The 288358-nt window shown below is 47.0% G+C and overlaps 2 protein-coding genes and 3 long non-coding RNA genes across 6 annotated transcripts; 3 read left to right on the top strand and 2 right to left on the bottom strand.

Moving 5' to 3' along the window:
* Positions 1–84441: 84441 nt before the first annotated feature.
* LOC135909832 (uncharacterized) lies at positions 84442–101194 on the bottom strand. The gene is made up of 4 exons (XM_065441880.2): positions 100163–101194; positions 92025–92303; positions 88836–88983; positions 84442–84863 (listed from the first exon to the last, which is right to left on the bottom strand). Exons 1-4 carry the CDS (start codon positions 101000–101002, stop codon positions 84628–84630), a joined length of 1503 nt encoding a protein of 500 aa, XP_065297952.1. The 5' UTR covers positions 101003–101194; the 3' UTR covers positions 84442–84627.
* Positions 101195–132142: 30948 nt separating this feature from the next.
* On the bottom strand, positions 132143–219444 carry LOC135909809 (uncharacterized). Its single transcript, XR_010566806.1, has 4 exons — positions 219286–219444; positions 218688–218779; positions 173609–173687; positions 132143–133297 (listed from the first exon to the last, which is right to left on the bottom strand). It is a non-coding gene; the product is annotated as an uncharacterized lncRNA (long non-coding RNA).
* On the top strand, positions 135315–195984 carry LOC135909808 (uncharacterized). 2 transcript variants are annotated; one of them, XM_070532454.1, is made up of 14 exons: positions 135315–135345; positions 135679–135838; positions 135934–136073; positions 144983–145061; positions 154201–154261; positions 155547–156636; positions 158409–158656; positions 163288–163402; positions 164670–164732; positions 176781–176983; positions 177721–177880; positions 178881–178984; positions 179431–179584; positions 195961–195984. In XM_070532454.1, the coding sequence occupies exons 7-11, from the start codon at positions 158612–158614 to the stop codon at positions 177754–177756; spliced, it is 462 nt and encodes a 153-aa protein (XP_070388555.1). In that variant the 5' UTR covers positions 135315–135345; positions 135679–135838; positions 135934–136073; positions 144983–145061; positions 154201–154261; positions 155547–156636; positions 158409–158611; the 3' UTR covers positions 177757–177880; positions 178881–178984; positions 179431–179584; positions 195961–195984. The 2 variants fall into 2 exon arrangements, with proteins under 2 accessions (XP_070388555.1, XP_065297934.1); XM_065441862.2 differs by lacking the exons at positions 135315–135345; positions 135679–135838; positions 135934–136073; ... (2 more) ...; positions 155547–156636; positions 195961–195984 and adding an exon at positions 158263–158325 and having other exon boundaries at positions 179431–179751.
* Positions 219445–221135: 1691 nt separating the features above from the next.
* Positions 221136–226933, top strand: LOC135909835 (uncharacterized). The gene is made up of 5 exons (XR_010566821.1): positions 221136–221242; positions 221392–221420; positions 221609–221644; positions 225720–225770; positions 226106–226933. It is a non-coding gene; the product is annotated as an uncharacterized lncRNA (long non-coding RNA).
* LOC135909834 (uncharacterized) lies at positions 226934–243182 on the top strand. Its single transcript, XR_010566820.1, has 7 exons — positions 226934–227271; positions 229506–229588; positions 233663–233911; positions 237908–238049; positions 240261–240469; positions 240541–240640; positions 242645–243182. It is a non-coding gene; the product is annotated as an uncharacterized lncRNA (long non-coding RNA).
* The last annotated feature ends 45176 nt before the right edge of the window (positions 243183–288358 follow it).

Here is a 288358-nt window from a genome sequence, read left to right as displayed (position 1 = left end):
TTCGCGCTGCGCGCGAAACGTCCCTTGTTTGCGACGGCGCCTCTTCGGATGACCGGAAATTATTATTGTGTTGTTAACTGTCACGACAGCAATGTAAACACGAAAGGGTTGATGCAGCCAGGGAAATTCTGCTGATGATGATGATATGTGGTGTTTAATGGCGCAAGGGCCAGGTTTGGCCAAAGAGCGCCATGACAAGTGGTGATGTTGACGATGTATTATGGAGATGTGACTTGGCTGTAAAGTGGCCTAAAAAATTGTCGCTGTAAAGTGCGTAAAATCTACGTGCTATAAAATTATGGCGATGACTAATGACGAATACTCTAAACACTAAAATCCATCGTAGAATAATGATGCAAAATATAAAATATATAAGATGGTAAAATTACTTGGAGCACTGCTGCCTCGCCTGAGCCCTTGAACCACAAGGGCCTAGAGGCATGTGCTATTCAAAATAATGATCACAGCGGCATCCTCTTAAGAGAGGAAGCGCTACGAATGTGTGGGTCTAATAACATGCAATACAACATCTTTCAAAAAGCCTAGGACGGCATTGGTGTCAAAGAGTGGTTCTGGACCAAGTAACATAACAGGATGAAGGGGGATCTGCTGCCGGTATGCTAAGAGAAAATGTTTCCTTCTTTCAGATTCGGCTTCCCGACACTCCAGTAGAACGTGGAGGACGGTCAGCCTCTCCCCGCATCTACCACAGGTTGGAGGCTCGTTTCCTGTGAGTAAAAAGTTATGTGTGCCAAAAGTGTGTCCTATTCTTAGACGGCAGAATAGGACATCTGTCCGGCGGGATTTTGTTACAGGAGGCCAGAAACCTAATTGTGGCTTTATTAAATGCAGTTTATTATTTATTTCTTCGTCCCACATGCGTTGCCAGTGGTTTCGTAGTTTCCTTCTTAAAAAAGGCTTCAGGTCTGTGACAGGGACCGAAGCAGTAGAGTTAACTGCATGCAATGAGATTGATGTGGCCATCTGGTCGGCTAGAACGTTTCCCTCGATGCCCCTATGTCCAGGCACCCAGCATATGATCACATGTTGGTTAGATATATATGATTTGCACAGTGCAGTGTAAAGTTCAATAACTACTGGATTTTTATGATTACAGAAAGACATCAAGGCCTTCACAACACTGAGGGAGTCCGTATATATCACTGATTTCGGGAGTCGTGATTTGTTTATGTGCTTTACGGCCGACAGCAGGGCGTAGGCCTCAGCCGTAAATATACTAGTTTCCGGGTGCAGTACGTCGGATTCTGAGAAGGATGGACCGACGGCTGCATAGGACACCCCGTCGTGTGACTTTGATGCGTCTGTGTAGAACTCCGTGCAGGAGTATTTGTGCTGGTGTTCCCGGAAATGCATCTTGATTTCAATTTCTGGAGCATGCTTTGTGACTTCCACGAAAGATATATCACATTGTATGAGCTGCCACTCCCAAGGAGGTAGCAGCTTGGCTGGATGCATTAGGCGAAGCTCGAGGAGTGGAATGTGCATTTCTTCACTAAGCTCCCTCACACGCAGCGAGAAAGGCTGTCTTACGGAGGGACGATTGCGAAAGAGTGTAGCATATGTCATGTCATGAATGGTACTAAAACAGGGATGTTGAGGATTTGAGTGGACTTTCAGAAAATATGTATGGCTGATGTATGTTCTCTGGATATGAAGAGACCACTCATTCGATTCTGCATATAAACTTTGTATGGGACTCGTTCTGAATGCGCCAGTGGCCAGACGGATTCCTAGATGGTGGACCGGATCTAGCATCTTTAGCGCGCTCGGGGCTGCAGAATGATAGATCACGGCACCATAGTCTAGTCGTGATTGAATGAGGCTCTTATAGATATTCATTAAACACTTTCTGTCACTGCCCCATGTAGTCTGGGATAGAAGTTTGATTATGTTCATTGTTTTCAGACATTTTTCTTTAAGATATTTAATGTGGGGGACGAAAGTGAGTCTGTAGTCAAGTATGACACCTAGGAATTTGTGCTCTTTGCTGATAGGTATTCGTTGTCCACACAGTTCTAAGGAAGGATCCGGAACCAGGCCTCTCTTTCTTGTAAAAAGAACGCAAGAGCTTTTGTTAGGATTGATCTTAAATCCATTCTTGTCTGCCCACACTGAGACTTTATTGAGGCCATGCTGTACCTGTCTCTCGCAGACTGCGAGGTTACAAGATTTGAAAGCTATTTGAATGTCGTCCACGTAGACAGAGTAAAAGATAGCGGGTGGTAAGGATGCACGAAGCGTGTTCATCTTTACGACAAAGAGCATGCAGCTGAGTACGCCACCCTGGGGTACCCCAGTTTCCTGTATAAATATACGCGACAGTGCAGGACCTATTTTCACTCGAAATGTACGGTTCTCTAGGTAGCTCTCTATAGTATTTAACATGTTCCCGCGGATACCTACCCAGGCAGCACACCAGCATTGGTCCAACCATGGCCCAATGCTGGCAGAAATTGGTACCAATGTTGGACCAATGTTGGCATATTGGCAAAGTGCAACCCAATCCAATGTTGGCCCAGCGTTCAAGCCAAGATTGGACCAATGTTATGCCAATGCAGCAGCCATTGTGCTGCCAGCGTAGGACCAGCGTTAAAGCCAAGATTGGACCAATGTTATGCCAATGCAGCAGCCATCGTAGGACCAGCGTTAAAGCCAAGATTGGGCCAATGTTACGCCAATGCAGCAGCCATCGTGCTGCCAGCGTAGGACCAGCCTTAAAGCCAAGATTGGACCAATGTTATGCCAATGCAGCAGCCATCGTAGGACCAGCGTTAAAGCCAAGATTGGGCCAATGTTATGCCAATGCAGCAGCCATCGTGCTGCCAGCGTAGGACCAGTGTTGAGCCATATCGTTACCAATATTAATGCCAGCTTTGAGCCAATGCCCTTTGCATGACGAATATTCTAGATATTTGAATTAGGAAGGAACAGCGCCAACTAAGACGATCACAAGAGGGGAGAACGAACGAACGTCCTGTGTCGTTCTCCCCTCTTGTGTTCGTCTTAGTTGGCGCTGTTCCTTCCTTATTCAAGTATGCACCATCTAGCCCAAATGGATGGATGTGTGTTGTTTAGTGGCGCAAGGGCCAGGTATGGCCAAAGAGCGCCATGACTGATAATGTGTTAAGCGCTGATTTGTGAGTGGCGATGGTGGAATGTAACATGGCTGTAAAGTGGCCTAAAATCAATCAGTGACATGGAAGCGTAAAATAGGATATAGCATAAAATTATGATAGTGATACATGTAGTGGTCTCTGGATAAAGTACGCGTGATAAGTGATCACGGAGCTAAAATGCGAGAATATGTAAATAGCACTAATGCCTCCGGGGGCCTTTGAGTACAAAGGCTGAGAGGCAGGTGCTTTCTTTTATTGCACCTACCGCAGCAGAAACCTCTGTTAGAGGCTGTGCTACGGATTTCCTGGGGCTATAATATGGAAACTATCTACATCTTTTAAAAATCTAAACAGGGATTCATGTTTGAAGAAAGGTTCTATGCCTACAATCATTTGAGGATGAAGTGGAATTTGTTGCCGGTGAGGTAATGGAAAATGCTTTTTCCTATTTGCATCTAATTCTCTGCATTGCATCAGGATGTGAAGCACGGTAAGTGGCTCACCACACTTATCACACATGGGTGGATCACCACCTGACAAGAGGTATGCGTGTGTACTGTATGTATGTCCTATTCTAAGTCTGCAAAGTATTACTTCCGTATGGCGGTTCTTTGATACCGGCGGCCAGTTGCCAAGATATGGCTTGATAACATGGAGTTTATTTTCTGTTTCTTTATCCCACAACCGCTGCCAGAAAGCCCTCAGCGCTTTCTTTATGGAGGGCTTAAGGTCCATTACAGGGACAGTCATGGAAATGTCTGCAGCATTCGCGTGGATGGATGTGGCTAGCTGGTCAGCCAACACGTTTCCTTCAATCTCGCGGTGCCCCGGCACCCAGCATACCACGATTTGCTGCTTGGAAGCATAGGTGGTTAGTAATGCTGAGTAAAGAGATACAATGATAGGGTTTTTATACTTTTTGACAGTTTTCAAAGCGTTTACAACGCTCAATGAATCTGTGTATATAATTGCCTTTGTGATATTACTTTCTTTAATGTGTTTAACGGCAGCCAATATGGCGTAGGCCTCTGCTGTAAAGATACTTGTGCTCGTGTGCAGAACACCGGTATCCGAAAAGGATGGACCGACTGCTGCGTAAGATACGCCAGAATTACACTTTGATGCGTCTGTAAAGAATTCAGGACATGCGTATTTGTGTTGTAATTCCAAGAAGTACATTCGTATATGCGCGAGAGGAGCGCGCTTTGTAACAGTTATGAAGGATGTATCACACTCTATTGGTTGCCACTGCCACGGCGGGGCCGTATAGCAGGGGACATAAGGTGGTATTGAAGCAGTGGAACCCTTGTTTCTTCAGCCATGTCTCTAACACGCATGGAGAAAGGCTGTGCCACTCTGGGCCGGTTGCGGAAAAGTTGGCAACTGGACAAATCGTTTACGGTGTGATACGCGGGATGCTGACTGTTTCCGTTCACTCTAAGAAAATACATGAAAGACGAATATGTTCTCTGCAGATGCAGTGACCACTCATCCGATTCAACGTACAGGCTTTCTACTGGGCTTGTTCTAAAGGCGCCTGTGGACAGGCGAATTCCTAAGTGGTGGACGGGGTCAAGCATCTTTAGAGCAGTTGGAGTAGCCGACTGGTAAACTATGGCTCCATAGTCTAGTCGTGTGCGTATGAGGCTTTTGTACAAGTACAAGAGGCACTTTCTATCACTGCCCCAGGTTGTGCGTGAGAGCACCTTTAAGATATTCATTGTTTTCATGCACTTGTCTTTAAGATATTTTATGTGCTGTACAAAGGTTAGTTTCGCGTCTAAAATTATGCCTAAAAATTTATGTTCCCTGTTTACGGGCAGACGCTCACCATGCAACACAATTTCAGGATCAGGGTGCAGGCCTCTTTTTCTAGAGAAAGTGACACAGGTGCTTTTTTGTGGGTTCAGTCTGAACCCGTTCACATCAGCCCATTTCGAGACCCTGTTAAGACAAAGCTGGGTCTGTCGCTCACAGACTGCAAGAGAACTTGATTGAAAACCTATCTGCACATCGTCAACATACGTCGAATAGAAGATGTTATGTGGTATGTGTAGACGAAGAGAATTCATTTTTACTATAAAAAGTGTGCAGCTGAGCACCCCGCCCTGCGGCACTCCAGTTTCCTGTACAAATTTCTGTGACAGAACAGTGCCCACTCGAACGCGGAATGTCCGATTCGACAGATAACTTTCGATAACATTGAACATATTTCCGTGTATACCTAACTGTGAGAGGTCTCTCAAAATCCCAAACCGCCACGTTGTATCATAGGCTTTCTCCATATCTAAGAATACTGATAAGAAAAACTGCTTATGGACAAAAGCCTCACGGATACGTGCCTCGATACGTATGAGATGGTCAGTGGTGGATCGACCCTCCCGAAACCCGCACTGGTATGGGTCCAGCAATTTGTTTGATTCTAGGAAGTGTAGTAGGCGACAGTTAATCATTTTTTCGAATACTTTACATAGGCAACTTGTTAATGCTATAGGCCTGTAACTTGATACAGAGGAAGGATCCTTTCCGTGTTTTAGGATTGGAATAACAATAGCCTCCTTCCAAACAGAGGGGATCTCGCCGGAAGACCAAATAACGTTGTATAGGTAAAGGAGGGTTTTCTGTGTTTCGGATGGTAATTGTTTTAACATCTCATATATTACGCGGTCTGAACCTGGGGCGGATGTATTACAACAGTTTAGTGCTGCCTGCAGTTCTGCTATACGGAATGGATCGTTGTACGCAGCACTTTTAGCAGATTTTCTTTCTAATGTTTGCTGTTCTATTTGTGTTTTGTATTTTAGGAAGGTTTCTGAGTAGTGTGAAGAGCTCGATATGTATTCAAAATGTGCCCCGAGAAAGTTGGCTTGGTCTTCAAGGCTTTCTCCGTGGCTGTTCACTAAAGGCAGGGAATATGTGTGTTGCCCATTGACTTTTTTCACTCTATTCCATACTTTGCTCTCATCTGTGTACGAGTTGATGCTTGATATGTACTTCGCCCAACTCTCTCGTCTTGCTTGTCGGCGCGTTCTCCTCGCCTGGGATTTGATATGCTTAAAGTTTTCCAAGTTTTCTGCTGTTGGCGCATCGCGAAGCAGCGCCCACGCTTTGTTCTGCTTCTTCCGTGCTTGCCTACACGCATCGTTCCACCAGGGAACACGCCGTTTGGAACCCATGCCGCTCGCTTGAGTAATGCATTTACATGCGGCATCAAGTATAAAAGCTGTAAAATATGCAACAGCGTCATCTAAGGTTATACCAGACATCTCAGACCAGGTCATGTGTGTAAGAGTTCGGTACCGTTCCCAATCGGCTGTGTCAATTTTCCACCGAGGGACCTGCGGGGGAAGTTGATCTTGTTTCGGCGTAGTTAGGATTATTGGGAAGTGGTCACTCCCATATGGGTTGTTAAGCACAATCCATTTAAAATATGGTAAAAGCGTCGGCGATAAAATGCTAAGATCTATGGCAGAGTATGACTTGTTGGCTAGGTTAAAATATGTGGGTTCCTTTGTATTTAAAAGACATGCTCCAGAGGAGAAAAGCATCTGTTCAATGACGCGACCTCGCGCATCACAGCGTGGATCGCCCCACAAACTACTGTGTGCATTAAAATCACCGAGAATCATATAGGGTTCTGGGAGCTCATCTATTAATGATTCTAAGTCGCGTCTGTGAAGCTGATAATTTGGTGGTATGTACAAAGAGCAGATGGTAATGAGTTTATTTAAAAGTATGGCTCGAACGGCCACGGCCTCAAGGGCCGTTTGGAGCTTTAAATGCTGACACGCTACAGTTCTGTCAACAATAATGGCTACACCGCCAGATGATGCGACAGCATCCTCGCGGTCTTTGCGAAATGTAATATACTTTCGGAGAAAGTGTGTGTGTATAGATTTTAAGTGTGTTTCCTGTAAACACAGCACTTTTGGATTGTGTTTTTGGAGGAGTTCCTGCACATCATCAAGGTTTCTAAGAAGACCTCTGACGTTCCATTGAATTATCTGTGTATCCATGTTGGTAGTAAATAGGTGCTGTGTGTACAGAAAAGAAGTAGTGATTATGTAAATTACAGAGATTTATTTACAGAGCCCTTTCGAGGCCCTGTAATCAGGGTCTTGCCCTTTCTGGAGCGTTCGAGTGAACCTCGCCGCTCCTTAGGCGCTTGGCGCCCCTGGAGGATAGGTGTAGTGTCCATTGCCTCTTGTGAGGCGCCGGACACGTGCTCTTGCGAGCGGGAAGTTACGAGCGAGGGTCCTGCCTTGGAGGGCAAGACCCCTGCGCCCACCAGCCCGGAGGCCGATGGGGCTCCCTGAGGGATTTGGCTGCGCCGGCCGTTGCCAGCGCTGGAAGGGACCTGGGAAGTTGAGGCAGCCTCGGCTGCGCCCACCTTCGAGGTCGATGGTCCCTTCTCCTCGGTTGACGGAGCAGCGCTAGCTGCTACCGCCGCGGGGGCAGAAGGCGTAACTGCCGACTCACTGCTTGTGAGTCGGACAGCCGCCGGAGGCCGTTGTGGCGCTGCCCCCTGACGCGCCACATCGGCAAAGGTTTTCTTGGGCAGGTATGATACCCGCCTCCGTGCCTCCTTGAAAGTTATGTTTTCCTTTACCTTGATTGTAACGATTTCCTTTTCTTTTTTCCAAGAAGGGCACGACCGCGAGTACGCGGCGTGCTCACCATCACAATTAACACAATGTGGAGTGTTCTGGCACGTTTCAGAGGAATGTTCTTTGTCACTGCACTTGGCACAAGTCAGCCGGCCTCGACAGTTCTGTGAACTGTGGCCGAAACGTTGGCACTTAAAGCATCTGAGAGGGTTGGGAACGTATGGTCGAACCCGAAGTTTGATATAACCGGCCTCGATGGACTCGGGAAGGATACTTGAGCCGAACGTGAGTATCAGGTGTTTCGTGTTGATCTCTTTTCCATCTCGCCTTATCTTAATTCGTTTAACATTTACAACATTCTGGTCACTGAAGCCCTCCAAGAGTTCAGCCTCAGTGAGCTCCATCAAGTCATCATCAGAGACAACACCACGGGTGGTGTTCATGGTGCGGTGCGGGGTTATAATTATTTGGGTTTCCCCAAATGACACTAATGTTGACAATTTTTCATATTGTTTTTGATCGCGGAGCTCCAAGAGGAGATCACCGCTTGCCATCCTCGACGCCTTATATCCAGGACCAAAGACTTCAGTCAATGATTTGGAAACAAGGAAGGGTGAGATAGTTCTTACTGGTTTATCTGGTTTTGCGGAATGGATAACATGGAAACGCGGGAACGATTCTTTTTGGCGGCCGAAAAATTGAAAGACTTCATCGGTGCGCCCTCTTTTCTGAGGGCGATCAAGTAGTGGAGGGAAGGAAGTAGCCATGTGTGGACGTGTAGTTTTCGGCAGCAACGCCAGCCACCCACCATGGAGTCCAACAAGGGGACGCTGCAGGGTCTGAAAAACAGGGCCTGCTAACGCCAGCTGTACGTTGCCGCTGTAACCCAATATGATATAACCGAGGTTGGCTACTCACACAAGGTTAACCCTTGCTGCCAGGAAGGTCGGAAGTAATAAAGAAATGAGAAGGAGACAGGAAAGGCGGAAAGTAAGGAAAAGACGAAGGTTGTAGGGAGAGAGAGACAGGAAAAGGCAACTACCGATTTCCCCCGGGTGGGTCAGTCCGGGGGTGCCGTCTATGTGAAGCAGAGGCCAAAGGGGTGTGTTGCCTCCGCCGGGGGGCCATAAAGGTCCAATCACCCAGCATCAGCTCAACCCCCAGGATCCCCTTTTCCCCAGACACGGCTAAGCCGCGCACGGCTACACGCGGGAGGGTCCAACCCTCGTGTGCTCGGGTCCGTGGTGTCGCCACACACCAAACGCCTGCTTGCGCAGACGCCCCTGCGGGGATCTAGCCCAAATGAATGTTCTCCTGAACTATTCTAGATATGCCGGCTTTAGAGCACGCACATATTCTTACCGCAAACATTTTGCTAGCGGCATTTTTTGTAGCAATTGTCCCCTTACTCTCTTCCTCAATAGTAGCTAGAAAAGCTCGACAAAAAGATGTCAAGAAGCAGAAATCATATATGACTGCAAATAATAATAAAAGAATACTGGAATTGACGTTTATGACAGTTTATTTGCGAATAAATTTTCACAAACAGGCATTTTCCGTGGATATAGATGGGTGACGCTCGGTTATCTTCAAACAGTTTATTTACAGGCACTGCCCTCAGGATAGGAATTGGGCAAGGTGCCGAGGACGGTGGGCTGGCCAGGGGCTTCAGGGCATGGAGCTGACGTCGGTAGGCAGGTTTGTCAGTGCTTGGATGACAGCAGGCTTATCAGGCCCCCGAGGACCACGATAACGCGGTGGTTTCGTTGATATTGCCACCATATCCGATAGCGACTTCACCATTACTTGGAGGAAATGTTTGCACTGTAAAATGAAAAGAAACAATGTCAGAGATGTTGGTATGACAAATCTATGATGGAGAGTTTTCATTTGAAAAATCGCCATACTGCAACAATATTATAAGTATGAGCAGAGAGTTTGAAGGGGTGAATCAAGAAACTTTCTTGCAAGAGATTTGTCAAGTAACACTTCCTAATATTTTGACATATATGGCATACCTTGTACAACATGTAACGTAACACTTAGAACAGACATAAAATGCGCAGTCCGCTTTGTTTACAGCTCACACTTAGTCAGCGTAGCACTTTAAAATTAAAAATTGCAGCAAAACCTGCTGCAGCACAAAAAGCCTAGTATCAGACAGTGTAGACACAATGCGGCCTTCGTGCGAAATTTTTAATGTGGAAACCGAGAAGTTCCGTCAAGAAACACTAGTAAAAGAAGCATTTATTCGAAAAGAAAGAAATACTGTCAGCTGGAAATGATGCTTGACCTATACCAGTGAGAAGAAGCGTGGTTCCTCGGTATCACTAGCAGGATCAGGCCGCACGCGTGGCTTGATAAAATCTTAGTCCTAGAATTTGGGTGAAATTCACAGAGATTTACACGTGGTTCTACTCCAGGCACTATTCAAAGGCTGCAAAAAAAGAGCTATTTAATTACAGGCATTCTACATTAGCCAGGCCTGTTTCAGTAATATATATACCGCGTGATATTGCTTGGGTGATATAGCTTGGCTGATATTGCTTCTGATAAAACTTATAACATGCGCAAAACAAATGCACTCACCATTGTATGATCCATGCTTCTTTGTATCTGAGTTCATCCCACATCGAAGACGGTGCCCACGAGCGCCGACTTCTTTTCTAATTGTTGTGTCGCCTATATTAATTCTAACACTCACAAAAATTCGTGGCCACATTGCTGCGTATTTCAAGATGTAAGCTTCTCAGTAGGAATGACGACAGCAAGCGAGCATGTTTCACGAGAGGAGTGCGCTGGCAAGAACGGACGGCAAGCACTCAGGTGGTGTTGCACCCAGTCGGCGTGCTAGCGACACGTAGAAAGAAAGAGTGAAAGGAAAGGGTGAACGAAGAATACGGCGTAAACGCCACTTTCCCCCGCTGGACCTAGCCCGAACGGGTTTTGGGGTGGCAGCGATGGAGGGCGACAAGGAGGACAATAGTGACCCCGCCGCTTTCCCCCATGCTTCCGAGAGCACCCAATTCGACACAGCAGCTTATGGCTGTCTGAACGCTTGACTGACAGCATTGACCAGGCTCACCTGGGTGCGTGAAGGAGAGGCAAGGGGGGGCTGAAGGACGGAAAGCTAGGCCGAAAAAAAAAATCCGGAATGCGCCGTGCCTACTAAAGGCAAAGACAAGAGGTTGTTGACACGCAAATACCAAAACGTGCAATTAATTTTTTTTTCTGTCAGAAGCATTCATACAAGAAGCTTACTACGCATGCACGAACAAACAAATATATTAGAATAGGAGCATGATGTCGCCGCAACATGCCATGCATGCTAAACAAACAAACAATAGTTTCACTAATGCATATGCGCTCCATCTCGATCCAATATAAAACGGTTCCATCAGCTCTGAGGCACTGTAATTCTCGATTCTCCTCAGAATCCTGACCCACTAAAGCCGCGGAGCGTACATGCATAAAATACAGTGCGCAGGCAAATTCGCAATACCGTTGCTTCTTATGGAAAGCTCAAGTTCTTATTCACGATCAATAAAGCAGTGGCTAAATTTATGCGACTTCCCCTGCTTGCTACGTGGTACACTGGCTTTTCTCTTTAGGGGACACATTTCGGTAAAGGAGAAGTGCAATAATGGCGGTGTACCATTCATGGAGTTGACATGGGAGAACATATTTTTGGTTCCTGCGCAGTGTGCCTGTGATCAGTGCGTTAGTTTTCAAAACACGTACGTTGTTCAATCTCAGCAAGTCGTAGAGCACTAAAAGCCGACAAGGCGAAAATTAGCTTATTACGGGCCAATGTCCTCCAAAGAAAGCCAACTACTAACCCATATTGGCAAATCCATACCAAAGTCGGTCCAATAATTCCCGCCTTGTTGAAAGGCAGTGCCAATATTGTTTACTGACTGTGTAAAGTGGACCAACATTGGATCTCTATCAGAATGGCACAGCCAATATTGTTTACTTACTGTGTAAAGTGGGCCAACATTGGATCTCTATCAGAATGGCACAGCCAATATTGTTTACTGACTGTGTAAAGTGGGCCAACATTGGATCTCTATCGGAATGGCACAGCCAATATTGTTTACTTACTGTGTAAAATGGGCCAACATTGGATCTCTATCAGAATGGCACAGCCAATATTGGCGCCACGCTGTTAACCTTAGGCCAACATTGGGCCAGGAACCAGAATGGCACTGCCAATATTGGAACCACGCTGTTAATCTTGGGCCATCATTGGGCCAAGAAGTGCCAATATGTTTCCAACGTTGGCCCAACCTGACGTGCCGCCTGGGTAGCGCGGAAAGATCGCGCAGGATTCCGTACCGCCAGGCTGTGTCGTACGCTTTTTCCATATCCAGAAATACAGATAAGAAAGATTGCTTGTGCACGAAGGCATCGCGAATGCTCGCTTCGATCCGCACAAGATGGTCGATTGTAGATCGCCCTTCACGAAAACCACATTGAAATGGGTCAAGCATTTTACTGGACTCGAGGAGATGCACGAGACGGCGATTGATCATTTTTTCAAATACTTTACAGAGGCAACTTGTCAGGGCTATCGGGCGGTAACTTGCCACTGAGGAAGGATCTTTGCCTTGTTTCAAAACCGGGATCACAACGGCTTCTTTCCATGCAGTCGGGAAGTATCCCGCAGCCCAAATCGTGTTGAAAATTGTGACTAGTGTAACTTGGGTGTCTTTATGTAAGTGTTTGATCATTTCGTACATGATTCTGTCAGATCCCGGGGCAGAGCTCTTGCATGCGCTCAAGGCAGCTCTCAACTCGGCAATGCTAAAAGGACAATTGTATGGTTCATTCTGTTGGCATTTTCTCATGAGTGGTTTACATTCTTCTATTTGTTTATATTTCAGAAAGGATTGCGAGTAATGGTTGGCACTTGACACGCTCTCAAAGTGCTCCCCAAGTGAGTCCGCCTGATCTTGTAGGGTATCGCCTTCTGTGTTTACCAAAGGGAGTGCATGTGCTTGTCGCCCTCTTATCCTATTGACCCTGTTCCAGGCTTTCGCCTCATCTCTGAACGAGTTAATACTTGATAGAAACTTCTGCCAGCTTTCTCGTCTGGCCTGTCGGCGGGTTCGCCTGCCTTCGGATTTTACTTTTTTAAAGTTAATAAGATTTTCCGCTGTGGGGGAGGCGCGTAGCAACCCCCACGCTTTGTTCTGATTTTTACGTGCGATCCTACAATCGTCGTTCCACCACGGAACACGCGGTTTGCACGACAGGCCATTTACTTGTGATATACATTTAGATGCGGCATCTATTACGAAGGCTGTAAAATATTCGACAGCAGCGTCAATTCCTAGCGAGGACATGTCATCCCAAGAAATACAAGATAGAGTTCGGAATTTTTCCCAGTCGGCAGTGTCAATTTTCCACCTAGGAGCCTGTGGTGGATATTCCTTTACTTCAGGTGTTCTAAGCAGGATTGGGAAGTGGTCGCTTCCGTAAGGATTGTTCATAACTTCCCATACGAGTTCAGGCAGTATACACGGGGAAACTAGGCTGAGGTCAATTGATGAAAATGTTCTGTTGGCGAGAGAATAATATGTGGGTGCCTTCTTATTCAGCAGGCATGCACCAGAAGAGAAGAGGAACTGTTCAACAAGACGACCTCGCGCATCTATACGAGAGTCGCCCCACAGGCTGTTGTGCGCATTGAAATCCCCGAGTACAACGTACGGTTCTGGCAGTTCATCTATGAAGGACTGAAATTCATGTTTGCTTAGTTTGTAGTGTGGAGGTATATAAATCGAGCAAATAGTGATAAGTTTGTTTAGCAGAACAGCTCGCACTGCCACTGCTTCAAGGGCCGTTCGTAGCTGTAAATGTTGACATGCTATGCTCTTTTGGATTACAATTGCAACACCTCCCGATGATGCGATTGCATCATCGCGATCTTTGCGAAAAGTAACATGCTGTCGGAGAAAGTTTGTGTGTTGTGATTTGAGGTGTGTTTCCTGTAGACACAGCACTTTTGGATTGTGTTTGTGTATAATCTCTTGCACATCATCAAGGTTCCTAAGAAGACCTCTGACGTTCCACTGTATGATTTGTGTATCCATATTTAAAGTAAGTTGGTGCTGTGTGTACGGAAACTGAAAGATGTGTTAGATTACAGAGCTCTTTCGAGGCCCTGTAATCGGGGTTTTGCCCTTTCTGGAGCGTTCGAGGGAGCCTCGCCGCTCCTTAGGCGCTTGGCGCGCCGTCAGGACAGTTGTAGTGTCCATTGCCTCTTGGGAGGCGCTGGACACATGCTCTTGCGAGCGAGCTTTCTGTGAGGGTCCTGCCTGGGAAGGCAAGATCCTTGCGCCCACCAGACCGGAGGTCGATGGGGCTCCCTGATGGCTCTGGCTGCGCCGGCTGTTGCCAGCGCTGGATGGGGCCGGGGAGGTTGGGGCAGCCTCGGCTGCGCCCACCTTCGGGATCGATGGCCCCGTCTGCTGTGTTGGCGTAGCAGCGTTAGCTGCAGCCGCCGAGGGGGCGGATGGCGTCACTGCCGCCTCACTGAGTGTGGGTCGGACAGCCGCCGGAGGCCGTTGTGGCGCTGCCCCCTGACGCGCCACTTCGGCAAATGTGTTCTTAGGCAGGTATGCCACCCGCCTACGTGCCTCCTTGAATGATATATTTTCTTTCACTTTGATCGTGACAATTTCTTTTTCTTTTTTCCAAGATGGGCACGACCGCGAGTACGCGGCGTGCTCTCCATCACAGTTTACACAATGCAAAGAGTTCGTGCAAGCTTCAGACGTGTGTTCATGGGCACTGCATTTTGCACACGTTTGGCGGCCTCGGCAGCTCTGCGAGCTGTGGCCAAAACGTTGGCATTTGAAACATCTCAGGGGGTTTGGCACGTATGGCCAAACACGGAGCTTAATGTATCCTGCCTCGATTGACTCGGGCAGGACACTCGAACCGAAGGTGATTATCAAGTGTTTCGTTTGGATTTCTTTTCCATCTCGTCTTATCTTAATTCTTTTGACATCTATAACATTTTGTTCACTGAAGCCCTCCAAGAGCTCAGCCTCAGTGAGCTCCAGCAAATCATCGTCCGAGACAACGCCCCGGGTGGTGTTCATAGTACGGTGCGGGGTTACTGTTAGTTGGTTATCCCCAAATGACACAAGCTTAGACAGTTGCTCGTATTGTTTCTTATCGCGGAGCTCAAGGAGGAGATCACCGCTTGCCATCCTGGTCGCCTTATATCCGGCTCCAAAAACATCAGTCAAAGTCTTTGATACAAGGAACGGTGAAATAGTGCGCACTGGTTTGCCGGGTTTTTCCGAGTGAACTACGTGGAAACGTGGGAAGTTGTGGACTTGGCGTCCGAAAAACTGAAAAACTTCATCGGTGCGCCCTCTTTTCTGAGGGCGATCACGGAATGGAGGAAAAGAGCTATCCATAAATATATGTGAAATTTCGGCAGCAACGCCAGCCACCCACCATGGAGTCCAACAAGGGGACGCTGCAGGGCCTGAAAAACAGGGCCTGCAAACGCCAGCTGTACGTTGCCGCTATAACCTAATATGATATAACCAAGGTTGGCTACTCACACAAGGTTAACCCTTGCTGCCAGGAAGGTCGGAAGTAATAAAGAAATCAGAAGGAGACAGGAAAGGTGGAAAGTAAGGAAAAGACGAAGGTTGTAGGTAGAGAAAGACAGGAAAAGGCAACTACCGATTTCCCCCGGGTGGGTCAGTCCGGGGGTGCCGTCTACGTGAAGCCGAGGCCAAAGGGGTGTGTTGCCGCCGCCGAGGGGCCGTAAAGGTCCAAACACCCGGCATTGGCTCAACCCCCAGGATCCCCTTTTCCCCGGACACGGCTAAGCCGCGCACGGCTACACGCGGGAGGGTCCAACCCTCGTGTGCTCGGGTACGTGGTGTCGCAACGCACCAAACGCCTGCTGACGCAGACGCCCCTGCGGGGGAAATTCTGCTGATTCACAAGAAAATGGTACGAAAGAAGCAGACGACAGACATGGATTACTGCGGTGCGCCGTGCGAAGTAAACATCTGGCAAACGAAGCGAGATCGTTTATTGATCACTCCTGAGTGTATGACGGTTTCTATATCTAAGCCACGTGAAATTAATAATTACTCGGTACATAATCCTTTTATTCATACAAAAACTTTAAGTTCAACGAGTGCTTGTCCTGTCTTCTTTCTCGTGTTTCGTTTGTGTGTGCGCTGCCTAAGAATGGAAACCACGTCTGTTGTATGCGCTAGCAGTGGCCGAAGTTCACGCGTGCCGAGAAATTGAATATGTGCAGGATGCATTGAACATGACAGGAGTTCATTCCCGCTTCACCACCGCACCGATCGATCGGGTTACTGGACGATACACACCCGCGTCTTGGTCGCGCCGGCATTGCTGAAGCAGGAATGATTAATAATACTTTCAACTTCCGTCTCTTGAGTACTGTTAAAAAATGACCAAGCTGTCTACATTGCTGCCTCTATTCCATATTGTAGGGGACGTACTAGTTAAAATTGTGTGCGCATGTCGTACTTGTGCTATGCAGCGATATATCTTGTTTATTTCCGCACAGTGTCGATAGAAGTCCGTTGTCGCCATCAGAGACAACACGGATTTGTAGCAAACATAATGTGAGAAACTGCAAAAATGACTTTAGCTCGTAGGTGCCGTATGTATGTGCCGCATCGTATGTGCTGACGATTTTTCCGGCGGCACATACGATGTCGTTTCCAATTACCTGCTCAGCGTCCCTTACATGGTTAAGCAGACGCTGCCCTTTCGCCGCATTGCAGCCATAAAAATATTCGTCAAGCGTACCGATCTTCTTAAAGGCAAATATAGCGTGTGCAGTTTGTTTCACACTAAGAGGAAAACTCTGAACGTATTGCGTCGCGATGCGGCAAGCAATGGAGTCGTGCGGCGGCAGCAGCTCGCACACGCTTGAGGGGCAGTGTCGTGATCTGCGTCGTCTGCTACGGCGGCGCGCGCTGGCCGCATTTTCGGGAAGCGTAGTACTGTCAGGGGCAGTGCACCGATTTCATCGGTACTGCGGGAACTGAGCTGATATTCTTTACTAAACGTTGTGCGTCGCCACACTCTGATCCTTCATTGGCGATAATGGAGTTCCACAAACTTTTTTTGACAACATGGTTCATTTGTTCTTTCGAAGGGCCGGAGTACTGAGCGTGTGCACGTATATTTCTTCACTGTGTGTGCTGCCGTAATGAGCAGCGACAAAACGCACCAAGATGTGCGCGCAACGTGCTCAGTTTTTGTTTGACTCGAAAGGAAAACAAAGCACTCAACAATGGGAGTCGAACACGATGAAACAAACGGACACGATTAAATGAACGTTTTAGGTTCAGACAATGAGCTGGAAGTGATTTTTCTCGATAATCATTCGCAACACCAGACAGACCCTGCCCGCCGGTGGGGAATTGGACACGTCACGCTCGGAACTTCAGTTAGTATCTCGTCATGTCCCCAGCGGCAGCGATGACAGCGCTCATCCTGGAAGGCAGTGAAGTGTAGAATGACTTGATCAGGGATGTGTTCATTCGCTGCACGTCTCAGTTACTGACGATGGTGGACCGAAGCCTATCCTCGGGCGACTGATAGAGGGGATGTTGCGCCAGCGATACTTTCAACGAGCCCCAGACATTTTAAATGATGTTGGCGCCCGGGGATTGAGGCGGCCGCTCCAAGAGAGTGACTGCGCGCTCTTCTAGCAGTTCTTGCACAGCACGAGCAGTGTGGATCGGCGTCCTATCGCGTTAGAATATATAGTCGCCTTCCAGAAACGGGCCGTCAAGAATGTATGGAATCAGTACGTCGTCTATGACTGCCATGCAGCGATGAACTTACATTCGAGGCGTATCAGTGGGCGTCGCGCAACGCTTAGCAAAGAATACCGGCTCCTTTCACGCAGTAACGATGTGATCAGCGCCCTGCACCTGACAGTAGAACGTTTCTCGACAATGCGGCCAGCGTGCGCCGCCGTAGCAGACGACGCCGTTCAAGATCCCGCCCCTCGAGCATCTGCGCGAGCTGCTGCGCTTCGAGTTTTCCCCTAAATTTGAGAGAGACTGTACACCGCCCTTCGAAGGAAATGTCCACGCGCACACACCGCGCGCGGCGCGAAACGTGCCCAAACACGCGCAGTGCAGGAGGCAATCTAGGCGGCGCGAACGAGAGATGGGAGAGGGGTACCACCGCTAATAGAATTTTGCTCCGCATGCGGCGCTCTCAACGCCGGCGCAGCAGCGCCGCTCTCGGTGCCGTTCTTGTCTATACGCGCCCACTGGCCGATGTGGCCGCAGCGGCTGTTGCGGGAACTACCAGCGCTGCAGTCGCGTCGTTCGTCACGAGCCACGCGTCGTCTGCTCCTGCTGCGATGCGTCGTTTGCACCAACTGGCCTGAACCGCTTATCCGTCCGTAAATTCAGTTTAGATACGCACTCTGAGTTTTGTGACAAACCTCCCGCGCTTAAGTAACAGCGACTTTACTGTGTTGGTGTATCTGTGTCAATGTGTCTTGCAGTCGTGTCTCTCTTTCCGCACGGTGCTTCGTCTACTACGATTGGTGCGACGCGTCGTTTGCCCCACTTAACCAGGAATACAGCTTGCTCGCTAGTGAATTTGGTTTAGCTGCTGTTAGATATGGAGCTGTTTCCTGCGATTACTTCGAGTTCCCCAGACCACATCGGACTGCAGCACAGCTAATTGAGGAATGCAGAAGCAGGAAACCGCATTCCAGAGGAGCGGCCGAGCAAACAAGTTTAAGGCAACAAGTTCACGTGCCAACAAGTTCGTGCGCCGCCGGGATTAGAAGGGGGCACTCGTACAATGGAGCATGAGCGCCCCCCCTCCTTCTCCTCGTTAGAAGTGCATTGCCGGTCTGCGAGGCAAGACCGCAGAGAGCCGCCAGGTGTGACACCGCGACACGGGCGCCTACCATTGGCGGAAAGTGGCGTCATCGGAGCGGACTCTCCTATTGGTCGAACATGACGTGACTTCCAGTGCTCGGAGGGTTTATAAGAAGCCTTCCAGAGAGACCTGAGCATTCTGGGACAGGCCCTGATTCCCTGATTCACCTCTCTCGAACTTCTTGCCGCGGGCCGCAGCGTCCGAGTTGCTGCTGGCCCGTAAAGACAGTACACGTCTGTTACTTGTCGCTCACCTCCCTGTACATAATGTAGAATAAATCCCTCCCAAGTTTGGGTTTTCATCCCGAAGTCCTGTCCTTCAACCCCTACATCTGGTTGGCAGCGGTAGGATCGCCTCCGAATGCATCAGCTGGTGGCAGCGCTACGTATCAACCTTCGTCGAGAGAGATCCTAAGGAACCGGGAAGAGCGAAGAAGAGAGAGCCTTGGTCGAAAGAGGTCCGAAGAAACTGGGAGTAGCGAAGAAGGAGCGAGCCTTCGACCCAGGGAGTCCGGAGGAACCGGGAACAGCGGACAAGTGAACCGGATGGCAGGGTGCTGCAACCGTAAGTGAGCGCGTGGTTTTTTTCCTTATGATTCGCCAGACTCAAAGGTTGTGTGTTGAATTTTGATAGTTCTGGGAATCGGGAGTTTGATGCATTGTGTGTTTGCACAAATTAATTAAGGAAAACAGTTTTAACCACCTGTCGGGGCAGCTGCAATGGATCTTAGAAGGTTGACGAGGTTAGACTTGTTGGTGTGCGACGCTTTGGAAGTTGAGGCGGACGAACGGATGGAAACGCCAGCTATCATAAAGGCGATTAACGATAGTGGCAATGATGATGAAAGCATTAAGCTTGCTTGGGAGGTGATACAGGAGCCACGGGAGCGTGTGCGTCGTGTACGTTTGCGGGAGCGTCGTGAACTTAAGAGTGAGAGTAAGCGTGAACAACGCGAGAAGGAACGGAAGCATGAGCTTCAAGAACTTACTCTTAGGTGTCAGTGTCACGAACGTGAGAAGGCACGCGAACGTGAGAATCAACGTAAGCTTGAGCGAGAGGAAAAGTATGAGAGAGAGAAGGCAGCACTGATCAAAGAGATACAGTATTGTGATCAGTTATTGGCACAGAGACAACGGCTGTCTGAGAATTCTGTAGGTAGTACAGAGCGAAAGAATGAGGAAGTGTCTAGCGGACTTTCGCCAGAAGCCGACGAAAAGAGTAGTGCCTGTGAGATTGGCTGCAGATTGATAAGTGAAGGGAAAAGGCTAGCTGCTAACGATGCCTTAGTGGCAAGAGAGGCCGTTAAAGGCGGCAAGGAGAGCGACGAGGTGCTGTGCCAACAGATGACTGTGGAGACAGCTAGGCCAGCTGCGAACAAATTGGCACAGTTACCGAGCGTGTGCGTCGCTGGTAATGTTAGCGAGGTTGCTAGCGAAGGAAACGGTACTGTTGACGCGACAGACGCGAGCACCCATGTAGAGCCAGATCTGCGTGCAGAAGTGAAGTGCGAGCTGGAGGATGCAGTTGAGAATAGTTCTCGGGGTGGCGAGCTCCGTAGCTCACGAGAGAACAACTGCATTGTTCAGGGATCGGTGCGGCTCTCCGCCAGTCTAGGTAGCCTAGAGAGGGATGATTCAGTGATTAATCATTCGGACTGTGCGCGTGAGGCACCGATCGATACCGACGGGCTGTGTGCCGATGCACAGCGTGAGCTGGGCAATGTAGCAGAGGGCAGTTCGCAAGAGTGCGAGTTGTCTTACTCGAGTAAAGCCTGCTGCATTGTGCCAGAGTCGGTTGGGCTGTCCGCCAGTCGAGGCAGAGAGAGTGTTGATTTAAGTGTAAATCACTCAGACTGTGCGGGTAAGAGACCGATCCGGGCCGACGAAATGTGTACCGGCCAGCACGAGGCACGAGAAGGCGACATGAAGGCGAGTGCAAAGAGAAAGCGCCGTAAAAAGAAGCGCGGTAAAGACCGAAAGGCGGTAATTAATGTAGCGCCGCCAAAAATGGCGAGAAACCCAAAAGGGCAGGGCGCGAGGAAGAAGGTGCGGTCGTCTAGGACGATGTTGACGCATCGAGAACGTTCGAGCCACCGGTCAAAGGGGGACCGCGAAGAGTGTTCAGCACGGACGCGGACAGAGGGCACGAGGCTGTTAAACTCCTCGTCGTTCCGTAGTTCTTTTCATAGCTCAGCGTGCAGTTCGAAGAAACGCAAGGTGGCAGGACGAGACCAGGTGGGGAGTAGCGACGCGGTCAATCGAGTTTGTGTTGAAAGCGGGGCGCGAGGACGCAAATTGGCAGGAGACCGTAACGTCTTGGGGGAGCTGATAGTTAGTCAGCCCTTTTGTTGTCTCTCGGCAGCCAGAGTAGCTTTCAAGCCGCGACCACCGCGAGGACGGCTCAGAGTATGAGTCAGGCATAAGCGTTTGGAAAGGGAGGCGAAGAGCCCTTCCGTAGAAATGGAGTGTCTTGTTTTTTTTATTTTGAGCATCGGAAAGTTTGCGCGAATTGAGACTGGGATTTCTTTCAGTGTGTAAGGTATGAGCTTTGTTTATGTTTTCGTTCGAGAAGCTCGAGATTTGAAAGATGCGTTTTAAGTAAACATGTAGTCTCACGAGATGCTCATTAATAAGTAGATAGGTTTTTTTTGCGTGTGTGAGTAACCTGAGGGTCAAGGTTATTGTTGAGAGTCCTATCGTAACGCGCGTTTGTGTTATTTAACCTTCTTTCTTTTTAAGTGTTGAATTTTCTAAGGTTAAGCGCGTAGATTTTCAGTGAGTGCATGATTTGCACGGAGAAGCGTTCTTAGTTCCATTAGCGCGTGTCCTGTGTGGACGGAAGGAAGCAGACTTTATGACTGGGTTGCTAGTGTGTGTGGAGGGCAGCCGTATTCTGACTTCTCTGATAAGTACGCGTGGAACGAGTTATTAAAAGACGCATCATTTTAAGGGTTCTGCGGAGTGTATAAGTCCCGCAAGTTAATTGTTCGTTTACGTCACGTGTCCTGTAGGACTTTCAGGGAAGAAACGTGAGTAAGCGTAAGTGAAAAGTTTGCCTACAACGCAAGTACGCGTTTTTTTTAGTGACCACAAGGCTAGTGCGCTTGTGATTAAGTACTTGTGAGGTTGACCAGATTGTTCAGTGGCACCAATACGTGCGATAAGTACGCCACTACGATAGATTGAGAACATGCTGTTCGTATAGTTAGGCCACTTAAATAATGTTCGGCTGTTTTCATTTGTTGTTTGCATCGCCAACGACCCTTTTGTTTTGCAACAACAATAGTACTCTGGTCTTGTCGGCATTCGAGGAGAAATGGATGGCTGTTTGGAGGGGTGGTTACAACTGTTTTGTCAAAATTGGGGAACTAAAAGATCAGGGTTGATTTTGACTCAGTAATAGCCTGGCGAGTCAGGGGTGAAGAGCCTGCGCTTACGCGTGGTGCAGCGGTGTGTTGTTTGGTTTGTTTGACGTATGTTCTCCAGGGCCCAGGATCCCGAGGGTTGTCAAACGAGGCTCGACCCCAGTACCCTGCAGCTTCTTTCAGCGTTCCTCATGGCCAGCGAATTGAGTTCACCGGCCATTCAGAACAACCGGGGCGAGGACGAGCTGTTAGATATGGAGCTGTTTCCTGCGATTACTTCGAGTTCCCCAGACCACATCGGATTGCAGCACAGCTAATTGAGGAATGCAGAAGCAGGAAAGCGCATTCCAGAGGAGCGGCCGAGCAAACAAGTTTAAGGCAACAAGTTCACGTGCCAACAAGTTCGTGCGCCGCCGGGATTAGAAGGGGGCACTCGTACAATGGAGCATGAGTGCCCCCCCCCCCTCCTTCTCCTCGTTAGAAGTGCATTGCCGGTCTGCGAGGCAAGACCGCAGAGAGCCGCCAGGTGTGACACCGCGACACGGGCGCCTACCATTGGCGGAAAGTGGCGTCATCGGAGCGGACTCTCCTATTGGTCGAACATGACGTGACTTCCAGTGCTCGAAGGGTTTATAAGAAGCCTTCCAGAGAGACCTGAGCATTCTGGGACATGCCCTGATTCCCTGATTCACCTCTCTCGAACTTCTTGCCGCGGGCCGCAGCGTCCGAGTTGCTGCTGGCCCGTAATGTCTGTACGAATGTTAAATGACTCTCACCTCCCTGTACATAATGTAAAATAAATCCTCCCAAGTTTTGGGTTTTCATCCCGAAGTCCGTCCTCCAACCCCTACACTGCCCACTCAAATTTTTATGCCGATGTTAATGACAAAAAAAAAGATATTTCCGTGTGCCGACCTCGAAATACACGGATGGCTGGTGCATCGAGGCTGCAGCTGTACGGAGCAAATGAGCGGCTGCGGGCGATGACTCGGTTGTCGAACCAACTTGTCTTTGTCAGAAGCGCCACATTGGTCAGCTCAGTGCTTTTTTTCTGGCAGCGTATTCATATTATGTGTAATAAAGACAAGCGCCTGTATATAATCTGCAGCGGTAGTAAGAGCGTAACTCACGGAGCTGGAGATTGTAAGGCGCACCAAATGCCACTCCTCAGCTGGTAAGCTAACTCTCTTTATTTTAAAGCATCAACATTCTTTGGCGAGTACCCTTGCAAAAGCTGTCACGCGAAAAGTGTAATGCCTTGTATCGACACAAAAATGCGTGATTTACGTAGTTAGGACGTAGAGTAATTCGTTAAGGTAGCGTAAATGTAGATGATTGGCATGTACATAAGCTATGAACAATAAACAAACGAAACTCCTATCTAGAAACTGAATGTGCTCGGTGAATTTCTCCAACCGCCAACTGTTCCTTGTCTAGTAAACCTAATCCGTGCATGCCTTTTAACATGTCCATCACGCATTCAAAAATATGTACGTTCAATGTGACCGGCAGGAAGTGGTAAGAACCGATTCGACAACTGAACATTCATAGGTCAATGGATTATGTTATTTTCCACGAACAAAATTGGCAACGAGCATTGTAAAGTATTTTATTTACTTGACCAATACCTTTTTTTTCAAAGTAACTTATATTTTTTTACTGGCGGGTCACGTGCACGTGCTCTGCAAGCGGTCATTTAATATTCTTTCTTTTTTGTCAAGCGAATGCGCACGATCACATAAAACTTGGTTAGTCATGTCAACGATTACAAATCTTCACATCCAAATGCAGGCGCTCACATATAGGTGGTTTCTCCCGCCTGACTGTTCCAGAATAGATCGCCGGAAGCAGAATTCACTAAAGTGTGATAAATTAATGTTTAAAAATTCTGGGGTTTTATTTGCCAAGACCACTTTCTGGTTATGAGGCACGCCGTAGTGGAGGACTCCGGAAATTTCGACCACCTGGGGTTCTTTAACGTGCCCCTAAATTTAAGCTCGCGGGTGTTTTCGCCCCCATCGAAATGCGGCCGCCGTGGCCGGGATTCGATCCCGCAACCTCGTGCTCAGCAGCCCAACACCATAGCCACTGAGCAACCACGGCGGGTTAAATAATGTTGAATTCTGTACGCGTTCAATAACGGTGAATATACCAGGAGTGTTTTGAACGACTCCATATCTCTCTGAATAAAGAGGCTTGTGTGTGTATGTGTGTGTGTGTGTGTGGAGGGGGGGGTACAGCATCACGTTCATTTGAAGCTTCAGGCATTTTTCTTGATCGTATTGCCCACATTTATGCTTCTGTAGTCGCTTGAGGGTTGTGTACGGAGGCTTGCTCGAACAAAGTTGCCTCTACAGCAACACATAACGTTCGCAAGCTTTTTCAAGTACTGCACTACGCTGTGGTGCCCATATGATCTTGTAGCTCGCTGTTTTACTTTGGCTTGATGTTATGCACACCGGGCCGTGCTTAATTGTCAACCCGTCTGCTTCTCTAAAGATGATTTTAATTATGATTTTGAAGGTAGTATAGCCGCTCGAAATAGCATTTTGTGGCTTTTGTTGTAGCTTTTCATGCAGCAAATTAGGTGCAATACTCTCCAACAACAACACTTTCCATAACTCAAAAGATTCCACCTACGAGCTAGTTGGTGAATTCACGTAAAAGGATTCCGACATCGCTGCTGCATGGCGTCATCTTCAATAAATTAAAGCTTTCAGAGTACAGAAGGCAAGATCCCGGCCGTGAGCTTGTTGATCACAGTCAGTAGTACATATTTCGAAGACAAGCGCAACAACATTTCATGTACAATTGGTTTTCAACCTGCATGAAGTGCATCCCTGCAAGCTTCCGCCGAAGTGCCCGCCACCACTCGAGCTGCTTCTGTGGGTGAACATCGCTTTTGCATCACATTTATTGGCTTCGAAATGTGTTAGCGAAGACCGGGATTAACCAAGTCATGGAATCGTGCCGTGAACAAGCGTCCATGTTTCCAGTGAGGAATCAAAATATATTTGTTCTCAAGAATTAAAATATAGATCGTCGTCCTTAACATAACGGTCACACACGTCAGACTTATCTGTGGGGTATTCTTTCTTCCGTGTAGCATGTGTTTCCATATAAAAAAAATGGCTGTGGCTTAGGTAAGGTTAAGCCCAGGATGCGAAGCATACTAGCCTTTATTTTAGTTGTTGAACCACTGTTTAGCTTGGTGAACTGCTGTTGCTTGTCTATATTTGGTTCGGCTAGACGAAGAAACAACTCATGCGTTACTCTGCTTCGCCTTGGACGCCCCGCATTGGACGCGGTGAGCGTCGAGCAACGCAGCGTTCGGCGCGGCAACGAAATGTGCGCCTGAGCAGGCGACGCACGCCTGAGCCTTAGAAACAGCTCGTTTCTAAGGCAACACCGCATTCACTAGAGGCGCTTTTGTACCGCTTTGAAGCATCGTACTCGTGGCTCAGTGGTAGCGTCTCCGTGTCACACTCCGGAGACCCTGGTTCGATGATGATGATGTGTGTTGTTTTGTGGCGCAAGGGCCAGGTTTGGCCAAAGAGCGCCATGACTGGTGGTAGTGTTAATGATGTATTATGGAAGATGTGACTTGGCTGTAAAGTGGCCTAAAAATGGTCGCTGTAAATGCGTAAAATCTATGTACTATAAAATTATGGCGATGAATAATGACTAAGACTGTGAAGATTAAAATCCATCGTAAAAGAATGATGCATTGTTTAAAATATGCGAGACGTTGAATTTCTTACAGCACTACAGCCTCGCCAGAGCCCTTGAACCACAAGGGCACCCTGGTTCGATTCCCACCCAGCCCATCTTGCAAGAGTTGAGCCAAAGCCACTTCTCCTCTGTCGTGACGTCACGGTGTCACGTGTTATTCAAGGCGACACCGCCGCGCCTGAGGAGCTCGGTTGAGCCATCGTAATATGCTTCGCTTAAAACTCTCTGCCATTGTCGTGGTGCGAAAAAAAGTAGTGACCACCAGCATCACGTTGCATCTGGCCGCTGGAGCAGTCGTGAGCAAAGCAGAACTGCATAGGGAACTTCTTCCATTATGAGACGCCGAAACGCTTCAGCGCGAAACCTTTCGCCGGAAGAAACCGCCGCATATCACACGACGCCAACAACACGCCCCAGTAGCGACAGACGAAGCAGCACCACCGAAATGAAAGCAGAAATGAAAGTAGAAGCGAAACCAGAAGTGATGATGATGTGTGGTTTTTGTGGCGCAAGGGCCAGGTTTGGCCAAAGAGCGCCATGACAAGTGTTAATGTTGACGGTGTATTATGAAGATGTGACATGGCTGTAGAGTGGCCTAAAAATATTCGCTGTAAAGTGCGTAAAATCTACGTACTATAAAATTATGGCGATGACTAATGAATACTATGAACATTAAAATCCATCGTACAAGAATGATGCAAAATATAAAATGTATAAGATGGTAACATTACTTGGAGCACTGCTGCCTCGCCAGAGCCCTTGAAAACAAGGGTCTAGAGGCATGTGCTATACCAAGGAGCTATCACAGCGGCGTCCTCTGAAGAGAGGACCCGCTATGAACATGTAGGGCTAAAAACATGCAAGACAACATCTTTCAGAAAACTCAGGACTGCGTTGGTGTCAAATAATGGTTCTTGGCCGAGTAACATAACAGGATGAAGGGGGATGCGCTGCCGGTAGGCTAAGGGAAAATGTTTCTTTCTTTCATATTCGGCTTCCCGACACTCCAGGAGGACGTGGAGGACGGTCAGCCTCTCCCCGCATCTACCGCAGGTTGGAGGATCATTTTCAGTGAGTAAATAGTTATGCGTGCCAAATGTGTGTCCTATTCTCAGACGACAGAATAGGACATCTGTTCGGCGTGATTTTGTTACAGAGGGCCAGAATCCTAACTGTGGCTTGATCACGTGGAGCTTATTATTTGTTTCCGCATCCCATAGGCGTTGCCAGTGGTTGCGTAGTTTCCTCCGTAAGAAGGGCTTCAGATCCGTGACAGGAACTGCAGCGGTGGGATTAGCAGAATGCCATGCAACTGACGTGGCCATCTGGTCCGCCAGAACATTACCTTCGATGGCCCTATGACCTGGCACCCAGCATATAATCACATACTGGTTAGATGCATATGCTTCACATAAGACGGAATAGAGTTCAATTATTACAGGATTTTTGTGCTTACAGAACGATATCAAAGCCTTCACAACACTTAGGGAGTCCGTATATATAACTGATTTTTTGAGTTTTGATTTCCTTATATGCTTCACGGTCGACAATATTGCGTAGGCCTCAGCCGTGAAGATACTAGTTTCCGGATGCAGTGCGTCGGATTCCGAGAAGGATGGCCCGACGGCTGCATAGGACACCCCGTCATGTGACTTCGATGCGTCTGTGTAGAACTCCGTGCAGGAGTGTTTGTGCTGGAGTTCCCGGAAATGCATTTGGATTTCGATATCTGAAGCGTGCTTTGTAACTTGAACGAAAGATGTGTCGCATTGTATCAGCTGCCACTCCCAAGGAGGTAGCAGCTTGGCTGGATGCATTAGGGGGAGCTCGAGGAGTGGGACATGCATTTGATCACTAAGCTCCCTCACACGCAGCGAGAAAGGCTGTCTTACGGAGGGACGATTGCGAAAGAGTGTAGCATATGTCATGTCATTAATGGTATTAAAACAGGGATGTTGTGGATTTGAGTGGACTTTCAGAAAATATGTTTGGCTAATGTATGTTCTCTGCAGATGAAGTGACCACTCATTTGATTCTACATATAAACTTTGTATGGGACTTGTTCTGAAAGCGCCTGTGGCCAGTCGGATTCCTAGATGGTGGACCGTATCTAGCATCTTTAGCGCGCTCGGGGCTGCAGAATGATAGATCACGGCACCATAGTCTAGTCGTGATCGAATGAGGCTCTTATAGATATTCATTAGACACTTCCTGTCACTACCCCACGTAGTCTGGGATAGAAGTTTCATTAGATTCATTGTTTTCAGATATTTTTGTTTAAGATATTTAATGTGGGGGACGAAAGTGAGTTTGTAGTCAAGTATGACACCCAGAAATTTGTGTTCTTTGTTTACAGGTATCTGCTGTCCACGCAGTTCTATGCAAGGATCTGGGATAAGTCCTCTCTTTCTTGTAAAAAGAACACAAGAGCTTTTGTTAGGATTGATCCTAAATCCATTCCTGTCTCCCACGTTGACACTTTGTTCAGGCCATGCTGTACCTGTCTCTCGCAGACTGCGAGGTTACAAGATTTGAAACCTATTTGAATGTCGTCCACATAGACAGAGTAAAAGACGGCGGGTGGTAGTGAAGCACGAAGCGTGTTCATCTTCACGATAAAGAGCGTGCAGCTGAGCACGCCTCCTTGGGGTACACCCGTTTCTTGCGTAAAAGGACGTGAGAGTGCATTGCCGACTTTTACCCGGAAAATACGATTTGAAAGATAGCTTTTTATTATATTAAACATATTACCGCGGATGCCCATTTCTGACAGGTCTCTTAAGATTCCGTAACGCCACGTTGTGTCATACGCCTTTTCCATATCGAGAAATATCGATAGGAAGGACTGTTTATGTATAAATGCGTCCCGGATATTCCCTTCAACACGCACGAGATGATCGGTTGTGGAGCGCCCTTCTCGGAAGCCGCACTGATAAGGATCAAGCATTTTGCTCTCTTCAAGGAAATGAATAAGTCGCCGATTTATCATTTTTTCGAACACCTTACAAATGCAGCTTGTGAGGGCTATCGGGCGGTAACTTGCCACCGAGGAAGGGTCTTTGCCTTGTTTCAAAACAGGGACTACAATGGCTTCTTTCCACGCGGTTGGAAGGTACCCTGCATCCCAGATGGTGTTGAAAAGTGTAAGTAGTGTAAGTTGCGTGTCATTGTGTACGTTTTTGAGCATTTCATATAAGATTCTATCAGATCCTGGTGCGGAACTCTTACATGCGCTCAAGGCCGCTTTCAACTCGGCAGCACTAAATGGGCAATTATAGGGTTCATTCTGTCGGCATTTATTGGTGAGTGGCTTGCATTCTTCTATTTCTTTATATTTCAGGAATGTTTGCGAATAATGGTTGGAGCTTGATACACTCTCGAAGTGCTCCCCAAGTGAGTCTGCTTGTTCAAGCAGGGTATCGCCTTGTGGGTTTACCAGGGGGAGTGAATGTGTTTGCCGCCCTCTAATCCTATTTACTCTGTTCCAGGCTTTGGCCTCATCCCTAAACGAGTTAATACTTGATAAAAACTTTTGCCAGCTTTCTCTTCTGGCCTGCCGGCGGGTTCGCCTGCCTTGTGATTTTACTTTTTTAAAGTTAATAAGATTCTCTGCAGTGGGGGAGGCGCGTAGCAACCCCCACGCTTTGTTCTGATTTTTACGTGCGATCCTACAATCGTCGTTCCACCACGGGACACGCCGTTTGCAGGACAGACCATTTACTTGTGATATACATTTAGATGCGGCATCTATTATGAAGGCTGTAAAATATTCGACAGCAGCGTCAATTTCTAGCGAGGACATGTCATCCCACGAAATACAAGATAGAGTTCGAAATTTTTCCCAGTCGGCAGTGTCAACTTTCCACCTAGGAGCCTGTGGTGGATATTCCTTTTCTTCGGGTGTTCTAAGCAGTATTGGGAAGTGGTCGCTTCCGTAAGGATTGTTGTTAACTTGCCATTCGAGTTCAGACAGTAGTGACGGGGAGACTAGGCTAAGATCTATTGAAGAAAATGTTCTGTTTGCAAGAGAATAGTATGTCGCTTCCTTCTTATTCAGTAGACAAGCACCAGAAGAGAAAAGGAACTGTTCAACAAGACGTCCTCGCGCATCTATACGAGGGTCGCCCCAAAGGTAGTTGTGTGCATTGAAGTCGCCTAGAACCAGATAAGGTTCTGGCAATTCATCTATAAAGGACTGAAATTCATGTTTAGTTAATTTGTAATGTGGGGGTATATAAAGCGAGCAAATAGTGATGAGTTTGTTTAGCAGAACAGCTCGCACCGCCACTGCCTCAAGGGGCGTACGTAGCTGTAAAGATTGACATGCTATACTTTTATGAGTGAGAATCGCCACACCACCCGATGATGCGACGGCATCATCGCGATCTTTGCGAAACGTAACATAGGTACGGAGAAAGTTTGTGTTTTTGGATTTTAAGTGTGTTTCCTGTAAACACAGCACTTTTGGATTGTGTTTATGGATAAGTTCTTGAACATCATCTAGATTCCTAAGTAGACCTCTGACATTCCACTGAATGATTTGTGTATCCATATTTTAAATTTAATTGGCGCTGTGTTTACGGAACCGGAAGGGATGTCTTAGATTACAGAGCCCTTTCGAGGCCCTGTAACCGGGGTTTTGCTCTTTTTGAAGCGTTCGAGGGAACCTCGCCGCTCCTTAGGCGCCTGGGGCGCCTTGGGGATAGTTGTGGTGTCCATTGCCTCTTGTGAGGCGCCGGACACGTGCTCTTGCGAGCGAGAAGTTACCAGGGAAGGGCCCGCCTTGGAGGGCAGGACCCCTGCGCCCACCAGCCCGGAGGTCGGTGGGGTTCCCTGGGGGATTTGGCTGCGCCGGCCATTGCCAGCACTGGAAGGGACCTGGGAGGTTGAGGCAGCCTCGGCTGCGCCCACCTTCGGGGTCGATGGCCCCTTTTCCTCGGTTGGCGGAGCAGCGCTAGCTGCAACCACCGTGGGGGCAGATGGCGTAACTGCCGACTCACTGCGTGTGGGTCGGACAGTCGCCGGAGGCCGTTGTGACGCTGCCCCCTGACGCGCCACTTCGGCAAAGCTGGCCTTAGGAAGGTGTGCAACCCGCCTGCGTGCCTCTTTGAAAGTGATATTTTCCTTGACTTTAATTGTTACTATTTCTTTTTCTTTTTTCCAAGACGGGCATGACCGCGAGTATGCGGCATGCTCGCCATCACAATTGACACAGTGGAAAGCATTCTCACAAGCTTCAGAGGAGTGTTCGTGCGCACTGCATTTCGCACAAGTTTGGCGGCCTCGGCAGCTCTGCGAACTGTGGCCAAAACGCTGGCACTTGAAACATCGGAGGGGATTTGGCACGTATGGTCTTACACGGAGCTTGATGTACCCGGCCTCGATTGACTCGGGCAGGACACTTGAATTGAAGGTGAGTATTAGGTGTTTGGTCGCAAGTTCTTTTCCATCTCGCCTTATCTTAATTCTTTTGACACTTGTAACATTCTGTTCGCTGAAGCCCTCCAAGAGCTCAGCCTCAGTGAGCTCCAGCAAATCATCGTCCGAGACAACGCCGCGGGAGGTATTCATCGTGCGGTGCGGGGTTACTACTACTTGGGTCTCCCCAAATGATACCAGCTGTGGCAGCTTCTCAAATTGCTTCTGGTCGCGGAGCTCCAAGAGGAGGTCACCGCTAGCCATCCTTGACACCTTATATCCTGGGCCAAAAACTTCGGTAAGGGACTTAGATACTAGGAACGGGGAGATTGTTCGTACTTGTTTAGCCGGTTTTTCTGCGTGGATTACATGAAAACGGGGAAAATTGTGGACTTGACGTCCGAAAAACTGAAAAACTTCTTCGGTGCGCCCTCGTTTATGAGGGCGATCAGGTAGTTTAGGAAAAGCATCTTCCATAAGTAATGTTGGGTTTGGATGGATGGATGGATGTGTGTTGTTTAGTGGCGCAAGGGCCAGGTATGGCCAAAGAGCGCCATGACTGATAATGTTGTGTTAAGCACTGATTTGTGAGTGGCGATGGTGGGATGTAACATGGCTGTAAAGTGGCCTAAAATCGATCAGTGTCAAGAAAGCGTAAAATAGTATAAAGCATAAAATTATGGTAGTGATACATGTAGTGGTCTGTGGATATAGTACGCGTGATAACTGGACATGGAGCTAAAATGCAAGAATATTTAACTAGCACTTATGCCTCCGGTGGGCCTTTGAGCCTAAAGGCTGGGAGGCAGGTGCTTTCTTTATTGCACCTACCGCAGCAGAAACCTCTGTTAGAGGCTGTGCTACGGATTTCCTGGGGCTATAATATGAAAACTATGTACATCTTTTAAAAATCGAAACAGGCATTCATGTTTAAAGAGAGGTTCTATACCTATAATCATTTGAGGATGGAATGGAATTAGCTGCCGATGTGGTAATGGAAAATGCTTTCTCCTATTAGCATCTAATTGAGTGCATTGCAGCAGGATGTGAAGCACGGTTAGTGGCTCACCACATTTATCACACGTGGGTGGATCGCCACCGGACAAGAGGTATGCGTGTGTGCTGTATGTGTGTCCTATCCTGAGTCTGCAAAGTGTTACTTCTGTGTGGCGATTCTTTGATACCGGCGGCCAGTTGCCTAGATACGGCTTGATAACATGTAATTTATTTTCTGTCTCTTTATCCCACAAGCGCTGCCAGAAAGCCCTTAGCATTTTTCTTATTGACGGCTTGAGGTCCATTACAGGGACAGTCGTGCAAGTGTTGGAAGCGTTTGCGTGGATGGATGTGGCTAGCTGGTCAGCCAACACGTTTCCCTCTATCTCTCGGTGCCCCGGCACCCAACATACGACGATATGCTGCTTGGACTCATAGGTTGTGCATAATGCTGTGTAAAGAGATATAATTACAGGGTTTTGATATTTCCTGACAGTTTTCAAAGTATTTACGACACTCAAAGAGTCAGTGTATATAACTGCCTTTGGGATATTAAATTCATTAATGTGTTTAACGGCAGCAAATATCGCGTAGGCCTCTGCTGTGAAAATACTTGTGTTAGGGTGCAGAACACCGGCATCTGAAAAGGATGGACCGACCGCTGCGTAGGATACGCCAGAATCACACTTCGATGCGTCTGTAAAGAACTCAGGAGAGGAGTATTTGTGCTGTAACTCGAGGAAGTGCATTCGTATATGCGCGACAGGCGCATGCTTTGTAACAGCTACGAAAGATGTATCACAGTCTATTGGTTGCCACTGCCACGGCGGGGGCCGTATAGCAGGGGACATAAGGTGGTATTCAAGCAGTGGAACCCTTGTTTCTTCAGCCATATCTCTAACACGCATGGAGAAAGGCTGTGCCACTGTGGGTCGGTTGCGGAAAAGTTGACAACTGGACAAATCGTTTATGGTGTAATACGCGGGATGCTGACTGTTTCCGTTCACTCTAAGAAAATACATGAAGGACGAATATGTTCTCTGCAGATGCAGTGACCACTCATCCGATTCAACGTACAGGCTTTCCACTGGGCTTGTTCTAAAGGCGCCTGTGGACAGGCGAATTCCTAAGTGGTGGACAGGGTCTAGCATCTTTAGAGCAGTTGGAGTAGCCGACTGGTAAACTATGGCTCCGTAGTCTAGTCGTGTGCGTATGAGGCTTTTGTATAAGTTCATGAGACATTTTCTATCACTGCCCCAGGTTGTGCGTGAGAGAACCTTTAGGATATTCATTGTTTTCATACATTTGTTTTTAAGATACTTTATGTGCTGTATAAAAGTTAATTTGGCGTCTAAAATTATCCCTAGAAATTTATGTTCCCTGTTTACAGGCAGACGCTCATCATGCAACACAATTTCAGGATCAGGATGTAGGCCTCTTTTTCTAGAGAAAACAACACAGGTGCTTTTTTGTGGGTTCAGTCTGAACCCGTTCTCATAAGCCCATTTGGAGACCTTGTTAAGACCAAGCTGGACCTGTCGCTCACAGATTGCGAGAGAACTTGATTGAAATCCTATCTGGACATCGTCAACATATGTTGAATAAAAGATGTTATGTGGTATGTGTAGACGGAGAGAATTCATTTTTACTATAAAGAGCGTGCAGCTGAGCACCCCGCCCTGCGGCACTCCAGTCTCCTGTACAAATTTCCGTGACAAAACATTGCCAACTCGAACACGGAATGTCCGATTTGACAGATAACTTTCGATAACATTGAACATATTTCCGTGTATACCTAAGTGTGAGAGGTCTCTCAATATCCCGAACCGCCACGTAGTATCATAAGCTTTCTCCATATCAAGGAATACAGATAAGAAAAACTGCTTATGGACAAAAGCTTCACGGATACGTGCCTCTATGCGTATAAGATGGTCACTGGTAGATCGACCCTCCCGAAACCCGCACTGGTATGGATCGAGCGAATTGTTTGATTCGAGGAAGTGTATTAGGCGACAGTTAATCATTTTTTCGAAAACTTTGCAGAGGCAACTTGTTAGTGCTATGGGTCTGTAGCTTGATACAGAGGAAGGATCCTTTCCTTGCTTTAGAATTGGGATTACAATAGCCTCCTTCCAAGCAGAGGGGATCTCGCCGGAAAACCATATAATGTTGTAAAGGCAAAGGAGGGTTTTTTGTGTTTCGGGCGGTAGTTGTTTCAACATCTCATATATTATGCGGTCTGAACCTGGGGCGGATGTATTACAACAGTTCAGTGCTGCCTGCAGTTCTGCTATGGAGAATGGTTCGTTGTACGCCACACCTTTAGCACATTTCCTTTGTAACTTTTTCTGTTCTATTCGCGTTTTGTTCTTCAGGAAGGTTTCGGAGTAGTGCGAGGAGCTCGATATGTATTCAAAATGTGCACCAAGAGAGTTGGCTTGATCTTCCAGGCTTTCTCCGTGGCTGTTTACTAACGGTAAGGAATACGTTTGTTGCCCGTTAACTTTCTTCACTCTATTCCAAACTTTTCTCTCATCTGTGTAAGAGTTAATACTTGAGATAAATTTTGCCCAACTCTCTCGTCTTGCTTGTCGGCGCGTTCTCCTCGCCTGTGATTTAACATGCTTAAAGTTTTCCAAGTTTTCTGCTGTTGGTGAATCGCGAAGCAGCGCCCATGCTTTGTTCTGGTTCCTCCGCGCTCGCCTACATGCATCGTTCCACCAGGGAACACGCCGCTTAGAACCAGTGCCGCTCACTTGGGTAATACACTTAGAGGCGGCATCTAGTATAAAAGCTGTAAAATATGTGACAGCATCATCTATGGCTATACCGGACATCTCAGTCCACGTCATATGAGTAAGATCTCGGTACCGTTCCCAATCGGCTGATTCAACCTTCCACCGGGGGACCTGCGGGAGAAGTTGATCTTGCTCCGTCGTACTTAAGATTATTGGAAAGTGGTCACTGCCATACGGGTTATTAAGCACATTCCATTTAAAATAAGGTAAAAGTGTCGGCGATAAAATGCTAAGATCTATGGCAGAATATGACTTGTTAGCTAGGTTAAAATACGTAGGCTCCTTTGTATTCAAGAGACATGCTCCATAAGAAAAAAGCAGCTCTTCAATGACGCGGCCTCGCGCATCACAGCGTGAATCGCCCCACAAACTGCTATGTGCATTAAAATCCCCAAGAATCAGATAGGGCTCCGGGAGCTCATCTATTAATGATTCTATGTCTCGTCTGTGAAGGTGATATTGTGGTGATATATACAAGGAGCAAATGGTTATGAGTTTATTTGAAAGTACGGCTCGAACGGCCACTGCCTCAAGGGCCGTTTGGAGCTTTAAATGCTGACACGCTACAGTTCTGTCAGCAATAATCGCTACACCGCCAGATGATGCCACAGCATCCTCGCGGTCTTTGCGAAACGTAACATACTTTCGGAGAAAGTTTGTGTGTATAGATTTTAAGTGTGTTTCCTGTAAACACAGCACTTTTGGATTGTGTTTGTGGATCAGTTCTTGCACATCATCAAGGTTTCTGAGAAGACCTCTGACGTTCCATTGGATTATTTGTGTATCCATATTGGAAGTTATTAAGTGCTGTGTGTAAAGAAACAAGTAGTGATTATGGAGATTTCAGAGATTACATTACAGAGCCCTTTCGAGGCCCTGTAACGGGAGTTCTGCCCTTTCTGGAGCGTTCGAGGGAGCCTCGCCGCTCCTTAGGCGGTTGGTGCGCCTTGAGGGCAGGTGAAGTGTCCATTGCCTCTTGTGAGGCGCCGGACACGTGCTCTTGCGAGCGAGAGGTTACAAGAGAGGGTCCTGCCTTGGAGGGCAAGACCCCTGCGCCCACCAGCCCAGAGGTCGGTGGGGCACCCTGCGGGATTTGGCTGCGCCGGCTGTTGCCAGCGCTGGAAGGGGCCGGGGAGGTTGGGGCAGCCTCGGCTGCGCCCACCTTCGGGGTCGATGGTCCCCTCTCCTCGGTTGACGGAGCAGCACTAGCTGCAACCGCCGCGGGGGCAGATGGCGTAACTGCCGACTCACTGACTGTGGGTCGGACAGCCACTGGAAGCCTTTGTGTCGCTGCCCCCTGACGCGTCACATCGGCAAAGCTTTTCTTGGGCAGGTATGAAACCCGCCTGCGTGCCTCTTTGAAAGTGATATTTTCTTTTACTTTTATGGTCACAATTTCTTTTTCTTTTTTCCAGGACGGGCAGGACCGCGAGTATGCGGCATGCTCGCCATCACAGTTGACACAATGCGGAGTGTTCTGGCATGTTTCGGAGGAGTGTTCTTTGTCACTGCACTTGGCACAAGTCAGCCGGCCTCGACAGTTCTGTGAACTGTGGCCGAACCTTTGGCACTTAAAGCATCTAAGAGGGTTGGGCACGTATGGCCTAACATGAAGTTTGATATAACCAGCCTCGATGGAGTCGGGAAGGACACTTGAGCCGAATGTGAGAATCAGGTGTTTCGTTTTGATCTCTTTTCCATCTCGCCTCATCTTAATTCGTTTAACATTAATAACATTCTGGTTACTGAAGCCCTCCAAGAGTTCAGCCTCAGTGAGCTCCATCAAGTCATCGTCAGAGACAACACCACGGGTGGTGTTCATCGTGCGGTGCGGGGTTATAATTATTTGGGTTTCCCCAAATGAAACTAGTGTTGACAATTTTTCATATTGTTTTTGATCGCGGAGCTCCAAGAGGAGATCCCCGCTTGCCATCCTCGACGCCTTATATCCAGGACCAAAAACTTCAGTCAATGACTTGGAAACAAGGAAGGGTGAGATAGTTCTTACTGGTTTATCTGGTATTTCAGAGTGGATCACGTGAAAACGAGGGAAAGATTCTTTTTGCCGTCCAAAAAACTGGAATACTTCATCGGTGCGCCCTCTTTTCTGGGGGCGATCAGGAAGCGAAGGGAAGGATGTTGCCATAGAGGAATGAAATTTTCGGCAATAACGGCAGCCACCCACCATGGAGTCCTACAAGGGGACGCTACAGGGACTGTAAGAACAGGTCCTGTAAACGCCAGCTGTACGTCATCACTATAACCAAATATGAAATAACCTAGATTGGCTAATCACACAAGGTTAACCCTTGCTGCCTGGAAAATTTGGAAGTAAGCGGAAGGAAGGAGAAGACAGGAAAGATGAAAAGTGAGAGAAAGACGAAGGCTGGAGGGAGAGAGAGACAGGAAAAGGCAACTACCGATTTCCCCCGGGTGGGTCAGTCCGGGGGTGCCGTCTATGTGAAGCAGAGGCCAAAGGGGTGTGTTGCCTCCGCCGGGGGGCCTTAAAGGTCCAGACACCCAGCATTGGCTCAACCCCCAGGATCCCCCTTTCCCCAGACACGGCTAAGCCGCGCACGGCTACACGCGGGAGGGGCCAACCCTCGTGTGCTCGGGTCCGTGGTGTCGCAACGCACCAAACGCCTGCTGACGCAGACGCCCCTGCGGGGTAATGTTGGGTTTTCGGCCGCGATGCCGACCACCCACCATGGAGCCCAACAGGGGGACGTGACAGGAGCTTCTGCTATAGAAACCCTGCCAACGCCAGCCGTACATCGCCGCTATAACCAAATACAGCATAACCAAGGCTGGCTAGCTACACAAGGTTAACCCTTGCCGCCGGGAAACTAGGAAGTGAGGAGAAGTGATGAGAAGACAGGAAAGATGAAAAAGACGGGAGAGAAAGACGAAGATTGGAGAGGAGGACAGGAAAAGGCGACTGCCGATTTCCCCCGGGTGGGTCAGTCCGGGGGTGCCGTCTATGTGAAGCAGAGGCCAAAGGGGTGTGTTGCCTCCGCCGGGGGGCCTTAAAGGTCCAAACACCCAGCATTGGCTCAACCCCCAGGATCCCCTTTTCCCCAGACACGGCTAAGCCGCGCACGGCTACACGTGGGAGGGTCCAACCCTCATGTGCTCGGGTCCGTGGTGTCGCAACACACCAAACGCCTGCTTGCGCAGACGCCCCTGCGGGGAAAACCAGAAGTGGTAGCAGTGACGAAAGACACGATCGCAGCGCTACTAGTTCGCGTGACCGCCATTTCGGCCATCTCCCAAGCGGCGCTGGGAAACTATGGTGGCCAGTGATACTGACGTATGTCTAACATGGAGGAAGGAAACTGCGGAGAGGCCCTACCCCTCCGCGGTTCTCCCCTTTCTTGCTGTTTTTTTATTTCTTTGCTGTAGCGGCCGCGCCTTTCGGGCCACAATGGCGGTTTGTTTTGGTTCTGTGCGCTCACACGTGTTGCTCCGTAGGTTTCGTACCGTGGCAAAGGCGCCGTGCGGGCAGGTTTGCGTTGGTCTCCGTATTTCGTTGCGCTGCGTTATCTGGACCGTGCTCTACCGGGTGTTGCTGATGCCAGGTGGGACCGGAGGAACTAAAGTTCGTGAAATGAACGCGCATGCAACGCTGTACGCAATGTACCGCGCCACGGCAATGGCTACGGACGAAGGAATATCCGCGGGAAATGTTGCCCTCTTTCGCAGAATCATGCTAACGCGCTAACGATTGCTTAGTATTGCTGCGGAGCGCGCGGGTCCCAGCAGCCCGGTTGCGCGCAGCGTGGCGTGGTTTCGCGAGAAATGTAAACAAGAGAGGAGAGCTGGCCCGATAGGCGGAGCAACGCCATGAGCAATGCCAACTTCCGGCTTCACTTTAGCTTCACAAAGAGTGACGTCAGGGCCTATCCTTAGTCTCCTTCCTCCGTGATGTCTAAGAACGTTGGCACAACGAGTGACTGAATACGTGAGTGCGGGGAAGAATAAACGTCGCAAGCAGTTTGCAAATTGACCAGCTTCGTGGCACAAGGACGCGAGTCAATTTGGAAAGGGTGGATTTAATTCAGGTTGCTTGCAGTCCAGACAGCAGAGGGAACTCTACGATTGCCCAACAATTATTGCCGGATAATTTTTTGCACTTCGTCTCGAACGCTTATTTCGTTTCAACGGATTTCATCGCTTGGCGGCTTTCACCTGTGCGCAGTTTGGCGGCTCCAAATGTAAGTGATCTGTTTTTCAGTTGATGCAGTAATATATTGCGAGGTGCAGGATTAGAGAGGCGTCCTGTGAAGAGCGCCTGTGTTTCAGTGAGTGCCAGTGGGATGCCACCACGCATTTTATTATTCGGGAACGTTCGGTCAGGAGAGTTGCCACTCTTCCACCTCTGGCCCTAATCGCCATACAGAAATGACTTAGCACGGGCAACAATCGGAGTGCTCGCATGCTTAGCCCTTTAACGTCGTGGTCGGAGCTCCTGGAGCTTTGTGAAAGTCTCGGCCATAGGAATCTTCTTGTTCAAAAACCTTATCGGCGGCTGCTTATTAGTAATCGGCACTTCTCAATCTCCCCTCCGTTTGGTGGCGCTCCGAGCCAGGTCATGCTCCGCACGTTACCACCGCGCGTCAACCTCACGAGTCGTAACATTCTGACACTTAACAGTGGGAATTTGGTCGGTGCTGAAGGAAAAGAAGGTGCAAGGAGACAGCCACCATCGCGCAATATCAGAGGCACTCGTAGCCTCCGCTTCGATGCCCGCTGCGTAAGCGTAGCCGTGGTAGAGTATACTAGAAGGGGAGAGTGGGGGGGGGAGTCCAGCGGATGTCGTACCAAGCGCCGAGAGATGCAAAAACACTGAAATTGTGGCGGCGCCGCCGTTGCCTTATCCCGAAGCTCCGGCTGTTTCAGCTGCGCCGATTGGCTGAGGTGATCTCGCGGGTCGAATCGCTGTCGAGTGCTCGACGCACCGTCACTTTTGTGGTTTCCGCCGGTCTTTCTGCAGGTTCTTTACAACACGTCGGTGGGGAATAAACTCAGCGTTTCCGCCACCGAGTAGCAAAACTGAATACAGAGGAGTGACACACTTGTCCAAGTTCGATGCACTGAGGTCTCAGACGCGATACGCGTCCGGACGACGTGCGCGGCCGCTCATTCAGGTGAAGGTGACAGTGCCAACACCAGCATTTCAATGAAGCTCGCCTCAGCCGGGAGCTCGCGCGGGACCCACTCTTCCTATGTAGCACACCCTAGCCGCGATCTTTCCGCAGAATAGTAGGTTATGCCTTCACTTGCAGCCAAAATCCAAAGGCACTGTATTGCAGAATATCGCTGTGTTATGGTGCGGTGTTACATAGCAAGTATAATGCACGAGAGGGACCTAGAATTAGCCGTGACATCAGTGGGAGAGTAGCAAAACGGAGCAGACTACGCGTGAGGTGCCTGAGGAGGTGAGTAGCCCAGGCATAGCCGCGTGCCCGTCTTCTATGCGCGTTAGCCCGGTGCAATTGAGCAGGAAACATTATGGCCCGGTTGGCTGGCTCCACTTGGGAAGAGCACTAGAATTAGTAGGTGTCTTCTAGAGAGCTGTATTCCTATTTATTTTAGAAGACAAGGTCTTCTTGGTCGACTTCAGGCGGATTTAGCGTATCTGGGACCCGGATATCTTGCAACCACTTCTAAAGAGAAAAAGGCTCGTCTAGGTGACTTGTATATGTATAAACATAGAAATTATATTAAGTTATACCTCGTCATGCCGAGAACGCGTAAAAATAGTCAGCAACTAAGTCTACAATAAAAAAAAATCATCGACGATACTGCCTAACGCGAATTTTGAGCGCAGCTATTTAGGTGTTTTTAATTCGCGATATAGGAAAGAATTTGATCCTGAACGACAGGGTGCTGTCGGTGGTGGCGCTGAGACTCGGGTAGCTCGTTTGGCAGCAGCGGCAGACTAAGCATTTCCGCCGTTTGCGCCGCTCATTGTTTAGAAAGAAAGCCTGAACACGGGAACGTGTGGCTCGCGCGGAGCGCTTTCTCTAGCGGCGGCGGCAACGCCGCAGGCAAATTAGAGCATGCGCAGTGCGTCCGAAGCCCACGTCAGCGCTTTGTTTCCGCGCTGTCCGCGTGCCTGTTCGCCGCCTAAAGCCCCTTAAATTTCGTAAAGTAGTGCCACGCTTTGAAGAATGCCGCCTTCTCGCGCGCTCTGGCCGAGGCCGCCGCCACGTCGCTAGTGGCCTAACAGCATCACGTGGGCCCTCGCGCCTTGCTTCGGCGCCATTTTTGCTCGAGAAGCGTCAACGGAGTGGCGACGAGCGCATGTTGGCGCCGTTACTACGTACGAGCAGTGTAGGTGGCACCACGGTTGAGGAGGGAGCGTGAAAGAGAGGAGAAACGAGGAGTGAAGGCGGAGGAGGAGAGTGTCGTTACTTTACGAAGTTTAAAGGGTTTTATCGCTGTCGGCACTTCGCTTTCTTCCTCACCCTTTCCTCATACCCTCCTCCACTCTCCGTCTCATGGTTTCGGTGCACCCCTTTCCCGCTTGTCTCCTCGTGGCTCTTCCCTCTCCTCGCTTTTTTCGTCGTCCGCTCGGCGTTACGTTCGCTCTCATTTGCGCTGTGTCAAAACCTCTAGAACCTCTAGAGGGTGTTGGCTGTGCTCGTTCGTTCGCCACGTGACGCCGTTGCTCCCCGCAGGAACGGGCGCCTAATGTGAAAACAGGGGCAAGTAGCCGTAAACGGCGTGGGATGCGAGTCTCTGTGTCGCTGTCACCCTCTGCCGCGCCGTCGCCAAGTGCCATCTAACATAACTGCCACGCCCTCCACCAGTTGGCGTGAAGTGTCCGAGTTAGAACTGGAGTCATTGCAAGTGTAGGTAATGGTGCAGTATAGAGATATAGGTTCTAAATACGAAAGTTAAGATCGAGATCAAATACGCAAAAGACTAGATATCGATAGATGTAGAAACATCTCATTAAATCAAGCAGGCTAGGGGCGTATTTTTCCCTGCCCGGTTTCAAAGGAGATGCAATCATCATCATCATTGGCGCCTCGCTGCGCGCGTCGTCGCCAGCGACCCGCCCGGGTTCGTGAACAAGGGAGGGCTCGAGGCACCCTACGTTAGATGCACGCTCCGCAGCGTGGTGGTGATGAACGATGACTGACCGCCGAGCAACTGCTCGTCGGTGTTTATTGGGTGTGGTGCCCAATGTTGCCTACCGAGCACGGCAGGCTACCGAGCCTTGCGGGCCAACGAAGATTATGCCAGAGGGGGCGTCACGTGCTTGTTACGCTATTTTTCCCCACCCGGTTTCAAAGAAGATGCGACCATCATCATCATTGGTGGCCGGAGGGGACGCGCGCAAATCGAGGCACCTTACAGTTCGGGACACGAGATAGTTCGGGAGGGAGGAGAAATGTGATGATTTGCACGAAACTAATTGAGCGCACCGTGGCTTACCTGGGTCATGGTCTGAGTGGTCTATTGGCGGATCCCCATTTCGAGTCTCGAAAATCCCTAAATTTAAAGGAACGTTTAGCCCACGATATAGCGAGTTCCGGCATCTGCCATTTAGAATGCTGACGCCATCTAGAGCTGGGCGCAGGGGTGCGTATGAAGGCTCAGTAGATCACTGGAGGACATTGTAACATCTAGTCACATTGAGTAGTTATTTGAAACCACAGAAGAAAATTGCAGATCCGTCGGTCAACAATATAAACTTTTAATTTTCTTGCGCAGTATGTTGCTGCGGAGGCCTCAGCTTTCCCATGTAACATTTTAAGCGCTGTGTTCTCATCAGACTACAGTAGTGCAGCCACACATTTAAAAACTCTTAATTTCAGAAAAATAAAGAATGGTCGCTGGCTGCACGTTAATGCTGACTACGGCGATACCTACCGCGAGTGAACTTGATGTGACATGGCACATACTCTGGAGAATCGGATACAGATACAATAACTGGTGTGACGAAAGGACGACTTTTCGCCCGCAAACTATTTCTCTGCTCAATACTCGCTGTCGCGCAAACATATTGACTATCTAGTTTGCCAGAGGGAAAGTGCTGTGGACCCATTGAATGGTACCCAGATGGTATAAACTGAGCCGCAAACTCCATAAAATTTGCACGCTTAAAGCGAATACTATTTGCACTTTATTTGAAGATGGACTATGGTAGGGATGAACGAGCCTGTTTGCAATGCATGCTACATCGAGAACATTGTATTGACTTTAGGGAGGCTGTTAGCGTGTGAAATCTTGGTCACTGTCGCTGTGAAGTCATAAAACAGCATGCCATTGACCAATTTGGGTACAAAAGATAGGGACGACAGCCCTGTCGATGTCCTCACTCCTGATCGTGATGATGTCGCACTTTGCTGTTGACTGCTCGAGGCTCATATGTCTTGCTTTTTGTTGTTTGCATGTTCTGTTGACCAGAGCCGTGGCACAGAAAACAACGATGGACCCAGAAGATGCAGGCCAACAGGGGAAGAAGAGGTCTCGCTCCGCCTCACCGGAGCTGCTTGTCTTAGAAAAACACCGAAAGGTTGACGGAACTACTGAATGGCGATGGGTGGACCCGAGCCTGAGTAGAACTGAAGGCTGTAAATACCTTTTCGTCGGAACAAAATTGTGCGCGATGTTGCCTGTATGCACCTAGAGCTATTTGTATACCGCTGCTCGAAGTCTTGTAGTCTCACGCGTGCGTCCCGTCTTAGCTAAAGACTGTCCGAGATTTACGCAAGCGTGAGCTCGTATTTCAGACAACTTTCCCTGTGCTGCGTACCAGCTGCCAACGAATTACAGCGCTTCACAGGACCGATAGGGTATGGTAATAGAATAACAGCATGTGGAAAGGACAAAAAAAATGAAAGGATGGGATGAGCGCTTAAAAATGAAATTCTGGGGTATTACGTGCCAAAACCACGATTTGATAATGAGGCACGCCGTAGGTGGGGGCTCCGGATTAACTTCGACCACCTGCGGTTCTTTAACGTGCACGCGATGCACGGTACACGAGAGTTCTTGCATGTTGCCCCTATCAAAATGCGGCCCGGTTTGAACTTGCGTCTTCAAGGTCAGCAGCACAATGCCACAGCTACTACACTACTACGGCCGGTTTAGATGAGCGACTGTCCGGTCGGTCTTTTTGTCCTTTGCCTTTTGCTCAAGCGGTTTATCTTTTACCATGACTAGTCAACTACGCCAGAGAGGAGAACTTATTATTGGAAGGGCCGATAGGTCGGCCTGAGCTGGAATGCTCAGGCCTGCTACTCTGCGCAGGGGAAAGAGGACAGAAAAAGAAAAAAAAGGATTAAAGATGAAGATGAGAATAGGAAGGAAGCAATGCCTTAAAGTCTCGAGATCAGGCCGGTGGTGTGCAAAAAGTCTATAACAGCCTTTCGTAGCTGCTTTCTTCTGTTGTGTAGTTTCACGTCACAGCCAAAGTATAATCTTAATGCCGACAAACACTGCCTTCCGATGTCCGCCAGCGTAGAAGCCAGCGCCTTCCGCAGTGGCACGTATTGAGGGCAGGCGCCAAACACATGTTGCAGTCTCACGCAGTTGAGAGTATTCACAGTCCGTGCTGTTCACACGACTTGTGCAAAGGGTGCAGTGTCATGGGAAGGCGATGATGATGATATGTGGTTTTTAATGGCGCAAGGGCCAGTTATGGCCAAAGAGCGCCATGACAAATGGTAGTTAAAGGATTTATTCTGAATGGCGTGGACAGTGAATTTATTATGGTAGGTGTGACATGGCTGTATAAGGGCCCAAAAACTTTCGCTGTAAATGACGTAAATACATAGCTAGTAAAATAATGACACTGATTAGTTATGGACGTGGACGATGGCAGTTGTGTTTTGATAAAAACATATGAAAACCAGACAACAGTTACACTAAATCATTAAGACGGCCCTTGAATGTAAGGGCTGGTAATCACGTGTTAATATTTCTTGGACAAATTATTTTCAGAATGTCGGTTTCAGCTAAGAAATCTAAAACTATTTGCAGTTTAAAAAGCGGTTCATCACTGAGAAAAAATGCAGGGTGAAGTGGTATATTTTCCCGATATGCAGAAGGGAAATACTTTTTCCTCTCTGTTTCCATTGCAGGGCACTGGATAAGAACATGGAGGACCGTTAGGCTATCGCCGCACCTACTACAAGTAGGAGGATCCCCGCCAGTCAAGAGGTAGGAGTGAGTACTGTAAGTGTGTCCTATTCTTAATCGGCAAAGGAGTACTTCTTTGTACCGTGCTGTTTTGTCACTTATCCAATTCTGCAGTTTTGGTTTTATAATACGTAACTTATTCAATGTCTGTGTATCCCACTCTGCTTGCCAATGTTTCCTCAATCTACGGCGAAGAAAGGGCTTTAGGTCTGTGGCAGGAATGGGGATATTTCCATCTGTGTCGCTAAAACTCACTGACGTAGCGTTTTCGTCAGCAGCTACGTTGCCTTTTATACCTTTATGGCCAGGTACCCAGCATAGGGTAATCGCTTGGTTGCACATATACGCGAAGCACAACAAGCTATAGAGCTCATTCAAAACTGGATTACCATGATTTCGTAAGCTAATTAGGGCTCTCACGACACTTAATGAGTCTGTAAATACAACAGCCTTAGCGATATTTCTGCGCCTTATGTTTTTAATAGCCGAAAGTATAGCGTACGCTTCTGCCGTGAAGATACTAGTGTGTGGGTTTAGTGGTCCAGATGTTGAAAATGAGGGTCCGAGAGCTGCGTACGCAACACCAACAGGAGACTTTGAGGCATCTGTGTAATATTCGTCACAGGAATACTTCTCTTTAAGTTCTAGAAAATGCGATTGTATGTGGGCCTCAAGTGCTTGTTTCGATATTTCTAAGAAGGAGATGTCACATCTTATAGTCTGCCACTCCCAAGGCGGTGGAAGCCGTGTAGGAGCCATTAGGACATTGTGTAAAAGAGGGACCCCTGTGTTTTCTGAGAGCGCTTCCAACCGGAGGGACAGAGGAGGCCTTGTGGCCGGGTGGTTACGAAACAGCCTAGCAGTGGACAAGTCGCTAATAGTGGAATGACAAGGATGTTTAACATCTGAGCTAACTTTCAGGGCGTAGGAGAAAGTTAAATATGTCCTTTGGTAGTGCAATGACCATTCGTTTGACTAGACGTAGAGGCTTTGCACAGGGCTAGTCCTAAAGGCGCCTGTAGCAAGGCGGATACCTAAGTGGTGAATAGGATCTAGCATTTTCAAAGCGCTAGGTGCGGCAGAATTATAGACTATTGCTCCGTAGTCAAGCCGTGTTAATATTAGGCTTTTGTAAAGTTTTAGAAGGCACCGTCTGTCGCTTCCCCAAGATGTACGTGATAAGAGCTTCAGCAGATTGATAGTCTTGAGGCACTTTGCCTTAAGGTACTTCAGGTGTGGCACAAAGGTTAGTTTACTGTCTAGAAGGATCCCTAAGAATTTGTGTTCACAGCTCACAGATAACCGTTCTCCATTGAGATTGATTACGGGTTCCGGCAGTATACCTCTCTTATTAGAGAACAGAACGCACGTACTTTTTCTCGGATTTAGCTTAAAACCATTTTCGTCCGCCCACCTAGATAATTTATTTATGCAAAGCTGCACATGTCGCTCACAGATACTTGGATTACATGATTTAAAACCTATCTGGATATCATCTACGTATACAGAATAAAACATATTACGTGGTATGGCAGTCTGGATGGAGTTCATTTTGACAATAAAGAGAGTGCAGCTCAGCACACCTCCTTGTGGAACACCAGCCTCTTGCGTAAATGGACGAGACAGAGCGTTACCAACTCTAACTCGGAAGGTGCGATCCGAGAGGTAACTCTGAATGACGCATAGCAAGTTGCCTCTAACTCCCATTTCAGACAGATCACGGAGGATTCCAAAGCGCCAGGTTGTGTCGTATGCCTTCTCCATATCTAAAAATACGGACAGGAAAAACTGTTTATGGACAAAGGCATCACGGATATTTGTCTCGATGCGGACAAGGTGATCTATTGTGGATCTACCCTCTATAAAACCGCACTGTAAAGGATCGAGTATCTTGTTGCTTTCAAGAAAATGGATGAGGCGACGGTTAATCATTTTCTCAAATAATTTGCATATACAACTTGTCAGAGCTATAGGCCTATAACTGTCGGGTGAGGAAGGGTCCTTGCCCTCTTTGAGAATGGGGATTATGATTGCTTCTTTCCAGGCAATCGGAATGTAGCCTGCGGAGAACATAGCATTGAAGAGTGACAGTAGTGTTTCTTGGGTTTCAGGGTGTAGGTGTCTGATCATCGCATACATTATTCTGTCACTTCCTGGGGCGGACTTGTTGCAATAGTTCAGTGAGGCCTGGAACTCAGCCATTCCAAATGGACGATTGTATGCTTCATTGGATGAGCTGTTCCCACCCAATTTCATTTGTTCTGCTAGTCGCTGGTATTTTAGGAATGTATCTGTATAATGAGATGCACTTGAAATGTGCTCGAAATGTGCTCCTAGACAATCTGCCTGATCCTCAAGAGTGTCTCCTTGTGTACTTAAGAAGGGTAAGGGATGAGTTTCGCGACCTTTTATTTTGTTCACCCTGTTCCAGGCTTTTCGTTCTTCTGTATACGAGTTAATGCTGCTGATGTAGTTTTTCCAACTTTCTCGTTTAGCGCGGCGGCGCGTTCTTCTACTTTGCGACTTGATCGCCTTGAAATTAATCAGATTCTCTGTGGTTGGTGAGTTACGGAGGAGGTTCCAAGCCTTGTTTTGCTTTTTCCTGGCTTCCCTACACTCCTCATTCCACCATGGGATACGTCGTTTCGAGGGCGAACCATTTGTTTGGGGAATGCATACCAATGCAGCCTCAATAATGAAAGCTGTTATGTACGCTACTGCGTCGTCTAAGCTAAGTTCAGAGATATCATTCCAGGGCAGCTGCGTTAGTTCGCGAAACTTTGTCCAGTCGGCTGAGTCGACTTTCCATCGAGGAAGATGTGCATGACAATCACTTTGTTTTTTAAGGTTTAGAACGATGGGGAAGTGATCACTGCCATAAGGGTTATTAATGACATCCCACTGGAGATATGGCACAATTGTACTAGACGCTATGCTTAGGTCTATCGAAGAAAATCTTTTATGTGTAGGGCTGTAAAATGTTGGCTTTTTCTTGTTAAGCAAGCAGGAACTTGAAGTGAATAGGATGTTTTCAATAAGCCGTCCTCTCGCGTCACAGCGCGAATCCCCCCACAGTGTGCTATGCGCGTTTAGATCACCGACGACAATGTAAGGGTGACGAAGCTCATCAATAAAGCTTTGAAATGTTGCGCTAGAGAGTTGATAACTTGGGGGGATATATACGGACGTGATGGTAACTAGTTTATTGAATAGAACTGCTTCGATAGCCACTGCCTCAAGAGGAGTTTGGAGTTGCAGTTGCCGACAAGCAACGCCTCTGTCGACTATTATTGCGACACCACCGGACGATGCAACAGCATCATCTCGGTCTTTCCGGAAAATAACGTATTGCCTAAGAAAGTTTGTTTGTGTCGATTTAAGATGTGTCTCCTGAACACACAGCACCTTTGGATTGTATTTGTGTAAGAGTTCTTTGATATCATCGAGGTTGTGGATCAGGCCTCTCACGTTCCAGTGTAATATTTGTGTATCCATCTTGTTTGTGTTTATGTGCTGTGTGTCAAGAGATATCACTTAGGTTGGATGAAGGGACCTTTCCAGGCCCCTTTATGCGGGGTATTTCTTTTTTGTTGGCGCGCTCCAGGGAGCAACGCCGTGCCTTCGGCGTCTCAGACGCCGGAGAAGTTTTTGTTACATCCATCGCCTCGTCAGAGGCGCTGGATGACGCCCGCTCAGCGGGCAGGCGCGGGGGTTTTTCGGGCCTGTCTGTGCGAGCAGTGGCCCTGGGACCGGCAGGCTCGGAGGTCTGCTGGCCCTTCGTCGTAGGGGGCGGAGGAGCCGTGGCTGCTCCCGCCAGGGGGGCTGATGGCGTAACCGCCGTCACACTCCGTGTGACTTGCGCGGCCGCCTGAAGATGTAGCGCTGCCCCCCGGCGCACCACATCGGTGTAGGAAGGACTGGACTGATTTTGGAGTGCGAAACGCTTACGTGCCTCTGGAAATGATAGGTTCAGTTTTACTTTCAGTTCTATGATTTGTTTCTCTTTTTTCCAAGTAGGGCATGATCGAGAGTAGGCGGGGTGGTCTCCTTCACAGTTGGCACAATGGTTTGTTGATGTACAGATGTCCGAAGCGCGTTCAGAAGAACTACACTTCGCACAAGTAGCACGTCCTCTCCAGTTCTGTGACCCATGCCCAAAGCGCTGACACTTGAAACATCGACGTGGATTTGGGATATACGGTCTCACGCGAAGCTTACAGTAACCGGTTTCTATTGTTTCAGGTAGGTTGCAGGTTCCGAAAGTGATGATTATGTGTTTGGTAGGTATTTGCTTGTCATCTCGCCTCAATGTTATTCTTTGAACTTTGACTACGTTTTGGTCTTGCCATCCTTCAAGCAGTTCGCTTTCGCTCAGTTCAAGGAGGTCATCTTCTGAGACGACCCCGCGCACTGTGTTCATTGTTCTGTGTGGGCCCACTGAGACGGGAATTTCCCCAAATGCTACAACTTTCGACAGTTTGTCATACTGCACTTTGTCGCGGAGTTCCAGAAGAAGATTGCCACTTCCCATCTTCGTTACTTTATAGCCTGGGCCAATTGCTTCAGTGAGAGATTTAGCTACAACAAATGGTGAGATCATTCTGACTGTTTTCTTATCGTTCTGACTATGTACAACGTGGTATTTTGGGAAAGATTGTTTTGGCTGCATAAAGAAAGTGAAAGTCTCATCGGTGCGCCCCCTCTTCAGGGAGCGATCAGGTAGCGGAGGAAAGTTATTTGCCATATAGAGCAGGGAAATTCGGCGGCGATGGTGGCCACCCACCACCGAGCCCAACAAGGGGACGCTACAAGGTTGGAAGAATACCTGCAGACGCCAGCCATGCATCGCCGCTATAACCTAATATATATATACCCAAGGCAGGATATATTACACACGGTTAACCCTAGCCGCCAGGAAATACGGAAGTAATAAGAAGTGAAGAGAAGACAGGAAAGATGGAAAAGTGGTAGATAGTTAGTTAATTAAATGGGGTTTAGTGGCGCAAAAGCGGCTGAGGCTATGCTGCGCCAAACACGAGGTGTTTTAAAATCCAGTGAATGAAGGAAAAGGCTCTGTTAATAATCTATATCTTATCTAAAAATCCAGTGTCGTCTAAAAATTTACGGACGTCACAAAATGGGACTAGTGGATCATCGCCCAAAATTAGAGCAGGGTGTAACGGTATGTGTTGTTCATATAATTTTTTCAAGAGTGCTCGTCTGTGTGTTTCAATCTGCGTACATGTGAGTAATATGTGCATAACTGTTAGTGGCTGTTGACATTTCTCGCATGTTGGTGTGTCTTCTTTCCTAAGTAGGTAATTGTGCGTGATGTGTGTGTGCCCGATGCGTAGTCGGCACAAAACTACTTCGATGAACCGCTCCTGATGATAGCATGATTTCCACTCCCCAACTATGGGTTTCGTGAGATGTAGCTTGTTGTCAGAACAACGGTCCCATTCGCGTTGCCATTTTACCGTTAAGGCTTTTCTAATTGAGCGGATGCTATCTTTGTATGGGAGTGTTGTGTTTGTAATGTCTTCGTGTGCTGCCATCAATGCATATGTATCAGCTGCTTCGTTACCCGGTATCCCAACATGGCTTGGGACCCAGCAGAAACGAATTGACCTCCCGTATTCATTAAAAGCCACCATGTTTAAAATGTCTCCAATCAGGGGTTCACACTCAGATTTCAGATGTAGTGCCTTCAGTGTGCTTAAAGAATCTGTGTATATGACTGCATTTGTGTGTTTATCAGCGATAATTTTTTTCACTACAACCCATATGGCGAAAACTTCGGCCGTGAAAACAGAGGCGTGTTGTGGCAATCGAATACTTTTTCCCCAATTTTCCGTTATGACCCCCACACCCACATGTTCTTTCGTTTTGGAGCCATCAGTGTAATATTGCACGTTATTTTTATATTTCTCCTGAAGTTCACGGAATTCTTGTGTAATGTGTTCGCGTGGGGTGTCTTTCTTCTTTGGATGGATGTGTGTTGTTTAGTGGCGCAAGGGCCAGGTATGGCCAAAGAGCGCCATGACTGATAATGTTGTGTTAAGCGCTGATTTGTGAGTGGCGATGGTGGAATGTAACATGGCTGTAAAGTGGCCTAAAATCAATCAGTGACATGGAAGCGTAAAATAGGATATAGCATAAAATTATGATAGTGATACATGTAGTGGTCTCTGGATAAAGTACGCGTGATAAGTGATCACGGAGCTAAAATGCGAGAATATGTAAATAGCACTAATGCCTCCGGGGGCCTTTGAGTACAAAGGCTGAGAGGCAGGTGCTTTCTTTTATTGCACCTACCGCAGCAGAAACCTCTGTTAGAGGCTGTGCTACGGATTTCCTGGGGCTATAATATGGAAACTATCTACATCTTTTAAAAATCTAAACAGGGATTCATGTTTGAAGAAAGGTTCTATGCCTACAATCATTTGAGGATGAAGTGGAATTTGTTGCCGGTGAGGTAATGGAAAATGCTTTTTCCTATTTGCATCTAATTCTCTGCATTGCATCAGGATGTGAAGCACGGTAAGTGGCTCACCACACTTATCACACATGGGTGGATCACCACCTGACAAGAGGTATGCGTGTGTACTGTATGTATGTGCTATTCTAAGTCTGCAAAGTATTACTTCCGTATGGCGGTTCTTTGATACCGGCGGCCAGTTGCCAAGATATGGCTTGATAACATGGAGTTTATTTTCTGTTTCTTTATCCCACAACCGCTGCCAGAAAGCCCTCAGCGCTTTCTTTATGGAGGGCTTAAGGTCCATTACAGGGACAGTCATGGAAATCTCTGCAGCATTCGCGTGGATGGATGTGGCTAGCTGGTCAGCCAACACGTTTCCTTCAATCTCGCGGTGCCCCGGCACCCAGCATACCACGATTTGCTGCTTGGAAGCATAGGTGGTTAGTAGTGCTGAGTAAAGAGATACAATGATAGGGTTTTTATACTTTTTGACAGTTTTCAAAGCGTTTACAACGCTCAATGAATCTGTGTATATAATTGCCTTTGTGATATTACTTTCTTTAATGTGTTTAACGGCAGCCAATATGGCGTAGGCCTCTGCTGTAAAGATACTTGTGCTCGTGTGCAGAACACCGGTATCCGAAAAGGATGGACCGACTGCTGCGTAAGATACGCCAGAATTACACTTTGATGCGTCTGTAAAGAATTCAGGACATGCGTATTTATGTTGTAATTCCAAGAAGTACATTCGTATATGCGCGAGAGGAGCGCGCTTTGTAACAGTTATGAAGGATGTATCACACTCTATTGGTTGCCACTGCCACGGCGGGGGCCGTATAGCAGGGGACATAAGGTGGTATTGGAGCAGTGGAACCCTTGTTTCTTCAGCCATGTCTCTAACACGCATGGAGAAAGGCTGTGCCACTCTGGGCCGGTTGCGGAAAAGTTGGCAACTGGACAAATCGTTTACGGTGTGATACGCGGGATGCTGACTGTTTCCGTTCACTCTAAGAAAATACATGAAAGACGAATATGTTCTCTGCAGATGCAGTGACCACTCATCCGATTCAACGTACAGGCTTTCTACTGGGCTTGTTCTAAAGGCGCCTGTGGACAGGCGAATTCCTAAGTGGTGGACGGGGTCAAGCATCTTTAGAGCAGTTGGAGTAGCCGACTGGTAAACTATGGCTCCATAGTCTAGTCGTGTGCGTATGAGGCTCTTGTACAAGTACAAGAGGCACTTTCTATCACTGCCCCAGGTTGTGCGTGAGAGCACCTTTAAGATATTCATTGTTTTCATGCACTTGTCTTTAAGATATTTTATGTGCTGTACAAAGGTTAGTTTCGCGTCTAAAATTATGCCTAAGAATTTATGTTCCCTGTTTACGGGCAGACGCTCACCATGCAACACAATTTCAGGATCAGGGTGCAGGCCTCTTTTTCTAGAGAAAGTGACACAGGTGCTTTTTTGTGGGTTCAGTCTGAACCCGTTCACATCAGCCCATTTGGAGACCCTGTTAAGACAAAGCTGGGTCTGTCGCTCACAGACTGCAAGAGAACTTGATTGAAAACCTATCTGCACATCGTCAACATACGTCGAATAGAAGATGTTATGTGGTATGTGTAGACGAAGAGAATTCATTTTTACTATAAAAAGTGTGCAGCTGAGCACCCCGCCCTGCGGCACTCCAGTTTCCTGTACAAATTTCTGTGACAGAACAGTGCCCACTCGAACGCGGAATGTCAGATTCGACAGATAACTTTCGATAACATTGAACATATTTCCGTGTATACCTAACTGTGAGAGGTCTCTCAAAATCCCAAACCGCCACGTTGTATCATAGGCTTTCTCCATATCTAAGAATACCGATAAGAAAAACTGCTTATGGACAAAAGCCTCACGGATACGTGCCTCGATACGTATGAGATGGTCAGTGGTGGATCGACCCTCCCGAAACCCGCACTGGTATGGGTCCAGCAATTTGTTTGATTCTAGGAAGTGTAGTAGGCGACAGTTAATCATTTTTTCGAATACTTTACATAGGCAACTTGTTAATGCTATAGGCCTGTAACTCGATACAGAGGAAGGATCCTTTCCGTGTTTTAGGATTGGAATAACAATAGCCTCCTTCCAAACAGAGGGGATCTCGCCGGAAGACCAAATAACGTTGTATAGGTAAAGGAGGGTTTTCTGTGTTTCGGATGGTAATTGTTTTAACATCTCATATATTACGCGGTCTGAACCTGGGGCGGATGTATTACAACAGTTTAGTGCTGCCTGCAGTTCTGCTATACGGAATGGATCGTTGTACGCAGCACTTTTAGCAGATTTTCTTTCTAATGTTTGCTGTTCTATTTGTGTTTTGTATTTTAGGAAGGTTTCTGAGTAGTGTGAAGAGCTCGATATGTATTCAAAATGTGCCCCGAGAAAGTTGGCTTGGTCTTCAAGGCTTTCTCCGTGGCTGTTCACTAAAGGCAGGGAATATGTGTGTTGCCCATTGACTTTTTTCACTCTATTCCATACTTTGCTCTCATCTGTGTACGAGTTGATGCTTGATATGTACTTCGCCCAACTCTCTCGTCTTGCTTGTCGGCGCGTTCTCCTCGCCTGGGATTTGATATGGTTAAAGTTTTCCAAGTTTTCTGCTGTTGGCGAATCGCGAAGCAGCGCCCACGCTTTGTTCTGCTTCTTCCGTGCTTGCCTACACGCATCGTTCCACCAGGGAACACGCCGTTTGGAACCCATGCCGCTCGCTTGAGTAATGCATTTACATGCGGCATCAAGTATAAAAGCTGTAAAATATGCAACAGCGTCATCTAAGGTTATACCAGACATCTCAGACCAGGTCATGTGTGTAAGAGTTCGGTACCGTTCCCAATCGGCTGTGTCAATTTTCCACCGAGGGACCTGCGGGGGAAGTTGATCTTGTTTCGGCGTAGTTAGGATTATTGGGAAGTGGTCACTCCCATATGGGTTGTTAAGCACAATCCATTTAAAATATGGTAAAAGCGTCGGCGATAAAATGCTAAGATCTATGGCAGAGTATGACTTGTTGGCTAGGTTAAAATATGTGGGTTCCTTTGTATTTAAAAGACATGCTCCAGAGGAGAAAAGCATCTGTTCAATGACGCGACCTCGCGCATCACAGCGTGGATCGCCCCACAAACTACTGTGTGCATTAAAATCACCGAGAATCATATAGGGTTCTGGGAGCTCATCTATTAATGATTCTAAGTCGCGTCTGTGAAGCTGATAATGTGGTGGTATGTACAAAGAGCAGATGGTAATGAGTTTATTTAAAAGTATGGCTCGAACGGCCACGGCCTCAAGGGCCGTTTGGAGCTTTAAATGCTGACACGCTACAGTTCTGTCAACAATAATGGCTACACCGCCAGATGATGCGACAGCATCCTCGCGGTCTTTGCGAAATGTAATATACTTTCGGAGAAAGTGTGTGTGTATAGATTTTAAGTGTGTTTCCTGTAAACACAGCACTTTTGGATTGTGTTTTTGGAGGAGTTCCTGCACATCATCAAGGTATCTAAGAAGACCTCTGACGTTCCATTGAATTATCTGTGTATCCATGTTGGTAGTAAATAGGTGCTGTGTGTACAGAAAAGAAGTAGTGATTATGTAAATTACAGAGATTTATTTACAGGGCCCTTTCGAGGCCCTGTAATCAGGGTCTTGCCCTTTCTGGAGCGTTCGAGTGAACCTCGCCGCTCCTTAGGCGCTTGGCGCCCCTGGAGGATAGGTGTAGTGTCCATTGCCTCTTGTGAGGCGCCGGACACGTGCTCTTGCGAGCGGGAAGTTACGAGCGAGGGTCCTGCCTTGGAGGGCAAGACCCCTGCGCCCACCAGCCCGGAGGCCGATGGGGCTCCCTGAGGGATTTGGCTGCGCCGGCCGTTGCCAGCGCTGGAAGGGACCTGGGAAGTTGAGGCAGCCTCGGCTGCGCCCACCTTCGAGGTCGATGGTCCCTTCTCCTCGGTTGACGGAGCAGCGCTAGCTGCTACCGCCGCGGGGGCAGAAGGCGTAACTGCCGACTCACTGCTTGTGAGTCGGACAGCCGCCGGAGGCCGTTGTGACGCTGCCCCCTGACGCGCCACATCGGCAAAGGTTTTCTTGGGCAGGTATGATACCCGCCTCCGTGCCTCCTTGAAAGTTATGTTTTCCTTTACCTTGATTGTAACGATTTCCTTTTCTTTTTTCCAAGAAGGGCACGACCGCGAGTACGCGGCGTGCTCACCATCACAATTAACACAATGTGGAGTGTTCTGGCACGTTTCAGAGGAATGTTCTTTGTCACTGCACTTGGCACAAGTCAGCCGGCCTCGACAGTTCTGTGAACTGTGGCCGAAACGTTGGCACTTAAAGCATCTGAGAGGGTTGGGAACGTATGGTCGAACCCGAAGTTTGATATAACCGGCCTCGATGGACTCGGGAAGGATACTTGAGCCGAACGTGAGTATCAGGTGTTTCGTGTTGATCTCTTTTCCATCTCGCCTTATCTTAATTCGTTTAACATTTACAACATTCTGGTCACTGAAGCCCTCCAAGAGTTCAGCCTCAGTGAGCTCCATCAAGTCATCATCAGAGACAACACCACGGGTGGTGTTCATGGTGCGGTGCGGGGTTATGATTATTTGGGTTTCCCCAAATGACACTAATGTTGACAATTTTTCATATTGTTTTTGATCGCGGAGCTCCAAGAGGAGATCACCGCTTGCCATCCTCGACGCCTTATATCCAGGACCAAAGACTTCAGTCAATGACTTGGAAACAAGGAAGGGTGAGATAGTTCTTACTGGTTTATCTGGTTTTGCGGAATGGATAACATGGAAACGCGGGAACGATTCTTTTTGGCGGCCGAAAAATTGAAAGACTTCATCGGTGCGCCCTCTTTTCTGAGGGCGATCAAGTAGTGGAGGGAAGGAAGTAGCCATGTGTGGACGTGTAGTTTTCGGCAGCAACGCCAGCCACCCACCATGGAGTCCAACAAGGGGACGCTGCAGGGTCTGAAAAACAGGGCCTGCTAACGCCAGCTGTACGTTGCCGCTATAACCCAATATGATATAACCGAGGTTGGCTACTCACACAAGGTTAACCCTTGCTGCCAGGAAGGTCGGAAGTAATAAAGAAATGAGAAGGAGACAGGAAAGGCGGAAAGTAAGGAAAAGACGAAGGTTGTAGGGAGAGAGAGACAGGAAAAGGCAACTACCGATTTCCCCCGGGTGGGTCAGTCCGGGGGTGCCGTCTATGTGAAGCAGAGGCCAAAGGGGTGTGTTGCCTCCGCCGGGGGGCCATAAAGGTCCAATCACCCAGCATCAGCTCAACCCCCAGGATCCCCTTTTCCCCAGACACGGCTAAGCCGCGCACGGCTACACGCGGGAGGGTCCAACCCTCGTGTGCTCGGGTCCGTGGTGTCGCAACACACCAAACGCCTGCTCACGCAGACGCCCCTGCGGGGTGTCTTTCTTCTTTAAATGTGTCAATGTCCAGTCACATAACGGTTCAAAATCGCACCATGGGGGCAAACGCTGTGGCTTTCTGGCAACCTGTAGGGCTTCGTGGGGAATGTCATAATCCCGACAATATTGCTCATACCGCAGGACAAGTGGCCTAATCGTGTTCGGTTTATTTGTGTAGTGTAAGCGTGTGTTGCATTGTGTGAGGATGTTGTGGCATATGTGTTGGGGTGATGACTGAATTCTGAGTACGTAGGAAAAAGTGAGGAATGCTCTGCGCTGTTGTAAGGAGGGTTCATTACACTCGACGTATAAACTTGGTATAGGTGAAGTTCGGTAGGCACCACATGCCAGTCGCAGTCCTAGGTTATGTACCGGATCCAGTCTTTGGATGTAGGACTGTCTGGCTGAGCCGTAAACAACGGAGCCGTAGTCTAAAAGGCTACGCACAAGAGACCGGTAAACACGTAAAAGGCATGTTCGGTCGGAACCCCAAAGCTTATGAGACAGAATTTTAAGGATATTTAGAGCTTTATTTGCTTTATTCTTCAGTGCTTTTATGTGAGTTAGAAAGTTAAGTTTGGTGTCAAAGGTTACTCCTAAAAACTTATGGTCTTGTTTCACCGGCAGTATGGTGTCGTTCAATTTTAGGACTGGATCGCTGTGTAGCCCTCGTTTCTGAGAGAACAAAACAGTAACTGTTTTCTGTGTGGAGAAACGGAAACCATTTTTGTTAGCCCATTGGGTAAGTTTATTAATTGTTATCTGGAGCTGCCTCTCACAGGTTAGCAAATTTGAGGCACGGCAAGCCACTTGGAGATCGTCTACGTATAAGGAGTGCATAAGAGACGACGGTATGATCTTATTAACTGTATTCATTTTTACTATAATAAGTGTCGTGCTGAGAACACAGCCTTGTGGAACACCATTTTCCTGTTTAAAAGTATGAGATAGTATTGAGCCCAGACGTACCTGAAATGTTCTGTTACTCATAAAATCAGCTAGGCAGTTCAGCATTTTACCCCGGATGCCGAGGTCAGCCAGGTCTTTTAAAATTCCATATCTCCATGTGGTATCGTAGGCTTTTTCTAAATCGAAGAAAACTGTTAGACAGTGTTGTTTGTGTAAAAATGCATATCGAATTTCATTTTCTAGACGGACAAGATGGTCAGTGGTTGAACAACCCTTTTTATATCCACACTGATGGGGGTCAATAAGGTTTCTTGATTCTAAAATAAATGAAAGTCTTATGTTGATGATGCTTTCATATGATTTTGCCAAACAGCTCGTGAGGGCAATGGGTCTGTAGCTGCTTGCGGATGTTGGAGATTTACCGGCTTTTAGAAACGGAACTACTATTGCTTTTTTCCACTCCTCGGGCATTATGCCAGATTCCCAGATTAAGTTAAAAAATTTAAGGAGAGCTTCTAGAGATCTCTGAGACAGATGAGCCAGCATGGCGTAGTGAATGCGGTCGTGACCTGGCGCTGTGTTTTTCCCTGCAGAAAGAACTCTGTTTATTTCTTGTTGTGTGAGGGGGGAATTGTATGGTTCATTTGATGCACCAGTTGTGGGCAGCTTCTGTTTTTCAGCAGACTGTTTGTATTGTAAAAATTCCTTTGTATAATTCCCTGAACTGGATACATCACGAAAATGTTCTCCAAGTATATCTGCCTGTTCTTGTATTGTTGTTTGTGTGCCTGGACTTGTAAGTAACGGTATTGTGTAAGATGAGTACTGTCCTCTAAATTTCCTCACCTGGTCCCACATTCGTTTCGATGTTACCGTACTATTAATTGAGGAGATGTATCTTTGCCATGATGATTTTTCAGCATGTCTTCGAATGAAACGTGATTTGGCCTTGGCTCGTTTAAAGTTTACCAGGTTGCTATAGGTGGGGTACCTCCGTAGGATTCCCCAGGCCTTATTTTGTTCTTTTTTAGCGTCGGTACACTCCTTCGTCCACCAGGGGTTTAGCTTTTTGTGCACTATGCCCGATGTCAGGGGTATGGCCTTTTCTGCCGCACAGATTATAACCTCGGTGATTTTTTGATTAAGTTCTTCAATACTAAGCCCTGGCGAAAAGACAGTTTCCACTTTCGCGTTTTCCATAAAAACCTGCCAGTCAGCGAGCTGCATTTTCCATCGGCGTGGTCTTGTTACTAATGTTTGTGGTGATGGTAGGAGTTTGATGAGAGCGGGTAAGTGATCGCTACCATATGAGGTGTCGAGAGCTTCCCATTTAAAATCGGTAAAAAGAGAGGGCGAACAAAGAGCTAAATCTAAACAATTAAATGTGCGGGAAGTCGGTGAGAAGTAAGTTGGCGCACCTGAATTTAAAAGACAGATATCGTTTGACAGAATAAAATCTTCAACGAGTTGCCCTCTTTGGTCAGTTTTTACACTGCCCCAAAGAGTACAATGAGCGTTAAAATCTCCTACCATGACAAATGGCTCCGGTAACTGATCTGTTAGATTTTCTAAGTCTTTGATAGTAAAATGTGTGTGGGGTGGAATATATAGTGAGCAAATGGTGATTGTTTTGTAGGATAGAATGGTGACAGCTACGGCCTCTAAGGATGTATTTAATGAGACATTTCGGGTAGGAGTGCCGCCCTGCACGACTATAGCCACTCCACCTGACAACCGGAGGGAACAATCGCGGTCCTTTCGGACAACGGTGAAGCCTTTAAGGAATTGAGTGTGTTTAGGGCCTAAGTTTGTTTCCTGTAGGCAAAATGCGACTGGTGAAAAGTTATTTGTTATGTCTTTTATCTCACCTAGATTGCGAATCAGTCCTCTACAATTCCAATGCACGATAAAAGCCATAATGGCAGAATTGAGAATGGTAATTTAGACATATGTGCTAAGTAACTGTAGGTGACATTTGTTAGTGGGAATGTACTATTGGAAGAACGGTAACCATTCAGGTTACCGGTCCCTTTGTTCGCGTAGTTATTGTGAGCTTGTCTTTCTTAGTGCGCTCCAGAGAGCGCTGATGTTTTGGCGTCGATGACGCCGGAGTTTTGGTGTCGACATCCATAACCTTCTCCGAGGCGCTGGATGATCGAGAACCGGGCGCTGAGACGCGCGTCTCAGGCCTGGGAGTTCGATTTAGCCTGGGACCCTGTGGGACCGGGGTCTGCAGGCCCGTCTGTGATGATGATGATGATGGAGCAGCACTGGCTGCTGCCACCAAGGGGACGGATGGAGTTACTACTGGGCCACTGACTGCGGTCCCTGTAGACTCCGTAGACCACTGCGGTGCTGTCCCCTGCCGCACCGCACTGGCGTAGGTTGTTAGAGGTAGGTGTGCTAGTTTTTTTCGTGCTTCATAAAAGGAAATCTTCTCTTTCACTGTGATTGCAATTATTTCTTTCTCTTTCTTCCAGCAAGGACAAGATCGTGAATATGCTGGATGCTCTCCTTTGCAGTTTGTACAGTGTGGAGCAGCGTTGCAGTTCTCCGATTGATGGTCATTAGCACTACACTTTGCACATGTCGATTTACCTCTGCATGATTGCGATGCATGTCCGAATCTCTGGCACTTGAAACACCGCCTCGGGTTCGGGATATATGGTCTTACGTTGATCTTAAGATAGCCTGCATCAAGTGTAGTAGGTACAATACTGGTGCCAAAGGTAAGTATAACGTGTTTGGTCGGGATTTGTTCGTCATTTCTTCGGAGAGTTATTCTTTGAACCTTGATTACATTTTGTTCTTGGAATCCTTCCAGGAGTTCTTCATCGCTCAGGTTTAGGAAATCTTCTTCTGATATTACGCCTCTGCTTGTGTTAAGCGAACGGTGCGCTGAAATTGTGACTTTGATGTCTCCGACACAGGTGAGATCAGCGAGCTTTTCAACTTGATCTTTGGTTTTGAGTTCAAGGAGGAGGTCCCCACTTGACATCTTTGAAGCTTTGTATTGTTTTCCAATTTTTTCGATTAGGCATTTTGCTATTAGGAATGGGGATACTTTTCTCATTGGCAGAGATCCTTCACTGTGGATCACATGGTAGCGTGGGAACGTTTCTGCGTTGGTTTTCAAAGTGAAATCGAAGATTGCTTCGGTGCGCCCTCTTTTGTGAGGGCGATCTGCAAGTGAGGGGAATGCATTTGCCATGTATTCTTAGAATATTCAGCGGCGATGGTAGCCACCCACCACCGAGCCCAACAAGGGGACGCTACGAGGTTAGGAACATACCTGTAGACGTCAGCTATACAACGCCGCTATAACCTAATATATGTACCCAAGGCTGGGTAGATACACACGGTTAACCCTTGCTGCCTGGAAAATGAGAAGAAAATTGAAGTGAGTAGAGGACAGGAAAGATTCAAAGTGAGAGAGAAAGACGAAGATTGGAGAAGGAGGACAGGAAAAGGCGACTGCCGATTTCCCCCGGGTGGGTCAGTCCGGGGGTGCCGTCTATGTGAAGCAGAGGCCAAAGGGGTGTGTTGCCTCCGCCGGGGGGCCTTAAAGGTCCAAACACCCAGCATCGGCTCAACCCCCAGGATCCCCCTTTCCCCAAACACGGCGAAGCCACGCACGGCTACACGCGGGAGGGTCCAACCCTCGTGTGCTCGGGTACGTGGTGCATGGGAAGGCGACGTCGAGCTATAGCTGGTGAAGCACACTTTATTAGCTACGCTTGACTTCAGCTGCGAGGTTAAAAGTGCTGACAAGGCCGATTTCCCCGCAGGCGCCAAAACCGATGCTGTTGAATACAGTGAGCCACTGTGCAATCTCACTTGAGCGAAGTCAGCAAGAGTTTGCATCGATACGCGACATTGGTATATTTCGTAAAATATTTTAATAGCTTTAAAATACATGTGACTACATAAAGAGGTGAGGCGCGAAGAAAATAAAGGTAAGAAGAAAACAAATATTCAAATATAGCACATAAATAAGAAGGCATATGTAGAAGCACTAGAGTATACAGTAATACGTTAAGAATTTACAAAATATATCAAAATACACAGAAGATGCTGTAAAGATAAACAGGCGTCACTACAAGTTAATAAATCAATAAAATACTCCTCTGGAAAAATAAAGCCAGAATTGCATGGTTACATATTTCAATGCAATGTTAAAAGAAGAGAGCCTGGAATGTTGATGATGATGATGCGTGTTGTTTTGTGGCGCAAGGGCCAGGTTTGGCCAAAGAGCGCCATGACAAGTGGTAATGTTAACGATGTATTATGGAAGATGTGACTTGGCTGTAAGGTGGCCTAAAATTGTCGCTGTAAAGTGCGTAAAATCTATGTGCTATAAAATTATGGCGATGACTAATGACGAATACTGTGAACATTAAAATCCATCGTTGAATTATGCAAAATAAAAATATATAGAATGGTAAAATTACTTGGAGCACTGCTGCCTCGCCAGAGCCCTTGAGACACAAGGGCCTAGAGGCATGTGCTATACTAAAGAGCTATCGCAGCGGCATCCTCTGAGAGAGGACCCGCTACGACCATGTAGGGCTAAAAACATGCAAGACAACATCTTTCAGAAAACTTAGAACTGCGTTGGTGTCAAATAAAGGTTCTGGGCCGAGTAACATAACAGGATGAAGGGGGATGCGCTGCCGGTATGCTAAGGGAAAATGCTTCTTTCTTTCATGTTCGGCTTCCCGACACTCCAGGAGGACGTGGAGGACGGTCAGCCTCTCCCCGCATCTGCCGCAGGTTGGAGGATCATTTTCAGTGAGTAAATAGTTGTGCGTGCCAAATGTGTGTCCTATTCTGAGACGACAGAATAGGACATCTGTTCGGCGTGATTTTGTTACGGAGGGCGAGAATCCTAACTGTGGCTTTATCACGTGGAGCTTATTATTTGTTTCCGCGTCCCATAGGCGTTGCCAGTGGTTCCGCAGTTTCCTCCGTAAGAAGGGCTTCAGGTCTGTGACAGGAACTGCAGCGCTGGGATTAGCAGAATGCCATGCAACTGACGTGGCCATCTGGTCCGCCAGGACATTACCTTCGATGGCCCTATGACCTGGCACCCAGCATATAATCACATGCTGGTCAGATACATATGCTTTACATAAGACGGAATGGAGTTCAATTATAACAGGATTTTTGTGCTTACAGAAAGATATCAAAGCCTTCAGAACACTTAGGGAGTCCGTATATATAACTGATTTTTGAGTTTTGATTTCCTTATATGCTTTACGGTCGACAATATTGCGTAGGCCTCAGCCGTGAAGATGCTAGTTTCCGGATGCAGTACGTCGGATTCCGAGAAGGATGGACCGATGGCTGCATAGGACACCCCGTCGTGTGACTTCGATGCGTCTGTGTAGAACTCCGTGCAGGAGTGTTTGTGCTGGAGTTCCCGGAAATGCATTTGGATTTCAATGTCTGAAGCGTGTTTTGTAACTTGCATGAAAGACATATCGCATTGTATGAGCTGCCACTCCCAAGGAGGTAGCAGCTTGGCTGGATGCATTAGGCGGAGCTCAAAGAGTGGGACATGCATTTGATCACTAAGCTCCCTCACACGCAGCGAGAAAGGCTGTCTTACGGAAGGACGATTACGAAACAGTGTAGCATATGTCATATCATTAATGGTGTTAAAACAGGGATGTTCGGGATTAGAGTGTACTTTCAAAAAATATGTTTGGCTGATGTATGTTCTCTGGATATGGAGTGACCACTCATTCGATTCTGCATATAAACTTTGTACGGGACTCGTTCTGAAAGCTCCTGTGGCTAAGCGGATACCTAGATGGTGAACAGGGTCTAGCATCTTTAGGGCGCTCGGGGACGCAGAGTTATATACCACGGCACCATAATCTAATCGTGACCGGATGAGGCTCTTATAGATATTCATTAGACACTTTCTGTCACTACCCCACGTAGTCTTAGATAGAAGTTTCATTAGGTTCATTGTTTTTAGGCATTTTTCTTTCAGATATTTAATGTGTGGTATGAAAGTGAGTCTATCGTCAAGTATAATACCTAGGAATTTGTGCTCCTTGTTTACAGGTATTTGGTGTCCACACAGATCTAAGCAAGGATCCGGGATCAGGCCTCTCTTTCGTGTAAAAAGAACAACAGAACTTTTGTTAGGATTGATTTTAAATCCATTTTTCTCTGCCCATTTTGCTACTTTGTTCAAGCCATGCTGTACCTGTCTCTCGCACTCTGCGAGGTTACAGGACTTAAAAGCTATTTGAATGTCGTCCACATAGACAGAATAGAAAATGGTCGGTGGAAATGAAGCACGAAGCGTGTTCATCTTCACGATAAAGAGCGTGCAGCTAAGCACGCCTCCCTGGGGTACACCAGTTTCTTGTATGAATGGACGTGACAGTACATTGCCTACTTTTACCCGGAATGTACGATTGGACAAGTAGTTTTTTATTATGTTTAGCATATTGCCATGAATGCCCATTTCTGACAAGTCTCTTAAGATGCCGTAGCGCCACGTTGTGTCATAGGCCTTCTCCATATCGAGGAATATGGATAAGAAGAATTGTTTGTGTACAAATGCGTCCCGGATATTTGCTTCTACACGTACAAGATGGTCAGTTGTGGAGCGCCCTTCTCGGAAGCCGCACTGATAAGGATCAAGCATTTTGCTCTGTTCAAGGAAAAAGATGAGTCGCCGATTTATCATTTTTTCAAACACCTTACAAATGCAGCTTGTGAGGGCTATTGGGCGGTAACTTGCCACTGAGGAAGGGTCTTTTCCTTGTTTCAAAATAGGGACCACAATGGCTTCCTTCCACGCAATTGGAAGGTACCCTGCATCCCAGATAGTGTTGAAAAGTGTGAGTAGTGTAACTTGCGTATCCGCGTGTAAATGTTTGAGCATTTCATACATGATTCGATCCGATCCTGGTGCGGAGCTCTTGCATGCGCTCAAGGCAGCTCTCACTTCAGCAATACCAAAAGGACGGTTGTAAGGCTCATTCTCTCGACCTTTTCTTGTTAATGGCTTACGTTCTTCTGTTTGTTTGTATTTGAGAAAGGATTGTGTATAATTTGTTTGAATTGACACGCTCTCAAAATATTCCACAAGTGAGTCTGCCTGATCTTGTAGGGTATCGCCTTCTGTGTTTACCAAAGGGAGTGCATGTGCTTGTCGCCCTCTTATCCTATTGACCCTGTTCCAGGCTTTCGCCTCATCTCTGAACGAGTTAATACTTGATAGAAACTTCTGCCAACTTTCTCGTCTGGCCTGTCGGCGGGTTCGCCTGCCTTCGGATTTTACCTTTTTAAAGTTGACTAGATTTTCTGCAGTGGAAGAAGCGCGTAGCAACCCCCACGCCCTGTTCTGTTTTTTACGAGCGATCCTACAATCGTCGTTCCACCACGGGACACGCCGTTTGCAGGCCAAGCCTTTTACTTCTGATATGCATTTATATGCAACATCTATTATGAATGCTGTAAAAAACTCGACTGCAGCGTCAATTCCCAACGAAGAAAGGTCAGCCCATGAGATACTAGTTAGAGATCGAAATTTCTCCCAATCAGCTGTCTCAATCTTCCACCTGGGAGCGTATGGTGGATATTCGTTTTCTTTATATGATCTTTGGAGTATAGGGAAGTGGTCGCTACCGTAAGGGTTGTCGGTAACTTCCCATTCAAGTTCAGGCAGTACAGACGGGGAGACTATACTAAGATCTATTGACGAAAAGGATCGGTTTGCAAGAGAGTAATATGTGGGCTCTTTCTTATTGAGAAGGCACGCTCCAGAAGAGAAAAGGAACTGTTCAACAAGGCGACCTCGCGCATCTATACGAGAGTCGCCCCACAGGGAGCTGTGCGCATTGAAATCGCCGAGAACAGCATAAGGTTCTGGCAATTGATCGATCAAGGAGTGAAATTCATGTTTGTTCAGTTGGTAATGCGGGGGTATGTAAAGGGAGCAAATGGTGATGAGTTTGTTTAGTAGGACAACTCGAACCGCCACTGCTTCAAGGGGCGTTTGTAGCTGTAAAGGTTGACATGCAATACTTCTATGAGTAAGAATCGCAACACCACCCGATGATGCGACGGCATCATCGCGATCTTTGCGAAACGTAACATACGTACGGAGAAAGTTTGTGTGTTTAGATTTTAAGTGTGTTTCCTGTAAACACAGTACTTTTGGATTTTGTTTGTGGATGAGTTCCTGCAAATCATCAAGGTTTCTAAGGAGACCTCTGATGTTCCATTGAATGATTTGTGTATCCATGTTTAAGGTAAATTGGTGCTGTGTTTACGGAAACGGAAGTGATGTCTTAGATTACAGAACTCTTGCGAGGCCCTGTAACCGGGGTTCTGCCTTTTTTGGAGCGTTCGAGGGAGCCTCGCCGCTCCTTAGGCGCTTGGAGCGCCGTGGGGGTAGGTGTTGTGTCCATTGCCTCATGATGATATGTGGTGTTTAATGGCGCAAGGGCCAGGTTTGGCCAAAGAGCGCCATGACAAGTGGTGATGTTGACGATGTATTATGGAGATGTGACTTGGCTGTAAAGTGGCCTAAAAATATTCGCTGTAAAGTGCGTAAAATTAACTTGTTATAAAATTATGGCGATGACAGATGACGAATACTATGAACACTAAAATCCATCGTGAAAGAATGATGCAGAATAGAAAATATATGAGATGGTAAAAATTGCCTGGAGCACTGTTGCCTCGCCAGAGCCCTTGGAACACAAGGGCCTAGAGGCACGTGCTACACGAAAGAACTATCGCAGCGCCATCCTCTGAAGAGAGGAGACGCTACGAACATGTTGGGCTAACAACATGCAACACAACATCTTTCAGATAACTTAGGACTGCGTTAGTGTCGAATAGCGGTTCTGGGCCGAGTAACATTACAGGATGAAGGGGAATATGCTGCCGGTATGCTAACGGAAAATGTTTCTTTCTGTCAGATTCGGCTTTCCGACACTCCAGGAGGACATGGAGGACGGTCAGCCTCTCCCCGCATCTACCGCAGGTTGGAGGATCATTTTCAGTGAGTAAGAAGTTGTGTGTACCAAATGTGTGTCCTATTCTGAGGCGACAGAATAGGACATCTGTTCGGCGTGATTTTGTTACGGAGGGCCAAGAACCTAACTGTGGCTTTATCACGTGCAGTTTGTTATTTACTTCTGCGTCCCACTTACGTTGCCAGTGGTTTCGCAGTTTCCTTCTTAAGAAAGGCTTCAGGTCCGTGACAGGGACCGAAGCAGTAGGACTGACTGTATGCAATGAAATTGATGTGGCCATCTGGTCTGCTAGAACGTTACCCTCGATGCCCCTATGTCCAGGCACCCAGCATATAATGACATGCTGGTTAGACATATACGCTCTACAGAGGACGGAATAGAGCTCAATTATTACGGGGTTTCTGTGTTTACAGTGTGACTTCAAGGCTTTTACCACGCTTAAGGAGTCTGTAAATAAAATTGTTTTTTGAATATTTGATTTTCTGATATGTTTCACAGCCGACAGTAGTGCATGGGCCTCAGCCGTAAATATGCTTGTTTCAGGGTGCAGTACACCGGATTCCGAGAAGGATGGGCCAATGACTGCGTAGGACACCCCGGCATGTGACTTAGAAGCGTCTGTATAAAACTCTGTGCACGAGTACTTGTACTGGAGCTCCATGAAGTGCATTTTGATATGTGTCTCTGACGCATGTTTAGTGACCTGTACAAAGGATGTGTCACATTCTATCAACTGCCACTCCCAGGGTGGTACTAGCTTAGCTGGAGGCATTAGGCGTTGGTCGAGAACTGGGACATCCATTTCCGTGCTAAGTTCTCTTGCACGCAGTGAGAAAGGAAGTCTCACAGAGGGTCTGTTATGAAAAAGTGTCTCACATGTCAAGTCGTTAACGGTTGTGAAACACGGATGTTCCTTATTAGAGCGCACTTTCAGAAAATAGTTGAAGCTGATGTAAGTTCTCCGAAAATGGAGTGACCACTCATCGGACTCAACATACAAACTTTCAACAGGGCTTGTTCTAAATGCCCCAGTGGCCAGACGGATTCCCAGATGGTGTACGGGGTCTAACATCTTTAGCGCGCTCGGGGCGGCAGAGTGATATACTGCGGCTCCATAGTCTATTCGCGACCGAACTAGGCTCCTGTAAAGATTCAACAGGCACTTCCTGTCGCTACCCCATGTTGTGTATGATAGGATTTTAAGTAGGTTCATTGTTTTTAGAGATTTTTCTTTAACATGTTTTATGTGAGGAATGAAAGTGAGCCTTGAGTCAAGAATAACACCAAGGAATTTGTGTTCTTTGCTGACAGGAATTTGGTGCCCGCCCAGTTCTACACAAGGATCTAGGACCAGGCCTCTCTTTCTTGTGAAGAGAACACAAGAACTTTTGTGGGGGTTGACCTTAAATCCGTTTTCGTCTGCCCACTTGGAAACCTTGTTCAAGCCCTGCTGTACCTGTCTTTCGCATACTGTAAGGTTGCATGATTTGAAGCCTATTTGTATATCATCTACGTATACGGAATAAAAAATGGCAGGTGGTAGTGAAGCACGTAGCGTGTTCATCTTTACGATAAAGAGAGTGCAGCTGAGCACGCCTCCCTGGGGTACACCGGTTTCTTGCGTAAAGGGACGGGAGAGTTCATTGCCGACTTTTACTGGGAAGGTACGATTTGACAAATAGCTTTCAATTGTGTTCAGCATATTTCCACGGATGCCAATTTCCGACAGGTCTCGTAAGATCCCGTAACGCCATGCCGTGTCATATGCCTTCTCCATATCGAGGAATATCGATAGAAAAAACTGTTTATGGATAAAGGCATCGCGGATATTTCCTTCCATGCGCACAAGATGATCGGTTGTGGACCGCCCTTCTCGGAATCCACACTGATAAGGATCGAGTATATTGTTGAGCTCAAGGAAATGTATGAGTCTGCGATTTATCATTTTTTCAAAAAGCTTACACAGACAATTAGTTAGAGCTATCGGTCGGTAACTAGCCGCCAAGGAAGGGTCTTTTCCCTGCTTCAGGACAGGAACTACAATCGCTTCTTTCCATGTGGATGGGAGGTATCTCGAAGCCCAAATAGTATTGTATAGTGTAAGAAGTGTAACTTGTGCGTCAGTATGTAGGTGCCTGATCATGTCATACATGACTCTGTCTGGTCCCGGTGCAGTGCTTTTACAAGTGTTCAACGCAGCTCTCAACTCGACAATACCGAAAGGCCGGTTATACTGTTCATTCTGCCTGGATTTCCGTATGATTGGCTGACGTTCTATTATTTCTTTATGTTTAAGAAAGGACTGGGAATAATTGGTTGAGCTTGACACACGCTCAAAGTGCTCCCCAAGTGAGTCTGCCTGGTCTTGCAGGGTTTCGCCTTGTGTGTTTACTAAAGGGAGGGAGTATGTTTGTCGCCCTCTTATTCTACTAACCCTGTTCCAGACTTTGGCCTCATCTGTATACGAGTTGATACCTGTTAAAAAGTTCTGCCAGCTCTCTCTTCTGGCCTGTCGGCGGGTTCGCCTGCCTTGGGATTTTACTTTTTTAAAATTGATAAGATTCTCCGCAGTGGGGGAGGCACGTAGCAACCCCCACGCTTTATTTTGTTTCTTACGAGCGATCCTACAATCATCGTTCCACCAGGGGACACGCCGTTTGCCTGCCAATCCATTTACTTGTGATATACATTTAGTTGCGGCATCTATGATGAAGGCTGTAAAGTACTCCACAGCTGCATCGATTTCTAAAGAAGACATATCAGCCAGCGAGATGTTAGTAAGTGTTCGGAATTTCTCCCAGTCGGCTGTATGTATCTTCCACCTAGGAGCTTGTGGAGGAAATTCATTTTCTTTAGATGTTCTTAGCAGTACAGGGAAGTGATCGCTCCCGTAAGGATTGCTCGTAACTTCCCATTCGAGTTCGGGCACATTGCCTCATGTGAGGCGCCGGACACGCGCTCTTGAGAGCGAGACGTTTTTCGAGAGAGTCTCACCTCGGAAGGCGAGACCCCTGCGCCCACCAGCCCGGAGGCCGACGGGGCTCCCTGGGGGATTTGGCTGCGCCGGCTATTGCCAGCGCTGGAAGGGGCCTGGGAGGTTGGGGCTAAAGCCCCTCAATCTCCCAAAGTAGCGCCATTCACTTATCTCCTCCTCCGCTCGGCGCGGCCTCGACGGTGGCGCCGCCGGCAGTGGGCCTGCCGTAGCAGACGACGGCTAACACGCTACGGGAGGAAATCCGCGGAAAAGTTCGTTCGAGTCCTGCGGAGCAGTTTTTTCAATCTAGATCTTGCTTTGTCAGTCGGTAACTGGCCTTAAGAATGTCGTGTCGGATTTGCGGAAGAAATAGAGAAAAGCACCATTATTCAAGGCGTATTTAAGGCGTAAAGCGCGCGCACGTTGAAAGTTCGTGTTGCTGAAACACGACACAAGCACGCGGTGTGCTCAGACACGCGAGTAATTACCAGAGTTTCAGGTTTTGACAGCGCGAAAGTATGTGCACGTGGTTTCGTAGGTTAATTTACGTACCTGCAGGATGCTTTTGTTCGGCCGGCGCGTGAGAGATTCCGACTGTCTGCGGTCAGCAATGCCTGGCAGCAGGGCCGTTTCTGTTCCGCGCCTTTTACAGATGTACGTAGCTCATGCACAGGTTGTGGTGGCCATGAGCAACGTTTTCACACATAGGCGGTATAGATAATTTTAACAACTTACCAGCATATGAAATCGTTATTTATTTATTACAGTGCAAATGGTTAGAATTTGATAGAAAAGAAAGAAGGAACTTGATGGGACAACTGGAAAGAGGTTCAGAAAATAATTATCCCCCTCCCTCATTGGCACCAGCAACACTTTTGTTGAAGTGCTAATTTTATCTCTGTATACTACGTGCGTCTGTATTCTTTTGCGTTGTAAGTTTTCACAAGGAAGCAGTGTTGCGTTAACTGGAACAGTCAAGGCACACAAGACAGAAGAAAAGTTGATTCTTGGGTTTTACATCCCAACACCACGATCTCATAAGGCACGCCATAATGGGGGCTCTGGATTAATTTTTTTTGCAGCTGGGGTTCTTTAACGCACCCCCAATGCACTGGACACGGGCCCGTTTTGACACGGGCGTCAAAAGAAGAGGTTGGAGGAGCCGTGTCACTTAACAAAGCCGCGCGTTCTTTGCCACTTGCTCGAAGTCAGCCCGCCCGATCTTGTGAATCCACACTTTTCCTCGTTTTGCGTTGCGCCCGGCGGATGGTAAAACAAAAAGCTTTTTGCCGTCACTGGGTCTGTTGTGGCAACCGTGGGCGCAGCAGCACGGCATCGCAATTAAGCACTCGGCCCTAACACATTGTATAAAACTACCGCGCTCCTTCAAACCGCCTGCCGTACTTCGTCGCGGAGGCCCAAAAATGGGGGTCGCAAGCCCAAGATTGGGGATCGCAGCGCGCTGGAAAGAAAAGATATACAAAAGCGCGGCGCCTGCTCTGCGCCGGAAGGAAAAAAATATACAAAAGCGCGGGGCCCGCTTTCACGTGACACAGATTGGCCAATGGGGGAGCGGAGGAGGCTGGGGCGACAGGAGGAGTGGAGGAGGAAGCGCCTGGGTGAGCAGGGTGGCGGAAAGATCTAAGAATGGCGCTACTTTTGGAAAATTGAGGGGCTTTAGTTGGGGCAGCCTCGGCTGCACCCCCCTTCGGGGTCGATGGCCCCGTCTGCTGTGTTGGCGCAGCAGCGTCAGCTGCAGCCGCCGGGGGGGGCGGATGGCGTCACTGCCGCCTCACTGGGTGTGGGTCGGACAGCCGCCGGAGGCCGTTGTGGCGCTGCCCCCTGACGCGCCACTTCGGCAAAGGTGTGCTTTGGCAGGAAGGATACCCGCCTGCGTGCTTCTTTGAAACTTATATTTTCTTTTACTTTGATCGTTACAATTTCTTTCTCTTTTTTCCAAGATGGGCACGACCGCGAGTACGCGGCGTGCTCCCCATCACAGTTCACACAGTGGAGAGTGTTTTCACACGATTCAGCGGAGTGCTCATGAGCACTACATTTTGCACAGGTTTGGCGGCCGCGGCAGTTCGATGAGCTGTGGCCAAATCGCTGGCATTTAAAACATCTCAGAGGGTTTGGGACATATGGTCTGACCCGGAGCTTCACGTATCCTGTCTCAATACTCTCAGGGAGCACACTTGTACCAAAGGTGAGAATTAGATGTTTTGTTTTGATTTCTTTTCCATCGCGCCTTAGCAGAATTCTCTTAACATTGATTACGTTTTGATCATTCCAGCCTTCTAATAGTTCAGCGTCCGTAAGTTCCATCAGGTCATCATCCGAAACTACACCACGGGTGGTGGTCATCGTGCGGTGTGGGGTAACTGTGACTGGGACATCTCCAAATGATAGAAGGTTAGGCAGTTTCTCGTGTTGTTTTTTGTCACGGAGCTCCAAAAGGAGATCAGCGCTAGCCATCTTTGATGCTTTATATCCTGGTCCAAACGCCTGAGTTAGAGTTCTTGAAACAACAAAAGGTGAGATTGTTCGTGCTTGTTTTCCTTGTTTTTCAGAATGGATTACATGGAATCGCGGGAAAGTTTCTTTTTGGCGTCCAAAAAATTCAAAGATATCTTCGGTGCGCCCCCTTTTCAGGGAGCGATCAGATAGTGGAGGGAAAGAACTAGCCATAAGTGGGAGTGTATTTTTCGGCAATAGCGCCAGCCACCCACCATGGAGCCCAACAAGGGGACGCTGCAGGGCCTGTAAAACAGGGCCTACAAGCGCCAGCTGTACGCTACCGCTATAACCAAATATGATATAACCAAGGTTGGCTACTCACACAAGGTTAACCCTTGCTGCCAGGAAGGTCGGAAGTAATAAAGAAATGAGAAGGAGACAGGAAAGGTGGAAAGTAAGGAAAAGACGAAGGTTGTAGGGAGAGAGAGACAGGAAAAGACAACTACCGATTTCCCCCGGGCGGGTCAGTCCGGGGGTGCCGTCTATGCGAAGCAGAGGCCAAAGGGGTGTGTTGCCTCCGCCGGGGGGCCATAAAGGTCCAATCACCCAGCATCAGCTCAACCCCCAGGATCCCCCTTTCCCCAGACACGGCTAAGCCGCGCACGGCTACACGCGGGAGGGTCCAACCCTCGTGTGCTCGGGTCCGTGGTGTCGCCACACACCAAACGCCTGCTTGCGCAGACGCCCCTGCGGCGTTGGAATGTTAATTATGCAGGTAGATTATTACATTCATCGGATGTTCGTGGAAATAATGATTGCGAAAATGTGACGGTGTCATATCGGGACATGTTTACCTTACGTTGGTGGCGTCGGCAGGCTGAAAGAAATGGTACTTGGTGAATCCATCTTGAGCGAAGAGCTCTATTATGGCGCTATATCTTGTCGAAAAGAGAAATGTGAGATTTCTTGCGACGAACAACATGTAATGAAACACCAAGGGAACCCTTCATTTGTGTGATTGTAGCAGTTAAATGCTAATTTGACAAGATGAAGTGAATAAAGTGATTCTGTACTACTTCAAGTTCGTCTATTAATGTGGCCTGATGTGAGTCCCGCATAGATGAAGCGTATTCCTATTGTGGACCGACGTATTGGTGTTTAGCAGTAGTATTAAAGAAACTGCAGCAAGGTAATTATCTTTAAGTAGCCTGTAGATATTGAGCGTTGTACGTGTCGTTTCGAGGACGGCTTGTTAGCTATGTGGTTGCCAAGGTAACCATGCAATATTACCCACGGCAGATGAAAACAATTCAGTACTTAGGTTTGCAGGCTCTGTTAGTGCGGGAGATCCGCATACCTTTGCATTTCTTAATGTTAGGGTCCACCTGCCCAGTGTGATGTCATTCATGGGCGATATTGTGTTACTTATTCATGGGCGAAGTGTTACTTATTTTGCGATAAATAACACGGCCATGTGTGCATAAACAAACCTATGCAGATATGTTATTGGATATGTAATTTATGTATAATCACGGAGGACCAATAATCGGCCCTTAGGCAACGCCTTATTCTAGTGGGGTGACATTCGGCAGTCACTCCGATTTGGCGAGCCCTGAGTTTCCAGAGGCTTTCTCCAGATTACAAACATTCGTGACTGCTGCTCTCCGTCTGTGAATCTACTTTTTTCACAATGGAGAGCACGATAAAGAATGTTCTCTAACATATAATATTGTTCCTCCGACTTTATGGGGGAACCAATATTGATCTCGAATTGGTGTCACGAATTGTTGTCACCATTCATGCCGGTCATTTGGACTTACTCTATTACTCTTAGTGCATTTTTGTTTGTCTGCATGGCAACGCTAACACGACTGACAGTTAGGGTTGTTTCAGCTATCTTCCCCTGGTGGCCGAAGCGGTGCGAGGTGTTCAGGGGAAGTCGTGAACCTGGACACTACGTCGACATCGGATGTTCGGCGCAGCCTCTCAACCGAGCGTTCTGCACCTCCACAAGAGGCTGCAGAGCCGCCTGCGAGTGTGGACCAGCAGTTATTTCACTTTCTCTGTCAAACCCATACTTTGGTCAGTAGCTTACCGCATATGCTTTCAACCAGTGCGGTGTGTTGCGCCCGGTACGGGACTTGGACGCCGCTCTGTCGGTCTGCCCAGTCCAGAAGTCCCCGCAATTTTTCCCAATGGTGCTGAGCAAGAGGCTAGTACGGAGCTCGCACTGGTAAACTTTCTTGAATGTTTATATCTAGTGTCCCAGCTAACATTAGCCTAAGTTGAACATATTATTAAGGGCAAGCACAGGAACGAAACTATATGCAGGGTGTATTTACAAGGGCAGCAAGGACTGGGCAACATGGAAGGCAGCTAACATCAAGCAAAAGCACGTCGGCATTACATATTAGCAGTGGCCGCTTATGGGTACGTCTTATCAAACCCAAGGGTCAACATCATCGTCTTCTAGTAGCACGCAGCATGACACCAGGCGGCAGAAGCGCCGGCCCGGCGCCATAAAGTAGCCACAGCAGAAGAAGCGTGGTAACGCTTGGGTCTCGAAACGTGGACGACGTCGCTCGACAACGGAATGGAAGTGGCACTGTAACTGGTGGAGACAATCTCATAGGTGAGGTCTGCCACCTGTCGAAGGACGCGGTATGGGCCCGTGTAGCGAGGAAGCAGCTTTTCAGAAAGGCCCACTCGTCGGGAGTGGGACCAAAGCAGCACGAGGGCACCCGCAGCAAAACGTTCGTCGCAGGTCGTAAAGGCGCTTCTGATTGTCTTGGGTAGCAGCAAGTCTACTACGGACTATCTGCCGCGTGTTATGAGTCCGGGCAATAGCGTCGCATCTATTTTACTAGTCGAAGTTGCAGGGGAAGGAAGAATGGTGCCCAACGGTGAAGTTGGTTCACGTCCGAACACAAGATAAAAAGGACACTACCGAGCAGTGTCCGGGTGGGAGGCATTATTGCGAACGTGACGTATGGCACTGCAAGGTCCCAATAACGGTGGTCAACCGACACGTACTTGGAAAGCATGTCATTTAAGGGCCGATTCAAGCGCTCCGCCAGCCCGTTTGTCCGGTGACGGTATGACGTGGTTATCTTGTGTGGCATGGAGCAGCAGCGTATAATATTGTCAACGACTTTGGACGTGAAGGTACGGCCTCGAACAGTCAGGTATTGACGGGGGTCACCGTGCGCTAAAGTTACGTCACAGAGGAGAAAGTCCTCCACGTCTGTAGCACAGCTGGTTGCCAGCGCTCATGTCATTGCATAGCGCGTTGCGTAATCGGTAGCGACGGCAACCCATTTCCTTCCTGCAGCAGATGTAGGAAAGGGTCCGAGAAAGACCAAACGTACACGGAACGAAGGGCTCAGGTGGGACGTCGATTGGCTGAAGATACCCAGCAGGAAGCGTGGACGGTTTCTTTTGGCGTTAACAGAATACATATATATTTGTGATTTGTGTGTCTGTGTATAATGTTGCGTTCAGAGGAGTGCAACTAAAAGCAGTCATTGAGCACTCTATGGAGCAGTTCAATCTATGCATTGTGCCCTTAATTGCGTAAATCGCCAAGACTAATAAATTAACTTACCAAGTTCTGCATTTAGCGAACAAATTGGGGGTCTCGCCTGAAGGGTGAAGCGTTTAAAGCGATGGCAAGGTTTAGAGTTGTGCTGAAGGTCCTCAGAACGGTGTTCCAAGAATACGTGGGGATGCGATGCTGGCGCAGCACAGCACGCGAGGCAAACTTCTGCTGGACAGCAGAAACAGCGCTCTAGCAGGCGTCTCATAACGCTAACTAGGCATCGCCCCTCGATGATGTATCAGAAGAGACCAAACGAAGAGCGTCTGCATTTTGTGAGACGTATACACTGTAGCGTGTGCAGACTGACGTGTACTGTCCGTTCTGCTCAGACCATTGCACGCATCGCTGCGCGCGGTGTGCGCAGAGCTTCCCAGCAGCAACGCTATAGTTTTCTTGCAAGCAACCCTCGTAGCAGTGAGCGAAAGGCAGAACGCTGTAGAAGCCGACTGAGCGGAGCGTGAGGGTGCGTCCACTTCGCTTCGCCTTTTTTGAAGGCAAACGCACTGCGCGTCTCTGGATACATTCTAACCTCCCTCACGCGAGCCGCGCTTTCACTGTCGATACTGGGGGAGCACAGTGGCGGCAGCGGAGGCGCCAAAAGCGCCTCGATTGTACACATAACTTCTATCGCAATAAAGCTTCCGATGCGGAAGTTGCAGAGCGTTATAGAAAATGTCCGGATTAAGCTGCATTTAAATAGGCACCTGGGTTCACTCCACGCCAAGCGTACCGCAGGTAGCGCTAGACCACCACCGATATTCAAGAAAAAAAATCATGGCTAATAACTGAATTTGAAGAGTGGCAGGTCCACGATTTTATACCGCAAGACGTCATTTCTATTACGTGAGCATCATTTTAATTTGGCACTGGAGGGTAGAACATGGTATAGAGAAAAAATTTCTAAGAAAACCGTTTTTTTTTCTCGGGATGGCCGGTGTCTTATAAAAGGATGGAGCTTTGAAATTAACTCATCCTGAAGAGCGTTTGTGTTGTGTTCGTGTGTGCTTGTAGTGGGAGTGAAAAGAGGTTTATTAGCGGCTATTTATGCAAAGGCACAGCGACCAGCAACCGCGAGGCAGCCCGAAGCACCGTCGAAAAAGACGCCATCAATCAACAGCGCGAGCCGAGCCGAGCCGCGCGTTGGCGATGCGGCTGTGCCGCGAGGCGCGTCTTCTTCACAGCGGGTAAAAGTTCTGTATGAGGAATTGGAGATTTTCTATAAAATTGGTTATTTAGTTTCTTTAGCTTAAACGCCTGGGTCCTGTTGCTTAGAATATCCATAATGAACTAAAAGTGGTTTGGCAATAGACGAACCTAAATTTTGCGAGAAAAAGCTATGCAAGTTGACGAAATTTAAGTTTAGCTATTTATCTCCCCACCCCCCCACCCCACCCGCAACGCCCATACACACAAAATAAAGCGCAGAATATAAGCATTTGGTGGAGATTCACATTAAAATTCATTTCCGATAGTTTATTCGCAATAGTTTCTTTTTGTTTTAAGGTAGCAAATCATTTTAGAATTCCTGTCTGCTCACATCACCTGGTTCGGTCGCCCGACATTGCCAAGCGCTACGTATTCACTGCAGATTGTGTAACGGCTTGTCCACAGTAGATACAGCGCTGCTGCGGATCGACTGGGTGACGGTACAGGAGCCCTGTCAAGGTATCGTGCTTACAGCGAGACTGCTAACCGTATAGGTGCTTAGCCACTTGAAACTCCCGGGTCAGCGAGTATGAAGCGAGTCCGGTACGTACGGCAGTTTGTGTCCCTCGGACAGAAATAACCTTTCCGAAGCTCGAGGTAGGTTCGGCTTTTCTTGATCCATAATACTGCCTGGAGTGTTCCTTCGCGCAGATGTAGGAGTTCTGCTTTTGTGCTGCGGCCAAATAGAGCACCTTCGGGTTTAACTCATCTGTGAGCAATGTGAGAACTAATCACGTGAAAATGCATGCACATGACCTGTTAATTTTCTGCTGAGTTTCAGTGTGTTAACTGGCTCCACTCGCTTCAGTATCATCATCATTAATTACTAACGCAGTAAAGCACCTGCTGGGGTGTTACACAAGCGGGCAGCACACACAGAACAAATTACGTACAACTCAAAAAGCGACGCAACGAAAAACGTTTGGCGTAATTTAGGAAGAGAGCGGTGTGGCGGTGTGGACCAGAGAGCAAACGGGCGTAGCCAATATTGTAGTTGACATTAAGAGAAATGAGCTGAGCAGGCCATGTAATGCGTAGGGTAGATAGCCGGTGGTCCACTAGAATTACATAATGTCTGCGAAGGGAAGCGCAGTCGAGGGTGTGTTGAAACTAGGGAACTTGCAGGTGCAAGTTTAAACCAGCTGGAGCAATCTGAGAGGGGCCTCCCTCGTGGAGCTGACAGAAAGAGGCTGGTGATGAAATGATGATGATGAATACAGCACGCAGTAGAGGTCTGTAGTATTTATTTCCTACAGCCTGTAGGGCGTGCTGTGGCTTCTTAATCACCTAACCAAGCACATTTTTCCGAACGTTCCTACTAATCCAACCAATCGGTTGTCTCGGTCCCGCCAGTGCTATGCACCGCACTGTTCGGAACCGCATCAGTGACCTGTGGTTTCCCGGAGGGTCGGTGTCGCCCAAGCAGCACCGAGCTAATAGTTGCCTTAGGCAAGTGGTCGACGTCGCCTACCGTCCCACTCCGGTTGGCGGCTGCAGGCAGAGCCACGACATCCTCGTCGACAGTCGCCGCCTCATCTTCACCGTACGCGTTCCCCGACGATGGCTCCTGCACCAGCGGCTGACGGGCAACGGCCGTCACCATCTGCTCGTCGCCGGCCAGCTCCCCCGGTTGCAATGATTGGCTGACGACGAACATGACCGCCAGCGATCCACTGAACGCCAGCAGCGCCGCGACGAAGAACACCACGCCGCGACTGCACGACTTCCTGACAGGCGGCTCGGCCGGGAAGCTGGCGTCCAAGGGTTCCGATGAAGCGGCAACCACGGCAGCGTCATCGTCACCCTGCATCTCCGCAGGAAAGCCGTCGTCGCCGCGCTGACCGACTAGCTGCGGTGCGCAATGGTGCAGACGTGCGGCAGCCGAGAAAGGCGCCAGCAGCGACTGGACCTCGGTGACGCCAGTGCAGGACACCGAGGTGGGCGGTATCCAGTAGTGCGGTGACATGGCCGGCGCCGAGGTGCTGCCCCGAGGGTGCTGCGTGATCGCGCCTCGGTAGATGAGCATGGCTCTCGTGGAAGGTTACCAGTTTGTTTAAGCGCTGTGAACTTGGAGTACCGAGGCTATTCGGTGGCACTTGAGGGGAACCTGGCTGAAATCGAGCGGCAGATGTGGGAATTGCACTGACTGTCCTTGAAGCGAAAGAATGCAGTCTTCTTCTTCTTTGCCTTCGTCCGCGTGGTACCTACGACGAATATTGTAGAAGCTTTTTCGGTTCGGGATATTCAGCGAGAAAATTAGTCTTTGTTATACTGGTGTTTATGAAAGTAGCAGGCAATGAAAAGCAAGGTGGTGTTCCCTACCACTAGTGCTCTCGGCTAGCACGTACTAGAAAGCGTTAAAACTGTCTGAGAGGGTTGATCTGAGTGGAGGACCGGAAAATATTTCGAAACTGCCGCTATCCTAACTTTTAGACACCGCATATACACCTAATCAACGATTGCATAATAGGAAAGTTTACACTAGTGTCAAATATTCTTATAATAATCTAATTCAGTAAACCAAGGTCTTACCAAAAGACTTAAGATAATGCTATACCCCTTTGCACATTTTTTCCAGCTCTCCTTGCGAGCATCAGCTGTTCACTATACCCTTGCAAAACAAACAAGATTATGTGGAACTTAAACTTCCAAACTTTCATCCATACGTAGGGTGTTCGACAGTGGAAGCCCTATCTGTCATTCGCTTCGGAGCTTTGTTGTAGCATTCTTGGAGGAGCTTGTCAACAAGACTGCATGCATGGTATGCATTGGTTTCACGTTTCAAGTTGTTACTTTTTCGGGACATTGTTACCTTCATTTTATACGACTTTGGGATTCTTTGACGTGTAGTAAACGCCTTGCATAGTTCCTTCACATAACCAAAATATGGATAAACAAATGACAGGTGCATCCTACATTTAGGTAACGTACAATTTAGACTTGTAGTTTCTTTAGTACGAGGTTCTGGACACAGCATACATCTTTCATGGGACAGTCAATTTCACTGACTGATCGGAAGCACTTCTAAACATGTGCTTGCTCAATTCCCCAAAGATATTTTTTTTCCCAGGCTGAGTTCCTTAGCCAGAGGGAAAACCTGACATTTGTTTTCCATATTCACTGTATTTGTTAGTATATAGTATTACTGTATAACGCAAGCTAGCATCTTCATATTTTTCTCCACAAGCAAATTTATGCATTTATGAGAAGCCAACATAAAATTTCAATTATTCAATGCCTAAAAATTGTGGCTCTGAGAAATAGCAAAGGAAAATTTTCAGCCGTACTCGTGTACTGTAGTTGCTAATGGCATACGAAAATCTTTTGTTCACCACAAGTACCCATAAAGGCAGTTGTATAGAGTTGCAGCACTGCAGCTTGTTGGCAGACAGCCACATTTCATGCACACAATTCATAGCAGTCGCGTGGTGAGGGAGAATTCGATGATGATTAACACCATATGACACATGTACAAGCATTTCTTGTCTTGAGAAAAACTAATTTGCAATAGAGAGATATCCTATCAAGAGCTTTCATAAATTCAAAACAGGTTGTGGCCCCTTGGTCGAGCAAGGTTTTTTGTGGAAAGACTGCTTTTGAAGCCTTTTCAAGTACAAGAGATTTTCGAAGGAAGCACGTTCATTATTGAAGATAATGATCTCGCACACTTGTTGTTGGTTGTAAGATTAAGGAACTCTGAATCAATCTTTGCGTGTAAAATGTTCTCCATGCACTATTCTGCATGCATTTAGGCTTTGGAAGAATTATATAAACACTGATCGTACCATGCTCTTTAAGTGAAAAATAAATTATGGGGTTTTACCTGCCAAACTATGATCTGATTATGAGCCACGCCGTAGTGGGGGACTCTGGAATAATCTCGACCAGCTGGGTTTCTTTAACACGCACCTAAATTTAAGTACACGGGTGTTTTCCAAGTTAGCCCCCATTCAAATGCAGTCGCCGGCGCGGGATTCAATCCCGCGACCTGGTGAGGTTCTTAAGTAACTATCTTAATAATAATGTTGTGCCTGAACCTTCACTTTTTGCTGACTTGGGTATTGGGCACCGGAAACACGTTTAAAAGATGAAAAAAAAAGGCGGAGTACTGCACAAGTCTGCGACCAGGACGTCAGGCTAGGAGGAAGGCACGAGCAAAGGAATCTCGTGCTTGTCTGGGAGTTAATAATGGAACAATCCCAGTTACTAATCCAAAGAGTTATATTTTTCTTAGTTGTTGGTTTCCTTGTTAGTTGTTGGTCTGCACTTCAAGTTTTCATAACAAAAGGAACTAATGTTAATTATTCGTAAGAGCTCTCTGTGCAGTTCATGGTGCGCAGCACAGGATACGGGCGTGTGTTATTGAAATGAACTTACCACTCCAAATTGGCTCAATCTTACCGAAAAAAAAGTATTTTTCGCGCACGTTTCCTTTAAGATGCAACCACACCAACTCGGCCAGCTTTCAGTTTTGATGTAACTTGGCACCAAATCATTTTTTTTTGCGGCACTGAACATACTTGCATATCCGCACTTTTGCAGCGGTTAGAATATTGTGCAAAATTTTAAATGACTGCTTTATCATAAGTGCAAATGTTCATCTTAACAGGCTGGTACAGCTAGGTTTTACAGGAGACTGGCAAGGCTTGTTTTAATGAAAAAAGAAGCATCAAGTCAAGGTCATAGTTGCCATGTCTTCAGTTGTGGAATGATATCAAACTGAAAACTTCAGGAAAGCACATGCTTGGGCATTGATCTTTTCATTGTTTCACATGTTACATGTCTTGTTGTGCACGGAGAGGCTGCAGAGTCGGTGGCGAGGAATAGACTGGCTAAAAGCCAATACAATGACATGTCATGACACAGAGCTCCGGCCGCGGCTTTTGGCAACAGCCAAAGCCCGTCAGGAACAGCTGCGGACTGTGAATGCCACAGAAGCATTCGTGCTTTTTCGTTTCTTGTCAACGGTGCCATCGGTATGCTGAGATGTGTTCTATCAGATGTACAGCGAGTAATATTATCTTTACGTCGAGCTGCTTATGGAGTTTGATATACCCTTCAAGTGTGAAATTCTCAACAACGTGGAAGCAGGACTGGCCCAGTTGTTGAATGTCTTTCTCAGGAGCGGGAGGGACGAGGAAAGAGGCGCTTTATCAACAGCGTCTGGTAAATTTTGACTCTTTATACAGCGCGTCTCCCGCTTGTGTAGACGCGGGAACGGCGGCTGCTTGAGTGCTCCGGAGCCAGCCAGCGACGCCTAGAGGTAGCTGGTGGACCCGAGTTTCGATGCGTCTGGGCACGTTTGGCCACACATACATAGAAGGCTTGATTTTTCCCCCGCCCGCGGGAGCGAGCGCTTACGCCGCGCCTTCGTTATGCCAGTGCTATGTGCTTACGCGGCAGTTTCGCTTTCGCACGAGCGCAGCGGCGGTGTTTCCGGCGCGAGCCTGGAACAGTCATGCTGCTGCCGACCCAGCGGTGCTTGTCATGCTTTGCAGCAGCCGGAACGACACTGCAATCGCTCTCCAGAGCGCGTCTGTCTAGAAATCGTAACGAATGATAAGAAGCTAGACATCCGAGGCTGAACATATCCTTATCTGACAGCCAGAAAAACGTACCACAGACACGCAGTATTTATGGGCCGTATTTATGGGCCGTACAATGTCACAAAGATAAATTTGTGACTTCACAAAGCGATCTGTTAGGAGAGTAAATATGATTCTACAAGCGTACGACAGAGGTCGAATCTCTGGCGCGGCACCAGGAAGGTCTTGAAGGGTGAAGACTTCTGAAGCGGACGAGTGCATTGTTGCTGCTGCTGTTACGGAACCTTTTTAAGTGCCTGGCATATCAGCGATGAGCTCTGGTTAACGAATGCGAGCGTCGCATGGGCGCCTTCATGCTGCTCACCTTCATAGGAGAATTGCTGCCCAGAAAACGCTTCTCGTAGTGAACCACAAGAACAGGCGCCTCGAAATTGCGTATGCTACTGAAAGGTGGAGCGGTAGAAATCAGCAAGCGGTTATATTCACGGATGAATTCCCTCACGACAAGATGGGACCAACAGTGAAAGGTCTGGCGTCCATTCAAGCATCGGTAAATTCTCACTTTAGAGCCGGCACAAATAGTCGGCGCTTTACATCTATTTTTGAGGAGTATGCGAAAACGCTTGCGCATATGCTGCAAATGTGCATAATATTTAGGTGCAGTAGTTCAACTTTAATTGTAATAGTCACGCTGACATCGCAGCATTGGGGAATGAGCTGGTGCTTAGTTTGGAACGCATGTCTAGAAATTTTATTTATTGTTACACGCCAATTTTCTTATTTGGTTCATTGCAGCTATGATGAGCCCAACGTGTGGAACGTTCGCTCAAACGGGCGTACCAGTGGTGAAGGCTTAAGCCACAAAGTGCGCAAAGGCCGAGAGGTGTCCACTGTGCAGAATGCGGCTGTGTTTCGTTCTTTGAAGAGACCAATATCTTGACTAGCAATCCCAATGAAAATACTTTATTTACCATTGAAGCGGCAGCAATAGCTTAGAGTGACTCGGTTAGTAAGCCATCAATTACGTTAACGGATAACTTGCTTTCTAGAGATCGCACATGCGCTCTCGTTCGTCTTAAGGCAGGCGGTTATGGTTCGTTTGAATTTTGAATGCGTGTTCATGCCGGCTTCGTGTTTTGGAGAGCACGGTTTTCTGTTCGTGTCTTCGTTACATACGCTTCTTATACGAAACAGAAATTCAGTTAGAAGTCCGCGCTTGTGGTTCTTTCGGTCATTTTGTGTGTGCACGCGCTGTATTCAAGTTTGCAATCGCACGAATAGCCGGGGCATGCGGTTTGGACGGCGGATGATTGTTGGCAAGAAGCAGCGGCGTTAGGCGCTCGGCTGGCAGTACGTAAGGGCACCAATGCGAGGACAAGTCGTTTATATATATATATATATATATATATATATATATATATATATATATATATATATATATATATATATATATATTGTGATCGTGAACAGCTGGGACGTAATATTCTCTTGGCTCTAATGGAAAAAATTGAAAACAAAAGACGGCGCTTTTGCAACCGAGGTGAAGAATCCATCCACATCATCCGTTTCAGGACTACTACCAACGGACGGTTTACGTGGCAACTGCCACAGCGCACTGTAACTGAAAAACGAGAAACCCAAACAACCTAGAACCAGCAAGCATATAATTTCTAGCTCACATTTGGGGATATACATATGACTTCGAAGTGAAATTTACGCAGTCTTAGTTAACCGGATCAGCCTGCGCAGACAGCCAGTCGTAAACGTTTTACGCTGGGCACACAAAGTGTCTGATAAGCAAAAAGTGACTGCAGTAACGGGAGCTGCTCTAAACGACGATTCTGCGGCGCTTGAAAAACCGCGCCGCCAACGTGTCCAGAACGTCTCCGGTCGCCTTGGCCGGGTCGACCTCGGCCCAGGCCACGAACGTGGTGTACGAGAAGGTCAGCTCGTCGCCGCTTCGTGGCAGCACCTGTGCTGCGGCTTGTGCGCAATCGCGCACGAACTCTTCGCGCAGCTCTGGGGTCACTCGGTGTAGCACTGGGCAAGTGCCCATGATCAGCTCTGCGAGCAGAGGGGAAGGTCAGGTATGGGTGAATAAGGATCGCCATGTGAACCCACAAGACGCAAAAATGGTGCCCTAGAATCAAGTTACTTCAAGAGATTTCTTAGATCTGGCCTGAGAAAGACAAGTTCCCTTGTCGAAGCGAGCGTTGGCTTCAGCGACATTCCTTATTCGACTATTGCTCATCGCTTCAAGCATGTGCCTTTCTGTGAACTTCTTTCTTTGGATTTAGCGTCTCCTAGTATCATAAGCAGCTTGTCATCAACCCCGACTAATGCGGACAAATCGCGAGCGGCCTTACAGTGTTAGATATAAAGTTGGTAAATAGCTAATGAATGCATGCGTTTGTTCTTACTATGTTTGTTCTTACTATTACTATGTACTTTGCCAACTTCGCACTTTACGTGCTCGCCAGGGGCTAGTAAAGCTAATAAATGCTGCCTTTCCTAGCCAGAAAGGCTTAGTAGTTTTTACTAATAACTACTAAGCTATGTTATCTCTGCAAGCCGTAGTCTATTAAGCTCTGGTTGTGAAAGTCTTATGCAAACTTTACATAAACTGCAGTACTGTTCACTATGTTCGACGTCATAGCACGCATATATGCAGACTGCAGGCTGTAGAAATTTGGGTACCAAGCTTTGATTTATTTATCCAAATACATAAGTGCTCACCACTGCAGCATGTGCTCCCTCAAAGTAGGGCTATTAAAAAAAATAATGGGGTTTTACGTGCCGAAACCACTTTCTGACTATGAGGCACGCCGTAGTGGGGGACTCCGTAGATTTTGACCACGTGGGGTTCATTAACGTGCAACTACATCTAAGTACACGGGTGTTTGCGCATTTCGCCCCCATCGAAATGGGGCCGCCGTGGCCGGGATGTAGGGCTATAAATACTTCCCAAATTACTCTTGGAGTACAGGTGCCGCGTAGAACCTTTGTCGTTGGTCTGCATGTGTGTTCTTGTTTATGGTTGCTTGACGGAGTTACGTAATAATTTGTTACCCGGGGCCATCGTGCCTCATTGTCACTGGTAAGCATTAAGCATCCGAATGATTGATGCCGCATAATATATACAGCAAAAGAACGCGGTTCTGTTTTTTTTTTTTGTTCGTGTGCATTATCTTGCAATACTAACAACTTAATATGACGATGCAAGTGGCACTTATAAATCGAATGAACCCAATTGTTAGTAATTATACTTCAATTGCGTTATTAACTGCACAAACGAGGTACTACTCAATATTCCTAGCTTCAGCAGGTAGTGAAAAGTAGTAAGATCATTTTACTACCTCCGCTTAATCATAACTTCGCGCTTTTTGTGAAAAATAACGTGTTGCTATTGCGTAGCGAATATGACGACCATATATTTAGGACTGACAGCACTAGACCTACAGGACACGATGTTGCTGTGCGCGTACGATTGCCAGCTCACTACATACATAGGCCTATAGACACTTATAGTCATTTGCTCTAAAATAACGAGATGGCGCTTACGGCGGCGTGCCGGAAGCGCCATCTCGTGCCTCTCCTCGACGCTTCTGCCCTGCTACTGTGCGATCAGCTGTGGGAAATGAAACTGGGCGGTCCGTAACACGCTGTGCTCCATCCATGCTGCAAGATGGGGAACGTGTGCAGCAGTTGGCTACAAAAATAGTGGATGCCATATTAAGGATTGCAATGAATGTGTGTGACCAAGGTCACAGACTGCTGCTACACAAGGACTGCCCATGTTGGCGGACGTTCGCGACGTACGTCTTTTCTCAAGCATAAAAAAAAATTCACCCAAGCGCCGGCATTGAACCGTTATTCTCCAATGAAAGAACTTCCGCGCCGGAACGCTGGCAAGATGGCGCACCACTCGTTACATGGTGACAAAAGGAGCAGCGCCACTTCCTAGCATAGCATGTTTCTCGTACGTTATCTGTACACATCCACTACAACACATACTCAAACTTACGCCCACGTATCAAGAATATGTGAATGGACGCACTCTTGATTCAGTGCAGCGAAGCATTGTTGACGAACCACAACGACAGCACACAAATGTCCGACGCTGAACGTTTTGTTACGGTCCACTGAGTATCCGAGTGGCCAGATATAATACGCCTTTGCTGCCAAGCTATAATAAAGTACAGAGTATTCACGTTCCAGGCCTTCTGCGCAGCTACGACCAATCTGTTGCAACTGAGCACACCCGCGAGTGATTAGGCAGACAATAATCAGATAGTGACCGCCCCGAGGAACGTTATTGAGTCAGAAACATGGCAAGCCGCTGTTTAAAAGTCATTGGCAAATAAAAAACGGACGGTGAATGAACGCGATCCCGATTTAATTGAGAAGCGGAACGTTTGAACAGCTCAGAATACATTTCTAGCCCCGCTAGCACCGTATACGCTGCTCGCACCGTTTGGAGAAGGCGTAATCCTCTGAACCTGTGGCCAAAGCTTCGTGTCATTCACCCAATCACCGTTTACGATATCTGCCAAAACGGAGGTTTGCCGAGCGACACGGCGTAATGCATATTGATTGTAAACACGGAGGCAACGTACGAAGCTGAAGTAAGCAATGAACGCGTATGGCAACGCCCACGGGATCGACGTGATAAGTGTCCATATACGTAAGGCTACGCATGTGTACGTAAGCCTACACAGCCATAGGTATACGCCCATAAAAAGGTATTCTTGCATCTTTAAATACTCATTTTGAAAAGCCCCTAAAGTTTACTCCAATTATCCCATCACAGGAGAGTTATGTGCTCAGGTGGTCATAATTTGTAAGAAAAACCAAAGCGATTTATTCAGTAATCAAACCGATCACGTTAATTAGCTCAGTTGCAAACATTACGATATATGTATATATCGGAGAGTTGAAGGATATCATGATGCAAGTCTCACTCGCCGTTTCCACATTTGAAAACGGCCATGTATATAGAGCGAAGTAACTGGCGTGAAATTATTCGCTCAATTTACCTGATTACGGAAGCTGAACCGCTAAACGCTGCTCTCGGTCCAAACCCTCCGTTATGTGGAAGTGTCGTTTGACGTGATGCTGCCGTCGCACTTCCCTCTGCGGACGATCTTATTAGCGCTTTGCTCAACTCCTGCCTGAATGAACAATTACTTCATTACCACATAACGGCGAGACGGACATCTTACGCTTCCCTATACTACGTCACAAGGGCTTGCACCGCGACCAGCCCTTCGCGGTGCCGCCACGAGCGTAATCAAGTAAATTGAACGAATAAGTTGACGCCAATTATTTCCAGTTTGATGCGAGATTCATTCACGTTCTAGTCAGCCACTTTCCAAAAAGCGCGCCTTCAACAGTTCGCGATGGTCTTAATTGGAACGCCGGGGAATCTTTCAGCAGATTTTCGGCACAGAATTCTCGAAAGTGAGGCTAATCTTAAGATTTCTGCTACGTAGGCATCACATCACTGCTCCTCTGCACCAATTTTGCACTTATAACATAGATCCTAAAGCGAGTAATCATAAAGGTTATTTAAAATCTTAGGTAATCAGCAATATTACCACTCATTTATTTTGTTTAGGTATTATTTAATTTATTTTGCCGCTAATATGCATCTGACCAGGTAACCTCTCTCCAATAACGGCAGGGGCCCAGATATGAGAGTCCCTTTTAAAATAAAGTGTTTGGCATAAAAAGGCACACCTGCCATATTATTGGTCGCAAGTTGTATACAACCCCACTTAAATGATCACATCCACAATGGATAACATGGGATCACTTCCAGCTTACCCGGTGTATCATCGTACTACATTTGCGAACCTCGTTTCTTGCCCGAAACAAGTGGCAAATTATATTTTTTCTTCGTCACCAAGACAATACGGCGAAATTCTACGTTAGCAGCATCCGACGACGCCTAGCAGCTTAGATCCGAATGCTGGTGAGCAGTCCCTCTAACATCTGTCGTTGTGGAAAGGAAATGAAGAATGAGGAGGTTCATACCGTCCAGGCTCTCCGTGCTGGACAGTCGCCAGTTGGTCTCCAGTAATTTGCTCACTTTCACCTTGAACCCGGCGTTTTCCATCATCTTGCACATGACGGCAGACCATTTGTCTCCCTTGGGCAGCTTCAGAAGAAATGCCTTGTAGTCCTGAAGGAAAATCACGCGTACAAGCATTTACAAAAGAAAGAGGGTGACCGAAAAATAGCACGCAAAGCCTGCTATGGTCGAGAAGAATGTAGGCATTTAAAACTGTATCGGAATCACTTGTACCATAAAGTCTCTTTTACAGCGAAGCTATATATTGCTGGTCGATTCGTCCGCCCGTCTGTACACCGAAGACTCCTCCGGCGCAACCCCAGGCGCATTCGCGAGAAAGAAGTGAGGCGCGTGACTGTCTGTGCCAGTAGTGACGTCGTTGCTCTCTGTCGCAGCCGAGGGTGCGCGCAGCAGTTTCTTTCGGGCTTCGAAATGGGTAGGCCACGCGTCATGCGTTCGCCGAGGAGCAGGCAGCTTTCGTTCAGCAATGCCGCGAGCAGAACCGGGAACGAGCTCGTCTACGCCGTGCCGATGCTGCAGCCCGAGCACAAGAACAAGCTCGTGCAGCCAAGCGCAAGCAGCAGCTGCGTACCGAGGATCAGGCAGCCTACCAAGCCGTCCTTGAATGAACCGTTGGAATTAACCCAGTGATTAACACAGGGGCCACACCGTTCAGCTTCGCTGGGTATATGTACGGAGTGCTTGGGCGGCGATTTTCTTTATGCCTTCTAATTTGCAAGAATTTCGAAAGTATTACATTTATTTCATGCACATCAGGTGTCATGCGGCGACTGCCACAGTGGTTCATGAAGGGCATACGTCGGCTTTCATAACAGCTTTCAAAGCGAAAGCTTGACCTTGTCTCAGCTACACAGTTTCATTTTCATTGAAGACGCTCATTTAAGAAACACAAATCAATTGTTTCGTCCATGTGGTTGAGCGCTAATGTGTAAATAAACGTTTGCCATAAAGCCATTCAAATGTTGGATCTGGAACCACATTGCCTTGTGTCTTGCGGTTACTGTAACGCATGTTGCAAAAACGTCTACTCTACCAGGCTGTGTAGCCATTCAAGAGGAATTGATGGGGCTGGCTACCAAGACTCACAATGAAGCATATGCTGAGGGCACACAAGACACAAAAGCAGCGCTTGTTTTGGTCCCTTTCAGACTCCGTAGTTCTATCTGAGCATCGTATGCGCGTGACATGTGCGGATACACTCATGCTACTTTGAGAACCACTGATAAGTACGCACTTATACCGGAGCGGAGCTATTGTTCTACAGCCAAGTTTAAGCATAACTTAAAGGAGAAAAGACAAGTTGATTACAGATCCTTGATATGTTCTTAACCATTTATGTCAATGGTAGAGAAAAAAAGACAGCATGCATTTCGGTAGCCAGAGCATGATAAACACTTCGATGCCAATAAAAACAAACTGAACAAACAACGTATTTTGGTGCGCCATGCAGTGTCCCGGAACGTGCCCAATTTCATGGTGCTTAATGTTCAGATTTCGTCTGGTTGCTTTTACTCGCAACACTCCATAATTGATAAAGAACATTTCTGCATGTACATAAGAAAAGATGGATGAGAAACCGGAATGTTCCCTATTGGAACCTGTGATGTACATGAAAAATTAATATATATATATATATATATATATATATATATATATATATATATATATATATATATATATATATATATATATATATATATATATTGTAGCGAGATATGAGCTATTCTTTGTCATCTGTACATGATCATCATCATGTGGGGCTCATATGGGGTTCTTCTTCATCATCGCTTGTGGGGCTGGCTCTCGAGTGTGCTCCTTGCTGTTGTGGGCGTGGTCGGTTCGCCTGACCTTTTGACGCGGAATAAAAGCCGTGATTACTGCTGCGTCACAAGTGGACTTCACCGCGAAGTCCAGCAAACAGATGGGGATCACGCTGGTGCCCACTGACAACCCAATACGGAGCGGCTGGGGTAGTCGAGGCCGAGATGGTGGAAGTAGAAGTGCCTGTGGGCTCGTCCTGCGACATGTTGGCGGATAGCTGGCACAATCGGCGACCCGATCGAAGCTCCAGGAGGTTGAGCGGGGAGTCAGAGGACGGGGGACCGAAGAGCACACTCCACCACTTGTGACGCAGCAGTAATCACGGCTTTTATTCCGCGTCAAAAGGTCAGGCGAACCGACCACGCCCACAACAGCAAGGAGCACACTCGAGAGCCAGCCCCACAAGCGATGATGAAGAAGAACCCCATATGAGCCCCACATGATGATGATCATGTACAGATGACAAAGAATAGCTCATATCTCGCTACAATATATATATATATATATATATATATATATATATATATATATATATAGCTTAACGCAGTTGACAATATGAGCGCCGGGAAATATTTCGTTAAATTGGGAACTTCGATGATTTGAAACACTAGAACTATCAAAGGAATAAACATGTTTATTCGAAAGCAAAAAAAAATAAGAATATGCATTTCACCGTTGGGCGTAAGTATTTATCATTGAACTGTCATTGAAGCCCGTTGAGGATGCATTCTGTTTATTACTTCCATTGGCTATACCAGATGACTGGTGTCTCGTAAATCCGGCGCTAAGCTTACCATGTTGATACCCTGCAACGGAGTTTGGTAACAAGAAAACTTTCCCTGTAGTAATGTGTTATTCACTTTTGAGGCGTTTAGAAAGCACCAGGTTTCCCGCAAATCGTGTCATTACCCGCGTTCTTCCGCAACATATAGTTAAATCGTGCGATACGCTTTACTTAATTTTGTCGCTTTGAAGTTTTCAACGCATTAAGCTCCATGAATGTGCGTAGGCGAATCAAACGCCTTTCGTTCGATGAAGGATTCCATGAAAACGTAATTACGCAAGGATCACCACGCCTATGCTTCCATGTATTGCTATACTCAGGGTGCTGTCGCTGCACGGGCTCCGTGCTTCAGATTCTGAAGTGTAAGTGTTGCTTACAATTTGCCAGTGATTCAAGTTACATACTGGCATTAGAGACCTGTCATGAGCCACGCTATGGGCACGAAAATAGAGAAGGCGTGTCCCGTGAGACATTACATACACTCTGTTACGGCATGCCACTTCGCTCAGCGCGAATGCGTCCTCACCGCGGCCACCTCGGTCCAGCGCCCTTCATCGGCGAGCAGCTTGTAGAGGGGCATCAGGTTGGAGTGGACGCGGAACATGAGGAACAGCTCGCCGCCCTGTTCCCACAGCAGCCGACGAATGTTGTTCAGCGCGCGCTGCTTGTCCCGCACGCTCTCCAGGTGGTAGAGGGAGAAGATGCGCCGGAACTGGCCCCAGCTGGACAGTGCCTCGTCCACGTCACGTTCCACGTCCAGCACCTCGTAGAGGATGTCGCGCTGGGCCGCGTTGCGGCGAAGAACCTGCACCGGCCCATCGGCGGTACGACGAGAACGGGTAACTACACACTACCCGCGGCATTGAGGCGATAATAAATTGCAAAATAAATTTTTATCAGTACTCGGGCCACCATGGCACTGGGCGGCGCCCGTACGCTGTCTGCATTGACGTAAGAATAAATGGCGCAAACTTATGTTAGGACGCAAAACAAGGTACAAGGAGGACAAGCATATACAAGACGCACTGTCCAGTGTGCTCGTGTCGTTTTTGTGTCTTCAGTTATAGTTTGAAATGTTATTTAGCTACAGTGTTAAACTTCGCGCTGTCTACCGTGTTACGCACAATTTCCTAGAAGATCAACAAAAAGGCGAAGATTACGCGAGTTTCTGTAACATGTACGCGACGAATACTGGAATAATCGAGATCATTTCTTCGCATTGATCTTGCGACATCGTTCATGTGCTTCGTTCGATTTACATAACAGCTTTGACACAGAGCAAATAAACAACGGGAAAGATTGAATGATTAGACACAGTCTACTGTAAGGGTATTGCACATCATCATCATCAGCCTATCTTGTGTCCACTGCAGGACGAAGGCTTCGATCTCCTGTTACCCCTGTCCTGTGCCAACCGGTTCCATCCAGCACCTGCGAATTTCTTAATTACATCACCCCACCTAGCCCTCTGCCGCCCTAGACTGCGCGCTTCGATTCTCGTGGCACCCATTCTATTACCGTAATGGCCCATCAGTTATCCAACTTACGCATTACATGACATGTCCAGTTCCATTTCTTCCTATTAATATTAATTAGAATACCTTCTAGCCCTGTTTGCCCTCTGAACCGCACCGCTCTCTTCCCTTCTATTAACTTTACGCCTAACATTCTTCGTTCCATCGCTCTTTGCGCGGTCATTAAATTCTTTTCGACCTTCTTTGCGAGTCTCCAAGTTTCTGCACCTGATACGTCCGCACCGGTAGAATGCATTGATTGTACACCTTTCTTTTTAATGATAATGGTTGATGATGTGTGTTGTTTTGTGGCGCAAGGGCCAGGTTTGGCCAAAGAGCGCCATGACTGGTGGTAGTGTTAAGGATGTATTATGGAAGATGTGACTTGGCTGTAAAGTGGCCTAAAATAGTCGCTGTAAAGTGCGTAAAATCTACGTGCTATAAAATTATGGCGATGACTGATGACGAATACTATGAACTTTAAAATCCATCGTAAAAGAATGATGCAATGTTTAAAATATGCGAGACTTTAAATTGCTTACAGCACTACTGCCTCGCCAGAGCCCTTGAACCATAAGGGCCTAGAGGCATGTGCTATTCAGAATAATTATCGCAGCGGCATCCTCTGGAGAGAGGACCCGCTACGAACATGTGGGGCTAAAAACATGCAAGACAACATCTTTCAGAAAGCTTAGTACTGCGTTGGTGTCAAATAAAGGTTCTGGGCCTAGTAACATTACTGGATGAAGGGGGATGTGCTGGCGGTATGCTACGGGAAAATGTTTCTTTCGTTCAGATTCGGCTTTCCGACACTCCAGTAAGACGTGGAGGACGGTCAGCCTCTCCCCGCATCTACCACAGGTTGGAGGCTCGTTTCCCGTGAGTAAAAAGTTATGTGTGCCGAAAGTGTGTCCTATTCTTAGACGGCAGAATAGGACATCTGTCCGGCGGGATTTTGTTACGGGAGGCCAGAAACCTAATTGTGGCTTGATTACATGCAGTTTATTGTTTGTTTCCATGTCCCACGAGCGTTGCCAGTAGTTCCGCAGTTTTCTGCGCAAGTAGGGCCTCAGATCTGTGACAGGGACTGCTGCGGTAGGATTTACAGAATACGATGCAACTGATGTGGCCATCTGGTCCGCCAGAACATTGCCTTCAATGGCCCTATGACCGGGCACCCAGCATATGATGACATGCTGGTTACATATATACGTTTTACATAGGACGGAATAGAGTTCGTTGATGACTGGGTTTTTGTGCTTAGAAAATGACATCAAGGCCTTCACAACACTGAGGGAGTCCGTAAATATAATTGATTTCTGGAGTTGTGATTTATTTATATGCTTTACGGCCGACAGCAGTCCGTAGGCCTCAGCCGTAAAGATACTAGTTTCCGGGTGCAGTACGTCGGATTCCGAGAAGGATGGACCGACGGCTGCATAGGATACCCCGTCGCGTGACTTTGATGCGTCTGTGTAGAACTCCGTGCAGGAGTATTTGTGCTGGAGTTCCCGGAAATGCATTTTGATTTCAATCTCTGGAGCATGCTTTGTGACTTCCACGAACGATATATCACATTGTATGAGCTGCCACTCCCAAGGAGGTAGCAGCTTGGCTGGATGCATTAGGCGAAGCTCGAGGAGTGGAACCTGCATTTCTTCGCTAAGCTCCCTCACACGCAGCGAGAAAGGCTGTCTTACGGACGGACGATTGCGAAAGAGTGTAGCACATGTCATGTCATTAATGGTATTATAACAGGGATGTTGGGGGTTTGAGTGGACTTTCAGAAAATATGTATGGCTGGTGTATGTTCTCTGCAGACGAAGTGACCACTCATTTGATTCTACATATAGACTTTGTATGGGACTCGTTCTGAAAGCGCCAGTGGCCAGTCAGATTCCTAGATGGTGGACTGGGTCTAGCATCCTTAGTGCGCTTGGGGCGGCAGAGTGGTAGATCACGGCGCCATAGTCTAGTCGTGATCGAATGAGGCTTTTATAGAGATTCATTAAGCACTTCCTGTCACTACCCCACGTAGTCTGGGATAGAAGTTTGATTATGTTCATTGTTTTTAGACACTTTTCTTTGAGATGTTTAATGTGAGGGACGAAAGTGAGTCTGTAGTCAAGTATGACACCTAGAAATTTGTGTTCTTTGTTTACAGGTATCTGTTGTCCACGCAGTTCTATGCAAGGATCTGGGATAAGTCCTCTCTTTCTAGTAAAAAGAACACAAGAGCTTTTGTTAGGATTGATCTTAAACCCATTCTTGTCTGCCCACATTGACACTTTGTTCAGGCCATGCTGTACCTGTCTCTCGCAGACTGCGAGGTTACAAGATTTGAAGGCTATTTGAATGTCGTCCACGTAGACAGAGTAAAAGATGGCGGGTGGCAGTGAAGCACGAAGCGTATTCATCTTCACGATAAATAGCGTGCAGCTGAGCACGCCTCCTTGGGGTACACCCGTTTCTTGCGTAAAAGGACGTGAGAGTGCATTGCCGACTTTTACCCGGAAGGTACGATTTGACAGATAGCTTTTTATTATATTAAACATATTACCGTGGATGCCCATTTCTGACAAGTCTCTTAAGATTCCGTAACGCCACGTCGTATCGTACGCCTTCTCCATATCGAGGAATATGGATAAGAAGAATTGTTTGTGTACAAATGCGTCCCGGATATTTGCTTCTACACGTACAAGGTGGTCAGTTGTGGAGCGTCCTTCTCTGAAGCCGCACTGATAAGGATCAAGACTTTTGCTCTGTTCAAGGAAAAAGATGAGTCGCCGATTTATCATTTTTTCGAACACCTTACAAAGGCAACTTGTGAGGGCTATCGGGCGGTAACTTGCCACTGAGGAAGGGTCTTTGCCTTGTTTCAAAACAGGGACTACAATGGCTTCCTTCCACGCGGTTGGAAGGTGCCCTGCATCCCAGATGGTGTTGAAAAGTGTGAGTAGTGTAAGTTGGGTGTCTTTATCTAAGTTTTTGATCATTTCATACATGATTCTGTCAGATCCCGGGGCAGAGCTCTTGCATGCGCTCAAGGCAGCTCTCAACTCGGCAATGCTAAAAGGACAATTGTATGGTTCATTCTGTTGACATTTTCTCATGAGTGGCTTACATTCTTCTATTTGTTTATATTTCAGAAAGGATTGCGAGTAATGATTGGCACTTGACACGCTCTCAAAGTGCTCCCCAAGTGAGTCCGCCTGATCTTGTAGGGTATCGCCTTCTGTGTTTACCAAAGGGAGTGCATGTGCTTGTCGCCCTCTTATCCTATTGACCCTGTTCCAGGCTTTCGCCTCATCTCTGAACGAGTTAATACTTGATAGAAACTTCTGCCAACTTTCTCGTCTGGCCTGTCGGCGGGTTCGCCTGCCTTCGGATTTTACTTTTTTAAAGTTGACTAGATTTTCTGCAGTGGGAGAAGCGCGTAGCAACCCCCACGCCCTGTTCTGTTTTTTACGAGCGATCCTACAATCGTCGTTCCACCATGGGACACGCCGTTTGCAGGCCAAGCCTTTTACTTCTGATATGCATTTATATGCGACATCTATTATGAATGCTGTAAAAAACTCGACTGCAGCGTCAATTTCTAATGAAGACAGGTCAGCCCATGAGATACTAGTTAGAGATCGAAATTTCTCCCAATCAGCTGTCTCAATCTTCCACCTAGGAGCGTATGGTGGATATTCGTTTTCTTTATATGATCTTAGCAGTATAGGGAAGTGGTCGCTACCGTAAGGGTTGTCGGTAACTTCCCATTCGAGTTCAGGCAGTACAGACGGGGAGACTATACTGAGATCTATTGACGAAAAGGATCGGTTTGCAAGAGAGTAATATGTGGGTTCTTTCTTGTTGAGAAGGCACGCTCCAGAAGAAAAAAGGAACTGTTCAACAAGGCGACCTCGCGCATCTATACGAGAGTCGCCCCACAGGGAGCTGTGCGCATTGAAATCGCCAAGAATAGCATAAGGTTCTGGCAATTGATCGATCAAGGAGTGAAATTCATGTTTGTTCAGTTGATAATGCGGGGGTATGTAAAGGGAGCAAATGGTGATGAGTTTGTTTAGTAGGACAACTCGAACCGCCACTGCTTCAAGGGGCGTTTGTAGCTGTAAAGGCTGACACGCAATACTTCTATGAGTAAGAATCGCAACACCACCCGATGATGCGACGGTATCATCGCGATCTTTGCGAAACGTAACATACGTACGGAGAAAGTTTGTGTGTTTAGATTTTAAGTGTGTTTCCTGTAAACACAGCAGTTTTGGATTATGTTTGTGGATGATTTCCTGCACATCATCAAGGTTCCTAAGAAGACCTCTGACGTTCCACTGTATGATTTGTGTATCCATATTTAAAGTAAGTTGGTGCTGTGCTTACGGAAACGGCAGTGATGCCTTAGATTACAGAGCTCTTCCGAGGCCCTGTAACCGGGGTTTTGCTCTTTCTGGAGCGTTCGAGTGAGCCTCGCCGCTCCTTCGGCGCTTGGTGCGCCTTGAGGTTAGGTGTAGTGTCCATTGCCTCGGGTGAGGCGCCGGACACGTGCTCTTGCGAGCGAGAACTAACTAGAGAGGGTCCCGCCTTGGAGGGCAAGACCCTTGCGCCCACCAGCCCGGAGGTCGATGGGGCATTTTGTAGAATTTGGGAGCGCCGGCTGTTGCCAGCGCTAGAAGGGGCGGGGGAGGGTGGGGCAGCCTCGGCTGCACCCACCTTCGGGGTCGATGGCCCCGTCTGCTGGGTAGGCGGAGCAGCGCTAGCTGCAACCGCCGCGGGGGCAGATGGCGTAACTGCCGACTCACGGCTTGTGAGTCGGACAGCCGCCGGAGGCCGTTGTGACGCTGCCCCCTGACGCGCCACTTCGGCAAAGCTGGCCTTAGGAAGGTGTGCAACCCGCCTGCGTGCCTCTTTGAATGATATGTTTTCTTTTACTTTGATTGTGACTATTTCTTTTTCTTTCTTCCAAGACGGGCATGACCGCGAGTATGCGGCATGCTCGCCATCACAGTTTACACAGTGGAAAGCATTCTCACAAGATTCAGAGGAGTGTTCGTGCGCGCTGCATTTCGCACAAGTTTGGCGGCCTCGGCAGCTCTGCGAACTGTGGCCAAAACGCTGACACTTGAAACATCGGAGGGGATTTGGCACGTATGGTCTTACACGGAGCTTGATGTACCCGGCCTCGATTGACTCGGGCAAGACACTTGAATTGAAGGTGAGTATTAGGTGTTTGGTCGCAAGTTCTTTTCCATCTCGCCTCATCTTAATTCTTTTGACATTTATAACATTCTGTTCGCTGAAGCCCTCCAAGAGCTCAGCCTCAGTGAGCTCCAGCAAATCATCGTCCGAGACAACGCCGCGGGAAGTGTTCATCGTGCGGTGCGGGGTTACAACTACTTGGGTCTCCCCAAATGATACTAGCTGTGGCAGCTTCTCAAATTGCTTCTGGTCGCGGAGCTCCAAGAGGAGGTCACCGCTAGCCATCCTTGACACCTTATATCCTGGGCCAAAAACTTCGGTAAGGGACTTAGATACTAGGAAAGGGGAGATTGTTCGTACTTGTTTAGCCGGTTTTTCTGCGTGGATTACATGAAAACGAGGAAAATTGTTGACTTGGCGTCCGAAAAACTGAAAGACCTCTTCGGTGCGCCCTCGTTTCTGAGGGCGATCAGGGAGTTTAGGAAAAGTGTTTTCCATGAGTACAGTAGGGTTTTCGGCCGCGATGCCGACCACCCACCATGGAGCCCAACAGGGGGACGTGACAGGAGTTCCTGCTAGAGAAACCCTGCCAACGCCAGCCGTACATCGCTGCTATAACCAAATACAGCATAACCAAGGCTGGCTAGCTACACAAGGTTAACCCTTGCCGCCGGGAAACTAGGAAGTGAGGAGAAGTAATGAGAAGACAGGAAAGATGAAAAAGACGAGAGAGAAAGACGAAGATTGGAGATGAGGACAGGAAAAGGCGACTGCCGATTTCCCCCGGGTGGGTCAGTCCGGGGGTGCCGTCTACGTGAAGCCGAGGCCGAAGGGGTGTGTTGCCGCCGCCGAGGGGCCGTAAAGGTCCAAACACCCGGCATTGGCTCAACCCCCAGGATCCCCTTTTCCCCGGACACGGCTAAGCCGCGCACGGCTACACGCGGGAGGGTCCAACCCTCGTGTGCTCGGGTCCGTGGTGTCGCAACACACCAAACGCCTGAATGATAATGGTAAGCATCTAGTCAGGATGTGAGAATGTCTGCCTTATGCGCTCCAACCCATTTTTATTCTTCTGTAAATTTGCTTCTCATTGTCAGGGTCTCCTGGGAGTAATTGACTTAGGTAAACTTACTCCTTTACAGACTCTAGAGGCTCACTGGCGATCGTAAACTCTTCTTCCCTTACCCGGCTATTGACTGCTACCTCTGTATTCTGCATAATAATCTTCAATCCCACTCTTATACTCTGTTAAGGTCCTCAATCATTTGTTGTAAATTGTCTCCAGTGTTGCAGAACACGACAAGGTCCTCTGGAAAACGAAAATTGTTCAGATACTCGCCGTTGATACTTACTCCTAAGCCTTACCAGTTTAATAACTTGAATACTTCTTCCATGCTCGCAGGGAATAGCATTAGAGAGATTGTGTCTCCTCGTCTGACCGCTTTCTTTATAGGTATATTCTCAGTTTTCTTGGGGAGATCACAAGTGAGAAACCGCCCGCACGAACGGTAATCTGAGCGAGATGTGCACTCGCATTCTGCGCCACGTAACGCTTACATAATCGGACTCTGGCGCTGCTCTTTATTCTGAACAAGGGCCCCGTAGTGTCATCGAAACGGTAATTATCTTTATTAACGTTAAACAAGTGCTCATTTTCTTTTGACCGCGTATCACCCTCGCCTGACGCGCGTTCGTCGAACATCGAACTAGGTTAAATACTTCATATTTGTTTTGCATGTGGGTCTTCTGTTTCGTCAAGCCCCTGGAGCAAGCAAAACTCGCGCGTGCGCAGAAATTATCTGATGCAGTATACACACGTAGGTCAAACTATCAGGCGGACTTGTGCTCCATTGTGAGCTTAGATGTCGGGAGAGCAAACGGTAAAAGAGTATGACTACATAAGCTACGTAATGGGCTAACTATGTCGCCTGCGTTCAGCACGCACCTTAATCACGTCAGGCGACCTTTCTGTGGCGACGATGATGCGATGGAGACCCCCAAACTCTTTGACGATGCAGCGGGTCAGTTCGCCGGCGCCACAGCCCAGGTCGAGGAACTGGTCCCAAGATGTCGTCTCGCGGATCTTTGCCTTGATGCACTTGAAGGCCCTCTCGCAATCGCTCAGAAAGTACGGGCGTTTGGCCGTCATCCACGGCGGCAGGGCCAGTTTCTGGCCGCCTTGCATTGCTGCACGCTCGGCGGAATCGCGACATCGACTCTTCTGCGTGGACGGCTGCGTGAAAATTGGCGACGAGAAGCTGTCGTGAGTGGAAAATCGAAGCTGCTGAAAAGTGTAACACGGAATTTGGCCTGCGCCCATCATTCCCACAGGGCCTATCCGCCGTGCTGCCGTCCTACCCTTTACAACAGTGCCGCATCCTCGATGGTCCGCCGTAGTACCCTCCAATTTCTTGAACCGAAACGCAGGCTCCTTGCAGGCGACGGTAGAGAAGCCGCGCTTATGCTGCGTCCTATGCCAGGAGAACAGGATATGGTGCCCCGGTGCTCTAGGCGCAACGAGAAGCGAAGCTAGATGGTGTCCAAAGTCTGGCACACGAGGCATCCTCAACAAACTTAACGTCGGCGAGCTGTTCGTACTGCAGCCAACGGGGTACCCAAGACGTTGCGCCACTGTTTCCACTAAGGATGAACGGTCGTCGCTGGAGAGGCGGTGTCCTCTGACCGTCTCGGCGAGAGAAAGAGACAAATTTTTGCGGGATTTACTCAGGCCTTCGGTGAGACGAAGTCCCTGACCCAAGCGTGCGCTGCAACCGACAACAAGCATGTTCGTATCTTTGCTGCGTCCCGAGTTGAAACGGAAGATTTTGGCGGTCAGATGAACACGGTCACAAGTTGCTCCTTGGTGGGTGACGGCACCACGTCATCGCGCAACGCTACTAAGCCAACACACACCTGCACATGCAGAGCATGGATGAAGCGGTCATACGCCGTTTCTTTTGTTTTCTTTATTAAATGGCACATACCCACTATGGATGTTGGTCAATACTGGGATGCGATTCGAACAACATCTAGCTCTGTGAAAAAGAGCAGAAATGTTTGGGGAGAGTCAAGGGATTATGTAAAAAAAGTACAGCAGAACTGATCTCCCGGTGACTGGACTGTCGATGATAATCCGATTAGCATTCGAGCAATGTAGGGGCACACCTTATTTCTGAAGTCACGTTTATTTAACGTTTGTAATGGACATTCTCAGTGGTTGTTCCGGCTGTAAGCGACATACTCCGCTATTGTCACGCTGTGCAATGGCACTCGCTTACCAAGGTCGCCCATGAGCATGGCGGCATGAACACCGTATGACGCTGATGCCCTGACGACGGTGGAATGACGCAGAGGAGTCACGTCGATGGAACGACATAGACAACATGACGACAATTAGATGACGATTCTTAAATGATAACGATGGTATAAGGATGACAATGTCACGACGACTACATAAGGACAATGAGATGATAACGACGCTGTGATGAGGCTGCGAGGAAGACGATGGCACGTCCACGAAAGCATTTCTCTCCACCTTGCGGGTTTCTGCAGAACTATTACGTCAGCATAATGAGCATAACGGCAACGGCGTGACTGCGGCGGCCTAATCACGACTGAATGTCCTGACCTAGGTAGAATCAAATGTCCTGACGACAGAATCACGAAGAGGGAATGACACCGATAAGTCGACGAACGCGGTACGACGACGACGACATGCCGACAACGGGATGACGTCACACAAGTGACGACGACGGTAAAGCGACAGCGTGGCTATGACGGCACGATAATGATATGAGGACGACACCATGGCGATAGTAACGACGAAGCTAGAGTGACGACGACAGAACCACCGCGACGGTAGCACGACTACGGCATGGCGAGGCATCACGACGGCTGTATGACGCGACACAATGACGACTATGGCATGCTAACGTAAGAGGAAAATAGGATGGCGAGGAGTGTATGACAAGATGGCGTGACGCCGACTGTATCATGAAGTATGTATGACAACGATAGCGGGACGACGACCACATGACAGGAGCCAGTCTGCGAAGATGTAGTGACGACAATGCAACGACCACGAAGGCATCACGACTGCGTAGAGAACGAATGCATAACGACGATGGCGTGACGACGGCGGCTAAGACTGGAGTCGGATAACAAAGCTGCAATGACGAGAATGCAACGACCAAGAAGGCATAAAAGACACGAGTACGTACCTAGTGGCCCAAGCTATTAGACAACTGGATCACTGGATTGGCTGGAAAGCGTGACACGACGGCTTGACGTTAGTCGCATCACAACACTGGAATGAAGACACTGAAAGGTTGACAAAGCCATGCTTCGACGCGTCCGGGGCTCCAAGTGCTCAAGCAGCTCTTCTGTGACACGCATGACACCGTCGCATCCGAAGCGGTATCGCCTGCGCAACTGGTCGTCAGTGAGAATGACCAAAGGGTTTTCGATCGTTAAACGCGCGCTCTCGCAAAAGCGTCCATTCGGTGTAGAATTGATACAGCCGAGCTTCGCGCACTCCAGCCAAGTTCAAATGAATGGTTTGGTTCTAATCGTACCCAGATTTCCTTCAAGTTCTGCCAATTCTCTGCTTGTCCCAATTAGAAGGGCAGACTAGGAGGGACCAATTAAGAACGCGTTCTTAAAGTCCTTATTATGTTCGTTATTAAGTGTTCGTGCAAGCCCCCCCTGGTGTTTTGCGAACCAAAACCACGACGATTATGAAACATGCTGTAATGGAGAACTCCGGAATAATTTTTACCACCTGGGTTCCTTTGACGTACGCGTAACGCACGGTACACGGGTGTTTTGCATTTCGCCCTCATCGAAACTCGGCCACGAAAACCGGGATTTTGATCCTGTGGCTTCGTACTCCACTGCGCAACAGCAAAGCCACTAAGCCACCACTGCGGGTTTTACTTGCATGACGTCGTTGTGGCAGAAAAGCACGATAACGGCTACAGGTTGCGCGAGGTGTTGCAGATGTTTTGGTAGCACGGTGTAAAGCCTCACCCACACAAGTACAAACTACGACAGAAGTCGAGTTCGCGGGGCATCGTTTAAGCGCGTAAGGTCTTTTGACTAATACAGAAAATATAGAAGCATCTTTAACGATGACAATGCGAAATGTGTGTCCGAGCTATCTGCGTTCATTTATCAGCTTTGTGCCGTGCTGCAACACGTTTTTGAGCAACTTGCCGCTGTGCTCGCGCCGCCTCTGCGAAATTCCATATTGCGAATTTTTGAGCGCACCTTTATACGTGCTTTCATTTCGCGATATACTTACTGGCTGGTGCCGAAAATCTGTTTCGTGCGGCACGTTGAAAACGGAGCGAGTAGTGGCGCGACTGCTTCGCTAGTCGGGAGATCGCGAGAGGTACCACGTAGGTGACGCGTCGACGCGATTCACAGCAGTTGCCGTACACAGACCGCTCATGACGCACTTCGTTTCCAATATGGTATCGGTGGAGCAATCGGTGAACAGACGACGCGCGCTATTCTAGCGCCATCTCGTAGCCATCGTCGCCGCAGAGTGCGTCGTGCGCGGTACTGCGCTTTTGATGATGATGATGTTTGAGGTTTAGTGGCGCAAGGGCCAGGTAAAGCCCCTCCATCCGCGCGCCACCGCCGCTCTCTTAAGTACCGCCAACCGCCTTTTCCCTCACACCAAATCCGGTTCCGGCATTTCCGCTTCCGGCGTTTCCGGTTCCGGCATGTCCGGTTTTAAGATTTCCGGTTCCGGCGTTTACCCTTCCCGGAGTTGCGCTGCGAGAATTTCCACTGTGATTGCAGACGATGGTGAGACGCCCGTGCTTAGCAACCGGTGCTAATTTGAGTAGCTCGCTCTAGCCATTCCACCAAGCGTCATTCGTGTGCATCTACGTGCTTGTTTGCGTACGCTGCGCCCGCACGCTTTGCCTGTCGTCCGCTTTCTCTGACAAAGTGCGGAGAGCCATGAGCTGGGGCACAACACACGAACATAATTCGCCGTACACATCTGCTCGCGTCACAACACTAACACTATTCGCCGTACACCTTTGCACGCGTTACAACACGCGCGCACGCACCAATTCACTGCACACCTCCGCGCATATCGCACAAGAAAAGCACACTTGCTTTCACCATGTCACTGAATGCCTTCCACGCAAATTTGAACTTGTTATATTTCATAGCTTCACGTCATTGCAGTTCTTCACGCAGTGCACGCACTTGGGACGTTCGTTACCTTCGATCTGCCGTACGAGACAAGTTCAACCTCAGAATCAACAGCATAAACTCTATGCGTCTGCCGTACAAATTGGCGTCGCGAACTCCATCACTAAAGTCCCTCCGTACGTACTGGCTGAAGGGGATGTATGCTTCAAAACAAGAAGAATTCAAAGGGGACAAGCTGTTGTATTCCGCTGAAGTAGTAGTTTGCGGTCGCTATTTTCCAAATGCACGAAAAACGGGAGCGGTCTCCAAGCACCCAGGCACTGCATTCCACTGTACGTTGTCTCTCGAGGCACAACCCGTCGCAGGTTGACGCGAAGCAGCGAACACGACCAGATCGCCGATTACAATAGGCGGTGGTTCTTGGATGGAATCGCATTAACTGTTTCAACCGCAGCTGGTGCAATTAAAGCCTCTCTGTAGACGCGAAAGTAAACAACGCTAAAAACATAGTGTCACTTCCACTCGGAACAGGAAGCTGAAGCTACGTAAGTTCCGCTTGACGCCGGAAGCTGATGGGGTGAGTGGGAGAGGAGCGTGGAGGAGGAGGATAGGTTGGCGGTACTTAGCTTGGTCGGCGGTGGCGCGTGGATGTAGGGGCTTTAGGGCCAGGTATGGCCAAAGAGCGCCATGCTAGTGGTAATGAATATGCAGTGGTCTGATGGGCTCTGTGAGTTTATAGTGACGTGGCTGTAGAGAGGCCTAAAAGAGTTGGTGTATATTGCATGAAATGTTCACGTAATAAAATTATGGCAATGATTAATGACGTGTACTATGATCACTAAAATGCATTAAGAAAAAATGACGAATTATATAAAATATGCGAGATGTTAAATTGCTTACATCACAACTTCCTCGCCAGAGCCCTTGAAACACAAGGGACTAGAGGCATGTGCTATTCAAAATAATTAGTACAGCAGCATCCCCTGAAGAGAGGAGGCGCTACGAACGTGTGGGGCTAATAACGTGCAACACAACATCTTTCAAAAAACCTAGGACTGCGTTGGTGTCAAAGAGTGGTTCTGGACCAAGTAACATAACAGGATGAAGGGGAATGTGCTGCCGGTATACTAAGGGAACATGTTTATTTCTCTCAGATTCGGCTTCCCGACACTCCAGTAGGACGTGGAGGACGGTCAGCCTCTCCCTGCATCTGCCACAGGTTGGAGGTTCGTTTCCCGTGAGTAAAAAGTTATGTGTGCCAAATGTGTGTCCTATTCTTAGACGACAGAATAGCGCATCTGTCCGGCGTGATTTCGTTACAGGAGGCCAGAAACCTAATTGTCGCTTTATTGCATGCAGCTTATTATTTGTTTCCAGGTCCCACAAGCGTTGCCAGTAGTTTCGCAGTATTCTTCTTCAAAAAGGCTGCAGGTCTGTGACAGAGACCGAAGCAGTAGGATTTACTGCATGCATTGAAATTGCTCTGGCCATCTGGTCCGCTAGAACGTTACCCTCGATGCCCCTATGTCCAGGCACCCAGCATATAATCATATGTTGGTTAGAGATATATGCTTTGCACAGGACAGAGTAGAGTTCAATAATTACCGGATTTTTCTGGTTACAGAATAACATTAGGGCTTCACAACACTAAGGGAGTCCATATAAATAACTGATTTCTGGAGCTTTGATTTCTTTATATCCTTTACAACCGACAATAGTGCGTAGGCCTCAGCCGTAAAGATACTAGTTTCCGGATGTAGTAAATCGGATTGCGAGAAGGATGGACGGACGGCTGCATAGGACACCCTGTCGCGTGACTTCGATGCAGCCGTGTAGAACTCCGTGCCGGAGTACTTGTACTGTAGTTCCCGGAAATGCATTAGGATTTCAATCTCTGAAGCGTGCTTTGTGACTTGCATGAAAGATATATCGCATATATCGCCACTCCCAAGGAGGTAGCAGCTTGGCTCGATGCATTAGCCGGAGCTCGAGGAGTGGGACATGCATTTCATCACTAAGCTCCCTCACACGCAGCGAGAATGGCTGTCTTACGGAGGGACGATTATGAAAGAGTCTAGCATATGTCATATCGTTAATGGTATCATTACACGGATGTTGCGGATTAGAGTGGACTTCCAGAAAATATGTTTGGCTGATGTATGTTCTCTGCTCAGGAGTTCTTACCATGTTTACTAAGTAGTGTGCCAAGGCCTTGATTCAGGCTAGTTGGTCTCGTACTGGGAGCCTCAATATTGGTTAGAATGCAGGGACAGATAAATGACTACATATGGTGCTAACTTCCAATTGCTTATTTTGGAAAGGAAGATGTCCTTTTATGGACTCTCCACACATGTCCACAATGGTGTGACATCCTGCAAATGACAGCACGCATACATCACTTTTTGATTAAGCAAGTTCTTTATAGGATGGTGACAGGGACGTAGTGCAGATGCACCTGTCTGCTAAGTACCGAGTATGAACAGCTTCTATTACCTCGCATGTCAGCTGTTGTCTGGCTCTGCCCACGATACTGCACTGGTCAAACAAATGTGCAACCACACTTTCTACAATATTGGGCCAGTGACTCATTGCCAAATTTCTTTACACTGTTATTATGCTCCCGTAGCCAATCATTCAGGCATCGTCCTATTTGTCGTACATAAGATCTAAAGCATTGCAGGTGTAAGTCGCAGATGACGCAGTGGTGTTTGGCAGCAGCATGCGGGTTAGTCATCCAGCATAGCCATGCTAGCTTGTTAGGTGCAGAGAATACTAGTTGTAGATTCAATCGGTGGCCAATCTTTTTTGAGTGGTGCGATAACTTATGTATTTAATAAAAAGAAAAGCCTCGCAGTTAAACAATTTGTCCTGGTCCGGGACTCGAACCCGGGACCACTGCCTTTCCGAGGCAGCCGCTCTACCATCTGAGCTAACCTGGCGGCTAGCAGATGGCAGGGCGAAGTGAAATTTGTTGACAACTCGAAGCAATTAAAGGCAAGAGTTTGACCTAATCCTGTCTCTAGAAACAGGATTTATTAATATTAATAATATATGTGGTTTTACGTGCCAAAACCACTTTCTGATTATGAGGCACGCCGTAGTGGGGGACTCCGGAAATTTTGACCACCTGGGGTTCTTTAACGTGCACCTAAATCTAAGTACACGGGTGTTTTCGCATCTCGCCCCCATCAAAATGCGGCCGCCGTGGCCGGGATTCCATCCCGCGACCTCGTGCTCAGCAGCCTAACACCATAGCCACTGAGCAACCACGGCGGGTAGAAACAGGATTTGCGGATTGATTGAGTATGAAAGTATGTTGGTGTGAAAATTTGTTTTTTTTTCTTTTCATACCCTTAACAATTCAACATTCGGTTAATTCAGAATTTAGTTCCAGTCCTGTGAAATTTTAACAAATAAGGTTTTACTGTAGTAGACCCCTTTTTTCACCGCATGTGTAATTTGAGCTCACTGGGGTACTGCAAGAACTGTTTTTAGCCTCAAGGGTAAGATTGTTAGCTCTGGGACAAAGCAGCTCTTTAAGCATGCAATAAGTTTTACTGTGGATTTCTACTCTTCCCATCTGCTTCCCTAGACTTTTTCTCAAGTCTAAATAAAAACTAGTATATCCCGTACAAAAGGTGCTTGTCGCTGACTGTGGGATTAATTGTGGTGAATCCTTTGCGGTAGAATTGTTGTCCCTGGGCCATTATCAGTGAAGCTTCATCGACTAGGGCTTCCTACATTCAGGGCATAAACTTTGAACCTTTTGCCTATATCTTGGTTTTATCCTTGAGTGCCTTCACTGTGTTTGGCAACCTACTTTTCCTTAATAACTGTTACCTTTTTTATCCATTATTTCAAGGACAGAGACTTTTTCTGAGAGTACATATGCTCTTTGTATTTGACTAATTAATCTCTTGCAATTTTTATCTTTCGTAGGTTCAAATTGGAAATGGCTTATTTATCTGTGCCAACAAGTGGACGTGGGTCAATCAAGCAAAAACAGACAGCACATTTGCCAGGGAGGTTGCCCGATGCCTGTGGCAGCCACATTAATTGCTCGGCAGGAGTGTCACGGGCAAAATATGTATGCGCAAACTGTAGGAAGGTGGCAAGGCAAAGCCAGCATTAACACCAGAAAACCTTGGTGCAGTTCAAAGCAAGTAGACCCTGTCCTGCTAGTTTATGTTTTCATAACGATTTCAAAGTGCTTTGAAGTTAAAGGAGCAATGCCTATCAGTTAGTTAGTTAGTTAGTTTGGGTTTAGTGGCACAAAGGCAACTAAGGCCATGCTGCGCCAGTCACAAGACAAAATAAAAGGACCGTTAGGGCAGGTAACCCTGCATTACATTATAGCTGGTGTAAATAGCCAGTTTTTTCTAAAAAGTCGAAGAGGTTAGGAAATGGCACTAGGGGGTCATCTGCTAGTAATAGGGTAGGGTGTAATGGGATGTGCAATTTATACAGGCTGTGTAAAAACCTCCGTCTCAGTGTATCGATGTGTGGACATGTTATTAAGATGTGCATGACTGTAAGAGCTTCGTTACATTTTTCGCAAGTTGGCGGGTTTTCTTTTCGGAGAAGGAAATTGTGCGTCAGATGTGTGTGTCCAATTCGAAGTCGACACAAGATCACCTCGTAGAATCGTTGCTGGTGACTGCATGATTTCCACTCTCCAATGACAGGTTTAATTAGATGAAGCTTGTTGCTTAAACAAGTGTCCCAATCGCGTTGCCATTTTGACGTCAAGGCCTTCCGAATCGCATTGACACTGTCTTTATATGGAAGTGCTGTATTTTGAATGTTTTTGTACGCTGCCATTGATGCGCATCTATCCGCCGCTTCGTTACCCAATATTCCAACATGGCTTGGTACCCAGCATAACTTAATTGATCTGCCATATTTGTTTGACGTTAATGCATTCAAAATATCGCCGAGCAAGGGTTCACTTTGGGATTTCATGTGTAGAGCCTTCAGTACGCTTAATGAATCTGTGTAGATGACAGTGTTTTCAAGTTTGTCAGCAATGATCTTTTGAACTACCGTCCATATCGCGTACACTTCGGCTGTGTAGACAGAGGCATGTTGAGGTAATCGAATACATGTTTCCCAATTTTCTGTTACAGCCCCTACACCCACGTGTTTTTCCGTTTTAGAGCCATCAGTATAAAATTCTATGTTGTTTATGTACTTGTCTTGAAGAGAGCGGAATTCTTGTATAATGTGTTGATGTGGTGTGTCTCTTTTCTTTAGATGTGTTAGTGTCCAATCACATTACGCTGTGAAATCACACCACGGGGGTAAACGTTCTGGCTTTCTGGCAACCTGGAAGAATTCCCGAGGGATGTCATATTCCCGACAGTATTCCTCGTATCGCAAGATAAGCGGCCTAATCATGTTTGGTTTATTTGTGTAATGTAAGCGTGAGCTGCACTTTGTGACGATGTTGTAGCATATGTGTTGTGGTGAGGATCGGATTCTGAGTATGTAGGAAAACGTTAGTAGCGCTCTGCGATGCTGTAAAGGAGGTTCATTACATTCAACATGTAAGCTCTGTATAGGTGATGTTCTGTAAGCACCGCATGCTAGTCGTAGTCCTAAGTTGTGGACAGGATCAAGTCGTCGGACGTAAGATAGTCTGGCTGAACCATATGTTATGCTACCATAGTCTAATATGCTACGCACCAAAGTGCGGTAGATGTGTAGCAGGCATTTACGGTCAGAGCCCCACCGTTTCCGGGAGAGGATTTTTAGAATGTTAAGTGCATTGTTTGCTTTGATTTTAATACTATTGATGTGTGCGAGAAAGTTCAACTTTTTATCAAACAGAACACCCAGAAACTTGTGTTCTTGTTTCACGGGTAGTGTGGCATCCTGTAGTTTAAGGATGGGATCTGGTTGTAGGCCTCTTTTTTGTGTGAAGACAACACTAATCGTTTTTTCACTTGAGAAGCGAAAGCCGTTTTCAGATGCCCACTGCGTTAGTTTGTTTAGTGTAATTTGAATTTGTCGTTCGCAGGTTGCCATGTTGGATGCACGACATGCAATTTGAAGATCATCCACATATAGTGAATGCATTATAGAAGATGGAATTACATTATTCAGCGAGTTCATTTTTACCACAAACAGTGTTGTGCTCAATACGCATCCCTGAGGTACTCCGTTTTCCTGAATAAATACGCTGGACAGCACCGTTCCCAAACGCACCTGAAATGTTCGATCGGACATGAAATCAGCTAGACATTTAAGCATTCTGCCGCGGATCCCTAAATCCGCTAAATCCCTTAAAATACCGAACCTCCATGTTGTGTCATACGCTTTTTCGAGATCAAAGAACACTGTAAGACAATATTGCTTTTGTAGAAAGGCTGCACGTATCTCGTGTTCTAACCGAACTAGATGATCTGTTGTGGAGCAGCCTTTCTTGTACCCACACTGATGATTATCGAGCAGGTTCTCAGTTTCGAGGACGTACGTCAATCTGATGTTTAAAATGGATTCATATGACTTGGCGAGACAGCTTGTGAGTGCTATAGGTCGGTAGCTGGTAGCTGTTGTAGGATGCTTTCCAGCTTTCAAGAAAGGGATTATAATGGCTTTTTTCCACGCATTCGGCATTTTTCCTGTTTCCCAGATTATGTTAAAGAAGCGGAGCAATGTCTTAACTGCTTTTGCAGATAGATGTGCGAGCATTGTGTAATGTATTCTGTCTGGACCTGGCGCTGTTTTTTTCCCAGTAGTGAGTACTCTGTTAATTTCGGAAAGTGTTAGGGGGGCATTATATGGTTTCTCGGAACTTCCTGCTGCCGGAAGCTTTTGTTTTTCTGCTGATTGTTTATACTTTTGAAATTCAGTGGAGTAGTTTAGTGAGCTTGATATGTTATGGAAATGCTGCCCTAATATGTCTGCTTGTTCTTTTAAATTCGTCTGTGTACCTGGAGGTGAGAGTATGGGGATTGTATAAGGAGCGTACTGGCTTCTAAATTTACGAAGCTGATCCTACATTCTTTTGGATGTTATTGAGCTGTTGATGGAGGATACATATGCTTGCCATGACTGTCGTTCGGCTTGCCTACGCGTGTGCCTGGCTTTCGCCTTTGCTTTTTTGAAATACAGGAGGTTATCTTGTGTTGGGTATCGCCGAAAGATACCCCAAGCTTTGTTTTGTGCTTTTTTAGTTTGTGTACATTCACTCGTCCACCAGGGTTTTAGTTTTTTCCTTAAGAAACCGGAGGATTGCGGGATCGTCTGTTCTGCTGCAGCAAGTATGGAGGCAATAATCTTTTCATTCATTTCGTCTATTGTTTGTTGATCTGATATGTGGTCAAGACTGGCCTTCTCGCTGAAGAGAGGCCAGTCTGCTAGATGGAGTTTCCAACGGGGTGGTCTTAGTGGGACTGTAGGGAAAGGAGATGTGTTTTTAATAATGCCGGGCATATGATCACTACCATAAGGACTGTTAATAACACTCCATTTAAAATCGATCAACAGAGATGGAGTGCACAGCACCAGATCAAGGCAGCTCATAGCTCCTGTGCTTGGGGAGCAGTAGGTTGGCGCACCAGTGTTTAAAAGGCATATTTCGTTAGTCAGGATAAAATCTTCAAGTGTTTGTCCCCTGGTGTCAGTTGTTTTGCTACCCCATAAGATGTTATGAGCGTTAAAATCACCTGCTATTAAAAAAGGTTTGGGTAGCTGGTTTAAAACCAACTCCATATCTGCTACAGTAAAATGGGAATGTGGTGGAATGTACATTGAACAAATGGTAATGGTTTTATGTGCTAAAACCGTGACAGCAATGGCTTCCAAGTGAGTATTAATGGAAACTTCTCTAGCTGCAATGCCGTTCCGTAGAACTATAGCTACGCCACCCGAAAGCCGGTTCGCCTGAGTACGATCGCGCCGTACAACGGTGAATCCTTTTAAAATGTTTTTATGCTTTTCGCCTAAGTTTGTTTCTTGTAAGCACAAGGCCACAGGAGAGAAGTTACTTAACAAGTCTTTGATGTCACCTAAGTTATGTAAAAGGCCTCTACAGTTCCAATGGATAATAAAAGCCATCTTGGAATTGAAGGGTAAGAAATGGCACTATGAAAACTAAGAGGTGGGGTTATAGGTGACATGGATAAAAAGGCTAATACAAATGAGCGATAACCTTTAGGTTATCGCTTTCTTAATTTGAGTGGTTACTGGGATTTTGTCCCTCTTACCGCGCTCTAGAGAGCGCTTGTCCTTCGGTGTCGATGACACCGGGGTTTTTGTGTCGACCTCCATCGCTCTCTCTGAGGCGCTGGAGGACCGAGAGTTAGGCGCCGAGACACGCGCCTCGGGCCTTGGAGTTCGTTTAATTTTAGGGCCCTGCGGGACTGGTGTCTGCAGGGCCGCCGAAGAGGGTGGAGCAGTACTGACTGCTTCCACCACGGGGGCGGGAGGAGGCACTTCGGCACCACTGCGCGTGGGCTCGGAGGACTCCGGAGGCCTCTGTGACGCTGCCCCCGCCTGCGCCACATCGGCATAACTTCTTCGCGGAAGATACGATAGCCGCTTTCGGGCTTCAAAGAACGAAATTTTTTCTTTTGCAGTTAGGGCAATGACTTTTTCTTTTTTCCAGCAAGGGCAGGACCGCGAATAAGCTGGGTGATGTCCCTTGCAGTTAACACAATGTGGCGAAGAGGTGCAATTCTCTGATTGGTGGTCGTTAGAGCTGCATTTAGCACAAGTTGTTTGCCCTCGGCATGCATGTGAAGCATGTCCAAATCTTTGGCACTTAAAACATCGTCTGGGATTTGGAATATATGGTCTCACATTGACTTTGACATAACCTGCATCGAGTGAAGTAGGCATTACGCTTGTTCCGAAGGTGAGTATAACGTGTTTGGTGGGGATTTCTTGGTCGTTTCTGCGGATTACTATTCTCTGTACCTTGGTAACATTTTGTTCCTGGAAACCTTCCAGCAGTTCCTCGTCGCTTAATCCAATAAAATCTTCTTCAGATATTACTCCCCTACTTGTATTGAGTGTTCTGTGGGCTGAAACAGTCACTGTCGCCTCGCCAATACTGGTAAGTTCAGACAGCTTATCTGCTTGATCTTTACTATTCAATTCTAGGAGGAGGTCCCCACTAGACATTTTGGAGGCTTTGTATGTCTGTCCGATTTTATCTTTCAGGCATTTGGCGACCAGGAATGGAGAAAGCTTTCTAATAGGCGTGTTACTTTCACTGTGGACTACATAGTATTTGAGGAAGGATGGAGCGTTGCTTCGAAAGGAGAATTGAAACGGTACTTCGGTGCGGCATCTTTTGAGACGCCGATCATGGACAACAGAGATTTGAGCTGCCATAGGAAAGTGTGTGTGTTCGGCAACAGCGCCGACCGCCCACCACGGAGCCCAACGAGGGGACGCGGCAGGGCTTGTGTCCAAGCCTGCACGACGCCAGCCGTACGCCGTCACTATAACCAAATATGGTGTACCCAAGGTAGGATATCCACACAAGGTTAACCCTTGCCGCCGTAGAGAAAGGAAGTAAATGGAAGAGAGAAGAAGACAGGAAAGATGTAAAGTAAGAGATAAAGAGGAAGGTTTGAGAAGAGAGAGACAGGAAAAGGCGACTACCGATTTCCCCCGGGTGGGTCAGTCCGGGGGTGCCGTCTACGTGAAGCAGAGGCCAAAGAGGTGTGTTGCCTCCGCCGGGGGGCCTTAAAGGTCCTATCACCCGGCATCGGCTCAACCTCCAGGATCCACCTTTCCCCGGACACGGCTAAGCCGCGCACGACTACACGCGGGAGGGTCTAACCCTCGTGTGCTCGGGTCCGTGGTGTCGCAACACACCAAACGCCTGCTTGCGCAGACGCCCCTGCGGGGAATGCCTATCACATGGTGCTATTTCTGCACGAATATAATGGGCTGTCGGTAAGATGGGAGGGGGGGGGTTGTATTGCGGCGATTTTCCTATATGGGCCGACATAGCTTACACCAACACATGGGGGGCATGCATAGCTGTATGTGCATATTTAGTGATGCGCTATCGCTAACAAAAACTATCATTTGGTTTCTATAGTGGTATTAAAGGTGCATTAATCTTTCCTATTAATAGTTATGCACTCGCATCTATGCAGTGTTTTCCATCTGCATATTCTGTGGTGCGGTAGCGAAAAGCTGTGCAATTTGTGTAGTCACTTGCATGAGCTGGTATATACTTGATAATTCAATGTAAAATACGTGTGGAAATGTATTAGACTATTTGTGTGGTCTTTTATTGCAATTCTGCAGCCATTTACATTGTTTGTAAAACACGAAATTTCACAGAGATGGGAACAAGAGAATGCGAGAACGAGCACTTGCTTTCAACTGCTGCGGTTAATGTTGAAATATCAATTTACGTTGGTAAAAAACTGATAAGCCTCCGTGTTCTATTTTTGCGGTTTCTCTGTGAGATGTTCACGCTTTACGCTCAATATCGTGCCAGAACTAGCCCAATCAGTTACGCAGTGGAGCCACCTACTGTGCATGTCAGTTCCAATGGCTTGTGGAATGTAACATGGCATGCTTGTTTGCATTTTTTGTGCAGAGTCATACGAGGACTTTGTGGCGAAACATCCAAGCACTGTGGACACAGAGGCAAGGAGGCTCAAGGACCTTAACAAGCACCTGGCCACCATGCTTCGTGATGCGAAATAAACATGGTTTGTGTTGCATGCCCTAAAAAGTGTCCTCTTTGTCTCGGAGCTGGCACATTGCCCTACTCACGTGCAATTGAAATTCACTCGCTGTAATGTTGGCAGACGATGTTACTGTGCGCAACTTCATCAGAAATATTGCATGAACAAAAGAACTTGTTCAACAAAAATGAGAACACTTGTACAATGTAGCTAAATAAGAATAGCGTCTTTTTCATAGGTGAACGAGAACATTTTCATGTAGCATACACAAACGAGAACTATATCGTCAAGCATAGCTATGCGAGAATAATCTCGTTTTACATACCCACACGAGAATGATCTCGCTTAATGTAGCCATATGAGAATCTCGTTCAGTTACGATGTCCACTCGTACACATGCGACATACGATGTCGTTGAGTCTACGAATTAATAATAGCGTAGGGAAGTTCTTCAATTATCATGCATATTTTTTTCAATAGGGAGTAGTCAAGGATGCAGCGTCGATAGGTGCGTGCCAGGTGAATCATGTCTGGGCGCTAGCGACATATTTAAAGGCCGCAAAGCAAGTGCTCGTAGAAGCAAAGGAAATGCGCATCAAAGGTAAATGTCTTGTCATGGATCCCAACGACAGTCAGGTGAGAGTCGAGCTTCATTGGCTTCCTTACAATATCAGTGACGACGCCGTACGAAAAGCATTGGAATCATATGGGGAAATTGAGCATCATATGGGGAAATTGAGCAAATGGATAGGGAAACGTGGCCGACAGGACAATTCAAGGGGACCCAAACCTCATCTACGGTCGGTGATTTTGAGACTAAAACAGATTTACTGTCGAAACGATCCCGCATAATATTTCTATGCTTGGAAGCAACACTTATAATTGTGCCTGGAAGACCACGTCTGTCTCAGATGCAAGAGATCGGTCCATATAATAAATGATTGTCGTATCCCGTGGTGTTCTGCATGCCGCAAACTTGGACATAAAGCTGACGACCGCAAGAAAACTTGCGCTGCCATGACAAGGGAAGATGGCGAGAACGACGACACAGATGCGCTCATGGACGAGGATGAAAATGCAGAAATATTGCAGCCTCGTGAAATCTTTGCTCGTAGATGCCTGAACCTGAAAGACTAGCCACGCAAAAAGAATCTGACAATGCCGACTCTCCAGTAAAGGCTCCGGCAGTTTCGCCTGCTGTCTCTATAATAAAGGATAAAACCTCGAGGGAGCCGGAAGAATGCAGTGTAGTGTTTCACGCTCTGTGCCCTTCAGTGCCGGTACAGTCGCCGCCGGTGTCAAGTATTCTACCCAGCAGAACTAGAACGCCCAGAGACGCCCGTGGCGTCGGACAACGCGGTATCTGCGATGGAAGCAGACGTTCTGGACCTATGAGACCCAGACGCCAGCGGCGTCTCAAACCCTCAAATCTTCCGATGGAAGCGGGCGGGGATGCCGGAGGCGTACTATTCTTGTAGTCTGATCCGTAGGAAGCAGCAATAGGGCTATAAGGATGTCTGGGCTTTGTTCAGACAAGGATGAAGGCACGTCAGGGAGCCCCGGAGACATGAGAAGCACGGTGCCAAAGCAAAATCGAAAGCGGTCATGAAGGGGAACCGTGTTAACACGGCTCCTCGGATACCGTCCGTGGAGAAACGTCACGAGCGTTCCTTGTGACCTGTTAAGATCACGCCTCAATGGTAGGCATCATTGGCCAGAATAACGGTAGTTTTATCAGTATCAGTCAGCTTGGTTGCACGCAGGAGGAAGCAGTGGGTTCTAAATCTACTCCTCCAAGAAAATGTTGGCAATATATTTATTCAGGAGACAAAGCTTTTATCGAGTGTGCAGTTGGAATGGTTCGCAACGATTACTCGTTTCATTTTTCACCTGCCTGTGGATACTGGATGCAGTGGAGGGACGGCAGTTTTAGCAAAGAAACACTCAGCAGTACTAGTATACCGCGAGTGGGACAAGGATCGAAACGGTCATGTATGCAGTGTGAATGTGTTATACGGGAATGAACCATAAAAGCTTATTTAGCTTTACGCTTCGAATGACGCATCACTACGGAAAGAATTCTTTTCAGGCCTGAAGCAGTATTCTGACTCACCGTGCCGTACCATATTCGCCGGAGACGTTGTGTTTTACGTGCTACTGATTGGTCGAAAAAGCGATCTCCAGTTGGCAGCCTAGCAGAGCTGAGGAAGCTTTTGCTAAGCTATGACTTGCAGGATGCTGCCGAACTAGCGCTAGAAGATAATGACGGCTTGACACATTGTCCAGAAGGCTGTCATTCAAAGCTGGATCGGTTTTACGTATCTAGCCACGTCTCATCGTACAACGTGCGTTATAACGTGAATTCTGTCGCGTTGTCAGGTCATGCATTTGTCACAGTCATATTTTAAGAAAAGGAAAGAATAAGAGAAAGAGCGACAGTTGTGGAAGCTGAATGAGAGCCTGCTGGAAGACAAAGAATTATGCGGCAGCATTAGGAATCTACTCAAAAGAATGAAATAAGAAAAAGAAGACGCGTTATTGTGGGAAGAGATAAAATAACGTAAGATGTTTCTAGTTACAAAAGGTCAGGAAAAGTCAGCACTAAAGAAGAGTGAAAAGCTTAGCTTGATACGAACTCTGTAAAATCTAATCGAAGCTGAAAACTGGCACCTGGATACCCTTGCAGAATATCTCAAACAGGGCAGCTGCTGTCAATCTTGGAGAAGGAGGAGGAGTAGGAGTAGATTTTAATGAAGAAAAAGGAGGAGAGGGCGGCCTGGAATCTTGGAGAAGGAATACAAAGGCGCTACGATCCTGTTAAGGATGGAATCGCAGCAGAGAGATGAGAAACCGCTCAAGGTTTACAGGACAAAAGAAAGAGCACGGCAGGAAAAGCAATATTGAGCAATGCAATGCGGGGACAGCATTCTCAAATCACAAAACGACATCGAGGCTGCTTTTACTCAAGCATACGAGGACCTCGTCTCATACGGAAGTAACACACGCGACCGTGAATTCTTGCGAAAATATGTTTTACGTTAAATTGTATGGATGACAAGACAACACATCAAACGGATGAGTGTATATCAGAGAGTGAAATACACTGGGCCATACATGAGCTAAAGCCAAGAAAGTTGCCAGGTGTTCATAGGCTCAGCACTGCCTTTTACAAGAAATTTTCAGTGGAATTGATCGCAATATTATGCGACGTGGACGATGGCATTTTGAAACGAGGATTTCTGCCGCCATCTATGCGTTCAGGTCTTACTGTCTTACTGCCAAAGAAGCAATCGGGGTAAGTGCCGGGATGGAGGGATTTCCGCCCCATCAGTCTTTTAACGACCGATTACAAAATTATTTGGGAGTCACGGTTTGAGTGCATGAGGCGCAGTACTTTATTTTTAAGTAAGCCAAAAGGAGGCCTAAGGCTCGTAAACGGAGAGGTAAAACTCAAAGTTGATAGGTCCCTTTTTTTGAAAACCAAACATCATAATATACTTCATTCTATCAAACTATTAGAGGGGGGAAGGATAGTGGAACGATGGTGCCCAAGGAGTTCCACGAGCCCGCACCCTAAGACTCCACAGGGAGGCGCAGCAGGCAGCTTGCTTCTTCGAGCAGCGTTTTCCTCAAGTGTACCTACAAATGTAAAACGGAAGATCCTCTACTGGAACACCATAGATATGCTATTCCCACCACCACTATATTGGTCGTCAACAACAGTGACATCATGCTTGCACAAATAACACTTTGTGGTTGGTCCCGGAAACAAGTTCCAACGAATCGCTGCAGAGGGAGAGCATATCTAAATGAATCTCGAATATAAGCACGAACAAATAACTTGGAGGAACCTTCGCCTTGGAGAGTGGAGCGGAACAGCGTTCAAAGATCCCCGACTTCTCGCGCTTCCCGGCAACTGCAGCTAATGTAACCCTAATGTGCACCTGCTAGGCTGGCGGCGAAGCCTTTGCACGAAGGTGAACTTTCTGGTTCTTTTTTTTTCTTTCCCCCACACGGCGGGCGCCGCCGCTGCGGCAGATGCGAGCTCCATCTGAATGATGTTGCAAGGAACTGAGCGGGGCGCGCCGCTCCCACTGAGACATACCTCAAACGGCAGCTGGAAAGGGGATTTGTGTTTGGGCTTCCGCGTAACAGTAATATCTTCTCTCGTATATCGAAATTACAATCCGACACTATCATGTCTGTGCGTTGCGTTTTACTTTGAGAAATTCAGTAGTTCAGTAATGCCTCTGTGCCAGGCGGGGGGGCCTGCTTGGTTCGGGATTTTCTTGTCATACGCACAATGCGGTAACACCGTGCGCCGCCAACAGATATACTGCGACATGGGGCCTTTATTGCTATCGCGTCAAAGTTAATCACGCAGGTGAGAAAATGGCAGTAAAGTGTACTGTGAGAAACGTGCACCAGTTCGAAAGCTGTGCCCGGTGCGATACTTCATCCAGAAGCCATGGCCATATACAAAGTGGGGCGTGTCATCCATCGACGCTTCCCTTATTTCGCACCGGCGCATAAGCAAGAGAGAGAGAGACGAAACATTAAAGTCCACTGCTGTGGGCTGCTAGCCGGGGCCAGGCACGGCCCGATCGCCCGAACCTATTGCTGTCCCTTTCTGAGCATAGTCATGTTATAGCAGTACAAAACTTGAAAAAAGAAAACAGTTGGCAACCAAGGCACAGACCGCGCGGGTTTGTTATTCCGCCAGGCCATCACAGAAGCAAACAAAATCTTCGCCAAGTGACCATTTCGAAATGGCGTCGTACCCTGATACCTCCGGAGCATCTGCTGCTCTTGAAGAGTCTTTTCATCGGTGGAAGCAATGAGGTGTGCAACAGACATGGACGAAGTGTCTGGAGTCTGAGCATTTAACTCTTCAAAGGTCCGTGGTACAGTTCGTCTCACTGCTGACCCCGTTTTAATCATGAAACTTCATTGCCAACTGAACTGAAACTTGACAATAAATAGTTGCCGTAAAGCATGCGTTTTATTTCGGTTCAATAACTGGGCTTTCACCGTTCCACTATTTGGGGCGAGCTCCACCACTGGAGAATCTGGCGCCACCATCGGCGAGACGTGCTATGAGGGATCACGTGGACATAGCGGCCGCGTTGGCTTCTTTGGAAGCGCCGAAGCGAGCTGAAAACAAAAGTTTAAATTCCCTCGTACGCTGCGGTCCTCATTTAGTGGCGAGATTTTCCCGCTCCGAGTGTCTCCTTTACAACGCTTGAAAGCACTACAGTAGGTAGTGCGTGCCTTTGAATGCGACCAGCATGGTAGGCTACTGCTCGGTGCCGCAGTGCCGGACGTACGCGACGGAGCCAGGTGTGAGCCTTTGCACATACCCACGGGACAAGTGGCTTCCTGAAGCTTGGATCACGAAACTAAGAACCGGCAAGCAGCCATCGGCTACAACTCGTGTGTGCATCAAGCACTTCCGCGAAGATTTTTGCTACGGCGTCGGGGCTGCGATGTTCGGTTAGTAGCAGAAAGCGCGCACTGAGACGCTCGCCTCCGCGCGCTGCCCGGCTAAAGACGCTTATCACCCGAAGGCTGGAAAAGACGCTGTCTTTTAGGAGGTGCGATGCCATTTCGGAACCTTCCGGTGCGACCTCTTGATCGTCCGCCCCGTGCTCAGCGTCCGCAAAATCGACTGCAGGTACGTAAGCCATTGTTTGGACTCGTTGAATGGAATAAGCTACACGACATTTGCTGGTGGATGTGCATCGCGAGCTAAACGCTGCGGCTGCGACTCATCTGATGTGTGCTGCATTTATGTTTACAATAATTTTCTCTCAACCAAGCTTGCGTTCTGACGGAAACGCTATGCGTTAATAAACGGCGAACTGCTGTGCGAGCAGGGATTCGCAATCGATTAACTGCAAGGCACCCTGCCTACGGTGGCCGTTTATTTGTGCGTAAATCTTCGTAGTGTTCCTTGTTTTATTGACACGAAGGCTAAGACATCTGATTCGCATGCGTACCAATATTGCAAACAGGTCATTTAATTGTAATCATGGCAGCGAGAAACGAACAACAGAAAAACCTGTGAGGCATGTTTGTCCTTTGCTCGGCCTTCCCTGGTTCACGCATTTCGGGTTCGAGGCTATTTCGGCTCAAAACAAGCATTTTTACATCGTGCTTCATGATACTTGCAATCTTCCGACACTAATTTCTAGTGCTGATGATATGTGGTTTTAATGGCGCCAGGGCCACTTATGGCCAAAGAGCGCCATGACAAATGGTAATTTAAAGGATTAATTGTGAATGGCGTGGACTGTGAATTTATTATGGTAGCTGTGACATGCCTATATAAGGGCCTAAAATTTACTAATTTCTAGTGCGCAATGGTATTTTATTTACTTCTGCTCGATCGAAGTCCACAGAAGCTAGAATGCATGTTAAGTTTTAGTATGTGGCAACAAGAGAGCTTCATGCAAGCAGTATGCAAAACTGTAAACACACGTAATTGTCAAAGGGTAACAACACCTAAAATAACTCAATTTCCCAATATGCAAGAACTGGTGTGCAATGCATGACCATTTCTCATAGTGTGAGCATATCAAGAAAAAGGACCTACAGCTGTACATTATAAGCTCAAAGTAGTATGTAAGGAAGTGCTGGAGCGCGATCGGAGATATTTTGTTCGATCCGCATTCTGTTCGGTTGCTGCAAAGTCACTAAGTGGCAGTATGTAAAATTTGTGACAACGGGGCGAAGAATGCAGCCAATCGGGAAGCGGTTATCTCCCCGGAAGTTTACTTCCGTCGTTTGTCGTCTGCTTGCAGACAGTATACTACAAAACGAAATCTTTGTCGTCTTCCAAATGAATGAAATCTTGAGAAAAAAAAATACCTTTTTTTTATAAAGCCCAAACACGTTTTCAAATAGTAGTACGTGTAACTACTGCAATTTATAACTATTAGTTTCTTTGCGCCGTCCCTAGGTGGTGTCGCGCTCAGCGAGAAGAAAAAAGAAAAAGAAACGACGGGAAGATTGGCGCACTTTTCAAGAGGCAGTGAGAAGATTCCAGTAGGTCGTTGGCACTGATGATGGGGTCGATTTCGCTGTAAAACCAACGAATTATTTGTTTCGAGAAACAAAAACGACGCCGGAATTCACTTTCTGCCATTTCTTCAAACGCGTTTTGCACCGCCACCCGCTCCTCCTCCTTCCTCTAGAAACGCCAGCGCAACAACCTAAGTTCCCAACGCAAGCGCCATTTTCTCGAATTAAACTATGGATTGGATTCAAACGTGCCATGCCGCAGCCGCCTGTTAGATCCAATCCCATCCGCCAGATGCGCCATGCGAAGCCGTATGATCGCTCCAAACTTCCCAGCTCCCGTCGGATTCGGCGCCTAGCAGACGAAATGCTCGGTGGGAGGATGATTGACAGGAGCGTGTCGTCATTTTGACGTCACCAAAAACGTGGCCGCGCCCCGGGGCTGGCGACGTCGGCGCGGAGTAGGCCAATCGCGCGCGCCGGTAACCGAACGAACGCGACGAACAACCATCTCCGACCGCACCCCTGTTGGAAAATCTTGGTTATGATGTAATGATGAATCACAATGTTCTGATACATGTGCCAAGATGCTGCAGTCTTCACCAAACTTTAGTAGTGAAGGAATATTTACTCACCTGCACTGTAAGAAATGTGGCCGTTAGCTAACCCACTGGAGGAAAAATTTGTGCACTTGTCTAAAAAGGTACGCACTAACTTCAAGTGGTTTATTGAAGGACTAGATGAGAATGTGTGAACTTATCAGTAATGATAAGTTCAAGTCAGTACTACTTCAGTACCTATAAGAATTATTCTGGTAAATCAGTTCTGCGGAAGCCTGCAAGATGGAGGGAAGAACAAATATTTCCCTCTGAAAAATTGTTCTGCATGCTATTAAATAGTATGACCGCAAAAGTAAATGTCATCTTTATTTTTTTGCAAGCACTTGTGAAGCATGCAAAGTAAACACATAAAATCCACACGAACGAAGTATCGTTAACTGCTAATTAGAAGGGGTAGAATGCCTACGTCTCTGCCTTTAGCTTGAAATGTTGTTGCTGCGCTGTGGTAATACATGTTCTTCTATATACATTTAGAATTGGTGCTCAACCAAGTCATGCTTCATATTTGTTGTGGGTAATATGTTTTGTGCTTTAAGCATGCACAGAGAACAGACCTCTCGTTTACGAAGGAGTGACATCTCGACGAGGCGTTCCGTAAAGATGATCCTGCAGCACTGGCTGTTGAGCCCCCGGCCAGCACCAGCTCCCCCACCCCCCATTCACATTGAGAAAGAACCAGATCCCAGTGAAACCTGCAGTCAAGGTGTGTTAAGAACAAAGGTTGATCTGTATTTTTAATTCATTGGAACACCCACAATAATTATTTGCTACTTCAGCCATACCTGCCGACGTCCTTACAATTGCAACTGACATTGGTGTACAAGTCAACACTCTTGATGCAGTCCGGAGCCAGCTGCTACGCATTGCTGCGATCCGAGATGAGAAAGCCATCAATGTTCTTACTGGGCTGCGTCGATGTACGCCACAGCAGAGTTGGTCCCGTACGTCTTGTGTAGGGACTGGCCCCTCGTTCTACTTCTGCCGTCGTGGTGCCGACCGAGTGTGTTTTTGGGCAACATTTTGATGACGAACCTCTTATTTCGTGGGGTGGTGGCGGGGTTGCTGCCCGTTGGGGACGCCCTAAGGCCCGTTCGATCGAGGATCCAGCGGGCGGTTTCGCTACCTTTGAGATGGTGGACCTGTGATGTGCAGTGTGCTTCAATGAGTTCATCGATGGTGTTCTGAACTCCCAATTAAAGGCGCTTCTCTGTAGATGGGTCTTGGTAACCAGATGGCTACTTTGTATGCGTGTCGCCTAATGCAGTCGAGGCGAGCTCGTTGTGTCGTCTGTAACTGTAGGTATGGTAGTGCATAAGCGAGACGGCTGACGACAAAGGACTGGATAGTTGGAGCAGGCCCTTCTTCGCGCCTTGCTTACGCGAGCTCACTCTTTGCAGCAGTGTCGTGGTCTGGTTCACCATCATGTGGAGCCTACCAATGGTGATGCCGTTCCACCGGTTCTGCTGTAGTATCATGCCGAGTACTCGCATGTGTTCGACGTGGGTGACTGGCTGCCGGTTTACGCGTATCTTGATGGGAGTGAGTTATGTTTGCTTTGGTTGGGTTGCCGGATGAGGACACAAGGTGTCGATGTGGGCAACGAAAACGGCTTTAAGTTAAATCTCGGCAAAAGCACATACAGCCTTTTGTCAAGAAAAAGAGGCGTGATTCCAGAATCCGAAATTGTGCTATATGGACACCACAGAAATGTGAAGACAGAACGCAAATTTTTAGGCATAATTTTCTATGCAAAACTGATATTCATATCACACATAAAGCATATTCAGAGAAAATGCCTATACACGATGAACATTTAGAAATAGTGTCCCACACAACTGGGGCAGTGATTGGAAGTGTCGAACACACCTCTACAAGAGCCTCATACTTGCACGATTAGATTACGCCACCGTAGTGTGCCAGTCTGCTACTCCAAGCGCAATCAAAATACTTGATCCCGTCCGCCACCTAGGCATCCGGCTGACCACAGGCGCTTACAGGACGAGTTCTGTGGCAAGCCTTTTAGTAGAGACGAACGAGTGGTCGCTCCATCTGCAAGCTTCATACTTCACTTATTTTGTGAAAGTGAATGGAACCCAGAACACCCCTCTTATGCAGCCGTAAACAATTTGACATCGGCAACTCTCTTTCGTAATCGACCATCAGCTACAGAAACATTTTTTCTGCGCGTAAGGAAACTTTCTGAGGAAATTGGAGTTACCATTCTTGAGCCAGTGGTCCCAGTGGTCCCAGTGAAGCCACTGCCGCCGTGGCAGTGGCAGCTCATAAAGTGCCATACATCGCTCATAGAGATTACAACAGGCAAATATACTAATGCATTTCCTTGAACAGAATTGTACCGACCCCCCTCTTCCTCACCCAAAATTCTATATAGATGCTTGAAAATCGCATGCCGGCGTTTCTTATGTCGCAGTCAGCCCATCCTTCTCAGAATCAGGCTGTTTGCACCCTTAAACGAGAAACTTTACGGCAAAGGTCTACGCACTCCTGTCGGCTGTAAGTCGCATCAAGGAAACAAAGCTAGAGAAAGGAATAATATTTACATTCACTGAGCGTCTTGGAAGCCTTAATCTCCCTACAAAAGAATGAAAATCCTGCCATTGCAAAACTTTATGCCATCTTCTGCGGCGTGTACGCATCTATTGAACACATAATGTTATGCTGGATACCTGGCCACAGAGGCATCGAGGGTAATATGCTTGGCGACCGTATAGCTACAACAGTAACCACAAAGCCGAGTAATTCTTCCATAGCTGTCCCTGTCACATATTTTGAGCCCCTCCTACGCAAGAGACTGGGAGGCCATTGACAACGTACGTGGGACAGTGAAACACTAAATAAACTTCACGTTATCAAGCCAAAGGTAGGGACCTAGCCACCACTAAGAAAGACAGACCAGAGTGAGGTAATTTTCTGCACACTAGAATAGGTCATACTTATAGAACTGACTCCTACATATTAACCGCTCGCTGATGATCCTCCTACTGTGATAAATGTGGTGAGAAGCTTACGGTCATTCACGTCTCTTTAGAGTGTCGAGAAATAAAGCTCAACGACAAAAGTACTTTTCCTCGGCATACAGACAACACATACCCCTTCACCCCGCAATGTTTTCGGCATTGAACCACTGTTTGACGAAGGTAGTATTAATGTTTTCGCAAGATGGGGGTTGGCACATTACAAGTTATCAAGCCAAGATATACGTAGTGCATGCTCTCACCGGAGGCTGCTGCTGCGATAGCAAATTTTTAAGCACATGCCTCCCAGCCTTTGCGTTCAAGGGCTCATTGGCAAGGTACGAGTGCTACTGTTACTCACTCGTTCACTATATAATCCCTTGCTAAGAGAGCTGTTATGTTCATAGCATACACCACTACTCATTGTCATCATTTTATACCTACACATTTTAGGCACTTTACTGCGACTAATTTTAGGTCTACAGCCAAGTTACATGTACCAATCACATCCTGATTCACAACTCTGGCATTTGTCATATTCTACCATCGCCACATCATTTATTATCTTTGGCTTGGCACTCTTTTCCCATATCTGGCCCTTGCGCCAATACATATATCATCATCAGAACTACCTCTCCGATCGAAAGTTTCGAGTTAGGATAGGTAACAAACTGTCTCGAACCTTTGTGCAGGAAAATGGTGTTCCCCAGGGAGGTGTGTTTAGTTGCATGCTGTTCATTGTAAAAATGAATTCTCTTGGAAGTTTTGTCCCGCCAACAATCGCCTACTCGGACTGTGTAGATGATCTGCAAGTGAGCTTTAAGTCTTGCACTTTATCAATATGTGAGCGTCAAGTTCAATCTAGTGTAAATAGATCATCGAGATATGCAAATGAGAATGGTTTCTGCCTTGATACAGAAAAAACAACATCCGTACTATTTACAAGAAAGAAAAGCCTGCACCCTGATCCATCCATTGAACTAAATGGACGCAAAGTGACGGTCTAAAGCGAACATAAATTTCTTGGCGTCATAAAAATCCTCTCACTACTCCTGAGTAACTGGCACGCAATGTCTGCTACCACTCTTCAATAGCCTTGTGAAGTCTCAAATGGACTATGGCAGCATAGTATTTCAGTCAGCGCCTAAAACAACCTTACAGATGCTTGACCCAATATACCATTTAGCCATTCGGCTAGCCACTGGTTCTTTCCGTACCAGCCCTTCTCAATATCTCTACGCAGAGTCGAATCGATGGCCCTTGGAGTATCAGAGAACACACCTAGGAATGACATATATCTCCACGAGTCCTGGTCCATTTGTTAAGTTCACCACAACATGCCTAACAAGAAATCACGCGAAATCCCTAACACCGTGCAACGCTAGTGTCAATGTTTTTAAACACTCTTTCCGCGCGCAATAACTCAATGAAATTTACTCCCGACTGATTTACTAGCCACTATTGATGCCTGTGACAAAACTGCTTATTGACAGTTGCAGAGTTATTGTTTTCTGTTCCTGCTATGTGTCATTGTTTCTCTATTCTCCTTACCGCAATGTAATTTGCTGTGCTTTTGCAGTTGTTATTGTCGTTCTCTTTTTGTTTTGCCCCTCCTGCTAGGTCCTGTTTAGGGTCTGCAGTATGCTGTAAATAAAGAGACCTGCCCTCGTCATAATAGCACAGAGGTAGCACCCGTGCAGAACACTAATGGACGATCGAACAGCTGTACTAGTTCAGCTGTTTCCTTTGGCTGTCAAAACTGTGGCCGAAAAACTTCCACTTAGTTTCACAGATCTCCGCGAAACATGGCGTAGTGATATCAATGATCCTTGTTGCTTCCGCCCAATTCTGTGTGACATTTCTTTTAAAGCGCTTGTCAAGAAAAACATGCCACGCGAGGCAGTGGCGTAGCGAGAAATTTCGGGGGGCGCACGTTGCAGCTCAGCCTCCTCGTTATCAATTAGTCGAGGGATCAAATATATCAATTATAACTGCATTGACATCGTCAAAGATGCTGCAAACGAATTCTTAAACACTATGCACTGTGAAGACAAGTAAAATATTTATTTCTTCATGAAAGATATTACTCGTATGTCCCAAAAATTGAACACGAAATAACTAATATCAATGCTAAGATTTTGCCTATTTAGTAAGTAAAGAAAATATTACACGAACTTTCGAACTATATCAGTTTGACACCATCAAAGCAGTGCAGGCCGATGATATAAGAAATGTAAAAGCCATGAAATGAACAAGTTGACTACCAATATTTTAATGAAACATTGTGATTCATGAACCTCGTTGAAATTTTTATACAAATGCAATCGCCAGCGAAAATTCTCAATGACAGTGTCTTTTGCTCCAATGTATTGCGCAAGAGCAGCTGTCACCGGTCGTGTATTGTCAGTAATTGCACTGAAATTATACTCGCAACAGAGAACACATTTAGAAAGCACGAGTTCTGCAATATGTACGAGGGCGCGGCAAATGAAAGTGAGCAAATTCGGATGTATGACAAACGAGGTACATTATTTAAAAGTAGTCTCCATGAGCATTTAGACATGTGTCTCATTGACTAACGAGTTGCGTGTTTCCGTCGCATGAAACTTACTGGTCGCTGCTTCAAAATGTCTGTAACTGACTGTTTCACGCCATCCTCCGACACGTATCTGGTTCCCTTGAGCTGTTTTTTTTTCCAATTGTCCTAAAATGTGGAAGTCGCAAGGCGACGGGTGTGGACTGTATGGCGGACGTTAGAGCAGTTCCCACTTGAACTTTGCCAGTTTTGTGTTCACCGCATGTGCGCGTGCACCCGCGTACTGCACCGTTACTTGGACTGTCGTACACTACGAGTACTATCAGCGCCCTTTTCGGTGTCATATGCGTCTAATCTCAGCGTGAGAAAGGATGTTCCTGGATAATGATTTCGAGAATCACCAGCTAGAAGATGGCCCCATTTGTCAATTCTCTACGTCGTTTATTCTTGTTTGCCGGTGTTTCACAATATTGGAAAACAGACAGTCTCTCCGGGTTTAACAAAAAATAAGCCAACAACACGTTTCCGGCGAAAGTGACGGCCTTTGCTTTCTTTGGGGTGAATTCGAATGTTGCCACAGCAAGCTTTGCCTTCATGTTTCAGGCTCGTAATAGTGGCTCCATGATTCGTCCTCGGGCACTACTGCAGAAAAGAAGTCGTCACCCTCATTGTGATACCGGATCGGATGACTCAAGGCAGCGCCGAACCTCTCCGTCTGCTGGCGGTGGTTCAAAATTTTGGGCATCCATTGCGCACACGAGAGCCGATAACCGAGATTTTCATGAATTATGGGGTGAACCAAACCGTGGCTGATGTTCGCACGCTCTGCCGCTTCATCGATGCTTATCATCCGTCCTTGTCTAACCAGCTCATCAATCTTTGAATTTATTTATTTCACACACTTTCCTGGCCCGAAGGCATTACAGAAAGGAGTGGTAAGTGAAAAAAAAACAGCACATGATTATACTGTAATAGGTACTACAAAACGGCAGAAAGTACAGCAGTCTTGAAGTTGTCAACGTCAGAAATGGCAGCGATGGAGGCAGGAAGATCGTTCCAGTCGACGCTCGTCATAGGAATAAAAGAACCATGACACATTTTTCTTCTAAAAAAAAGGAACACCAACTTTAAACATGTGATCGAAACGGGATGAAATGTATGAAGGGCGAGTAATAAGATCATCATTTAATAGTGGTTTGTGGTGATCCAGCCTGTGGAAAAGACAGTCTAAAACATTTACGGCGCAATGAAACGTCGAGTAAAGTAAGTGTGTTTTTCATAGAAGTAATGCTGGCGTAACGGGAGTAGATAAGATGAAACGTGCTGCGCGATTCTGGATGGATTCTAGTGTGTTTATCAGGGTGATTTGACAGGGATCCCATACTGTGGATGCATATTCTAGCTTTGGTCGCACTAATGTTTTGTAGAGGGTAAGCTTTATCGGCATAGACGCAGCAGAGAAATTTCGACGTAAGTATCCAAGAACCCGTTTAGCATTATTAGTGACGTGTTTGATGTGCGTATGCCATATGTTACGTGAAATATGAACATCTAGGTATTTGTACAAGTTGACGAATTCAAGAAAAGTATCGTGAAATAGGTAAACGCGCGTGTTCTCAGCGTTAGTGCGCCCCGATACATGCATTGTTTCACATTTATTAACTTTAGTTGCATGAGCCAATTATCGCAACTGTTGGATATGCTGCTAAGATCGTCTTGAAGCTTATCAGAATCAGTGCGGTTAGTTATTTTGCGATAAATGACGCAGTTATCTGCGAAGAGCCTGATAGATGAATGGGAAATGCATTTAGGAAGGTCGTTTACGTAAATCAGGAAAAGCAGAGCTCCCAGTACCAATCCCTGCGGTACACCCGATGTGACGGAAGTGCGAGAGGATGAACATTCATTAGCCGAAACGTACTGAGTTCGATTAGACACAAAGCTTTTAATCCAGTTTAGTACAATAGGGTCAATGTTAAGCATGCTAAGTTTAATAATGACGAGATCATGTGAAACAGTGTCGAAAGCTTTTGCAAAGTTCACAAACACGCAATCTACATTGAAGCTCATGTCAGTATGGGTAAATAGGTCATTAGTAAAACATATCAGTTGCGTTTCACGTGAAAATGTTTTCCTCAAACCGTGTTGTTCAGTCGAAAAGAAGAAATTAGACCCAAGGAAATCAATCAGATGAGAATGTATAATATGCTCTAATATTTTGCATGGTATACTTGTCAGTGATATAAGACGATAGTTATCGGGGAAATGACTGTTACCTGATTTAGGGAAAGGAACAATCTTGCAAACCCTCCAATCGCTTGGAGGTACCCAGGAACCTAAGGACTGGGAAGAGAGCATCGAAAGCAGGATGGACGCATATGGTTTAGTAATTTTAAGCATTTGACAGTTGATTGAATCTTCACGTGATGAAGATAATTTCAGGTTTTCAATCAACTTTTGTATGCCCACTCAATCTATATGAATGGAGTTCATTGGTAGATAAGAGCATTTAGTTACCGACGGTTGAGTGGCAGGAGCACATTTTTGAAAAAGGGAAGCAAATAGAACATAATTCAAAACGGAACAGCACTGGTTCGGAGGGATCGAACCAGTGCTGCTGCAAGAAAAAAAAAAGAGCGGTCTACTAGGCGCGCTTTTTAAAATGTCGTCGCATAGAAATGTGTCGCTCGGCCCCCGGGTCTCGGCGCGTCAGAGGGAGCTAGGAGCATCCCGCTCTTGTGACGCCGTCGTACCCACTGGGGGCCATCGCTCACAAAGGCCGACAAGGAGGCGCTGTGGGGTCGAGCTGAAGGCGCTGCTGGAAGCCGAAAGTCCTGCACGCAAGACCGTGCAGCAGTAGCAGGCCTTCTGGCGGAAGCAGCGCTTCTACGCGGACCAGGCGCTGGCCCTTGTCAGGCAGCAGCAAAGGTGAGTGTGCGCGGAGTTGTTTCAGCCGGTCGTCTCATACGCTCGGTTTGTTATTTACAGGGGAACCGGAGGCGGTCAGCTGGCCGGGTTTTACGGCCGCATCCTGCAGCTAACCGGAACCGCGCGGGTGGATGGTGGGCGAGCCGCTGTGTACGGGCGGTCGGAAGCGGTAAGCACTGGCTTAGAATACTGTTATCGCTCAAGTGTTGTGAACTAGCACTTTGTGACCGTCAGTAATTCGGCAAGCGAAGTTCAATGAGACGCGGCCTACGGTGACATAAAGGGTATTTCGGTGTGTCGTTTGTCGTGAGACGGTGTGTAGCTCACGTTAGGCGTCGAAAATACCCGTTTGCGTGTCGCGTCGAGACGGTAAAAAGTGGGTTCATTTGCCTACAAAGGTTTAGGAAAGGGTTACCCGGCTACAACGGTAGTTGACATGGTAGGGCGGTGTTGCTTAGAACTTTGTCGGAGACGGTCGAATCCGCAGTGGTGAAAGGACGCCCGCGAACTTAGATTTTGAGGCACATTAGAGGCCTACGTGCTCGAAACTGCTTGAGGCCATCGACTGAGGGGCATAGCCAGTGACTGGCACACCAAACACGCCCCCCCCCCTCTTCTCGAGGGTCTTTATGTACATAGCATGCCATGTTTTCAAACGCCCCTCGAAAAAAAAAAATCGAGCTGCGCCACTGCCCCCATTACGTGCAGACTCGCTACATTAAACCGTTATCAGTTATGATTAGTGGCTGTTGGTACAAACATCGCTATGCGTGCAGAGAAGTTTTGTGACACATTCTTAACACATGCTTACAGCTGGTTGCCCCAGATGAGAGCCTGCAGGCGCGAGCTCCCTCCCGGCGCCCTCAGCCCACGCAGCCATTGCCCGCCCAGCCAACAGTTTCAGTTGGCGTGACGCCCGGCACCAGTGGCTTGCAGGTGAATTTGCACACTTCGCATTTCTTTTTTTCGTTTATTGCACTCGGTGTCCATAAAGCTGTGTGGTACTTGAACGGGCTTTTCAGAGCGTTGCAAGCGGTGCCGATGGTGTGGCCGAGGAGTGCCTGAGTGCCCAGTTCGTAAGTTGGAGTCACCTTGTCCTGTTAGCTGTACCAATATCAACAGTTTAATGGAATCAGCCATCGGCATGTGATGCTTTTTACTGTGTCAGTCCTTTTAAACATGAGCTACATAGGCTTCTGCTCTGAAAAAATAGCACAAGTTGTTTGCTTTCAGCACCACAACGCCAAAGGCGTCGCCAAGTGCCGCCGGCGGCTACGGTTCGTGGATACTATTTCTGTGCACTGCGGATATATCTCAAAAAGAGATAGGATGCAAATGGATGTTGCCGCGAAATTTTTTTAATAACTTCGAAGTGCAATAAACAGCTATTCTGCCTTGAAATTAAACAAAACCTTTATGGCGAATGTGGGCAAATGGAAAATAAGAAACATTATGGACGAATATTTGCTATCTTACAATATTCGATGGAGCGTCTTTCTATTAGGTATTTTCTTCAAAATTAATTTGTACCAAACATACACTATCTGCAGGCTTCTTCAGAAAAAGAAACCTAAGTATGTAAGGAACGAAATTCTTAGCATACTCACCAAGCACAAATGTACATTTTTGAAATTATAACGTCACATCTGCACGCCTTCTTCGATCATTGGTTGGGGTATGTTTTGCATGCTGGAGCAGTATATAGGACAGAGAATCGCTGATACTGCACAACCGTCCGCCAGGCAAACTGGTGCATAGTCCTGAAAAGGGCTGTTTGGTTTCTTCTTACGAAGAGGTGCTTGGAGGTGTGAGATGCGTTTAAGGAGGTGGCAGAAAATGAATTCCGGCACCACTATGGTCTGTCCAAACAATGGGAATTGGTTGTGCGCTGAACTCGGCACCATTGACGGATGCCGCTGGGTCGGTGGATTTTCAGCGGGGAGAAAAGTGTTGTGCACGCTGAGACTCTGCATACGCAGAAGCTCCAGCAAAGTGTCGGTTGTGAAGAATTCCGAGGTGACAATGGCGACGTATTTCTTCCGTTTCCAGCTGATTCCGGAGCTCCGGGATGCGGCCACCCGCCAGGCCGTGGCCCTGGAACAGCTGGCGACCGAGGCTAGGCTGCACAGGGAGGCTGCATACAGGCAGGCTTCAGCCCTGGAGTCCATCCTGCAGCAGCAGGGCCAGGCGTTGCAGGAGCTGCGCAGCGTGGGGGCACTTTCGCGGGCCATTGCTGCGGTACTGCAGCGGCTTGCACAATACGCAAAATTTTGTACTATTTGTTATCTGCAGCAACGGCTGTTGCAGTTCTTTTTATCTGCAGCAAAGGCTGTTGCAGTTTTTATCTGCAGCAAAGGCTGTTGCAGTTTTTTTTATCTGCAGCAGAGGCTGTTGCAGTTCTTTTTATCTGCAGCAAAGGCTGTTGCAGTTTTTTATCTGCAGCAGAGGCTGTTGCAGTTCTTTTTATCTGCAGCAAAGGCTGTTGCAGTTTTTTTATCTGCAGCAAAGGCTGTTGCAGTTTTTTTTTAACGTCTGCAGTGCATCTTTTTTTTTTAAATATCTGCAGCGAAGGTGGTTTTGTATTGTTTTAAATCTGCAGGAAAAGGTGTTGTGTATAGTTTTAAACAAGCAGCAAAGGGTATTGTGTATATGTTTAGGCAAGCACCAAAGGTTGCCTTTTTTGTATACTTTCAAAACATCGCATTCCACATGAGGGCACTTGAAAATTTGGACTGTGCTCTAGGTTTTGTGTCGCGACTTCTGAAGTACTTGTGGTAGTTTTTGTGCATTGCTGCGACTTTGTTGTGCTATGTGTGTGTGTCTCTCTGCAGAGGAGAGGCAGGCGCCCCTTAATGTCTCTACGTATATTAGAAAATGACTCTCTTCCTTTTTGCCTTACAGTAGAGGCAGCTTTCTTTCAATCAACTATATTAAACCGCGCAGTTCCGACGAAATTTCAGTTCTAAGATGGCGCTCATGTCGCGCATTTAATTATTTTGAGGCATGATTCAGTATTTCCACTTGCCCACGTTGCAATCTCGATTCAAACAGGCTGTTTCGGACTACCCGCCAGTTTGCGGGGTGGTCACTTTGGCTCGGTGACAAACTCTGACACCGTGTCCCATTCACAGTTAAGCCGCTGCTTGTGCATAAGTGTTAGCCAACATACTTCATAGGAAGGATAGCAAGTTATTGTGTGCTAAAGAGAAAGACCAGAAAAAAGCACATTGCACATGCGCGTGTGTTATGCTTCTTGTACACAGTTTTTTCCCATGCATAAATAATATGCACAGTTCATCAGGAATGCATTGTGCACAAGCTTGTGCAGCCATAGGCTCATTCATTGAAAGAACACGGTTTCATTGAGATGCGTACACCCACCGTGGTTGCTCAGTGGCTATGATGTTGGACTGCTCAGCACGAGGTCGCGGCATCAAAACCCCGGCACAGCGGCCGCATTTCAATGGGGGCGAAATATACACGTAGTATGAAAAAGCCCCTTTTTTAAGCATTCTTTAATATTCACTGAAACAGTGCTATCTCAGTAGTAAAGTAACTTATTAATGGTTACATTTTCACTGGTCGCTACGTGAGGTCGCTAGCCACTGCCCTGTTTCAAGCTGACGCTGTTGGCGCACATTTTAAGGTTTACTTCCACCGTCGCTGTCTACACGTGTACGCACACAAAGGCTTCTCCGCCGCAAGCCGTAAGTCCCGCCGTTGCGCTTGTTCTTTCAGTCCGCCTGTTGCTCATAAAGAAGTTGAATGTCGTCGCACCGCAACGTCAGGTTGGGCCCACGCGTGTCGGAGCGTCAGAAAGAGTTGCTAATTTGTTCTATGGAGGCGCATCCCTTTCTGGCGCGCCGGTCGTGTGCGCTTAGCCCCGGACTGACAGTGGCCGACAGGCAACGGCTCTGGGGGCAACTGGCAGCGGCGCTAAATGCCGAGGGCCCCAATTCAAGGACCGTTGAGCAGTGGCAGGACTGGTGGCGCAAACAAGTGCACGAGGCGCGGCACCATGCCGCTTTGGCAAGGGAGGGCCAAATGTGAGTAAACGCTTCGTGGTGAGTTCCGCCCTTGTTATAACGCACGTTTGTACTCGCAGTAGCATGGGCGGCGACCGCCTCCCTGGCTGGCGGGGAGGCGTCCTGGAGATTTCAGGAACTCTGGCCCTCACTGGCGTCCGCGGGCTCTTATTCTAGGCTTCGGACGATGTGGTAAGTTTGTGGATGAATGTCATCGGTTTTTAAGCAGAACAAGTGATATAGTAGAGAACGGCTGAGATTTCGTACCCACGGGGAAATGCAGTGGGGAAAGCCCAGAAATGCAAGGGGGAATGCCCAGAAAAAAAAATTGCGACGTGTTCTTTGTGTATTGTTTGTGCTTTGATATTCACGAAAAGTCGCGTTTGCGCGTGTGCAGTAATGGATGGGTTCATTAGTACACATTTGATGCGTGTCGCTCGCGAGCATTATCAGCAGTCCGTTAGTTCTATGGTCATCGTAACGCGTCAGTGCGCTGCAAAGCGTTGCTTTTGACACGGTTTTGAGACTTAGGTACCGGAAGGACGCCCCAGCTACACTTTGGAGCCCGGCCTGAGCCAGCAGATCAGCGCCCCGAGCCAACAGAGAGCCCCGAGCGAGCAGCCCGCCAAGAGCAAGGCACAGTCAGTGTCAGTTGGCACGGCTGCGGGCACCAGTGGCTTGTCATGTGAGCGCCAACGTGTTTTCTTCATAGTTTGTTTTCGCAGCGGCATCTAAGTGGTGTTCTAAGGCCACGTTGTGTTTATTCTTTTAAATTAACAGCAGGTGGACAGCAGCGCAGCCCCCCTTCCGGCAGAGCACCCATCCAATTGCAGCCTCGACGTGCTGGCATCGGGGAGCTGCTGTTGCGTATATCGCGCCAGTGTTCCCGCAGCCTATGCCAGGCCGACGACATTGTTAGGGTCAGTTGATCATTTTATGTCATCCTTGAATTGCGTTTATGTGTGTAGCAGATGAAAGAAACAGATTCTTTTTCTCACAAAATTACCAAACTACATGCTATAAAGGTTATATACACTTTAGAATAAACACTGCTAAAGTTACATACACGCACTGACTGCTGTACACCTAGGGAAAAGAACATCAAGGGTGAATGCTCGACAAATGCCTGAGCAACTTTGCTTCCAAGGACAGGTGACAAATGGGCAGAGATTGTTCTACCTGCGCCCCTACATACGTGATGCATTCAACAAGTTAAAAAGGGAAGAAATTTAATAAAGTGATCTCACTTTTCGGCACAGGTATCCTCCTGCGAATTTTTTTTTTCAATGACGACTCATATGCAGACAACACATACATTCAACGTAGACAGCAACGATGTCTTGCAGGCTTGAAATTAAACGGTGATACCAGTGAATGCACTCTAAAACTTGTGGGAGTCTTATACAAGGTTAAAGGTTAAGTAATCATGTTCTTTTATTCAATAGGGTGCCTCCTGCACGAAATCAAAATTTTCTACAAGCCAAAAAAGTGAATAATCATCATGCTGTCGCAAACTGGATAATGGTTCGACTTAAAAGATGCGTTTGTAGAGGTCACAGCATATCAGTTCCGGAGCCACATTTGTCTCTCAATAAAGACAGTGAATTGGTCGTCTTGAGTGGTGTGTTGCTTAAGGGATGCAAAATGGTGATACCGTCAAGCATGCGCCCTGAGCTACTTCGAAGAATTCACGAAGGCGACTTGGGAATACATAAATGCACAACTCAAGCGCGTAAGTTGCTGTTTTGGCCTGGTCCTAATGCTGACATTGAAGCACACATCAAGGGGTGCGCAGTCTGTCAGAAGTACGCATACCGGAAGCAAAGTGTGAACCGCTCATGGACCGCCCAGTGCCGGAACATGCATTGTACCAAATGGGTGCCTATACTTTTCAGCGGGCTGGAAAATCGTACCTGTGTGTTTTTGACGCATTATCCAGCTTTCCGCAGGTGGAACTTCTAAGTGGCACAACGACGGCCACAGTTGAGAAAGCTCAGCGCAGTGTTTGCACGGTATTAAACACCTATTGAAGTGTGCACAGACAATGGTCCGCAGTTTGCTAGTGATGAATTTGCATTGTTTGCGAATAAGTATGATTTTAAACGCATTACGTCCAGCCCGCGGTTTCCTCCATCGAATGGCCTCGCAGAAAATGATGTTCAAATGTTACAGCGACTTTTAAAGAAGACGTTGGAGATGAACGATGATTTGTGGCTTGAATAGCTCGCTTAAAGGAGCAGTCCGCTGGAAGACGGTCGGTCGCCTGGAGAGTTACTTCAGGGCAGACGACTTCGGAAAATTTTCCCAGACTTCAACGAAGCTCACAGAGGCAGTCGGTAAAGAAACATGAACAGTACCCAACCCCCAAGACGCCGTCTTGCACCATTACAAAAAGGTCAGGCTGTGAGAGAACGAGGGGACTCGTGGCCACCGAAAGCAAAGATTCTTAATGCAACTGCCCAACCAAGGCCGTACCAGGTCGCCACCGAAAGCGGCAGCGTTTTGCGACGCAACCGACTACAGCCACGAAAACGGGTCCCATTGACAGGTCTAACAAAAACAACGAAAAGCGCTCCCGCCACTACACCACCGACACGAGGACCAAGAAGATCCCAGCGCGAAAGAAGGCAACCACAGCGGTTGAGATATGACGACAATTTCGCGCAAGTTCCGTGAGCTCTAAGCCTTCTGAATTGCGTAAACAAACTTTTATCGGTGATAGGTGCTGTGTATTCTTCTGAGAGTATTTGTTCTTCGTTGAAAGGTTAAAGTTGTTTAGTTTCATACAAAGAAAAGATGTATCAGGTAGAGAAGCCGAAGTGATAAGTTTCTGCGTGTAGCATCTTCGGCGCATGCTCGCCACTTGTGTGCCCTTTCCTGTACTGGATATAAAACGAGCACGAATAAACACTGGGGTGTCTTCTTATGCCGAGAATTGGTCTAGGCTGTTACTCTGTCGACACTACTAACAATACACTTAGTGCAAACCTCATCCACGCTCCCCGCCAACTACATATTAACGAGGTTTTAAATAGCACCCGCAAGAACTTGAATGTGCTGGATAATTTTCTGGCTGGCTGCTGAAACCTTGTCAAAGAGGTTAGGGAGCGTCTCCACGGCCGCAGGAAGTGCTCACTGTGTCTGCAAACATCACCGCTGTGAGCATCGTTTGCATGGTGCTGCGAACCTGAACACCATCAGCTAATGAGCAGGTGCAGCGATTCCCTGCAACGCAGTGGCACATCACCTGCACTATGCCACAATTCAGAACTTAGGTGCAGCGGCATGGTTTTGGCACCAAAGAATTGAGGGCTATGGTGCAGCAGATCATGACTGGGGCGTACGGCGCAGTAAACTGTACACGAATCGAACACGCCCTATTTATTACACCAACGACTATGACTGCACCATGCCAAAGTGACACATCAATTTATCTCACACGTGTGCACATCATTGAGTGACACTCCACGATAAGGCTATTAAAGTGGTCTCCGCACTGGGCTTCGGAGAAGATTCTTCAGCAAATGTTGAGTGTCCACCCATGGCAAACAAGGCAAATCAAAGAGTGTTCTTCTTCAGGAACACTCGCCCGTTTGTCTCCTTGATGGCAGCACGAAGGAATAAGTGCTACAAGGTTTAGACATCAATTACCATCGACCTTCAACATTTCGACCAGGTGGAAACGATCTGACAGTGATGTTAAGGATCGGAGCGCAACAAGCCAAGGACAACGATCATATATGAAGGGACCTGCACTGTTCTTATGCGTGAACTCGTTATGCCAGGTGTCAAGACAAAATTTAGCAGACCCAGCTTCTCTTGTTAGTCTGCAATATGCATAATATAATTAACTTCTAATGTTATCACTAAAATGAGTGCTAAAGCCCTTTAATGCTTACATTAGGACCAGAATTCGCAAGTGGCGGAAATAACGTGTAACCGCTGAGAGGGTTCCTGAAGCAAGCATTGTTGAGCACAGCATGATCATTTCCAGCCGCGGAAGTACACGTGCGATGGCAGATAACGCCGCACTCTTAAAGTCACTAGTTGCGAAGCAATACACAACCATTTCTCACAAAACCTTAGAACACTAGCAAAATTGGTTGGCGAAGTTCGATTTCTCCTACTTTGAAACGAGCGCATAACGAGAACCCAGCATTTCATTCATGATTAAATTACCAATATTAACAGGATCCACATTAAAGTTTATTTGGCAGTAGTACGTGTATGTCCATGCTTCTATCGCATATTGCTTGTCTCGCTCTAGCAGTACGGACGACCACGCAGCCTGATCATGCACTTAGTAAGGAAGCTTCTTTTTCCTAGAAAATCACACACACCGACCGCACACACAACCTCCGTCACACCTGCACAGAGCATTCGAGCGTTACTCTGCGGAGAAAGGTTGTGAATGAATGGCTACTGACAGCATAGCAATATCATTTTGGCCTTAAAACAAACGCTGCTTCCCGCACGTGCAATGAGGACGCAAATCACTCATTTAGTTACTTCATTCACTACCGCCCTTGGACGGCGGACGGCAGATCTGAACCATGCGTCAGGAATGTGCGTTTCCATTGGAAGATAAAAAAATAAACACTTTTATTTTGACTAAACAAGCGCGCGCACGTGCCGCACTTGGATCATCTGCCATTTACAAATTGTGCCACGTAGCAGCAGTGTAACCGGGTAACGTTACGTTTAAGTGATTCTGAAAAAGGCTCTTAAGAAGTCTGAAGGAACATAAAATAAACAGTATCGTCTAATATGCACTCTCAGTACCAGTACACTGATGATGATATGTAGTGTTTAATGGCGCAAGGCCCAAGTGTGGTCAAAGAGCGCCAAGGCAGTGATGATGAGTACGGAATGGTAATGGTTGATGTGACGTGGACAACTGAAACTGAGAGCTATAAATTACTTAAAATATATAAGGAACAGAAATATGAGAATGACTGAAGTAGAGTAAGCTGTAAGTATAGGATATGCAACAAGGGTGTAATAGCATTACATACCTCAGAAAAACCAGTTCTTTGTCTGTTAATGCAATTGATGGGTTGCTAACTCATTGAAATTGCCGATGGTGACTCAGTTAGCAAGCCATCAATTGCATTAACAGACAAAGAACTGGTTTTTCCGAAGTCGCAAATGCGCTCTCGTTCATCTTAGGTCATGAATTTTGTATGCATACTCATGTCGGGTTGATGCTTTGTAGGGGGCGCTTTTGTCTTGGTGTCGCAGTACACATATGTTTGTGAAAATGAAAATTCAGTTGGAAGTCAGCGCTTGTCTTCATCGCCCTTTTTTTGTACCTCGTCTATGTATGCGCTGTAAGTGATGATTGATACCTTGTTTCAAGGCCGTTACTACAATAGCTTCTTTCCATGAAGATGGGAGGTACGCAGGAGCCCAGAGTTGAAAAGTGCCAGGAGTGTCATCTGTGTATCAGTGTGCAGGTTTTTAATGATGTCATACATGATTTTGTCAGCTCCCGGTGCCGAGTTCATGCACAAGCTCAACGCAGCTCTGAGCTCGGCAATATTAAAAGGACACTTCTGCGGTAGATTTCGCCTGCATTTACGGTTTCTTGACTTAAGTTCTGCTATTTGCTTATATTTAGGGAATGTTTCCGAGTAGTTTATGGAGCTTGATACACGCAAAAAGTGTAGGCCAAGGGCGTCGGCCTCGTTTTTCAATTAGCAATCTCAGCCCATTCCATACTTTAACCTTCTGGGTATAGGAATTGATACCCAAGAGAAACCTCTCCCAACTTGCTCTGCTAGCCTGCATTCTAGTGCGCCATCCTTGTGACATGATATGTTTAAACGCAATGTAATTTTCCGCCGTAGGATATTGGCGCAATCTCCCCATGCCTTATTTTGTCCTTTTCATGCGTCTCTGCAGTCTTCATTCCACCAAGGAACACATTTCTTAGATGACTGACCGTTTGTTTGTGAATTGAACTTTTCGGCCGCATCAATAATAAGAGTGGCAAAATATGCTACAGCATCATCTATGCTAAAATTGCGTTTAAAATCTCGTGATAAATAAGCAGATTCTTTAAAACGCTTCCAATCAGCCGAGTCAAGGCTCTACCTAGGTACCTGAGGACGAATGTCGTGTCGTGTTAGTATGTTTAATGTTACCGGAAAGTGGTCGCTCCCAAATGAATTTTCCATAACATTCCATTCCAAGTAAGAAAAAGTATGGAAGATCCAAGCGCTGAATCTATCGAGGAATATGAATTATGCGCAATATTATAGTAGGTGGGTTCTTCCCTATTAAATAGGCACGCACTGGACGTCAAAAGAAAGGATTCGATCAGTCGACCCCTCGATTCAGTCCTGGAAGCTTCCCAGAGACTTATGAGCATTGAAGCCCCCAGCAACAAGAAACGGCTCAGGAAGTTGGTTAATAAGTTCATAGCATTCTATTTTGCTCGGGTGATAGCTTGGAGGTATGTAGATAGAGCAGACGGCTACCAATTTATTACCCGCCGTGGTTGCTCAGTGGATATGGTGTTGGGCTGCTCAGCACGAGGCCGCGGGATCGAATCCCGGCCACGGCGGCCGCATTTCGATAGGGGCGAAATGCGAAAACACCCGTGTACTTAGATTTAGGTGCACGTTAAAGAACCCCAGGTGGTCGAAATTTCCGGAGACCTCCACTACGGCGTGCCTCATAATCAGAAAGTGGTTTTGGCGCGTAAAACACCATAATTTTTGCCAATTTATTAAAAAGAATTTCTCGAACTGCAACTGCCTCAAAGGACGTCCGAAGGGGCAAGTGTTTAGCAAGCAACAGTTTTATTGACAATTATGGCTACACTGCCGGATGAGGTGTTAACCTCGTCGCCATCTTTACAAACAATAGTGTATGACCGGAGAAAATTTGTCTGTATAGCTATTACGTGCGTTTCCTTAACAGATAGTACCTTTGAATTACGTTTGTGTAAAAGTTCGGTTACGTCGTAATAATTGTGGAGGAGGCCTCTCACATTCAATGCATAATTTGTGCATCGCTTTTGACAGAGTTTGATACTCTGTGTTTTGGAAAGGAAAGGTTATGTCACAGGGCCCTTTACAGGCGCCGTGATGCGAGTTTTGTTTCTTGGAGCGGTAGCGCTCCAAGAAAGACGCGCTCCACGGGACCGAAGGTCGGTGGTCCCTTCTTCTGGGGTGGCGGAACAGCGGTAGCTGCAGCCGCCAGGGGGCCTTGGTGCCGCTACCGCCGGCTCACTGCGTGTGGGACGGACAGCAGCCGGAGGCCGTTGTGGCGCTGCCACCTAACGCGCCACACCGGCAAAGCTGCTCTTAGGCAGGTATGGCACCCACCTACGTGCCTCCTTGAAAGATATATTTTCTTTTACTTTGATCGTGACAATTTCTTCTTTTTTCCAAGACGGGCACGACCGTGAGTACGCGGCGTGCTCCCTCCCCACCCCAGTTTACACAATGGAAAGAGTTCTCCCAAGCTTCAGACGTGTGTTCATGTGCACTGCATTTCGCACATGTTTGGCGACCTCGGCAGCTCTGCGAACTGTGGCCGAAAGGCTGCCATTTGCAACATCGGAGGGGATTTGGCATGTATGGCCTAACACGGAGCTTGATATACCCGGCCTCGGTCGACTCGGGCAGGACACTTGAACCAAAGGTGATTATTAAGTGCTTGGTTTGGATTTCTTTGCCATCCCGCCTCATCTTAATTCTTCTGACAATGATCACATTTTGCTCACTGAAGCCCTCCAGAAGTTCCGCTTCAGCTAGCTCCAACAGATCATCATCTGAAACTGCGGGTGGTATTCATAGTACGGTGCGCGGTTACAATTACTTGGGTTTACCCAAATGACACTAGTTTTGGCAATTTCTCATACTGCTTCTGGTCACGAAGCTTTAAGAGATCACCGCTTGCCATCCTCGACGCCATATCCTGGACAAAAAACTTCTCTTAACGACTTTGAAACAAGGAATCGTGAGATGGTTCGCACTGGTTTGTCTCATTTTTCTGAGGGAACTACATGAAAACGAGGGAAGTTTTGATGATGATGATGATTGGAGTTTAATGGCGCAAGGGCATCTAAGGCCAAAGAGCGCCAGGACATATGTTTTTGTTTAGTAAAATTGTGGGTTTGGTGCTGTGACTTAAAATGGAGGCTGTATAGAGGCCTACATGTAAAAGAAATCTATAAATACTGGTGGATGAATTCTAAAATTATAGGTTATAGGGACACATGGTAAATTGTTGCGGATTGCCCGAGTCCCTTGCTGTACAATTCTTGCCTACGCAAGAAGTGCAAGAGCTCGGACATACTTATGTGCATCAGACTGTACTTCACCTGTGAGGCACAGTCTGATGGTTAGCATGGAATGAGATGATATCTAGAAAGTTAGCTTGAGCAAGATAATTAAGCACTCTTTTAAAGTTAAAAAGTGCATCTTCTGATAAGAACATTGAGGGATGGGGTGGTATATGGTGTGTGTAGAGTTCCTTAAAATGAGCTAATCGCTCTCGGTGAAGTTCGGGACATTGAATGAGGATATGTAGGACGGTTAAGATCTCACCGCAGCGTGTGCACGTCGGGGGGTCAGTTGCAGTCAATAGGTGTTTGTGTGTGCCATAAGTGTGTCCTATTCTGAGTCGTGCTAGGGTGACTTCCGTGTGCCTATCAAGCTTTAGTCGGAAAGGTTTGCTTAATCTTGGTTTAAGCAGGTGCAGCTTATTTTCCACTTGCTTGTCCCACTCAGCTTGCCAATGGTCATGAAGCACCTTTCTTACAGCAGGTTTCATATCTACACCAGGTACCCAGCTTACATCAATAATATCCCGATGAGCCGCTTGTCCAGCATTCTTGTCTGCCATTTCATTGCCTGCAATCCCAGAGTGTCCTGGCACCCAGCATACAACAAGAGCTAGGTTTTGTTTATATGCTAGGTGAATGTGTTTAATGAGCATGTTTAATACAGGGTTTCGGCTTGTTTTGCCACAGGACAGGGCTGTGACAACACTTAACGAATCTGTGTATATTATGGACTTTTGTACCTTGTGCTGCACTATGTATTCAACAGTGATCAGGATACCGTACGCTTCGGCTGTAAAAATGCTGCTATGTTTATGTAAGGTTTTAGAGTTGGAGAAGTTTGGGCCTTGGGCTGCACATGATATCGAAGTTGCAGACTTTGAAGCATCAGTGAAAAATGCCAATGATTTATACTTGTCTTCAAGCGCCAAGAAATGTTGTTGATGATGATGATTTGTAGAGTTTATTGGCACAAGGGCCAGATGTGGCCAAAGAGCGCCAAGTCGATGATGTGTGCTTGTCAATGATATGTGGGTGTTGATTGTGGGGAGTATATGATACATGGCTGCATAGTGGCCTAAAAATATTCGCTAAAAGGTGGAAAATATACATGTGATGCAATATGGCTGTAAAAGGGCCTAAAATTCATTCGCTCTGGAGTGCATAAAATACTAGTCTAAAAACATGACTGTGATTGATGGTGTCTGCGATGAAAAGAGATGTTTCTTGAGATATGGATGAACAGTAAAACAACAAATGGCTGTAGCACTAGTGCCTCAGCAAGGCCTTGAAAGCAAGGGCTGGGAGGCACGTGCTCTAGAAAATGGTACATTGCAGCTACGACCTCCAGGTGGAGACCGTGCTACAAGTAGCCTGGCCAAATTACATTTAGGGTGTCAGTTTCAGTTAAAAAGTTTAATACTGTTCCAAAAGTAAAAAGGGGTTCGTTGCTCAGAAAGAATGCTGGGTGTAATGGTATCTGTTGGCGATAAGCGGAGGCGAAGTACTTTTTCCTTTCTGCCTCTATTTCAGTGCATTGGATAAGAACATGAATAACTGTAAGCCTGTTGCCACATTTGGGACATGTAGGAGGTTCGCTTCCCGTCAAAAGGTAAGAGTGAGTGGCGTACGTATGTCCTATTCTTAATCTACACAGAAGTACTTCCTTATGCCTTGCTGTTCTTTCAGTTATCCAGTTCCCTAATTTTGGTTTGATAACGTGTAGCTTATTCAGTACTGCATTATCCCATTGATGTTGCCAGTACTTCCTAAGTTTATGGCGTAAGAAGGGCTTAAGTTCTGTTGCTGCTATAGGTCTGTTAACATCCGTTTCATTAAAGACAACTGACGCTGCACTTTCGTCAGCAGCTACATTGCCTTTTATGCCCCTATGGCCAGGTACCCAACATAGGACGATGTTTTGGTTGTATATTAAAGCTAAGCATAGTTCTATGTATAGTTTATTAAAAACAGGATTCCTATGTTTTCGAAAACTCATTAAGGCCCTTATTACGCTTAATGAGTCGCTGAAAATGATGGCCTTATTGAGATTTGTTTGTCTGATATGTTTTACAGCTGAGAGTATCGCGTACGCCTCAGCCGTGAAAATACTTGTGTTGGGATTTAGAGAATCTGAGGTGGAAAAAGATGGCCCAAGAGCTGCATACGCGACACCAGCAGATGATCTGGAAGCATCTGTATAGTATTCGGCACAGCAGTACTTCGCTTGGAGTTCGAGGAAGTGTGATCGTATGTGTGCCTCAGGTGCATGTTTTGTTATTTCGACAAACGAGATATCGCACTCCATGGTCTGCCATTCCCAGGGCGGTGGAAGGCGAGTGGGAGGCAGGATATTTTCTGGGAGATGGATGTCTGTTTCGTCTACCATTGCTTCCAAGCGTAGGCTCAAAGGGATTCTAATACGTGGACGGTTACTGTAAAGTCTGGCAGCGCGCAGGTCGCTAACGATGGAATGGCATGGATGTTCGGTGTCTGCTTTTACCTTAGAATAGTATGATAAACTTAAGAATATTCTTCGCAGATGTAAGGACCATTCGTTGGACTCAACGTAGAGACTTTCAACAGGGCTCGTTCTGAAGGCGCCTGTTGCCAGTCGTATACCGAGGTTGTGGACTGGGTCGAGAATCTTTAGCGCAGTCTCTGTTGCGGAGTGGTACACCACGGCTCCGTAGTCGAGGCGTGATTGTATGAGACTCTTGTACAGGCTAAGGAGACACTTCCTGTCACTGCCCCAAGTTGTTCGAGAGAGCAGCTTAAGGAGGTTCATGGTCTTCAGGCATTTTTCTTTGAGATATTTTAAGTGGGGAATGAAGTTAAGCTTTGTGTCCAGGATAATACCTAAGAATTTGTGTTCATGACTAACAGTTAGTCTTTCTCCATTAATATTGATGTCTGGGTGTGGCAGTACACCTCTCCTGTTTGAAAATAAGACACATGTGCTTTTTTGGGGGTTCAATTTAAAACCATTCTCGTCCGCCCACCTTGAGAGTCTATTCAAGCCAAGTTGTAGCTGCCTCTCGCAAATGCTAGCGTTGCATGACCTGAACCCTATCTGTACATCGTCCACATAGACGGAGTAGAAGAGTGTGCGAGGCAATACGGTGTGGAGGGAGTTCATTTTAACAATAAATAACGTACAACTCAGTACTCCACCCTGCGGTACACCTGTCTCCTGTAAAAATGGTCGAGACTGTACGTTGCCAACTCTAACACGAAATGTCCTGTTAGAGAGATAGCCTTCAATTATTCTCAGCAGGTTGCCGCGAATGCCCATTGCAGAAAGATCCCGAAGGATCCCGAAGCGCCACGTAGTATCATACGCCTTCTCCATATCAAGAAATACTGATAATACAAGTTGTTTGTGTACGAAGGCATCCCTGATGTACATTTCCATGCGCACCAGCTGATCTGTCGTCGATCTGCCCTCTCTGAAACCACATTGATATGGGTCTAATTTCTTGTTTATTTCTAGGTAGTGGACCAGGCGACTGTTTACCATCTTTTCAAAAACTTTGCATAAGCAGCTCGTCAATGCTATGGGCCTATAACTATTTGCCAAGGAAGGGTCCTTACCCTGTTTCAAAATAGGAATTATGATGGCCTCTTTCCAAGCAGAGGGAATGCGGCCGGACGACCATATAGAATTGTAGAGACAAAGAAGGGTTTTTTGTGTTTCAGGCGGCAGGTGTTTAAGCATTTCATATAGGATGCGGTCAGATCCGGGGGCAGATTGGTTGCAGCTGTTTAGCGCTGCCTGAAGCTCTGCCATGCAAAAGGGTCTATTGTATGCCTCGTATTTTGTGCTTTTCCGTTCTAATGGTTGTCCTTCTATTTGCCTTTTGTACCTTTGGAATGTTTCGGAGTAGTGCGACGAGCTGGATATCTGTTCGAAATGTGCGCCAAGAAAGTTCGCCTGATCTTCCATGCTGTCGCCTTGAGTATTCACTAAAGGCAGAGAGTAAGACTGTCGACCCTTTATTCTATTAACTCTATTCCAAACTTTTGTTTCATCAGTGTAAGAGTTAATGCCTGATATATACTTTCTCCAACTTTCTCTTCTAGCTTGTCGCCGCGTTCTTCGACCTTGGGATTTAACCTGCTTGAAATTGACTAGATTTTCTGCTGTCGGAGAATCCCGAAGTAAAGCCCATGCCTTGTTTTGCTTCTTTCGCGCTTTTCGACACTCATCGTTCCACCATGGAAGACGGCGTTTTGTCGACAATCCACTTGTTACAGGGATACATGTGGAGGAGGTGTCAAGGAGGAAAGCCGTAAAATATTCAACCGCAGCGTCTATGCTTAAAGCACAGATGTCGTCCCAGGATAAACAAGCAAGCTTCTTGAACGTTTCCCAGTCAGCCGAGTCAGTTCTCCAGCGAGGTAATTGTGGAAGGCATTCATTAGCTATAGGTGTGCTTAGAACTACAGGGAAATGATCACTCCCGTATGGGTTTTTAATAACTTTCCATTGAAAGTACGGTAGAAGAGTAGGCGATGCTATGCTAAGATCTATTGAGGAGTATGTTTTGTTTGCCATGTTATAATACGTGGGTTCCTTTCCATTCAAAAGACATGCACCTGAAGAAAAAAGGAACTGTTCAATCAAGCGACCTCTCGCATCGCAGCGCGAGTCGCCCCATAGGTTGCTGTGCGCATTCAAATCTCCAAGCACAAGATATGGTTCAGGCAGCTGATCTATTAGTGTTTGGAATTCTTGTTTGTGGAGCTGAAAGTGCGGTGGTATATATAGGGAGCAAATGGTTATCAGCTTATTTAACAGTACAGCTCGAATGGCCACTGCCTCAAGGGGTGTTTGTAGCTGTAAGTTTTGACAGGCTATAGATTTGTCAGCTATGATGGCTACGCCACCGGATGATGCGAGGGCATCATCGCGATCCTTCCGAAAAATAACATACTGACGTAGGAAGTGTTTGTGTTTAGTTTTCAAATGAGTCTCTTGGACACATAGCACTTTAGGAGTTAGTTGATTAAGGAGTTCTTGGATATCATCGAGGTTGCAGAGTAGGCCTCTGATGTTCCACTGAATAATCAGTGTATCCATATTAAAATAAATGTTGTGCTATGTGTCAAAGAGAATGAACTTGGTTTAGCTTATGTTGCCCTTTTGGGGCCCTGTAATTGGAGTTTTATCTTTTTTGGAGCGATCGGCAAAATCGCGCCGCTCCTTAGGCGTCAACTGCGCCTTCTGACTCGGTGTTGTGTCCATAGCCTCTTGAGAGGCAGTGGACAGCCGCTCTTGTGAGCGGTGTGTTTTCCGTGAAAGCCTTGTCTCGGAAGACAAGGCCTTGGAGCCCACCGTCCTTGTGGTTGGTGGGCTAGTCTTGACCTCGGAGCTGGGCTGACTGGTGCCAGCACTAGCGGAGGCCTCAACTATGGACAAATTCGGGAGAGGTAGGGCAGCCTTCGCTGCTCCCACCGTGGGGGCGGGTGGCGTTGCCGCACGCTCGCTAAGCGTGGCGCTGGCGTCCGCCAAGTGCCGCTGTGGTACTGCCCCCCGACGTACCACTTCGGCGAAGGATGTGCTCTGTGCAAATGTTGGTGAGATGCGCTGTCTTGCTTCTCTGAAAGTTATGTTTTCTTTTACCTTTATCGTAATTATTTCTTTTTCTTTTTTCCAGACTGCGCATGATCGAGAATATGCAGGGTGGCCACCATTACAATTACTACAACGGGGCTCAGCCTTGCAGTCATCTGCAGAGTGATCATTGGTGCCGCATTTCGCACATGTTAGCCGCCCTCGGCAGCTCTGGGAAGCGTGGCCAAATCTTTGGCATTTAAAACAGCGTCGCGGGTTGGGGATGTATGGTCGTACTCTGAGTTTGGTATATCCAGTTTCTAATGTCTCTGGTAGTGTGCTAGAGCCAAAGGTAATAATCAGGTGCTTAGTTGGCAGTTCCTTGTTGTCACGTCTAATTTTTATTCTTTGTACACTTATTACGTTTTCATCCTTCCATCCTTCCAGGAGTTCTTCGTCGGTCAAGTCCATCAAGTCTATGTCAGAGATTACGCCTTTGGCTGTATTCATGGTTCGGTGTGCTGTCACACTGACAGGGATGTCTCCAAGTTGTACAAGGTTTGTTAGCTTGTCGTGTTGTGCTTTGTCTTTTAGTTCCAGTAACAGGTCCCCACTGGCCAGCTTGGTGATCTTATAGCCGCCTCCAATGGTCTCTGCGAGATGCTTCGCGACAACGAATGGTGAAATAGTTCTTGCTTTCTTGTCGGGTTTGTCACTGTGGACAACATGAAATTTAGGGAAAGTCTGAGTGCCTTTTAGAAAAAACTGAAACGTAGCATCGGTGCGCCCCCTTTTAGAGGGACGATCGGTACAGAAGGGGTTGGAAGTTCCCATGAAATGTGTTGTGTATTCAGCGACGATGCCAGTCACCCACCACCGAGCCCAACAAGGGGACACGGCAGGGTATGCGGTGAAGCAAACCCTACCATGCCAACTGTACATCGTCGCTATAACCACATATGTTATAACCAAGGTAGGTCATAGCACACCAGGTTAACCCTCGCCGCCAGGAAAGTTGGAAGTTATCAGAAGAAAAAGAGGACAGGAAAGACTAAAAGTGAGAGGGAAAGACGAAGGTGTGCGAAGAGAGAGACAGGAAAAGGCGACTGCCGATTTCCCCCGGGTGGGTCAGTCCGGGGGTGCCGTCTATGTGAAGCAGAGGCCAAAGGGGTGTGTTGCCTCCACCGGGGGGCCTTAAAGGTCCAAACACCCAGCATCGACTCAACCCCCAGGATCCCCTTTTCCCCAGACACGGCTAAGCCGCGCACGGCTACACGCGGGAGGGTCCAACCCCCATGTGCTCGGGTCCGTGGTGTCGCAACACACCAAACGCCTGCTTGCGCAGACGCCCCTGCAATGTTGTTGAATGAGAGCATTTGGACAGCTCTTTTTGTTAAGTTCTGTAAAGGACAAATCACAGGTCACTGTACATTCATCCCAAGGTGGGGTGGGTTCAAAGTAGTCGCTTTCCTGCAATTCTGTGAAATCTACTCCGAGTTTTTCTGCAACAGAATTTACTGCTAACGGGAACGGCGGGGCGTGTGAAGGCCTGTTTAAGTACAGCTGATTTGTGGACTGATCACTTATGAGTGCTTTGCATGGATGTTGTTTTAGTGACATGATTCTTATTGCATAGGCAATAAGAATGTACGTTGATAATTCAGCGGCCACTGATCAGATTCTGCATATAGACTTTGGACGGGGCTCGTCCGAAAGGCACCAAGTGCTAGACGGATACCTAAGTGATATACAGGATCGAGAACCTTAAGTGTTGTCTTTGAAGCAGACTGGTAAACAATACATCCGTAGTCTATGCGTGACAACACAAGGCTTTTAAAAAGAGATAGGAGGCAATACCTATCTGTTCCCCAAGACTGGTGGGATAAAATCTTTAAAAGGTTCATAGTTTTAAGACATTTCAGCTTCAACTGTTTTACATGCTGCATGAAGGTTAGCTTGCTATCGAAGATTACACCTAGAAATTTTTGTTCTTTTCTATTTATGAGGTTTTTCCCATGCATCGTAATACAAGGGTCAGGACATACCCCTCTACGTCTGGAAAACAGCACACAGGAAGTCTTTTCTGCACTGAATCTAAATCCGTTTTCGTCGGCCCATTTCGTGAGCCGATTAACAGTCAACTGGATCTGGCGTTCACATATGGACAGATTGCAGGATTTAAAGCTGATTTGGATGTCGTCCACATAGACAGAATAAGACACCACTGGTGGTATAACAGAGCGGAGAGAGTTCATTTTGATTATAAAAAGTGTGCAACTTAGCACACCTCCCTGTGGTACACCGTTTTCTTGAATAAAAGTGCGCGATAATACATTGCCAATTCTTACACGGAACTTCCTTTGAGATAAGTAATCTTGCAAAATGTTCAGCATGCTACCACAAATTCCATAGGATGACAGGTCTTGCAGAATACCGTATCGCCAGGCAGTATCATATGCCTTCTCAAGATCAAAGAATATAGATAGACAGTATTGGCTATGTACAAATGCATCACGTATATATGATTCAAGGAGTACTAGATTATCGGTAGTAGACCTCGCTCTTCGGAAGCCAGATTGGCGAGGGTCCAATATACCATTATATTCCAAAAAGAAGACAAGGCGTCGGTTAATCATCTTTTCAAATACTTTAAGTAAGCAGCTAGTGAGTGCAATAGGTCTGTAACTGTTAACTAAGGAAGGGTCTTTGCCGTGTTTGAGTATTGGTAGGACTATTGCTTCTTTCCAAGATGAAGGTATATGACCAGTAACAAATATCTTATTGTAAAGGCCTAACAGGCAGTTTAGGGTCTCATGAGGCAGATTGTTGATTATTTCATAAGTTACTGTGTCAGAACCTGGAGCCGAGCTACCACAAGAGCCTAGGGCAAGCTTGAGTTCATGGAACGTTAATGGTCTATTGTACCCTTCTGATGTCTTTTTTGGATGTAGAGGAATATTTTCAGCTATTATTTTATGCTTTAAGAAAATTTCGGAATAATTTTCCGAACTTGATACTCTCTCAAAGTGCTCGCCAAGAGTGTTTGCTTGATCTTCTATTGACTCACCAGAGCCATTGACGAGAGGAAAAGGATTTGGACGTTGTCCTTTTAGTTTACGTACCCTGTTATATACCTTGCTAGCATCCGTGTACGAGTTTATGGAGGATACGTAGCGTGTCCAGCTTTCTCTTTTCGATACTCGGCGAATACGGCGGCCATTTGCCTTGCACCGCTTAAATTCTATAAGATTTTCTGTGGTTGGGTAGCGTGAGAATCTACTCCACGCTTTGTTCTGGAGTTTCTTTGCAGTTTCACACTCTTTGTTCCACCACGGTTTTGGATTTACTTTATCTGTGCAGGATTGAGGTATGCACTTTCGAGCGGAACAGAGGATGTGTTCAGTGATGTAGCTAGCCAGTTCTTCTACACCTAAATGGTCCACTTCTTCTAGGCACAGTTTACTTATGTTTCTAAATTTTGACCAGTCTGCTGCATGAAGTCTCCATTTTTGGGGGTAAGCTGGTCCATCGTGCCACTTTGTGGTTTCTAGGAGTGTCGGGAAATGATCGCTCCCATGTGGATTAGTGATAACTCTCCATTCCAGGTGTGGGAGAAGAGACGCTGACCCTATTGCTAAATCTATACATGAATACGTGTTGTGTGTGGAACTGTAAAAGGTTGGATCTGCCTTGTTAAATATACAGGCTCCAGAAGAAAGAAGGAAGTTTTCTATTGCCCGTCCTCTCGCATCACATCTTGAGTCACCCCAGAATGTGCTGTGAGCATTGAAGTCTCCGATTACTATATAGGGTTCGGGAAGTTGGTCAATCAGTTTTTCAAATTCTGCTGTGTCAAACCGTTCATCTGGCGGTATATATATGGAGCAAATCGTTATAAGATGATTGAACAATATAGCCCGAACAGCCACTGCTTCAAATGAACTCTGGAGTGATACATGCTGGCATGCAACTGACTTTTGGACTATGATTGCCACACCACCTGAAGAAGAATTACCATTATTTCTATCTTTACGGAAAACTATGTACCGTTTTAAGAAGTTCTGGTGTGTAGAGTTTAAATGTGTTTCTTGAACACAGAACAGTCGTGGCTGATATTCCGTTAGTAGATCTTTGATATCATCTAGATTGCGAAATAGGCCCCTAGCATTCCATTGAATTATTTGTGTAGCCATATCGAGGAAGATTTTGGTTGCCTGTGTTCAAGAGCACGTGATAAAGATGGATGGATATGTATACTAGGGCGGTAACCGTTTAGGTTACCGGTCCCTTTCTTTGAGTTGTTACAGGAATTTTCTCTCTCCTAGCGCGCTCCTGAGAGCGCTGATCTTTCGGCGTCGATGACGCCGGGGATTTTTGATCGACCTCCATACCCTTTTCCGAGGTGCTGGAGGATCGTGAACTAGGCGCTGAAACTCGCGTCCCAGGCCGTGGAGTTCGGATTAGCTTTGGGACCTGCGGGACTGGAGCCGGCAGGTCCACTTTCGATGTTGATGGAGCAGCACTTGCTGCAGCCACCTGGGGGGCAGGCGGAGTGATTACCGGGCCACTGTCAGTGACCGCGGTAGACTCCCGAGGGATTTGTGACGCTGCCCCCCGTCGCGCCACCTCGGAAAAGCTCGTGTGATTCAAGTAAGACAGACGTTTTGATGATGTGTGTTGTTTGTGGCGCAAGGGCCAGGTTTGGCCAAAGAGCGCCATGACCGGTGGTAGTGTTAAGGATGTATTATGGAAGATGTGACTTGGCTGTAAAGTGGCCTAAAAATATTCGCTGTAAAGTGCGTAAAATCTACGTACTATAAAATTATGGCGATGACTAATGACGAATACTATGAACATTAAAATCCATCGTACAAGAATGATGCAAAATATAAAATGTATAAGATCGTAAAATTACTTGGAGCACTGCTGCCTCGCCAGAGCCCTTGAAAACAAGGGTCTAGAGGCATGTGCTATACCAAGGAGCTATCACAGCGGCGTCCTCTGAAGAGAGGACCCGCTATGAACATGTAGGGCTAAAAACATGCAAGACAACATCTTTCAGAAAACTCAGGACTGCGTTGGTGTCAAATAATGGTTCTTGGCCGAGTAACATAACAGGATGAAGGGGGATGCGCTGCCGGTAGGCTAAGGGAAAATGTTTCTTTCTTTCATATTCGGCTTCCCGACACTCCAGGAGGACGTGGAGGACGGTCAGCCTCTCCCCGCATCTACCGCAGGTTGGAGGATCATTTTCAGTGAGTAAATAGTTATGCGTGCCAAATGTGTGTCCTATTCTCAGACGACAGAATAGGACATCTGTTCGGCGTGATTTTGTTACAGAGGGCCAGAATCCTAACTGTGGCTTGATCACGTGGAGCTTATTATTTGTTTCCGCGTCCCATAGGCGTTGCCAGTGGTTGCGTAGTTTCCTCCGTAAGAAGGGCTTCAGATCCGTGACAGGAACTGCAGCGGTGGGATTAGCAGAATGCCATGCAACTGACGTGGCCATCTGGTCCGCCAGAACATTACCTTCGATGGCCCTATGACCTGGCACCCAGCATATAATCACATACTGGTTAGATGCATATGCTTCACATAAGACGGAATAGAGTTCAATTATTACAGGAAATTTGTGCTTGCAGAACGATATCAAAGCCTTCACAACACTTAGGGAGTCCGTATATATAACTGATTTTTTGAGTTTTGATTTCCTTATATGCTTCACGGTCGACAATATTGCGTAGGCCTCAGCCGTGAAGATACTAGTTTCCGGATGCAGTGCGTCGGATTCCGAGAAGGATGGCCCGACGGCTGCATAGGACACCCCGTCATGTGACTTCGATGCGTCTGTGTAGAACTCCGTGCAGGAGTGTTTGTGCCGGAGTTCCCGGAAATGCATTTGGATTTCGATATCTGAAGCGTGCTTTGTAACTTGAACGAAAGATGTGTCGCATTGTATCAGCTGCCACTCCCAAGGAGGTAGCAGCTTGGCTGGATGCATTAGGGGGAGCTCGAGGAGTGGGACATGCATTTGATCACTAAGCTCCCTCACACGCAGCGAGAAAGGCTGTCTTACGGAGGGACGATTGCGAAAGAGTGTAGCATATGTCATGTCATTAATGGTATTAAAACAGGGATGTTGTGGATTTGAGTGGACTTTCAGAAAATATGTTTGGCTAATGTATGTTCTCTGCAGATGAAGTGACCACTCATTTGATTCTACATATAAACTTTGTATGGGACTCGTTCTGAAAGCGCCTGTGGCCAGTCGGATTCCTAGATGGTGGACCGGATCTAGCATCTTTAGCGCGCTCGGGGCTGCAGAATGATAGATCACGGCACCATAGTCTAGTCGTGATCGAATGAGGCTCTTATAGATATTCATTAGACACTTCCTGTCACTACCCCACGTAGTCTGGGATAGAAGTTTCATTAGATTCATTGTTTTCAGACATTTTTGTTTAAGATATTTAATGTGGGGGACGAAAGTGAGTTTGTAGTCAAGTATGACACCCAGAAATTTGTGTTCTTTGTTTACAGGTATCTGCTGTCCACGCAGTTCTATGCAAGGATCTGGGATAAGTCCTCTCTTTCTTGTAAAAAGAACACAAGAGCTTTTGTTAGGATTGATCTTAAACCCATTCTTGTCTGCCCACATTGACACTTTGTTCAGGCCATGCTGTACCTGCCTCTCGCAGACTGCGAGGTTACAAGATTTGAAACCTATTTGAATGTCGTCCACATAGAGTAAAAGACGGCGGGTGGTAGTGAAGCACGAAGCGTGTTCATCTTCACGATAAAGAGCGTGCAGCTGAGCACGCCTCCTTGGGGTACACCCGTTTCTTGCGTAAAAGGACGTGAGAGTGCATTGCCGACTTTTACCCGGAAAATACGATTTGAAAGATAGCTTTTTATTATATTGTTACAAGCACGGGGAAAAGGGGTTTATTCAAGCGTGCGAGAGCAGGAACGGCAGGCTACGAACATATTACCATATTAAACATATTACCGTGGATGCCCATTTCTGACAGGTCTCTTAAGATTCCGTAACGCCACGTTGTGTCATACGCCTTTTCCATATCGAGAAATATCGATAGGAAGAACTGTTTATGTATAAATGCGTCCCGGATATTCCCTTCAACACGCACGAGATGATCGGTTGTGGAGCGCCCTTCTCGGAAGCCGCACTGATAAGGATCAAGCATTTTGCTCTCTTCAAGGAAATGAATAAGTCGCCGATTTATCATTTTTTCGAACACCTTACAAATGCAGCTTGTGAGGGCTATCGGGCGGTAACTTGCCACCGAGGAAGGGTCTTTGCCTTGTTTCAAAACAGGGACTACAATGGCTTCTTTCCACGCGGTTGGAAGGTACCCTGCATCCCAGATGGTGTTGAAAAGTGTAAGTAGTGTAAGTTGCGTGTCATTGTGTACGTTTTTGAGCATTTCATATAAGATTCTATCAGATCCTGGTGCGGAACTCTTACATGCGCTCAAGGCCGCTTTCAGCTCGGCAGCACTAAATTGTCGGCATTTATTGATGAGTGGCTTGCATTCTTCTATTTCTTTATATTTCAGGAATGTTTGCGAATAATGGTTGGAGCTTGATACACTCTCGAAGTGCTCCCCAAGTGAGTCTGCTTGTTCAAGCAGGGTATCGCCTTGTGGGTTTACCAGGGGGAGTGAATGTGTTTGCCGCCCTCTAATCCTATTTACTCTGTTCCAGGCTTTGGCCTCATCCCTAAACGAGTTAATACTTGATAAAAACTTTTGCCAGCTTTCTCTTCTGGCCTGCCGGCGGGTTCGCCTGCCTTGTGATTTTACTTTTTTAAAGTTAATAAGATTCTCTGCAGTGGGGGAGGCGCGTAGCAACCCCCACGCTTTGTTCTGATTTTTACGTGCGATCCTACAATCGTCGTTCCACCACGGGACACGCCGTTTGCAGGACAGACCATTTACTTGTGATATACATTTAGATGCGGCATCTATTATGAAGGCTGTAAAATATTCGACAGCAGCGTCAATTTCTAGCGAGGACATGTCATCCCACGAAATACAAGATAGAGTTCGAAATTTTTCCCAGTCGGCAGTGTCAACTTTCCACCTAGGAGCCTGTGGTGGATATTCCTTTTCTTCGGGTGTTCTAAGCAGTATTGGGAAGTGGTCGCTTCCGTAAGGATTGTTGTTAACTTGCCATTCGAGTTCAGACAGTAGTGACGGGGAGACTAGGCTAAGATCTATTGAAGAAAATGTTCTGTTTGCAAGAGAATAGTATGTCGCTTCCTTCTTATTCAGTAGACAAGCACCAGAAGAGAAAAGGAACTGTTCAACAAGACGTCCTCGCGCATCTATACGAGGGTCGCCCCAGAGGTAGTTGTGTGCATTGAAGTCGCCTAGAACCAGATAAGGTTCTGGCAATTCATCTATAAAGGACTGAAATTCATGTTTGGTTAATTTGTAATGTGGGGGTATATAAAGCGAGCAAATAGTGATGAGTTTGTTTAGCAGAACAGCTCGCACCGCCACTGCCTCAAGGGGCGTACGTAGCTGTAAAGATTGACATGCTATACTTTTATGAGTGAGAATCGCCACACCACCCGATGATGCGACGGCATCATCGCGATCTTTGCGAAACGTAACATAGGTACGGAGAAAGTTTGTGTTTTTGGATTTTAAGTGTGTTTCCTGTAAACACAGCACTTTTGGATTGTGTTTATGGATAAGTTCTTGAACATCATCTAGATTCCTAAGTAGACCTCTGACATTCCACTGAATGATTTGTGTATCCATATTTTAAATTTAATTGGTGCTGTGTTTACGGAAACGGAAGGGATGTCTTAGATTACAGAGCCCTTTCGAGGCCCTGTAACCGGGGTTTTGCTCTTTTTGAAGCGTTCGAGGGAACCTCGCCGCTCCTTAGGCGCCTGGGGCGCCTTGGGGATAGTTGTGGTGTCCATTGCCTCTTGTGAGGCGCCGGACACGTGCTCTTGCGAGCGAGAAGTTACCAGGGAAGGGCCCGCCTTGGAGGGCAGGACCCCTGCGCCCACCAGCCCGGAGGTCGGTGGGGTTCCCTGGGGGATTTGGCTGCGCCGGCCATTGCCAGCACTGGAAGGGACCTGGGAGGTTGAGGCAGCCTCGGCTGCGCCCACCTTCGGGGTCGATGGCCCCTTTTCCTCGGTTGGCGGAGCAGCGCTAGCTGCAACCACCGTGGGGGCAGATGGCGTAACTGCCGACTCACTGCGTGTGGGTCGGACAGTCGCCGGAGGCCGTTGTGACGCTGCCCCCTGACGCGCCACTTCGGCAAAGCTGGCCTTAGGAAGGTGCGCAACCCGCCTGCGTGCCTCTTTGAAAGTGATATTTTCCTTGACTTTAATTGTTACTATTTCTTTTTCTTTTTTCCAAGACGGGCATGACCGCGAGTATGCGGCATGCTCGCCATCACAATTGACACAGTGGAAAGCATTCTCACAAGCTTCAGAGGAGTGTTCGTGCGCACTGCATTTCGCACAAGTTTGGCGGCCTCGGCAGCTCTGCGAACTGTGGCCAAAACGCTGGCACTTGAAACATCGGAGGGGATTTGGCACGTATGGTCTTACACGGAGCTTGATGTACCCGGCCTCGATTGACTCGGGCAAGACACTTGAATTGAAGGTGAGTATTAAGTGTTTGGTCGCTAGTTCTTTACCATCTCGCCTTATCTTAATTCTTTTGACATTTGTAACATTCTGTTCGCTGAAGCCCTCCAAGAGCTCAGCCTCAGTGAGCTCCAGCAAATCATCGTCCGAGACAACGCCGCGGGAGGTATTCATCGTGCGGTGCGGGGTTACTACTACTTGGGTCTCCCCAAATGATACTAGCTGTGGCAGCTTCTCAAATTGCTTCTGGTCGCGGAGCTCCAAGAGGAGGTCACCGCTAGCCATCCTTGACACCTTATATCCTGGGCCAAAAACTTCGGTAAGGGACTTAGATACTAGGAACGGGGATATTGTTCGTACTTGTTTAGCCGGTTTTTCTGCGTGGATTACATGAAAACGGGGAAAATTGTGGACTTGACGTCCGAAAAACTGAAAAACTTCTTCGGTGCGCCCTCGTTTATGAGGGCGATCAGGTAGTTTAGGAAAAGCATGTTCCATAAGTAATGTTGGGTTTTCGGCCGCGATGCCGACCACCCACCATGGAGCCCAACAGGGGGACGTGACAGGAGCTTCTGCTATAGAAACCCTGCCAACGCCAGCCGTACATCGCTGCTATAACCAAATACAGCATAACCAAGGCTGGCTAGCTACACAAGGTTAACCCTTGCCGCCGGGAAACTAGGAAGTGAGGAGAAGTGATGAGAAGACAGGAAAGATGAAAAAGACGGGAGAGAAAGACGAAGATTGGAGAGGAGGACAGGAAAAGGCGACTGCCGATTTCCCCCGGGTGGGTCAGTCCGGGGGTGCCGTCTATGTGAAGCAGAGGCCAAAGGGGTGTGTTGTCTCCGCCGGGGGGCCTTAAAGGTCCAAACACCCAGCATTGGCTCAACCCCCAGGATCCCCTTTTCCCCAGACACGGCTAAGCCGCGCACGGCTACACGCGGGAGGGTCCAACCCTCATGTGCTCGGGTCCGTGGTGTCGCAACACACCAAACGCCTGCTTGCGCAGACGCCCCTGCGGGGAAGACAGACGTTTTCTTGCTTCGTGAAATGTTATATTTTCTTTGACCTGTAATGTAATGATCTCTTTTTCTTTCTTCCATTTAGGGCACGTTCTAGAGTAAGCTGGATGGCTTCCATCACAGTTCACGCAATGTGGAGATGAGTCGCAAGTGTCTGATGCATGATCGTTCGAGCTGCATTTCGCGCAAGTCTGCCGTCCTCGGCATGTCTGGGAACCGTGCCCATACCTCTGGCACTTAAAGCACCGTCGAGGATTTGGAATGTACGGCCTTACACGTACTTTGACATAGCCTGCATCCACTGTACTAGGCAACACACTGGTACCAAAGGTTAGTACGATGTGCTTTGTTCGAAGTTGTTCGTTATTCCTGCGGATTAGAATTCGTTCTACCTTGATGACATTTTGGTCCTGAAAACCTTCAAGCAGCTCTTCGTTAGTAAGGTCCATGAAGTCGTCTTCGGAGATTACTCCACGGCTCGTGTTCATGGTTCGGTGTGCGGACACAGTGACCGCTACATCGCCTATGCATTTCAAGTCGTTCATTTTCTCATATTGGGATTTATCTTTCAGTTCAAGGAGCAGATCTCCATTAGACATTTTTGTGGCTTTATAGCCAGGTCCTATCGTGTTGCGAAGGCATTTCGCCACCAAGAAGGGGGAGAATTTACGTACGCTCGTGGTGCTTTCACTATGGATTACATGGTACTTTGGGAAATTTTCTTCATTGCTTTTCAAAAAGAATTGAAAGGTTGCATCGGTGCGTCCTCTTTTAAGAGGGCGATCAAGGGAAAGTGTTTTACTAGAAGCCATATAGAGGTAATGAGTTCGGCAGCAGCGCCAACCACCCACCACCGAGCCCAACATGGGGACGGAGCAGGTCTTACGAGTAAGACAAGCCCTCGCCAGTTGTACGGTGCCACTATAACCCAATCTGGAGTACCCAAGGTTGGCCACCCACACAAGGTTAACCCTCGCTGCCAGGAAAGTTGGAAGTAAATAGAAGAGACGAGAAGACAGGAAAGATTGAATGGAAGAGAAAAAGACGCAGAATGGAGAGGAGGACAGGAAAAGGCAACTACCGATTTCCCCCGGGTGGGTCAGTCCGGGGGTGCCGTCTACGTGAAGCCGAGGCCAAAGGGGTGTGTTGCCGCCGCCGAGGGGCCTTAAAGGTCCGAGCACCCGGCATTGGCTCAACCCCCAGGATCCCCTTTTCCCCGGACACGGCTAAGCCGCGCACGGCTACACGCGGGAGGGTCCAACCCTCGTGTGCTCGGGTCCGTGGTGTCGCAACACACCAAACGCCTGCTTACGCAGACGCCCCTGCGGGGGAGGGAAGTTTTGGACTTGGGCGTCCGAAAAGTTGAAAGACTTCTTCGGTGCGCTCTCGTTTCTGAGAGCGATGAGGGAGTTTAGGAAAAGCGTTTTCCATAAGTATAGGTGGGCTTTTCGACCGCGGTGCCGACCACCTACCATGAAGCCCAACGGGGAACGTGACAGATATTGCTGCAAGAGAAACCCTGCCAACGCCAGCCGTACGTCGCTGCTATAACTAAATACAGCATAACCAAGGCTGGAGAGATACAGGAGAGATGAAAAAGGCGAGAAAGAGAGGAAAATCGGAGAGGACAGGAAAAGGCGACTACTGATTTTCCCCCATGTGCGTCAGTCTGGAGGTGCCGTCTATGTGAAGCAGAGGCCAAAGAGGTGTGTAGCCTCCGCCGGGGGCGCCTTAAAGGTCCGAACGCCCGGCGTTGGCTCAACCCCCAGGATCACCCTTTCTCCAGACGAGGCTAATCCGCGCATGGCTACACGCGGGGGGGTCTAACCCTCGTGTGCTCGGGTAGGTTGTCTCGCAACACACCAAATGCCTGCTGACGCAGACGCCCCTGCGACTAGTACACTGTAGCACTGGTTGGCCGGTGCGGTGGTCCGTGGAATGCGTTACAAGGAAGCTCGCGAGCAACCTGGCAACAAAGTATCAGGCGTAGGTTTGCATAGTAAATGCACAACGAATGGAAAAGAAGTATTTACCGTAGCTCACGCTCTAGCTTTACGCTAGCACAAGCCCCAAAATATGGACGATCCACATCTTTACGCAGTGGTTTGAGTGTAGATCCTGTTTGAGCTTGCCATTCTGCCGCCAAAACCAAAGACGGTTGTGACATCCCGGACACGAAAAACAAGGAACGTATGCGACATCCGGGACGTGAAGTTTGGGTGAACCTAACGCCTGCGTTCTGTCGACCAGGTGAACCCAGACACTTCGGTGGGCATCCACTCAGCTAGCCATAACACAGCCATTGGGTTTTATCCACAGCCAGAGTGCATGGTGTGTATCAAGGTCGCTTGGCTGATCGCTCGACGCGTGGTCGTAGTTTGCGCGAACTTCAGTATGCGATGGCTCCGCCGAAAAGGCGCTGTCCATCTCGACCTTGGGTCAAGCGGCTCCCTGCCAAAGTCAACGAAATGGAGCCTGGTGAGTTCGTGCAGCCGCCTTCCAGCGACAGCTGTAACATCGTCGGCTCCAGAAGACTCGTCATGTGACGACAAGTGTTCATCTGAGACTTCATCACCTGAACATTGCTTATGTTACACGCCTATTCATCTCCACAGGCAAGCTGTGATGACTGCTATGATGAGCAAAGCCAGCCTTCGCCAGTTGAGGCGACTCCCTTCAAATCACCGCAAGTATCGCATGATGAACAAGGTGATTCGCTCGAAAGTCGGTCAGGGAATACAACTGCCGGAATGAACCACTGTTTCGACGCCGAAGACTAAGGCGAATTGTTTATCGAAGGAGGAACGCTGACGCGCGGTGACGCGTTCATGTTATTGTTGGACATCGCTATTAAGCACGGGCTGTCGTGCACAGCGATTGAAAGTATTCAAACATTTGGAACCTCTTCGAAGGAAAGCATTCTCCGGAAGTAAATACCGCTTTAAGAAATTGTGTGGCTCAGATATGAACGTCATCGCGCTCTACTTTTGCTGCGCAGACTGCATGGAAGTGCTGGCTGAGGCAGGAAGTTTAGAAGAATACAAAAGAACTGAATGTGCAGTGCTCTGTGTGCCAGAAAGAACACGCCGGTAGTGACCTTCTGCACAGTGGGAGCTTCTTCGAGAAGCTTCCTCTAGAAATACAGATGTCGTCACTATTGTCAAGCAAGACAACCAGCATTGCAGTCATGGACACCTTGGAACGTGCTCCTGGCAGCACTATGCATGACATCACTGACTGCCAGCACTACCATGCTACAAGCACTGAAGTGGGGATGGCTGAGCATGATCTGACGTTCAACCTTAACTCGGGTGGAAGTCCTATATTCAAGTCATCGAAGTACAGTATTTGGCCTGTACAGGTGACCGTTAATGAGTTGCCTCTATTGCTCAGATGGAATAATGTAGTGCTGCCATCACTATGGTATGGGAAGGAGCATCCTAACGTGACTATGTTACTTCAGGCGTTTATTAATCAGCTTCTCAGGCTGATTAACGCTTGGACTTGTGGGGAAAGGCTGATTAACTCAAAGGCAAGCGCTTTTTCTCAACTATACTGATTTGAATTTCACGCGAATGCATTTCTTGGCCAATAAGCAAGGTCATCAACATATTAACATTTTCAGGTGTACTTCATCTGTAGCGCGGATTCTCCAGCAAGGGCTGCAATGCAGCACTTCATCCAATTCAATTGTTACTATGGCTGCAGTTGGTGCTACCACCCCGGAGAATATATCGATGGTAAGTCTCGGTGAATATTAAACCTTAATAAGTACTTCTTTGAAAAAGTAATCTGGCCCTACCAAAATGGCAAGCTAGTGTACAAAACCTTCATTGTGTTCAAAGGCAAGGCATTCTTGGTCAGCTACTTGTTCCATGTGGTCAATCATTGGCAATGAGCAAGATAGGACTTGTTATTGCTAGTATTTTCTGGAGCATTTGGAATTATATCTCACTTTATAGAGATATATGCAAGAATTTGTGCCTGACTGCCATATCTAAAGCATAAAGTTTTAAGCACTAGTTGTTCAATCAAGACCTGTCAACATTTCAGGAAATTGAGCCATAATTTTGCTAATTTATTGCTGCAATGTCTTGCGGTGCTGGAGGCATTTACCTCAACGTGCATGCTTTTCGGCTTCCATTCTATGTTCCTTCTTCCATGTAATGGGAGATGTACACCCGTGAGCAAAAGTATACGGAACATGGAATGCACGATAATACTAATTTTATTCTGTCTGCGAACGCAATTTGAAGTTGAAAACTCTTGGCATTACGCATTTTCTAGTGCGCTCGTGAGCGTGCGTTTATGGGCGTTAGTTACAAAGATATTGCTTTTTCGACAGCCTTGTGGCCCGTATACTTTCGCTTTTGGGTTTAGATGTGGTTATTTAAACACTGAAGGGGCATAAAGCCTGTCAAATAACAGCCCTATCGGAATGTCGCAGAAATGCAGGCATTAACAGGCCAAGATCAATATTGTTTCTTTTCATCGCAAGGAAGACTTCTTCGCCTTTCGTGTTATTCGGGACAAGAAGTGACATCATTGTGCACATGAATAAGTGACGCTCTGCATAATTAAAAGGGATTAGCAAAGATACGACAAAGCTGTGGAAGGATACATTCATAATGTCATGACATGTCACAGCTTTGATAAAGAAGCGCATAGAGTGAACGGAACAAATTTTTTCTACATGGCTTGTCTGGTGGTTCGTGATAAGGACTGCTCTCCTTCATTGTGTGCATTCAATGTTCTTTCCTGTGGCTTTGGAACGTTGGCTTTTAACTCTGGTTATTAAAAGTGAATTAATTTTATCAAATTATGAATTTATTTCTGCGAAAACTGAATGAATAATACAGTAATTCGTGTTTTGCTCTTAGTATATATTATGCTGCTTCATTTTATTGGAATTCGTGAAATTTTATTGAAGTGCCCCCTAACAAATGGCCTCAACATATGTGTCTGGATATGTATGCCTCAGATGTATTTTGGTTTCATTTGTATTAGGCACTGTCAAGTACACCGTTAGCCAGCTGTTTCAAGACCGCACTCACAAAGAAGCTCCGTCAGGTATGAAGAAAGCTGCCCGAACTGGCACCATTGTGCGCGCTCTTAATGGCCCATCCCCTCTAATCAATCTACCAGGTTTTAGCCCTGTTTGGGCATGGCGCCCTGATTATATACTTTTAGGAGTTACTCGGCAAATGACCGAGGTTTGGTTTTCTGAAGTAGGAGCCGATTTATAATGCGGTAGGCTGTCAACTATGACAGTTTATAATGAGAGGCTATGCTCAGTGAAGATGCCAGGCTGCATCAATCGTCAGCCAAGATCGTTGATGCTCAGAAAATATTGGAAGGCATCCGAGTGGCAATATTGGCTGCTCTGTTACAGCATACGATGCAGAACAGGACTTTTGCATTAAGTTCATCTGGACGACTAAGCACTACCTGTAGCTTGCTTTTTCCGTCTGCTGATGGACTCTGTCTGGCAGCACGACATAAATGAAAGCATAAAGCTACTGACGTAGTCTGTAGCTAGTGTTCAATTTATTTACGAGCCAAGTAATATGACATACAATGTTCACCAACTACTCCCTGTACAAAGTCTATTGTACTCTTTGGCTCTCTGTGGGCTTATTCATGTTTCACATTTGAAACGAACTCAGGCAAACTACTGAAGCTCGTAACATCCTCTAATCGTGTGGCCCTGCAAATTACCACTTGCTTTCTTCTTCAGAACAATTTGTCTGCTTTGAAAGCAGTGGTGAGTGAGAAGGTCTTGCAGCTTTGCTTAGAAAAAACTCCTAATGCCATAATCAATCCATCTGGAAAACCTGAGCAACTTGATCACAGTTTGCTTGAGAGATATATAGAACTGCAGAGCTCTGAAGGTGCAGTTGAACATACTGCACTGCAGTTCGCTTGTGCAACGGGTGCTACATAAAAGCCCAAAACGTTAATTTTTGCCAGAGATCCTACAGGCCATGAGCGAGTCTATGTTTTGTCTTTTGGTTACATCACAGAGGCCACCGCGCCATGCAGTCACTTAAAAGTTGCAAGGAAACGTACATAGCAGATGTTTGAGATCAGCGAGAACGCTCGTCCGCGCATTCACCTTTGTGCTGGAGGCACAGCATTTTTGTGAACTAGAGAATAGTTATCAGCGGTCGTAGTACCTGTGCAACATTCAATGTGAACTTTCATGTCAACATTTCAGAGAATGTTACGTAGATTACATTCCCGACATATATTATGCAATAAGCTTCAAGAATAAAATGGTGCAAGAAGGTTTTTTCTTCACTTACTAATCGTGCTTATGATCTGCAGTTCTGGTATAATTTTTTACTCAAAGGCATTAAGAGGAACAATTTAGTATTTTGGCTATGTGCTTGGTGATGTATATAATCTGCGTAGTATTATACTGACTGTCTGCTTTGTTTCCAATGTGATTTTTCTCCTGAAGGGGGTGTGGGGCCGTTTTGTTATGTTACAACTGTGTTTAATGTTTGAATGATGTGCCAGGCTACAAATTCCATGTGTATAGGTTTGCCAGCAGTTTCGAAAGAAATGCTGGTAGTAAAATTCAATTTAAAAGAAATATTCGGAATTGCGGGAAACATGAAATGTATACCTCGAAAGAAAAATATAAAGGAAACGTACTGATTGTGTCTTGTGGCCAAAGTTTAAAGTGGTCATCACGAACATTATTCTTATGTACATATATTACAACGTTAATAACTGCAGTTGTATTAGGCGATATTATCTGTAGACACGACCTTGTCGCTGAGAAAGAGAAAAATGTCCTGCTGGCTGTTTCAAATTACTTTTCTTTTTGGTAACTTGCACATCTGCTGATTACTCGAAAGCTAAGTTGAAAAATATTAGGTGTTTTGAATAATTACTGTTCTATTTCATATTCGAATTTTTTACATCTAATTGTTCACCTCTAGTGCACTGATGCTACATTTCATGTCTCAGTAACTTTCTTTGATGACTATGTTGTATGAAACCATATTTATATACTGTGTCTTGGCTTCACTGTTTCTTTTCATTTGAGAGCTTGTTTCTGTTGATGCACTGAATATTTTTTACAGTAATTGTAGTCGTGTGCCACTCTTTATTGGTGGTGTTCTAAAATCTGCTTTTAGAATACGCGATATGGTGAACTATGGGGCTCTGCAAGTAACATTAGCCGTCTAAGGTTATTTCACATGCACCTAAAGTCATCAATGCTGCCGGATTCGAGACCCTTGTTATGGAATAAACAAGAAAGGAGGTTTAACCGAGAGACCCGATTTTTACTAGTCACATCATAAGAAGCCAACAAAACCTGACACCAACACAACAATAGGAAATTACTTGTGCTTAATAAATGAAATAAACGATAAACTAATGGAAAGGAAAGTGGCTGAAAAAAGAACTTGCCGTAGGTGGGAAAGGATCCCATATCCTTCGCATTACGCGTGCGATGCATTTTCGTATTTCGGCTCCTTCAAAATACAACCACTGCAACCAGGGTTGAACCTGCTAACTTTCACACAGCAACTGAACCCCTTAGCCTCTGAGCCATTGTGGCACCTGCATACACATTCCTGTGGCAGCCCAACATTTACAAAAGTGTTTAAAAGTGATTAGTTTTTGTTTCATGGGCACATACTGAACAATACCGCCCATTTCATTGCGATTTCCTGTGTTGTCATTACCTGCATGCTTCCGACATTAGGTCCCAGCACTCAGTATATGAACACATTAGCGAAATTGGGCACCGAATTCTGCTACATACTGGGTGTTTCAAGGAAGTATTGAGGGAGGCGTTTTTATTCGTAAATTAATCATGGTTGCGGTTGTCGGAGGTGGATTCTATATATCATTTATCCAATTACCAGCACAAAGCCAATTACATCAGTTATTTTTGTATGTATTTATGTTTATGTATGTCATTTTTGTATCACACAAAGTGTACTTATTTGATTGAAATCGAATCAGCATGATCACGTTGAATAGCATGCATCAACATAGACATATTCAAAATGTGGAGACTGCATTTCCAGGCTGCCAAATATTTTTCCAGCTACGTTTCTTCAGGCAAGATGCGAAAATGATGCATAGAACACTAATGTATTTGGCCACTAAATTCAGATGCCTATTTCTTAAAGTTGCTCTATCAAGGGAATGCCCTGGTTACCTTTATTAAAATGCAAGGGCTTGGTCAATGTTCTCACTCAACATGGACTAGATTCAGCTGGGTGGGCTGTCTCAAACTGAAATTTTCTAGTTAGACATGTAGGCTCCCGCTATACTGCATTTTAAGCAGCTTCAAATGGCAAGTTGCGGCTGGTGTAAGCACTTTTCAGCGTGAACTGGAAAAGCTGCCAGCTCGAAATAGCGGCTCCCAGCTGTCACAGACACTTAGCTTCAGCTGGAAATATTGGCAGCTAGAATTTTCATCATTCTGCTGAAATAATTCAGCTCCAACTGCAACATGTTATTTCCAGCAGAACAGTCTTAAATTTACAGCTGGAATCTATGCCTTCATTTTTTTGTTGTGTTAAGTGAGCGGTGAGGAGAAATGGAGACAGCGTTGTCCCCAATAGCCACGAGGTCAGACAGCTTGCTGTGCTGTTTTATCGCACAGCTCAAGCAGCAATTCACCACTAGCATTTGCCTTGTAACCTAGCCCTACTGTTTCAGTGAGAGATCTTGACACGAGAAATCCCCGCAGGGGCGTCTGCGTAAGCAGGCGTTTGGTGTGTTGCGACACCACGGACCCGAGCACACGAGGGTCGGACCCTCCCGCGTGTAGCCGTGCGCGGCTTAGCCGTGTCTGGGGAAAAGGGGATCCTGGGGGTTGAGCCGATGCTGGGTGTTTGGACCTTTAAGGCCCCCCGGCGGAAGCAACACACCCCTTTGGCCTCTGCTTCACATAGACGGCACCTCCAGACTGACCCACCTGGAGGACATCGGCAGTCGCCTTTTCCTGTCCTCCTCTCCAATCTTCGTCTTTCTCTCCCACTTTTCCATCTTTCCTGTCTCCTCTTCACTTCTTATTACTTCCGTTTTTCTTGGCGGCAAGGGTTAACCGTGTGTAATATATCCAACCTTGGGTATATATATTAGGTTATAGCGGCGATGCATGGCTGGCGCCTGCAGGTATCCTTCTAACCTTGTAGCGTCCCCTTGTTGGGCTCGGTGGTGGGTGGCCACCATCGCCGCCGAAATTTCCAATGCTATATGGCAAGCAACTTTCCTCCATTACCTGATCGCTCCCTCAAGAGGGGGCGCACCGATGAAACTTTCACGTTTTTCATGCAAACAAAGCAATCTTTTCCTAAGTACCACGTTGTACACAGTCAGCACGATAGCAAAACAGTCAGAATGATCTCACCATTTGTTGTAGCAAAATGCCTCACCGAAGCAATTGGCCCAGGCTATAAAGTGACGAAGATGGGAAGTGGTGATCTTCTTCTCGAACTTGGCGACAAAGCACAGTATGACAAGCTCTCGAAACTCGTAGCATTTGGTGAAATTCCAGTCTCAGTGGGCCCACACAGATCCATGAACACAGTGCGCGGGGTCGTCTCAGAAGATGACCTTCTCGAACTGAGTGAAAGCGAACTACTAGAAGGATGGCAAGAGCAGAACGTAGTAAAGGTGCAAAGAATAACATTAAGGCGAGATGACAAACAAATACCGACCAAACACATAATCATTACTTTCGGAACCAGCGACCTGCTTGAAACAATAGAAACCGGCTACTGCAAGCTACGTGTTCGACCATACATCCCTAATCCGCGTCGATGCTTCAAGTGTCAGCGTTTTGGGCATGGGTCGCAAACCTGCAGAGGGCGTGATACTTGCGCTAAATGTAGTTCAACAGATCACGCTTCAGACATCTGCACTTCAGAAATGTGCTGTCCCAACTGTAAAGGAGATCACCCATCCTACTCGCGATCGTGCCCCTCGTGGAAGAAAGAGAAACAAATCATAGAACTGAAAGTCAAACTAAACCTATCTTTTCCAGAGGCACGCAAACGTTTCGCTCTCCACAATCAGTCTAGTCCTTCCTACACCGATGTGGCGCGCCGGGGGGCAGCGCTACATCATTCGGCAGCCGCCCAAGTCACACGGAGTGTGACGGCGGTCACGCCATTAGCCCCCCCGGCCGGAACAGCCAGCGCTGTTCCAGCCCCCGCAAAGGAGGAACAGCAGGCCCTCGGGCCTGTTGAACCCAGGGCCACTGCACGTGCAGATCGGCCCACCACCCCCGCGAAAATCCCCGCTCCGCGGGCAGTATCCACCGCCTCAGAAGAGGTGATGGATACGAGCACAAATCCGGCGTCTCAGACGCCCAAGGAACGGCGCAGCTCCCTCGAGCGCGCCGGGAAGAAAGAGAGAGCTCGCATCAAGGGGCCTGGAAAGGCTTCGAGAGCTTAGTTATATTTCTTAGACACACAGCACAAACTCCACACATCATGGATACACAGATAATACAATGGAATGTCAGGGGTTTACTCCACAACCTAGACGACATTAAGGAACTCTTAAATAAGTACAATCCAAAGGTGCTGTGTGTCCAGGAAACACATCTTAATCCTTCATGCACGAACTTTCTCCGGCAGTATGCCATTTTCCGGAAAGACCGCAACGACGCCCTTGCCTCGTCTGGCGGTGTGGCAATAATTGTAGATAAGGGTGTTGCATGCCGGCAATTACAGCTTAAAACACCCCTAGAAGCAGTTGCAGTACGTGCGATATTGTTTAATAAACTAGTAACAATTTGCTCACTATATATCCCTCCGAACTACCAACTTTCAAAAACAGAATTTGACACCTTTATCTATGAACTGCCTGAACCTTACATTGTCCTTGGAGATTTTAATGCACACAACACCCTTTGGGGAAGCCGTCGTTGTGATGCCAGGGGACGCTTAGTGGAAAACTTCCTCCTCTCTACAGATGCTTGTTTGCTAAATGGAAAAGATCCTACATTTTACTGTGTCGCAAACAAAACATTTTCATCTATTGATTTGAGCATTGCATCGAGTTCACTCTTGCCGCATCTGGACTGGAACGTGATTGAGAATCCGTACGGGAGTGACCATTTCCCCATTGTCATAAAACTAACAAGAGGTGATGAGTGCTCTCCACATGTCTCCCAGTGGAAAGTCGATTGTGCCGATTGGACACGATACAGGGAGCTAACACATTTGACTTGGAATGACATCTGTAATCTATCTATCGAAGATGCAGTGACATACTTCACAGTGTTCATAGTTGATGCGGCGTCAGTATGTATCCCCGTAACAAATGGATCGTCCTGTAAGCGACGTGTTCCATGGTGGAACGATGACTGCAAAAAAGCGCGTAGAAATCAAAATAAAGCTTGGAAGAACCTTCGAGACTTTCCAACTACGGAGAATTTGATCATTTTCAAGAAAATAAAGTCTGAGGGTAGAAGAACGTGGCGCCGTGCCAAAAGGGAGAGCTGGCAAAGATATATTTCTAGCATCAACTCTTATAATGATGAACGAAAAGCTTGGAACAGAGTGAATAAAATCAAAGGTCGGCAAACTCATCCTCTACCATTAGTAAACACGCAAGGAAATACCCTTCAGGACCAAGCTGACTCTCTTGGGGCACATTTTGAAAACATTTCTAGCCCATTGCATTACTCCGATGCATTCCTTAGATACCAGAAACAAGCTGAGAGACGGCCTCTGGACCAAAAAGGAAAGATCGATGAACCGTACAACCGTCCTTTCAATATGGCTGAATTCCAGGCTGCACTACATAGTTGTAATCAATCAGCTCCTGGAACCGATCGAATAATTTACGAGATGATTAAACATCTGCATCCCGAAGCACACAAAACACTCCTCTCCCTTTTTAACGCCATCATCTCTGCTAGCTATATCCCGTCAGCCTGGAAGAAAGCAATCGTAATCCCTATTCTGAAAGACGGCAAGGACCCGTCTTTGGCCAGCAGCTATAGGCCTATAGCCCTAACAAGCTGCCTATGTAAGTTTTTTGAGAAAATTACTAACCATCGCTTGGTGCATTTTCTTGAAAGTAACAAGATACTAGATCCCTTGCAATGTGGCTTCAGGGAACATAGATCCACAACAGATCAACTTGTCCGTATCGAGACAAATATCCGGGATGCCTTTGTGCACAAACAGTTTTTCTTATCGGTATTTTTAGACATGGAGAAAGCATACGATACTACTTGGCGTTTCGGAATTATTCGTGATCTAGCTGGAATGGGCGTCCGAGGCAACTTGCTAAAGGTGATCCAAAGTTATCTGTGCAACCGCACATTTCATGTTCGTATTGGTAATGTCCTATCTCGTCTATTTACTCAGGAAACAGGTGTGCCACAAGGTGGAGTGCTGAGCTGTACTTTATTCCTTGTAAAAATGAATTCGCTCCATACTATCATACCACGTACAATGTTTTATTCCGTATACGTGGATGATATCCAAATAGGGTACAAGTCATGTAATCTTAGTATATGCGAGCGACAAGTGCAGCTTGGCCTGAATAAGTTTTCTAAGTGGGCAGACGAGAACGGCTTTAGACTGAACCCTGAAAAAAGTACATGCATTCTTTTCTCCAATAAGAGAGGGGTAATACCGGAGCCCGTTATTGATCTTAATGGAGAACGGCTATCTGTTAGTCATGAACATAAATTTCTAGGCCTCATTCTAGACTCCAAACTAACTTTTATCCCACACTTAAAATATTTGAAAATGAAATGCTTGAGGACAATGAATCTACTGAAGCTCTTGTCCCGCACATCTTGGGGAAGTGACAGAAGGTGCCTGTTGAGCTTGTACAAAAGCCTTATACGGTCACGCCTTGACTACGGAGCCATTGTGTATAACTCTGCCACGCCTAGCGCGTTGAAGATGCTCGATTCCGTCCACCACTTGGGTATCCGTCTTGCTACTGGTGCGTTCAGGACTAGCCCTGTAGAAAGCCTGTATGCTGAATCGAATGAATGGTCCCTACATCGCCAAAGAACATATTTAACTCTCTCTTATGCCCTTAAAGTCAAATCAAATTTCCATCATCCGTGCCATTCAGTTATTCACGACCTGTCTACGGCTAGGCTTTTCCGCAACCGCCCAGGCACAAGACCTCCTCTGTCCCTTCGGTTGGAAGCATTGTCCGAGGAAACAGCTGTGCCGATTTTAGAGAATGTCATAATGGCAACTACGCGGCTTCCACCACCGTGGGAACGGCAGTCTATCGAATGTGATGTCTCGTTTGCAGAAATAACAAAACGAGCACCTGAGCCACACATACGATCACATTTTCTTGAGCTTCAGGAGAAATATTCTTGTGCTGAATTTTATACAGATGCCTCTAAGTCGTCTTCTGGTGTTGCTTACGCAGCAATAGGACCAGAATTCTTAATATCCGGTACATTGAACCCATATACATCTATCTTTACAGCGGAAGCATATGCGATACTCTCTGCAGTGAAGCACATCAGGCAAACGAATCTTACTAAGGCTACAGTGTTCACAGACTCATTGAGTGTAGTGCGAACCCTTATGAATGTACGTAAACATAAAAACACTGTCTTTAACCAATTGTATACATTACTGTGCTCAGCTTATAGTGCTAAGCAAACGATCATCCTATGCTGGGTACCTGGCCACTGTGGCATAAAGGGCAACGAAGCTGCTGACGAGAAAGCTACTTCGGTAGCTTTTAATGACACAGACACAAACATACCCATCCCTGCTACAGATCTTAAAGCATACTTGCGTCACAAACTGAAAATCCACTGGCAGCAGCAGTGGAATGCTCAGATATCAAATAAACTGTACTTGATAAAACCCAAATTAGGATATTGGGCATCGGAGAGAACATCACGATATAACGAAGTGCTCCTTTGCCGATTAAGAATAGGACACACTTACGGCACTCACTCTTACCTCTTGACTGGGGGGCATCCTCCCATTTGTGGTAAGTGCGGCCAGAACCTCACAGTCCTGCACGTTCTTATTCAATGCCCTGCATTAGAAACACAGAGGAAAAAGTATTTCATTTCTGCATATCGCGAAAATATTCCCCTTCACCCGAAATTTTTTCTCGGCAATGAACCGCTTTTTAATGCGAAATTAGTTTTAGCGTTTTTAGCTGAAACAGACACTCTCGAAATCATTTGGCCAGGACATTTTTAGCTCACGTATAACAGCCTTGTACTCAAAGGCTTCCTTGAATCTAAAGTGTCAATGCTATGTTTTATTGCATCATGCTTTTAGCGAGACCCCATTACCACAGCCCACAGCATTATTTAGTCAGAGTCATTATTTTAGCAACTACATATTTTACGCCATCCACAGCGAACGATTTTAGGCCTTCTTACAGCCATGTCACATATACCATAAGAAATTCATTGCCTAACTCATTGCCTGCATCATTCACAATGCACCGATAACATAACATTTGTCATGGCGCTCTTTGGCCATACCTGGCCCTTGCGCCATAAAACACTACACATCATCTTTGACACGAGAAATGGCGAGATTGTTCATAAAGTCTTGTTTCCATTTTCACAACGCACAACGTGGAACTTCAGGAACGTTTAGGGTGGGCGTAAAAGTAGAGTGCTGAATCGGTGCGCCCCCTTTTCTGAACGAGACGAGCCGGAAATGGAGGATAGCTTGATTACATAGTACGTAGCATTATGTTCAGCAGTGATGCCTTCCACCCACAACCGAGCCCAACAAGGACACGTAACGACATAAGGGCCAGTTGAGTACAGGTTAGCAGTACATCACTGCTACAACCAAATATGCTGTAATCTAGGTGAATTGCCCAAACACGATTAACCCTTGCCGCCCGGAAATTCGGCCACACACGGCTACACGCGGGAGGGTCGGAAACCTTGTGTGCTCGGGTACATGGTGTCGCAGCACACTGAACGCCTGCTCACGCAGAATCCCTGCAGGGGAGAAAACTGCAGGACGAATATAACTGAAACCTTGCATTTTTCCTGGGCACTCATAAAGTAGTAGAAGCTACAGCAAATACCTTATGTCAGAAATAGACCAATAACTACTTCTTTTCAACATGTGAATGGCAATCGACACATTTTTTCAAGTACCGTAGTGATCTTGATAGTCTTAGCTTATTTTACCAGGCAAGTGAAACTTTAGTGCCTCATTCCGTGCGTACTTCATGTTTCCTTAAGCAAAGCTAAAGGCGTTTTTTTATATTGACATTTTCAACAGATGGTTTCACACAAAGCATGGGCAAGGCTTGTGATACTAGCAGTTTGTTGATGCAAGTAACTAAACAATTTTTGTGTGTTTAGAGGTAATATGCACGACTGTTGCGGCACTGTGAATAAAAATATCCAGAAGGATTAGCAGGGGAGAGTGTTAGTAAGTGCAAGGTCTAGTGCTTCAGAACTACTGATGAACCATCACATGGGGTAGAGTAACGCAGAACAGTATCGAGTATCCGTGCCTAAATTTTGGCATGCGAAGATTCAGATTTTATTTACTTCTGGTCATTGTAGCGAAAAACTGAATTTATCCTGTCTGTAACATGCTTAGCATTGGAACATCACAGCAGAACCACCGTGATAGTCGCAACTACAAATTACTGGTAAACCTGACATTGTAAAAATTTCGTTGTTTTAAATGCAGTTTCTATTACTGCATTTGTTTCGAGCCTTGGTATGTCTTTTTTTTTTTCTGGAGAAGAGTGTCATCTCTCTTGCTGTCATTCAGTAAGAACCAAAGCGCGTGACAAAGCTACTGCCTCTTGCAGGTAACATGGTGCGCTTGTAGCATACATTAGTGTCGTCGTGTTGTTGAACAATTAATTAAGCCTTTCAGGGTCAATGACGTAAATATACGGTGCCGTGAACAAGGTCAAAATGGTCGATTCCGTATATTTACGGCGCCGTTTGTACGTTTAAAAAGAGCGCCAATTTCCTAACTTTTTTTTCTGTTCTGTCATGTGCTGCCACTATGTGGGAATACAGGAAATTTTTTTCACGCGCCTCCCTCTCTGCTTTAGTTGCATGGTTTGTTTCACAGCTAGTTTGCTTCCGCGCGTCTATATACTACCGCTTGCGCATATGCGCGCGCGCGGGCGGGCGGGTGGCGGTTTGGGTTTTGTTCCGCAGGCAGTTTCGGCTTCTTGCGCTTGCAAAACTGATGGCTATCTCATTACCGATCGCTCAAAAGGCGACGGCTTATTTCTCGCTCGTTAAGTGCTCACAGGGGTGCGCATAGAAAGGACGCCGCGGGCATACTTTCCATTGCTGTTTTTTTTTTTAGACTCATGAAACCTAATTGCCTCTGTTTGGCAGTAAGATGATTAGCGGAAGTTTGTCACACGTTTTGCCTTTTTGAAGGGCACACACCCACACAGTTATCTCGAGTGAGTGCACCTACGCAGTTTGATTACGCTATGGATGCGTGAGAGCAGGAACATTTCAGTCTTGCGAAACATTCTCGTGTGCGCATTTTGAAAGCCTTGAACTATAACAATGCAACAATTTTTTTATTCTTAGAAGTTTATTTTTTTATTGTGTTATTCATGAATGAAAAGCACATATATACCAACGCAAAATATTTTTTTCTCATGTTACGGTCAATTTTTTTCAAAGCAAGTCGCTAAGAAGAATTTGAATCTGCAATAAAAAATCAACCCTGGGCTGTCGCATATGGCGAACAAAATCAACCCTCGAAGGGTTAAGGACTCTGTGGGCTTGTTTTAGGCTAAAGTGATATATAACACATATTGTCAGTTTGCCTTTATCTTAAAAACTATCAACAATTGGAAAGTGAGGTTAGAGTATTGGTGGTCTATCGTGTCCACACTTACAACCCACAATTCTCATTACTGTGCCCTCTTCGTTATGTGCTGCTTAAGTGTTTCTTAACGCAGTCGTTCTGGTTACTGCTTACCTAGCGAAACACCTGCGCAGGTGTTTTCAAGGTACGTTATATGCCTTTATTCGAAAGACGTAAGCTCTGTGGCTCTCCTCAAAGAAATTCCTTAACCTAAGCTGGAGCGCATATTCTTGTTTGTAGTTATGGTGCACATGTTGGCCTCTACAGCCATTCATATACCTCCATGTTTCAGATTGTCAACATGAGATACTCACATGGCTGGCTGCATTCAGGATTGTGCAACGACAGCATGGGAAGTTGCTGGTAGCCATCGAAAGCAAATTGAACACGCAGACGACCTACGCAGACACCAATGTTGTTTCGGAGCCTTTCAATGAACTGGAGGACTTCACGCAGTTTGATGGCAGCTTGAGCAGGCCTACCAAGGAAGCTTTGGTGAGTCAATTGTTTCTAGTATCTTGTGTATGTCTATTTTCTTCATGGTTCAATTCAACATGGCTCAATATACTTTCTAAGGGTATCCTAGACAGCCTACACTAATTTTTTGCACGGCTATCTACCGATAAGTGATGTTATTAATTGCCGAATAGTATTTTAAATATAGGAGCTGCTAAGCTGTATCCAGCTGCTTTTTTTATGTATACACACTGCTAGCGAGAACACGGGAGCCCGTGGCATCACTCTGCGAAGTGCCACCTCTTGTGGCTCGTGAAGCCTTCGCAGACAACTCGCCAGGCTTTTCGCCAATCGCTTTGATTGCGCCTGCGCTGCCAAACTTAATGAGGCGCCGGTAGCGGGGCACTTCACGGAGTAGTGTATGGGTGCCTGACACCTATGTTACTAATGGTCCTCAGCAGACAGAAATCGTTTTCGAATTCAGTGCCCAAACGCAAACATAGTATGGAAGGTAAATATAGTCATTTTCTAGTTTACATCGTTCTTTAGGCTACAGAAATAGCATTTAGTCTCTCTTAATGTGTTACCGGCAACAACGTTGACAAAAAATCCATTAGGATTACAGTTGATCTCAGTGAAGAATGTCAATTTTTATAGGTAATAGTAATTCAAGGCTAAAGAAAAAATGCTCAGCAGAACTGTACTCTGGGCTACTTAACATGAGTTTATTGTATTTCGCTCGGCCCAGCATTCATACTTTTTTTGTAAACATGCAGGTTGGTGCAGCTCATCAGCAAAGGAGACAGAAGTGAAGTCATGCACGCGAAGAATTTCGAGGACCCTAATGTCAAGGAGCTTGGCGGCCTCATTCTCGTGGAATGGGCAAAAAGGACAAAAAAAGCTTTTACCACCCTCAAGCTCCCAGGGCGCGTTGTCGTTAAGTATGCTGACAGCACAACTTTTCGAAGGATAAAACAAACATCGTGAAGAAGAAATATTTCATAGCGCAATTGCCTAACTAATTGCCCTGTGGTTGCTCAGTGGCTTCCTGCTACTGAGCATCAAATCACAGGTCTGAGTTCACTAGCAGTGCACGTTAGAAGATTAAAATATAGCCTTCTGCTATGGTGTCGGCTGTAGCTACTTTAGGTTAAAAGACTCCACTAAAAATTGTATTTACCTGGTTTTAATGTACCCCAAACCTAATGTGTACAGAATTTTGTTGCGAGTTCAGTGTAAAAAAAATATACTCTTAAATCACTCACTTTTGCTCAGCTGTTCATCTGTGTTATGCACGACGTGTTCGCCCAGTTCGTTGTGATTGTTTTGGATTTCGATAAATGCAAAGCATCAATTGTGAATGAATTGGTGGCCCATGCTACGACTGAAAAATTTGCCATTTCTTTCTGCAGTACATGCAGATGCCTGAAGTAAGAAAAAAATGTATAGCAGCATTTTCTCATTTGCCTAACATGTAAAAGACCTTCGCATTTGAATGAGCTTTGGTAATGAAAGTGACAGTTTCCAGCATACCGAAAAACTTGTTCTGCTACCATCTCAATCGGATAATGGCATTACCTCCGACTTAAGATGTTGCTAATATAGTTCCGGTTTTTCTATCCACTTGTAACACAAGGCAATTTTCAGACCCATTTTTATGAGAAAAGGGGAGTTATAAATGCGCGAATTGCTGACAGCATGCAATCAATACATGTTGTTGGATGTTTGATGGTGTACATATTGTTTAGGGATGCTGTTAAATCAATTTTTCAGTCCTTTAATGCGTAGGCAACTCAATTCAGGTATAGGTGTCCCATCTTGTCATGCAGTTAGTATCAATAAGCCCATTCAGTTGTGCAACAAAGCACATGTCACTGTAACAGAATTGCCGAGATTGCTTTGTGCGGTAGCTGATGTCATTCTTATTTTCTTGCAGCATCTGTGAAGGAGGTTCATAAATGAAGCGACTATGTTGTAGAAAAGGCCATTAAGGATTGGCTGCGTCATGCTCCTGCCAGGAATCGGGATCCTTCCAAAATGGTAGCTAGCATGCACATTGTTAATCTAGCATTCTTTGTTCCTGGTGACAGAAGTACTATTCGGTAAAATTTAAAGTATCAGTGTGCAAAGTACAAAGTTGGAGCATAATTTGTATTGAAACCTGCGAAGTATTAAATGTCTGTTTGCACATATTGCATCACATTGGGGCTTGGCAATGTGGCTGGTCACAGACCCACTGCATTTCTGTGGAGCACTGTAGAGCTTAATTTGTAAGACATATTTCCAAGTTGCCTCCATGCTCATCTTGCTGGTGCACTTTGTGTTCATTAAGGGGCCCTAAAATACTTCTTATCATTCAATGACATCACCATTAAATTATGTCGCCTATGAATCTCCTACGCCCGAATTTTTTTATCCTTCAAGCACTAGCAAAGTTAGATGTAGTTATGGTGCCATCAGTGAATTTTTCTCCCATTTCTCCGCAGATGGTAAGGGCACGCAAGGGGGCAATGCCCAGCTAGTCCCAGCAAAAAGTGGAACACAAGCTGGCTCGTGGCGGCACCACAGAGTGGCTGCGGCTTCTACGCTATGGTTTTCCTCTGAGAAGCCACGCGCAGCCATACACAGCAACATGCAAGTGTAATGTTTATTCTGGCCATACAAATACGAAATGACGTTTCTGTCTTTTTGAGATTGCAAACATATACATTTTTAATTTATTTATTCAAATGAGCAATAATTGTATTACTGAGACTTTTCTTGCGATCACAAAATCGCAGTGGCTGTTGTGAGTTCACTTGCTTGCAATGACGCTGCATGACATTGCAGAAGCGAGTGCAAGTGATTTTTCATTGCTTTTGACACGAGATTGTCAATTTCCTGTTGCATGCAAGGCAATTGCATTTCGCTCACGCGTTCACAGGAGCCTCGATAACTAATTAGCAATGTTTTCTTAATATGTTGGACAAGTCTTTCAGTGCTCCTTTATTATTGTAGTACTATCAAGATGGGTGTTTGTTGGTGATGTAAGCTGTGTTCTTTTAAATGGGGGTGCAGCTTTGTGCAACAATGATACTGGGACTCGGAGCCAGCTGTGCTAGCCCATATCTTATGCTTCCATTTTATTTTTTGCCTACTTGTACAGCCTTGTACCTGAAAGTACTATTTTCAGCTTGCAATTGTTCTGTAGTTAATCAGATGCATTATCTTTCATTCGGGGACATATGTTTAGAAAACCCATATTAAGACTTCTTTAGACTGTCACATACATGACATATAAAGGATGGCAAAATATCTCTGCGAGTGCTAGTGCTGTGTGGCGGTGTCCTTTTTCTTATTTGTTGGTAAGGTAAAACTACCTTTACATGCCGTGTGATTTACTTGTGCTACTCTTAGAGCTGCTTTGTACATGTTTCTTTATGCTCATGTGCAACTACTGGTTTTTGTATGTATTTAATGCCTCTTATGCTCAGTACATACAGTAAAATTCCTCGTAGGCACCCCCACCCGTGCAAGGCAAAAGGCATGTGCGCAGGCGTAGACAGCACAAGCATACAAGGGGGTAGGAGAGGTTTTACTACCTCCAGATGGAAGGATGGCAGGGGGAGGGAAAGTAGGAAGAATTATATCATTCTTCAGAGGGATAATATTGTAGTGGCCTGCCAGGCAGAAACGCACCTGCGTGACGCTGAGGCACCCCACCCAACAAAAAGTACGCCTGGACCGGTCCGAACCGCGCCGAATGAGAACGGAGGGGTCGAGGCCTCGGCTTTCACAGCAGGGTGGACGCACACTGGGAGAGACCTACTGGGACCAGCGAAGAGGGCTAATAGGGGGAGTTGAAATGGTTCTTGGACTGGTGTACCTCTGTACAGGCAAAGATGTAAACAAAAGAAACGTAGAGACCCTGACCTGCAAGGATAAGAGACATCCCTGAACTAGGCAGGCTGGTGGTGGTGGCGATGGGAGATGTTAATGCCCACATTGAAGACCTCGATGGGGCAACGGACAAGGCGGGTGGGCGGAAAGGATGGACCTGATTGTAATCAACACAAGTAAAAAATGCACAGGAAGGACAACATGGCCAGTATGCAACGTGTCACCTTGTATACATTACTGTCTCATGTGCCCCATCCTCCTCCCGCATCTTGCCCACATGAGCATTGACGGAACAGGGGAGAGAAGAGACCAACATCCATATCTCCGTCTTTTGGATCTTGCCTACCCAGGACGGAGTCTAGTGCGTCGATGGCGAGGTCTAGGACCCTGTGCGATGAGGCTGTAAGCAGAGCGGTGGCGCTCCTCGAAAAGGAAGCAATGCACATGGAGGTGCAAGAGTATGAACACTTCCAGCACTGGGTACAGGAGGCGCTTTCAAGTGAGGTGGAGCAGGCCAGGAAGCTAGGGGCAAAGGGAAGCACCGGCGTAAGGCCTGGTGGGACAGGGAGGTCGCCAATGCTTTGGCCGCCCGCAAGCAGTGCTCCAAGCAGCACCGGCTCGCTTTGCAGCGTGGAGAGGTGGATGCCCGAGCCTTAGCTGTGGGTGAGGCAGCTGGTGGCGAAGAACATGGCAACAATGGTGCAACAGAAAATGATCGCTGTACACAGCAGGCTGCTACAGACCATAAATAAGGCCGGGCGCAACTCTAGCAGAAAGTTCTGGCAGCGTATAAAGGTACAAGAGGCGAGCTGCGACCACCCCAGTAGCCAGCTCAGAGAGCCGACTACCGCGGAGGTATTTGAAGCCTGCCTCCGCTTGGTTGAAGAATGCATGGCAGCTAAGCTGCAGTCTATGCATGGACACGATGAACCTGGCAATGAGAAACATGCAGGGCCTCTTCCCTCTCAACCACCCCCTTGTGAACACATACCACAGGGCGAGCTGTATTGGGCTATAGCGTGCCTGGTGGGGTGGTCCGCGGTAGGCCCAGATGTTATTCCCCCATACTGCTCAAGCGGGGTGGGAAGCTGACGCGGAAGTTCTTGCTGGAGGTGGTGAATGACGTACTGACATCTGGAACAGTGTCATAGAGCTGGAAATGGATGTGTGCTAAACTGACCTGGAAACGGAGGTCTGACAGGACACTGCTGGACAGTTACAGGTTTATCACCGTAACTTCGGCACTCTACAGGCTGTTTGGCCACGTGATCAGAGCTAGACTCCAGGGATGGGCTTAGGAGCTGGTGCAGGGGGAGCTGCAGAATGGGTTCAGCCGCTGCCAGGAGGATAACCTATTTGTTATCACTCAGGCACTTGAAATTGTGGTAAAGGAAGACCGCCCTCTTCTGTTCGCCTTCATGTACATCTCACAGGCATACGACAGCATAGAGCAAGTCAGGGTGTGGCAGCTGTTGTGGGTGCTCAATATATCAGAGGAACTGCTCTGCCTGCTACAGGGCCTCTATATGAACACCCGAGCAGTTGTCCAGTAGGGCTAACCACGATCACCAAAGGGCTGAGACATGGCTGTCTAATGTAGCCACTCCTCTTCCTGCTGCATGTGTCGGGGATGGAGAGACGCCTGTCAGAATCTCGGCTGGGCTTCGACCTTAGCTACTCAAAGCTGGGCATGCCGTGAGTGCGATGGCTGCCTACACTTTTCTACGAGGATGATATTGTCCTACTAGACGGCAACAATGATGATCTGCAGGCTCTGCTAGACATTTGTACGGAGGAGGGCACTGAGCTACGGCTCAGCTGCAGTGCCAAAAAGTCGGCGGCCATGCCCTGGGTAGAGGAGCATGACTCGCATCTGCCGCTGCAGAGCAAGCCGCTCATGTTGGTGGAAAGCTACAGGTGCCTCGGAGTGACAGTGGCGGCAGCGGTGTTGTGCCATTACCACAAGCCCGGATTCCGAATCTGCAAGATGCGGAATCTATCCTGCGAGCGCCATAATTCTCCCTTCACAAGACAAGATGCTGCGCCGTCGTGCGGGAGAAGCCTCGGCGAGCAGCGTGTTTAGACGTGTCCGCGTGTGCCAGACGGCCCGGCGCCGCACCTCCCTTGCCTGGAGGTCACCGCGCGCGCGAACTTTGAACCGGGTGGCCAGCGCGGTCGCTGGTTGGACCCCTCGGACGACCGTCGTGTGCTGACTTTGTATTGGGCCGTTTGAGTGACAATGGGCCTCGGGGATTATAAAAGCAGCGACACGCCGCTCGAAAACAGGATCCGCCGACCCCACCGGGAGAGAGTGTCGCTCCCGACTGGGGTGAGATGTGTCACGCGTTTTCGCCGGACGTCGTCGTGCGAGAACAGTCGCGTTTGTTGTGAGCACTCGGCCCCAGTGCCGACCCGTTCATGCCCTGTATGATAACCTGTATATAATGTATAAAGTCCCTTTTGTTATTCTCATCGACGCCAGGCTCGGAGTCATCGCTACCAACGCTCTGTCACGAAACGGGTGACGAGCGCTACGGGACCACAAAGCCGTAATCGTGGTGCAGCGGTACAAGTTCGTAACACTGGTGGCACCGGTTGGGTGTCGTAACACTGGTGGCAGCGGTGGGATACCATAACACTGGATGGCAGCTACGGGATTGACCGGCATCAGCTACCTCGGCGCGGTGAGTGCCTGAAGTTTACCTCAAACACCAGACTTTCTCTGACACAGGTTATAGTAGCTTAGGGAAGGATTTGGTGTTGCATTGTGATAACCTTGTGTGTTTCAAGCCTAGTAAGAGTGTTTTGAAAACCAGGGGATGCTGAGGGGGTAAACAGGGCAGTGTGTGATATACTTGCATATGTCTTACTAGTAGTGTTATAGTAGCGTACGGCAGGTATATTCAAAAAGGGTAAACAGCAGGAGGACAGTGTGAACGATGGAGAAGTACAAGGTGAAGGAACTTCTCGAAATTTGTGAGGAGTTGGGCATTGAGTTGGGCTCAACCAAAAGAAAGAATGCGATCCTTGAGGTCATGAGGACTGGGGACGTAACGGCTGAGGAGGCCGCTGAGGCCTGGGCGGATATCAATGAACGACGGGAAAGGGAGGAAAGGAGAGAACAGGAACGTCGCGAAGAGGAGGAAAGGAGAGAACAGCAACGTCGCGAGGAGGAAAGGGTGGAAAGGAGAGAGATTCGTGAGCACGAGCTTAAAATGAAAGAGTTGGAGAACCGAAATAACTCGCCGGCGCCTAGTCTCACTTCTAATGTTCCCAGAATACGCGATCAACTTCCGCCCTTTGTCGTCGGAGAGGATATGGCCAAATACCTCGTGAAATTTGAGCACGTGTGTGAACGGAATAGCATTGAGCGATCCCTTTGGGCACAGAATCTGTTAGCGTTGCTTCCTGGGGAGGCATCAGACGTAATAACTTGCTTATCGAAAGAGGCGTTTGAGAGCTACAGTGATGTGAAGGAAGCGCTACTGCGGAAGTACAAATTGTCGCCCGAAGCTTTCCGGCAGAGGTTCCGGTATGCAAAAAAGGGTAAGGAGTCGAATGTTGACTTCGCGTTTCGTCTAAAAGCCGACTTGGTGGAATGGCTGAAGGGCGAAGAGGTTTACGACGACCGCGACAAAATTGTCGAATGCATCGCGTTGGAGCAGTTCTACCGTTGCATTGATGAGGATGTCCGGCTCTGGCTGCAAGATAGGCTAAAGGAGGTTAAGCTAAACAAGGCAGCAGAGTTAGCGGAAGAGTATTACACACGCCGCAGCTTGCACAGCAAGGCAGTGCGCATAGAAAAAGCAGATAGAAGAGATGGGTTTTACGGGAAGCCCGACGAACGGAAGGAAATCACGCGTCGCGAGTTTCGGGACGACGAGTCCCTTCCCAAAGAAACTGTAAGGGATGGACAGAATGCATCTCAGAATGATGACGATGGTCCGAAACAGCGAAACGAAATGACGCGTTCTTTTGAAAAACGGAGACCGTTAACCTGCTACAATTGCAAAAAGCAAGGGCACATCGCTGCAAGCTGCCCAGAGAGAATTGCTTTTGCAACGGTACAGGAAACTCACAAAAACATACGTCTATTGGAGCCCTATGTGCAGGAAATTAAGGTAAACGGCAAGAAGTGCCGAGCACTGCGGGACTCTGCAGCAACTATGGACGTTGTTCACCCGTCTTTCGTCTCCTCGAGGGATTTTACGGGAGAGTGCGTTAGGATACGGCAAGTGGCCGAGAAGGAGAGTGTCTGTTTACCGATCGCAACGGTTAGCATTGAAGGAGAATTTGGGAAACTTAACACCGAAGCCGCTGTGTCAGCCGCCCTCCCGGAGCAATTTTCCTACCTCTTCTCAAATAGCTCGGAACAGCTGCTGAGGGATCAGGGCAAATCATTCTTTGCCGACGTGGCGTACATGGCCCCCACGCGATCCAAAGCGCGCCCGCTGTCGAGGGAACTTGACTTAGCGTCGGTGAGCGAAAGGCGGTGCGGCACACGGACCGATCACGGTAACTTGAGTGGCGAGCAGTCACGGGAGAGGCAGAGCTCGGAGGCTGGCCTAGACGAGCGGGTCCTGGAAGTGAGTGGGAGTGACGCGTGCAGTGCTAGCCGCGATATAGACTCGACGCCGCAATCAGGCGACGCGGGCTCCACACTCGCTCCGGTTTCCGCCAGCTGGCAGGAGCAGGCTGCAGTTGAAAGGGAAACTCGGATTCGCGAACAACAGGAAGATTGTTCACTAGCCGATCTGAGGAAGAGCGTCAAACGGGGAGTGAAAGAAAAGGGGGTTTCATTTGGCAAGGAATCTGGCTTATTGTACCGCCGCTACACGGATAAGCAGGGTCGCAAATATAAGCAGCTTCGGATTCCGCGAAAATATCGCCGGGAAAAATGAATGACCTCATTTGCTTCCTCAGAAGTATGTTTTCGGTCCAAGCGATTTCAAGGGGACCATTCTATTTGTAATTATTATTGCTGATTAATAATTGTTTCTATTTTGTTGTGTTGATTTGAAAACTGATTGTTTAAGCCTTGTGTGCTAGATCGTACACCTGCCTCTTGTTGCAGCGGGAGAAAAAAGGGGAAAACAATTTAGTTAGGTTGATTTGAATTATGGCCTTGTCTGGTGTTTGACGGGAGACAGAGGGCACTTGTTCGTGTTGGGTGTTGCCTTTTGCCGGTCGGTTTTGCAAGCTGCAGAACGACCAAGCGGGACCAGTGGCGAGAAGCAAGGTCTTAGGAACGACCCGAGCGGAGCTGATCAAGGTGCCTTGGCGACGACGTGGTGAGCAGAGCTCCTGTCCTGGCGAGTCGGACCTGGGCACGTGATGTTACCTGGCGTCCCGACACTGGACGTGAACTTGGACGAGCCTGACGAACGTGCGCGCCTGGCATCCGAGCCACGTGGAGGCAGCTCGTCTTCCCGGCGCCTTATCTGAGGGCGGGGATGCTGTTGTGCCATTACCACAAGCCCGGATTCCGAATCTGCAAGATGCGGAATCTATCCTGCGAGCGCCATAATTCTCCCTTCACAAGACAAAATGCTGCGCCGTCGTGCGGGAGAAGCCTCGGCGAGCAGCGTGTTTAGACGTGTCCGCGTGTGCCAGACGGCCCGGCGCCGCACCTCCCTTGCCTGGAGGTCACCGCGCGCGCGAACTTTGAACCGGGTGGCCAGCGCGGTCGCTGGTTGGACCCCTCGGACGACCGTCGTGTGCTGACTGTATTGGGCCGTTTGAGTGACAATGGGCCTCGGGGATTATAAAAGCAGCGACACGCCGCTCGAAAACAGGATCCGCCGACCCCACCGGTAGAGAGTGTCGCTCCCGACTGGGGTGAGATGTGTCACGCGTTTTCGCCGGACGTCGTCGTGCGAGAACAGTCGCGTTTGTTGTGAGCACTCGGCCCCAGTGCCGACCCGTTCATGCCCTGTATGATAACCTGTATATAATGTATAAAGTCCCTTTTGTTATTCTCATCGACGCCAGGCTCGGAGTCATCGCTACCAACGCTCTGTCACGAAACGGGTGACGAGCGCTACGGGACCACAAAGCCGTAATCGTGGTGCAGCGGTACAAGTTCGTAACACTGGTGGCACCGGTTGGGTGTCGTAACACTGGTGGCAGCGGTGGGATACCATAACAGCGGATAACTACGTACGCGAATACGAGGTGGAGTTGCGCGCAAAGGCCTCGGCGCGTAGTGCTTTCCTGGGGCCGAGGGCTTTGTGGGCGGGCCTTCAGCCGACATGAGGTCACCAGGGAGCTTTGGAAAAGTGTAACAGTGCAGGCCCTCACTTTTGGAAACGCAGTTGTGCGGCTCTCATCCGCGACCCGGCAGGCTCTCGAGCTCCGCCAAAGGGAAGCTGGCCGTACGGCACTGGCAGTGCACGGCTTCACAGCAAATGAGACGGCGCAGGGAGATCTCGGGTGGTCATCCTTCGAGGCGAGGGAGGCGGTCGCCAAGCTGGCATACGAGAGGCGCTTCAGTGGCATGTCACAGTGGCGATTGGCTCGGGAGGCATGCAAATACGTGCACCTCCATTCAGTGGGAACGAAATGGGTTGCCCGAATTCGGTTGCTGGGCGCGCGATAGAGGGAGGAGGCTGTCCGACGCACTGAATCCTTTCGGCGCGGCACAACGCAGAGGGTGCGGGAGCAGAGGGCCGAGACCAAAACACGGAGAAGCATCTCGAACGAAGACTGCCCTCGCGGTATACAGAGCTGGCAAGGCAGAGGTCGTCAGGGAGGCCATCTACAACTCTAGAGTCATGGGGTTGCTGTGCGAGGCTCGCGGTGGGGAGGTCAGAACACGCGTGTTGCAGGCCATGTTCACGACCGATCTCGACACGGTTTCCCTTCGATGCCAGTACGTGAGATGGTAACTATCACGGACGTCGAAGTTGAGTGTTCGGGCTTGCATCCGTTGCACCCTGTACCCGGGGCACCGCCGCAACGGACGATTGCGATGATGCGCTTGCGGGGGCGCTTGGCTTCCACGGCGGCGCGGAGCCTCCCCGCAGAGGAGCAGTGGAGGCGACAAGAGGTGGCTGGAGCAATATTGGCGTGAGCAGGCGCTGCGGCGGCCGCGTTATGAAAAAGGTGGAAAGGCGACATCAGATGTGCCGGCAGAGGCGCATTAGAAGATATATTTCCTTCTTTTTTTCTTTTCTCTGGCCCGATCCGGGATTGCCCGTCGATCTCCCCTTTCAAAAGGATGAGGCCGCAGACATCATCGTCATCATTCACGAAAAGAAGTTTCCGTGGCTTTTTTTATCATTTCCTTTACTTAATGCATCCCCGTTAGCGACACGGCAACTCGCCGCACGACGTTTGGAATTCGCCGACCACCGGCCGACAGCGGCCTTGCTGGCAACAGGCAAGATCTGCCTGTCACAGTACAGAGCTACGTTAGCTTTATTCTCAAACTAGGTTTTCAAACCCTGCCGCGGAAGAGGCCTTTCTGCGTGGAGTCGGACTGCTGCCGACTCGCACAATTCGACGTCAGAGGACTGAAATCCGTCAAGGCCGTGTACCGATGTCCGACTACTGGGGCGTTTGCAAAAATGTAGGGTTCAATCCCTGCGAGCCGGGATGCGAGGGAGAAGTCACATAAAATCGCCTGTGTAGAAAAGGTACCAGACCGAGTTTCAAATGCAACCGCTGCACGAAGCAGGTTTCACAGCTCCGGGGTTCCGATGCACTGCAGGGGCAGCAAGGGCAGGCGCTCATTTTATACTTGCACTGATGTACTAAGACGTCCCAAAGTGAAACATTACCGAAGAGAAAAATCTGGTTGACGTGCGCCTTGGCTAATGGGTTCTCCTTCAGGATCACCAAAAAGCTGGTTCCGAATGTATTTAAAATGAGCAATAGCACCCGCACCGACTGCAGAAATTATGTTAGGGAGGTGGCGCTGGCTGAGCTTCTAGAACCGCCTGGGAGGTGTAGGCCACGGTGTTCAGATCGACGAGTGCCTAATGAGGGGCAAACGAAAATCGAACCGAGGTCACCTCCATGCTGGTGATAGCACTCCTATGGCGCCCTTGGATTTATGCATGCTATGCGTGCGGACAAAGGAGCTGAGGCTGTTCGAAGTTGACAAGAGAGACGCGGCTAGTCTCGGCCCCCTAATCGCCAAAAATATCCTCCCATGCACCACAGTCTACAGCGACGAATGGGCTGCATCTCAATGCATACCCACTGTTGGCGTTGCGCCAAGAGTGGGTATGCAGGTTTGTTGAGGCTGAGTGTGTTGGCAGCATCGATCATGAACAATCTTGAATAGATCACTGGTCTTGTATGGCCCAAAGAATCCCTCAAGTCCAGCCGAACAGGGACGGCAGTACACAGATACAACTATCCCCGACAAAGCTCCGGTGGTTTTGCAAGTGTCAACCCGAACGGACTTAGATACCTCTCCGTGACAAGAGATGAGATGACTCATTGTAAATCAAACAATTGGGACTTCATGTACCAACCAACCCTCCTTTATGGACAGATGACTGTTCTAGAGAAAGAATTTCACAATGAAACAGGTCATCTGCACTACCACTTTCACACGGCCTGTGTTTCTTGTTTCCGAGAAGTGGACGATCTCAGCCTATCTTGTCCCGAGGAATTTCATCCTCAACAGACGTCACCTGTGCTGCGCGAGATCATCCTAACCTGCGAAGAAGCAGCCATCTATGAGAGAAGGCCTCCTCCGGTCCCCTATGGGGATTGGGAACAACTGACACCCTTTGAAAAATCTTACCATGTGGGAGTAGCACAAGGAATGGTTTTTGGCATCTTCACTGTTGAAGGTCATCAAGGAGAAAGGGATCAAAAGCTGTTTCCATTGACCTTTCGTGGCAAGATTTCAGTGGAGCACTATCTCAACGGACTACTCAAAGGTCTTATTAGTGCCGGAATCTGCCAAGCCACTTATCACTATAACATGGCTTCCAAACAAAAGCCAATGGTAGTGATCACAGATAGTACTTAGAAACTCATTGACCACTTGATGCACAATGAAGGATTCTTAACGTTTGTGAATGACTCTAGCGTCTTGAATTACCTTGCAAGATCACATCGCAAACTGGTCCCAGCTTCCCTTCTTCCGGGAAAGAGGCGGGACAAAATGTCATAGATCACCTGCAGTCGTCTCTTGGACTCAAGACCTATCTGCAGACACCTTGGTTAGATTGGAGTCAGACCCTCTGGATTTTTGCAGATCTTCAAGGGCCCAAGATGATGACTTTGGGCGTGTGTTGTCAACGCCTTTACCGAACTTTCATCAATCCTATCCAGCAAGGGTTCCATCGAAGAGAAATCCAATCTCTGAAAGAGATTCTAACATAATATTCCCTTCGAATCAAGGAAACTCCCGAAGACAAAAGAAGATTTTCCGATGTCTGGACCCAGCGGCCGGAGCTGGTGGGCCAGGTGTATTACACTCCTCAAGATGTGAGGTTCGCAGGTTCATGTTTGCCAGAATTCATGAAACCGGGACTTCAAATTGTCGATTACTGGGACGAGGAATACACTTGGGAGTCTACAGGGGTTACAGTGGGTATGCTATGATGTCTGCGGCGCCAATGGGGCACCATTGAACCTAAGCTGGCACACCGTCAATCACAGCGTCAACTTTGTGAACCCTGTAACACGAGCCAAGACGCAACGCATCGAGAGCAAGTGGCAGAAGGCGAAGCGCCGACTCGTTCGGAACAGTAACAAAATGTCGCTGGCTCTCAGGCGCTCACACCTTGCTTGGATCTGGTGGATGTCCGTCAACGTGCGACCGGGGATCACAGACCGCTTCCTTCGGCTGCCGGAAGCAATCGCCCGCCCCTACCCCCTCTGTAAAGCCCCAACCACTCGCATGCGTCGGCAAGCTTCGGCACGCGCCAATGCGTCAAGAGCGTCGGTTGGGAACAGGGCGAAGCGTGTCGATGCGCAGAGATTTTGTCGATTACCGATGCTACAAGTGCGCCGACGCGTGGCGACGCTTCGCTGGCATGCACCAATCAAAGACTGCGATGTGTGGCCGCCGCCTACTATGCCTATAATGGCAGCCAATGTGCAGACGCCGGGAAATCTGCGTGTGGCAAGTCGAATTCCCTGCGCTTTTTAGACCTACGCATTTCCTTTGCTAAAGGTCACGCGTGCTGGCAGTACTTCCCTCGGGCACAAAAGGGCTTGGTGCCATATGATTCCTCCCAGTCAAAGATTGTTAAGCGAGGAGTAGCGATGCTCTGCTTAGAATCGGCTCTCCGCAAATCGTGTGTGCACAAGATGCAGCTTGCCTTTGACAATCAGATTTCCCGTCCCCTGACTCGATGGTAACGCCACTGGTGGAAACCCTCCTGCAGAAGGTAAAAGGATCTAGGGGCAAAGCAAGGGTGAGGACGACTTCTATGGCCATAAGACCTGAAGTAGTGCCGTATATTCACAGGGTCGCTCACAACCTAAGGAATGTGGCAGGCAGGTTTGGAGTCCCCCTTGTCTTTTCAGCCCCTTTTAAGCTGGCGCGGCTCTGCCCGCGCACCTCCCGTGATCCTAAAGGAAGGCAAGGTTGTGGTAAGAACCACACCAAGCCGTATGCCAAATGCAATGTAGGAGTTGTGTATGAAATCCCCCTGGCGTGTGGCAAGTCCTACATAGGGCAGACTAGACGGTGCCTAAATGATCGAGCCAGGGCGCATGAACAAAAGTTAACGAAAGATGAATTGGCGCACTTACCTGCGCACTGCAATGCCTGTCGCTGTGCACCTCTTTTTGAGGAGATAAAGATTCTGGGCAGAAGCCATGACCAGACTGCACGTGAACTGATGGAGGCTTACCACATAAAAAAGAAAGGCCTAGATTGTGTTAGCGATACCTCCATTAGGTTGTTTCAAACGGAAATATATTTTTTTGATAATTGGCTGCCACGATAAGCTGATGTGCATTCTTGTTTGCTGCGATCTGCGCATGTTCTTTTTGCCTATATATGCCCACTGGCTGCTATGAATAAAACAGTTGAAAGTTACCGCCCGTGCTGTTTTTGTGTTTTCTTCCTCTGTCCCCGTCTTTTTTGCGGTCAATATGATTTGCAACCTATGGCCAGGAACCCAGCATATTATCACATGTCTACGAGATGAATAAATATTGCACAAGTATCAGTAAAGCTGAATAAAAAAACAGGAGTTTTCTGTTTTCTTAAGGACATCAGTGGTTTTACGACACTTAACGAGCCCGTGAATATTATTGCTTTCTCTAGTCTTAGTTTCGTCATCTGTTTAACCACAGACAGTACTGCATAGGCTTCTGCAGCAAAGATACTTCTATAGGGGTTCAATACAGCTGTATCAGCGAAAAAGGGACGAACAGCCGCACCAGACGCCAACATGCCATTTTGATGCATCGGTGTATAATTCATAACAAGGGTACTTCGATTGGAGTTCATGGAAATGCATTCGAACTTCGAGCTCTGGTGCGCATTTTGTGCTCTTACAAAACGATGTATCACATTAAATCACCTGCCACTCCCATGGCGGTAATGGCTTAGCTGGAGGCATTAGGCGATGTTTGAGAATTCGCAGGAACTGGCCAGGAACCCAGCATATCACTGGATGTCTACGAGATAAATACGTGTTGCACAAGATTGAGTAAAGTTCAGCAAAAGCAGGATTGCACCGAGAAGAGACGGCGTAACTTACCAAATGTTACGCAACCTCGACCGCTCGCAGCTCCCACAACTTCTTGAAGAATACAACAAAGTTTGGCGTGCCGGAGCCTTGCCACCCTCATGGAAGGAAGCCGTCGTGTCCCCCTTCTCAAAAGAGGCAAACCCTCACGCGAACTGTCTTCCTACCGGCCCGTTTCACTTACATCCGCCGCTGGAAAAGTTTTCAAGGCCATGGCCCTCCGTCGCCTCGAATGGATTTGTGCCGCATTGGACGTCCTGCCTCCTGAACTTAGTGGCTTTCGACGACGACGATCGACAGCCGACTGCCTCGCCGACGTCATCGCCACCCTCGAGGACGCCAAGCACCGCGGAGAAGCAGGGTATCTTGTTTTATTGGACGTGCAGAACGCTTTTGACTCTTTGCCGCACGTTTCAATTGCAGATGCCGTTCGCGCAATGAGTGTCACTGGCCACCTCCACTCCTATGTTGCCGCTTTTTTAAATGGCCGCAGTTTCCGTGTACGAATAGGCAGCACATTAAGTGCGCCACGTCCCGTCACCACCGGTGTCCCCCAAGGCAGCGTACTCAGCCATTTTTTGTTTAATTTGGCGCTCGCTCGCATCAAGCATTTCGATCCGCGCGCTCTTCCTCATGAAGTCCGCATCGCAGTTTACGCTGACGACATTGCCCTTTTCGCCACCGGACCCACTTCCCGCGGCCGGCAGGTTCGTGAAAGCATTCAATGCGCCCTCAATGCTTTCGAAGGCCTCCTTTCCGGCATAGGCCTCAATCTTTCGCCTACCAAAACCGAAGCCCTGCTCGTACACCCTCGTCTTAAAGCACGCTTCGAGGTTCCTAGTCTCAGTCTACGCGGCGTTTCTCTCCCGTGGGCTCGCAGAGTTCGGTACCTTGGCGTCCTTATAGACACCACCGTCTTAGCTTCAGGCCGGCTGTGACCGCTCTTCGCAAGAGCGCCACCAAAGTTGCCAGTGCCGCGCGCTCACTCCTAGCTCGAGGCCGCGGCTGCTCTGCGCAACTTGCTCTCAGAGTGTACAATGCGGGCGCGTCCTCGAGAATCCTGTACGCTCTCCCCTCGGCGTCTCTCAAACCTGCTCTGTGGCGGCCACTCGACCTGCAGCACAGAACCGTCATCCGGCAGATTTATGGGCTCCCGCGCACTTGGCCAATAGGTCCCACTCTGGCTGAAGCCAAAGACTTCCCCCTCTCACTTAGAGCGGAAAGGAGCGCCCTAAACCATGTCGAGCGCCTCCAACGCACGGCGCAGGGGCAAAAGCCAGTCACGCGCTTTCATTTTCTCCCCCACTCTGGCATGGGACGGCGAGCGCTCGACTTTCACTCGCTTGTGAAAATTCCCCCCGCCTGTGGCTGGCTCCCGCCCCTCCCCTATCGTTGCCGCCCGCTTGACATCCGCACGACACTACCCGGGGTGAAAAGCAAGCGGAGCACGCCCACTTGCGCGATTCTTCAGCAGATCGCAGCCACCTTTGATGAGCGACTGTCGGGCCGCGTCCTAGTTTTCACAGAGGGCTCCGTTCTTAATGACGGCTCCTCATCTGCGGCATGTGTGATTCCTGAACTTTCGCTGCACAGGGCGTGCCTCCTCTGCCGCGGCTGTTCCCCAACGCTTGCCGAACTCGCCGCCCTTAATCTGGCTGCAGATCTGCTCATCGAGCGCCTCCCCCCGTCAGTCGCTGTACTCACGGACTCCCGCGCGGCGCTACTCACGCTCGCCAAAGCGGAGAGAGACCCCCTCATCGCGCAACGACTTTCCTTAAAGTTCAATTACGCGCAAGAAATGAGCTGTGATCTCCTTTTCCAATGGGTTCCCTCACATGTCGGAATCGAAGGTAACGGACAAGCCGATCACCTCGCCAAAGAGGCTCACTCTCGTGTCACGCCTCTTTCCAATTTCGTCTCGCTGTTTGACACTGCACGCCAGCTGGTATCAAACGCAGTTAGTGTCAAACACCCGGACTAGCCGCGTCGCCCCCGGCGATCCACCCCGGCCGCTACCTAAACTCGGACTTTCACGCGCCGATAGGGCCCTTTCGCTCTGCCTCCGCGTCGGTTGCTTTAACACAGCAGAGCGGATCTCCCGCCACTCAGGCGCAATTAGCCCTGTTTGCCAGAACTGCAGTGCTGGCGTGAACGAAGCTCAGTCACATCCTTCTCGATTGCGCGGCATATAACTGCGCTCGTGAAGACCTAATCGCCTCCTCTCGACGCCTTGGTCTCCCCACAGCCCGTCCAGAGGACTTCCTGTTCCCGAGGGGTTTTGCGGGCTTACTCAAAAGAGCCTTCCCGGCTCTCAGAGTTCTTTGAGGCCTCAAACCTATACACGCGGCCATAGGCCCCGTTTCACGCTTTTTTTTTTGTCTCCTTCACGGACTTACGCTCGTCTTCTTCCGTCTTTATTCCTCGACACTCTTTTATTCCCATTACCCTTTCCCCGTGCAGTACTGTTGAGGTGACCTCCTAAGCGAGAGACAGTTACAGTACTGGCACCTATCTCTTTTCTCATTCTAAAATCACTTACTACTACAAGCAGGATTTGCATGCTTTTGTAGACATTCACGTTTTTACGAGACTTACCGAGTGTGAATATTATCGCTCTGTCAAGTTTTAATTTCGTTATATGTTTTACCGCAGACAGTACTCCATAGGCTTCTGCAGAGGAGGTACTTGGTAAGGGGTTCAGAAGGTCACATTCAGAAAAAGAGGGACCAACAGCAGCGTAAGATGTGCCTGCGTGGGACTTTGACCCCTCTGTTTAGAATTCAGAGCAGGAGTACTTCGGTTGAAGTTCCCAGAAATGCATAGCGATTTCGAGCTCAGGAGCGTGCTTTGTGATGTCTCGAAAAATACATCAAATTCTATCACTTGCCAATCCCAGGGCGGTAATAGCTTAGCTGGAGACATTATGCGATGTTCGAAGTGTGGGACATCCATTGTCACGCTAAAGTCCCTCACACGCAGTGAAAAAGGCTGCCTCACAGAGGGTCGATTACGGAAAAGTGCAGTGCACGTCGAACCATAATTGGTTTTAGAACACGGATGTTCAACATTAGAGTGGACATTAAGGAAATATGTGAAGCTGATGTATGATCTCCGCAGATGGAGTGACCACTCATTCATTCTACCTATAAGCATTCAATGGTGCTTGTTCTGAAGGCGCCTATGACCAGGCGGATACCTAGAGGGTGGACGCGATCCAGTTTCTTTACTACGCACGGGGCCGCAGAGTTGTATACTATGGCACCATAGTCTAGCCGCGATTGAATGATGCTCTTGTAAATATTCATTGTACACTTCCTGCCTCTACCCCATGTTGTGTGAGATAGTATATTCAGTATCTTCAGTAAGTTCATTGTTTTTAGACATCTCGCTTTGAGATAATTTGTGTGTGATGAAGATAAGCTTAGCCAAGTGTTATACCTAGAAATTTGTGCTCTTTGTCGACAGGTATTTGTTGTCCACACAGTTTCGCGCAAGGATATGGAGCTGTCAAGAGTGTCACGTGACCATTAAGGTTATTATCACTCTTATTATTATTAGAAACATCACTACTACCACATTTAATGTGTTGAAGTCAGCATGACAACTACTTCTGAAGCTTCGTGCTCTCTCACTCTTCTAAAGAGAGCACCAATAATGTACGCCTTCTCGGTGAAAATGGTGATGTCTTGAACATTGCTGATGGATTTACAGAACATTTATGTTCTGTATATGGTGTAGAGATGCTTCAAGTAACCATCATCAATATGGCGTGCTGTGTACGCTATCAGTCAATGAACACCTTGTTTTCAAGTGTGTGAAGCGCTTCAAACCTTCCCTTTCTTGTGGTACTGGTGGTATTCCTTCCGCAGTGCTTAACTCTTTCAGACGCTGTCTACACAATTGTGTAAAGCAAGAGAGTGCATCAACTGCAAAAGCACTGATGAAAGTAATTATATTTAATATGTGTTGCATACATTTTGGAACACAAATTATTGGAACTGTGCTGCAATTATGAATAACGTGCAGAATGTTTTAGTAAAATGAGTGGGAAGGTCCGGTTGTGTGTTTTTGCTCTGTGTCAGTATGTTGCATGTAGTGGGTTCACTTCTTTCATTGTTTCTCACAATGTCATGCACCAGGCATAATCTTCAAGTGGCTGGATAAGCGCTTTTCAAATCACGAAATAGTTTGTTCTCATTTAATGTGCTTCTAGTGAGTTCTCGCATCGAGTCCAAATTCCGTAAACTTTACAACACTTACTAAACAATTGAAAATTATTAATATTTTCGGCAGCTGCACACTTTCTATCATTCTGAAGATGCAAGAGAAATGGCGAAAGCAAGTTTTTAATCAACTGAATAAAGCGGTGTCTGAAAGGGTTAAGGCGTATGGAAGCACACTTGTTCCCTGTTCCCACCAGCATCTTTAATGGTCCCTAAAGTTTGGTACGTTTTCTAGCACTCGCAAGGTAGCATGAACATTGCCCACGTAGAACTCGGGTGCAAGACATGCAGTTACCAACTGCCGGCCTGTATCTATCCTCTGCAGTGCGTGAACAGTATTTGAATCTGTAATGCACTTCTTGCTTTCTGTTAGTGCTAAGTAAGAACACTAATGAACAGCATGACTTTGTGTGCCAACGGCTTAAAACTATAGTCAAAAGTGTTCACCACTGCATCAATCTCGAAAAAGACAGTTTTTCACCCTCAAACTGGTGCAGAAACAATAACGTACTCTTAAATACTTCCAATACTATGGCATTAGGTTATATGCTGAAAACACGCCATGTGCAATCTTCGTACACCCTTCGGCATGCTTCACTGCCCAGGTTCGATGAAATGAAAGATCTTGGTGTGTACTTCGACAAAACGCTAAGCTTCTCCTCACACAGATAATCACACAACGTGCCGTGCCCTTCCCGCTCTTGGAATTGTATGTCGTATGTTACATGATTTCCACCCACCTGTTCTGTTTCTGAAATTTTATTTGGTGTATGCCTTCCACTGCAATAGTATGTCTCTGAAGATGGGGTGCAAAGTGCAAATCTAATGCCAACCTCATCCAACGTGCCCAGAATAATTTGACATCCATCTTCAAGCACCACCTTTGCCATTCTGGGTAGCATAGTTCAGCGTTCTCAATACCTCAAATAGCAACTCTAGACTTACACGCGTATTCATAAATGCATCTTAACTTGAAGCCCTTGCTTGATTTTATTTAAATGACTTCTGTTGTGAACGAGCAGAAGGAAACGCAATGAGCGTCTTGAGCACGTTCATGCCATGCGTCATAGAAATAAAGTCAAGCACGGGCTTCAAATTAAGGTGCATTTATATATACAGAGGTTAATTGCTCAGACTTTTTGTTCCTGAATAAGGTGGTCCATGACATTATACATTCCCAAAAGTTTCTTGATTATATGCATTTTTCGCACGACAACAGTATACCAGGCAGGAATCAGCATTCTTTGCCTAGCCTTGTTGCATCCAAGAAAGATCTGATAATTGTGCTTGTATTGACATACTTCAGAGTTCATTTCCTGTGTTTTGTGTATGTGTAGATAATCACGTATGATTAACTCCCCTTTACCCTTCTTCGTTTTCTTTTTCCCTATTTGTTTCCCCACCGTTTTCATTTCTCGCATTGCTTTGTCTACCACATTAATGTTTTCTGTACATTCTGTCTCACAGCCTGTTATGTACGCCGCTTTTTTGTGACTTTGTGGAATAAAGCATTATTATTATTATTATTATATTGCTTTTTAAGTGCTCCAGTACGAAGGCTCTCTAGCTGTTCCTGGGCACTATAATAAACATTTGATTTATTACTGTAATATAAAATAGTGCTTAAGTATGTACTAGTATAATATTTCAGTGCAGTAGCTTTTGTGCAATAAAAAAGATGCATGAATGAAGAAAGTGCAATAAAATGTAGGTGTCTGATCATATGCATTGTCCTATTAATTTCTTCTGGGTTTTAATAAAGCTTTGCTACTGTATCCTGTGTTGTGCAATAAAATGATATGCCACAGAAATTATTGCGTGCCTCACAGAACAAATTAAATGTATTTCTCAGTCAAACCATCATAGTAGGCTGAGAACAATAAACTGTTTATTTTTGTCCTCACTTGAAGTGTATAAATTGTAAAAATTACCTGTTTATCTTATATTATTCGAATGTATGGGGGCAACTCATTTGCATAAGTGCTTTTATAGTACGACTTGGCAAAGGGCAACGAAAGACATCTACTAAAACCCTCCGATTCTCAAGCTTGTATTATCTCACGGTATGTCGTTTCATTAATGTCGAAAGACAGACTTCACATATTGAAACCAGTTACAATAGAGCATGGCCTTTACACACTGAAAATTTTTCTAGCGATACACTCAATGTGAAGGAATCCCGATGCAGTGTTGATGCTTCAAAACAACCTAGAATAGTAAATAAAGTGCTCCATAGGCAAGATTTGTCAGAATCAATAGGAAACAAGCTACGAATTAAGTAAATTTTAGCTATTCTAGATGTTTTTTTGCGAGTGCTACAGTTGTTTTATTTTTGCTGATTTTCGCAGAACACGGTTTCCCGCGTTTCTTTCATGCAACCCACAAGCATTATAATATCGACACGGATACTTTTTATTTGTATCCAGTGACCGCATTTCACCGGCTAACAAATGTTAAACGTTATCGCAGGACGCGCCTTCACGTATCGGAAGTTTTGCGAATGTTCATGATGGTTCTGTCGGTTGTCTGTTGTCGACGAACTTTCTATAATCTGATTGCATACGCGACAGAAATATTGCAGTAGTTTGTGGAAGGTGCGCGGGCACCAGCGAATACGCAGAAATTTTCGAGGACTGATATATGAAATCCGACGCGCTTGACACGCAGATCAGATTTTCGACGGTCCCCGACTTTGCTCGCCGCTATCGTTGAGAGTGAGTGTTGCTTTTGCTGGGCACATGTTCGCCTAAAAAAAGAGTTAAATTGGTAACTACCAGTTACGACTCTGCATTATTTTTCACTGTCACTACTACGTGACAATATTTCGAACATTTTTCAGTGATACTTTGCATGCCCGATTCTTACATAGTTGGCTGTGCAATGAGCTACCAAAAGTGAACTCGTACAACAGCTCTTTTCATACGATATTGCATGGTCGTGCAGGTGTTTGCAAAGCTATCTTGTAGACATACGACGCGCGAGCACTGATGTCCATGTTTTGTGGGCTATTGTTACTTCAAAACTAAAAATAAATTGTTGCGGCAGGCGTGCATTCATTAATCAGACTTGCTTTTCATATTACCGCGACAACTTGGTCACATACAAGTTGCGCGCCCTTCGTATTGGACATTGTGCACGCCGTACCGTCGTGCTGTTCAGCAACAGGAAGCGATCATCGTGGCACGGGTAGCCGGTTGGACCTGGCCTCGCATGCGCCACGCGCACGAGGTATCACGCGGGAGAAAAGAGTGTTCGAGGCCAGTTTTAGAACGCGACTGCCAGGGATTTCTTCACGACCGCAGTGATGTTTAGTTGCGGCCACAGATTCGCCCTTAATATCGTTGTTTTATTAATCTGTGGTCCTCAACATCGTTACAATATCTAAAAGAGCATACAGTTCACTAACTTATTGTATTAATCTTAGTTTACAGGAGGCTGTTTTAGGTCAGGCTTGAACGGTTGAAGACAAAATAGTCAGTCCATGAACAGTGCGCCGCAGCCGAGGAGCGAGCGTCAGCGCGCGTCAGAGCTTCTGTGAAATGGTTGCGTGCCACTTTCCTCCAACCGACGCGAAGCGACGGGTTCGCTTCTCGGCGCGTGCCGAGGCATGCCAGTGGTTGGGCCTCAGACTTCGTGCGCAGCTGCTTGAGAGCCCCTGCTGTCGAAAATCCTCCTTTGTCTCAATGTCTTTCCTTTCGAAAACGGCTCTTTTCAGAGCCACTCTAATGATGCATTAGCAGGGTTCAAAAACTCCACGCTGCTCCGGCCTTGACCCTCTCCAACCGAGAAATAGCTCGAGCTGCAATACACGCATCCAACCGGATTTACATATATTCGAGAAAATTATGCAGCTGTAAGGACTGAAACTGCTTAGGCTGCAGCCCTTTAATGGTGACATACAAGAAAAAGAAGCACATGTGTTGTGTAGGTAAGAATAACTTGCAGGTAGCGATAGATCCGCGCCGGCACGCAACGCACTTCCCAATGGGCCACGAGTGTCCGCTGGACGTCCGATCTCAAGCCGAACGTCCACGTCCGACACAACGTCCGCAGGACAGCCAGCGGACCTCCGTTTTCGGCTATTTTCGAACATCTGTTTGGTCTTCACACTTCACTAGATTTATAGCGCATGTTTCAAACCGGACAACCCAGGGACTGCCATGGGAAATCGCCTCTTGATCACACCCGAGTGCTCCGTTTTATCGCATGCATGTTTCGAAACATATCTTCTATGTGCTCATAAGCGTATGTTTTCGAACCGGACTGCATGTTGTACTGTACCAGTCTGGGAGGACGTTCGTACAAGAAGATAGTGGAATAACGTTGTACCAGTACCGTACGTGTCAGTTAGTTGGACGAGGTTAACGCGCGCGTCAGGGTTTCAACACATCTGCCACAATCAGGTATCGGCGAACGTGCAGCCAGCACTCGTGGTTCAGTTTGTCGAACTGCGTGACGCCGTCCTCTTGTGCGTTGCACACGACTCGTTCCTGGACGACGCCAGTCAACCGCATTAACTCGTGCACGTCGGCGAGGCGTAGATTCCGCAGGCCTCTTCGGATCAAGGCCACGGCTGCGGCCTCGTCGCTCAGTGCCGCCCTGCGTCGAACGTTGTCCACGAGCTTCGGGTGCTCCGAAACGAGTTCCACGGCGCATGCGCAGTAGGGATCCTTGTCTCCCAACACGAACCTGGTCGCTCGCTCAACGAGGCTGCAGTTGCGTCGAACGATGTCCTGGACTGCGAACGTGCTGTCGTAAGGTTTTAGGCAGAATGGAATTTCGAGGTGAAGCAGGCTGTAGTTTTTGTGAAATCGTGGCAAGAGATGGCGCAGGATGGCTGCTCTGTTATCGTCTGCTGCGAGTTTGAGGGTGAGCTCGTGAAGGCGTCGGTTGCCGAAGACGGCGCCAGCGAGCGCTTGACAGTCCTCGTCACGTAAATTTACCGACCACTCCAAGGATATCTTGGTGAGGCTTAGATTCGAACTGAGTGCCGTGCACATGTCGGTGATAGACTGAGCGAGAGGCTCGTCGTCCCAGTCATCGTCGATGTCAACATCGATGTCCAGCGAGATTTCCTTGAGCACGGACGCGCCTTTTATGTAAGTGCTCAGTGATGCGTAAACAATTTCGTCTAAGAAATCTACATACACGCGAAGTGATGAGATGTTGTTGGAAGCCACAAGGCGATGGAAGAAACGCTGCAAAGAGGCTGCGTCTTCGGAGTGCGGTAGATATACAGTGACACCTGTCACCTCAGGAAAGTCAGAAAGCGTTGGCGTATCCATGTACTCAACGTGATAGTCCGCGATGCTGACATTGTGGACCAGTCCGCTCTTCCTTATCGCACTGCACACTTCTTCAAGCCTGTCAACATCAGGAAGATTTCGCAGCGTCACGCTTTCAAGGCACTGCTTGTTCGCGAAGGCTTCAAGTAACAGACAGCAGTTTTCGGTGGTGGACCACGAGACGTCGAGGTCCAACTTCTGCAGCGAGTCGTTTTCCTTCACCGACGAGATCCAGGATCGATCGTCGGCGGCCTCTGCGACTTCATCCCGCTGCTGGTCGTCCATTATGTTGTCCACCGCGTCAAGCCGCAGCGTCAAACAGCGGACTAAGCGGTTGCGCGAGACGACCGTGGCGAACCGCTTGCAGTAACGGCTCTTGCCAAGCCACTGGGCGTCTAGTTCTTGCAGTGTCGTCATTGCAGCGATGGCTTCGGCCAGCGACTGCAACCAGACGACTTCGTTACTGGTGTCCAGCCCTCTCAGAGTTAGCTTCGTGAGCGTTGCGTTTTCTTTCAGGAGATAATCCACGAACGACTGCGACGACTCGTACAACGGACCGGAAGCGAAGACGCACTCTGCGACGGCGAGGTCCGTGATAGTGTGGTTCGTAATGAGAGCTTGGATGAGCTTCCTCGACGTGAACGGGCTCATTTGCAGCTCCGCTACGTTAAGCGACGTGAGGCGGGTACCCCATTGTGCCAGCAAGCGGATGGGGACCTTCATGCTATTCAAGAAGTGCACGTAGCCTTGAGGGAAGCGGAGCACTCCTCTGCCTTTCAGAGAGCAGGCTTTGGCGGGCGTTACCTCGAATCCCTTTGGCTGATCGCTCGTGACACCGAAAACGGTGAGGCTATCCAAACTCGGCGAAGATTCCAAGGCTTCGGCGAGCGTAACGGCGTTCGCCACGGAGTAGTTCAACTCTGCAGAGACGATGCATCGGTGCACTCTGAACAGACAGCACAGGAGGGCGACGTCTGCTTTCTGGTCGCTGTGGCATTTTGTGCAATGCGGGAACTCCTCGCAAACGCCCGACACCGTGACGACGCTGACGTCCCCGAGCTGGCTCCGTGGATCTTCTCTGAGCTGGAGGCGCAGGTTCCACAGTACCTTGTTGAAGGCTCTCAGGTGTCGCTGTAGGTGACAGAAGCGAGTCTGGCCCCGCGTGCAGGTAAATATGACTGTCTCGGCGTCAACGTTGTCGCACTTCAGTGAAAGCAAGGATAGCGGGAGAACTGTCGATGTCCTCGCCATATGGAAATCCAACGTGCGCTCCTGCTGAGCGTATTTTTCTAGCATGCTTTTCAGAGAATAAACAAAAGTTTGTCCGTACGAAGCCAGGGCTGCCATCACAAACGAATAGCGAGAGTACAGCATTTGGGATCCTGCTGCAGTTGCTTGTGTCGTTAAGCAACGCGGGGACGATGAGTTAAAATAATCAGCAACCATTTTCTATAGGTCTGTCAATTTAAAAGCAAGAGAGAGTGAACAATGCAGATTAAAATGTGCTTTTCAGGTTAAAGGCTTTGAATTTTCACCGCAACGGTGTTCCCCCCAAAAGAAATGCTCGAAGAGAAAAGTCGTTCATCTTTCATCGTCTCCTATTTAACATCGCGAAAACAGGTATTAGGCAACTAAGGCCTTTCCAGAACATTCAATATATCTTCGCAAGAATATTACATTGCCCATATTGCCTCGAGGAGAGCAAATACAAAGTTCCATTGCACTACTTGCCCCTCCACAGAGATAATGTCCACTTGTCACAAAAAGAAAATGGCGATGCGTGCGGTCTGCAAAAACAGAAATTGTGGCCTGCTGAGAGCTCACGTTCTTGAGGGCTTATTTTTGTTAAATTTGCAGATGTGCATTGGGATGCATCCAAACCCCGCGCGGTTGTTTTCTTACTAAGCACCTCAGCGCTGGACCTAAATACACTTATCACCTATCTCAAACAAGTAGACGGGAGAGAGAGAGACATGGACTAACTTGCAACGGGGTTCCACACGCAGAGCGCCTTATCGTGCTTTCATAAAACCATTCGGCTAGTGTGTCCTTGGGCAGCAGCCAATCCAAGACGATGATAAGTAAATGCATGCACGAATGCTTTAACTACCCATCGGCAACACAGCACCTCAATTCGAGCAAAGGTCTAAGTGTCACTGTGGCTCTTTCTTGCCTCTCAGATGTCGTTCTAGAAAGTCTAAAAAGGATTGCATATTTTCTGTCACGGGCTTGTCGGGCGGGCTGTCGTTTGGAAGCAGAAGCCTCTGCAGCACGTACAAGACTCGTTGGTAGGCTCTCGGGTACGCAAGGTCCATCATATAGTAGAGCGCCAGGCAGTATACCAGCACTCGCTCTATGCGGACGTCGGTGAGTGAGATAGCCCCTGTCGGGCTGCTGATATGAATCTCAAACTCGGAGGGCCACGCGATGATATTTGGCGAGCAGTCTCCGCCGGTCGCCCCGCCTTCTTGCATTGGTTCTTCTCTTGGTTTCTCTTGCTTCCGCTCAGTGATTAGTTGAGGGAAATCACCCTCTTCCAAGAACCGACAGAACTCCAGAACTGTGAGCTGTCGCTGCGGGATCGTTGAGCTGACCCTTGGGAATAGGACATTCTCCGAGAACGCTCTCACTGCATCAGCTATCTTCTCCTCCATGACGCTGATTTCGGAGCCAAATCGAAGTTCAGCTTCCTTGCAGAGGATAGCTTCATGGAAGAAGAACTTTGGCAGGGAGCCGCAATAATACTTGAGTCGTTCTTCATAGGTGTTTTCGAGATGCTCTTTCATTCTTTCGATGTCCGACTGCAAGTTTTCGTCTAGTGTAGACCACAGGTTCTGAATCATGCGATACTCTGGGCTTTCGTCAGCGGAGCGAAGATTAACAGCGATCTTCCTTTTTTGAGAGTTCTTCCGGGTTTTCTTCACCGAGCGATTTCTTTCGACATTCTGAAGCTTGTCCTTGCTTGTGCTCCCGGAGCTACGTCTCGCTGGCGTAGTGCTCTTTTTTTCCGAGTCCTTCCGTGTTCTTTCGTCTGGAGCGATTTCTCCAATATTCTGAATCCACTCAAACAGAAGACAATTGACGGCGAGGACTTTGCGTAGTGATTTGCGCATCCCCGCACGCTCGCTCTCTTCGTCGGTTTGCCTCATAATGAACTTTTCCATTGCAATGCGCATTCCAAGACACTTCCTTTGTAGGGTCCTGTTGGTTACATATCTGCTATTTATGTCGGAAACACATTTTGACAACTCACTTATCTCCTTAGCCGTGGATTCGTAGATTTGCTGAGCTTCCGCAAGAGAAGAATCGCTTTCCTCACATTCCATGGCGAAGACGTCAGCGGGATTTTCATTTGATGGCCCTGGGTGGCTTTCAACGTGACACATTTCTTCATCTGCAAGAATGTCATCGGGGAAGTCTTGAACCTCTGACCCCAGTATGTTCCGTTGCGAACAGGCGGGCTGCGACGCTTCATCGGTAATGGAAACCGCTGCGACCTCTGCCTCAGCCGCACCGTTGGCCCATGGTACGCTGTGTTTTGAGCAGCCAGGCTGAGACGCTTCCTCGCCCATGGGGGCCACTTGGTTCTCAGGCTTGTCATCAAGTTTCTTTGTCAGCAGATCTTGCACCAATGAAATTAACGTCGGGATGATCACATCTTCTTTCAGCGGTATTTCGCGAAGTGCCTCAATGACTGCGTCGGTCATGCTTGTACCACTCGATGTCCGAAGGTGCGGAAACCACGTCATGTTGTGCGGATAGGCATCCCGCAGCCTCTGGAAATCCTCCTCCGTAAGCTTGTCCAGTTCGGCGCGCAGTCGCGCCATGGGATCTTCGTCCGCCATACTTGGCAGCGGGGAGCAAATGCGGCGCACACGAGGGGAGAAAAAATTCGCCTGGCAGGATCAGTCGCCGCTCGGCCAACGCCGCGGCGACTGCATGTTGTACTGTACCTTGGCGCAGCATGGAAGCGGTACAACTGTTCAGCAAACACATGTGCACTTTTGTAGGGAGCCTAGCTCAGACGCAACTTAACATATCTGTAAGGCGTAATAGTTCTGCGGAAACCCGCAAGGTGGACAGAATTAATAATTGAAGCTCTTGGATTCAGCGAGCAGGGGGAAAGTGAACATGTCCGCAGTCGAGATTAGTAACAGGCCATCCGAAGATTGGTGGAAGTAGGGAAACAACAAAAAACGGAGACGTACGAAAACAAAGTTCACAATAGGTAGTCAGATGATTTGGTTATGGGAATTCATGTTTTTTTTTTTCGAAACCTAGGTAGGACATTAGGCCAGTATACCAGCAAGAGCTTGGTGGCGCAACCAACTGTCCCGTTCCAAAGGGGACGCTCATAGTACCTATCCATACAGGGAAAAGGAGACATCCACTCAAACGTAGCAAATTGCTACAAAGGAAACACATAGGAGTTCCTCGAGGAAAAAAAATGCCTCACAGTTGTGTTTAAGAAATTTATTATTAGCCCTTTATTGATATCTCTAGGAATTGCTACCGACGGTGCCAGAAGTTAGGAAATGTCTCCAAAAATTTGCCATCAGATCTTCTGGCTATGCATCACCGGATGCTGAAATTTAACGGATCGACCTACCGTGTACCATTAGCATAATTTTTGCTGCTATAATACCCTTATTTTCCCAGATGTTACATATCTCCTAAATTGACGCACAGGCAGCTCACTGTTGATGGACGCTACAGCACAGCATTGCCCAGGCCTGCGGTTAGTTGCGTGTCTCGTTGGTGCTATTGGAACTTTTGCCCCGTGTACTACACCATGTCAGGGCACCCTGAGAGTGCTGTTGACGCTGTGCGCTTTTTTGTTTCCGGTAAGTGGCTGTAACGTTGAAACAGAACAGTGTTTTGTACAGATTGAGACGAGAAGCCATGAGACGCAGCGAGTAGTCGTGCGGTGTCCCTGCGTTTCACGTCGTTTAAAACATTGCATATATATGTTGTTCCGTGCATAATGGACATGTGTTCCTCTACGCTTTCACAGGCGCATTTATTCGCATAGGTGTTCGTCGTTTATCCTAGTTCCGGTACTTCTTGCGAAAGACGCCTCCGCAGGTGGCCTCCGCCAGAACGGTTGCGCTGAAGCGGCTGTCGGCGCCCTTGCACCAGCGACGAAGTTGTTTTAATTTGGATGACTGAGGAGACAACGATGAGGATTTTTGCGGTCTTCCTGTACGTCACGGCGACTTTGGCCGACTGCGATGTTCAGCGCAGCAATGATAAGAGCGGAATGTGTCGCCGACTGTGGCCAGGATGAACCTCCGGAAGGCGGTTCCTCGAAAAGAAGGTTTTCGCACTTAAGGACAAGGCCGTCGCATGGATACCTTCCCACATGCCGTCAATTCACACTTGGTTGGCGAGATTCGTCAGTTACCGCTCTCCTGGCAAAGTGCGAGCTTTCTTCCGGTGTTTGTGTTGTCCACTTGTGTCCTGATAATAAGCAACCTTCATAGTCAGTAAGAGCTGGTGCTCCAGTCTTCTTCGTTTAATGCCATTTATGAATTCTCTGATATAGATGGAAGTTCTTTGTCGTTGAACATACATGTTACTGTCTGTTTGATATGTATGTGACTCATATGCATTTACTTTTGCGATTGTAAGAGCAATATTTTAAGGCGGAATATTATGTGGATTTATATTAGATTGCATCACAGATTTGGTCACCTTTTCAAGGAACGTGAATATTTGCTCGCTTCCATTAGTATCGGTCGTATTTGGTCTACACGGCTAACACAAGTGGAAGGTGCTGGGAGGAGGTCCATCTGATGATGGCTGACGAATTGAAACAACATTTGGATCGCTCCATAGCAATTGCCAATTGGGTTGTTGATGCCAGGAAATCACCTATGGACAATATTTCAGTTTTTCACTGGACCTATCGGGAGTGCCTTCTCTAGTGCCAGCAACAACGAAGCGCTGTGCTTCATAGAGGACCCAGCTTGAGTATCGTGGCACTGCATAACCACAATCTTGCAAGCAAGGTGTTTGTACATTAGAACACAAGCCTTCTCTGCTGTGCGTATATCGAGCGAGCTTTCAGTGTGGCTGAAGTTGTTTTCACAAGAAAATGAGGGAAGATTACGAAATAAAAATTTTAAACAGCAATTCTTAGCGAAGATATTGTGTAAAGGACTGCTCGGGACACACTGGAAGAGCCGGGCCAGCTTTTTCTATGTACTGTATTTGTGATGATGATGATATGTGGTGTTTAATGGCGCAAGGGCCAACTGTATTTGTGTCACATTAAGAAAAATATGGAGGAAAGGGATGTGTTACTGTTTAATAATTGCTCGATTACATTTGTGGAGCAAAATTGATGACTATAATCAGTTAGATTTTTATTAAAGTCATTGTAATTGCAATCGGGGCTTTTTTTCGGTAACGTGTTCACGTCTGCACCTTTTCTGTAGGGAATCTGATTCTGCTATTTCCAGCATTGCAGTCAGTGATGCACACCGTAAAAAGGAGCTGAATACAAATCTTACCATCTTTCTGTTTGTTTTTTCTGTGCTCTTTATCTTAACATTACTATGTGTGTGTCCCAGACGACCATTCCATAATCAAGAGTCATGCCAACGAAAGTCTGTGTGCCAAGAGCTAAATTTCGCGGGTGAAATTCCACAAGCATTGCCTCAAGTAATTGAGTTTTCGCATGGCTTTCTTTCCTATCTATGGTACATGCTCGTATCATCTTAAGTCTTAAGACCATGCCTAGAATACGCTGATCTAATCTGGGGCCCTTATCAAAAATGCCTTATAAATAAAATAGAACGCATACAAAAATTAGCTATTAGGTTTGTATATTCGGACTACAAAAGGCAGTCCAGTATCTCAGGTCTGCTAGCAAGGGCAAACCTAAAATCCCTCTCGCAGAGAAGAGCAATTTCGCAACTAAAATTCATCTATCAATTATGCCATGCTCATTTCCAGATAGCACGTTCTCATTGCCTGCAAGATCCTCCAAAACGCTCAACCAGACTAAATGATTCCAAAACTATCTTCCCTCAAGTCATGCTAATGTTCACAAGCATTCCCTTTTTCCGCGGGCCATTTTCCAGTGGAGCAAGTTAACTAACGATATTGTGTGTTGCAAGAACATCGACTCTCTTATTAACCGCATTCAGTGTATTGACTTGTCATCATGATTTTTTTTTCATTGCATTTCTGTACCACTCCTGCACGGGCCGTGAAGGGCCTGCAGTATATTAAAAAAAAGTCGTGAGCTAATAATAAGTACGCCCAAGTTGGGCTGCTGAGCACGAGGTCGCGGTACCGAATTCCGGCCATGGCGGCCGCATTTTGAATGAATGTGTATTGTTTAGTGGCGCAAGGGCCAAGTATGGCCAAAGAGCGCCATGACTGATAATGTTGTGTTAAGTGCCGATTTGTGAGTTGCGATGGTGGGATGTGACATGGCTGTAAAGTGGCCTAAAATCAATCCGTATCATAAAAGCGTAAAATGATATATAATATAAAATTATGATAGTGATACATATAGATGTCTATGGATCTAGTACGCGTGATCAGTGATCGTGGAGCTAAAATGCAAAAATGTGGAAATACCACCTAAGCCTCGGGCAGGCCTTTGAGCCCAAAGGCTGGGAGGCAGGTGCTTTCTTTTAGTGCAGTTATCGCAGCAGAAACCTCAGTTAAGAGGCCGTGCTACGGATTTCCTGGTGATATGACATGAAAACTGTGTACATCTTTTAAAAATGCGAACAAGTGTTGATATTTAAAGAGCGGTTCCATACCTATGATCATAAGAGGATGAAGGGGAATTTGTTGACGGTGTGGTAATGGAAAATGCTTTTTCCTATTAGCGTCTAATTCAGTGCATTGCAGCAGGATGTGAAGCACAGTGAGTGGCTCACCACATTTATCACACATGGGTGGATCGCCACCGGACAAGAGGTATGCGTGTGTGCTGTATGTGTGTCCTATCCTGAGTCTGCAAAGTGTTACTTCTGTGTGGCGGTTCTTTGATACCGGCGGCCAGTTGCCAAGATACGGCTTGATAACATGTAGTTTATTTCCTGTTTGTTCGTCCCACAAGCACTGCCAGAAAGCCCTTAGCTTTTTTCTTATTGAGGGCTTGAGGTCATTTACAGGGACAGTCGTGGAAGTGTTGGAGGCGTTCGCGTTGACGGATGTGGCTAGCTGGTCAGCCAACACGTTTCCCTCTATCTCTCGGTGCCCTGGCACCCAGCATACGACGATATGCTGTTTGGACTGATAGGTTCTGCATAAGGCTGAGTAAAGAGATAGAATTACAGGGTTTTTATATTTCCTGACAGTTTTCAAAGCATTTACAACACTCAAAGAGTCTGTGTATATAACTGCCTTGGGGATATGAGATTCATTAATGTGTTTAACGGCAGCCAATATCGCGTAGGCCTCTGCTGTGAAAATACTTGTGTTAGGGTGCAGAACACCGGCATCTGAAAAAGATGGACCGACCGCTGCGTAAGATACGCCAAAATTACACTTCGATGCGTCTGTAAAGAATTCAAGAGAGGAGTATTTGTGCTGTAATTCGAGGAAGTACATTCGTATATGCGCGACAGGCGCGTGCTTTGTGACAGCTACGAAAGATGTATCACAGTCTATTGGTTGCCACTGCCACGGCGGGGGCCGTATAGCAGGGGACATAAGGTGGTATTCAAGCAGTGGAACCCTTGTTTCTTCAGCCATGTCTCTAACACGCATGGAGAAGGGCTGTGCCACTCTGGGCCGGTTGCGGAAAAGTTGGCAACTGGACAAATCGTTTACGGTGTAATACGCGGGATGCTGACTGTTTGCGTTCACTCTAAGAAAATACATGAAAGACGAATGTGTTCTCTGCAGATGCAGTGACCACTCATCCGACTCAACGTACAGGCTTTCCACTGGGCTTGTTCTAAAGGCGCCTGTGGACAGGCGAATTCCTAAGTGGTGAACAGGGTTAAGCATCTTTAGAGCAGTTGGAGTAGCCGACTGGTAAACTATGGCTCCATAGTCTAGTCGTGTGCGTATGAGGCTTTTGTACAAGTTCAAGAGGCATTTTCTATCACTGCCCCAGGTTGTGCGTGAGAGCACCTTCAAGATATTCATTGTTTTCATGCACTTGTCTTTAAGATATTTTATGTGCTTTACAAAGGTTAGTTTCGCGTCTAAAATTATGCCTAAAAATTTATGTTCCTTGTTTACAGGCAGACGCTCATCATGCAACACAATTTCAGGATCAGGGTGCAGGCCTCTTTTTCTAGAGAAAATGACACAGGTGCTTTTTTGTGGGTTCAATCTGAACCCGTTCACATCAGCCCATTTGGAGACCCTGTTAAGACAAAGCTGGATCTGTCGCTCACAGATAGCAAGAGAACTTGATTGAAAACCTATCTGCACATCGTCAACATACGTTGAATAGAAGATGTTATGTGGTATGTGTAGACGAAGGGAATTCATTTTTACTATAAAGAGCGTGCAGCTGAGCACCCCGCCCTGCGGCACTCCAGTTTCCTGTACAAATTTCTGTGACAGAACAGTGCCCACTCGAACACGGAATGTCCGATTCGACAGATAACTTTCGATAACGTTGAACATATTTCCGTGCACACCTAACTGTGAGAGGTCTCTCAAAATACCAAACCGCCACGTTGTATCATAGGCTTTCTCGATATCTAAGAATACTGATAAGAAAAACTGCTTATGGAGGCCGCATTTTGATGGAAGCGAAATGTGAAAACGCCCGTGTACATAGATTTAAGTGCATGTTAAAGAACCCCAGGTGGTCAAAATTTCTGAACTCCTCCACTACTCACATCTCATAATCAGAAAGTGGTTTTGGCATGTAAAACTCCTTAATCGAAAAATACACCGAGGTATTTGTAGCTGGTCACCAAATCCAAAATATGCCCATCAACTGAATAGTGATAGTTCAAAGGGTATGATTTTCAAGTCACGGTCATTACAACAGTCTTTTTCACATTTATTTTCGTTTCCCGGGGGCTGCACAATGATTGCACTGTAGATAATGAGGATATTGAAAGTGTCTTGCTGTCAGGACTACGGATTTGTTGTTGTAGAATGCAGTCCTCGGCAAATAATTTTATTTTAATTGGCACCTCCTGCACAGTACCATTATTAAGAATTAAGAAAAGTAAGGGTCCGAGCTCTCATCCTTGCAGAATTTCGAATAGCACTGGTTTTGAATGTCGATATGTTCCCCATATGTTTACATTTTGTTGTCTTGAAGAAATGTATGCTTGAATCCACCATAAAAGAGTATTATTTTCAAAGATTTAAGTTTTGTGATGACTTCTGATGCAAGGTGTAAGCAGCTGAGCTCATTCTCTTCAACCAAAAATGTCATCTAACAATGCACGAGATGAGCGCCTTGAGAATTTAGAGGAATCAAATCAACATCTTCGCATGCTGCGAGCATTTGCCTTAGATGCTGGTATCTCTGCAGAAGGTTGCAGCGGTGGCATAGAGGTAGAACACCCGCCTCGCGTGCAAGAGGTGCGTGGTTCGAATCCCGGTGCCAGCAATTTTCCACCGGATTAAAAAAAAAATCAGCGTGTTGATAAAATTGCACAAACAGGCCTGCAGTGTGGCCTGATCCCGGTGACCAGAACCGGTAACGCACTCCCTCACCAGAGCAGGATTGGCCACCCTGGCCACAACCTCCTATATGAACACGACAATCAAACCCTGGCCCTCAGTCCCCAGCAGCTGCGAAGCAACTGACCACGGCGGTGGTTAGACCTGCGACACAGCAGAGGGTGCTAAGAATCACTGGCTCCGGACAGGCCGCCATTGGAATATGAACCTGGCAACGTTTAACGCTAGAACCTTATCTAGTGAAGCGAGTCTAGCAGTGCTATTGAAGGAATTAGAGGGCAGTAAATGGGACATGATAGGGCTCAGTGAAGTTAGGAGGCCAAAAGAAGCATATACAGTGCTAAAAAGCGGGCACGTCCTGTGCTACCGGGCCTTAGCGGAGAGAAGAGAACTAGGAGTCGGATTCCTGATTAATAAGAATATAGCTGCTAACATACAGGAATTCTATAGCATTAACCAGAGGGTGGCAGGTCTTGTTGTGAAACTTAATAAGAGGCACAAAATGAAGATTGTACAGTTCTAAGCCCCTACATCCAGTCATGATGACCAGGAAGTCGAAAGCTTCTACGAAGACGTGGAATCGGCGATGGGTAGAGTGAAAACTAAATACACTATACTAATGGGCGACTTTGATGCCAAGGTAGGCAAGAAGCAGGCTGGAGACAAGGCAGTGGGTGAATATGGCATAGGCACTAGGAATAGCAGGGGAGAGTTAGTAGAGCTTGCGGAACAGAATAATATGAGGATAATGAATACCTTCTCCCGCAAGCGGGATAGCCGAAAGTGGACGTGGAGGAGTCCGAATGGCGAGACTAGAAATGTAATAGACCTCATACTCTGCGCTAACCCTGGCATCATACAAGATGTGCACGTGCTCGGCAAGGTGAGCTGCAGTGACCACAGGATGGTAAGAACTCGAATTAGCCTAGACCTGAGGAGGGAACGAAAGAAACTGGTACATAAGAAGCCGAACAATGAGTTAGCGGTAAGAGGGAAAATAGAGGAATTCCAGATTAGGCTACAGAACAGGTATTTGGCTTTAACTCAGGAAGAGGACCTTAGTGTTGAAGCAATGAACGACAATCTTGTGGGCATCATTAAGGAGTGCGCAATGGAAGTCGGGGGTAACTCGGTTAGGCAGGATACCAGCAAACTATCGCAGGAGACGAAAGATCTGATCAAGAAACGCGAATGTATGAAAGCTTATAACCCTACAGCTAGAATAGAACTGGCAGAACTTTCGAAGTTAATCAACAAGCGTAAGACAACTGACATAAGGCAGTATAATATGGATAGAATTGAACATGCTCTCAGGAACGGAGGAAGCCTAAAAACAGTGAAGAAGAAACTTGGAATTGGCAAGAATCAGATGTATGCGTTAAGAGACAGAGCCGGCAATATCATTACTAATATGGATGAGATAGTTAAAGTGGCTGAGGAGTTCTATAGAGATTTATACAGTACCAGTGGCAGCAATGACGATAATGGAAGAGAAAATAGTCTAGAGGAATTCGAAATCCCAAAGGTAACGCCGGAAGAAGTAAAGAAAGCCTTGGGAGATGTGCAAAGGGGGAAGGCAGCAGGGGAGGATCAGGTAACAGCAGACTTGTTGAAGGATGGTGGACAGATTGTTCTAGAGAAACTGGCTACCCTGTATACGCAATGCCTCATGACCTCGAGCGTACCGGAATCTTGGAAGAACGCTAACGTAATCCTAATCCATAGGAAAGGGGACGCCGAAGACTTGAAAAATTAGACCGATCAGCTTACTGTTCCGGTTCCGGTTCCGGTTCTTACCATCCTATGGTCACTGCAGCTTGCGCTTGTACGTTAAACTAAAGGCCCGTGCACTAGCGGCACGGCAACTCGCTGCATGCCGTTTGCAGCTCGAGGGCCGCCATTCGGCGGCGTTTTTACTCGCGAATGGCGAGATTTTCCTCCCGTACAGATGATGGAAAAATTATAGACCGATAGACTTGATAAATTATAGACCGGTCAGCTTACTGTCCGTTGCCTGCAACCTATTTACTAAGGTAATCGCAATAGAATCAGGAACACCTTAGACTTCTGTGAAGCAAAGGACCAGGCAGGATTCCGTAAAAGCTACTCAACAATAGATCATATTCACACTATCAATCAGGTGATAGAGAAATGTGCGGAATACAACCAACCCTTATATATAGCTTTCATTGATTACGAGAAAGCGTTTGATTCTGTCGAAACCTCAGCAGTCATGGAGGCATTACGGAATCAGGGTGTAGACGAGCCGTATGTAAAAACACTGAAAAATATCTATAGCGGCTCCACAGCCACCGTAGTCCTTCATAAAGCAAGGAACAAAATCACAATAAAGAAAGGCGTCAGGCAGGGAGATACGATCTCTCCAATGCTATTCACAGCGTGTTTACAGGAGGTATTCAGAGACCTGGATTGGGAATAATCGGGGATAAAAGGTAATGGAGAATACCTTAGTAACTTGCGATTCGCTGATGATATTGCCTTGTTTAGTAACTCAGGGGACCAATTGCAATGCATGCTCACTGACCTGGAGAGGCAAAGCAGAGGAGTGGGTCTAAAAATTAATCTGCAGAAAACTAAAGTAATGTTTAACAGTATCGGAAGAGAACAGCAATTTACAATAGGCAGTAAGGCACTGGAAGTCGTAAGGGAATACATCTACTTAGGGTAGATAGCGACGGCGGATCCGGATCATGAGACGGAAATAATCAGAAGAATAAGAATGGGCTGGGATGCGTTTGGCAGGCTTTCTCAGATCATGAACAGCAGGTTGCCATTATCCCTCAAGAGAAAAGTATATAATAGTTGTGTCTTACCAGTACTCACCTACAGGGCAGAAACCTGGAGGCTTACGAAAAGGGTTCTACTCAAATTGAGGACGACGGAACGAGCTATGGAAAGAATGATAGGTGTAACGTTAAGGGATAAGAAAAGAGCAGATTGGGTCAGGGAACAAACGCGAGGTAATGACATCTTAGTTGAAATCAAGAAAAAGAAGTGGGCATGGGCAGGACATGCAAAGAGGAGGGAAGATAACCGATGGTCATTAAGGGTTACGGACTGGATCCTAAGGGAAGGGAAGCGTAGCAGGGGGCGGCAGAAAGTTAGGTGGGCGGATGAGATTAAGAAGTTTGCAGGGACGGCATGGCCACAATTACTACATGACCGGGGTTGTTGGAGAAGTATGGGAGAGGCCTTTGCCCTGCAGTGGACGTAACCAGGCTGATGATGATGATGATGATGATGAAAGCACAGTAAGGTAAAAAAGACAATCTTTATTGCTAGAAAGGTGGAGAGGTCGGCCTTTGTAAAGTGCCTCTGATCTGCTATTCCACGCTGGGGAAGGGCTTTGGTTTCGACGTTACCCAGCTATAGAGGAAAAGTACTGTGCTGAGCACATGTATTTTTTGCATCACATTAAAGGCAGTGCCATTGTAATGCGATGTGACGGCATTAGCCACCTCAAGTATCACTCAGCGATCACCGGTGACTAAAAAAATCGCCGGACGCCATACTGTTCGAATATCGCGTTTCAATCGCTGAGAACTGTATAAATACATTGTTTTGGGGGGACCGCGCGCGAAATAATCCTCCCGAACATTTCAATCGAACTGGTAAAAGGCAGCATGCGCAATGGACGTTGCGCCAGGGTTCAGCAGGCAACTTTGTTCTTAGTACGTAACGAGCAATGAATAATAAAAAAATTGATTACCAGCGCATTTATTTATCAGTGCATACCAGAACTACAGTGCGCTGATACACTCACGTTTTCAAATTTGAGGCTCTATTCTCGACACGTATGGCGGCTGCACGACAGCCATTATTCGCCATGTTGACTCTGATTGGCTGTAGACAGCTCACGTGTCTGAAAATTTGTGCCGGGAAACGGAAGTTTTGCAAAATGCAATTTTGCTTTTTCATCAAGATGACGAAACGTGACGTGGAGCTGCAAATGTTATCGACTAATACATTTATTTGATCCTTGACAGCTATATTGCGACGTCAACGCTTCAAAAACAATGTAAACGGTAAAAAACAAAGTAAACGGTAGCGTACAGAAACCAGTGCAACGCATCTCCCATTTCGCGAATATATGGTGGCGATGAAAGATAGGCGCCATGCCACCTTGCTGATTGGCTGCAGGAATATGCCATGGGGCGTGTCATAGGAAGGGTCGCTTCGTGAACGTCAATTTGACGTTCCGTGACGTTGCGCTGGGCCACCACTGCAGAGATTTTCCACCATAATTTGTGGTGCAACGAGCAGCGCGAATTATGCTAATGAGCGGCCTATGGAATGGCGGCCGAAAAGAACGCGTATCACTACATTTTCCCTGTCGTTTGGTGCCATGAAAATATTTTGCTCATAACGCGTGTTCATAGTATGTGCATCGCCCTCGGATGGTGTGCACATTTGTTCTGGGCAATCAGTTTTTGAAAGAACGCGTTTACTTTTTTAAGATACCTTACAGGCCCTATGGGGGCATATGGAATATATTATGTGAAATATTGGTTGAACATAAACTTTCTGCAACGTTGTTCACTTTTCACGGCTGCGTTTGTACTGTAATGAAGATTATTTTTCATATCATCACAGGTTATAACAACGGCGACATTTTCATTTATCAAAAGAAATGTACGCATTTGTACGCAAATGTACGCCTTGAAGCATAGAGAAAGAAATTCCACAAGGGCGGACACCCCCATAGCGCCCAGCAGCCGAATTGACTGCAGCGCACCAAGCCGTGGGGGTTAATAGCTGTACCACACTTCGTTTCGGTTGTGGGCGTGCGCGTTTTCAAAGCTGGTTTGGTACGCATGACGCCTGCTGTGTTGAGCTTTTTTTTTCTTCTACAGCTCAATTGCACGCGGTGTTCTGCGAAATCGTTTTATTAAAATTGATTGCCAACAATCTTTACGTCGCCATCGACTATGTGCCACGTGAAATTTCATAATGACTCATGACCCCTTGTGAAATGAGCAATTTTGTTATATATAAATGGTCTTTCCGGGCTTTTTGTGCATTCATTCAACGTTGTGGCGGCAGGTATGCAGCAGTAGTTCCTGTACGAAGCTACACTGAACGTCAGCTGAAAAAATTAAATTATAAGCAAGTGTCATTTTGGTATAACCATATATGAATACTGCGTGTAGAGACGAAACGGGCAAAAATGGTGGATGACCGGCAATACAAACAAAAGCAGTTCGCTTTTACGTACACGGCGTAGAAAATACTCGACACAGCCCAACCAATACCCTACGTACCACGAAAACATCCAATTTACAAGCATTCCCCTCTTCCCGGGCCTCACTTCCTGCACTTTGAGAGCACGGATACATGAGCTACTGCGCGTTTCCAGAACTTTGCTACAACCCACGCGATAGTACGCTACGAATGCACAGAGGTTGCCACAACACAGGCTCTCACCCACACCATGCTGGACGCTCGCAGAATTCCTACTACTCGTACTCAAGACGAATGCGTGGGTGCAAAGCCGGTCTTCAGTCGTTCAGACGACAGAATTTTCGAGTGTGTGTGTGTGTGTGTATATATATATATATATATATATATATATATATATATATATATGTGTGTGTGTGTGTGTGTGCGCGCGCGCGTGCGTGCGTGCGTGCGTGCGTGTAATGAGGTTTTACGCGCCAAAACCACTTTCTGATTATGCGGAACGCCGTAGTGGAGGGCTCCGGACATTTCCTCCACCTGGGGTTCTTTAATGTGCAGCTAAACCTAATTACACGGGTGTTTTCGCATTTCGCCCCCGTCGAAATGCGGCAGCCGTGGCCGGGGTTCGATCGCGCGATCGCGCGCTCAGCAGCCCAACACCATAGATACTGAGCAACCACGGCGAGTGAGTTACACGTTCGTGCCGTTTGTGCTCCTTGGCGTTATCTTTTGCATCTTCTGTCGCTGCAAGCAACACAAAGCCGTGTTATCACCCTTGACAATTGCTCGTCGCGTTTTCGACAAGCGTGAATACCAAAAAAGGCGTAAATTTTGAGGGGCCATAAATGTCACAAACCTGTCGCAGTGAGATTCAGTACGCGCCAAACGAACTGTCACCATGGCCGAGCTATTTTCGCCGAGTCACGACAGGACCGGCGACCGTGCCTCCTAAGAAACAAAAAAAAATGTACCGAAAATAATTTTCAACAATGTTGGGCGTCAGAGAAAGCGGCACGAACTTGTCAATGCATTCAAGCGCGAATCTTAACTCCGCACCACGGCCTTGCTCTTTTCCGCTAACCGCGTCACAGCACAAGGCGCGTCCACTGCGCTTGAAAAGTGCCCCGAAAAGCAACGAAATTAGTTACAATAATGTTAGGGGCCAGGGAAAGCGCCAAAACTTGTCGCACTAAGATACAGTACACGCGAAACTGCGTCACCGCACCCTGTGCGACTAGCGTGCCCGAAAATTACTGAAACAAGTTACAATAATATCGGGGCTCATAGCAAGCTTCACAAGAACATCTCCAACTACGAGTCATTCATTCAAATTAACGGCACCACGACGGCCGCGCTGTTTTTCGTTAACTGCGTCACAAGTCTAGTCTAGGCGCCGTGCCGTAAGCATGTATTTGCTTGAAAAGCGTCGCAAACTGTCGAACAAAATATGTCACCTTGCCGCAGTCCAATAGTGCAGTGGTGTCATGCCGAAGTTCAGAAGGGGCGCAATAATTTGCCGGGAGCCCACGAAACCAGGGTAAATCCAAAAATAGAAAAATAGGCAAACGGGTGACCGAACAGGCCAACACTCAGATGCGCGGCCGGTTTCGCTCGCTTCGGCGGTTTGTGTGACGAATGACGCATGCAAGCCTGTGGCATGTTGCGTGTTTCGCGTCCAAGCCTTGAGGTGGCGCCACCACCGAAACGACAGCAGCGCACCGAAGGCGGCGGTAAACGAAACCAGAACTAAGCTTTTAATGTAATTCTATTGTAAGACAAATAAGCCTAAGACATTGAAATAAGTAGCTGTCAACGTAAGTTATTAGCAGGTACAATGTAGATTATCTGAAAAGTGTAAGTGTTTGTGCGCGTGATGGAGTCGTCAGCGGCGAACAAGCGTCGGGAGCAGACGACGGCAGCAGACGACCTGAATGTTTTGGCAGAACCGTTGGAAGCGAGCTGGATGCCTGCGAATGGCGGCCAATTACCATGTGCACTGCTGTGCAAAATGGTGCAACAATTCCGGCTACAAGGGTGCGAACCGTTTCTTCAAAGTTCCTGTGGACCACAGGAACGTGCGTCCGCATACGTTTCCTTGACTGTCGCGTAACCTATGCGAAGCAAAAGTAAGCGCGCCATTGCGCAACAAAATCGTTATTTGAAACAGTTACAGGTTGTGTGTCGTGTCAACGAGTGTAGCAATATTAATTTTATTCTGACTTTTAGTCTTGTTTTCGGCAAGTATACAGGAGGCGGTTGAAAGCTAATTAAAACTCAATGTGCTGATTCGGGCGTGCCAAAGGGCGTGCACAGCATTTCTCTGACGGCGAAAATGACTTTTATGCGAGACACTTGGTCGTTTATTATATTTCTGCCCGTATTCTTTGTAAGAGGCAGCATTCCGCATAAGTGGCACTTCAACTGACTCGCCTTAGGTTGAGTGCTTCTGCAGACTGTAAACAAGCGGATACGTTACACAAGTAGCAACATTAGCAGGCGTGGTTTTAACGCGTCTTTAGTGAAAGCCCTGAAGATTTCCCAGTCTTTTACTCACTACCCCGGTAGATGTATACGCTAATTCTGGAATACTGTTTTGATGTATGTTGTATAGATAGAAAGGACAACTAATTATATGTGACGAAATGATCGGTTCCGGGGACGGGGTTGCGTTGCCGCGAAGGCACCAAAACGCGATTGCTCGAGGCCACAAAATTTACTCGCGCGCGCGCGGATCGGAGACTGCACAGATACGTATAGTGAGCTTCCGCGCGCGACGGCGGTCCTTCGCTGGGCGAGCCGACGTTGTAAAACCAAGCCGATCTAGGAGATAAATGTCTGTAGAGGCGGTGCTCGAGCAGGAGAATCCTGCAAAGCGCCGAAGGGCGCGCTTAGCGGAAAAGCGGTGTACTGTCCGGCCCACGTTTTATGGTCACAACGTTTTCGTTACTGGTAGTTATGTTTAATAAGTTACCTATGATCAGCTTTTATTTTCATTTCTTTTTCTCAATACATTCATAAAGTTATAGGACAAGTATGCTTAATGAAGCATTTTGTATGTCTGGCTAATGTATGTATGTATAACAAATATTATAGGTAGTCATTAGCATACGGCATTTTCCTGCATTGAACTGTCATAGCATTCACATTCCAAGCTGTGGCTTTTTTTGTATATGTAGTATAGAATGCAGAAATGCAATGCATAAGTGGTAAACAGAACAAATGATCAGCTTAGTTTGTTATCATTTCAGATTGGAAGCCTGGCTTCAGTATGCGAACAGGCTAGATCTTTTCATCAAATCAAGGAGCCAAATACATGGAACATATGTGCTCTGCTGCAAACACTTCACACGGGATTGCTTCACAAGTGATGCCCGCACAAGGATCACACGAGGAGCAGTCCCCTCTGTGAAGGTGTGTGAACCTGAACTTAGGCCTTTGGTGCACCCAGCTGAACATAATTTATCATTCAATAAGTATATCTAAGGAGTCCTTTGGTAACGCCAATATAAATGTGTGTAATGCATTCGAGTATCTGAATGTGAATATTTTTTTTCTTGCAGACTTTTTCAAAGATGTCATGTGCAAGAAGGTAAGCCTCTTATTAAAAAAAAAATATTCCATCCTTAGCAGAGTGAGTAATTTTTAAATATGTGCCAGAGCAAATTTGCAAAGCACAAAGGAATGATCTACTTCATTATTTTTTTATTTATGAAAGCTTGCGCTACATGCACCAGCGAATAGTTCTCTGTGGTTTAGTTCTTTTTTTCTTTTTTGCAGACATGCTCCAAGAAGACAACCCTCTGCATGACCATGGTAAGCATCCGCAATTAGTTAATGCAGCGTAAACGCACCTGATAATAAATATTGGCTCATTGCACTGTCAACCTCCTTCACAAGTACTGAACAGTATTTTGTCAATGTAGACTACTGCCGAGCAACTGTGGCACTGGAATGGCAGGGCGCAGACGCAAACAAAAGTTTTGATCAAGGTAACGTGGCTGCATGTTACATTCTACATATCGAAAACTAAGCGGGAAAATTTCATTGGCAATTGAATTAGTATCTTAGCCTCATCAGCATTAGTGGCTGTTGACTCCTGCGGTATAGTTACTTCCTCACAGGTGTAACTAACTTTTTGTGGAAAACACGGGGAAGGCGGGAGATGGAAATTCAAGATGATGAACAAAACGAGAACAAGGTGAAAGCAGGAGCCAATGTTTCGACAAGTGGACTTTTCTTCAATGCCTTGAAGAAGGCAAGTCCACTTGTCGAAACGTTGGCTCCTGCCTTCACCTTGTTCTCGTTTTGTTCGCTAACTTTTTATGACTCTATGTATGCTTCTATGCATCACACAGGTGCTATCACACAAGCACTGGGGATCTGACCGAACTTGTCTACTACGTATATACCGGTCCCTCGTACGTAGCATCCTCGACTATGGTAGTGTAGTTTGTGGTGCAGCTAGGCAGTCATACATCAAGCGACTTGATCCAGTTCATAATCTCGGCCTACGACTGGCAAGCGGTGCCTACAGAACATCGCCTGTCCAAAGTTTATATGTTGACTGCAATGAGCCGTCCTTACAGCAACGCAGAGCACTGCCTACACTTTCCTATGTACTACGAGTTCGATCATCACCACAACATATATGCCACAACATCGTTACACAGTGCAAATCAAGGATACACTACACAAGCAAACCGAACATGATTCGGCCACTAATCTTACGATACGAAGAATACTGTCAGGCTTATGATGTTCCTCACGAGGCCCTGCAGGTTGCTGAAAGGCCACCAAGATTGCCACCATGGTACAACTTTTCACAGCTATGTGACTGGACACTAACACATCTAAAGAAAAAAGACATTCCACAAGAACACATAATACAAGAGTTTCGAGCTATATAAGAAAAATATAAACGTTACACGGAATTTCACACCGACGGCTCCAAAACACAAGAATACGTAGGTGTCGGAATAATTACGAAAAACTGGCAAAATAGCATTCGGATAAATAATTTTTCTTCAGTGTTTACCGCCGAAGTTTTCGCAATATGGACGGCAGTAAAATACTATCATAAATACCGATTCGTTAAGCGCACTCAGAGCTCTAAACCTTAACTCCGCGTCCGAACCCCTACTTGGTGACATCCTAAACATGTTGGCTTATAACGAATATGGAAGAACCATACGATTCTGCTGGGTCCCAAGCCATGTCGGGATACCAGGGAATGAAGCAGCAGATGCGCGTTCATGGCAGCACACAAAGGTATAACGCAAACAACACTTCCATACAAAGACAGTATCCGAGCTATTCATAAGGCCTTGACATTAAAGTGGCAACTAGAATGGGACTCATGCACAAATAACAAGTTACACACAATAAAACCCGTGCTTAGAGAATGGAAGTCATGCTGTCACCAGCAACGCTTCTATGAGGTGATCCTATGTAGACTTCGAATCGGGCATACACACCTGACACACAATTTTCTCCTTCAAAACGAAAACCCGCCAACGTGCGAGAAGTGCCATGAACCACTCACCGTAATGCACATTATTATGACATGACCAAATATTGAAACACAGAGACAAAAGCTTTTACACAATCTCTATGACGTACACATACCTTTACACCCCGCCTCAATACTCGGAGATGAACCGCTAGTGCCTTTCGCTGACTTGTTCAGCTTTCTAGAAGAAACCGGTTTTTTACAGACTTTAAAATAACGCAGCTCCCACTGCTTTACCATTTGAATTCTTAATATCTTGTGGCTGGCGCAGCATGGCCTTAGTTGCTTTTGCGCCATTAAACCCCAATTAACTAACTAACTATAACGAAAAAAAAATAGTTATGGGGTTTTACGTGCCAAAACCACTTTGTGATTATGGGCAGGTTGCAAGTGCTAGGCGGCGCCCCGTCTTTCCGACCCCTAGCGCCATCTGACGAATAGTTGCGCGAATGTGGTAGGATTACTCACGGCGTCAGCAGCCCGCACTGCGTGTTTGGCGTCCTGTCAAACGATAGCGATGGCGCGAAACAGCGTGCCGATATTAATTTTAACCGGGCTTCGGGGAATTACAAGATCTTCATAGCTTTTTTTCGTGAAAGGAATTTAGGGAAAGGAAGTCGTCTATTTGAAGTGGGGCACGTCTACGACGTGAGGGAAGTGTTGAACTCGCACTGATCGGAAGTGAATCCTAGGTTTATTCCGCAAACGAAAAATAATGCACCAGCGAGATGCGTGAAGCTCAGCGTAATTTACTTCGTTATCTACGGTGTGGACGCATGAAATTGTAGGCGAAATTGATCCTTGAAGATCGGCGACAGCAGACAAATCCTAGCGGGGAGCTGCGATTGCCGTGCAGGCATCGCAAGGAAGTGCAAGGACGCCGCGGGAGTTTCCCTGTACATACATGACGGCAAATACGAATCCAAAACATCTCATCCAAGAACGTGAGGCGTATGAACGACTCGTAGGACCTACCAGAGGTATTCTAAGGTTGCTCTCCCCAAATACAAAAAAGGGGATGAACGTACCAGTTGTGTTAGACTACGCTGGGAAAATATTTTCGCCCAAGTTACTGGAAGTGCGATACTTTTATGTTGCGTTTTTTCAGTGCGTGCTAAGGAGGTTCCAATAAACTACGTTGTCAAAAATTTTGGTGACTTCATCTGCACCTTCGTTGATATGCTGCCATGGGCGCAGAAGAGTGTATGCCAGCTCAGCCGGCTGCAACCCCTTCTCAAATCTCTCAGCAAGCCCTAGCGCTGTTTGAATGGGAGAGGATTGGGAAAGAGTTCCACGTCTTTACTGCGGTACAGTGTAGGAACAAACTACTTTGTTTGATGCATATCCTGGTACGCACTGCAGGCAGTGAGTGGCGTAGCAAGTGGGGGGGGGGGGAGGCGTGGGCTCCGGGTGCAAGGGGCCAGTGGGGGGGTCATATACGTCTGGAGACACACAGAAGTTGTTGATATCCTCGCCTTCCTCCAATAAACCCGGGGGAGGGGGGGGGCGGGCAGAAGACCTATGGGCCCCGGATGCCAGACGACCTAGCTACGCCACTTACTCTAGGTGTCCCGTTGCTGCCATCATTGCTGTAAAAGCAAAGAATTCAGCGTTATAACGCACTTGGCAAACGCCGGAACATAAAACAGCTTATGCCGTCGGACGAGCGCTATCCAGTGTTGACGCCGTTCTGCTTCATACGGTCGGCTTGAAAACGTGTAAAACTTTGTTCCTCGTGAGTTGGTGTACGTGCTGTTGCAGCCCACTACTCAACAGCTCGGGTTGCACTTCGGCATTGCTCAGAAAAGGCAACAGCTACGCGCGAAACAGTGCACATACAGGCTTTCCGAACGCGAGCGGGCCGGTCGTATCCTGCCGGTTCTGCGCTCGCCGCCGCGAGGGGCGCCCTAGTAGGCGCGGCAACTACGTTCGCAACCTGCCTATGAGGCACGCCATAGTGGGGGACTCCGCACATTTTGACCACCTGTGGATCTTTAACGTGCACCTGAATCTAAGTATACGGGTGTTTTCGCCGTGGCCGGGATTCGATCCCGCGACCATGACTCTAAACAATGCCACTGCAATGGGGTCCCCAAATGGTTTCGTGAATCCAAAGTTGCGGCTTCAATACTTGGGCACATGAAGCTTACTGCAAAACATTAGGTCATAAAGTACCTGCATGTAGGAACACCCATTCTTTAAAGCCATTATGTTGCACTGCTCCGTCACCACCATTTTGCCGAAAGGCTTTTTCTTGCACAACAAGCCACTGGCCAATTCTACATATTTCAGATGGTAGCTGCAGTGTTGCTTCATAATATTCCTTTACTTTCAATTTCATATAGACGTAGAATCTAAAAGAAGCATTTTTCTCCGCAGAGAATGCTCAGCTTCACAGCAGTGGTGGAGAGGACGACAATCGCCCCTCTGGTAAGTTTTCCTTCACTTTTTAGAATGGTTGGCATGTAAACAGGTTGTCTCTTTGTTCCCGAGACCTCAGTCACCTAGTTGTATTTCATAGCAGTGTTTTGCCACTGCAGTCATTGCCCTGTATAAGTGCAAGATGCATACAGCAAAAGAAAAAAAGTTGTGATATGCAAGTGGAAATCATGCTAACAGAAGTTTCGTCGTTCAGCTATATATGCGAAAAAATATTAAGCTTGTTTAACAACAGAACTTCTTTACTGTATTCGCAATAAAGTCATATACAACCTGCGCTTGTGTGGGCGTTGGTATGATTGTTTCATTTGTTTTGTACTTTGCAGATGACGACTTGGCCACAACAGCCACGCCGCTGTTATTGGAGCCAGTCGACCTGACAGATTAATGGAAGTGCACGCATACTTTGCATGTTGTTCTACTGTATATCCTAGAGCTTAAAAAGACACGTAAACACAAATTACCACACACTGAAAAAATATGCCCACTTGATCAAGGTGGGCTACCACAACATGGGTATAAGTTTACTGTAACAAAAATACAGTTCGTAAAAGTTATTCTACAATCCTTTGACATTCAAATAGAGTGTCCCTATAAGAATGTGCCAGCAATACATAAAATTGAGGAGCTTACTTAACTGGATGACAATATAAGCGGGGTGATGAAAGCGAGAATTTATATAGCTTCCTGTGTAGGCCATTAGATTTGTTGAAGAAATGTCAAACGTTTCATAGAATTCAGTTATCCCAGCATATAATTACAAGGCTTGCGTTTGTTACTTCTAAACATTGCATGATGTAAATTTAAATAATGGACATTGATTAATAAATAATAACAGTAGCAGCATTCCTTTCGCACTACAACAATTTCAAGTGCACTCAGACTTTTAATTCCCGCCATACAGATGTCAAGCACAACCCACAATGACTTAACTGCACATTTTTGCATATACGTACAACGCTCTTAAAATCGCTAAGAAATAAAAAACGGAATTGAAAACCTTCGGCTAGGACATTTCAAGTTATAAGCATTTATACGAATGATTTTTTCGCCACACTGTAGTTATTGAGCACATTGTGCAATTTGTTGCTCACTTTTAACATTCAGTTGACCTTTATATATATCATAAATTATTAGTGCTCCAGTTTTTTTAAATTAATTTAATATTGTGCACCTAACTTAGGATGGCGTTATACAATCGGTAAAAAAATTGAGGTATCAAACAAGTTTTCATGAAAGCTCTGTAGATGATCCTGCAAACAAAGAGGTTGTCATAGTCTATGCCAAATTTTGTTGCTTGCCCACGCCACATGAAAGTCGTGTGCTGCTATTCAAATTACATTCAACCATAACAGCAATTATTTTTTTATTTCGCTTTTAGGTCCTGCTGGTACCAGTGGTCGTTCTGAAGTCGGGCTCACTGAAGAACATGCTGCATCAAGCGAACAGCGAAAGGTGCCCGCAGGAACACCACGCACCCCAAAAGCAGCCGGTAGTAAACGTGCCTCTGCATACACCCCAAAAACAAAAAAAGCGCTTTCATGAAATTACCACTCGCAGTGAGAAGTACCGAAAGGCATTGGCCCGAATTAGGAGAAAACACAAGGCCAAACGCATAACACGTAACGAGGCACTGAACAGGATTGAGCCGCATATACCAAGAGACCTTTTTGAACTGGTTGAAGCTCAAATCAGGCTCTGCTTTTTTCCAAAATCTAAAAAAAACTGGTCCAAAGAAATGAATTAATTTGGTTTAAATTTATTCTTCCATTCTCCAAAAGCTTATCGCTTTTTAAGGGAGGTTTTTCATTTGCCGCATGCGAGGACACTGAGGCCCTGGCTGGCAGATATTCCCATGGCACCTGGTATCACAGCAGGGGCCATGGATGCAATTAAATCAATAAGTAAGGATTGGCCAGTGCAAGACAGAGCGTGCTGTCTGCTATTTGATGAAATTGCCCTAAAACAAAATTTAATGTATGATCAGTCAAAGGACATTGTAATTGGCTTTACAGACAATGGAAACACCAGAACTTCCCATGTGGCAAACACCGCACTTTTTGTGGCAGTGTCTGGCATATCGAGAAGTTGGATGCAACCAGTAGCCTTTGTAGCGTCCCACAATGCAACTCCAGCCCTTGTAATGCGACGGTTTTTGCTTGCTTTAATACAACAGCTTGAAACAAAAGGTCTCTTGGTTAAAGCGGTGATCTGTGACCAAGGCTCAGACAATCTGAGCTTGTCAAAAGTGCTTATCCATTCTTTCCATAAGCCATCCTTGTTGTAAACAATCGAAATGTATACTTCATCAGATGCATAAGGAACAATTTGAGGCGAGGTAAACTTACAATTCGCTCAGAGGTTGTGGAGTGGAAACACATTGAAACCCTGTACACTAAAACTCGCGACATTGATCAGGCATCTAACAGACCTACTGAACATTTGAAAAGCAGATCGGCCAAGAAACTTAGAGAAAGAACAACACATCTACAGGATGCCTTTCACTGACATGAGAGTGAAGTATGCAACGCAGGTTTGCAATTAATGTGTTTCTGTTGCACTGCTTAATCTTTTTGCCATTGAAGAGCTTCCTGTCGGTGCAAAAGCTACTGCAGAATTTGCAGAAAGGATGGATAAGCTTTTTGACACCCTCAACAGCTCTGCACTAAAAAAAACAAGATGAAAAAATGAGGTACGCAATGTCACAGGATTCGGAGCACCACACCTTCCTTGAGTCGTGCATTAGTTGGTATGCTAAATGGCACTTCGGTGGTCCTCGGGACAAGCAGCCCCAAACAATCAGAGGATGGCAAATCACAATCAAAGCCCTGCTCCTGCTGTGGACTGATCTAAAAGAAAGCTTCAATTATTCAAATCTGCAAACACGGCGCTTACAGCAAGACACAATGGAGAACTTCTTTGCAACCATTCGCAAAAAGCATGGTTGCAATGAAACACTCAATGTGTATCAATTCATCGCTTCCCTCAAACATATTTGTATAGTAAAACTTTTCAGCCTATCTGCACAGGATAACTGCGAGGTGACAACAAACGCATTCCTCATCAACATCGAGGATGCTTTCTGCACTTGTGTTACCAAGCATTACACCTACTATGAGCCACAGCAGAGAGCAAAACTTTGACTGTGCTGACCCACAGGCACCTTTACAAGAGGCCACTGACATGATATATGAGAATGATGATGATGATGATGTATGGGGTTTTATGGCGCAAGGGCCAGGTATGGCCATAGAGCGCCATGTCTGTGGTAATGGATTTCCAGTGTACTGATAACTATGAAGTTGGTGTGACGTGGCTGTAAAGGGGCCTTAAAATATACGCTCCAAAGTGCGTAAAATCTGTATAATAAAATTATGGCGATGACGTATGACTTGTACTATAACCATTTATATGCATTTAAGAAAAAAATAATACGATGTGTAAAAATATATCAGGTTATAAGATATGCTAGAGCACTACTGCCTCCTTAGAGCCCTTGAAACACAAGGGCCTCGAGGCATGTGCTATGCAAAACAATTATCGCAGTGGCATCCTCTGGACAGAGGAGGCGCTACGAATTCATGGGACTAATAACATGTAAAACCACATCTCTGAGGAAACCTAAGACTGTGTCTGCATTAAAAAGCGGTTCTGGACCAAGAAGCACTGCAGGATGTAGAAGAATCTGCTGTCGGTATGCCAATGAAAAATATCTCTTCCTCTCAGATTCGGCTTCCCGACACTCCAGGAGGACGTGGAGTACGGTCACCCTCTCCCCGCATCTACCCCAGGTTGGAGGCTCACTTCCAGTGAGTAGAAAATTATGGGTGCCAAACGTGGGTCCTATTCTGAGACAACAGAATAGGACATCTGTACGGCGTGATTTTGTATTCGAGGGCCAGAATCCTAACTGTGGTTTTATTAGGTGGAGCCTATTATCCGTTTCCGCGTCCCACGTGTGTTGCCAGTGATCTCGCAGCCTCCTTCGCCAGAAAGGCCTCAGATCTGTGACAGGCACCTGAGCGGTAGGGTTAACAGCTTGCGATGCGATTGACGTGGCCATCTCGTCCGCCAGAACGTTACCTTCAACGCTCCTATGGCCAGGCACCCAGCATATAATGATACGCTGGTTAGATCTGTACGCTATACACAAGACGGAATATAGTTCCTTAAGTACTGGATTTTTGTGTGTATAGAGTGACATCAGGGCCTTCACGACACTTAGGGAGTCTGTATATATCGCTGACTTTTGGAGTTTTGATTTTCTTATATTCTTCACAGCAGAGAGTAATGCGTAGGCCTCGGCCGTAAAGATGCTTGTTTCCGGATGCAATACATCGGATTCCGAGAAGGATGGGCCGACGGCTGCATACGACACCCCGGCATTAGACTTCGAAGCGTCTGTGTAGAACTCTGGGCAGGAGTGCTTGTGCTGGAGTTCTAGGAAATGAGTTCGTATTTCCATCTCTGGTGCGTGTTTTGTTACTTCTAAAAAGGATATGTCACATTCTATGACCTGCCACTTCCAAGGCGGCAACAACTTGGTTGGATGCATTAGGCGAAGCTCGAAGAGTGGGACACGCATTTCAACACTAAGCTCCCTCACTCGAAGCGAGAAAGGCTTTCTTAGAGAGGGGCGATTATGGAAAAGTGTAGTGCAGGTCATATCGTTAACAGTGTTAAAACATGGATGTTGATGATTGGATTGTATTTTTAGGAAATATGTAAGGCTGATGTAAGTTCTGTGTAGATGGAGGGACCATTCATTTGATTCCGCGTATAAGCTTTCAATCGGTCTCGTTCTAAAGCGCAAATGGCTAACCGGATACTTAGATGGTGAACAGGATTTAGCATCTTTAGCGCGCTCGGGGCGGCAGAGTTATATACTACAGCACCATAATCCAATCGAGACCGAATTAGGCTCTTGTATAGGTTCATTAAACACTTCCTGTCACAACCCCATGTAGTCTGGGATAGAAGTGTCATTAAGTTCATTGTTTCAGATATTTACAGTGTGAAATGAATGTGAGTCTGTAGTCATGTACAATACCCAGGAATTTGTGCTCTTTATTGACAGGTATTTGGTGTCCACACAGTTCTAAGGAAGGGTCCAGAAACAGGTCTCTCTTTCTTGTAAAAAGAACACAAGAGCTTTTGTGGGGGTTGATTTTAAATCTGTTTTTGTCTGCGCGCTTGGAAATCTTGTTCAAGCCCTGCTGCACCTGTCTCTCGCATACTGAGAGGTTACAGGATTTGAAGCCGATTTGAATGTCGTCAACGTAGACAGAATAAAGAATGGCAGGTGGTAGCGAAGCACGAAGCGTGTTCATCTTCGCGATGAAGAGCGTACAACTCAGCAACTCAGCACGCCTCCCTGTGGTACACCTGTTTCTTGTGTGAAAGGTCGCGACAACACGTTGCCGATTTTCTCTCCGAAGATGCGATTCAACAAATAGCTTTCAATTATTTTCAGCATATTGCCACAGATGCCCATTTCCGACAAGTCTCGCAAGATGCTGTAGCGCCATGTTGTGTCATATGCCTTTTCCATGTCAAGGAATATTGACATGAAAAACTGCTTATGTACAAATGCGTCCCGAATATATCCTTCAATGCGTACAAGTTGATCTGTTGTCGACCGGCCGTCTCTGAAGCCACACTTATAGGTATCAAGAATATTGTTGAGTTCAAGAAAATGTATGAGTCTGCGATTAATCATTTTTTCAAAAACCTTACACAGGCAGCTTGTAAGAGCTGTCGGGCAATAGCTTGCCGCCATAGATGGGTCTTTCCCCTGCTTCAAAACAAGGACCACAATTGCTTCTTTCCATGCAGTTGGAAAGTATCCCGCAGCCCAAATAGTGTTGAAAATTGTGAGTAGTGCAACTTGGGTGTCATTGTGTACGTTTTTGATCATTTCATACATGATTCTGTCAGAACCCGGCGCGGAGCTCTTGCATGATCTCAAGGCAGCTCTGAACTCGGCAATACTAGAAGGACAGTTGTATGGTTCAATCTTTCGACATTTTCTTATGAGTGGCTTACATTATTCTAGTTGCTTGTATTTGAGAAAGCATTCTGAATAATTTGTTGGACTTGACATGCTCTCAAAGTGCTCCCCAAGTGAGTCTGCCTGATCTTGCAGTGTATTGCCCTGCGAATTTACCAGAGGGAGTGAGTACGTTGGCCGACCTCTAATTCTATTTACCCTGTTCCAGACTTTGGCCTCATCTGTAAAGGAGTTTATACACAATAAAATGTTCTGCCAACTTTCTCTTCTGGCCTGCCTGCGGGTTCTCCTGCCTTGAGATTTTACTTTCTTAAAGTTGATAAGATTCTCTGCAGTGGGGGAAGCGCGTAGCAACCCCCGCGCTTTGTTCTGTTTCTTACGAGCAATCCCACATTCGTCGTTCCACCACGGGACACGCCGTCTGCATGCCAAGCCACTTCCTGCAGATATGCATTTAGATGCGGCATCTATTATGAACGCTGTAAAATACTCCACAGCGGCATCAAGTTCTAGAGAAGACATATCAGCCCATGAGATGCTAGATAGAGTTCGAAATTTCTCCCAGTCGGCTGTATCTATCTTCCACCTAGGAGCCTGTGAGGGAAATTCATTTTCTTTAGATGTTCTTAGCAGTACGGGGAAGTGATCGCTCCGGTAAGGATTGCTCGTAACTTCCCATTTGAGTTCGGGCAGTATAGACGCGGAAATTACACTAAGATCTATTGACGAAAGGGACCTGTTTGGAAGAGAGTACTATGTGGGTTCCTTGTTATTCAGCAGGCACGCAGCAGAAGAAAAAAGGAACTGTTCAACGAGACGACCTCGCGCATCGATACGAGTCTCCCCACAGGCTGCTGTGTGCATTGAAATCGCCAAGAACATAAGCTTCTGGCAAATGATCCCCAAAGGACTGAGATTCAGGTTAGTTTAATTTGTAGTGTGGGGGTATGTAAAGCGAACAAACAGTGATGAGCTTGTTTAGCAGGACAACTCGAACCGCCACTGCTTCGAGGGCCGTTCGTAGCTGTAAACGTTGACACGCTATGCTTCTTTGAATTATAATGGCAACACCGCCCGATGATGCGATAGCATCATCGCGATCTTTGCGAAAAATAACGTGCGGTCGAAGAAAATTTGTGTTTTGGTTTTAAGTGTGTTTCCTGTAAACACAGTACTTTTGGATTGTTTTGGTGGATGAGTTCTTGTAAATCATCAAGGTTTCTCAGAAAACCTGTGACGTTCCATTGTATGATTTGTGTATCCATATTTGAACTAATTTGGTGCGGTGTATAAGGAAACAGAAGTGATGAATTAGATTACAGAGCTCTTGCGAGGCCCTGTAACCGGGGTTCTGCTTTTTCTGGAGCGTTCGAGGGAGCCTCGCCGCTCCTTAGGCGCTTGGTGCGCCGTGGGGATAGGTGTGCTCATTGCCTCTTGTGAGGCGCCGGACACGTGCTCTTGCGAGCGAGAAGTTACTAGAGAGGGTCCCGCCTTGGAGGGCAAAACCCCTGCGCCCACCAGCCCGGAGGTCGATGGGGCTCCCTGTGGGATTCGGCTGCGCCGGCTGTTGCCAGCGCAGGAAGGGGCCGGGGAGGCCGGGGCAGCCTCGGCTGCGCCAACCTTCGGGGTCGATGATTCCTCATTCTGGGTTGACGGAGCAGCGCTAGCTGCAATTGCCGCGGGGGCAGACGGGGTGACTGCCGACTCACTGCTTGTGGGTCGGACAGCCGCCGGAGGCCGTTGTGACGCTGCCCCCTGACGCGCCACTTTGGCAAAGCTTTTCTTTGGCAGGTATGCTACCCGCCTGCGTGCCTCCTTGAATGAGATATTTTCGTTCACTTTGATCGTTACTATTTCTTTTTCTTTCTTGCAGGATGGGCACGACCACGAGTACGCGACGTGCTCTCCATCACAGTTTACACAGTGGAGAGCGTTCTCACAAGTTTCAGTGGTTTGTTCTTTGGCACTGCATTTAGCACAAGTTTGGCGGCCGCGGCAGCTCTGCGAGCTGTGGCCCAAGCGCTGGCATTTGAAACATCGGAGTGGATTGGGCACGTAAGGCCTGACACGGAGTTTTATGTAACCGGGCTCGATTGATTCGGGCAGGACACTTGAATTGAAGGTGAGAATTAGGTGTTTGGTCGCAATTTCTTTACCATCGCGCCTCATCATTATTCTTTTCACATTAACAACATTTTGCTCATTGAAGCCCTCTAGGAGCTCTGTCTCTGTCAGCTGAAGCAGGTCACCATCTGCGAAAACACCGCGTGTAGTGTTCATAGTGCGGTGCGGAGTCAGTGTCACTTGAAAGTCTCCAAAAGACATTAGATTGGGTAGCTTTTCGTATTGTTTCAGGTCACGGAGCTCCAAAAAGAGATCTCCACTTGCCATACTTGATGCTTTGTAACCTGGACCAAGAGCCTTAAAGACTTCGAAACTAGAAATTGCGAGATTGTGCTTACTTGTTTATCTGGCTTTTCCGAATGAATGACGGGAAATCGTGGGAAGTTGGGTCTTTGTCGTCCAAAAAACTGAAATACGTCTTCGGTGCGCCCTCTTTTCTGAGGGCGATCTGGCAGGGTAGGGAAGGAACTAGCCATAGAATAATGTAATTTTCGGCAATAACGCCAACCACCCACCGTGGAGCCCTTCAAGGGGACGTTACAGGGACTGTAAAAACAGGTCCTGCAAATGCCAGCTGTACGTTACCACTATAACCAAATTTGAGATAACCTAGGTTGGCTATTCACACGAGGTTAACCCTTGCTGCCTGGAAAATTGGAAGTAAACGGAAGCTAGGAGAACACAGGAAAGATGAAAAGTCAGAGAAAGACGAGGGCTGGAGGGAGAGAGAGACAGGAAAAGGCAACTATTGATTTCTCCCGGGTGGGTCAGTCCGGGGGCCATATACGAGAATGTCATATATCAGGTTACTGGAACTCTTATAAAGAACTTTCTTGCCGTGAAGACCACAGATTGCACTTGCCAAAGCCAGTTACTTGATGAAGATGGTGGTGTTCTTTCTGGGAGAAACCAATTTTTTGCACTCCTCAAGGAGAATGGCGTTCCGGACCACCTGTACAACTCAATTTCAGCAACCACTGAAGAGTGCACAGAATATATAAAACAATTAGACACCTGCTTCCAACAAGAAATTCAGTACTGCAGAGATTTCAAAAATGTGTGCAAAGAAACTTTCAAAACAGCCAAGTCTATTCGGTTCGTCTGGCTACAGCAATAAAATTGTATGTTTTGTAGGACAATGCTGTGTTGGCACATCACATTAACAAAAACACAGAAACAAGGTCAAGACAGAGTGCCCTTGCCAGAAAAGCACGCAAGCTGACCAATTAGAACAGAGGATATGATTACCTGAAGCATAACTACAGAAGTTGCTTCACTCTTTTACAGTTGACCAATTGCTGCATATGCACATACCTTTTGCAGCAGATAATTGATTTTCTGTTTTGCCGTAAAAGGCACTTGTGAAGTTTGACTGCTAGTTCAGTGGAATGCTGTTATTATTTTTTTAATATTGGATAACAAAGAGGAATTTATAATTGATGCCTCTATGGGGTGTTCCTGATCAATGGGCGTTTTTGTGTATTTACAAACTGCTTTGTTGGCGTCTTGCGAGCGAACGGCTGAATGGCCCACGCCGCACAACGAATGTCCGTCTGAGTTTCTCGGCAAACTGAAAGTAAATTCAATTTGAAGTTCTAGAACAAACAGGTAAGACGAACACTGACAAATCAGGGTACAACGTTGTAACCAAGCTGCCGTCTGCTACGAGTGGGTAGAGTGGGCTGGCGTCGCTGCCGCAAGCAGCCATATTGGATTGCTTATGGCTCGACCGAGTATGACTCTCGAACAGACGCTACGCAGCCATGCAGCAGGTGAATCTTCTGCGCTATCAAACATAATATATATTAATCGTGCAACAACTATACATTGCAATGAAAACATTCTATTTCAAATAAGAGTTGAAATTCTAGCAATTTCGCAGTACACCTCGCTCTTTATGCAATCCTTATATATGTTTTCTAATGTTCGTGCAACTACCGTTAGAAACCAGACAGCGCTATCGTCGCCTCTAAACCTCGGTCCCATTGGCTCTATGGAAATGTCACTGGCTTGATGCATGCACCTAGCTCGTCATTCGCCTGTCGCTGGGCAACGGAAGTAAGCCGCAAAGTTTAGTTTAATTTACAGGCAGATATTTTTGCTTTTACCGGGGAAGAATAACAAAAATGAAAAAAATGTTGTTACCCTATTTCACACTGTATTTTTTTTCGATGCTCGCGGCAGGAGATGGCCGGCGCACGGTGTAAGTACAACAGTTGATAGACGACGCGGGGGTCACTAGGGGCGCTATACTGGACATTCCGCCATTTTCTTCGGTGCGTGACGTAGGCGCGACGCAAACAAAATGGCGCTGGTGGCCCAGTTTTGCTTACGTAACGTGACGCAAACTTGACGTTTCGCCTAAGAAACTGAAATGAAGGCACTGAACGTAAGGTTCTAGGTAAATCAAAACAGTTTTCCTCTACAGTGAAAATAAAGCAGCTAGCTGAAGAGGTAAGATTATTCCGTATCAAAAACGTCTCTTACTTTCGTCGGCTGCTACGTGAAAGCTATCATTTTATAGAGCAAATATGTAAGTGTATTATAAACATACAACACAAAATAGGCAGGGTAAAAAAATTACAATTGAAGAGAGAATATTAACCTTGAAGGTATTAAGATACGATCCACGTGATGACGTCGTCTGCTAAAAGTGAAACTATGGCCGCCGCGAATCGCAGCATCTCGTTGAACCGCCGCCCGTACTCGCCGCGCATGAGCGCCGAACAGTGGCAACTCGTGCTAAATTACATCACGTCTAACTCGGCAATGGGCCGAGTAGCTTCGAACCTGCGCGCCGACTTGCGCCAACAAATGTGGCTGGAGCTTACAAATGAGCTCAACGAGGTAGGCCCTGCGAGCCATTCGCCACAAGAGTGGCAACGCCTATGGCAGGCACGTGTGGCAGCTGCGCGGGCGAAAGCTGCAGAACTGGCGGCTGAAATCAGGTTAGCGATGGGTTCAATGCGATGTGTTCGTGCCTTTACGAAGGTGCGCTTTAACATTACAGAGGTACCGGCGGCGGGCCTGCCATATTTGGCTGCTTCGCTGGGGGAAGACGACGCCCAAGTACTCAATATCGTTGGCGTTGACTCTGCCCTAGGCTGCGGCCCTTCCTTCCTCAGGCGCCGATTAAGGTCCCCTGTTAGCAGCCAAGTCAGAAACCATGCTCATGCCCCTTATCCGTATCAATGACTTTGCGGAGTACCATATCGCTGCCTAGCAGACACGCAATTACAAGAATATTATAAAGTAGTACGAGGAAGACCTCAAGCAGAATAGAGATAAAGTACATATATTTGCATATATGCATCTTCATTTCAAATGCGACAGCTTTTTGCATCAACACAAAGGACGGTACAGACATGCCTGTTAAAGAAATGAGAGGAACGACAAGCTGCAAGATGCGCTATATAAAAACAACAAATGAATGATGCGCAAAATTTTTAACACTGTTTATTACAAAACAGTAAAAGCAGCATCACAACACTGCATAATATGAAAATAAAAAACAGTTAACACAGCACGACAAATGTAAATATCAGTGTGTAGATTCCATAAAAAATAATCACAGTTGCACTTTTATATCACTGAACTTTCAAGGTAGAGTCATCAGAAATGAAAACACTTTACATTCCATACAGAATAGTGCAGAATGCTTTATCATACAGATGGGGTTGATATGTGGAAATTCCTAGAAAATCATATGAAGGTATACAAATATCTATGCACACCTGAGTATAGGTGTGCACTGAACATATTAAGGTCCCTGAAATAAAGCTGGGCCCTCGCCTATGTCTTCTGTCATAGGCGAGGACCCACCTTCGGCCATAGTGCAGTGCGGGAACATCAAATGAAATTAAATATTGTCATTGCAACACAACACAACATACAGGTCAACTCCACAGAGGTTGCATTAAACAGAAACAAATTCTTGCATTTTGCACTTAGTGTTTTTGCCTTCCTTTCGTGACCAAATCCCATCACATTCCAGAATGCACGTGCAAGCCTCGCATCACAGAATTCCCGTGCAAGCCTCCAGCTTGAGCCAGTGCCGCAGGAGTGTGGAGACGTTGCGGCTAGCATAGCTATCGCGGCACTGCAAGAGCATGATTATGCTTCTGCGACAGTGCCAGGTTAGTGATGGTCCCGATAATGAACTCGGTACATGTAGGTATCATGTGACAAACTAGTGATGGGGAGTTGATATTCCTTACCAGTGCATACACTAATGCTGAATTAGTAATGCAACACAAATGAACGCTTATTTTTTCATGCGGGCATCCAAAATAGGCATGCATGTATTTATTTCAGACAATAAGCAGCTGTGAACGGAGTGGTTCTCTTTTCATGCTTAATAGTACTTTTACATGCTTCAAGATACCTGGAAAAACTGAAACGTGGCCCCAATTTTAATTTAATAAAGGTTCATTGTCTGTCTGTCTGGCCCCAATTTTCCATAGACACTTGTTATGCACAGGCATAAGTCATAAGCATATACGAGAAAAAAAAAGTGAGAATGCAGCAACCGAGTGCTGCACTTACAGTCAAACTGCGTGCACAGTCAAACGATTGTTCAATGGTACTGCACAAGCGTAGACTGGCCAGCCAGTCAGTGCTTTCTAAGAGCGTAAAGTGACAAGATGAGCAAGAGAGATCAGCAATACCTTGCCGATGTCACCACTTTGCGCCATTAAAAGGCACTCATCGACAGGCCTGCCGACGCTCATGCGGTGCTGTTAAAATAATGAGACCCTTGTATTTTATAAGATACATTGCGATGCCAGTGCCAAAGAAATGTGCACTTGCAAGAATAAAAGAAAAATAAAGAATGTGACGTTTTGGGCCCCATATGGGTCCCTTGATCACAATGAAGGTGTAAGCATGAGCTCGTGGCAAAAACGTTGTGAGTTATACAAACAGTTACAGAAACCTTCATACAGAGGAACAATAAGTGCAGACACTAGTCTCTGGTCCTGTAGTGTGAATAAAGCATTATGTTAAATGCATGGCACAAACATTGCATTGGAGAGTATGCTAGGAAGTGTTGCGTAATTAAATATGAGGTTAAATGCATATTTCTTACTTCTTGTTCAACTTCTTGTACAAACAGAGAAGGCACTACCTCCTTTTGCAAGGCAATTGTTGTCCTAGTTGGAACATGGTGACCATGAAATAAATTGTCATAAATGTGGAGAAAAAAGATAAATACATTTTTTTCTGACCTGTGAAAATATAGCTTTGCAACACTTGTTTGTACATTGTGAAGAGCATTCTGCTAAAAAGCATACTGAATATAAAAATGTACTGTTCTTCATTGAGCTTTCTTAAGTTTACAGAATGCGTGCACCAAACTACAGCTCTCTACAGGACTGTCACATATGAATACATAAACTTTTTATTGTCTAGCTTACTTGCGAAACACCCATTTAGCAACCAAACATATATGGTGAATTAAAACCTTGTGCAAGAAACAATGAAAGAAGAAACGCCAATGCACATGACATGCTGATGGTGAGAGCAAACAACCAGCCTTTGAACACATTTAGCTGAAACATTTACACAGATCATTCAAACTTGCACCGCAGGTACAATTTGAAGTGTTTTAAGATGTCTGCGACACAGTAGAAAAATAATGATTTTCATCAGTTGGGCCTTTGATGCATTAGCTCTGTGTGCACAAATGCATACACACTGCCTCAAGATATTAATTATTTAATTACCACTATAAATGTGCTACACAATAGCAACGATCGTACACATTAATCTGCACATGAATTCAAGTGCTCATGGATAAAGGCAACCATGGGGAACATAAAATTGTACTTTGTTAGTCAAACACCATTATCGAACTAACACACCCTCATGAGCATTCACCGGTGCATGAGACATGTTTAACAAGGCAAAACTGTCAGTCATATCAATCAATTTCTGCGCGGTAACGAAAGAGTTAATTGTTCTCATCCAAAAACAATTTCACTGTCAGAGGTGCCACAGGGGAGGGCTAGACCTAAATTGCCAGGACTCTCAGCAATCTTTAGTGTTCACTGAAGATACAAAGTAAATGCATGTCTCCAAGCCAACCTGCAAGCCACTGGAATGCATCTGCTGCAGCAGGTTGTTATCCTCTACTTAAATATGAATGTATAGCAAATACGTAAACTGCATTGGTAATACGCATGCTCATGAAAAACACACTGCAAAAGAAATATAGAACAGGTGAAGCAAAATAACACAGCTTCAAATAACTAGTACATGCTTTTTTCGCCATGGTCATGTCCTTTGCAAATGAAATGATGATTTGCAGGTGAAAACACATCCTTAAAATCCCATTAAAATGCATGCAGTCATCACAGCAGGATACTGTCTGCATGCTCCCCAAGTGCACCGAACCCTTCCACCCCTACAACCACGCGGCCGGATTACTGCAGTGCAAAGGATGCACAGCAGCGCCGCCACTCTGGCAGCAGACCAGCGTCGCCTGCTAAAGGTGCAGGAGCAACACCTGCAGGTACAGACAGGCTTCATGCAGCGAATCGACCAGAGCATGGCAACGGTACTATACTAAATAATTTGGTTTCACATGCATCCTAAAGAATGCGGTTTCATTGCCGTTACTTTCAACAGATCGCAGCACAACAGGTGGAGCAGACCCAATCACTTCGGCAATAAGTCACCACCCTGCAGCAAATGCTTGCAACTTTGCAAAGACAAAACTAACTATCAGGTGAGTTGGGCATTGGTTTCCCTGCGAGCACAACAAAGCTATGAAAGGCAGTGCATAAGACATGGATGCACGGTTTTCTCCGAATAAGCTGCTTTGTGACCATACTTCCCTGGATATAGACAGACAGTGCATGAGCAGTCCAAGGCGACTGTTGCCAAAAGTAAACTGGTGAGCGCCTGTGATGTGATTTGGCATCACTTGGAAATTAGGTAAACTTTGCAGTGCTGCAGCATGGGAAAACCTTTTTTTCTTTTCAGTTTAATTGATGCATAACTCGAGCACTGCTGGTAACCATGTGGCTGTGAAAGCTTGCGCAATGACATTTTATTTAACGTGTAGCAAATTATACACTTACAAATCACCCACATCACCATTGCGATGCCAGCATTCAAGAATGGCACTTAGTTGTCACTACGTCAATGAATGCGAAAGCACTGCAGCCATGTCAGCAGAAGCGCGGCGACATCATGTGACCAGCGGTGTTCGTTACAAGGTGCGCACAAAACAAGGTCGTGGGTTCGACTTCCACCAAAGGTGGAGGGTTCGTAGCCTTCCTGCATTATCGTGTGGTCACGCCGCCAACACTGCGTTTCCTGCCTCATAAGCCACTCAATGCTTTCGCAATAAAACAAGGCCAATGAATGTGGACAGAGAAAGGACGAAATTATTAAACATGCCGTCCAATAGAAACATGTCGATATTGTAGTGCCGCTGTACCCATTTCATCACTGTGGCTCCTACAAGAATATCTGGGACTATCGTGATTAATTCCCACGCAGGCAAACATATTCTTAGCTGTGCACATCAAGTCACACCTTATCCTTCATTATAAGGGGAGGAGCACATAGCAAGATTCTCCACAGACACTGGCTTACTTACATCCCACTACTGAAGTCTACACAAAGGAACAAGCTTAAAAGCAAGCATGAATTGCTAAGACATAAAAGAGCGCCCTCAGGCAGTGTACCAAGCTACACAAAGCACACACTGCAGACTCATCCTGCATACCCAGTGCACCAATAAATCAAGCATTTGTTCTTCTTGCACATGAAAATCACATTGTCTTGGGAGAACACTGCCTATGCACACCAGAGCATCACACTGTAGGCTCATCAGCAGGCACACGTAGCACATCTCAGAGGGAGAACATGTTCGTGTGGCACGTGAAAAAAAAAACTACCTAAGCCAGCATACACACAGCACACTTAGACAATACACCGAGGCATCACACTGGAGGATATGCATCCTGCACGCCAACCGTTGGCAGAGTGACTGTGCTGCAGGTCTTGTGATATGGAAGTCAATGTTTCAGAGAAGGTAACATTGCTACCTGCTGGTCAGGGTCACAGATTTTCCATTGACCAGGCAGACTGCCTTCTTGGTATTACATTTGGATTCTCCCATGCTCCCATCATGTGGCCTATTATTCTTCACCGGGACGGTAAAACAAGACGCCGTGACGGTAGTCCAAGGTGTGCTCACCCTGCTGATGAGAGTTCTCACCTTCTCAGCACATAGGGCTAGGGCATAGGCTCAGCACATAGGGCCAGAAATGTTAAATGAGTATGCTACTAGGAGCACAATATTGCGGCATCTGGAAAATCAAACCAACAAAGGTCTGTCCTCTTGCATTAATGCTGAACATAAATGGAGCTTACTGGAGGCTTCTCATTGTTTGCCGCTATTATAACGTGCAATGGCACATGAAATCTTGTGGCACATAAAAAGAAAGTAATCCCTGTCGTCCTCTGTGAGAACTGAAGGGTACATGATTGATATTTCACACTATACTTGCACGAAGAAAATAATAAGTGTCTTTGACTACCTGCCAATGACACGCTTATGGACTAGCTACTAAAATATGCCGCGTCTTCCAGCTGCCTGTTGCTTTCTGCAACAAAAACCAAAAAATACCATAGATAAAAACAAATATTTTAAACAAGAAAAAAAACGAACTGCGCTTGCAGGGACTACAATTACTATTTTAATGGCTGTCATTTGCAGGGTGGCTACTTGGATATGCTGAACTGCTGGCCTGCTCAGAAAATTTGCAGCATCCTTTCGCGTTTCTACCTGCCCGCCCTGTAGAGTGCTGCCGCCGTCACATCTTCGCTGTCATCGTATGCGTTCACGTCTCCGTCAAAGTCGTCGATCCCAGAGGTGCAATCTGGCTCTGGAAGCTCAGCACGCATGCACAAGTTGTGCAGCAGTGCGCAGTGCTGCAATGATTTTTGACGTGAACACTGGCCCGTAGTAGAGCGCCCGGTGCCGTTGCAGATACCTGAAGCGCATCTTGAGGACCCCAATACAGCGTTCCACAAGTGAGCGCAGCGATGAGTGGGCGTCGTTAAACATGGCTGCAGGGCTACCAGAAATGTAGTTCCCAGGAACAGGTGTGACAAGCCATGGCTGGAGCGGATAGGCACTGTCACCTGCACATTATTTAAAATGCATTGCACACTACATAACTACGTCATTCAAAGACATGAGACAACAAGTAACCTTTTCGTAGCTCAGAGAATACACGGATGGCGCATGTTATTTCAATGAGCTGATCATGTAAAAAAATTCAATTAGGGCTTGGAGTATTGCCTTGACAATTACATTTATTTTCAGTCACCGTTGTTTATTTGACTGCATCTCAATATACCTCACAATAAATTTCATATTGTTTCAGTTTTACAAGTTACAGTAACTACGCTTTCACGTTAAATTGCACAAGATTACTGTAGATCTCGTTCGCAAAATGTGAGTGATAATTAAGAATGTTCATAAATTTACCAAATATGTGTGACATTTGCAGGGATCTTAAACAGAAAAATCTGGAGAGCAGCCTTAAGTAACTTCAATTGTGCCACTTTCATGAAAACTCTTTCCACACTAGTATAACCACCACTGCTCACAATTGTATTTCGTTCATTACAAGTCACCAAGCAGGCATTCACCAACATGAAGCAGGCTCCCAGATCGGCACTCTGCGCAGAGGCTTGATGCTTTCCACACTAAAGAGTCGTGCACAGATCCTGGCTATGAGGTTTCGAGGGCAGTTATTCTGAGGCTCGCATCACATAACTGCAAAAAATTGTGTGTTAGTTACATATCACCGAGTGCTTTGCACTAAATATTATGGTCATGCAGGACTAGACAATGACACAGTGCAATATTCATCTGGTCAAATTTATTTACGCCATCTACATCAAAGGACGACGTGATATTTTTCTGCTGCTTTTTTTCTAGAATGCCCGAGCCCTTTGAATTTGCTTTTTATTTACCTAAATATTTCTTACAACGCTCGTGTGCGTCATTTCATTTACCGAAACATTTTTTAGACCGATCATGCGCATCCAAAATAAAACGCCTGTCTCTGAACTGTGTTCTTTAAGTGTGTTTCTCTATGTCAATGGGGCGTCACATTTATGTTGATGTCACAGGGACACTTTCCATCAAAATATCGTTCGACCCAGTTTCGTTGAACAAAGTGACTAACGGTACGTCAGACGTAGGAAAAATACCAGAAGCTAAAGGTGCGTCGAACGTACCTTTCGAGGCAAAGTTTTGACAGGGGTTGCAGAAGTAGCGAGAGGCAGTAGTGCTGAGCGCGTCACAAGTTGGCAGCTGGACGTAATTATATCGATTTAATCGTCCTTTTTTTTACTAACTGTAACAACGTATCATCATTTCACATTATTGGCGGCGCCTCCAGGACACCCAAGCTAGAACCTGGACTGGTCCGCAGGTTGGGGCTCGCAGAAGCCTGCCCGTGCCAGGGGTGTATAAGATCGGCTGCCCGCGATAAACCTCAAGTGTTCTCCTGAGGCCTCCGTTTGCTAGTTACATGTGCCCTCCTGGAGCAGTACTTGTAAAAAATCGAATCTCTCGTCGCGACGGAAAAAGCGGCCCGCGACTTATGCGTCCCCTGGAATCGGGCGGCGGCAGTAGCTCGCGCAGGCGCAGAGGCTCAAGAGAAGACGCGTCGTCTGCTACAATGGTGCGCGCTGGCCGCATTGTCTGGAAGCGTGCCACTGCCAGAGGCAGTGCCCGTATCTCATTATTACGGCGGGAAGTGAGCCGGTATTCTTTACCAACCGTTGTGCGACGTCAACCTCTGAGCGTTCATTGTCGATACTGGGTTCTAATAACTTCTTTTTAAAGCATGCTTCATTCCTTCTTTCGAAAGGCCGGGGTATACGGAGTACGCGCACGCATAATTCTTCACTGTGTGCGCTACGGTAATACGCAGCGGCAAGACAGAGGCACAAAAATGTGCGCGCAAAGTGCTCGGCCTTTATTTGACGCGAAAGGAAAACAAAGCACTCAACAATAATAAGTATGCGGGTCAAACACGATGAAACAAATGGATACGAATAAAGGAATGATTTAGGTTAAGACCGTGAGTTGGAAGCGATGCTTCTAAACAATACACCAGACAGGCCCTGCCAGCCGGCGAGGAAATGCATGCGTCACGCTCCCAACGTAGTATCTCCTGTCCCCAGCGTCAGCGATGACAGCGTTCATGCTGGAGGGCAAGGAACTCTAAAGTAAATCAGTCAGCGATGTGTCCATTCGCAGCACGTCCCGCGATTGTGCATTTGCGGATGATTTGGCGTCCTTTAGACTGCTTAATATAAAAAGGAAATCATGTTGAAAAGTCAACTTGCAATGTGACCTCCTTCTGTCATTGGCGATACAAGAACGGCGCAACTGACCTGAACCGAATAAAAGTTTGATCTGAATAAAGCTGGCGCTCGTCTGTCTTCATTCCAGCTTTTTCATGTGACCCGAACAGTGCCAAATCGTTTACCTTGTTCACATGGCCTGTGTACCGGAGAAAGAACGACTGAATATTACTGAAGTGTTCTAGGAACTATGCTGAAAAAAACATAGCAGAGATGACAGGACGGTCACTTAAAGCGGTGAACAGGATACTGCAAGCCTACAAGAAAGAAGGGCGCATCAAGGAGTCCCCTCACGGACGAGGAGGACTTCTTCGTGGTTGCGGCTGCCATGCACGGCCCTGCGCCTCGCTTCAAGGGCTATGACAAATTTTTAAGCTGAAGGCGTTGAGGTCTACCGTGAGGCGGCGGCTCTGGGAAGGCGGCCTAAGTAGCAGATCAGCCGCCAGAAAGTCTACTTAGGGCCGCAAATAGAGCAAAACCGCTCGAGTTTGCACAAGAACACAAAAGGTGGACTGTGGAACAATGAAGAAACGTTGTATCCAGTGATGAACTGTAACCGTCCACGCACTCGTGCACGGTTCATGGGCCATCGCACGGCCTCTCAATGCAATGCGCTCCGAGTTTTCCCCTAATTGTGAAACAGGCTGTACAGCTTTTGGGGTGTATATCTTCCACACAACGGCAATCGTCATCCGTTTTGAGGCCGTATTCTGAAACGTTCGCCTTCCCCGAAAGTTTCGCCGCCGCGAAAGTCACATTAAATAAGCCGAGCGGCTTGTGACGTCAGCGTGCACTACCAACGCGCGCTCTCGAACGCTTCACATCGCATGAGAGATAGGGCCCGGTGAGTGTAGAACGACTCGGGTGCGTTGTAATCGAGTGCAGTGGTCGTGGCACGGTTCTGTGCACTGGCCACGGTTGGGTCCGGTCGCTTTAGGTAAAGTGAATGGGAGAAAAAAGTGAGAAATCTTATACTTCAATGGAATAAATTGTGCTACAACTGACATAGTTGCGAAGCAACATTTAGGTGATATCATAAATGGACAGTCTTTGTTTCTGCGTGTGTATGTCAGCCATGATGATGATATGTAGTGTTTTTTGGCGCAAGGGCCAAGTGTGGCCAAACAGCGCCAAGGCAGTGGTCATGAGTTCGCAATGTAGTTATGAGTTCTATGGGGTAAAGTGTCTGTATAGGGGCCTTAAAAATAGTCGCTCTAAAGTGCGCAAAATATATCTGTAATAAGATTATGTCGATGACAAATGACGTGTTCTATGTGCAATAAAATCCGTCGTGAAAGAGTGGGTGATGCAAAATAGAAAATATATAAGCTCGTAAAATTACTTGGAGCACTGCTGCCTCGCCAGAGCCATTGAAACGCAAGGGACGAGAGGCATGTGCTATACGAAAGAACTATCACAGCGCTATCCTCTATAGAGAGGAGGCGCTACGAACGTATCAGCGAATTACATGTAATACAACATCTTTCAGGAAACCTAGGACTGCGTCAGTGTCAAAGAGCGGTTCTGCTCAGAGTAACATAACAGGAGGAAGGGGGATGTGCTGCCGGTATGCTAAGGGAAAATGTTTCTTTCTGTCATGTTCGGCTTCTCGACACTCCAGGAGGACGTGGAGGACGGTCAGCCTCTCCCCGCATCTATCACAGGTTGGGGGCTCATTTCTAGTGAGTAAGAAGTTATGCGTGCCAAAAGTGTGTCCTATTCTTAGACGACAGAATAGGACATCTGTGCGGCGTGATTTTGTTACAGGAGGCCAGAAACCCAATAGTAGCTTTATTACATGCAGCTTATTATTTGTTTCCAGGTTCCACGAGCGTTGCCAGTAGTTCCGCAGTTTTCTGCGCAAGTAGGGCCTCAGATCTGTGACAAGGACTGCTGCAGTAGGATTTACAGAATACGATGCAATTGATGTGGCCATTTGGTCCGCTAGAACGTTACCCTGGATGCCCCTGTAGCCAGGCACCAGGCATATAATCACATGCTGGTTAGATACATACGTTTTACATAGGACGGAATAGAGTTCATTGATTACTGGATTTTTGTGCTTAGAAAATGATATTAAGGCCTTCACAGCACTTAGGGAGTCCGTATATATAACTGATTTCTAGAGTTTTGATTTCTTTATATACTTTACAGCCGACAACAGTGCGTAGGCCTGAGCCGTAAAGACGCTTTTCTTTCCGGATGCAGTACATCGGATTCCGAGAAGGATGGGCCGACGGCTGCATAGGACACCCCCTCGCGTGACTTTGATGCGTCTGTGTAGAACTCCGTGCAGGAGTGTTTGTATTGGAGTTCCCGGAAATGCATTTGTATTTCAATCTCTGGAGCGTGTTTTGTAACTTGCATAAAAGATATATCGCATTGTACCATCTGCCACTCCCAAGGAGATAGCTCCTTAGCTGGAGGCATTAGGCGATGTTTGAGGATAGGAACATTCATTTCAACACTAAGCTCCCCGACACGCAGCGAGAACGGTTGTCTTACGGAGGGACGATTCTGAAAGAGTGTAGAACGTCATATCATTAACGGTATTAAAACACGGATGCTGAGGATTAGAGTGCACTTTCAGAAAATATGTTTGGCTGATGAGTGTTCTCTGCAGATGAAGTGACCACTCATTTGATTCTACGTATAAACTTTCAATGGGGCTTGTTCTGAAAGCGCCCGTGGCGAAGCGGATTCCTAGATGGTGGACCGGATCTAGCATTTTTAGCGCGCTCGGGGCGCCAGAATAATACATCACGGCACCATAATCTAATCCTGACCGAATCAGGCTCTTATAGAGATTCATTAGGCACGTCCTGTCACTACCCCACGTAGTCTGCCATACAAGTTTCATTAGGTTCATTGTTTTCAGACATTTTTAAGATGTTTAATGTGTAGGATGAAACTGAGTCTGATGATGATGATGATGTGTGTTGTTTTGTGGCGCAAGGGCCAGGTTTGGCCAAAGAGCGCCATGACAAGTGGTGATGTTGACGATGTATTATGGAGATGTTACTTGGCTGTAAAGTGGCCTAAAAATAGTCGCTGTAAAGTGCGTAAAATCTACGTGCTATAAAATTATGGCGATGACTGATGACGAATACTATGAACTTTAAAATCCATCGTAAAAGAATGATGCAATGTTTAAAATATGCGAGACTTTAAATTGCTTACAGCACTACTGCCTCGCCAGAGCCCTTGGACCATAAGGGCCTAGAGGCATGTGCTATTCAAAATAATTTTCGCAGCGGCATCCTCTGGAGAGAGGACCCGCTACGAACATGTGGGGCTAAAAACATGCAAGACAACATCTTTCAGAAAACTTAGAACTGCGTTCGTGTCAAATAAAGGTTCTGGGCCGAGTAACATAACAGGATGAAGGGGGATGCGCTGCCGGTATGCTAAGGGAAAATGCTTCTTTCTTTCATGTTCGGCTTCCCGACACTCCAGGAGGACGTGGAGGACGGTCAGCCTCTCACCGCATCTACCGCAGGTTGGAGGCTCGTTTCCCGTGAGTAAAAAGTTATGTGTGCCAAAAGTGTGTCCTATTCTTAGACGACAGAATAGGACATCTGTCCGGCGGGATTTTGTTACAGGAGGCCAGAAACCTAATTGTGGCTTTATTACATGCAGTTTATTATTTATTTCTTCGTCCCACATGCGTTGCCAGTGGCTTCGTAGTTTCCTTCTTAAGAAAGGCTTCAGGTCTGTGACAGGGACCGAAGCAGTAGGATTATCTGCATGCAATGAGATTGATGAGGCCATCTGGTCAGCTAGAACGTTTCCCTCGATGCCCCTATGTCCAGGCACCCAGCATATGATCACATGTTGGTTAGACATATATGATTTGCACAGTGCGGAGTAGAGTTCATTAAATACTGGATTTTTGTGATTGCAGAAAGACATCAAGGCCTTCACAACACTGAGGGAGTCCGTATATATAACTGATTTCTGGAGTTTTGATTTATTTATATGCTTTACGGCCGACAGCAGTGCGTAGGCCTCAGCCGTAAAGATACTAGTTTCCGGGTGCAGTACGTCGGATTCCGAGAAGGATGGACCGACGGCTGCATAGGACACCCCGTCGCGTGACTTCGATGCGTCTGTGTAGAACTCCGTGCAGGAGTATTTGTGTTGGAGTTCCCGGAAATGCATCTTGATTTCAATCTCTGGAGCATGCTTTGTGACCTCCACGAAAGATATATCACATTGTATGAGCTGCCACTCCCAAGGAGGTAGCAGCTTGGCTGGATGGATAAGGCGAAGCTCGAGGAGTGGAACGTGCATTTCTTCGCTAAGCTCCCTCACACGCAGCGAGAAAGGCTGTCTTACGGACGGACGATTGCGAAAGAGTGTAGCACATGTCATGTCATTGATGGTATTAAAACAGGGATGTTGGGGGTTTGAGTGGACTTTCAGAAAATATGTATGGCTGATGTATGATCTCTGTAGGTGGAGAGACCATTCATGTGATTCTACATATAGACTTTGTATGGGACTCGTTCTGAAAGCGCCAGTGGCCAATCGGATTCCTAGATGGTGGACTGGGTCTAGCATCCTTAGTGCGCTCGGGGCGGCAGAGTGATAGATCACGGCACCATAGTCTAGTCGCGATCGAATGAGGCTCCTATAGATATTCATCAAACACTTTCTGTCACTACCCCACGTAGTCTGGGATAGGAGTTTGATTATGTTCATTGTTTTCAGACATTTTTCTTTAAGATATTTAATGTGGGGGACGAAAGTGAGTCTGTAGTCAAGTATGACACCTAGGAATTTGTGCTCTTTGCTGATAGGTATTCGTTGTCCACACAGTTCTAAGGAAGGATCCGGAACCAGGCCTCTCTTTCTTGTAAAAAGAACGCAAGAGCTTTTGTTAGGATTGATCTTAAATCCATTCTTGTCTGCCCATACTGAGACTTTGTTCAGGCCATGCTGTACCTGTCTCTCGCATACTGCGAGGTTACAAGATTTGAAAGCTATTTGAATGTCGTCCACGTAGACAGAGTAAAAGATGGCGGGTGGTAGTGAAGCACGAAGCGTATTCATCTTCACGATAAATAGCGTGCAGCTGAGCACGCCTCCTTGGGGTACACCCGTTTCTTGCGTAAAAGGACGTGAGAGTGCATTGCCGACTTTTACCCGGAAGGTACGATTTGACAGATAGCTTTTTATTATATTAAACATATTACCGTGGATGCCCATTTCTGACAAGTCTCTTAAGATTCCGTAACGCCACGTCGTATCGTACGCCTTCGCCATATCGAGGAATATGGATAAGAAGAATTGTTTGTGTACAAATGCGTCCCGGATATTTGCTTCTACACGTACAAGGTGGTCAGTTGTGGAGCGTCCTTCTCGGAAGCCGCACTGATAAGGATCAAGAATTTTGCTCTGTTCAAAGAAAAAGATGAGTCGCCGATTTATCATTTTTTCGAACACCTTACAAAGGCAACTTGTGAGGGCTATCGGGCGGTAACTTGCCACTGAGGAAGGGTCTTTGCCTTGTTTCAAAACAGGGACTACAATGGCTTCCTTCCACGCGGTTGGAAGGTACCCTGCATCCCAGATGGTGTTGAAAAGTGTAAGTAGTGTAAGTTGCGTGTCATTGTGTACGTTTTTGAGCATTTCATATAAGATTCTATCAGATCCTGGTGCGGAGCTCTTACATGCGCTCAAGGCCGCTTTCAACTCGGCAGCACTAAATGGGCAATTATAGGGTTCATTCTGTCGGCATTTATTGATGAGTGGCTTGCATTCTTCTATTTCTTTATATTTCAGGAATGTTTGCGAATAATGGTTGGAGCTTGATACACTCTCGAAGTGCTCCCCAAGTGAGTCTGCTTGTTCAAGCAGGGTATCGCCTTGTGGGTTTACCAGGGGGAGTGAATGTGTTTGCCGCCCTCTAATCCTATTTACTCTGTTCCAGGCTTTGGCCTCATCCCTAAACGAGTTAATACTTGATAAAAACTTCTGCCAACTTTCTCTTCTGGCCTGCCGGCGGGTTCGCCTGCCTTGTGATTTTACTTTTTTAAAGTTAATAAGATTCTCCGCAGTGGGGGAGGCGCGTAGCAACCCCCAGGCTTTGTTCTGATTTTTACGTGCGATCCTACAATCGTCGTTCCACCACGGGACACGCCGTTTGCAGGACAGACCATTTACTTGTGATATACATTTAGATGCGGCATCTATTATGAAGGCTGTAAAATATTCGACAGCAGCGTCAATTTCTAGCGAGGACATGTCATCCCACGAAATACAAGATAGAGTTCGAAATTTTTCCCAGTCGGCAGTGTCAATTTTCCACCTAGGAGCCTGTGGTGGATATTCCTTTTCTTCGGGTGTTCTAAGCAGTATTGGGAAGTGGTCGCTTCCGTAAGGATTGTTGTTAACTTGCCATTCGAGTTCAGACAGTAGTGACGGGGAGACTAGGCTAAGATCTATTGAAGAAAATGTTCTGTTTGCAAGAGAATAGTATGTCGCTTCCTTCTTATTCAGTAGACAAGCACCAGAAGAGAAAAGGAACTGTTCAACAAGACGTCCTCGCGCATCTATACGAGGGTCGCCCCAAAGGTCGTTGTGTGCATTGAAGTCGCCAAGAACCAGATAAGGTTCTGGCAATTCATCTATAAAGGACTGAAATTCATGTTTAGTTAATTTGTAATGTGGGGGTATATAAAGCGAGCAAATAGTGATGAGTTTGTTTAGCAGAACAGCTCGCACCGCCACTGCCTCAAGGGGAGTACGTAGCTGTAAAGATTGACATGCTATACTTTTATGAGTGAGAATCGCCACACCACCCGATGATGCAACGGCATCATCGCGATCTTTGCGAAACGTAACATATGTACGGAGAAAGTTTGTGTGTTTGGATTTTAAGTGTGTTTCCTGTAAACACAGCACTTTTGGATTGTGTTTATGGATAAGTTCTTGAACATCATCGAGATTCCTAAGTAGACCTCTGACATTCCATTGAATTATTTGTGTATCCATATTAGGAGTTAATAGGTGCTGTGTATACAGAAACAGAAGTGGTGATTATGGAAATTACAGTGATTAAATTACAGAGCCCTTTCGAGGCCCTGTAACGGGAGTTTTGCTCTTTCTGGAGCGTTCGAGGGAGCCTCGCCGCTCCTTAGGCGCTTGGCGCGCCGTGGGGATAGTTGTAGTGTCCATTGCCTCTTGTGAGGCGCCGGACACGTGCTCTTGCGAGCGAGAGGTTATCAGGGAGAGTCCCGCCTTGGAGGGCAAGACTGCTGCGCCCACCAGCCCGGAGGTCGTTGGGGCTCCCTGGGGGATTTGGCTGCGCCGGCCGTTGCCAGCGCTGGAAGGGACCTGGGAGGTTGAGGCAGCCTCGGCTGCGCCCACCTTCGGGATCGATGGTCCCTTCTCCACGGTTGACGGAGCAGCGCTAGCTGCAACCGCCGCAGGGGCAGACGGCGTATCTGCCGACTCACTGCATGTGGGTCGGACAGCCGCCGGAGGCCGTTGTGACACTGCCCCCTGACGCGCCACTTCGGCAAAGCTTTTCTTGGGCAGGTATGAAACCCGCCTGCGTGCCTCTTTGAAAGTAATATTTTCCTTGACTTTGATTGTAACAATTTCCGTTTCCTTCTTCCAGGATGGGCACGACCGCGAGTACGCGGCGTGCTCCCCATCGCAGTTTACACAGCGGAGAGCGTTCTCACAGGTTTCGGTGGTGTGTTCTTTGGCACTGCATTTAGCACAAGTTTGGCGGCCTCGGCAGCTCTGCGAGCTGTGGCCGAAGCGCTGGCATTTGAAACATCGGAGCGGATTAGGCACGTAAGGCCTGACACGGAGCTTTATGTACCCGGCCTCGATTGAGTCGGGCAGGACACTTGAATTGAAAGTGAGAATTAGGTGTTTGGTTGATATTTCTTTACCATCGCGCCTCATCTTTATTCTTTTCACATTAACCACATTTTGCTCATTGAAGCCCTCTAGGAGCTCTGCCTCCGTCAGCTGAAGCAGGTCATCATCTGAGACAACGCCGCGTGAAGTGTTCATAGTGCGGTGCGGAGTCACTGTCACTTGGACGTCCCCAAATGACACGAGACTGGATAACTTCTCAAATTGTTTCAGATTCTGGAGCTCCAAGAGGAGATCTCCACTTGCCATCCTTGTTGCCTTGTAACCTTGACCAAAAGCCTCAGTTAAGGACTTTGAAACTAGAAATGGGGAGATTGTGCGTACTTGTGTGTCTGATTTTTCCGAGTGAATAACATGAAATCGTGGGAAGTTGGGTCTTTCACGACCAAAGAACTTGAATACATCTTCGGTGCGCCCTCTTTTCTGAGGGCGATCAAGGAGGGGTGGGAAGGAATTTGCCATAAGAGAACTTAGTTTTCGGCAATAACGCCAGCCACCCACCATGGAGCCCAACAAGGGGACGTTACAGGGACTGTAAAAACAGGTCCTGCAAACGCCAGCTGTACGTTGTTACTATAACCAAATATGAGATAACCTAGGTTGGTTATTCACACAAGGTTAACCCTTGCTGCCTGGAAATATTGGAAGTAAACGGAAGCTAGGAGAAGACAGGAAAGATGAAAAAGTGAGAGAAAAAGACGAAGGCTGGAGGGAGAGAGAGACAGGAAAAGGCAACTACCGATTTCCCCCGGGTGGGTCAGTCCGGGGGTGCCGTCTGCGTGAAGCCGAGGCCAAAGGGGTGTGTTGCCTCCGCCGGGGGGCCTTAAAGGTCCGAACACCCAGCATCGGCTCAACCCCCAGGATCCCCTTTTCCCCGGACACGGCTAAGCCACGCACGGTTAAACGCGGGAGGGTCCAACCCTCGTGTGCTCGGGTCCGTGGTGTCGCAACACACCAAACGCCTGCTTGCGCAGACGCCCCTGCGGGGGAAACTGAGTCTATTGTCAAGTATAACACCTAGAAATTTGTGTTCTTTGTTTACAGGTATATTTTGTCCACACAGTTCTAAGCAAGAATCCGGAGCCAGGCCTCTCTTTCTTGTACACAGAACACAAGAACTCTTGTGAGGATCGATTTTAAATCCATTTTTCTCTGCCCACTGTAACACTTTGTTCAAATCATGCTGTACCTATCTCTCGCAGACTGTGAGGTCGCAGGATTTGAAACCTATTTGTATATCGTCTACGTAGACGGAATAGAAAATAGCTGGTGGTAAAGATGCACGAAACGTGTTCATCTTCATGACAAAGAGCATGCAGCTGAGTACGCCACCCTGGGGTACCCCTGTTTCCTGTAAAAATATACGCGACAGTGCAGGACCTATTTTCACTCGAAATGTACGGTTCTCTAGGTAGCTCACTATAGTATTTAACATATTGCCGCGTATACCTAGCGCGGAAAGATCGCGCAGGATTCCGCACCGCCAGGTTGTGTCGTACGCTATTTCCATATCCAGAAATACAGATAAGAAAGATTGCTTGTGCACGAAGGCATCACGAATGCTCGCTTCGATGCGCACAAGATGGTCGGTTGTAGATCGCCCTTCCCGAAAACCACACTGAAATGGGTCAAGCATTTTACTGGACTCTAGGAGATGCACGAGACGGCGATTGATCATTTTTTCAAATACCTTACAAAGGCAACTTCTCAGGGCTATCGGGCGATAACTTGCCACTGAGGAAGGATATTTGCCTTGTTTCAAAACTGGGATCACAATGGCTTCTTTCCATGCAGTCGGGAGGTATCCTGCAGCCCAAATGGTGTTGAAAATTGTGACTAGTGTAACTTGGCTGTCTTTATGTAAGTTTTTGATCATTTCATACATGATTCTGTCAGATCCCGGTGCAAAGCTCTTGCATGCGCTCAATGCAGCTCTCAACTCGGCAATGCTAAAAGGACAGTTGTATGGTTCATTCTGTTGACATTTTCTCATGAGTGGCTTACATTCTTCTATCCGTTTAAATTTGAGAAAGGATTGCAAGTAATGGTTGGCACTTGACACGCTCTCAAAGTGCTCCCCAAGTGAGTCCGCCTGATCTTGTAAGGTATCGCCTTCAGTGTTTACCAAAGGGAGTGCATATGCTTGTCGCCCTCTTATCCTATTGACCCTGTTCCAGGCTTTGGCCTCATCTCTGAACGAGTTAATATTCGATAGAAACTCCTCCCAACTTTCTCGTCTGGCCTGTGGGCGGGTTCGCCTGCCTTGCGATTTTACTCTTTTAAAGTTGCTAAGATTCTCGCAGTGGGAGAAGCGCGTAGCAACCCCCACGCCCTGTTCTGTTTTTCACGAGCGATCCTACAATCGTCGTTCCAGCACGGGACACGCCGCTCGCAGGCCAAGCCTTTTACTTCTGATATGCATTTAGATGCGACATCTATTATGAATGCTGTAAAGAACTCGACTGCAGCATCAATTCCTAACGAAGACAGGTCAGCCCATGAGATATTAGTAAGAGATCGAAATTTCTCCCAATCAGCTGTCTCAATCTTCCACCTAGGAGCGTGTGGTGGAGATTCCTTTTCTCTCGGTGATCTTAGCAGTATAGGAAAGTGGTCGCTGCCGTAAGGGTTGTCGGTAACTTCCCATTCAAGTTCAGGCAGTATAGACGAGGAGGCTATGCTAAGATCTATGGAAGAATAGCTTCTGTTTGCAAGAAAGTAATATGCGTGTTCCTTCTTATTCAACAGACACGCACCAGATGAAAAAAGGAACTGTTCGACAAGACGTCTTCGCGCATCTATACGAGGGTCGCCCCACAGGTAGTTATGTGCATTAAAGTCGCCAAGAACAACATAGGGTTCTGGAAATTCAACTATGAAGGACTGAAATTCATGTTTGCTTAGTTTACAATGTGGGGGTATATAAAGTGAGCAAATAGTGATCAGTTTGTTTAGCAGCTGTAAACGTTGACAGGCTATGCTTTTTTGAATTACAATTGCAACACCGCCCGATGATGCGGTAGCATCATCGTGATCTTTGCGAAAAGTAACGTGCTGTCGAAAAAATTTGTGTGTTTTGGTTTTAAGTGTGTTTCCTGTAAACACAGCACTTTTGGATTGTGTTTATGGATGAGTTCTTGCAGATCATCAAGATTGCTGAGAAGACCTCTGACATTACATTGGATGATTTGTGTATCCATAGTTAAAGAAAATTGGCGCGGTGTTTAAGGAAACAGAAGTGATGCCTTAGGTTACAGAGCTCTTTCGAGGCCCTGTAACGGGGGTTCTGCCCTTTCTTGAGCGTTCGAGGGAGCCTCGCCGCTCCTTAAGCGCTTGGTGCGCCTTGAGGATGGGTGTAGTGTCCATTGCCTCTTGTGAGGCGCCGGACACGTGCTCTTGCGAGCGGGAAGTTACCAGCGAGGGTCCCACCTTGGAGCGCAAGACCCCTACGCCCACCGGCCCGGAGGTCGATGGGGCTCCCTGAGGGATTTGGCTGCACCGGCTGTTGCCAGCGCTGGAAGGGGCCGGGGAGGTTGGGGAAGCCTCAGCTGCGCCCACCTTCGGGGTCGATGGCCCCGTCTGCTGGGTTGACGGAGCAGCCCTAGCTGCAACCGCCGCGGGGCAGATGGCGTAGCTGCCGACTCACTGCTTGTGGGTCGGACAGCCGCCGGAGGCCGTTGTGGCGCTGCCCCCTGACGCGCCACATCGGCAAAGCTTTTCTTTGGCAGGTATGCTACCCGCCTGCGTGCCTCCTTGAAACTTATATTTTCCTTTACTTTAACTGTTACAATTTCCTTTTCTTTTTTCCAGGTTGGGCACGACCGCGGTTACGCGGCGTGCTCCCCATCACAGTTTACACAGTGGAGAGCATTCTCACAAGCTTCAGATGTGTGTTCGTGGGCACTGCACTTACAGGTTTGGCCGCCTCGGGAGCTCTGCGAGATGTGACCGAAGCGCTGGCAATTGAAACGTCGGAGTGGATTTGGCACGTACGGCCTAACACGGAGCTTGATGTACCCGGCCTCGATTGACTCGGGCAAGATACTTGATCCAAAAGTAATTATTAGGTGCCTCGTCTGAATCTCTTTTCCATCTCGCCTCATCTCAATTCTTCTGACACTTATCAGATTTTCTTCGCTGAAGCCCTCCAGGAGTTCCGCTTCAGTCAGCTCAAGCAAATCATCATCTGACACAACACCACGGGTGGCGTTCATTGTACGGTGTGGGGTTACTGTTATGGGGGTCTCCCCAAATGACACTAGTTGCGGTAGTTTCTCATATTGTTTTACATCGCGGAGCTCCAAGAGAAGGTCGCCGCTTGCCATCCTCGACACCTTGTAACCTGGAGTAAAAACATCAGTCAGGGATTTTGAAAGAAGGAATGGTGAAATGTTTCGGACTACTTTGTTTGGTTTTTCAGAATGAATAAGGTGAAAGCGGGGTAAATTGTGGGTTTGGCGTCCAAAAAACTTGAAGACATCTTCGGTGTGCCCTCGTTTCTGAGGGCGATCAACAAGGGAGGGGAAGGAAGTCTCCATGAAAATATGTGTACATTCGGCAACAGCGCCGACCGCCCACCACGGAGCCCAACGAGGGGACGCGGCAGAGCTTGCATGCAAGTCTGCACGACGCCAGTCGTACGCCGCCACTATAACCAAATATGGTGTACCCGAGGTTGGATAGCCACACAGGGTTAACCCTTGCCGCCAGGAGAAAGGAAGTAAAAAGAAGAGAGAAGCAGACAGGAAAGGTCAAAAAGTGAGAGATAAAGACGAAGATTCGAGGAGGGAGAGACAGGAAAAGGCGACTGCCGATGTCCTCCAGGTGGGTCAGCCGAGGCCAAAGGGGTGTGTTGCCTCCGCCGGGGGGCCTTAAAGGTCCAAGCACCCAGCATCGGCTCAACCCCCACGATCCCCTTTTCCCCAGACACGGCTAAGCCGCGCACGGCTACACGCGGGAGTTTGCTCCCGTGTGCTCGGGTCCGTGGTGTCGCAACCCACCAAACGCCTGCTGACGCAGACGCCCCTGCGGGGATATCAGCCATCAAGCACCGCCAGAGGGGCGTCGTGACAACATGGCGCCCTATTTTGAATATGGGTAGAGCTGCGCAAACACGAAAGGAACCGGCGTACCGCGTGTGCGAGTTTTATTGTGGACATTTCATTTTGAGAATGATGATGTGTGGTGCTTTATGGCGCAAGGGCCAGGTTTGGCCAAAGAGCGCCATGACAAAGATAATGTTAACAGTGCATGGTGAATGGTGTAGACAATGAATTATACAATGAATTTCTCATGGTATATGTGACATGGCTGTAAAAAGGCCTAAAATGTGTTGCCGTGGATGGCGTAAAATATACAGTTGTTAAAATAATGACACTGACCAAGTAGTGCTGTGAGCTATGGTAATGGGGTTTCGTTAAATGCATGATGCGATACAACATAAAGACACGTTAGCTTCAAGGAAGCCTTTGAGTCCAGGGCTGGCATACGCGCGCTAAAAATCCCCTTGCCTAATGATACTTTTTCCTCTGTGCTTCTATTGCAGGGCATTGGATAAGGACGTGCAGCACTGTGAGATCTTCGCCGCACTTACTACAAGTAGGGGAATGCCCCCCAGTCAAGAGGTAAGAGTGAGTGCCGTAAGTGTGTCCTATCCTTAATCGGCAAAGAAGCACTTCGTTATATCGTGATGTTCTCTCCGATACCCAATATCCTAATTTGGGTTTTATCAAGTGCAATTTATTTGATATCTGGGTACTCCACTGTTGCTGCCAGTGTACTTTCAGCTTGTGACGCAAGTATGCTTTAACATCTGTGGCTGGGATGGGTAGGTTTATGTCCGTGTCACTAAAAGCTACTGAAGTAGCTTTCTCGTCAGCAGCTTCGTTGCCATTTATGCCACAGTGGCAAGGTACCCAGCATAGGATGATCATTTGTTTAGTACTATAAGATGAGCATAACAATGTATACAGTTCATTAAAGACAGTGTTTTTATGTATACGAACATTCATTAAGGCTCGGACTACACTCAATGAGTCTGTGAACACAATAGCCCTAGTCAGATTCGTTTGCTTGATGTGCTTTACTGCAGAGAGTATTGCATACGCTTCCGCTGTATAAATACTTGTATGTGGGTTCAATGTACCGGATATTAAAAATGCTGGTCCTAGTGCTGCGTAGGCAACACCAGAAGGGGACTTAGAGGCATCCGTGTAAAATTCAGCACAAGAATACTTCTCCTGAAGCTCAAGAAAATGTGAGCGTATGTGTGCCTCAGGTGCTCGTTTTGATATTTCTACAAACGACACGTCACATTCGATAATCTTCCACTCCCACGGTGGTGGAGGGCCCGTAGTTGGCATTATAACGTTCTCTACAATCGACGCGCCCGTTTCTTCGGACAATGCTTCCAATCGGAGGGACAGAGGAGGTCTAGTGCCTGGGCGGTTACGGAATGTCCTAGCCGTAGACAGGTCATAAATAACTGAATGGCATGGATGATGGAAATCTGATTTCACTTTGAGGGCGTATGAGAGACTTAAATATGTTCTTTGAAGATGTAGGGACCATTCGTTAGATTCAGCATACAGGCTTTCCACGGGGCTAGTCCTGAACGCACCAGTAGCGATACGGATACCCAAGTTGTGGACGGAATCAAGCATTTTCAAAGCACTAGGCGTGGCAGAGTTATAAACAATGGCTCCGTAATCAAGGCGTGACCGTATTAGGCTTTTGTACAAGCTCAAGAGGCATCTTCTGTCACTTCCCCAAGATGTGCGGGACAAGAGTTTCAGTAGATTCATTGTCCTCAAGCACTTCAGTTTCAAGTATTTTAGGTGTGGGATAAAAGTTAGTTTGGAGTCTAAAATGAGGCCTAGAAATTTATGTTCATGACTCACAGATAGTCGTTCTCAATTAAGGTCAATAGCGGGGTCCGGTATTACGCCTCTCTTATTGGAGAAGAGAATGCATGTACTTTTTTCAGGGTTTAGTTTAAAACCGTTCTCTTCTGCCCACTTAGACAACTTATTCAGGCCAAGCTGCACTTGTCGCTCGCAGATATTAAGATTACATGACTTGTAACCTATTTGGATATCATCCACGTATACGGAATAAAACATTGTACGTGGTATGATAGTATGAAGCGAATTCATTTTTATAAGGAATAAAGTACAGCTCAGCACTCCACCTTGTGGCACACCTGTTTCCTGAGTAAATAGACGAGATAGGACGTTACCAATCCGAACATGAAATGTGCGGTTGCACAGATAACTTTGAATCACCTTTAGTAAGTTGCCTCGGATGCCCATTCCAGCTAGATCACGAAGAATTCCGAAACGCCAAGTAGTATCATATGCTTTCTCCATGTCTAAAAATACCGATAAGAAAAACTGTTTGTGCACAAAGGCATCCCGGATATTTGTCTCAATACGGACAAGTTGATCTGTTGTGGATCTATGTTCCCTGACGCCACACTGCAAGGGATCTAGTATCTTGTTATTTTCAAGAAAATGTACCAAGCGACGGTTAATAACTTTCTCGAAAAACTTACATAGGCAGCTCGTTAGGGCTATAGGCCTATAGCTGCTGGCCAAAGACGGGTCCTTGCCGTCTTTCAGAATAGGGATTATGATTGCTTTCTTCCAGGCTGACGGGATGTAGCTAGCAGAGAGTATGGCGTTAAAAAGGGAGAGGAGTGTTTTGTGTGCTTCGGGATGCAGATGTTGAATCATCTCGTAAATTATTCGATCGCTTCCAGGAGCTGATTTATTGCAACTATGTAGTGCAGCCTGAAATTCAGCCATATTGAAAGAACGGTTGTAGGATTCATTGCTCTTTCCTTTTAGGTCCAGAGGCAGTCTCTCAGCTTGTTTCTGGTATCCAAGGAATGCATCGGAGTAATGTAATGGGCTAGAAATGTTTTCAAAATGTGCCCCAAGAGAATCAGCTTGGTCCTGAAGAGTATTTCCTTGCGTGTTTACTAGTGGTAGGGGATGGGTTTGCCGACCTTTGATTTTATTCACTCTGTTCCAGGCTTTTCGTTCGTCAGTATAAGAGTTGATGCTAGATATATATCTCTGCCAGCTTTCCCTTTTGGCACGGCGCCGCGTTCTTCTACCCTCAGACTTTATTGAAAATTATCAAGTTCTCTGTAGTTGGAGAGTCTCGAAGGTTGTTCCAAGCTTTATTTTGATTTCTACGCGCTTTTTTGCAGTGGTCGTTCCACCATGGAACACGTCGCTTACAGGGCGATCCATTTGTTGCGGGGATACATATTGACGCCGCATCAACTATGAACGCCGTGAACTATGCCACTGCATCTTCGATAGAAAGATTACCGATATCGTTCCAAGTCAAATGTGTCAGCTCCCTGTATCGTGTCCAGTCGGCACAATCGACTTTCCACCTGGAGACATTTGGAGAGCACTCATCACCTTTTGTTAGTTTTATGACAATGGGGAAATGATCACTCCCATAGGGGTTCTTAATTACGTTCCACTCCAGATGTGGCAAGAGTAAACTCGATGCGATGCTTAAAACGATAGATGAGAATGTTTTGTTTGCGATACTGTAAAATGTAGGTTCTTTCCCATTAAGCAAGCAAGCATCTGTAGTCAGGAGGAAGTTTTCAACTAAGCGTCTTCTGGCATCACAGCGACGGCTTCCCCAGAGGGTGTTGTGTGCATTAAAATCTCGAACGACAATGTATAGTTCGGGCAGTTCATAAATAAAGGTGTGAAATTCTGTTTTTGAAAGTTGGTAGTTCGGGGGGATGTATACAGAGGTAATTGTGATCAGTTTATTAAACAGTACCGCACGGACTGCAACTGCCTCTAGAGTTGTTTTAAGCTGTAGTTGCCGGCAAGCGACACCCTTATCTACTATTATTGCCACGCCGCCAGATGAGGTGAGGGAGTCGTTGCGGTCTTTTCGATAAACGGTATACTGCCCGAGAAAATTCGTGCGTGAAGGATTAAGATGTGTTTCTTGGACACACAGCACCTCTGGACTGTACTTATGTAAGAGTTCCTTAATGTCGTCTAGGTTGTGAAGTAAACCCCTGACGTTCCATTGTATTATTTGTGTATCCATAATGTATGTGTTTTGTGCTGTGTGTCTAAGAAATATGGATTAGATTATCTCACGAGACCTTTCCAGGCCCCGTGAAACGAGATCTCTCTGTCTTCCGGGCGCGCTCAAGGGAGCTGCGCCGTTCCTTCGGCGTCTGAGACGCCGGATTTGTATTTGTATCCATCACCTCGTCTGAGGCGGTGGATAGTGCCGGCGCAGCGGGCACGTTCGCGGGGGTGGTGGGCCTATCTGCACCCGCAGTGGCCTTGGGTCCAACAAGCCCGAGGGTCTGCTGGTCCTCCTTTGTGGGGGCCGGTACAGCGCTGGCTGTTCCAGCCGGGGGGGGGGGGGGGGGGCTGATGGCGTGACCGCCGTCACACTCCGTGTGACTTGGGCGGCCGCCGAAGGATGTAGCGCTGCCCCCCGGCGCGCCACATCGGCGTAGGATGGACTAGAGTGATTGATGGAGAAGCGTTTGCGCGCCTCTTTGAAGGAAAGGTTCATTTTTACTTTGATTTCGATGATTTGTTTTTCTTTTTTCCAGGATGGACAAGAACGAGAGTATGCGGGGTGATCCCCTTCACAGTTAGCGCAACGTGCGGCGGAAGTGCAAGTGTCGGACGAGTGCTCCTTTGATGCACATTTTGCGCAAGTAGTGCGCCCTCGGCAACTTTGCGAACCGTGCCCGAACCGCTGACACTTAAAGCATCGGCGTGGGTTAGGAATGTACGGTCTTACCCGCAGTTTGCAGTATCCTGTTTCAATTGCATCTGGTAAGTTGCTAGTTCCAAAAGTGATGATTATATGCCTGGTTGGTATTTCTTTATCATCTGGCCGTATTTTTATCCTTTGTACCTTGACGACGTTCTGCTCTTGCCATCCTTCTAATAATTCGCTTTCGGTGAGTTCGAGAAGGTCATCTTCTGAGATGACACCGCGCACTGTGTTCATCGACCTGTGTGGGCCTACAGAAACGGGAATGTCCCCAAATGCTACAAGTTTTGAAAGTTTGTCGTACTGTGGCTTGTCGCGAACTTCGAGTAGAAGATCGCCACTTCTCATCTTCGTTACTTTATAACCTGGGCCTATTGCTTCAGTGATGGATTTTGCTACAAGAAATGGTGATATCATTCGGACTGTCTTCTTTTCGTGCTGACTGTGGACAACGTGGTATTTAGGGAAGGACACTTTCGGTTGCATAAAGAAGTTGAATTGTTCATCGGTGCGCCCCCTCTTCAGGGAGCGATCAGGTAATGGGGGAAAAGCTTCTGCCATAAAAAATTGGAAAATTCGGCGGCGATGGTGGCCACCCACCACCGAGCCCAACAAGGGGACGCTACAGGATTGGAAGCCTGAAGACGCCAGCCATGCATCGCCACTATAACCTACTATAAGATACCCAAGTTTGGATAGTTACACCAGGTTAACCCTTGCCGCCAGGAAATACGGAAGTAAAAGAAGTGAAGAGAAGACAGGAAAGATGCAAAAGTGGGAGAGAAAGACGAAGATTGGAGAGGAGGACACGAAAAGGCGACTGCCGATTTCCTCCAGGTGGGTCAGTCTGGAGGTGCCGTCTATGCGAAGCAGAGGCCAAAGAGGTGTGTTGCCTCCGCCGGGGGGCCTTAAAGGTCCAAACACCCAGCTTCAGCTCAACCCCCAGGATCCCCTTTTCCCCAGACTAGGCTAAGCCGCGCACGGCTACACGCGGGAGGGTCCAACCCTCGTGTGCTCGGGTACGTGGTGTCGCAACACACCAAACGCCTGCTCACGCAGACGCCCCTGCGGGGGTTTCATTTTGAGAATGGGTGTGTGCAATGTTTTCACGCACCTGCAAGGTAATGCAAAGAATGGCAAAGCTTCAGCGGATGATGATGATGATGATGTGTGGTGTTTTATGGCGCAAGGGCCAGGTTTGGCCAAAGAGCGTCATGACAAATGGTGATGTTTACGATGTATTACGGATGGCGTGCACAATGAATTCCTCATGGTATATGTGATATGGCTGTAAAAGGGCCTAAAATCTGTAGCTGTAGATGGCGTAGAATATATAGTTGCTAAAATAATGACGGTGACAAGGCAGTGATGTGGGCTATGGCAATGGGCTGTCGTTAAAACATTGTGCAATAAAAGAACACTGACATCAGAGCTTTAAGAGAGCCCTTGAATGCAGGGCTGTTAGTCACGCGCTAAAAATTGCCTGGCCAAATGATTTTCAGGATGTCAGTTTCGTCTAAAAAACGTAAGACTGTTTGAAGTTTGAAAAACGGTTCGTCAGTAAGAAAAAATGCAGGATGGAGAGGTATATTTTCGCGATATGCAGAAGGGAAATACTTTTTCCTCTCCGTTTCTATTGCAGGGCACTGGATAAGCACATGGAGGACAATCAGGCTATCGCCGCACCTACTACATGTAGGAGGATCCCCGCCAGTCAAGAGGTAGGAGTGAGTACTGTAAGTATGTCCTATTCTTAATCGGCATAGAAGTACTTCCTTGTACCGTGCTGTTTTTTCACTTATCCAGTTCCGCAATTTTGGTGTTATAACGTGTAACTTATTAAATGTTTGTGTATCCCACTCTTCTTGCCAATGATTCCTCAATTTACGGCGCAGAAAGGGCTTTAGGTCTGTGGCAGGAATGGGGATATTTCCATCTGCGATGCTAAAACTCACTGACGTAGCTTTTTCGTCAGCGGCTACGTTGCCTTTTATGCCTTTATGGCCAGGTACCCAGCATAGTATAATCGCTTGGCTGCACATATATGCGGAGCATAACAAGCTATACAGCTCATTAAAAACCGAGTTCTTATGCTTTTGTAAGCTAATTAGGGCTCTCACTACACTTAATGAGTCTGTGAAGACAATAGCCTTGGCGATATTTATGAGCCGTATGTGTATGTGTATGAATGGCGTATGCTTCCGCTGTAAAGATACTGGTGTGTGGATTTAGTGATCCAGATGTTGAAAGTGAGGGTCCCAGAGCTGCATAAGCAACACCAGCTGGAGACTTCGAAGCATCTGTGTAAAATTCATCACATGAGTACTTCTCCTTGAGTTCCAGAAAATGCGAATATATGTGTGCCACCGGGGCTCGTTTCGATATTTCTAAGAAAGAGGTGTCGCATTGGATAGTCTGCCACTCCCAAGGCGGTGGAAGCCGTGTAGGAGCCATTAGGACATTGTGTAAAAGAGGGACGCCCGTTTTTTCTGAGAGTGCTTTCACCTGGAGGGACAGAGGAGGCCTAGTGGCTGGGCGGTTACGAAACAGCCTAGCAGTGGACAAGTCGCATATATTGGAATGACAAGGATGTTCAACATTTGAGTTAACTTTTAGGGCGTAGGAGAAAGTTAAATATGTCCTTTGGTAGTGCAATGACCATTCGTTTGATTCGACGTAGAGGCTTTGCACAGGGCTAGTCCTAAAGGCGCCTGTAGCAAGGCGGATACCTAAGTGGTGAATAGGATCAAGCATTTTCAGAGCACTAGGTCTGGCAGAATTATAGACTATTGCTCCGTAGTCAAGGCGTGTTAATATTAGACTTTTGTAGAGCTTTAAAAGGCACCGCCTGTCGCTGCCCCAAGAAGTACGTGACAACAGCTTCAGCAGGTTCATAGACTTGAGGCACTTTGATTTCAGATACTTCAAGTGTGGTACAAAAGTCAGCTTACTATCTAAAAGGATTCCGAGAAATTTGTGTTCATGGCTCACAGATAGCCGTTCTCCATTTAAATCTATTGCGGGGTCCGCCATTATGCCTCTCTTGTTAGAAAATAGGACGCATGTACTTTTGTGTGGGTTTAGTTTGAAACCGTTTTGGTCCGCCCACTTAGATAATTTATTTATGCAAAGCTGTACTTGTCGCTCGCAGATACTTAGGTTACATGATTTGAAGCCTATCTGGATGTCATCCACATATACGGAATAAAACATTGTATGTGGTATGGCAGTCTGGATCGAATTCATTTTGACAATAAAAAGAGTGCAGCTCAGCACACCACCTTGTGGAACACCGGCCTCTTGCGTAAATGGACGAGACAGAACGTTACCAACTCTAACACGGAACGTCCGATTGGAGAGGCAACTCTGAATCACGTTCAGCAAGTTGCCTCGAACTCCCATTTCAGACAGGTCACGGAGAATTCCAAAGCGCCAGGTTGCGTCGTATGCCTTTTCCATATCTAAAAATACTGAAAGGAAGAACTGTTTGCGGACAAAGGCATCACGGATATTTGTCTCGATGCGGACAAGGTGATCTGTTGTGGATCTGCGCTCCCTAAAACCGCACTGTAAGGGATCAAGTATTTTGTTGCTTTCAAGAAAATGGATGAGGCGACGGTTAATCATCTTTTCAAATAATTTGCATAGACAACTAGTGAGAGCGATAGGTCTATAACTGTTGGGTGAGGAAGGGTCCTTGCCCTCTTTGAGAATAGGGATTACGATTGCTTCTTTCCAGACAGAAGGAATGTATCCGGCAGAGAACATGGAATTGAAGAGTGACAGCAGTGTTTTTTGGGTTTCAGGGTGTAAGTGTCTAATCATCTCATACATTATTCTGTCACTTCCTGGAGCGGACTTGTTGCAACAGTTCAGTGAGGCTTGGAACTCAGCCATTCCAAATGGACGATTGTATACTTCATTGGAAGTGCCTTTCCCACCCAGTGTCATCTGTTCTGCTTGTCGCCGTAATTTTAGGAATGTATCTGTGTAATGAGATGTACTGGAAATGTGTTCGAAATGCGCTCCTAGACAGTCAGCCTGGTCCTGAAGAGTATCTGTTTGCGTGTTTACTAATGGTAGGGGATGAGTATCGCGGCCTTTTATTTTGTTTACTCTGTTCCAAGCTTTTCTTCCGTGTGTATATGAATTAATACTAGAGATGTATTTCTGCCAGCTTTCCCTTTTGGCAAGGCGGCGCGTCCTTCTACCTTCTGATTTTATTTTCTTGAAGCTGATCAAGTTCTCGGTAGTTGGGCAGTCGCGAAGGCGACCCCAAGCCTTATTTTGAATTTTGCGGGCTTCCCTACACTGCTCATTCCACCAAGGAATGCGTCGTTTAGAGGGTGATCCATTCGTTTGAGGGATATATATTGATGCAGCCTCCATTATAAACGCCGTCAAATATGTCACTCTATCATCGATTGAGAGAGTACAGATGTTCTCCAAGGTCAAATGTGTCAGCTCTCTGTATCGTTCCCAGTCAGCACAGTCGACCTTCCAACAGGGCAGATGTGGAGAAAAGTTATCGCTTTTTGCTAATTTTAAGACGATTGGGAAATGGTCACTCCCATACGGATTTTCGATCACTTTCCACTCCAGGTATGGCACTAGTGTACTTGATGTTATGCTTAAGTCAATAGATGAGAACGTTTTGTTTGCCACGCTGTAGAATGTAGGTTCTTTCTTGTTCAGTATGCATGCATTGGAAGATACAAGGAAGTTTTCTAATAAGCGCCCTCTCGTATCACAACGAGAACTTCCCCAGAGGGTGTTGTGTGCATTTAAATCGCCCACTACAATGTATGGTTCGGGGAGTTCTGTGATAAAGCTCTCGAATTCTGTTCTGGAAAGTTGATGGCTCGGAGGAATGTAAAGAGAGCAAACAGTAACTAGCTTATCAAATAGCACGGCTCTGATTGCCACTGCCTCAAGGGGCGTTTGCAGATGTAAATGCTTACAGGCGATACCCTTATCGACTATAATAGCAACACCGCCTGACGAGGCGTAGGCGTCACTTCGATCTTTCCGGTAAATGGCATACTGTTTGAGAAAGTTAGTATGTGAAAGATTTAAGTGTGTCTCTTGCACACACAGCACCCTTGGATTAAACTTGCGAAGGAGTTCCTTAATGTCATCAAGATTATGTATTAGACCTCTGACATTCCAATGCATTACTTGTGTGGCCATATTGGAAGTGTTTTATGGTGCGTGTGAAGAGATATGGATTAGGTTGGTTCAAGGGACCTTTCCAGGCCCCTTGACGCGGGGTATTTCTTTTTTCTTGGCGCGCTCCAGGGAGCAACGCCGTTCCTTCGGCGTCTGAGACGCCGGAGAAGTTTTTGCTACATCCATCGCCTCATCAGAGGCGCTGGATGATGCCCGCTCAGCGGACACGCGCGGCGGTTTTTCGGGCCTGTCTGCACGAGCAGTGGCCCGGGGACCGGCAGGCTCGGAAGTCTGCTGGTACTTCGTGGTAGGGGGCGGAAGAGCAGTGGCTGCTCCCGCCAGGGGGGCTGATGGCGTAACCGCCGTCACACTCCGTGTGAGTTGCGCGGCCGCCAAAAGATGTGGCGCTGCCCCCCGGCGCGTCACATCACTGTAGGACGGATTCGATTGATTGTGGACAGTAAAACGCTTGCGCGCTTTTGGAAAAGTGATGTTTAGTTTAACCTTCAGTTCGATTATTTGTTTTTCTTTCTTCCATGACGGACACGATCGCGAATAGGCGGGGTGGTCTCCGTCACAGTTAGCGCAGTGGGTTGGAGAAGAACAGTTGTCTGAAGCGTGTGTCTTTAGATGCACATTTTGCACAAGTGGCACGCCCTCGGCAGCTCTTAGACCCGTGCCCAAAACGCTGACACTTGAAGCATCGGCGCGGATTGGGAATGTACGGTCGTACGCGTAGTTTACAATATGCCGTCTCTAATGAATCAGGTAGTTCACTTGTTCCAAATGTTATTATTAGATGCTTTGTTGGAATTTCCTTGTCGTCACGCCTTAACTTGATTCGTTGCACCTTCACCACGTTTTGGTCTTGCCATCCGTCCAACAGCTCGCTCTCACTAAGATCAAGGAGGTCGTCATCAGAAATGACACCACGCACAGTGTTCATAGACCGGTGGGGGCCCACAGATACAGGGATGTCACCAAACGCAACAAGTTTCGTCAGTTTGCTGTATTGGAGCTTGTCACGTACTTCCAGAAGAAGGTCGCCGCTTCCCATCTTAGTTACTTTGTAACCAGAACCGATTGCTTCTGTCAGGCATTTTGCGACCACAAACGGGGATATTGTACGGACTGTCTTTGTTTCGTGTTGACTATGTATTACGTGGTACTTGGGGAATATTTCTTTTGGTTTGAAGAGAAAGATGAATGTTTCATCGGTGCGCCCCCTCTTCAGGGAGCGATCAAGGAGTGGGGGGAAATTTGAAGCCATATATAGAATTACTGTATTCGGCAGGAATGCCCGCCGCCCACCTCGGAGCCCAACCTGGGGACGTCACAGGATTAGAAACATTCTATTCTGCGTACGCCAGCGGTACAATCCCACTATAACCTAATATATATACCCAAGACTGGATATATTACACAAGGTTAACCCTTGCCGCCAGGAAATAAGGAAGCAATAAGAAGTGAAGAGAAGACAGGAGAGATAGAAAAGTGGGAGAGAAAGACGAAGAATGGAGAGGAGGACAGGAAAAGGCGACTGCCGATTTCCTCCAGGTGGGTCAGTCTGGAGGTGCCGTCTATGCGAAGCAGAGGCCAAAGAGGTGTGTTGTCTCCGCCGGGGGGCCTTAAAGGTCCAAACACCCAGCTTCAGCTCAACCCCCAGGATCCCCTTTTCCCCAGACTAGGCTAAGCCGCGCACGGCTACACGCGGGAGGGTCCAACCCTCGTGTGCTCGGGTACGTGGTGTCGCAACACACCAAACGCCTGCTCACGCAGACGCCCCTGCGGGGGTTTCATTTTGAGAATGGGTGTGTGCAATGTTTTCACGCACCTGCAAGGTAATGCAAAGAATGGCAAAGCTTCAGCGGAGCCCTCGAATAAGACGCGCGAGACCCCGCCGTATAGTCGGCTGCTGCCCTTCTGCTGCCGTCCGAAAGTTTGGTAAGTGTTGATTGCAAGCGTTGAGTTGTGAACAGACGACAGTGTTCCAGAGTGTTGTTTTTCTACTAAATTGCAAGTTGCAAAAGAAGGAATAGCAGGAGACTAATTATTCGTCGGAAATAAAGGCTACCATGCCAGAAAATGTGTTCATTTCCTTGGCGGTCTTGCTCGCAGACGGCCAGTTTGCCTGTTTTTGTAGACGAACGAAGGTCGCCACAACACGATGCCTGCACGTCAAATCACCAATTGGCAAGAAGAAATTATGGTAAATTTCATGGAGAGGAACCCCCGGCATGCTAGTAGGCCTAAAAGGAACGATTTGTGGAAACAACTGGCGGCATTTCTCCATGCAGAAGGGCCGCTAGTTAAGACAGAGCCACAGTGGGGGTCGTCGTGGTGTAAGTTCGTCTACAAATGCAAACGTGATGCGGGAAAGGTTTCGGCCGAGCAGAGGTGAGTGAAAAGTAGGCTTTAATGAATGCGGTTCGTCTTCTTACGAATGCACTGTTTCCTTGCAGGGCAACTGGCGGCGGTCGACTCGGTGGAATAAGAGGCCACGTCCTGCAGCTTGTTGGGGGCGGCTGCACAAGAGGCCTCGGCGAGCCCTTTTTCGTGTCTAGCAGCTCGGATGATGATGATGATGATGTGTAGTGTTTTATGGCGCAAGGGCCAGGTTTGGCCAAAGAGCGCCATGACAAGTGGTAGTGTTAACGATGTAATATGGAAGATGTGACTCGGCTGTAAAGTGGCCTAAAATTAGTCGCTGTAAAGTGCGTAAAATCTGCGTGCTATAAAATTATGGCGATGACTAATGACGGATACTATGTACATTAAAATCCATCGTAAAAGAATGATGCAAAATAGAAAATATGTAAGATTCTAAAATTCACTAGAGCACCACTGCCTCGTTAGAGCCCTTGAGACACAAGGGCCTAGAGGCATGTGCTACATAAAAAAATTTATCACAGCGGCATCCTCTGGAAAGAGGAGACGCTACGAGTGTGTGGGGCTAATAACATGTAATACAACATCTTTCAGGAAGCCCAGGACTGCGCTTGAGTCAAACAGCGGTTCTGGGCCTAGTAACATTGGTGGATGAAGGGGGATGTGCTGGCGATATGCTAAGGCAAAATGTTTCTTTCTTTCAGATTCGGCTTTCCGACACTCCAGAAGGACGTGGAGGACGGTCAGCCTCTCCCCGCATCTACCACAGGTTGGAGGCTCGTTTCCGGTGAGTAAAAAGTTATGTGTGCCAAATGTGTGTCCTATTCTCAGACGACATAATAGGACATCTGTCCGGCGTGATTTTGTTACGGAAGGCCAGAATCCTAACTGTGGCTTTATCACGTGGAGCTTATTATTTGTTTCCGCGTCCCATAGCCGTTGCCACTGGTTCCGTAGTTTCCTCCGTAAGAAGGGCTTCAGGTCTGTGACAGGAACTGCAGCGGTGGGATTAGCAGAATGCCATGCAACTGACGTGGCCATCTGGTCCGCTAGAACGTTACCTTCGATGCCCCTGTGACCTGGCACCCAGCATATGATGACATGCTGATTCCCTATATACGCTTTACACAGAGCAGAATAAAGTTCGTTAATTACCGGATTTTTGTGGTTAGAGAATGCCATCAAGGTCTTCACAACACTAAGGGAATCCGTATATATGATTGCTTTCTGGAGTTTTGATTTCCTGATATGCTTCACAGCGGACAGTAGTGCGTAGGCCTCAGCCGTGAAGATACTCGTTTCCGGATGCAGTACGTCGGATTCCGAGAAGGACGAACCGACGGCTGCATAGGACACCCCATCGTGTGACTTCGATGCGTCAGTGTAGAACTCCGCGCAGGAGTGTTTGTGCTGGAGTTCCCGGAAATGCATTTGGATTTCAATGTCTGAAGTGTGTTTTGTTACTTGCATGAAAGATATATCGCATTGTATGAGCTGCCACTCCCAAGGAGGTAGCAGCTTGGCTGGATGCATTAGGGGAAGCTCGAGGAGCGGAACGTGCATTTCTTCACTAAGCTCCCTCACACGCAGCGAGAAAGGCTGTCTTACGGAAGGACGATTTCGAAACAGTGTAGCATATGTCATATCATTGATGGTGTTAAAACAGGGATGTTCAGGATTAGAGTGCACTTTCAAAAAATATGTTTGGCTGATGTATGTTCTCTGGATATGAAGTGACCACTCATTCGATTCTGCATATAAACTTTGTACGGGACTCGTTCTGAAAGCTCCTGTGGCTAAACGGATACCCAGATGGTGAACAGGGTCTAGCATCTTTAGCGCGCTTGGGGCTGCAGAATGATAGATCACGGCACCATAGTCTAGTCGTGATCTAATGAGGCTCTTATAGATATTCATTAAACACTTCCTGTCACTACCCCATGTAGTTTGGGATAGAAGTTTGATTATGTTCATTGTTTTCAGACATTTTTCTTTAAGATGTTTAATGTGGGGGACGAAAGTGAGTCTGTAGTCAAGTATGACACCTAGAAATTTGTGTTCTTTGTTTACAGGTATCTGTTGTCCACGCAGTTCTAAGGAAGGGTCCGGAACCAGGCCTCTCTTTCTTGTAAAAAGAACGCAAGAGCTTTTGTTAGGATTGATCTTAAATCCATTCTTGTCTGCCCACACTGAGACTTTGTTCAGGCCATGCTGTACCTGTCTCTCGCAGACTGCGAGGTTACAAGATTTGAAAGCTATTTGAATGTCGTCCACGTAGACAGAGTAAAAGATGGCGGGTGGTAGTGAAGCACGAAGCGTATTCATCTTCACGATAAATAGCGTGCAGCTCAGCACGCCTCCTTGGGGTACACCCGTTTCTTGCGTAAAAGGGCGTGAGAGTGCATTGCCGACTTTTACCCGGAAGGTACGATTTGACAGATAGCTTTCTATTATATTATGCATATTACCGTGGATGCCCATTTCTGACAAGTCTCTTAAGATACCGTAACGCCACGCCGTATCGTACGCCTTCTCCATATCGAGGAATATGGATGAGAAGAATTGTTTGTGTACAAATGCGTCCCGGATATTTGCTTCTACACGTACAAGATGGTCAGCTGTGGAGCGCCCTTCTCGGAAGCCACACTGACAGGGGTCAAGCATTTTTTTCTGTTCAAGGAAATGGATGAGTCGCCGATTTGTCATTTTTTTCAAATAGCTTACACATGCAGCTTGTGAGGGCTATCGGGCGGTAACTTTCCACTGAAGAAGGGTCTTTCCCTTGTTTCAAAACAGGGACCACAATGGCTTCTTTCCATGCCGCTGGAAGGTACCCTGCGTCCCAGATAGTGTTGAAAAGTGTAAGTAGTGTTACTTGCGTGTCATTGTGTAAGTTTTTGAGCATTTCGTACAAGATTCTATCGGATCCTGGTGCGGAACTCTTGCATGCACTCAAGGCAGCTTTCAACTCGGCAGCACTAAAAGGGCAATTGTACGGTTCATTCTGTCGGCATTTATTGATGAGTGGCTTACATTCTTCTATTTCTTTATATTTTAGGAAGGATTGCGAATAATATTTTGAGCTTGATACACCCTCAAAGTGCTCCCCAAGTGAGTCGGCCTGATCTTTCAGTGTATCTCCCTGTGTGTTTTACCAGGGGGAGTGAATGTGTTTGCCGCCCTCTAATCCTATTTACTCTGTTCCAGGCTTTGGCCTCATCCCTAAACGACGTAATACTTGATAAAAACTTGTGCCAACTTTCTCGTCTGGCCTGACGGCGGATTCGCCTGCCTTGTGATTTTACTTTTTTAAAGTTGATAAGATTCTCCGCAGTTGGGGAGGCGCGCAGCAACCCCCACGCTTTGTTCTGATTTTTACGTGCGATCCTACAATCGTCGTTCCACCACGGAACACGCGGTTTGCACGACAGGCCATTTACTTGTGATATACATTTAGATGCGGCATCTATTATGAAGGCTGTAAAATATTCGACAGCAGCGTCAATTCCTAGCGAAGACATGTCATCCCACGAAATACAAGATAGAGTTCGGAATTTTTCCCAGTCGGCAGTGTCAATTTTCCACCTAGGAGCCTGTGGTGGATATTCCTTCACTTCAGGTGTTCTAAGCAGGATTGGGAAGTGGTCGCTTCCGTAAGGATTGTTCATAACTTCCCATACGAGTTCAGGCAGTATACACGGGGAAACTACGCTGAGGTCAATTGATGAAAATGTTCTGTTGGCGAGAGAATAATATGTGGGTGCCTTCTTATTCAGCAGGCATGCACCAGAAGAGAATAGGAACTGTTCAACAAGACGACCTCGCGCATCTATACGAGAGTCACCCCAGAGGCTGTTGTGCGCATTGAAATCCCCAAGTACAACGTAAGGTTCTGGCAATTCATCTATGAAGGACTGAAATTCATGTTTGCTTAGTTTGTAGTGTGGGGGTATATAAATTGAGCAAAAAGTGATAAGTTTGTTTAGCAGAACAGCTCGCACTGCCACTGCTTCAAGGGGCGTTCGTAGCTGTAAAGGTTGACATGCTACACTTTTATGGGTGAGAATCGCCACACCACCGGATGATGCGACGGCATCATCGCGATCTTTGCGAAAAGTTATGTACTGTCGGAGAAAGTTTGTGTGTTTGGATTTTAAGTGTGTTTCCTGTAAACACAGCACTTTTGGATTGTGTTGGTGGATGATTTCCTGCACATCATCAAGGTTTCTAAGAAGACCTCGGACATTCCACTGAATTATTTGTGTATCCATTTTTAAAGTAAGTTGGTGCTGTGTGTACGGAAACTGATGATGATGATGTGTGGTTTTTTGTGGCGCAAGGGCCAGATTTGGCCAAAGAGCGCCATGACAAGTGGTAGTGTTAACGATGTATTATGGGAGATGTGACTTGGCTGTAAAGTGGCCTAAAAATAGTCGCTGTAAAGTGCTTAAAATCTGAGTGCTATAAAATTATGGCGATGACTAATGACGGATACTATGTACATTAAAATCCATCGTAAAAGAATGATGCAAAATAGAAAATATATAAGATTCTAAAATTCACTAGAGCACCACTGCCTCGTTAGAGCCCTTGAGACACAAGGGCCTAGAGGCATGTGCTACATAAAAGAAATTATCACAGCGGCATCCTCTGGAAAGAGGAGACGCTATGAGTGTGTGGGGCTTATAACATGTAATACAACATCTTTCAGGAAGCCCAGGACTGCGCTGGAGTCAAACAGCGGTTCTGGGCCTAGTAACATTACTGGATGAAGGGGGATGCGCTGCCGATATGCTAAGGGAAAATGCTTCTTTCTTTCATGTTCGGCTTCCCGACACTCCAGGAGGACGTGGAGGACGGTCAGCCTCTCCCCGCATCTACCACAGGTTGGAGGCTCATTTCCGGTGAGTAAAAAGTTATGTGTGCCAAATGTGTGTCCTATTCTTAGACGACAGAATAGGACATCTGTCCGGCGTGATTTTGTTACTGAAGGCCAGAATCCTAACTGTGGCTTTATCACGTGGAGCTTATTATTTGTTTCCGCGTCCCATAGCCGTTGCCACTGGTTCCGTAGTTTCCTCCGTAAGAAGGGCTTCAGGTCTGTGACAGGAACTGCAGCGGTGGGATTAGCAGAATGCGATGTAACTGACGTGGCCATCTGGTCCGCAAGAACGTTACCTTCGATGCCCCTATGACCTGGCACCCAGCATATGATGACATGCTGATTACCTATATACGCTTTACACAGAGCAGAATAAAGTTCGTTAATTACTGGATTTTTGTGGTTAGAGAAAGCCATCAAGGCCTTCACAACACTAAGGGAATCCGTATATATGACTGCTTTCTGGAGTTTTGATTTCCTTATATGCTTCACAGCCGACAGTAGTGCGTAAGCCTCAGCCGTAAAGATACTAGTTTCCGCATGCAGTACATCGGTTTCCGAGAAGGATGGCGCGACGGCTGCATAGGACACCCCGTCGTGTGACTTCGATGCGTCTGTGTAGAACTCCGTGCAGGAGTGTTTGTGCTGGAGTTCCCGGAAATGCATCTGGATTTCAATCTCTGGAGCGTTTTTTGTAACTTCCATGAAAGATGTATCGCATTGTATCAACTGCCACTCCCAAGGAGGTAGCAGCTTGGCTGGATGCATTAGGCGAAGTTCGAGGATTGGAACATGCATTTCATGACTAAGCTCCCTCACACGCAGCGAGAAAGGCTGTCTTACGGAAGGACGATTACGAAATAGTGTAGCATATGTCATATCATTAATTGTGTTAAAACAGAGATGTTCGGGATTAGAGTGGACTTTCAAAAAATATGTTTGGCTGATGTATGTTCTCTGGATATGAAGTGACCACTCATTCGATTCTGCATATAAACTTTGTACGGGACTCGTTCTGAAAGCTCCTGTGGCTAAACGGATGCCCAGATGATGAACAGGGTCTAGCATCTTTAGTGCGCTCGGGGCGGCAGAGTGATAAATGACGGCACCGTAGTCGAGTCGTGATCGAATGAGGCTTTTATATAGATTCATTAAACACTTCCTGTCACTACCCCACGTAGTCTGGGAAAGAAGTTTCATTATGTTCATTGTTTTCAGACATTTTTCTTTAAGATGTTTAATGTGGGGGACGAAAGTGAGTCTGTAGTCAAGTATGACACCTAGAAATTTATGTTCTTTGTTTACAGGTATCTGTTGTCCACAGACTTCCAAGCAGGGATCCGGAACTAGGCCTCTCTTCCTTGTGAACAAAACACAAGAACTCTTATGAGGATTGATTTTGAATCCATTTTTCTCTGCCCACCCTGACACCTTTTTCAAACCATGCTGTACCTGTCTCTCGCACACTGCGAGATTACAGGATTTGAAACCGATTTGAATGTCGTCCACATAGACTGAATACAAAATGGCCGGTGGTAAGGAAGCATGAAGTGTTGTCATCTTAACAATAAAGAGTGTGCAACTGAGCACGCCACCCTGGGGTACACCGGTTTCTTGTGCAAAAGGACGTGACAGCACATTGCCTACTTTCACCCGGAAGGTACGATTGGACAAGTAGCTTTTTATTATGTTTAGCATATTACCATGAATGCCCATTTCTGACAAATCTTTCAAGATTCCGTAGCGCCAGGTCGTATCGTACGCCTTCTCCATATCGAGGAATATCGATAAGAAGAACTGTTTGTGTACAAACGCGTCACGAATATGTCCTTCAATACGTACAAGATGGTCGGTTGTGCAGCGCCCTTCTCGGAAGCCACACTGAAAGGGATCAAGCATTTTGTTTTGTTCAAGGGAATGGATGAGTCGCCGATTTATCATTTTTTCAAATACCTTACACATGCAGCTTGTGAGGGCTATCGGGCGGTAACTTGCCACTGAAGAAGGGTCTTTCCCTTGTTTCAAAACAGGGACCACAACAGCTTCTTTCCATGCTGTTGGAAGGTACCCTGCGTCCCACATAGTGTTGAAAAGTGTAAGTAGTGTTTCTTGCGTGTCATTGTGTAAGTTTTTGAGCATTTCATACATGATTCTATCGGATCCCGGTGAGGAGCTTTTGCATGCGCTCAAGGCAGCTTTCAATTCGGCAATACTAAAAGGGCAATTGTACGGTTGATTCTGTCGGTATTTATTGATGAGGGGCTTGCATTCTTCTATTTGTTTATATTTTAGGAAGGATTGCGAATAATGTTTTGAGCTTGATACACTCTCAAAGTGCTCCCCAAGTGAGTCGGCCTGATCTTTCAGTGTATCGCCCTGTGTATTTACTAGAGGGAGTGAATATGTTTGTCGCCCTCGAATCCTATTAACCCTGTTCCAGGCTTTGGCCTCATCTCTGAACGAGTTAATACTCGATAAAAATTTGTGCCAGCTTTCTCTTCTGGCCTGCCGGCGGGTTCTCCTACCTTGGGATTTTATTTTTTTAAAGTTGATAAGATTCTCAGCGGTGGGAGAAGCTCGCAGCAACCCCCACGCCTTGTTCTGATTCTTACGGGCGGTTCGACACTCGCTGTTCCACCACGGTACACGTGGTTTGCATGCCAAACCACTTACTTCGGGTATGCAATGTGATGCGGCATCTATTATGAATGCTGTAAGATAATCCACAGCAGCATCAATTTCTAAAGAAGATAGGTCAGCCCATGTGATGCTAGAGAGAGTTCGAAATTTCTGCCAGTCGGCTGTGTCTATCTTCCACCTAGGAGCTTGTGGAGGATATTCGTTCTCTTTGGATGTTCCTATTAGTATGGGGAAGTGGTCGCTCCCGTAAGGATTTTCCATAACTTCCCATTCGAGTTCAGGCAATATACACGGGGAAACTAGACTGAGGTCAATGGATGAAAATGTTCGGTTGGCGAGAGAATAATATGTGGGTGCCTTCTTATTCAGCAGGCATGTACCAGAAGAGAAGAGGAACTGTTCAACAAGACGACCTCGCGCATCTATACGAGAGTCGCCCCACAGGCTGTTGTGCGCATTGAAATCCCCAAGTACAACGTACGGTTCTGGCAATTCATCTATGAAGGACTGAAATTCATGTTTGCTTAGTTTGTAGTGTGGAGGTATATAAATCGAGCAAATAGTGATAAGTTTGTTTAGCAAAACAATTCGAACCGCCACTGCTTCAAGGGCCGTTCGTAGCTGTAAATGTTGACATGCTATGCTCTTTTGGATTACAATTGCAACACCTCCCGATGATGCGATTGCATCATCGCGATCTTTGCGAAAAGTAACATGCTGTCGGAGAAAGTTTGTGTGTTGTGATTTGAGGTGTGTTTCCTGTAGACACAGCACTTTTGGATTGCGTTTGTGTATAATCTCTTGCACATCATCAAGGTTCCTAAGAAGACCTCTGACGTTCCACTGTATGATTTGTGTATCCATATTTAAAGTAAGTTGGTGCTGTGTGTACGGAAACTGAAAGATGTCTTAGATTACAGAGCTCTTTCGAGGCCCTGTAATCGGGGTTTTGCCCTTTCTGGAGCGTTCGAGGGAGCCTCGCCGCTCCTTAGGCGCTTGGCGCGCCGTGAGGAAAGGTGTAGTGTCCATTGCCTCGTGTGAGGCGCCGGACACGTGCTCTTGCGAGCGAGAAGTTACTAGAGAGGGTCCCGCCTTGGAGGGCAAGACCCCTGCGCCCACCAGCCCGGAGGTCGATGAGGCTCCCTGAGGGATTTGGCTGCGCCGGCCGTTGCCAGCGCAGGAAGGGGCCGGGGAGGCCGGGGCAACCTCGGCTGCGCCAACCTTCGGGGTCGATGATCCCTCATTCAGGGTTGACGGAGCAGCGCTAGCTGCAACCGCCGTGGGGGCAGACGGCGCAGCTGCCGACTCACTGCCTGTGGGTCGGACAGCCGCCGGAGGCCGTTGTGACGCTGCCCCCTGACGCGCCACTTCGGCAAAGCTTTTCTTTGGCAAGTATGCTACCCGCCTGCGTGCCTCTTTGAATGATATGTTTTCCTTTACTTTGATTGTGACTATGTCTTTCTCTTTTTTCCAGGACGGGCACGACCGCGAGTACGCGGCGTGCTCGCCTTCACAGTTCACACAATGGAGAGTGTTCACGCAAGCTTCAGAAGTATGTTCGTGTGCACTGCACTTCGCACAGGTTTGACGGCCTCGGCAGCTCTGCGAACTGTGACCGAAGCGTTGGCATTTGAAACATCTAAGCGGATTTGGCACATATGGCCTAACACGGAGCTTGATGTACCCGGCCTCTACAGACTCGGGCAGAATACTTGAGCCGAAAGTCAATATAAGGTGTTTGGTCTTGATTTCTTTGCTGTCACGCCTGATCTTAATTCTTTTAACATTGATAACGTTCTGGTCACTGAAGCCCTCCAAGAGTTCATCCTCCGTGAGCTCCAGCAAGTCATCGTCCGAGACAACACCGCGGCTTGTGTTCATGGTACGGTGCGGGGTTACTGTTATTTGGGTCTCGCCAAATGCGACAAGTTTCGGCAGCTTTTCATACTGCTTCTGGTTTTGGAGCTCCAAAAGGAGATCGCCACTTGACATTCTCGACACCTTATATCCTGTACCGAAAACTTCGGTCAAAGACTTGGATACAAGGAACGGTGAAATGGATCGCACTAGTTTGTCTGGCTTTTCTGAGTGAATGACGTGAAATCGAGGAAAGTTGTGGACTTGTCGTCCGAAAAATTGAAAGAGCTCTTCGGTGCGCCCTCGTTTCTGAGGGCGATCAGGAAGTTTGGGGAAAGAGGTTTCCATGAAAATGTATAAAAATTCGGCAACAGCGCCGACCACCCACCACGGAGCCCAACGAGGGGACGCGGCAGAGCTTGCATGCAAGTCTGCACGACGCCAGCCGTACGCCGCCACTATAACCAAATATGGTGTACCCAAGATTGGATAGCCACACAGGGTTAACCCTTGCCGCCAAGAAGAAGGAAGTAAATAGAAGAGAGAAGAAGACAGGAAAGATGTAAAGTGAGAGATAAAGACGAAGGTTTGAGAAGAGAGAGACAGGAAAAGGCTACTACCGATTTCCCCCGGGTGGGTCAGTCCGGGGGTGCCGTCTACGTGAAGCAGAGGCCAAAGAGGCGTGTTGCCTCCGCCGGGGGGCCGTAAAGGTCCGAGCACCCGGCATTGGCTCAACCCCCACCCAGGTGGCACGTCAGGTTGGGCCAACGTTGGAAACATATTGGCACATCTTGGCCCAATGGCGGCCTAAGATTAACAGCGTGGTTCCAATATTGGCAGTGCCATTCTGGTTCCTGGCCCAATGTTGGCCTAAGGTTAACAGCGTGGCGCCAATATTGGCTGTGCCATTCTGATAGAGATCCAACGTTGGCCCACATTACACAGTCAGTAAACAATATTGGCTGTGACATTCTGATAGAGATCCAATGTTGGCCCACTTTACACAGTCAGTAAACAATATTGGCTGTGCCATTCTGATAGAGATCCAATGTTGGCCCACTTTACACAGTAAGTAAACAATATTGGCTGTGCCATTCTGATAGAGATCCAATGTTGGCCCACTTTACACAGTCAGTAAACAATATTGGCACTGCCGTTCAACAACGCGGGAATTATTGGACCGACTTTCGTATGGATTTGCCAATATGGGTTACTAGTTTGCTTTCTTTGGAGGACATTGGCCCGTAATAAGCTAATTTTCGCCTTGTCGGCTTTTAGTGCTCTACGACTTGCTGAGATTGAACAACGTGTTTTGAAAACTAACGCACTGATACCAGGCACACTGCACAGGAACCAAAAATATGTTCTCCCATGTCAACTTCATGAATGGTACACCTCCATTATTGCACTTCTCCTTTACCGAAATGTGTCCCCTAAAGAGAAAAGCCAGTGTACCACGTAGCAAGCAGGGGAAGTCGCATAAATTTAGCCGCTGCTTTATTGATTGTGAATAAGAACTTGAGCTTTCCATAAGAAGCAACGGTATTGCGAATTTGCCTGCGCATTGTATTTTTTTGCATGTACGCTCCGTGGCTTTAGTGGGTCAGGATTCTGAGGAGAATCGAGAATTACAGTGCCTCAGAGCTGATGGAACCGTTTTATATTTCATCGAGATGGAGCGCATATGCATTAGTGAAACTATTGTTTGTTTGTTTAGCATGCATGGCATGTTGCGGCGACATCATGCTCCTATTCTAATATATTTGTTTGTTCGTGCATGTGTAGGAAGCTCCTTGTATGAATGCCCCTGACAGAAAAAAATATTAATTGCACGTTTTGGCATTTGCGTGTCAACAACCTCTTGTCTTTGCCTTTAGTTGGCACGGCGCATTCCGGATTTTTTTTTTCGGCCTAGCTTTCCGTCCTTCAGCCCCCCCTTGCCTCTCCCCCACGCACCCAGGTGAGCCTGGTCAATGCTATCAGTCAAGCGTTCAGACAGCCATAAGCTGCTGTGTCGAATTGGGTGCTCTCGGAAGCATGGGGGAAAGCGGCGGGGTCACTATTGTCCTCCTTGTCGCCCTGCATCGCTGCCACCCCAAAACCCGTTCGGGCTAGGTCCAGCGGGGGAAAGTGGCGTTTACGCCGTATTCTTCGTTCACCCTTTCCTTTCACTCTTTCCTTCTATGCGTCGCTAGCACGCCGACTGGGTGCAACACCGCCTGAGTGCTTGCCGTCCGTTCTTGCCAGCGCACTCCTCTCGTGAAAAATGCTCGCTTGCGGTCGTAATTCCTACTGAGAAGCTTACATCTTGAAATACGCAGCAATGTGGCCACGAATTTTTGTGAGTGTTAGAATAAATATAGGCGAAACAACAATTAGAAAAAAAGTCGGCACTCGTGGCCACCGTCTTCGATGTGGGATGAACTCGGATACAAAGAAGCATGGATCATACAATGGTGAGTGCATTTGTTTTGCGCATGTTATAAGTTTTATCAGAAGCAATATCACCCAAGCTATATCACCCAAGCAATATCACGCGGTATATATATTACTGAAACAGGCCTGGCTAATGTAGAGTGCCTGTAATTAAAGAGCTCTTTTTATTTGCAGCCTTGAATAGTGCCTGTAGTAGAACCACGTGTAAATCTCTGTGAATTTCACCCAAATTCCAGGACTATGATTTTATCAAGCCACGCGTGCGGCCTGATCCTGCTAGTGATACCGAGGAACCACGCTTCTTCTCACTGGTATAGGTCAAGCATCATTTACAGCTGACAGTATTTCTTTTCGTATAATAAATGCTTCTTTTACTAGTGTTTCTTGACGGAACTTCTCGGTTTCCACATTAAAAATTTCGCACGAAGGCCGCATTGTGTCTACACAGTCTGAAACTAGGCTTTTTGTGCTGCAGCAGGTTTTGCTGCAATTCTTAATTTTAAAGTGCTACGCTGACTAGGTGTGAGCTGTAAACAAAGCCGACGGATCCTGCGCATTTTATGTCTGTTCTAAATATTACGTTACACCTTGTACAAGGTATGCCATATATGTCGAAATATTAAGAAGTGTTACTTGACAAATCTCTTGCAAGAAAGTTTCTTGATTCACCCCTTCGAACTCTCTGCTCAGACTTATAATATTGTTGCAGTATGGCGATTTTTCAAATGAAAACTCTCCCACATACATTTGTCATACCAGCATCTCTGACAATGTTTCTTTTCATTTTACAGTGCAAACATTTCCTCCAAATAATGGTGAAGTCGCTATGGGATATGGTGGCAATATCAACGAAACCACCGCGTTATCGTGGTCCTCGGGGGCCTGATAAGCCCGCTGTCATCCAAGCACTGACAAACCTGCCTACCGACGTCAGCTCACTGCCCTGAAACCCCTGGCCAGCCCATCGTCCTCGGCACCTTGCCCAATTCCTATCCGGAGGGCAGTGCCTGTAAATAAACTGTTCGAAGATAACCGAGCGTCACCCATCTAGGTCCACGGAAAATGCCTGTTTGTGAAAATTTATTCGCAAATAAACTGTCATAAACGTCAATTTCAGTATTCATTTATTATTATTTGCAATCATATATGACTTCTGCTTCTTGACATCTTTTTGTCGAGCTTTCCTAGCTACTATTGAGGAAGACGGTAAGGGGACAATTGCTACAAAAAAGGCCGCTAGCAAAATGTTTGCAGTAAGAATATGTGCGTGCTCTAAAGCCAGCATATCTAGAATATTCGTCATGCAAATGGCATTGGCTCAAAGCTGGCATTAATAATGGCAACAATATGGCTCAACACTGGTCCTACGCTGGCAGCACGATGGCTGCTGCATTGGCATAACATTGGCCCAATCTTGGCTTTAACGCTGGTCCTACGATGGCTGCTGCATTGGCATAACATTGGTCCAATCTTGGCTTTAACGCTGGTCCTACGCTGGCAGCACGATGGCTGCTGCATTGGCATAACATTGGCCCAATCTTGGCTTTAACGCTGGTCCTACGATGGCTGCTGCATTGGCATAACATTGGTCCAATCTTGGCTTTAACGCTGGTCCTACGCTGGCAGCACAATGGCTGCTGCATTGGCATAACATTGGTCCAATCTTGGCTTTAACGCTGGGCCAATATTGGATTGGGTTGCACTTTGCCAATATGCCAACATTGGTCCAACATTGGTACCAATTTTTGCCAGCATTGGGCCATGGTTGGACCAATGCTGGTGTGCTGCCTGGGCAGGATCCCCCTTTCCCCGGACACGGCTAAGCCGCGCACGGCTACACGCGGGAGGGTCCAACCCTCGTGTGCTCGGGTCCGTGGTGTCGCAACACACCAAACGCCTGCTGACGCAGACGCCCCTGCGGGGTCTAGCAGCTCGGGGTGAGGATACTATTTGCAAGTGTACTGTTGCGTTTTACTTTGCACTGGTGATGCCAGTGCCTACTAAGGTTGGGGAAGTAGACTGTGGCGGCACACAGCAGGAAATACAGAGCAGCCTGAGGTGTGCACGTTATGCCATCATGGTGGAGAACACATGCCCTGCGTAGTGCCGTCAAGATCCTCTTAACTACTCGACCAATGAAGTGGCAGTGCAGGGTAAAGCAACTCGACCTTGTGTTTAAATTGAAATTGTGTTGTCTGTAGCTGTACACTTCCTAAGAGAGGGTGCAGGTGTGACACAGTGCAAAGCAGTAGCATATCGCATGTGAAATGCAGTGTAAAGGTGTTTAAAAGTCTCCTTCCTTATGTTGGCATATTACTAAGCCGTGATCGTGTGACTCGAAATATCAGCAGCGGCTCGCCAAGACACCGAGAGAGGTGAAGAGCCGCAGCCGAGCCCCAGTAGTGCAACTGGCACGCCTCGTGCTACGGGACCTGCCCGGCCAAGAAGGTCAAGGCGCAGCGACTAGCGTAAGCCATTATACGTATCACTTACGTATCGTACAATGAGTACAACAAGCGCAGGTGTATGCAAATTTTTTTTGCCAGGCCAAGCCGTAGGGTGCAGTTGTGCGAGAGGAGAGCTTATGAGATTGGCCGCACAATGCATTACACAAAATGTACGCGCAGTTGCATGCATGCTCCAGCAGTGCTTGATGCTGGTAGACACGACTAACAACTGCATTGTTTCGAGGAAAAGCCTGAAATGATAGCGATGTTGATGAAGTTAAAATGATGTAAAAATTTTGCTTTAGCATTATGTCTAGTTGTTGTCCACTGTCCAAGTTGAGGTAGGCGCAAACCGAAGAGTGGACACAAAGTAGAAATTGGAAATGTTCGAAAGGATGAACATGAAAGGCAAAGCTTCATACTACCGCCGCTCACATCGTGATAATCTGTCAAGTGCAAAAAATGAAGGCTTGTATAGTGTACATTGTTTAGCACGGAACTTGTTTCTTCAGAAAGGCTTAAATATTATACACTGTTTATTACAACAATGCAGACAGCCTAGGGACGAGTAATTGCCGGAGTAACCTGAGCCTCGTTAGCTTTGCACAACCACCACATAATGCAAAAACCTATGCAGCAGTGCAGATGACACAATTTCCTGGATATGAAGCAATGTGCAGGAACTGCTGCTGTTGATTACATTATCGCTTTCCGACCACCTTGACAGGCAAGAAAGGAGTGCAGTGTTGTATACGCTGTTGTGCTAATGAACTACACTGCCTACATATAGTGACGGCCTATGGAGCCGAGGCACCAAATAATTCGCTTGTCTCGAGTTTGCAGTAGAAGTGATGCGCATCGACAGTTGGAAGGATTACCTCCTGTCACTGTGTCGACCTCTGATGTGCCGCGCATATTTATTTGCAAGCACCGACCACATGTTTCATTATGTTTTTTGATGCAGGTAGCGCACGGAGCAGGATCGCACCGCGGGCCGAGAGCGACTTGCTCCAGCAAGCAGTGCTGGATGGTGCACGTACTGTGCATGTTGCACAAAGCCAAGCCACCATCTAGCGCGAATTGCTTGCGGAGTCAAGGAAGGTATGCACTTTTCATCGGTAATGGTTCATGCAGTATAGTTAGGCATCGTAAGCAGTGCTTTAGTTAGTGTTGAATATTATGCTCCGAAAAAGAAGAGAATAAGAAATGAAAAACGAGCGTGGAGCCGAGCGCGCGCCTGCATTTTTGAGTTGTTTTTGCAAGCGTCGAATTAAAGAAGACGTTCTCTACTTCGGCTCCGCTTCCTGGTTTTCAACATATGGTGCCGCGACCAGGATATCAGATCTACAGTCGAAGACCCCTGACGATGAAGCGAGCTACCTGAAGAGGGCGACCGACCGACGCGATCAACGCGACGACGCTGCGACAGAATCCAAGAACGATCCACGTCATCACGAGGCCTACCATTCCCGACGTGACGACATGGAAAGACTACGACGGAAGCGTGCTACCATTCGAGCGGCGGTCACCAGGATCATCAACGACATGACAGCTCTTATGCAGACGGAACCAACGCCATATGGTGAGCTGACCGACCATCTTAATCTATTGAAGATAAAGGAAACTATGCTTACGGACCTTGATAACCAAATAGAAGAGCATGTTATGGATGATAACCGTGAGGATGAGCTTCAAAGCGTCGGACCGTATCAAGAATCTATCGTCCTCGCGAAATCCCGCACTGAACGCATTTTATCCGCTCAGCAAACAACGGCTGCGCACGCATCTCATGATGACTTTCGTCAAGCACGCGCACACGTTAAGCTACCGAAGCTCGATGTGCCGAAGTTTCATGGTGACCTCATTAAATGGCCAGAATTTTGGGATCAATTTGAGTCTACTATTCACCAGACCCGATATATTACAGACGTAGACAAATTGAAATATCTTCGGAGCTACTTGATGGGTAAAGCGGAAGGTGTCATCAGCGGCCTGTCGACAACTAACGAGAGCTATAGCACAGCTATAGAACTTCTCAAAGAAAGATTCGGTCAGAAGTCACTGATTGTTAACGACCACATGCGTCGCCTTCTAAACCTACGTAAAGTTCGTTCTTGCGAAGATTTCGAAGGGCTTCAAAGGTTGCACGAAGAAGTGCAGACGCGCATGAGATCTCTCCATAACATTGGCGTCGAAGAAAAAGAATATGGAGTTTTTCTGAAAACTGCTATAATACAAAATCTTCCGCAAGAAATGGTACTCCGTTATAATCAGCGCGTCTTGTCTTCGACAAATACAGGCGTTACTAGTGACAGGCTAAATGAAATGTCTGTTCTTCTAGACTTCTTGAGTCTTGAAGTAAGAAGCCGGGAACTGACTATAATGATGACTTCTGACAAGAAAGAACAAGCCTCAATAACAAAACGACAATCTAATGAGCATTTCCAAGGTTCTGCATCTATGCTAACTGTGAAACTGACTCCAGAGAGTTGTATAATATGCGGAGGCAAAGATCACTCGGATGTCTGCCCAACGGAACTAACATTAGACGAGAAAAAGCAGAAACTACGGAAATTAGGATGTTGTTTCCGCTGCGCTAGACAATTTCACAAAGCTAAGCAATGCCGAAGCTGGAAGAGACTAAGCTGTGCGAAATGCAAGGGACGACATATCACCACGATGTGCGACCCAAAATGGAAGCAGAAGAATACAGAATCGCAGACAACTGTTTCCAGCTCATCGACGGACTCGCTAAAGTACAGAGTTCTTCCGCAGACCGCACAAGTTTGGGCTCTGGGCACTGGACGCAAATGCTTTGTAAGAATGCTGATTGATGGTGGCTGCTGGGGTGCAGTTAATTCCTTTTCAAGGCCTGGCGAGCTGTTGCGGGTGGCCATGGCTTGAGGCTGTCGTGGAAGTGGTATTCGCTCCACCTGGACAACGGGGGCCCGCGTGTGGTTGTTGCGTTTTAGCCTTTTCACCCCACTGCCTTTGCTGTTGACGACGGGCGCTCGCTAAGCCCGCTCGAGTGTCGCAGGGCGGCAGACGATAACGTTGAATACAACGATGAGGACGACGATGACAAGGAGCTGTGCCCCGACGACTTCTCTACACCCGCCGGGTGGAGCACGCACGTGTCAGCAGTTTGGTCACCCCTACCAAAGGTGTCGATGCTCCCATTCCGCTGCTCCAAGTGCTTTCGCATAGCCTGTGGTTTTGTGACTTGGTTACATATTTCACACGCAACTAAATAGAAATCATCCCACGCTAGACAAAATGCGAAAAGTCCCATATCCTCTTTTCTTAATTTCATGGCATCGCTTTCTCTTTTCGCTGTCTCTGCCTCTGTATCGGTTTCTTCGTTTTCTGAACTCTTGAAGGAGATAGTTTCGGCCCAAGAATTCCATGGCTGTCCTTTAGTAGCCGACACACTATTGGTGGCCTCCAGTCTGTGAAGATCTTTCAATAGTTTGGCAGTAGAAGGGTATTTGTCTTCTACTAGTTGCAAGCGGTGTCGCAGAGTTGCAGCAAGGGGAAAGGG

This window comes from Dermacentor albipictus, chromosome 1 (assembly GCF_038994185.2).
Source record: "Dermacentor albipictus isolate Rhodes 1998 colony chromosome 1, USDA_Dalb.pri_finalv2, whole genome shotgun sequence".
NCBI lineage: Eukaryota > Metazoa > Arthropoda > Arachnida > Ixodida > Ixodidae > Dermacentor > Dermacentor albipictus.
The sequence above is the reverse complement of the archived record's forward strand: the minus strand, read 5'-3'. Positions and strand labels throughout refer to the sequence as shown.

Bases quoted from the DNA above. Each gene is read 5' to 3' on its own strand.
- LOC135909832 (XM_065441880.2), bottom strand. From the start codon at position 101,002: ATGCTTGTTGTCGGTTGCAGCGCACGCTTGGGTCAGGGACTTCGTCTC. The intron at 88,984-92,024 runs GTGAGGACGCAT...ATTTTCCTTCAG, and splicing joins GCTGGACCGAGGTGGCCGCG to GACTACAAGGCATTTCTTCT. The intron at 84,864-88,835 runs GTATGAACCTCC...CTCTGCTCGCAG, and splicing joins CAGCACGGAGAGCCTGGACG to AGCTGATCATGGGCACTTGC.
- LOC135909808 (XM_070532454.1), top strand. From the start codon at position 158,612: ATGTACCCGGCCTCGATTGACTCGGGCAAGACACTTGAATTGAAG. The intron at 158,657-163,287 runs GTGAGTATTAAG...TAACATTTTCAG, and splicing joins GCAAGACACTTGAATTGAAG to GTGTACTTCATCTGTAGCGC. The intron at 164,733-176,780 runs GTATGAAGAAAG...TCCATGTTTCAG, and splicing joins TCACAAAGAAGCTCCGTCAG to ATTGTCAACATGAGATACTC.